Source organism: Antedon mediterranea, chromosome 1, assembly GCF_964355755.1.
Source record: "Antedon mediterranea chromosome 1, ecAntMedi1.1, whole genome shotgun sequence".
In the NCBI taxonomy this organism is placed as follows: domain Eukaryota; kingdom Metazoa; phylum Echinodermata; class Crinoidea; order Comatulida; family Antedonidae; genus Antedon; species Antedon mediterranea.
Genome location: NC_092670.1, coordinates 18,620,296 through 18,874,305, shown reverse-complemented (window position 1 = coordinate 18,874,305; position 254,010 = coordinate 18,620,296). Strand labels below are relative to the sequence as shown.

The 254,010-nt window shown below is 32.9% G+C and overlaps 18 protein-coding genes, 1 long non-coding RNA gene, 3 other non-coding genes and 1 pseudogene across 34 annotated transcripts; 10 read left to right on the top strand and 13 right to left on the bottom strand.

Moving 5' to 3' along the window:
* Positions 1–5,393: 5,393 nt before the first annotated feature.
* Positions 5,394–15,139, bottom strand: LOC140047559 (uncharacterized). The gene is made up of 23 exons (XM_072092602.1): positions 15,033–15,139; positions 14,528–14,673; positions 13,944–14,258; positions 12,957–13,499; positions 12,665–12,851; positions 12,462–12,534; positions 12,203–12,300; positions 12,008–12,075; positions 10,521–10,653; positions 10,221–10,264; positions 9,741–9,971; positions 9,185–9,384; positions 8,765–8,891; positions 8,562–8,621; positions 8,167–8,223; positions 7,822–8,004; positions 7,446–7,625; positions 7,121–7,250; positions 6,946–7,028; positions 6,674–6,747; positions 6,527–6,578; positions 6,131–6,309; positions 5,394–5,829 (listed from the first exon to the last, which is right to left on the bottom strand). The coding sequence occupies exons 2-23, from the start codon at positions 14,666–14,668 to the stop codon at positions 5,649–5,651; spliced, it is 3,339 nt and encodes a 1,112-aa protein (XP_071948703.1). The 5' UTR covers positions 14,669–14,673; positions 15,033–15,139; the 3' UTR covers positions 5,394–5,648.
* A 759-nt stretch (positions 15,140–15,898) lies between these two features.
* Positions 15,899–18,451, top strand: LOC140047552 (small ribosomal subunit protein uS8). The gene is made up of 4 exons (XM_072092595.1): positions 15,899–16,063; positions 16,209–16,288; positions 17,635–17,720; positions 18,265–18,451. The coding sequence occupies exons 1-4, from the start codon at positions 15,931–15,933 to the stop codon at positions 18,356–18,358; spliced, it is 393 nt and encodes a 130-aa protein (XP_071948696.1). The 5' UTR covers positions 15,899–15,930; the 3' UTR covers positions 18,359–18,451.
* Positions 18,452–19,056: 605 nt separating this feature from the next.
* Positions 19,057–28,156, top strand: LOC140060278 ((E3-independent) E2 ubiquitin-conjugating enzyme UBE2O-like). The gene is made up of 18 exons (XM_072106427.1): positions 19,057–19,338; positions 19,951–20,121; positions 20,313–20,410; positions 20,614–20,674; positions 20,863–21,006; positions 21,139–21,260; positions 21,351–22,296; positions 22,433–22,535; positions 22,684–22,786; positions 23,017–23,161; positions 23,327–23,422; positions 23,727–23,866; positions 24,469–24,842; positions 25,577–25,677; positions 25,830–25,892; positions 26,107–26,310; positions 26,605–26,784; positions 27,322–28,156. Exons 1-18 carry the CDS (start codon positions 19,129–19,131, stop codon positions 27,616–27,618), a joined length of 3,558 nt encoding a protein of 1,185 aa, XP_071962528.1. The 5' UTR covers positions 19,057–19,128; the 3' UTR covers positions 27,619–28,156.
* LOC140060287 (NHP2-like protein 1) lies at positions 28,130–29,822 on the bottom strand. Its single transcript, XM_072106437.1, has 4 exons — positions 29,663–29,822; positions 29,034–29,154; positions 28,662–28,799; positions 28,130–28,423 (listed from the first exon to the last, which is right to left on the bottom strand). Exons 1-4 carry the CDS (start codon positions 29,663–29,665, stop codon positions 28,299–28,301), a joined length of 387 nt encoding a protein of 128 aa, XP_071962538.1. The 5' UTR covers positions 29,666–29,822; the 3' UTR covers positions 28,130–28,298.
* A 304-nt stretch (positions 29,823–30,126) lies between these two features.
* LOC140063706 (U2 spliceosomal RNA) lies at positions 30,127–30,318 on the top strand. Its single transcript, XR_011847656.1, has one exon. It is a non-coding gene; the product is annotated as a U2 spliceosomal RNA (small nuclear RNA).
* A 254-nt stretch (positions 30,319–30,572) lies between these two features.
* On the bottom strand, positions 30,573–39,135 carry LOC140060270 (protein N-terminal asparagine amidohydrolase-like). The gene is made up of 10 exons (XM_072106413.1): positions 38,884–39,135; positions 38,464–38,566; positions 38,303–38,368; positions 37,706–37,814; positions 37,415–37,488; positions 37,233–37,286; positions 36,257–36,310; positions 35,926–36,026; positions 35,701–35,814; positions 30,573–34,639 (listed from the first exon to the last, which is right to left on the bottom strand). The coding sequence occupies exons 1-10, from the start codon at positions 38,977–38,979 to the stop codon at positions 34,472–34,474; spliced, it is 939 nt and encodes a 312-aa protein (XP_071962514.1). The 5' UTR covers positions 38,980–39,135; the 3' UTR covers positions 30,573–34,471.
* A 1,654-nt stretch (positions 39,136–40,789) lies between these two features.
* On the top strand, positions 40,790–48,491 carry LOC140060264 (cytosolic endo-beta-N-acetylglucosaminidase-like). Its single transcript, XM_072106402.1, has 12 exons — positions 40,790–40,900; positions 41,380–41,575; positions 41,852–42,000; positions 43,491–43,645; positions 43,765–43,913; positions 44,034–44,303; positions 44,594–44,702; positions 44,815–44,996; positions 45,349–45,485; positions 45,593–45,758; positions 45,985–46,102; positions 46,436–48,491. The coding sequence occupies exons 1-12, from the start codon at positions 40,828–40,830 to the stop codon at positions 46,829–46,831; spliced, it is 2,100 nt and encodes a 699-aa protein (XP_071962503.1). The 5' UTR covers positions 40,790–40,827; the 3' UTR covers positions 46,832–48,491.
* LOC140063729 (5S ribosomal RNA) lies at positions 47,242–47,359 on the bottom strand (annotated as a pseudogene).
* A 503-nt stretch (positions 48,492–48,994) lies between the features above and the next one.
* On the top strand, positions 48,995–53,083 carry LOC140047544 (mpv17-like protein). The gene is made up of 4 exons (XM_072092587.1): positions 48,995–49,407; positions 49,978–50,078; positions 50,301–50,399; positions 50,780–53,083. Exons 1-4 carry the CDS (start codon positions 49,044–49,046, stop codon positions 50,861–50,863), a joined length of 648 nt encoding a protein of 215 aa, XP_071948688.1. The 5' UTR covers positions 48,995–49,043; the 3' UTR covers positions 50,864–53,083.
* A 203-nt stretch (positions 53,084–53,286) lies between these two features.
* On the bottom strand, positions 53,287–56,597 carry LOC140047538 (major facilitator superfamily domain-containing protein 6-like protein A). Its single transcript, XM_072092582.1, has 2 exons — positions 56,381–56,597; positions 53,287–56,044 (listed from the first exon to the last, which is right to left on the bottom strand). The coding sequence occupies exon 2, from the start codon at positions 56,019–56,021 to the stop codon at positions 54,159–54,161; it is 1,863 nt and encodes a 620-aa protein (XP_071948683.1). The 5' UTR covers positions 56,022–56,044; positions 56,381–56,597; the 3' UTR covers positions 53,287–54,158.
* Positions 56,598–57,600: 1,003 nt separating this feature from the next.
* LOC140060239 (small G protein signaling modulator 3 homolog) lies at positions 57,601–96,136 on the top strand. Of its 4 annotated transcripts, none has more exons than XM_072106391.1 (22): positions 57,601–57,665; positions 64,258–64,412; positions 64,603–64,669; positions 64,787–64,917; positions 65,601–65,738; positions 66,264–66,320; positions 67,335–67,469; positions 68,017–68,133; positions 68,964–69,042; positions 69,435–69,580; positions 70,720–70,815; positions 73,078–73,209; positions 73,313–73,367; positions 73,622–73,752; positions 74,363–74,518; positions 75,106–75,160; positions 75,252–75,360; positions 77,076–77,169; positions 79,117–79,187; positions 79,833–79,967; positions 83,285–83,468; positions 87,365–87,630. In XM_072106391.1, the coding sequence occupies exons 1-22, from the start codon at positions 57,608–57,610 to the stop codon at positions 87,434–87,436; spliced, it is 2,373 nt and encodes a 790-aa protein (XP_071962492.1). In that variant the 5' UTR covers positions 57,601–57,607; the 3' UTR covers positions 87,437–87,630. The 4 variants fall into 4 exon arrangements, with proteins under 4 accessions (XP_071962492.1, XP_071962478.1, XP_071962484.1 ...); XM_072106377.1 differs by lacking the exons at positions 57,601–57,665; positions 87,365–87,630 and adding exons at positions 58,736–58,952; positions 93,963–96,136; XM_072106383.1 differs by lacking the exons at positions 57,601–57,665; positions 77,076–77,169; positions 87,365–87,630 and adding exons at positions 58,736–58,952; positions 75,916–76,009; positions 93,963–96,136.
* Positions 96,137–98,156: 2,020 nt separating this feature from the next.
* LOC140047528 (uncharacterized) lies at positions 98,157–104,414 on the bottom strand. Its single transcript, XM_072092574.1, has 4 exons — positions 104,261–104,414; positions 100,618–100,856; positions 99,985–100,074; positions 98,157–99,429 (listed from the first exon to the last, which is right to left on the bottom strand). Exons 1-4 carry the CDS (start codon positions 104,334–104,336, stop codon positions 99,373–99,375), a joined length of 462 nt encoding a protein of 153 aa, XP_071948675.1. The 5' UTR covers positions 104,337–104,414; the 3' UTR covers positions 98,157–99,372.
* A 4,526-nt stretch (positions 104,415–108,940) lies between these two features.
* On the top strand, positions 108,941–114,329 carry LOC140047522 (uncharacterized). The gene is made up of 3 exons (XR_011844965.1): positions 108,941–109,050; positions 110,735–110,904; positions 112,295–114,329. It is a non-coding gene; the product is annotated as an uncharacterized lncRNA (long non-coding RNA).
* Positions 114,330–117,067: 2,738 nt separating this feature from the next.
* LOC140047505 (palmitoyltransferase ZDHHC4-like) lies at positions 117,068–123,428 on the bottom strand. Of its 2 annotated transcripts, none has more exons than XM_072092550.1 (7): positions 123,353–123,428; positions 121,480–121,583; positions 120,964–121,094; positions 120,124–120,209; positions 119,070–119,374; positions 118,524–118,768; positions 117,068–117,842 (listed from the first exon to the last, which is right to left on the bottom strand). In XM_072092550.1, exons 3-7 carry the CDS (start codon positions 121,084–121,086, stop codon positions 117,495–117,497), a joined length of 1,107 nt encoding a protein of 368 aa, XP_071948651.1. In that variant the 5' UTR covers positions 121,087–121,094; positions 121,480–121,583; positions 123,353–123,428; the 3' UTR covers positions 117,068–117,494. The 2 variants fall into 2 exon arrangements, with proteins under 2 accessions (XP_071948651.1, XP_071948659.1); XM_072092558.1 differs by having other exon boundaries at positions 121,480–121,598; positions 123,353–123,427.
* Trnat-ugu (transfer RNA threonine (anticodon UGU)) lies at positions 118,017–118,088 on the bottom strand. The gene has a single exon. It is a non-coding gene; the product is annotated as a tRNA-Thr (tRNA).
* Positions 118,209–118,280, top strand: Trnat-ugu (transfer RNA threonine (anticodon UGU)). The gene has a single exon. It is a non-coding gene; the product is annotated as a tRNA-Thr (tRNA).
* A 178-nt stretch (positions 123,429–123,606) lies between the features above and the next one.
* LOC140060218 (uncharacterized) lies at positions 123,607–204,448 on the bottom strand. Of its 3 annotated transcripts, none has more exons than XM_072106340.1 (20): positions 203,823–204,448; positions 194,344–194,424; positions 174,750–174,815; positions 162,569–162,720; positions 160,914–161,013; positions 160,093–160,382; positions 158,078–158,852; positions 146,886–146,975; positions 144,158–144,211; positions 141,063–141,134; positions 138,408–138,497; positions 137,009–137,764; positions 136,735–136,893; positions 134,379–136,586; positions 130,604–130,751; positions 130,075–130,180; positions 128,897–129,158; positions 127,913–128,264; positions 127,555–127,616; positions 123,607–127,210 (listed from the first exon to the last, which is right to left on the bottom strand). In XM_072106340.1, exons 1-20 carry the CDS (start codon positions 203,967–203,969, stop codon positions 127,196–127,198), a joined length of 5,985 nt encoding a protein of 1,994 aa, XP_071962441.1. In that variant the 5' UTR covers positions 203,970–204,448; the 3' UTR covers positions 123,607–127,195. The 3 variants fall into 3 exon arrangements, with proteins under 3 accessions (XP_071962441.1, XP_071962457.1, XP_071962449.1); XM_072106356.1 differs by having other exon boundaries at positions 134,868–136,586; XM_072106348.1 differs by having other exon boundaries at positions 158,078–158,849.
* A 224-nt stretch (positions 204,449–204,672) lies between these two features.
* Positions 204,673–209,485, bottom strand: LOC140047493 (thiosulfate transporter TsuA-like). The gene is made up of 10 exons (XM_072092539.1): positions 209,433–209,485; positions 208,339–208,650; positions 207,818–208,059; positions 207,397–207,451; positions 207,145–207,247; positions 206,603–206,717; positions 206,403–206,463; positions 206,039–206,208; positions 205,672–205,823; positions 204,673–205,360 (listed from the first exon to the last, which is right to left on the bottom strand). Exons 2-10 carry the CDS (start codon positions 208,613–208,615, stop codon positions 205,222–205,224), a joined length of 1,314 nt encoding a protein of 437 aa, XP_071948640.1. The 5' UTR covers positions 208,616–208,650; positions 209,433–209,485; the 3' UTR covers positions 204,673–205,221.
* A 1,125-nt stretch (positions 209,486–210,610) lies between these two features.
* LOC140060191 (tectonin beta-propeller repeat-containing protein 1-like) lies at positions 210,611–226,300 on the bottom strand. 5 transcript variants are annotated; one of them, XM_072106307.1, is made up of 24 exons: positions 226,199–226,300; positions 225,383–225,650; positions 225,055–225,243; positions 224,590–224,718; positions 223,203–223,325; positions 222,296–222,476; positions 221,904–222,001; positions 221,391–221,513; positions 219,997–221,116; positions 219,224–219,354; positions 218,914–219,069; positions 218,482–218,631; positions 217,933–218,078; positions 217,298–217,425; positions 217,074–217,176; positions 216,666–216,762; positions 216,492–216,571; positions 214,740–214,847; positions 214,141–214,197; positions 213,804–213,978; positions 213,381–213,609; positions 212,962–213,068; positions 212,729–212,836; positions 210,611–212,435 (listed from the first exon to the last, which is right to left on the bottom strand). In XM_072106307.1, the coding sequence occupies exons 2-24, from the start codon at positions 225,617–225,619 to the stop codon at positions 212,277–212,279; spliced, it is 4,134 nt and encodes a 1,377-aa protein (XP_071962408.1). In that variant the 5' UTR covers positions 225,620–225,650; positions 226,199–226,300; the 3' UTR covers positions 210,611–212,276. The 5 variants fall into 5 exon arrangements, with proteins under 5 accessions (XP_071962408.1, XP_071962398.1, XP_071962416.1 ...); XM_072106297.1 differs by having other exon boundaries at positions 225,383–225,632; XM_072106315.1 differs by lacking the exon at positions 214,740–214,847 and having other exon boundaries at positions 225,383–225,632.
* A 2,837-nt stretch (positions 226,301–229,137) lies between these two features.
* On the bottom strand, positions 229,138–232,000 carry LOC140060177 (membrane protein BRI3-like). 2 transcript variants are annotated; one of them, XM_072106277.1, is made up of 3 exons: positions 231,869–232,000; positions 231,159–231,348; positions 229,138–230,329 (listed from the first exon to the last, which is right to left on the bottom strand). In XM_072106277.1, exons 2-3 carry the CDS (start codon positions 231,283–231,285, stop codon positions 230,058–230,060), a joined length of 399 nt encoding a protein of 132 aa, XP_071962378.1. In that variant the 5' UTR covers positions 231,286–231,348; positions 231,869–232,000; the 3' UTR covers positions 229,138–230,057. The 2 variants fall into 2 exon arrangements, with proteins under 2 accessions (XP_071962378.1, XP_071962385.1); XM_072106284.1 differs by having other exon boundaries at positions 231,159–231,330.
* Positions 232,001–232,739: 739 nt separating this feature from the next.
* On the top strand, positions 232,740–235,796 carry LOC140047485 (uncharacterized). The gene is made up of 2 exons (XM_072092529.1): positions 232,740–233,100; positions 234,985–235,796. The coding sequence occupies exons 1-2, from the start codon at positions 233,031–233,033 to the stop codon at positions 235,350–235,352; spliced, it is 438 nt and encodes a 145-aa protein (XP_071948630.1). The 5' UTR covers positions 232,740–233,030; the 3' UTR covers positions 235,353–235,796.
* A 9,285-nt stretch (positions 235,797–245,081) lies between these two features.
* On the top strand, positions 245,082–246,209 carry LOC140060166 (armadillo-like helical domain-containing protein 2). The gene is made up of 2 exons (XM_072106266.1): positions 245,082–245,382; positions 245,510–246,209. Exons 1-2 carry the CDS (start codon positions 245,175–245,177, stop codon positions 245,920–245,922), a joined length of 621 nt encoding a protein of 206 aa, XP_071962367.1. The 5' UTR covers positions 245,082–245,174; the 3' UTR covers positions 245,923–246,209.
* Positions 246,185–250,602, bottom strand: LOC140060150 (ubiquitin domain-containing protein UBFD1-like). 2 transcript variants are annotated; one of them, XM_072106247.1, is made up of 7 exons: positions 250,494–250,602; positions 249,619–249,964; positions 248,983–249,159; positions 248,402–248,502; positions 248,010–248,115; positions 247,502–247,584; positions 246,185–247,242 (listed from the first exon to the last, which is right to left on the bottom strand). In XM_072106247.1, the coding sequence occupies exons 2-7, from the start codon at positions 249,944–249,946 to the stop codon at positions 247,129–247,131; spliced, it is 909 nt and encodes a 302-aa protein (XP_071962348.1). In that variant the 5' UTR covers positions 249,947–249,964; positions 250,494–250,602; the 3' UTR covers positions 246,185–247,128. The 2 variants fall into 2 exon arrangements, with proteins under 2 accessions (XP_071962348.1, XP_071962356.1); XM_072106255.1 differs by having other exon boundaries at positions 248,402–248,499.
* Between the last annotated feature and the right edge of the window lie 3,408 nt (positions 250,603–254,010).

Here is a 254,010-nt window from a genome sequence, read left to right as displayed (position 1 = left end):
AATCTATTTCATGACATTGACAATATAATTATATTATTTTTATCGTAAGCAATATATATTTATTTTAGACGTGGCCTTGCCTCTTGAAGACGTGCGCAAATCATACGAACGATATTCTCTATTTGTAAAACGATCAATGACGTCATATCACTAAACAGTTACGTCACACTCTTTTGGTTTATCGTGGATCACGACTCTCATTTCTTCCATAAGAACTAATTACCCATGAAAACATACTATATACAGTAGTATAAACTTGTTTGTTCGTAAAATAGTGGGATGAGGTATCTAATACCATGGAGTAAATTCTTTACTCTATGCTAATACGGTATAGGCCCTAAAAATAATAGAAAATAGCAATACACATGCACAATTTAAAATGCTCATCATAACAATAATAAATCATCAATAGCGTTTTACTTATTAAAGGCACATTGATTCTTTGTTGGTTGGACGTTGGAGGAATCCAACTCTCTCCGAAATTGCTTGTATCCTTAGGCAAGATACTTTTACTTACGTTTTGCCTCTCTCCACCCGGTTAGATCAACTTTTTGCTGATTACAGTACTAGCTGCATTATGGGAGTATGTTTCCATATACGTATTTGATCCACACAAAAAATTATTGGGGTAATAATGTTCAGCGCTAAAGCATTGTGCAATAAGCGCTATATAAAAACGAATATTATTATTATTATTGTGCTTTCTGTTAACTTTAATTTCCCATATTCATCATTACATTTTTTCCGCGAACTGTGTTCTCAATTGCCGTCTATTCTTCTTTCAATTACTTGTTCAGACTCTTGTATATTTCTCTAAACCAACGTCTCTAATTTCCCATGATTTTCAACTTCTTTACTTAAGAATGTTCATTCTACAGAAAATCAGTCTGAACTAGACTTTGACAAAGATTAGTAGTTGTGCTGGAGGACACCAAAACAATGTGTTCTGAGATTAGCACCCTTAAGGACAATAATTATCAACGATTTATGGGCCATTTAATTAACGTAAACACTAATTGATTTCATAGAACTTCGATAGTAAACAACCTCGACACGAGGGTGTATTTATAAAGCAGTAGTTAGAAAATGTTATTTTATATTGACGTCATCAACTACTTCAATTGACACGATTATGATTATGGTCCTCGATGGATTAAAGTTACTTGTCATGTTGGTTTCAGCTATCTATTGACTGAACGTTGTATGCATTGAGAAACCATTACAGTATTTAATTTAGCAGGATTTAATCATCAGATTCTCTGAATCAATCGCATTAATTTATAATGTTTGTTTGAAACCTTTGATTAAATATTTTAGTTGCATACAAGACATCAGCTACAATTAGAGAATTCTAGCATAATAATAACTTCTCTTACTATTTATTTTACTTGCAAAAAAAAAAAAAAAATCTTGGAAGGTATGTTCTCGATAGCACATTAGCGGTAAAACATGCACAAAGTGGTCCATGTAGTTCATATTTTCTTGTAAGCCTACAGATAATTTCTATCAACTAGGATCATGTAGTAACATATTTTTCCTATTCATTTACTTTATAGCTAGAAGCTCAAACTTTTGCCGTGTCACAAGATCTCTGAAAACACTTTCTTCTTCGTTCTCGATGCTTTTAGGCTCCAATACCTTTCCAGTTCGATGTTTTAATGGTCATAAATCAAGTATTTGTAAAAGGAATCAAGGCGAAAAAACAAAAATTTCCCTTAAAATGGTCAAATTCAAAATTTGGCAAAATTCTGCTATAAAAACCAGGAAGACTTTTTTTCAGTAGTTAGGTAGTTAACCTAATGTAATAACATGGTATGGTGACTCCCTAGAAGGTGAAAAAAGATGGTGGATATACGGTGGATAATTTTTGCTATAGCATGAAAATAAAAATCTTAAATTGAATAAAAATACCAGAAATGTAATATTCAAATTATATTACCTATATTTAGTCATCTGATAACATTTTTTACCACACCGTTTGTTTTTCATAGCTTTTTAAAATGCCTCTCTATTTACAAAATGTGTGTAGGCTACAAAAGAATAGAGGTTTTACTGTGTAATTTGAACTATCCCCCCACTGATAAGAAAGTGCTTGTTTTCTACAAGCTCGTGTAACACAAATAAAATCCCAAAAATTATGAAACATAGAGGAAACTATAGATCGATAATTATTGGAATGTATGATCAATAGAAATTTTTTGCCCGTACCTGGCCTTTAAGTAATTTGACCAATCACAAGCGATGGATTATTCGAACAGTGACTTGTCATTGGTCAACTCGCTTGCGTTTGCGCGTACGTCCTTGCGTCTCTAGTGGGAACCACACTTTAGTGTTCCCACCCCTTTAATTCATTTGCCTCGTTCAATGACACTACACCTCTGCAACGATCAATAAATGGGATAAAGAAAGTAATAGGCCTACCAAATTTTCGTATGGTAATAAATAGGTTGGGCGTTCGCTAGGAATTTAATACCGGTGTTGAAAGGATATGGCAATACGGATGTAAAATACGGGGGATCGATCGGAGGGGTGGGCTTAGTTGATCTACAGTTGGCCTATATACCTCCAGCTGTTCTGATATCTACAGGGTTATCATTCGCTAAATAGTTTCAATAATTGAAATAATAAGGGCCTACTTATGTTGTTTTGAAGTCATTAAACACTCCGTGTAAGACGATAAATGTCTCAGTTTACGATGATCTCTTTTAAAAATATACATTTAATTGTTATAGTTTATGTTTTTAACGACAGAGAAGCAATACGTCACGAATACAAATGTTTCAGCAAGAATGTAGGGACAATGAACCGTAAACACGCTTAACAGACCATACGAAAGCTCTGTCTACACTATCAAACTTTATGTGACAAAACAAGTGATGTGCCCATATATAGACATGATGATGTCATATCAATACCATTGGGCATATCACTTCCATATTTGTGCGCTTCACACTTTTTTTTGTCAAACTAGTTTGATAGATAGAGCTTTAGTTCTACAATCAGCGCCTCTACACGTACTTTCATTGCTTTTTTTTGTTGAAGGGAGGAGGGTCATGGGGATGAAGAAGTGTTGGGAAGGATTTTGTTTTAAGATAATTTCTATAATTTTACAACGGATTTTCCAAGTTAAGGATATAGGGTGAGTCTAAACCATGAACTCAATTTTAAACAATACGTTGTTTAGTAATCCCGATACAAAGGAAATAATATTTTGTACCTTTGAACTCCGATTAGGTCTAAACTGATGACACGTAATAGATTATATATTACTTATTATTTTTGTGTCAAACTGTTCAATCTATTAATAGTTCTCCTAATATTGAAAGCATCAAAAACACGTATATCTTTTGTTATACGTTTTATCTATGTTTTGGACTCTACAAAGGTTTTTAAAGTTGTTTTATGTATTTTCCCCTTAATTTTCATATTTGATATTTATATTGTTTCAAGCACGACACAATAAAGTAAAATTGTAACATTGTAAAACAAAACAAAAAAATAAATGAAACAGGGACAACCACAAAACAAGCAAAAAAGTTTTTACAACCACATTGAGTGTTGCCCTAAAAAAAAGAAAAACATATCATTTAAATGTAGTTCCCTTTTGGAAACATATTTTCTAGTTTTAATTTCTCTGTTTAACATGTGTATGTTTTCTTTTCATTGTAAGTATAGGCCTGTAAGGGCCTGTACGTATTTGTCCACACTCCATTTTACAAGTATACAGTTTGTCTATGGCGTGTTGTTTCTAACGGATAGTCATATGTGTACAGTACTTTGATTTATGATATAAAACAATACACAAACATATCATAACGGTGCGTTTACACTGAATGATACATCACCTATCAAGCAATAAACAGTTAGTATTGTTCAAATATGTTTAGTGAGAGATTTAACAAAATCGTAAACACGATACAAGCCACGTACTTGTAATACCGATGATGTCATCAGAATGTTTGACACGCTTCTGCTTAAAAGCCTCTCTATTAATATTTCATAATGGAATATTTGTCCCAGTATAAATGGCTGTTTTTTCGATTGTTTACGTATTCAGACAAAATTTATAGTTGACTATTACGCAGAAAGTTTGGTATTTACGTAAACAAAATTGGTTCAGATTGCAGAAATGTTTAATCATTATTAGTATGGTCATACAAAATCAGAATTCTATCTCAATTCTGAAGAATTGAAAACTTTATCTATAACTAGAAAATAAATTGTTACTAAACCACGTCACCTTTTTACATGATTTCTTAAATATCGTTTGATAAGGTGATGTATCATTCAGTGTAAACGCACCGTTATGATATGTGAAAATGATGTGGTAAAGTCGTGTACATAACCACAAGATGATGGTACAACTGAATCAGCAAGGTTTTGTTTCGTAATTGTTTTAACAAAATTGTTTATGGAAAATCCAAATTTATTAAACTTTCTATTCTATTTTATCACCCGGGCAGTTCAGAATTAAGGTTCGCCTGCAGTGTTTATGTTTATACTATAGGGCCTATATGCAAAAACAAAATAAGAGAAAAAAAGAACTTATTGATTACAAATATATTTATTCAAAATGAGTATAGCGTATGTAATAAAAATAAGAAATAATTTGAAGGTGAGTGAATCTCACAAGAAAAAAAAAACTTTCTGTTTTTAATTTTTTATCAATTTCTTTTAAATTGTACAGTGAAAACATATAGGTCTAAAAGTTGTGGCCTATAACATACGGTACATCAAAAAATATTTGTTTTGTTCTTGGATATATTTATGATAGGCCTACGTTAAAAATGATGGCGAAGAGTGCGTTTTAAAGCATACGTCACAAGAAACACGTTTTATCTATTTTTTGACCCTACAAAGGTTTTTTATGATTTTTTATGTATTTTATTAGTTTTTCCCCCTAAATTTTCATTCGAAGATATATTCGATGATAATCAGTCCTAGTGTTACAAAAACTGTTAGTAAAAACCGAATGTATGACGGCGAAGACTGCGTTTCCATAATCCGAAAATATCGGCCAAATTCAATAAATAGTCTACAAGTTATGGCAAATGGGTGTTACCGTTACCCCCGGAAGCCAAGACTTGTTTACTTGACTATAATACACACGTGTGTATAACTTGTTTAATTTCCTGCTTTTGTACGCTATAATTATGACATCACTTCCGTAGTCGCTTCAAAACAAAAACAAATCAATTGCCAGCCGATCGTATGATAGTGTTATTCATAATTCTTATGTCTGTGGGTTGGTATATTTCGCTTAATGATGGTATCGATGATTGATTTGTATACAGAAACAGTTAATATCCACATTAAATGGAATTTCAAAAAGTAAAAAAACCGGAAGCACAATAATAAATAACAATAAATTATTTTTAAAATTCATGGAAATGATGCACACAGATTTAATAAATTGGAAGTCAGCAAAAACAAGTATAATTATTCAAATATAGGCCTACGTGTTTTATTTCTCTATAATTATCAATAGCTACCTTTAATTACAATATTTATATAATACAATAATTTATATTTCAAAGTTGTCATTTTTATTTAGACACGCGTTGCATTCTGGTTGCAGCTTCTAATTGTATGGGATCCTTCTATTATATAATATTTTTTTTCAATGTTGATTTTTTAATATACAATATTTAGTTTGTTTTTATTTTTAAATGCGGATTGTTCGTATTCTTTCGATCGATTGGACTGCACCTGTTGGGACTGGCAACAGGGCTTCTTGGTGGTGACATCATTTCTAACATTCTAGGTCCTTGTCGTGATGTATGGCTCTTCTTTTGACCTTGAAGAATCTTCAATGCATTTGCAGCTTCTCTGAAAAACCAATAAATAAAACTAAATTAATTACTCATCTCAATACTTGTAATTTAGTTTTTTTTGTGTTTTTATACAACTGAACTATTGAGGTGAGCTATGCTACATGCTGGAGCGGTTATTCCAATCCAAAGGTCTGGGATTCAATCCTGACTTAGTGCCAGGACTCGTTCAACTTCACTCCCTAAGGCTCAATAGATTTAGTTTATATATAATAGATTATAAAATAGTTTATCCATCCTGTAATTGGCGAGATTTTGCTCGCTGTTGGATGCGTATGAAATATTAAAAAAATACTTACCTGCTCAAAGGGCCTCCAGATCGTTCCTTGTCCCTCAATGATCTCATAATTTTCAAATTGGCAACACCAAGTTGAGCAAATGTTCTTACCACCATTAACCGCACATAGTCGGATGAATCAAGCTCCAGCATATCCAGTAGCATTCTGATCACATGGTCTGATTTCATCCCAAGAACACCCTGGAATAGAAATAATAATTCAAATCTTAGTACGCAAATAATATCACATACAGTATTGTATACGATTCCAGACCTGGATCGGACAATTTCAAACACTTTTTATTTCTGTTATCAATAACTACAGGAAAATATTTCAATTTCTATACACTAAACAACACCAGACAACACCACCTTAATTAATTTTCACCAAATAACCTTATTTCTTGTCAGAACTCACCACTGAAATAACAGCACTAGTCCTCAAACTGTCATCTTCATCCTCCAGTCGACTAAAAGAGATATTTAAATAATGACAAATTAAGTTGGCATTAGAAAAACGAATTTAATTCAAGTAGAGTCATTACAACATGTAGACAATGCTCACCTCTCTACATTATCCATTAGCCATGATCTCATCCCAAGTTCTGTAACTGTGTTTGCTATTTCACTCCGTACATCCTGTAAAAACATAATTATAACATTACAAATGTACAATAAAATGGAAAATTGCTTGTCCCTGGCGAAACCCCATTTACATACAATATTGAGATGGTATTAAAAGTAGTAGTGAACAATAAAATACAGAAATACATAAAAGCAGTCTTTAATTAACTGGAGAGATCTGTATGCACAAAGAGCTAAACATTAACAACTTACTTTAACTGGGTCATTATACAGTTGCTGTTCCAATACATTGAAGACGTTCTGAGCTGCCTCTTGTGTTGGTATACAGACAGAACCTTAAAAAAGAACAAATACAGTATAATGAGTGACCGTCTATCTACTATAGTTTGATGGACTGACAGACTGACTGACTGATTAAAATATTTACCAAGAAAGTTCAATAACCTTGCAGCAGCACATCTATGCTTGCTGACTTTGGATGTCTGTAGTTGAACCAGAATTGTCTGCACGACATCGGGTTCTGTTGTATGCATCTGCCGTACTAGAGTCTCCAACGACTAAAACAAAAACAATAGTGTTAAAGTATAGGAATTCTATGGTAGAATCGATATTGGTCATTCATAAACCCCTTTCACACAGAGGACTTTTCTGTTTCAATAAAGCAACATGCAAAAGGTGGGTTCATGACACTGCAAACTCTAGAGTCATAACTTTGAAAACCAAGCATGTTAACTCCAACCCACAATAATTACCTGAGCAATAATGTATGAATCTTTACTTTGAAGACTTTTCAACAACTTTTGCTTAGCAACTTGGTCCTGTTCACACAAGCTGCCAAGACAAACAGCGCAATAGTAAGCTAGTTCAGATTCAGCCTCTACTTGACAGAGCTGCTTCAGTTTCTCTATCAACTCCTTTATGCATGGCTGATTCTGAAAAGGATATAACTCTACAGTCAACTAGGGAAAGTTGGTATAAAATGTCTATTTTTTTTAGTTTGGATTCTATTACAGTAGAAGAATAAATCAATTTATAATTTTCTGAATTTTCTATTGACTTTAAAGCCCAATGTTTACTTTGTTTTACTTTTATTTATATTATTTAGTATATTTATTATAAAGTGAATACCTTATTAATAAAATGCACATTCCTAGCCGTAATAATCGTTTTCACAATATCAAGCTGTATCTGCAGATCAGCAGACTGCAAGTGATTCAGCAACGCTGTGATTGGCACCGGTTTCCAGCATCCTAGGGTAATTAGACTCTTGCTTGCCTTGTAACGAACCTTAGAATCTTTGTCCTCTTCCACCTTAAAAAAAATGCCGAAACTAGTCATTAAAGACTGATAAATAGTGATTAGATTTAATTTTAAACTACTGAACTAAACCATTCTCATGATACACACTGTTAGTTGGTACAGTCGTATTTCAACCAACATAACAAAAGAAATTTAGATGTTACTGTTACTTACCCTTTGAATAAGTGCAGAAAACACCTCTTCATTTACACATTTCAGAGAACCTAAATGCTGGGAATATGAAATGTTGAATTGAAGGGTGTATTGAATTGAAAAATGCTCGCCACACCAACTAAATACTTTTATTCAATTACTGCATGAGATACCATAATGCAAATCCTATACAAATATTTAATGCAAATGAGTGCTATTTTGAACTTTTTAGAATTTATGAGCTAAATGCACATTTAATTATTTCAAGCTGGCTTAGAATAGAAGTTTTATGAAAAGTACTATAAACATTTTGAATATTGTAGTAGAAAACAATCTTCATTCATTCATTCATTCATAATTCTTTATTCACCAAAGGCAAAACATTTATAGCCTAGAAACTACACAATAAGACCTACCATTGCAGCATCTCTTCTCTCTTGTACATTTTCTGATAGCAACTTCTCATAAATTAAACTCTGAAATCAACAAATTTGTATTTTAAGAAGATTCCCGATTGGTTTGTATTCATAGTTGTAAGAAAGTAGGCATACAAATGCATGGATGTCTTTAGTGTTATTGGCATTAAACAGAGATTTTGTTTAAAATATGACTTAAATACCTCAACTCTCTTCCACTTGAGGCCGTCTTTATCCAGTCTTAAGGCATCAGTACTTTGTTTACTCATCATCATAGCTGCCACTCTACTGGCAGCTAAAATTGGATGGTTCGCAAGAGTCACGTTTTTCCTTAACAAAAAGAATAATGCTTTTATAGTACACAAAAATGTAGTTGACTGTTATTAAAGTTGGTTGGTCTCTTTATCTAATGTACTGTAATTGATGTAGATCTTAATATACAAAGGTAGCCATAGGATAAAATCACTATTCAATGGCTGAAGTGGGCTATATCCTCACAAAAGGTTCAAGGGTGAGGACTTGGAATGGAGGTTGTAGGGAGCAAAAGGGGTTTTTACATTTGATTTCAACATGAAAAAATAGATGTCCACCTCTGGTATGTCTTGTGAAGGAATTACACTCACCTGTTCTTTGACTTGGGTGTTGGCCGTTTCTTAACTGGTAAAGTAAAACCAATGCGCTTTGACTCTTTACTCTTATATAGCAACAAGGTTGTTTCCTTAGCAACGTTCATCTGGTTGACCAATCTGATCGTAGGTGGTATTGGGTCTGGGTCAACATTGTTCCAGTCACTTGATATTTTTGGGTAGATTTTATTTGGATTCTAAAGCCAACCGTAAGAATAAAAAAATAAGTTTATTTATCTATAGGCTGGGGTGTTACTTGTCTGTAAATTATGGTAGTAATATGGCCAAATATGGTAGTGATATGATCATGTCTATACATGTGTACATCACATTTTTTTGTCACATAAAGTTTGATAGTGTAGACAGGGCTTAAGCCGAGTGATTTATACATGTGTGTAACAATTCACATAACAGTACACAGGGAAAACAGAACATTTTATTACTTGACCACTAATTCCATAGTATATGGAATCTCAAGAGAATTACATTTCTTATTTTCATTGAATCATTTTATGCAGAGGAAAGTAAAAATCAACCATGACTGTATACGAACCGTTCTTGTCAGTGGAAGCACTTCTGGAATTGGTATAGCCGGTGGGTTATACATCAGGCCTGTGTTAGATAGCTGCTGTTTGGGTAGATCTGAGGCAGTAGCTCTGTGTACTGCTTTCTTTGTTTTCATTGAGGAGTGTCTTCCTGAGGAGGTCTCTTTACTCTTGATATTATAGTCCTCGTCGTCGTCTTTTATACTCACAAGACTCCTCACACTCTTACTTGAGTCAGGCTGCAAAATCAAATATTGATGGTAACATTTACATTTAATACTAAGCTCTGTCTACATTATCAAACTTTATGAGAAAAAAAATGTGTATGTGCCCATATATGGACATGATGATGTCATACCACTACCATTGAGCATATCACTACCATATTTAGGCACATCACACTTTTTTGGTAGTGTAGACAGAGCTTTAGACTTTTGTAATTACTTTACAAAAGTTTTGTATCAAAAATACAAAGTAAATAATCTTACTTTGCTTTCTGAACTTTGTTTCTGAGAAATACAACTCAAACGACCTTTGAAAACAGAAAAAAATAAATATTAGGATATAAACTATATACAAAATACATACAGTATTATAAGGAATGAAGAAAAGAAGAGAGAAGAAAGAGAGAAGAAAGAGAGGATAGAGAAAACATAGTATATGAGAGTGAATGAATATCACTTATGTTCAGACAAAGGTTAGTGTTCTTGGCAGAGTTAGTCTAATTTCATTTGACACGCCACAACACAATGGTTTTTATTGTCTTGATTCGAGGTGAAAGAGTGTACCTTCCATGGTTGCAAGTAACGTTGCTTCATTCTCTACAGGTGTCGGGGTCATCTGTACTGATTGTATAGCTGCTCCTTCAACCTTACTGTACATCTTATGAATTTTCTCCGACAACTTATCCAGGGCGATTTTCTAGAAAATTAAAATATTTTTATCAGTAAACATGGCTAAAATGGGGTTGGTTAAAATGAAAATAATGTTTATTTAAATTTAATATGGGAGAGCTATTATATGTGAATAATTGTTTGGTGTTTGTTCCCTCCTGTAAGTGGTGAACCTTGAGTTCACTGTTGGATGAAAAAATAAATAAATAAATAAAACCCAATCAATTATTGATTTCAGAAAATGAGGAAAAAATCAATAGAAAATGGATATAAATATAAGAGTGATGGATGAAAGTGCATCATTTGTGCTTTAAAATGTTTTATTATTTAAAACCAAAATAAAGTAGATGTTAATGTAGTCTTAATAGGATATTTCTTGGTGCCAAAAATATCAAGTTTAAAGGTAGCCAATTTTGACAAGTTGATAAATTCATTGCAAATTGTTTGCATATTCAGTTCCTGGAAAGTTTGGATGGGTGACGTGTGGGTGTTGTTGAGTGTGGGTGTTATTATGAAGCTTAAATCCAATCAAACAAACCACCGCAATCAAACACATGTAAACATACTTACACCTTCCATCTTTAATGGTTTAAAATGATATGAAAAATGAAAACAAAAAGCAAAAATGTAAAAAAAATAACGAAAAAAATTATAAAAGCAGATATTGTAAAGCAAGGTCAGTTGACAAATAAAAATGAGTAGAACCCCACCAGGTTGCTGCATAAATTAGGTTGAATTCAGCACTTTATTTTAGGGCCTACAACTGGATCTGGCACTCCAGCCAGCATTTTGTATTACTGGTCATCTTGATATATCAACACAACATAGTTTTTTTTCTGTTGTGGTGATACAACAGTTATTAAGCTCTGTTTACACTATCAAACCTTATGTGATAACAAAATGTGATGTGCCCACATATGGACATGATGATGCCATATTACTACCATTGAGCACACCACACTTTTTTGTCAAAAACTAGTTTAATAGTGTAGACAGAGATTTAGAGATTTGATGTTGGGGATGTATAACTCCGAAATAAAAGAAAATTGAAATTGAAAAAGCAATCAGCCAAATTGCGGGAAAGCTAAGTGATTCCTTGTCCTTATGTACATGTTGCTTTATGATCTTTAGTAGTTAAACTTACTGTATCTAACTCCATACTCTGTTTTAACAATTAGATAAAAATATCAAAACATTATTCTTGTGTATTAATAATTAAAATTAATAATAAGCAAAGTATCAGGTTATGATATTTTAAAATAATAGTTAGCATTAAACCAGCCACCAAAATATTATGTATATTATCAAGCTTAAATCCTTTAAAATGTTAGCACCTCTTTTGGGTAGGCCTACAATAGTTTGTATGTCTAGCCTACACTCACCTGAGCATCCCCCATATTTCCAGCTGTAACACCCTCTAACCAAGGTAGCTCAGGACCATTAGTGTCAGCTAGAAATTCAATAGAAAATACAAATGTATTCACATATTGATAAATCATTATTATCATTTGGGTTAAATAATCAAACAATGAGGGCGTTGACGATTTTAAAAAATGAATGAAAAATACATGCCATACCTGAGGACATAAATGTTGACTGGACAGCAAGACCAAGTGAGTGGTAAGACAATGGGTTCTCTTTTGTAAGTGCATCAACAAACTGGTTGTACTCAAACCTAGGAAACAAAGAAAGAAAACAATTCAATGGCGGTATTTATCGCTGTTGGTTTTGACTGAATAAAATAAAAATAAAAATAAAATAAAAATAAAAAATAAAATAAAAAACATATATGAAGCGCGTACAAACCTAAAGATTTAAGACTGAAGATTTATTTACCTGTGGTGATCAGACAACCAATACTCTTCTGTGGCATCTGTCACAGTGCTACGACTTCTATTAGGTGGCTGATCTATGTTTGCAAACAAATAAATTAAATGATGTATGTTTACAAAATCTACAGAATGCGCAGCCTATCATCACACACTAGCATTTACTTATATGTAAATCAAATGAAGACTGAAAATATTGATTTACAATACCTTCTTGAGCCACGTCAGACTCTTCTTCATCATTTTCTTCTTCATAATAATCTGGGGGTTGAGGTGATATAACTGACACCTTACGCATTTCTTTGACCTCACCCGACCTTGATACTCTGACCTCATCATCATCCTCTGACCTTTCAGTGAGGAACACACCTTTATGACTTTCTTCACTTTGTGTCCTCTAGAAATAAAAATAACTTGAAAATAATTATTACTGCCAATAAAAAGGCTTAAGTTAGATAGAACGTATAGTTGTAATTGGCAAGTGTCAAAAGAAAAACATTACCTGTTGAAGGCCAGAATTTGACTGCCTTTTATTACGATGCATTGTGCTAGGTCTACTGTCACTAATCTCAGAGTACACTTCTGGCGTGGTAGCTGTTGTCACTGAATTCTGAGGGTAAATCGACATTTCAGTGTATTCCCTATCTCCTGTGGCAGCACCTTTCATACCAATGGAAGCATCTCCACTACCACTAGGAAACTTCAGAATTGACTTCTCTGGTTTCAAAACAACTCTTCCACCATCTTCATCCAGAGGTTTCTGCTTTGACAACCGTTTCTGTTTCAACCTTTGATCCTCTCTGACCTCGCTCATTTCAAAGAAACTTTCAGGGAACACATTTCTGTGAGGCAAACTATTGATTCTGGATCTATTGCGACGAACTGGAGAGGACGGAAGAATGTCATCAATAGATGAAAACGTGTTCCTACTGACGTTGGAAGAATAAAGATCTGGAATAGCCGCATCAGCAGATGGAGGGATCTTTGGAGGGTAGTTCTCATCATATTCATCACTGTCATCAAGAAAAGCTGATTTTTCAATGTTCTATGAAATAATAACATAACACTTTTGGTATAATCATTCTGTATATAACATCTAACATCTCTAATTGGGCTTAGGTCTTTTTCATTTTATTCCTTTATCCTTGTTAATTGAGGGTGCGACCAAATTTATCACAACATTAAAAACAAAAAGTACAAAAATAATGAAGAAACTAAAATGATATGGGTCTAAAGCTTTGTCTACACTATCAAACTTATGTGACAAAAAATGGGATGTGCCCTTATATGGACACAGTGACATCATTCATATCAGTACCAGGGCAAATCACATTTTTTGTCACATAAAGTTTGATGCAGACAGAGCTTAAGGCAAAATAAACAACAACAATCAATGCTGTACATGTACAGTGTTAATAATTTTGAGTAATTTGACAAAAAAAACTGTCTCAATTATAAACAAGATTTTTACCATTAAAAATCAATTTACCTCACTTCTTGCTGATGGTGGACGTCTGTACTTCAAAAGAAGTTTCTCTTTCCGATCTTCGAGCCATACAACTCTTTTACGAGCTGCCTGAACATTCTTTCCAATCTTTGCAGCTTTCGTCAGCTCAACTCGAGCATACATTAATTCACGATTAATTTTGTCAACCACCTTCAATAAAAGAACCATCTCATCGCATTTTGCTTTGAGTTCATCAACCTGAATTTGATAGAGAATCTTGTCATTCTCTGTTTTGGCGCGGTCATAGTGATGCATTGCATTCTCCAAGGCATCTTGCAGATCTTTAACAATGAACATCTAAAAAACAAACCACAATTACTTCAATTATCCCTTTGTATGATAATATGTCAAATTGAATACAAACTAATGTTTGTGCACGTAAGTTAATAAGATGACAGTGATAATTAATTGTTTAAGACAAAATGATATTATTATTATGTTGCCTTCAATCTGTTCTCCACAGGTTGTTTTCACAACTTGTTCTCTAAAGAGTTAGTGGTAGAAGAGGGCAGTTTTGAGTCATGGCTTTATTATTGTATCAAGTACACATTTTGTTGATTTTATACCTGATCATCCAACAGAATATCTGATCGATTTGCCACAGGTTTCACTTTACACAGTTTGATACCACTCGTTATTGCTTGAGGACGGCCAACAAATGTGCGTTGACGCTTTGATGTCTGACTGGCTTCTTCTAGAGTAGGCATTTTGTCTATGTAAAAAAAACAAAACAAGTAATACTAATTAGTAATAAAGTAATTAGTGTAGTGTGGTGGCCTAGCCTAGAATCTGTCAAATAAAATGTAGGCATCTATTAATGAAACCACTTTAGTTTAAAAAAGGCCTTGTTTGTGATAGATACTACTACTAGGCCATAGATGATCCTATCTTAGGCCTAACCTATATAAGAAGGCCTCTATCTAGCTAGGCCTAGGCTAGGCCTACAGTATAGGCCTAGTGTCTACTATTCTAGCCTAGCCTAAAAGTTTATAGCCTAGCTAGCTAGGTTTAGGGCCTAGCTAGGCTAGCTTAAGCATAATTAATAATAAAGCTAAGCTAAATAAAACATACTGTTGATTACTATAATGCATGCAGTATTTATAAGGTATTTAATTGCACCACAGTAAAGGTAATTTAAACTTTGTAAACTGGCTCAATAAACGAGCGTTGCTATGCCTTGCATGTTTAGTGTTTATTGTGAATTTGCGCCCTCTTTAATTAATTAGTAGCAAGAAAATGGCAGCCACCATGGTGGCTGCCATTTTTATTTGAGGGCGTTTACTGTAATAAAATCAACTCTATCCCATCAACCTTTGTGACTTCCTCTTAACATTTACATTCATAGGTCTGTGTTGAAAAATTTAATTCTCTGTTTTAATCAATTAAAATCACCGGTGATACATACCTTTTAGTACTAAAATTTACGATAATATGAAAGTATATTTAATTAGAAGATTTATTATACTAATATTATTGAATATGGATTAAATCTTGTATTATTTTGGATGCTGTTTATTACATGTTTTCGTTCATGGCGGACGACCTCCGTCCGTCTCCCTCTCAGCTCACAATGGAAATAAATAGGGAGGTAGATAGACAGCAATGCATAGTGTATCTCGCATGTCAATGGTAGAAATGTTAAAGTAAGAAGGGGCCTATGCCTGCTTCCTAGCTAACCCTACTACCTATTAGTCGCTAGAGTAAGTAGCCAACCTACCTATTACTAGGCCTAAGGCCCTAGCTAGTAGAAAGTAGACTAGGCTAGCTAGCCTCCTATTATTAATTAACTAAGCTAGGCCTACTAGGCCCTAGAGAGTAAAAAGGGGCTAGATCAGAGCTCGACCGGTCCCCACATCCATGCTAGGCCTGTTACACCGGCCACTACTGACAGTACTGGTGATGGTTTGTGATTTATGACTCGATACTAATTACTAGTTTAACAATTGTTTTATTTTTAATTACAGCCATCATGGTACGAATGAATGTCCTAGCGGACGCGCTCCGCTCCATCTGCAATGCTGAAAAGCGAGGAAAACGACAAGTGATGATCAGACCAAGTTCAAAGGTCATTGTCAAATTCCTTACAGTAATGATGAAACATGGTGAGTCAATATTCAGAACATTGATTTAATGTATTTGGTAAAATGTGATTGCTAGATAATAAATTTCATTTCATCTTTTTTTAGACCATCATAAATTTTTTGTTTATTACAAGTTTTTTAATTTTTTTTTTTCATTTTTCTGCAGGATACATTGGTGAATTTGAGATTATTGACGACCATAGATCTGGAAAGATTGTTGTCAATTTAAACGGTAGAATTAATAAGGTACCTGCCTATCTATCCTCTTTGGCCCATAAGGCTGCTAATGTTTGTCTCCAGTGAAACGTGGTTTTTTGCCACAAAGCTTTGCTTTGTTCCAAGATCCCATACCAATGCTATTCTCTGCTTTTCCACCAACAAAAGGAAAAAAAAAAAAAAGCCCAAATATGGTAGTGATATGACATCATCATATCCATATACAGTCGACCTTCTCATTTACGTACCCCTTGGTCTGAGAGACGTTCGTAAATGAGAAGGTTCGGAAAAAGCGCCCTCTATTAAAATCAGTGGTAAAACAAGTCCAAACAAATGCCCTCTGTAAAACTTAATGTGCATAGTACAGTAAAAGAACAAACAGTATTAAAAATACAGTATAAAACAATAAAATTTAACATGTAAATTAACACCAAACTGCCAAAAAGATTGATATTTCTGCTTTTTGTTATGTTACACATGTTGTCTGTACCAAAATTTCATCGTTTACTTTTTATTATTGCATATTTTGATACAAACTGTAATTTACGAACTTGTTCTTGAAGTAATAATATCAAATCCATTCTGGACCGCAAATATTTTTAAATGTTTAAGCTACTATGTATGTGTGGTGGTGGAGACAGCAAGTAAAATGGAATTTCCAGAAAATGGCTACGCGACGACTGACAAAAGTTTTAAAATGTTAATAAATAAGAGTCAAATGTTTTTTTATATCGTAAAAACATGCACAAACCAAACTAATTTATAGTATGGTCATCGTTGCTAGCCTTATTGCAGTTCGTGATCAACCTTTAGTTTTTTCAAAAACATGTTGTGCAGGGTGCTCTCCATGCACTCCAGCAGTGGGGATGATGATCTCCTGGCCACTACTAGCATAGGCCTAAACAACTTTTAAACTAAATTGTGAATCGTTTTTAATAAGCTTTGCTTTATTTATGAAATAATTGTTTTGGGATAGTTAAATATTAAGAAGATAATAAATTAGTAGGTATGTAAAAGTTTTATTATATTACTGATGATGTCATTGTTCGAACAGCGTTCGTAAAATAGAAGGTTCGTAATTGAGAAGTGTGTAAATGAGAAGGTCGACTATATGGGCACATTACATTTTTTTGTCGCATAAAGTTTGATAGTGTAGACAGAGCTTTATGCTTATTATATCAACATTTGATGTCAACATATGGCCATCTAATGACCGTTTGAGAATTAATAAGGTAATTGCATATTATTCTGAAGAAGTCTTGGATCTCAATCAAGTGCTGGACAAGAAGTACCACCTTTTTATACTGCAGTGTTAACATTAATTTCCTTTACCTCAAAGTTGATAATACCTAAATGTGACATTTTGTTTCTTACAGTGTGGTGTCATCAGTCCTCGCTTTGATGTATCAATTAAATCTGTAGAACAGTGGACAAATAACCTCCTACCATCTAGACAATTTGGGTAAGTTTAGCAATACGAGTATATATATATAATGCGAGTATAGTTCTAGATGTCCCTTGACATATAGGATCGTAGAGATACAGCACTCTGGGCTGGCAGGGGTTTTGCTTGATGGCTTCAAGTATACCGGGGTAACCCTACTAGTTTCAAAAGATTTGCACACTGGACCTACATTTTATATCCTTATTCGAGAAGACTCATTCTACCGCCAAAACGATGTAGCGAGTGAGCCTCGAACCCGTGCCAATGTTATGGCTACGTAATTACGGTTCCAGTAACCTAACCGCTCAGCCACTCAACGAGTACATTATGCTAATTACTCCTCACTAAGCTTGTCTAATAACAAATGCCTCCAAAAGCGACTACCTATCTATTTTTCGACTCCAGATGTTGCCATGTATGTAATTAATAGGTTTTGTGGGTGATTCTGATATATTGTTTACTTTTAACTGGCACTTTACTTATAAAATGTAAAATGAACAGCCTGTACTATGTACGTGTATGTACTTTTAACATTTAAAACAAAACCTCTTTTTCTCTTCAGATTCCTTGTTCTTACAACATCCTGTGGTATTATGGATCACGAGGAGGCGAGAAGGAAACATGTAGGAGGAAAAATTCTTGGATTCTTTTTTTAAAAAGCATACGATTAAAGTAATAACATCAGGCTGTGCTTAAAATCATTGTACAGATATGAACCGAGTTTAATAAATGACTCTGTGAAAAAAAAAGTTGTCGATTTGTTTGTTTCAATACTGTATACACTAGTTACATTATGGTTTAGAAAAATGGGTTGTTCTGATCTTTTTCAAACACAAAGAATACATTTGCCATTGTGTACCATCAAGCAGGCAACCTCAGTGATTTGTTATTTCTTTATACTGGGTAACATCTTCAGTCAAAGACTGGTCTCCTTTTGAACATCATAACCGGTGTGTGTGTGCTGGGTTGAAAAGTGGAGGAGACTGAAGTGATTGGTGTACCTTTATATGGTTAGGGCAGGAAATTTAAATCTTCCCTGTTTCGACTAAAACCTAATAATGAGAACAACATTGCACAATCATTGTACATTACACCAGTATAAATCCGATGGTGTATCATATGTAAGATAAGATAATTTTTATTGTCATGTTTACTGACGGGTACACATGATTTAAAAAAATAAAAATTGCACACATAACAGTATAAAAACGTATGCTACTACTGTATATGCTGAAATTGAGGATAATATAAAGAGGGGCATGTGATAAACAATGAAAACATTGTACATTGAAAAAATTGTAGTGAATATATTGGCGAAATTTAAATAAATTAACTCTGATACGGTTGAGTGAGTACGGAAGCAGCGCGAACAGCATCATACACAAAAACAACGTTGGAAAAAAGTGAGTTGGTGTTGAAAGAGAGAATGGAAATGGCGAAATTATTTGTAGAAGATGTTGTTGTTAAAAGGCTTCGAGGTGGAAAATACCAATTTGGATTAGTTGTGACAAACTACGAAACATTTGACAGTGACGAAGAATCTGACAATGAAGAAGAATTCGAAAGAGTTAATCCAGGCCAAGTACGCGTAGCATGGTATCCCAAAGGCAACGAGGAGGTTGTAGATGACAGCAAGGTACGATCCCATTGTGCTGTGTGTGGTGGTCTAGCTAATAGTAGTAGCATAGGGGCCTAGCCTACTTAGCTAGAGGGGATAAGATAAATATTGTGTGATGGGTATGGCATGGCCATATCGGATACAGCCTGGCTATAGCCTATGACTATGCCTGTGCTGTGTGGTTTTATAAATAAATAAATCGGAACACTAGTAATAATGAATTGAATTATTTCTAATCTAACTTTGAGTTTGACATTTTCTTTTTGATTGTGGAAGCGAGTTGATAGATGAGGCGTGAGAGGAGGAGATGTGTCCACCTAGGTTCACACAACCATAAAAATTACACGATAGCTCAGGTCCACAAAAAAAATCTCTAGTCTGGGATGCAATCCGAATTGGATTTTTATACTGTAAATGAAAGAAAAAATGTACAAGGAAAATGGAACCCACAACCTTCAGCTCCTCCTACTCCTGAACAAAACCACCACAACTCCAACCAACCAAGCAAGCAACAAATCAGTGTTACACTTTGATACTAAGAAAATGTTCATACATAAGCTGTTTTAACTGACCAATTAGTACTCCGATGATGCCCGTGTAAAGTAGTAATTTATTGCATTATTTACACAGATAACATTATACGATCGTAGTCTGATGCCTGGTGATGTTGTCTACTCACTCAAAAGTGGTGGAACGCAATGCGGATTTGTCAAATCTGTCAATATTCTGTGTCACTTACGTATCTTCAAAACAAAACAGATGATATATGATGTTGACAGTAAAGATCTTAATCAAATTATGGTATGTAAAAAAAATCATTAATTTAATACAAATGGTGTATTTAAATTAACTTGAATGAGTAAAATTCCTAACTGTAGTGTCCCTCCCCACCATTCTGAATCCCAGCCTGCCCCTGCTCCTAGCTTTCAAGTACTGTACTTTAAATCATCATTGTCATATCGACGCTAACATAAAAACAATTCTTATTTCAGGAATTCCAACATGGAGACCATGTAGTGTTTGGATACTGGTTAGGAACCATACGTGAAGTGTCCTCGGAACTTATCATTAAACTTCAAAATGGAGCAAGGTACATTTAGATTTAAGAACCCATCACTGGATTGAATAATTGCAGTAAACTATTAGTGCTTTTTAAATTGTACCAGTATATTATTAGTACGTAAGTGAAAGATTAACCAATTTAATGTTAAGTGTACTGATACTCAAAAGAAGTATGGACAAAATACCTTTTACCATATGTTACAAAATTTAATTGTCTGTGTATAATTTCAGATATATAGTAACTGATGAGGGCGCTAGTAAGTTGACAGATGTTCACGATAATAGCGAAGAGGTCAGAATATTTTCAATTCAATGTTTGCACATCTCTATTATTAGTAGTAGTAGTAAACCTCTTTGCAGTTCAGGCAATACTGCATTGTTGTACCTGAGTATTGTTGTAGTAGTTAATAAAAGTATAGTGTAATAACACTCATGTATTAACTTTACTAATTTTATTGTTTATTATTTCCAATACAACAGTTTTCCGTGTTCACTGGCGAAGATGGGTACTATCCAGGTCAGGTTCTACATGGACCATCATCAGTGTTTAAGAAAGCAAAATGGTTATCGGGTACTAAACCAATTATGGGGAACAAGACAAACTTCAGAGGAACAGTTGAAAAGGTACAAGTTTTGAACAATTCCAACCTAACTGTTAGAAGTTTATACTAGATATATACAGTTTTTAGCAAAACGGCAACAGTTTTTCAGTTCCTACTGTATAAATAATTTATTTAATCTTTCTCTGTTTTTTAGGTTAAGGTTACAAGTGTAGAGGTACATTGGCAAACACGGGGGCTATGTATAAATGAAACATTTAACAATGATGAGCTGTTTAAGCCACCAGACAAGAAGATAGAAGGTGATGCGTTAAAAGAGTGAGTAGTGAAGTTGTATTTTAATTGGAATGACTAGGTTTTAAAACCTGTTCTGTTGATAACACCTTGGTTTATGTATACTTCTTACAGATTGAAGGTTCTTCAGCAGTTTAAAGCTGCATGTGTACAAATAGGAGATAAAGCAATGTACACAGTAAAAACAGAGAAAATTGTGCACCCTCAACATGTGGTACTAGGATCCTTATACTGCTTCAAACAACCAGAGACTACACCAAAGACAAGTGACAAACAATCTCAGAAGGAAGATCCACCAGAAGAAGATCCGGAAGAGAATGATCCACTAGAGAATGATATGCAAGAGAATGATCCACTAGAGAAAGATCAACAAGAGAAAGGTCCACAAGAGGAATATCCACAGAATGATGTCACAGAAGAAGATCAAAAAGAAGAAAATCAACAAGGTCCACAAAAGATTGTTGAAGAAAGTATAATAGTGAAGAAGAATAAAAAAGCAGAATTGATTGATAAAGTAAACAAACTTAGTGATATCTTGCAAGAAATAGATTTGGAAGAGACTTCTGAGGAAGACACTAAAAAACCAAAAGAAGAATCTGGTGTATCTGTAGAAGACAATACTGATAATGGAAAGAGTGCAGAAGCAAGTGCAATTCCACTTGGCAAAACTGATGGCAAACTAGATTTGGATTTGTTGCGTGACATACATAAACAGCTCCTTTCAGCTTCTGAGGATATTGCTAAAATAGGGGATATCAACAAGACAAGTGGTGAGCCACAAAAAATGGACCCGCATATTGTCAAACTACTGCAGTCACGGAATGAAATCAATGAGCAGATTGCATTGATAGAGGGTCTAATAAAAGGCACAGATGATTTGCATTTGGATGTAAAAGAGAAAGGTGCAGAGAGGAAAAGGGGAGAAGGTCACCAGAAGTCTGGCACAGCTAGAGCTGTGAAGACAAGATCTGGTCGTAATAAGAGACAACCAGTTACAGCTGGTGAGGAGGTCTGTGTGGAGGTCACTCATACTTCAACTGTTGTTGACGTGATCTGGCAAGTGAGTACTAGTTGTTTTTTAAAAATTTACATCATGCAATGGCCACATTGTCTATCATGCGACCAGACACTGTTGGACAGTTATCTTATCATTTACTAGACAAAATGTTAAATTTGTGAATACCTTTACTCTGCAGGATGGTAAAATTGAAAAGAACATTCGCTCATCTCAACTCAGTCCTATGAATCAGATGGATGAACTGGAGTTCTTTCCTGGAGACTTTGTCTCACAAAGTGAAAGTAGGATATTAAAATAAAATTGTAATCGCTCTTTGTTGCAATATGGTCCTTAATACTGAAATCAGGACAATCTCCTACATTATTTCTGAATATGATCTGTACAGAATACCCTGTAGGAAGGTGACTAATGTTTTCTTTACCATTGTAGATATAGAAGAAGGTGTGTATGGGCTGATATCAAGTGCAAACCATCAAGATAGAACGTGTACTGTCCGTTGGTACAAGAGACCTATGCAGGAGGACCAGTCTATGTTAGTCTGTTTTAAAGTTGTTTGACATAATTGATGGATTGACAATTGCCTGTTCTTTTCTGAAGTGTATATTATGTTCGTTTTAGCGTGAATTAGCCCATAGAGTATATCTCTGTGATTAGCCACATTGAACAAGAGTATAAAAACATGCAATATAGGCCTATTTGTAAACGTACAAATAGCTATCAATACCAAGTACTCTAGATAAATATTGAATGTCTTTATTATAGACCACAGTATACACACACAGAAGAAAGCAGTGTATATGATCTGATGTCGCACACAGATTTCACATTCAATACAGGGGATATAGTAGTACGGGTTGGTGACACAAATCAAGAAGGCCTACATGAGGTACTGCCTTCTGCTGGTCAGGTCAGTAGTATTTATTACATTATGGAGGAATTATTTAGTAAACAAATAAATTCTTCCATGCTTACATGGCCGTAATCTCCAGTTTGAAGTAAAGCCTAAATTAATACACATTATTAAAACTATAAATCTGTAAATACTGGTTTAAATTATAATTCTTCTTGATAGGTGCTATGGGTGAATACCGAGGGAACTGTTGAGGTTGTATGGGTGGACAACACTACTACAACAGTATTGCCGCAGGATCTGTATAAGTTAGATGAGGTAAATTCTAAAACATAAAATACTGTAAGTATAAAACTTTAAGGCCTGCAATAACAAACTAGTATTTTAACAGTTACACAAACTAGTAGGAATAACAAAAACAATTATGACCTCCATCAATAAATAAATTAGTGACTTTTATAACAGTATATCAATGCACTTGATTCTGGCTGTTTTACTTTGATTTAGCTTTTTTGGCTTACTGTATTTTATTTGTATCTTCATTGAGATCCAGCCACAGTATTGTCATTTTCATATTATTCTGATTGGTCAGATAATTAATAGTTTATACTTAAATGTTCAGGATAGTGATTCTGACTGGTCAGAGAATGAAGAGGATGAAGGCACATGGCATTTAGATAGTCATTCAATTGAAGGAACTGAGAGCAGTTGGGAAACAGCCAGCGAAGGGTCTGATGACCAAACCACCACAAACTCATTCAGGTACTACATTTCCAGTATCATTAAGTACAGTGTTTTCGTTTGAAAGACAAAGTAAAACAAATATTCAAGCAAATAAGCAAATCAGTCTTGTGATCAGACTATAGTGTACAAGCTTATGTGAGACAAGCTTACACTTCTACCATATGTAATGTTCTTGAACAAACAACAATATTCAAATACACTACTGTATGTCAAGGTTTTGTAAGATCAAACAATAGACTTTAATGTAGCACTTGGAATAATACTTCTTGTTACACATAGAGTGGTATCTCTATTGTTCTCTTACTAACTTATGACCTCAGGTCATGGAACCCGGATTCTACACCGTAAGCCCCAGTTATTTATCACTGAATAAAGCCTCTTTCACACTTGCTCTGATTCAGCTCCAGTGTTCGTGTACAGAATTAGCGACTTTAAATTTTCACAACGCGTCTCGCGGTTTTACGCATATGTCAAGTAAAATATTGATGCATAACTTTATGGCGCAACATGAAAATTAATTTTTTAGATTAATTGCCGAACCGGAGCAAATGTGAAAGACGCTAAAATCTGTGTTTATTATTGACACGTCCGTTGCTTTCAACTTAAACTTTTTGCACTAGAGAGCAAGACAACTCTGTTGTGGATGAACAAAATGAAAGAAACGCTGTTAATGCACGGCCTATTGAAGGAGAAGCTACTTCATCTAGATCAGAAATTATCACAGAGGCAAACCATAACCAACCAAATGAAACAACACGTTTATTAACCTCAAATGATACACCATCAAAAAGTGTATGCCATCAATCTGAATCGGACAAATATGATAGTGCAAATGCAACCTCAAAAGGTACTATAGATATAGATGATGTGGATTTGAGTGTTTCTGAAACCGAAATGGTAGGGACGGAATACGAGACGACAAAACGTTGTGGTGATGAGGTTGGCAAATCAGCAATAGCCACAAGTATTACAGATAATAGTGAACAATCTGATAGTAAGTAATGCAACTTATTACGGCCATACTGCGTTGAAACACCGGTTCTCGTCAGATCACCGAAGTTAAGCAACGTTGGGCCTGGTTGTGTTCTGGATGGGAGACCGTCTAGAAATCGCGGCGGGTGCTGTATACTGGAGACTGGTAATATCGGACTAGCATGTGATAGGCATGGGTTCGAGGTTATCTGTACCATACTAATTGCATCCTTAGGCAAGGTGCTTTACTCTCATTGTAAAGCCGTTGGTCCCGTGTACTTAACAGTGCACGTTAAAGAACTTGGTACACTATTCGAAAAGAGTAGGGGATCGTCTCCCGGTGTGCTGATCTGGTAGGCGCTGCACTGCTGGCTGTCGTGGGTCCGTGGAGGGCCTAATCCGAATTTCCTCAGTTTCCAGTTAAGCTTGAGGACAAATATGAATACCTTTACCTTTATACCCTTTTCACACCAACGCGCAATACTCCGGAGACACTCTAGAGTTTAGACACACCAGGGAGTCAACTCCGGAGTTGTGAAAGTAAAGGTAAAATTAAACAACGATGTGAATGGGGTCTCTCCGTGGTGTTTTGGAGATCACTGCAAAGTTTGGTGTGAAAGGTGTAGTAAAGTTCAATCAAAACTATTGCATTTATTAGCAAAGAGAGTATTGTATGTATTTGATTAATAGCAATCCAATAGTTATGCCATATCTAATAATAATGAAATTTTTACATAAAAAATTGTTTCGTTACAGAATTTATTAGTGTTGAAACCATACCGGCAAATCATATATTCGCAAAATCTGTTCACACGCCGATAGCGCCAAAGAGATTTTTATCTGCAGTACAAAAGGAGGTTTGTGAAATGCAATTATTCCTGTCTCTGGTAATGATGAAGTCATTGAAAAATTGAATCAAAGGCATCTACTAATAGATGAGACAAATTAATATATTATAATATATTAAGACATAAGAAATCTTTATAAACTCTTTTGTTTATTTATACAGATTAGCCTTTTGCAATGCTCCTTGCCAGTTGGAATTTTAGTGAAAGCCTTTGAAGATCGCATGGTATGATACTGAATAATAATATTTACAGTATAATACATTGGAGCCCCTAATTGGGACACCCTATTAAAAAGGGAACACTTTCCAGTGACATGCTTCAACAATATGGCTAACCCCTGTTAAAAGGACACTTTTTTAGGCCCTGAAGAGGTTTTCTTAATAGAGGGTTTTCTACTGAAATTGTAATTAACTATTGTTATGAATGATTGTTTTATAGGATTTGTTTTCAGTACTAATTGAAGGCCCCAAGAACACTCCCTATGAAGATGCTTTATTTCACTTTGATGTGCGACTACCTTCAGATTACCCCAGGGTTCCGCCTATACTCCACTACCATTCATACTGCAGTATGCGGCTTAACCCTAACCTGTACGAGGATGGTAAAGTGTGCATCAGTTTGCTTGGCACATGGACAGGCAAGGTATGTATGCTTTATACAGTTCTCTTGTAATTGTTTTTATAAGCACTTGGTTCATCAACAAGCTCCCACAGATTAGTCTACTTAACAACCCAGATATTCCGAGTTCGAATCTCGGTTGGGGCGGCTTTTTCTTATTCCCACAGATACCTTCATCTTTATCGTTTCAAATTAATTATTTCAATCTTAGTATATCACTGAACGGTGTGGAATTAATGTTCTGTGCCTGTTGTGTTTATATATATATATATACTTCACTTGGAAATTAGTATCTATTAGTACTATTTTTATCTGCAGCATGATGAGATGTGGAATAGCAAATCCACACTGCTACAGGTGCTAGTCTCCGTGCAGGGGCTAATCTTAGTTGCTGAACCATATTACAATGAAGCTGGATTTGAGAAACATCGTGGCTCAAGTCTAGGTGAAGAAAACAGTCACATGTACAACGAGATGACTCTGCTCAAAGTTGTACAGGTACTGCTATAATTGTAATAATTCAATGCTACAAATGCATTTTAGAGAATATGAACCTAATGAATATGCAAATTAGCAGAATTGTAAGAATGACACCAATTCCTAAAGAGTCTACTGTCCATTTATAAATCATACTGTCAAATTATAGAAACAGTGTTCATATTCAGAACATGTTATAATCGCGTCGAGCATAGCTCATTGACGAAAGTTCTGTATTTTTAGTTGTATGAAAAAATGTGTCTGGCAGGATTTGAACCTGCAACTTCTCGCTTACATGAAGAATATCTTACCACCAGACCACAGCGCTTTATTGCATAATTATGAACAAAAGTGAAGATACAGGAGTACTATCGTAAAAGCAGACTCATTACGAATAATGTCATTTTTGACACTCTTAGCTTATTTACATATTAATTAGGTTGGTAAAAAAAGGTAATTTTCTTCTTTTGATACAATGCTTTATTTACTTTATTAGCAAATCTTACTGGGAATGTAGTTGTATAATATTGTATAAATAAACTGTTTATTTCTTTTCAGTCAATGACGAAAATGCTGATTAATCCGCCTATAGTCTTCAAAGATGAAGTGATTGATTTTTGTCGAAAACATAACACCAAGCTAATCCAGAGAATTGAATATTGGCTTGAGGTTGATGGGGCGTCATCGGGCAGCACTAAACCTGTATCGCCTGACAGTGTCAAGCCTGTGTCGCCTGACAGTGTCAAGCCTGGGTTGCCAGCTTTCCCATTGTTGCCTTTTTCAAAAGGTTTCTTGCTTAGCATACAGCAAGCATTAAAAGCATACAAAACAGCTTTCTTGAATATAGCACAATAAGAATTTATAATACACAGTTAATACTAAACAGATAAATTATTAATGTACTGTATATTAGCAATTATGAATTATAAAATATACTAATGGTTACACTGCAGTTAATTATGTTAATAATGATTTAAATTGGGATACCAAATTGATTTATACATTCCATTCTTTCACAAGCTTTACACATTATACTAGCCATGAATATATTTATAATGCCAATAGCAAAGCTATATTCTATTTATTTGAATTTAAATGTTTGTGGTATTATTATAGTGAATGTACTAGTCAGGGTATTCTATTTGGCAGGTAATTTCAAAGTTCATAGGTATTAAATTTTTGTTGCAATTATATATATATTGGTAAAGTATGTCATGTACAATTCTAACTAAAGGTGCTTAACAAATATCAGCCTTGTACCGTTGAATGATGAGTCAATTTATGTGTGAACTGTGAAAATACACAATTTAAACAAATTATGATATATACTGTATAATAATATTCATGTTCTTCAAGCACTAAAGTATTCAATGTTGTTTTTTTTTAATAGAAAATCATCTAAACACATGTTTACATTAATATCATGGTTATATATTTCCAATATCCATGACTTACTTACACTGTTCACTAATAAAAATCTTACAATACTTTAAAAATAAACCTTCCCCCTACAGAAGAGATCTTTTGACAGGTGTTTAAATCAGAAGTTTTTCAATACTGAGTTGCAGACTCTGAATCTGCGGTTTTAACTGTGAGCCTTCGTTGATAGTAACTGAACACGCAATCACAGGTCTGGACACACCAGTTGCTCTGCCAAGAGCTGAAAAGATAATAAAACAGGATAATGATTAAATAACTTATTGGTAATCCACCTTAACAATAATTATGTATAGGTAAGATATGGTCTATATTGTATCATATTAATTTGGAGCCAAAAGTCTGGCAAAGGATTAGAATGAAATATGTAGGCTGGTAAGGGGAGATGCGGATGCACCCCCGGCAAAAGGTCCACTGTTTAGGCAACCAGCGGCGGTCGTCACTGATAATCTTGGACTTACCCTGTTTGGATCTAACAAACACATATGGCACATTCTTGTCTTCACAAAGCAGTGGCAAGTGAAGTAGAATTTCCAATGGTTCTGCATCAGCTGCCATCACAATGAACTCAGCAATCCCACGATTTAGTGCTTTGGTTGCTAAATAAAAAGCATGTTAATTGATAAACATTCAAGATTGATCAACACAGAATTTGGCAGGGAATTAAATTTTTAAACCAAAAATACATTATTTAATATTAATATAAGGGTTTAGTTTGGTTAGACAATAAAAAAAAAGCCTGTCAATTATTTATCAAGTGTATTTCGCACTATATTTTTTTTGACACAAATTAACTATAGGCCTATTTCTGTTTTTCCCTTAAATTACAGTACCTTCATTTGCACCTTTCCGTAACTGTTTGTAGTTTGAGGCTTGCTGAATCAAGTCCAATATTGTTACCGTCAATTGTGGGTCGGCCAGTGGAAATGCCTTTGGGTTTACCTCTTCGGAAGCCTGATAAAAATTATAAAGAAAACCCTTTCTCACTCATGAAAAGTGTATATTTTATTCAGAACTATAATTATATTACAGTATTAATAATTATAGGGCCTGCCGCTTACACGTTGTGTATCGCAAACTTTCAATTATAAATATCAAAATGATAATCATTAGGGCTAACCTATTCATATAATAATATCAATAGATAGGCCAATAATATATTAAATTATTATTTTGGCAATCATTTTATTTAACAAAGAATAACAATTAATGCGACACACTCAAACTAGAGAGTCATTATGCCTAACTTAACTGTACCGCGCGCTTACACGGGCTACAATCAATACTGGGGTTTATAGTTTAGGCTAGGCCTACTTTACTTACTACTAGTCTAGGCCTACTCTCGGTCGGGGATACCCTACTAGGCCTCTTCTCGGGACTCTTCAGATCAGGGTATTACTAGAGGGGGCCTAGCCTAGTTTAGCAAAATTGCAAAACTAGGCTATGGATTTATTATACCTACCATCTTTTGTTTGCTTTATTTATTACGGAACAGTTTAACGTAGTTTGTCCTCTCGGCAAGACTGCTTCACGGAGGATATAACTAACAGTAAAAAATATAAACAACGAAACCTCGTGGTGTTTAATCGTGGACGAGACGCACGTTGTGTGCAAATCGTTGTTTGTGATGATATATAGAGGGCGTATTTTAACAAAGGCGCCCGCTATAGACTTTATAGCGGGTACTGCGCGCGGTAGAGCTATCTAATTTGCATATTGGAGAAAAAGTAATCTAATTTTATTTAGTTTATCAATAATTTATAAAGTAACAATAAAACGGTACTCTAGATTCTGTAATGCATAAATATTATCTACTTTTTTGCTATAATGGACATCATATTAGAACTTATCTATTTTAAGGAATTTTAACACCAATACAGTCACAGCTAGTTGTTAAGTGGTATACCTATGAAGATATTTATCAGTATCGCTTCTCGGCCTTTTGGCTAAGATCATGTGTAGTATCTGTTCTTTTCAGCTTAATATCTGAAACGCTACTCATCGAGTAGCTTCTATATTAAACTGATTTTTGAACCTAGGCCATGGAATAGGAGCTTGCTCCATCCTGGCCACGGGTTGGCCTGGTATTGCAGTACCTCCAGGATCGGCCCATCCTCTTCGGAGGAAATAATAATCCAAAATCAGAACTTATCAATAGTACGAAGTATTGTACATAACTATTAGTTATTTCACATCGATACTTGTACAAATAGCTCTCTTTTCATTATTTCTCCACAAGACGTTACCAAAGAATATATATCATAAGAATGTGTTATCTGCGGTTTTCCCTGTAACAGTAATATTGTCCATGTGGTAGGCCGCCGCTACAAGTCAGGATGTATACAACTTTTTGTGACGGTCACACCTAATTTAAGCCTGGCGTGTTTTCATGATAAAAAATGTTATCAACTACATGTCAACATCATGTTAAATGCTGTTTGGATATTTAATTGTTCGTTTCATGCTATTTATTCAGTAAAAAAAAGGGCGGGCATCACTCTCTGTTACAAATTTCTAATGCAAAAATCGCGGATTACTCATTGATATATACAGTATTCTTCTTTGACCCTACCCTCTCTCATTCAACCATAAAAGTGCTACTGTAGTTCTATAAACATATGAGTTTATTGAATAAAACTGTTCTTAAATTACAACAATTACAAAATGTTTTTTCTGTTCTGCAAATAAAAAACTATTCTACTGTAAAATTGTAACATATAACTAGATACAGAAGAACCACTGCGGCTAGGGGACACACAATATGTATAGAGGTGTGCCTGAAAAGGGGTTGGTTGTTGTGTTAAAATATATATTTTCCTATTAGAAAGTATCCCTTTAACAGGGTTGTTCTCTGAATAGGATACTGTATTATTTATAATACTGTAACACTCTGACCATCAGGTCAACAACTCTTTTTCACTATTTCTCCCTACTCCATCTATTAACATTCCTAGTAGTTTCTTCCTATCCCAGGTACTCTTTGTTCGCTCTCCTATAACCCACATCCTTAATGAATTACTGTTTCCTCATCATCAAGGAATGTTCCCTTTACTAAATACTCCCCTCCCAGTACATGCATATTAATAAGGACCGTTCCTTAAATATGGATTTACTGGTAAGAGGAGGAAGGAGAATAAAATGATTATAATAGAGAGAAGAAAACATATGTGATATAGCCAGGACAGACTGTATTACATTGAATATTTAAATAAAACTGTATCTGGACAAAACCATATTTACTGTTTGTACATTTCTGTGACTGTGTGAAATCCTGCCGCTGAGACTATAATATAATAGTAACAGATACACTAAAATACCACTGTTACAATACTATTACTGCACTGTTAAATGACTCTCGTCCACATGGCACTTTCATTCGCAAGACTGCTTCACGGAGGATATAACTCAAGTGGATTTGATACGCTATCGAGAAGATGCGAAGGGTGGCAATTCTTAAGATGGTCAGCAGATGTGAGATATGAGATTAAACGGTAGCGCCCCCTACAGGTGGCGGAGGACAGGGACGAACATGTGTGGTGGAAGTAAAACAAAAAAACCAAGATTGAAATGAACATATACTTGCGCTACATAATCTTCATTAATACCCCAAGATAACAATACTTTACTACATTTAGTAATATAAGCATATTATATTGTAACCTTCTGAGTGAACCAGAGAGTTGGGTATAATTAGGTGGGTTGTTGTTACTGTTGTTTAAATGTTGAATTGTTTGGATTTGTTGAATTAAAAGTTAAATCATAGCTCTCCCAGAAGTTTTGCCTACTTGGTTTATTCAGTCATCACATAATTTCTCTCAAATTATAATTTACTCTGAGGTACCATCGATAAACAACAGCTCACAATGAATGCCAAGCCAGTCAAAGACGACCACAGTCACCAGAATGGGACATACCGCAAGCCAAACTTTCTCTATTAGAGATAGCTGGTTTCGATCCACTAGAGGGCAACAGTAACAGAACCAGAAACTAATAAATACCAAAATCACATATACCTGACATAACCAAAGCAAGTGGCAGTTTTTGCAGGTAAAGACACGTTCATACGGATCGAAGACAGACTGAGCAAGAGACGTCCGATACAACATCTCCCATAAAGGAATACTTTCAGCCGGAGCATACGACGAAGTAGTTCGCCACACATCAGGCCGAGCAAGAGACCGTGTTCTAAACCTTAAACTAGATGGCCAAAACGATGGTGAACAAGCTATAGAGCGGCTATGATCGAAGAATACACAAAAGACCATGTAACCAAATCTCCAATAGCGGCATTATATGCCAGATTCCAACAGTCAACAGAGACACAGTCTGAATACCAATTGCTTTGTAAGCCCTCCTTCAAAAACCAGTTGAAAAGGACATGACAGGATTTACCACAGACAAGGACCGTCTTCTCTCATCTCAGTTTATGGATGGGTTGAGGTCGACAGATGCGTCCTAGAGACATAAAGTTTTCCGATATTCGAACGAAAGGAACTCAAAGTTGCAGCAGAATTGGCTTATCCCACCAACAACAATGTTAACAGTCAGAAAAATAAAGAAAGATCCACTTCACGCAATCCTAAAAAAACTATCTGTTATGGAGAAATGCTTAGAGACAAAATAAAAATCACACCAACCACCAACAGAACAGAACCTGATGACTTGAAGTCGGCAGAAATTTCTGTTCAGGAGGTTGTGGCGGTGCAGCAGCTCGGTGGGGGCCAGATTGATTTACTTTTAAATCCCCTGCCATCTGCCATCGGCTGCAGGTGCATTGAAGGGCATTTCATCTGGACTTGTCATGTTCAACAGGTTATGGGAGGTTTCAAAGCAGCTTTTTATTGGAAATCCAGATGATTTTGAGATTTGGGATACAAAATTCTTAGCATGGTTAGTAACGCAAAAGCTAGACAAATATGTACTGACTTAACCAACAACGGAGCCAGCACCGTATCAGAATATGACACAAAGAACTTCAATTATTTAAAATATATGCAGTACAGCTTTTGCACTATTCTTTTCACTTTTACGAGAATGGAGACACTGCTATGCATTTATGTGCTAAAGCAAACCTTATGTCTGATGACCACAGAAATACTTTTGTGTACTTCATAAAAAAAGGTATAGAGATTTCAAAGAAAAACAAGGTTAGTTTTGTTAAGATCCAACAGTTTCCACACACCGCTATACACAATGCTCAAGCAAACCTTACATGTGATGAACACAGAAATACTTTTGTGTACTTCATAAACAAAGGTATCAACATTTCCAAGAATAACAAGAGGAGCAAATATGCATAATTTGTAACGGACTGTAGAGGTTGTCGAGGTACAGAGAGCACTTTCTTCCATGTTCAAAGATAAGTCACCGGGGTCTGGAATATTATTTGGAATTTTTGTCGGTTATTAGCAATGATTTAATTGAGATAAATACTTCAGTGTTTCAGTCTGGTAGTTTGTCAAAGTCTCAACAAGTGGTCTTATAACGCTTACAGCGAAGCCTGGTGATAATCAAGATCCAAAGAATCGGCGTCCCACCACGTTGCTAAAGTGGTCTGTTGTGTGCGGTGCGGGTTATCTTGACTTTCTGGGGTGGAGTCTATCCCGTGGTCCGAGAATTCATTAAGGGTTTGTGGAGTGGAGTTTAGGGCTCCGGACCCTGGCCTTGCTGCGTTGGAGAAAGTAGTGGTACGGTTTGAGAAAACAGTGGAAAAATGGAAAAACAGGAAAATGTCTTTAATGGGCAGACTCCTGATTTTTAATTCTTTAGCTTTACCTATTTTGTTGTATATATTCATGTACAAATTGTAATATATAAAACTAGATACAGTAGAACCACTGCGGCTAGGGGACACCAAAAAGTGTCCCTTTAATATACAGGTGTCCCTGAAAAGAGCTTGGTTGTAGTGTTCGAATATAACATGTCCGCTTAGTAGGGGTGTTTCCTGAATAGGATAGGGGTGTCTCAAAGGAGGTGTGCTACTCTTATTTATACCATGGAGGTATATTTATACCTCCATGTTTATACCAATACAAGGCAACAGGAAAATGAGCTCGCCTTGCCACAACAGAAACTCGTCATAGTCCTTTGATCTTATGTCTGCTGCAACAAATACCATAATACTGTACTATGTACATATTCTCCACGATGCACGGTGCCTGTTAAGTGGCGTGGAACTGATAGTGTCGCAGCCACAGATAAACCCTTTGATCTCCGGAGCTCATCATCATGTTGTTAAATTGCCTTGTTTTTTTGTGCTATTATTGCACTGTTAAATGACTCTCGTCCACATGGCACTTTCATTCTTTCTGTAGGTTCTTGCGTGTCCATCTGGAAATACTTGTGCGGTTGGCTTTGGATTTTGGATGATATATTTAAGAGTCTCTCGTACGTTACTGACAAAGTCTGGTGGTTCAACGTCAGGAGATGTAGAAAGAAACTATAGGCAAAAATAACGATTATTTAAAGGTTCAAATATATTAAGGAAGAACAAATAGACACGTTTCGCGCTCGCGAGGTCACCGTCAGTTTGACCTTTTAGTGGGTATACAATGGTAAACAAACACAACAAGAGGTATGTTAAAGCATGGGAGAACTGAGAGATGATCTTCTTTAAAAGCAATCGTCAAAACTAGCCTTTTGATGGAATGGCATGGTAAGGATGTTATTTATTTTCTAAACTTATGTTTTATATTCACTGTAGAATTATTTGGGCATTTGGTTCCTTTATTTATGTATTGTCATTTTTGGTTTGACAATATAATTACGGTGCATTTAATACATGTTAACTGTTGATTTTATTTACAAATGTTGCGTAAATATATTAATTATTATCTTTCATTCTTCTTCATGTTCCTATTGCATCTTCCATGTATTATGTCATGTTCTTCGGCGCTTAAACAGACACCCAAGCCGCCTAGGCCTAGTAGACCAAGTACCGCATCATCAGGCAGCGCCACCGGGTGGGCGGAGAGACCCGAGCACATCGTGGACGTACCTTTCCTTGAAAAATTTCCAAGATTTTGCGCCACTATCCTTCGGAGCCGACGCAAACCACTCAGCAAGTGTTTGAAAATTAAAAACAGGAATATTATTCAGTGATTTTGTGTAGTTAAATTCACGATTTATCAAACATATACAACATTTATGATGCACCTTGCAACAAAAGCACTCGACAGTCGCCATTTCGCTATGCTTCAACACGCACTAGAGGCGAGAGCTGTGTTCGGTTTGTTTACAAATCTATACCCACTATTTCTGATTGGTCGCGAGCGCGAAACGTGTCTATTGAATCTATAAAGCTCTGTCTACACTATCAAACTTATGTGACAAATAAAATGTGACGTGTCCCCTATATGGACATGATGATGTCATATTACTACAAATTTTTGTCAAATTAACAACTAATTTTATTTGTAGTTTAAGAATGTATTTGGGAATTCAAATACAAAAACATGCAGATACAGTGTTGTGTTCTCCATGAGAACATAAGATACCTACATGTCTAATTACTTCATCTGGTTGTTCAAGTAACAGTGGGGCACTTGGCCATGGTTCCCAATTAAAAGGTTTTATTCGAAGCTCTCTTGATTTATAATCATATATATTCATCATCTAAAAACAGAATATTTATTTTAGTAAAATAATTCATTGCAACGTTTCGACGATTAGTATCAAAAATGAATTATTTAAAAATAAACAAATCATATAAAATATTCTACATACATCTTTATCACCAACAAATGTCTTTGTTGATCTGATCACTAAATCTGGGCCTTTATCCAAGAACTTAGCAGGAAATATTGCACCAGTTTTAACATTCACTCCTGAAAAATAACAATAACATATATATACTATATATATATATAAATCCAAGGCAAATTACTGAAAAAATGACAATGCTGTAGTTTACAAAAATAAAATGCTTTACAAAAAATTTTCTTTTTGTAATATATATATATATATATATTACAAAAAGATAATTTTTTGTAAACCATTTATGCAGTGTTTGAAGAAGAAAAATTCATGGTTATAACAAAATTAAAATCAAACAAACCTATGCCATAAATAACAGGCCAATGTTTACCATCCTTTATCACATCATTCAATTCTAAAAAAAGTAAATATTAATACAATTTAAATAAACATATAAAGTACACTGACATTTACAGAAGAATGGCTCTAAAAAAAATAAAATCAGTGGCTTTCACCAATAAACACGTAAATGAAATACTGTATTTTCCTTAAGACAATAACTTCACTGGTTACCAAACTCCCTGTGACAATGTCTAATCTATTAAGTCATCATACAAAATCACACAAGTACAATTTACGTATCGACAATAAATTTCAGCATATGATCTTGATGTACCTCCTTTTAGACTGAAAATTTCCGAATATTTTACTGTTTCAGGACCGCGAATCTGGAATGATCTTGATGACAAACTAAAGCATTTTAAATCTCTTTATACTTTTCGTAAACATTTTAAAAAATATCTTATTTCTTTATACTAATTTTAATATTATTATGATTGTAGTACACTGAAAGTATCTATTTTTATTTCATCGTTTTTAATTTTATTTATTATTTTATGTAGTAAATTGTATTAGTTAAAATGTATGTGTTTTGTTTCTGGGGTCTTTCTCGAGACAAGAAACTTGTTTTCTTCTAGAGAAGACCCCAAATGATGGCTTATTACTATGTTTTCATTTATGTACACACCTATAATTATATTATACTGTATAATGCCATTGTTGAATAAATAAATGTTTTTTGAACTGGTCTTCACTTGGATATGAGCATTTTTATGTGCATAAACATTCTAGACTAAAGCTCTGTCTACAATATCAAACTTTTTGTGTAAAAAAAATGTGGTGTGTCCATATATGGACATGACTCCATATCACTACCATATTTAAGCATATCACTACCATATTTAAGCATATCACTACCAAATTAGGAAACTTTTCTTGTTTGATAGCATAGACAGAGCTTAAACCAATCAATCAACTGGAGGCAAGAGAAACCTTACCTGACACGCATGCAGTCATCAAAGAAATAGGTAGAGGTTGCTTATGAAATTCACCTAAAAACAAATTTGCATTCAATTACTTCTAAAATATATAATATATACACAATTAGTTAAAATATTTGTAGGTTGTGGCTTTTTACAAACTGTACCAGGTAGAGTAGAACAAGTTCAAGTATGCTTACTAAGGATTTCTTTGGTTAATTGCTGTGACTGGAAACGATCATCACAAAATCCACCAAATATATGGAGTTCCAATCTGCAAAAACAAAAAAATTGTAATTACAATTTCAATTCACACTCCGCTGTACTACAGGCCAGGGAAGCCTTACTGATTTTCTTATGGTTAACAACAGAGCAGTGAGCCCGCCCACTTTGAAAAAAAACACACAGTACTGCATGTACTACAGGCCAGAGACGTCTTACTGATTTCAATACTTTATTATGTTTAAAATATCAATAAAATCAGGTTAAACCTTCCGGATAATTTGCCATCACTCAGTAGCATGACAGTCGCAAGCATGTCTTCAATACCTTGTTTTGTACTGCATCCATCGCAGTGAGCTAAACAAGTCACTCCACTGCCTATGGTAACAAAAAGCAACAATAAGTGCATAGATTGTAAGTCAAATCAGCCATAAAGCTCTTTCTACACTATCAAACTAGTTTGATAAAAAAGTGTGATGTGCCCAAATATGGTAGTAATATGCCCAAATATGGTAGTGATATGGCATCTTCGTCAAATAAAGTTTGATAGTGTAGACAGAGCTTTATCATAGTACTCTTAAAGGATACTCTTGTTCAATTTATATTCATATGTTATTAAAATATTTGCTTAATATTCGTCTACTTTTTCTCACAAAGAATTTCCCATTGAATAAATGCATTGCTTGAAAAATTGAGTTTGACATTGATTGAATATGTCACCCACAATTAATATAAAACAGGAATCAACAATTAAATATAATGAATGTAAGTGCATATTGCTAGCAATGGTCAACATATTTTTGGGGAAAAGATGGTGTACTGTAATCTTTACTTTGCTAAAGTTTATTCGTAATCAACTAAAGTACCTTTATGTCTCACCACGATTATATGGCAGGTTGTCGCATCCTCTGTTCCTAACACGTGAATCACATCTTTAGAAATAAAAATTAAAATTTGATATCAAAGTTTATTTTTTCTAATATTACTACTGGGCATAATATTATTAATAAAAATCTGAATGACATACCATCATCAGGATGTGTGCATGCAAATTCTCTCTGTTTGACATACAGTAAACCTTCTGGTTGACATGCCTGAACAGGTTCTGATCGGAATTTAATTGCTTCTTCCTTAATAAAATAAATAAAAAAAGTAAAATATTCATTATTATTATTATTAATATGAACATCTTCTTTCATCCATTCAATTACCCATACCTTTTTCTAATAGCAATTAAGTTAATAGTAGTTTATAATACATGATGACTTTGTAAAGAGAATGAAAACTAGGCCTAACATTTTTACAAATAGTTCTTTCTGTATATTAGGGACGAAACAACCCTGGACCGAAACATCCCTGAGCCGAAACGTACGCATCAGTAGTATTAAATCCAGGAAATGCAGCTGCTTCTGTAGGTAAGCCTAGAGCATGTAACTCAACCACGTACCTGTAGTGAGGGAAACTGTTCAGAAATTCTATAACAAATATTTGTCATTGGTTTTAGCAAATCTTCTATATCTGTATTTTCGATAAAAACTGGCATTTTTTAATAATAAGCCTGTCAAGAAACTACAAGTTTATTTGTTGTCACGTCGTCATCTTTAACAACACCACTCGACTCGCAAAACCTTAACCACGTCCTACCACTCGCAACCACTCGCTTCAACGCGCAACCACTCGCAACCGAAATTCTTATTAATTAAAGTACATTGGCTTATTTATTGTCTTATTATCAATAAAAACCTATTTTTATTCACAAAATGGTGCTTTTATACACAAAAAAACTCGTTAAACCGTCGTACTATATAACATTCGATAGAAACTGCGTCGTTGTCACTTGAATTGTTGTGCGTCAATAATAATTACCCGCTATTTCCACTTTGAATGTTTATATAAAAATTAATATTGGAAAGTTAAATACCTATTTTAATACTTGTTTGGCCTATCATAATAATATAATTTAATTAATTAAATTGTGCCTTTTTTTTGTATTTGTATTATTATTATTACTTCGTTTGTTAATGTTGTTGTCTGTATACCTGGAAATTGAATAAATAAATAAAAATAAATAAATTATGGACATGTATCCAAAAAAATTTGATTTGAATATATTTCATGAAGACCTTTACTATTTTAATATATAATTTTATCTATTCAGATCCGAGAGAGAAAAAAAATCCTTGTATTTTTCGTTATGTCATTATTACATAATGGTTAATTTACATAAACGTTATGAAAAACATTGGAATAATTAATGCTGGCACCTTGACACAAGCCCTCTATATTCTGAGTTGTTATTTCTTGCGTGAGTTCACGCGTTGATTGACGATTGTTTTTCCGTAGTTTTATGACTAATTTGACGTTTATGTGTATAAAAATAGGTTTTTATTGATAATAAGACAATAAATAAGCCAAATGTACCTTAATTAATATGAATTTCGGTTGCGAGTGGTTGCGCGTTGTAGCGAGTGCTTGCGAGTGGTAGGACGTGGTTGCGAGTGGTGTTAATAGTAGGACCCCGCCCCATGGCTGAGTAAAGTCTGGTTGTACTATACAGTACTATACTGTACACACACACACAGTACACACGTTTTTGGTTAGGTTTACGATGAAATCGGTCGCGATAAAATCAACTTCTGGTATTTTGTATGGCTCGTGATATCGGTCGCGTTTGAAATCGGTCGCGCTATTTTGTATGGAGCGGGATGAATGCAAGAATAGGGATATACAGTTTTTCGTTTATATAGATTTAATTGATATTATTTAATATTTATGTCCGTCAGAGGGGAGACGATTGACCTGCCAATAAAGAACTCTGAATTATTGCGGGTGGCTGTACTGATAGCCTCTAACGGTCCCAATTAATTATTATATTTAGCAAAGATTATCTTGGTTGTACTTGCACACGCGACGCGTGTGGAATTGAGCACATCGCGCACACACAGCAACCAATCGGAAGTTTAACGCGCGTACCGGATGCGCGTGTATCGGATGTGCAGCGCACGTGCGTCGTTTTTTTTTTACAAAAAACGGCGCACGTTTAAAACTATTAATTTTGTCAAGCATGTGGCTATCATAATACTAATAGCTTTTTCTATGGTCAATCGTAAATTATTGTTTTTCATTTTCAATATATTCATGTCTATTCATGGAGTAAAGAATAATTCTTATTCTTTACTCCATGGTCTATTTAATACTGATCGCCTCTCAACCTTCCTATACACACAGCCGCTGTGCATACTGTATGTATACATACATGTCTCTCTCCGATCATTCCCATTGGCTGAACACTTTGACCTACGTTTATTGGTCACAACCACGACAACAGTGTCTTCACAACAGGAAGAAGACGTGGAAGGAGAGGTTTGAGGATTTATAATCAATTTTGAAAATGGCTGAGATGATCGATAGGTTGGCTTCAGAAGTAGAAGCTAAGGTAAACATTTCTCCGAACGTAGACTTTGGTAAGTGTGTTATTAACTATCATTAGCCTATATGTTTTAATGAATGAATTGCCAGGCCCAGTGGGCCAGTTATGTATGCTTTTTCGTGCAGCTAATTAAAGAAAGAGTGAGTCATTTGTGTATCTGTCTGACTAGCCTACCTAGTGACAGTGATGAATTGCATGTCTGATACACCCTCTGATACTACTGCTGGGCTAGCTAGGCCTAGGCTAGACCTTATTAAAATTAAACATACTAGAATCAGAGTAGGCAGTCATATATTTGATTTGAGAAATATTCTGCACCTATCCGGCCGGCTGATTATTGCAACCACATATTATTATTAATTAATTTAATTGCAATCATAAAAATAATTTTTGGTTTAACCAAAAATTATTTTATAATTTTATTCATTTATTAATTTGTGTTCTTACATAAATTTACAACTAATACGAATATCTTACTGTTCCTTCCTGTTTTTGATAATTTATTCTTTTTAGGGCCTGGATATGAGCCAAAAACATCTGAACCAATTGCCCGACCTCTTAGTAACATGGATGAGGTGTTGCTATGGAAACCAGGTGAAGATGAATTCAATGTAGCGAATGAGGTACTAGCAAAGCGAACTGAATCAGAAGTAGCGAAACCAAAAACGTTGCTTTGTCATGATATGATGGGTGGATATGTGGATGATAGGTAATGTGTATTGCTTTACACAATGAATAAACTTTATTATAATTTTGGTTTGGTTTGTGGGGATGCTCGGCTATAAAAAATGAAAACATTTTGGTGGGTGGAAGTGTAGTCAACATGAAAATGAAGAAAAAAGGGAAATTGTGTTTATTTATTAAACTTGTTTTGCAAGGGTATATCTAACAGCTGTACTTGAAGAGGCCTTCAATATACAAACGAAACTTGATAAAGAACCAATCCTGCGCCTTTCTCATCTTAATTATGCAAGTTTCTTTGTAGGTTTATTCAAGGAGTTGCAAAGACTGACTGCTACCGGTTCTACCATTGGCAATACATTGACATTTTCATCTACTTCAGCCATCATTTTCTAACCATACCACCCGCTCCTTGGACAAATGCAGCTCACAAGAATGGCACCCTCATGCTAGGTAAGTGTGGTGAATCTTGGATTGCTTGTTTCTCTATTAACCGATTCACCACGATAAGCGCTTAAAGCGCTCATTAGGTTAAAAGTCAAGGTCATTGTAAACAAATTATCAACAACAAAAAAGTAAATCGAATTTACATGCGCAGTTTGCTGTGCATGAATCATAACAACAAATTATACAAAATACTCACAACTTTTTTTTTAAAAATATGCTTCTAAATATATAAAAACAATTGTTGAAGTTAGTTTGAAAATAAAATTCGAAAATATAACCGTTTTTCGAAGCACGCTGTTCGAAACGCGACAGGCGCGTTGAATGAATCTAGGCCTAAACATACAACGTAAAATCGTCTAAAATCCATCTTTTTTTCTAATAATCACTATTTTGAAGCTTGTATACAATAAATGTATAATAAATAAAGATTATGTATCAGTTACAGTGTCTAAATCGTCATATTTCCATGTAAAAATGTGATTTTTCTACCGGAGAAAAGTCGTGAAGATGTCCTCACGAGGGCCGCGCCATATTGTTTACCTTTGATTGTAATATGAACCCTGACATGTCAGATGCATTATGGGCATGAAATATTTGTTCAAACTCTGCGCAAAGGTCAGTTTATTGAAGCATAACTTTTGACAAACATTTTGATACCAAACTTGTTTTAATTTCATAAGTTTTCGACGCATTTTCGTCAAATTTTCTGCAAGCTACTCGTCTAAAACAGCGGACTAAGCTCCCGGGGGATGCCGGTGCGTGTGAGAATCGTGAATTCCAAGTCGCTTTCGGGATGTGTTTCTTAACATTCCCGGTGAACAAACAGCGGCGACAAGGCTCTCGGGGCGGCTCCCGATAGGCCTAGGCCCCATATGGTCACCGTCGGATGACTCAGTCTACTAATTTCTTCATAATTTTGAAATCGGTCATTCATAATGGTCAAGTTTGGTCTTATTTTGAAGAGAAGTAATAGGTTCTGATGAAGAGATGAGTTTTATTATGAAATTTTTATTAATTTTTGTGCATTTGGTAGTCAAAGATAAATTACAAATTTTTTATAATTTTCCTAAAATATTTCTAAAATTTGCATAATCCATATTCCGCCAAAATAAGTTGTAAAACAAATTTGATAACATATTTGAAAATAAAATGTCCTTTGCATTATTTTTGTTTTTTAATTTTTTTAATGTCTGTGTTTAGAAAAAAAGTTAGGGTTAATTATATGACATATGCTTTTTGGGTCCCAGGGGAGCAAAATAAACTTAGGGGTCAATGGGTTAAGCTCTGTCTACACTATCAACTAGTTTCACAAAGAATTGTAATGTGCCCAAATATGGTAGTGATATGACATTGTCGTGTCCATATATGGGCACATCACATTTTTTTGTCACATAAAGTTTGATAGTGTAGACAGCGCTTTACAATCAATTCTAATTTTGAACATCCCTGGGCATATTCACTTTTTTAGGTGCTTTAAACTGGTTTTTTTTTTACAGGGACTTTTATTACAGAGTGGACAGATGGATTTGAGCGATGTAAGCAAATCTTTGCTAGTGAAGAAACTTGTAGAAAATTTGCAGATAAGATGGTTGCGCTCGCTAGATATTACAAATTTGATGGCTGGCTGGTTAATGTTGAGAATCATATAGAGGTATAAAATGGAAAATATAAAAAGTGTTATGCATACTGTATTGTCAGTAAATAAATATAGTAATAATAAATATAGTAGTAAAATCATTATAAAGTGAAAAAAAAATGTTTTTCTTGCAGCCAGAGCATATGCCACAACTATTAGAGTTTGTGCAATATTTGACCTCTGAGATGCATAAGCTTGACCCTATGTCAAAGGTTATCTGGTATGATAGTGTCATTCAAACAGGCAAGCTAAAATGGCAGGACATGCTCAATGATAATAACAGGTGATATATATTTAACTTTTATAATGTGATAACTACTACCTATTAACCAATGAACTTTAACCCCTGACCTCTGGGAATAAAGTTTATAAAAACTACTAACCAACACAACATTTTTCTTAGAATGTTTTTTGATGGATGTGATGGAATCTTTTTGAACTACAACTGGAATGAGCAGAAACTTAAGGATTCTGTTAAAAATGCTGGGGCTCGTCCGCATGATGTATATGTAGGAGTGGACATATTTGGGAGAGGCTGCTTCGGAGGTGGTGGCTGGAACACAAACAAGGCCATGGAAGTGATTCGAAGAGTTGATTTATCTGCTGCAATATTTGCTCCTGGATGGGTGTTTGAAAAGCATGGAGCAGCTAAATTTATTATAAATGAAAACAGGTAAGCGTATATTGTTAAAAACATCCTAATATTTTCTCTCTCAACTTTACTTTATTTCCTTTTGGAAACGCATGGTGTACTGCAAAACTAACGTTATTGGCCTTTAATTGTAATCATGTGACCAACAGCATTGGCTTGGGGCCTATGCATCTAAAGTATATGGCAGCTAAAGCCAAAGAATTCAACCAATCAAATGGCAAGGATATACATAGTTGCGTTATTTAATCTAGATGAAACATGAATGACAGTAATGCGAAGAAGATGCTATTCTATGTTCGTTTATTTTGTAGGTTTTGGTCATTGATAGAATCATATCTACACCCACATGGCGTAAAGCAACTTCCTCTATGTTCAAATTTCTGTCAGGGCTTTGGTGTACATGGTTTCAGCAGCGGAAAGGTATAGAAATCAGTATAGTGTATATATTTACCAAATAAATCGGTATATTTTTACTTTGATATTAGTAATTGATAAGTAAATTAACTTTAATTATCTGTTTTTACCCCGAAAGAAAATGATGAATAAGAACTGGTGTAACCTAAGTGCCCAGCAGATCCAGCCATCGTTTAGCAACAAGCAGTTTGAAGATGGCGCAAAACAGAAGATGGACCGTAAGATAACTGATGGTTACAGTGGTGGAGGTTGCCTGTCATTTGATGGCAGTTTAGATGCTGGTAAAACACATACATTTAAGTAAGTAACATTTAAAAAATAACAAAGTTGAACTTTGTGGAAGACCTTTACTATTCAAGGGGCACCCCTATCCAAGGACTGTGAAAGAACAAGGGGTAATATAATACCCTGCGGCCAACTCCTAATTAAATAGGTTCTACTGTATTTTTAATGATACGGTTACTGTTGTTATTAGGAGAAGATTTTTTAATTAGTTTCTAAGTATTCATAAAATAATAAGAACATATAATTGTGGTATTGCTGATGAGTACCATGCTTGCATTGGTTCAATTTTTGCCCGAGTCTTTTTCTGATATACTAGTATCCAAATACAAAAGGAAATGGTTACAATGAAAATATTAATTGTTCACAGAGTGTTGATGACAGATACTGAATGTACAGATGCCATTCTTATATCATACTCTGTAAAGACATCGAATCAAGTGAAAACTGAGTTGTATTTACAGACAGCTGGACCAGAGGGACAAATAATACTTACAGATACAGAAGGTAGGCTTTTTAATTAAAATAGACAAAACATATACTTATATTATCAAGACAGAGCATGCCATACAATTACAGAGATATGTAAATTGATGTCTTTCTGTTTGTCATAGATGCGTCAAAAGCAGACAAGCAGACCGTCACAGACTACGGACTTCACGAATCTGAGAAACGTGCCGACATGCCAGCTGCCGTATTTGCTCCATTAATGGGCACAAGCATCACAGCATTGAAGGAAATGTCTGCTAATATCCCAAATAGTAATGGATGGGTGACCAGGTAATGACCTCTCAATGATCTCATACTTATGAAACCTCTTTAACCTTTTGATAACATGCCAGATGCGTATTTGCTCCACTAATGAGCACAAGCATCACAGCATTGAGGGATATGTGTGCTATTACAAATAGTAATGGATGGGTGACCTCAAAATGATTTCATACTTTTCATGCTCATACCTCTTTAACCTTTGATATCAATTGACCTCATTTCATTTTTTTCTTAGATATTATTTGTTGACAAGTAATTCATTAGGTGGTTGTCCAAGAATCACTGAAATTGGTTTGAAATGCTCAAGTGAAAATGAACCTACAATTTACAATGTTCTTTTAGGACAGATTATGGTAAGGACGTATTATTAATAAAGTTGAATTGATTGGTTATAAAAGTAAAGTAAACAGTTGATTTGTTCTCACCCTAATTTCCTATAATGTGTATGTCACATGTATGTATATATAAAGCAACACTTTTCATTTATATAATGATTGACTGGCTGATGGATTGATTTGTATTAATTAATGAATAACTTCTTTTGGTGAAATGCTAGCTTGTCTATTGATCCATTCTTCATACAATTCTATTCTCCATGACCAGACTTATAACAATTTATTGATTAAATATTCAAACGTAAGCAATTGGAAAATACATATTGATCAATTGATAATTATTCATTGTAGGTTATAGATGCTGCCCAGTTGAAGGACAGCATGACCCAGGTGACTGACTTGACCTGCCAGGACATCACCTGGTCTCCACCTATTATTTCACCAAATCAATTTGAAGGACTCGTGTCCATTTGCATCACAGTCAAATGGAAATATGCCGGTGATGCCTCGCATTATGACATATTTGTAAAAGGTGTAACGCGTAGTCCAAATGAAAATATTGAACTTTCTGTGTACGAACCAGTTTTCGTAGGAAGATCCCATTCTAATCAGTTCCGTATTTGTCATTTACTGGTCCCTCAAAAAACAGAGAAGCACACCCTAGAAGTAATGGTGTTGCCCACTAACAAGGCTGGTTTTCAAGCACCCTTGTCTAGTGTTTCAACAGTAAAGGTTAACTATTCTTAATCAGACTGCTTTTAGAATATTCTACTGCAGTTGCTGCAGTATATGATGATCTATAGATTCAGTATCATAATGTATTGTAAGAGATATGTTTAGGTTGACCAATTTCAACTTTCACCAAAAATCATGAGAGCACCCAGAGCATTATAAGTTCAAATTCTTTTTTTACAATACTCATTTTATTTTATTTTATTTTATTCAATCGAAACCAACAGCGATAATTACCGCCACTAACAGGTTTGATACAAACAAAGCCAGGACTGTTTAAAGCACCTTGATTGGTCCTGATATTGATCAAGGGCTTCTCTCGTCCAGTGCCCACCTTGACCAGAGGTCTGTGGCAGATACTACATGCAGGGGCTGCCATAAGAGTCAGCAGTGCTGATTTCAAATGCCTAATGGGACCCCAGCTCCGTATACAGCACCCGCTATTCCCAGATGGTCTCCCATCCAAGCTCTAACCAGGCCCAACGTTGCTTAACTTCGGTGATCTGACGAGAACCGGTGTTTCCACGTGGTAAAGCCGTATACAGTACAGTAAATAATACAATTTGACCAAAGTTTGTTTAGGTTTTGTTGATGATTATATTTATATTTTTTGAGCTAGAATATGTCATTTATAATTGATATGCTGTATTCAAGAAAACTGATTCCAACAGAAATTAGTTTATTTGGTCACCTGGATATGCAAATTTTGTTCTAATATTAAGACTAGTATTTGCTTAACCCATATATGACATCATAATTGACCATTTGACATTGTGTGTGATATACCTGTATGTAATTTGGTATAGTACCTGTGCAATGTAAAGTATATAAACTTCATATTGGTTTAAACCATAATATGAATATTTTCAGATTCATTGCAAATTTTTTTTGTAACTTTAACAACAGTATGTTATATTATCTTTTTATTAGAAAAATTATTATTGATCCATTACTGCATTTTATAGCTCTATAATGAATTGCTATCTACAACCTTATGGCATTATAGGCAAATACCAGTGATGGTCACATTTAATTATTAAATAGGTTTGTTTATAAAATAAACATTTTGTAACTGAAACCCTAGTTCAAACCAAATAAATATTTTTTTTTTATAGTTATAACAACAACAATATGTTTTGCATCTATTATGCAAAAATTATTATTTATTCCTTACTGTATTTTATACCTCTATAATTAATTGGTATCTACAACCTTATGGTATTATAGGCAATACCAGTTGGCAGTCAGATTTGATTATTGAGTTTGTTTATAAAATGAAACCTAGTTCAAATTAGATAAATTATTTGTGGTCGAATGCTATTTAATCCATGAAGTAAAAACAAAAAAAGAATAATATGAGTAATGTCTAATAAATATATTTGTGCAATACTTATAGGCCTATGTTTATATCATGTTTGAAAACTTTTGATAATTTAATATAATATTATTTGTAACTCAGCCTTCTAATAAATTGAACCTAAAGCTGTAATAATTAAGAAATATGTAGCTTATTGACGTAAAATTTGATATATTTTTTATTGGTTTTTTTTTACAATTCTGGTAATGCACTATATTATTTACTTGTATTTGGACCAGAGTAATGAAATTGCTTACAATTAGGATACGTGTGTAGTCAAACTATCATTGGCAATTAAAAATAGTGACTTAAAATTCATGTAACATGTGTCTTGATTGATTCTTTAGTTGATTTATCTATTTTAATGTTTATTGATAATGTGCTATGTTAGACAGGCCGATTGATGGTTGATTAATCCAAAAGTGATTGAGTATATACCATATTACCGTAAATAATTTAAATAATTGCGCAGTATGCGTTCCATACAACACTTGTCAACACAGATTACTACTGGGGTGTACTTCCGGAATGTAAGCCGTGACCTGTGTTACCGCCGGTTTCGCCTCTACCACTTATGATGTATCGGGAAATGATGTGTTAAAGTGTTGTAAGTTATTTAACTATATTTGATTATTATCGAGATTAAAATTTAAAAAATAGCATTGTTATTCATGCAATTCTAATAAATCATATTTATTCTGAGTACAATTTTTCTTCCCTAAGAAAATACAGTAGGTTGTGTATCAATTTCCCTAACAATAAATCGAGTGATCTAATTTGTTTCCGTCTCGAATTACGCGCACAGATTATGAAGAGAGAGATAAACATTGCACGGTATACCGCCAGGACTAACAATTTAATTCCAATAAAATGGCTACAATGCTACGTTTTTTCACATCAGGGACGAAAAAAGCATTTGCTAAGTATCCAATGTTATCAAATAGCCTTACATACTGTGGTTTATATGCTGCGGCAGAAGTTACTCAACAGTTAATTTTGAAGGAACAACCACCACACACGAAGAACAGTACCTCGATGATGGAAGGCCGCATAGATTGGAGGAAAGTTGGGCATGTAGCATTAATTGGTTTAGTTTTCAATGGACCAGTCGGTTATACGTGGTATAGATTATTAGATAAATGGTTACCAGGAACTGCGAGGAGGACTATAATTAAGAAAATGATCATTGATCAATTATGTGCCTGTCCACCTTTTATTTGTGCATTTTACGTTGGTAAGAAAGTGTTTTAAATTTATATTAATTAATCTGGGAGAAAATACTTTTTTTTTAATTGATTGCTACTGTCATCAGTGCAATACCTCAGTTGAAGAGGGTGGAAATTTCTATTTCATAATAACCAAAGCCATACACTATACTTTTAAAAACCAATTCACAAATCCAATTGTATCTGTAAGCCGTACCCTTGAAAATTGAACAATGTGTGTGACGATTCAGAACTTTTAATTAAAAGAATATTTTACAATGGCCAAACAAAAAAAATTACATGGTTCACTTGTAAGTTGTATCGTGATAATATGCATGTTCTGTTCCTATGGTTATTTTATATGAAATAAACTTTTATTTTCAAAAAAATGTTTCTTTTCTACTAATGAGATAACTATAAATACCATTTTATTTTTCCCTAACTTTTCAACTATAGTGAGATAATTAAATAAATAGCATTTATTTTTCCATAAACTAGGCCTAGGTATAAAATAATTTATGATATAAAATTAAGGGTTAAACTTAAACCATACCTAAAATACTAATATAATCTAAATTTTGATTTGTCTTGATTTATAGGTATTAGTATATTGGAACGAAAAAAAGATATATATGCAAGTTTAAAGGAGAAATTTATACCATCATATCTAGTTGGATTTGCTTTTTGGCCACCAGCTCAAGTAAGTGAAAATATTCAATTTTGATCTACCATTTCCTATTGTTGATTAAAAATGGAACTGTAGCTTATTTAACAAAAACTTACCTTAGTACTAAATCTTAATAAGTTAATTGTAATCTAAAATTCTGATTGATTGCAAAACTTTTTTTTCAATCTAACATAATTCTTTGTTGTTGCGAATGTAATGAATTATTATATCATTTTTATTTGTTTATTTTGACAGGCTGTAAACTTTATTTTCATTCCATCCCATTTGCGAATTGTTTACGTAGCTTCAGCAGGGTTTGTGTGGGCTAACGTCTTGTGTTTTATCAACAAAAGAGTGAGTAGATAGCGTACCAAGACTTTTGAATAGATAGTGTAAAAAAGATATAATTTGTGCAAGTCATGATACAGTACAGTATTTTATTGCACATTGAATAACAAGGACATGGTATATCTGTGTAATCTGTGTTTGGCAGAAGAAAACAAGGCCTTGGCAGCAGTGTTTTTATATGTAGTATAAAACATATAAAGCTACCTCTAAATTACAGTATGTATTTCAATTATTACCCTGAACAATTAGTACATTTTAATCCTCATGTAGGTTTATATGCCCACGCTCTTAACTTGACCAAACCTCATAATGTTTATACAGATGTTTGAGCATATATTCCAGTCAGTTAATAATAAAACATAATGTTTGTTTTGTCTACTTTATAGTCAACAGAACCAAGAATTACTGAAGTGAACCCTGTGAAAGATAGACAGATATCAGGTCAACCCTTTGTGAGTAATAAACGATAGCCAACTACTGTCTGACATTTTATTGCAGCTGAGTGGAGATGACCGATTGTATTAATCCTTAATCAACTAGACTGCCATATTTAGGGACCATAAACAAATATTTTACTGAACTGAAGTAAATTGCATTCAATATGATGCAGTATACAGAAAAAAAAATTATAAAAATTCTGCACATGATTGGTTGAATGATTACTAAATATACTATATAGTCAATGTAGAATTGATTAAAAACAAATTTTATTTAATATTTAAATTTATTCATTGTTGTAATGATATTGGAATAATAGACAAATGCTAATAAATCTTTATCAAAGGCATTTAAAATATAATATAATCCAGGGTGTACTTTACATTTTTTACAATATAATTATTTTTTGATACTAACATTAAGTAGTGTTGTTTTTAAAGTGCCTTACTGTTAGTATTCATAGTCAGCAGGTTTTTAAAAGAATATTACAATTTAACAAAGCTTTCCATGCATTTTCATGGCGGTGCAGGAAATATAGAATTTAGATAATAATACTTAGTTTTTCCATGTCGCGTTACTGAGCAACAATCAATGGGTCCAGTAAATCTGTTCTGTGTGCATGTTTATTTAATATTTTATTAATTTTACAGGCCTTCTTAGGGAGGTTACAATTTGCAATGACTTAAGACCTAGTTTATGTCATGTTAATTCACTGTATGCATGGATGATGTTGGATGTGCTGCCTCACTTGATTCGTTGACACAGTTTTGGCAGATTCTAGGTCAAGATGTCGACCAGCAACACAATATGTTTAGGTCATAGGTCATTACAAATTGGCTCTTAAAGAAACTAGTGTTGATCTAGATACATTATGAAAAAATCATTTTTTTTTTTGTGCATTTTTTCCCTGGTTCTTCTTCTTGATAATCTACTTATAAGAACCAACAACTTTACAAATCATTAGCACCTTTTTTTATCTTTAAATAAAACTCTTGAAAACAACAGTACTAATAAATTTAAACTATTGGCAAGCAAGTACTGTACAGTATTGCTTGCTTGTTTTTTCAACCTAATTTACAAGACGATGCAAGCTGCAAGGTAGTGCATTTTTTTTCTTTTATCATAATTAACCTTAGAATAGAACTTATATTTAAAACAAGAAATGACCCGGTTTAATGTTTTTTAGTGTCTTTAAAGTTATCCTTTTGTATAATACAGTAGTGCATTCTTTAATATGATACATCTGTTTGCATTTGTTCTGAGTAGATGTTTTAGGAACCAATTGTGTAAGTTACATGGGATGTTTATCCCACAACCATTTACCTCATCACTTTTCCATCCTACCTGTAATCTGTCCTCTCTCAACATTCCCTTCATTTTTTCATCACAGCCCAGCTAAGCTACACTCAACATTCATTCCCATAAAAGCATATTTTGATGCAATATTATATTAATGCTGCTTTTAAGAACAATGCAAGTGAGTGTTTTGTAATACTGTACATACTGTAGTTTTAAAAGTGTATTTATTGCCAAATATTTAGATTGTCCACTTTCAAACTTACAAACACATGCCCACTAATTAAACAGGGCCACATGTTGAAACAGGCTTGTTATAGAGGGTATTGTATATGTGAATGCTTGTGGTGTCTGTGGCTGAGGTACTTTTTATTCAATGACAATACATATGCTATAAGAGGTTGAATTGAATTTTCTATATTTTAGTAGCTATTTGAAATGTTGGTTATTAAAACCAATAAACACATGTTTAATTATTAACTAATATTTTAATTTGGTATAAATTATACTTGAACTTAACAGTAACTTGATACTTTATTGGATATTTTGCCAAATATGATGTAAATAATATAAATAAAGAAATGTCTTTGTACCTGTTTTTTGGTATAAATTTATTTTTTTTTTAATTACAGTATGTTCATTGTAAACTAAAATATGTTTTCTCTTTCTAAATTTGTATCTTTAAGGAGATTTATATGAATCAGGTATCTTTAACAGTATAGTACACTTGTGACCCAACAAAAGTATCCACAGAATTAGGGGCCATAGTGTTATTACTGTATATTGTGAAGGGTTATTGTAATGTTAAAATAATATTTTGTCACCTTTGACTCTAGAGGGCAGTACAACTATTTTCAATTAATATTAGATCTGCTACATATTGGTTATATTTTTTAATGCAAATACTTTTATTAAAGAAGAACAAATAAATGAATACCACAATTATTTAAACTGTATGTTTGCTGCATTATTAGTGTGTCCAACTTGATTTCAGTGGTACATCCATCCATCTGCTAGTACAAGTGAACATTTTTCCATTTTTAAAGAATATGACTTCTGTCAAATCGTCATAAAGCATTAAGACAACCAATAATGATATTCAACAAACAACATATTCATAAAAGTTTTAATAAATTCTTAAAATGATACCAACATTTTGCAAGAATGTATAAAATAATAAGAAAACGATAAGAATCAATTTACATATTTTGTTCATGGAAATTACTCCATGTCGGGGGTGGGCTAATACCCGCATTAAGAATTAATATTTTGTCCACATAAATGTACTAACAATAATTATAAAGAATTATTTTAATTTAAGTAGAATAGAAGAAGATAGGCCTACTTATGATTGTAACCTTAAAAGCACACCAAGCTAAAAATCTTTACAAAATACTGCAGTTGCTCTAATTACTGTACTTATACTACTATAGCACAATGGCAGTCAGCTATTTAAAACCTTTTCTGTATACACATAAGCAAATAAACTTTTAATATTTATTAAAATGAATGGACATTAAATAGAAATGCTATATTAAATCATTATTTACCTTTGGAATAGAAAATTGTAAAACATTGTGTATAAAAAAAATTATCTATAATAAACTCTTTGTTTATAAATTAACATCAATTATTCATTACCATTATTAATCAGATTATTGTTATAGATTATAATAATACAGTATCTTTATCTTCAACGATATTTTTTAATACAGCTGATGATACTCTGATTTTACTAGATTTTTTCCATTTATTTACATACATAATAAATGCAACATTTTTTGTACAACATTGTGTATAAAAAAATGCTTTTCTATTATTTGAATAAATAATAAACGCTTTGTTTATAAATTAACATAAATTATTCATTACTATTATTAATCAGATTATTGTTATAAATTATAATACAGTATCTTTATCTTCAACGATATTTTTTAATACAGCTGATGATACTCTGATTTTACCAGATTTTTCCCTTTATATTTACACACAATAAGAATAAACGCACAATAACGTCGTTATTTAATAACGTTATTTCTCGTTTAAAGCATTGACTAACCAATCATCACTAAACATTTCGTCTGAATCATCACTAATGTCCTCGTCATCATCTCCCCCATGCAACAAGCTAGCATAGTGTAAAGTCTTCTTTTTTTGTGGGGCTAACTTCGCAGTTGCTATTACAATAGTTCCCCAGATGAATGCTAAAACAGCCGACCCCTGGAACAGGATAACAAGGCCTACTTTATCATATAGATACCCACCAATCATACAACCGGCGCCGTATCCTAAGCCCCAATATAATGATAGCAAGATATATTCTACAGTGCGTTCCTCTCCAGGTGGCGCTATATTCTCTGCTAATGACGACACTGCACCCATTAATGCTCCATAGCTAAAAGCGTGCGACAACTCAATAGGCAGAACCGCCCAAGGATGTTGCATAAACGAGTACAATAAACAACGCACGCATAAGAAAAACATGGCTAACGCTAGAGTTCCAATATTTGTGATTTTTTTCGCTAGAAATACTCCAAGATAGAGCATTGGGATTTCACACATTGCACCCAGAAACACAACTGAACCAAAGAGAATCTCCGAGCCACCTAAATCTTGTAGCAACCAAAACAAAAAATTACTAACATTCGCTTGGAAACCACCGGCAATAATCATCGTCAAAACGAATATCGCGTTCGAACGACTTGACAAAATTGATTTCAATCCTATCACATATTTACTACGGTGTCTAATTTTTGTGTCTGTATGAAATGGATAACAAAATGCTAACAAAAATGCAGATCCAAAAAAAATGGCAAATGAATAAAAATGAATCATGAGACGACTCGTCTCCGGGAATATAATACAACTAGCATTTTCTACTATTAATGAAGTAATAAATGCGAAAAGCCCGTAACTGAAAATGCAATAGGTTTGATGTGAACCATACTTTTCGGTTTCATCAACAGAGTCTAATGTTTCATAGAGTGAATCCTCACATATTTCTTGCCCGGGTGATGCGAATATTTCACTGATAAGGATGACAATGAGTGCAAATATAAATGTGCGATACTCCAAGTCCATAAATTGATCTTTTAATGTGAACATTTGATCTTGAATACCTCGCAAAGACCATCTTGTGGTACCAGAGAAGTTTGCGGAGTAAGTTTTTTCATAACCATCATTTAGCTCTCTTTTTTGTCGCTCACCAAAATCTGGCGGTAAAGTATTTGTCAAAACTGCATTGTAAAGATTAGGGTCATGTGACTCCAGCCAGTTGAGAAAGCGGTCCATGCTTATTTTTTTTCCTTTCTTAAGTTGTTTAGTTTTATATTGATCATAAGCATTGTCTAAACTGTTAACAAAATTGTAATTGGCACTGGTTTCATGGGTTGTTAGGGTTGCTACCAAACTAGCCTCGTTTAAATTTCCTACAGTGCTTGAGGTTATCTCAACAGTTGATTGAGTGGGCACATTTGGCGTCATCAATACAGTATTTGGCACTTCTGTGGTGTTAATACGGCCATTTCCACCAGCACTTGCCCCACCAGTATGGTTATTACCCGTTTTTGGGCAATAGATCAATGAAAGAGATTTATCCACAGGTGGTATTAGCGTCAAACCAAGGTTCCCAGCGATCGCCATAAACAGTGCCATCATAAGAATAATACGCTTTTTCTTGTAACGGCCAGCACATCGTGTCCATGCTGGTCCCGTCCAGAATGCCACCAGAGATTTTCCACCAAAGAGGATTCCAGTTTGCGTAGCAGAGAGTCCTAACTGCCGGAAGTAGAGTGTGAGAAATGGTAACAAGCTCCCTCTTCCAGAGTACAATACGGTGAAGAAAAAAGTTGTGAACAGGATCACCTTCTTCGTATTAACTTGCTCTCGTACCATTTTGATTTTCTAAGACTTATTAACTTTGGAAAAAAAAGAAACATAAAATAATATCAGAGGAAGATTGTTATAAACTATAATGCAACACATTTTTAACATGCACGTATGCAAACTATACAGTATATAATTTGTATGAGATGCAAGTTTCATTTTGCTTTTGCTACTTAAATAGTATACAAATCACAGTTTATGTAAATGCACTACTTACCCAAAAGTCTACGTGACAGCAATAATATTAATACTGCTCGGCAATTAAAATAATTTTATACAAAAACACAGAACGTATACACTTTACATACAATGATCAGGTACAGGTGTGTAGGAAGGAAAGTCCCTGCAATCATCGCTGCAATGCTTACCTTTTTTGTTGGATAATGATATTATTATTAACTACAGCAGGTAGGCCTAACGGTCATCATTCAGTCTCATCCATCCCACAGGGAGTTTTCTCCCCTTACCTCTGACGCGAATTAGCAGTAAAAAAGAAAGTTGTTTGCTACACACTATGTGTAATTTAGTGTAAAATCCATCAACTTGTTATTAAGCCATGTAAAACGTATACAATGGTGAAAATTACAGATGTATTGTTCTCAACGACCGGTGTACATCATCTGGATTATCATAATATTGTGTAACGAAGCATGAAGGAATGATCTATTCATTTTGAAGGTAGGTTATCCGTATTTTAATTTTTCAAATTTATTATTAATTAATTTTGATAATCGAAATATACTACTACTATTGCATTTATGCCTACTTAATATGACTATTTTCTTTAATTAAACCAAATTAGCATTTGAATAATTTATATTATACGTAAATTATTATTATTTACCTTATAAATAAATAGATTTTACCAAACAGGTTGTATTATCAGAATAGTCCACGTTGTCAAGAAATTAAAGGATTACCGCATTATTAATATTAATATTAATTTTATGGTATGGGCTGTGTGATACATTGTACTTATCAATTGATGAGAAGATAATATGCCTACTATCAGTGGAACACCAGTCTACACATTCGCAATTAAAATTGATGACTAAATATAGTGAGAATTTCCCGAGGGTCCGAAATATACTCCACTCCATACAAATGGATATTGCTGAAAACAATAGATCATGATAGATGATGGATAATGATGTATTGTTATAATTAGTAAGATGACGTAAATGATGATGAGGATGATGATGACGATATCTAATTTAATGATATAAATCACGACGATATTGATGATGATTGATAACTGAACTCAGGTTAATTATGGTGATCAGCTAAGGTGATATATAAATATTACGTATACGTTAATATGTATGACGTCACGCTGATCTTGATAATAACAAAAATGATTTATTGCTATCCCGTATATGTTTATTGTAATAATATGAATAATTAATTATAAATAATAATACAATTAAGTCCTCATTATCGAGAAAAATCACAAGCACACAATATGGTTATAAAACCAAAACGTATTGTTTGAAGAAATCAGATATAATTTGCATAACAAAAGCTTAACGATGGCCCTCCTATGTTTTACAACACCTGTTGCTGGCTAGGTGAAATCAACAGACTAGGGCTTAACAATGTCTGAGGACAATGATAATAATATGTTCCAGTCTGTACAGCATTATTGCACTGTTTGTAAGTATAATACGTCATAATCTCTTATCCACTATTTACTTAAGAAAGGTTTTTTTCGAGTGGAACTTACTCATTTTGTTAACGTTTAACGTTACGTAAAGTTGTAGTTTGACGCGATGTAAATGTCACTAAATAAATATAGGCACGTAAATTACAAACACCATTGAATGGTGTATTTTACTTTAAATAAGATATTTGTTAAGATTTCAATATCCGAAATTATAAAGTATTTACCTGATTTACTATATTGTAGTAATACTGTCTGATATATATCAAATCACTACAGGGCCTATATAGGATGCTCTCGAACATATTTTTCAAGCTGAGTAACAAGAATATATGTGTAACCCCATTATCAATTATAATATTTAGTATAATTTTGCGGTATTATTTAAAAAATCGACCAATGATCATGATGTATTCCATGAATTAATCAAAGCCGTCATATATGATTAAGAGGAGAAAAGACGTTGTCGCTGTTTCAATAAGGTCACACACATTTAGAGTGCCACTTATTAATAAGAGGAGGCTAAACAGTCACATAATAAGAGGAAGTTGGGTGCAGCTACTTCAGACACCACTCCCAACAAAAATAAAGCGGATTTGAGAAGAAAGTTAAATTTTGAACACTGGATATCCGCCAGGTGGTTAATGTTTTATATAGATACTTTTTCAGAAAATAATAGACGATTTCAAGAAGAAAAGTAAATAAGTAAAACAATGGATCGAGAATAAGTACTACTTTACGAAAGAAATTATTTGTCAATGATAGAAAATGGTGATACCTATGCGATGTACTGCAGCAGAAGGTCTACCATTCCATTTGTTCTTAAATTGAGATTTTACGTAGGAATTCTTGCTCATATGCATGTGCGATCAGATGATATCAATGTGTTCTTCCTTCAATAAAATTAAAAATTTTCTGATTGAACATATTTCCTTAATAATAGTTTCATTGAGTATGTCAATTTTTTAGACACACGTCACACACAAAATTAAAGGAAGACAGTTTTTATATATAGCGCCCTCTATCATATTGTTATGAAAAAGATAATTGAAAAATCCAGTGTTGTCTGCTCCTGTAGTAGCGTAAATTATCTCTTTATTTCTGAAAATAATGATCATCCGTGGATATTTAGAGTGATGTAACCACAAACATTTTGACTATTTGTATATATTAACATCGGAAATTAAGTTTTACGTACTAATAGAAGGCAGTAATAATGAATTTTCGGTCAGTATTTGGTGGTCGAACATCGGAGGGTTATTCAGGGGAGCGAGTGCAAGGTGAGTGGGATACGGTTCATTAAACCGGACGGGTGGTTATTGTATGTAGGGCCTAGCTAGACCTACTAGCCTTTACCATACAGTGTTTATTTCTATATTGTATTTAAAATTACAGTTTTCAATTTTTCTATTTTAAGTTTATGTTTTATTGTTATTATTCTAATTCTAATTAAAGATTTTTTTTGATTTTAGACTTTAGAGCGTGTGTGTGTGTGTGTGTGTGTGGGGGGGGGGGGGGGGGTGTTGTATAGTCACGATACTAGGAGGTATACTTATACTATAGGATACATTAGTATGGATGAATGGATAATATTATTATTAATGAAATTCATAGATATACAACAAACTTAATCATTCATATTTTGCTCAAATTCATATATTTCTTTAACTTAATGATAAAATTTTAATATAAACATTTTTGTAATATTTATAAATAAGGAAATTACTGATAATTATTAGTAATAACATTGCAAGCATCTCCATGAATCACAGATACAATATAAGATGATAAGAGATGTTACAAATTTAACTAATTGACCCCACCCTATGAATCCTAATAAACCTCTGCCATCACCCACACACTAAGTACATCCTCCACAGTGTTCCATGTGTGCTATCAATTAAATAATTAACATTATATAACATAACTAAAATATATTTTTACCAAGTAAGATCTTTCAGAGTCTATTAAAGTATAGTAGTTAGTAACCATTAGAATATATAATAAAATAACTTGCACTGATGAAGGGCTAGTGCTGCCCGAAAGCTCTGCTAACTTTTCTGGTTGTTTTACTTCTCGTTTTGATTTAGCTTTTCGCTTTTATTTTGTATCTCCATTGAGATCCAGCCACTGATACCCACAGCATTGTCATTTTTTCAGTAATTTGCCTTTGGATTAATAAAATAACTTTAACAATAATATTAAATAATTTTATGCCACTTCATGAATTCTGCAATATACAAACTACTGTATGCAATATTGATAGAAATGGCACGCTCAACACATTATGAGTACAGTATTTTCAACATAAAATCAGTGAACCATGACAACGACAATCCTGTAATGACATCACACCAGGGTAATTAGATACAGAGTCAATTAAAACATATTTTAAGATTATCAAGAAAAGGCTTTAGTTAAATTAAAATTTAAATTAAAATTTAATGAAAATAATCTTACAGTTCATAAATAATGTTTTTATGCGCACATCTTGTTCATTTAATCATTGAAGCTGTTAAAATAGCAGCAGCATTATTGGTAACCTTTATGATGTCATCAATTCTGTGTGACGCACACGTGTAGGAGGATAATGATTGTGTGCATATCATTATTGCTTGGAGACTATTATCAGTGGGCTACAGTATGTTTGATGTGCTTGCTATCTTTCTATACAAATTTGATATACGTCGTGTGTGTACATTCCTGGCCTGCATGTACGATAATTTCTTTTTAACTCAATTGATAATTTGTTCCAAATACACTTAGCTAAAGCTGACTTTTATTTATTATCATAATTACTTTTATTTTGTAACATATGGTCATCATTACCATTACCAGCAATTTATTGGTTTGGTTTTTTTTTCCGGTATGATTTCTTGGCCTAATTACGTTTGTTCATTAATTACTGTAGTTTTAAATAATAGATGTAGAGTTTTTAATGAAATGATTATAAAGAATGTTACCTGCTTATTACTAACTGTAGATTATTTATTTTCATTTTAATGCTAATAATAAAACCATAACTATAAAACCATTAATACATATTGTATTTCAATCATTTATTATTCTAAATTGTAATGCTTTCCCTTTTTATTGACATTAACAAAATGTTCATAGAGTCCATAAAGCTCTTGTGTTGTTTTTAGAATTGATTAACAGTATTCATGCGTTGTTGAATGTAACCATGATGACGTAAGCTTGTTATCCTCTCATTCCTGATTTGTATACAGTTCCGCAGGTCGTTAAAAGAATTTGAAATGAAAGGTGGTAATCAAGAATATTTGCAGGATATTTTGTTTGCTTCCTTGACAATGTGAAGACTGAAGCAGAAAATGTGATCATATCAAATTATTGGTTTTCAAGAAATAGAGCTTTGTGAGATTTGAAATGATTGAAATTCTTTAATATTTACTTCAATTCAGTGTGACAAACAGAAAAATTATTAATACATCACTTGTGATAAATAATTTAATAAGGACCTTTTCACACAATATTATTGTTTGTGGTTGTATTAACTGTAAAGATTGTTTCCAAGATGTAACTTCATTACACCTGTGTGAATAGATATTTTTATAATAATCTTTTAATATTCTACTACTGTAGGCCTACTGTAATATAAAGTAATACTCAATTCTTTTATTTAGAATAAAATTGCTAAACTGTGCACTGTGCAGTACCGTATTCCAAGTACGCTGTATGATAGAGGTTTTTTTTTTTTAATGTAGACTATTGTCACGTGTACATTATTATATAAAAGCAGACATAAATATTTAAATTAAATGACCTATGCCATGACCTCTATCTTAAATTGTCAGCAAAAATTCCGGAATAAGATGTTGCAATTATCTGTTGAAAACATTCGTTTGCGTGTTTAAATATCAAGGCTAAATGCACCGATTAGGAAAGGCCGCTTTAGCTTCGTATTTCTACCCCGATTTTTGGTGGAACATGGGTTTTAGCCGGCTAAGGCAGGGTAAGAACATTACTTAATTCAGTGCATGCTGTTGGTAGTAAATGGTAATCATAAAGTAATATCTTCGATAATGTTGAGCCTGTAAAATTAATAATACTACTGTATAGTTTTAGTATCAAAAGAGTTTAAGAGGGTTGAGTTTCCAGCTTTTGTGTGTATTTTAAATTAAAAAAACAAAGAATTCCATAAACAAATAAAATTTGAAATTGTTAATGGAGAAGATAGTTAATAATTATATAATGCATAATTTTCATCCATATGGTGTACTGCAGATGAACTGTACTGTATTGCTGGATACAATTGGAACATGTACAGTAGTGTATAAGAATCTAACAATAACTAACATTCTGAATGTTTGTTAAAGTTAGATTTTCTGTGATTGGCTAATTACAGTTACCGGTATTATTAAAATAGACATTTTAATAGATTGGTTAATTATATATTTTCCTTAAATAAATTTCACAATTTAAACAAAATTTAAATGACTCAAAGAACAAATCATTTCTACCATTGTCAACAGTATATGTATCACTATAAGAAAAAAAATGTATGATTTTAATTTAATTCATTGACACCTACGGATAATTTGGTACTATGAAAATGGTGACCTTTCAATCTCCATGGCAATGGTATTTTAATTATATCTGCTTTCATAATTTTTGTTATTATTTTTAAAAGAAAGAAGAGAGAGCATAAATATTGATTAATGAAACCAATAGTTTTTATAGTATTTATTGAATTACAATATTTGGTAATTTAAAAGATGTTAAATTTGTCAAGAGAATAGATGTGTTTAGCATCATCCTTAATATACATGGTGAAATACTGTTTACCAGAATGCTGTACGCAATAGATTTATTTGAATAAATTTGAATATGACTCCCTCGAATAAACCCTTAAAAACACTCCTGAAAATATGATAAATGATAAATGCACTTTGCTTGGTACCACTTTACCTTTATTAGTAGCCCCAATAAATAAATCTTGAGAACCTGTTTTTGTATTTTAGCCAGCTGGCCTATTGATTGTGTTTTTGGAAATACAATTTTAAAAAGGCATGACTTAGATTGACCTGGTTAAAAAAAAGGTAGCCCCAATAACTAATAAGTCACCAACGTTACTGTAAGCACCCACCTTTTGACCATCCCATGCTGAAGTATAACACCCACCCCCTAATTTAGGCTAAATTTGAGTTTGGTAATGCAATCATCCAAGTATAATACCACTCCGAGTTCCATATATTCCATACCCAGGCTCTCATGACCTATACTCAGTCATGTACTGTATACGGTATATTTTATTACTTAGTACGATATCGCATTTGATAATTTTATGAAATTAAATATTCTTGTCATAACATTTTTTTATTGAGCGTGTTATACAGTTCCTCCAAAATATAATTGATTTTTTTACAAAGAATTGAAATTGTTAAGGACAAAGTAGACCTTCACTACACAATACTGTACTATAACAATACTACTAACTATAGAATACGTGGCATTTAAATCACTGTGATTTGATATTTAAAAGGTATACAGTTGAATGGTTATCAATATCTGTAAAGTATTCTTAATGGATGCAGTGAACTGGTTAAAAGTATCTTATTCTTTATTGTTTATTTGTTTAGATGTAAGGTATTTGACAAACTAAATAATATTATTTCAGAATATGATAATGTTTTTTTCATGTTTTTTATTCAAAGTTAAGTCATGTTTACACAGTTTGATGTGAATTACATAATGATCTGCCAGCCATATTTAATATAATAATAAACATAATAATTATACTACATTCATTTTTATAATGATTACATTAATATCAATTGATAAGATATCAACATTACCATCTTGTGATATTTTTTATAAAAAAATTCATGCATAAATATGTGTTCACAGCTGCTTAACCATAATTTGAATCTCATTTAATACTCAATTAGATACCATTTCATGAACATAGATACTGTAGGTGTCTTACTGTAAGCCTGTTTTCCACTAGGCGAATTAATTTGCATGAGTCAAACATCACACACGCAAAACATTTTTCTGGTACAAGAGTGAATTTAGCTTCAATTTACCTTTCGATTACAATCATTTCCTCTGATTGGTTGCGCAAATTGTTTAACTTCACAAAAATAGTTAAAAAAATTAATTAAAAATAGTCTATTTCGTGCCTACTGTAGCTTATCTGTATAAACCGCTGTTCGAACTACTAATTTCTCTAAAGTGAAATTATTATAATGATTGGTCAGTTAATACCAGGGCAATACATTTGCACGCAGTAAGAAACAAAAACACAGGCCTCTTGGTGTGTTTTTCTTCCGAGATTTCACAAGGGCCCCCTGTGAAATCTCAGGAGATTTTCCTCAAAATTGTCTTCACACTATGCAAAGCTGGTTACAACTTTTTACAAGTTGTAACAATTTATTCAGATGTGAAAAGGGTATTAGACAAAGAAAAATTTAAATATTACTACACATAAGCATAAGCTTTCAATTCTCACAAATAAAATTTGTCTAGTGGGAAATAGGTTAGTTGACGGATTCAAATTAACGATCTAAGATTAACAATCTACAACAATATAATGACCATTTGTTTGTTTTTATCTAATTTCAGCTGAAACATTATCTGAAGATGAAGAAGACTTAGACAGAAAGATGGGTAAAACAAGACGTTCTTCAACAGGTGGTTTGTCGCCCTCGCCTGGTGGACCATTCTCCGCTCTTATACCATCAATGTGGCCCCAGGATATTCTTGCCCAGTTAGCACAGGTATGCTAGAAATATAGAATTAGTTAAAATGCTACATACTGTATTTTTTTATATACAGAAAGTGACGTTGATTCCACTTCATGCCATGTAATTGCCAGTTATTTACTGTTGTATACTGTGTGCTAAAAATATATACAGTTACACAAAGTATGTCCAACATTGAAATACGGTACGTTTTTTTGTTCCTTAGACGGAAGATTCGAGAGGACCATCGGAATACCGCTATGATGAGTTTGGGTATCGGGTGGAAGAAGAAGGTACAGTACATTTTTTTTACTTTTAACTGATTGTTTTTTTAATTGATATAATCTCTTAATAAATTCCTTAGTTTCTTTATTCCTTTTTTAATAAATTTGTTTTAATTTTATTTCCAGATGGCGCTGAACCAAATTCTAGCAAACTTCTAAGCGAACCATTTATAGAGGAACCGCAATATCGTTTAAAGTGGGTTGCATATTTTGAGTTTTCACATAATACAGAAGTTGGAGATTTTACGTGGGATCAGGTATGTCTTTGAACCTCATTAACTTTTACAAAATTATATTCTGATCTTTAGTTTCTTGCTCAATGTAATGTAAGAGCTTTCAATTTTAGGCAACTAATTACAATTACATGGTTTCATTATGTGTATTTTCGAACATTAAGATGTATACAATACAAATAGTATTTTGGACTAGGCTGAAGACTTTGACCTACCTAATATCCCCACGCCTACTTTCGGGAACATCATTTTATAGCCACTTTGGTAAGGCTAGGCCTAGCTTTGACTGCGCAATGCAACAAAAATAAATGTAGTCATCAGAATTTGCCATCAATTATGGGACGTCATGTGCTGTATCGGCCTGATGATTGGTCAGTTCTTACGTTTTAGCGTTGCGATATCGCTAGAGTTGAACTGGATTCAACGATTGTCAACGATCGCGACTTGTAGCGTCGATTATTACACCTTTTCCTGTAAATTGCCGACATTTTGTATCGTCGTCGTTAGTTAAAAAAGTACATTTTCCTGTAAATTGTTAAAATGTCAATGTTTACGTAGAAGATCGCCGATTTTTGTTAACGATAGCGTCGAATAACGTCAACAGGAAAACAGGCTTAAGTGAACAACCTGCCAATCAATTCAGACTCCCACATTACTCTCAGGAGATGGAAACTTTGATGAAACATTTAATTTTGTCTTTATTTTAGGTTGATCAAAAGCTTCCATTAACTGACAAACTGCGTGGAATGATCAAGTCTGGCATTCCTCATAGCATGCGACCTCAACTATGGATGAGATTTTCAGGGGCTTTACTAAAAAAGAAAGAAAGTGAAACTACATACAAGGCAAGATCAATTTATTTAAATATAGTTTATTAGTAGTAATAATTTATACACTTATAGTCCAAATGGGCATCCTTTAATAAAAGGCATCCAATACACAAAACAAACAAAGTAAAAAAAGTAATAGAATAAAATGTTGCAGTAATTATATATATATTATTGCAAATGAAACAGTACATTTTCCTACTTATCCCTCTCAACCCATTTCATTTTATTTACTGTAGATATATTGTGTAAGTATGTATAAGTGTATAATTCATATTCATAAGATATTTTGATACAATGTATCAAAATATCTATTAAACATAAGATGCATTACAGTGCCTGAGAGGGCGCTCTTTAAAATTCTAATTCAATTAAACCATGAAAAAGATTCTACTCAGATATGAATAATACTAAATTTATAGATCACATTTTTCCCAAATTGGATATTACTATCAATGCTGTACTTAAGCTGTCCCAAATTGTAATTTGATTCCCATCTCAATCTATCAATTTGTTTAAATGTTTCCTTTATTTCTCTCATAGGAAGTTATTAAAGCAAGTCAGAATGATCACACGCTAACAGCAAAACAAATTGAAAAGGTAAGTCAGCCTAAAACTCTGTCTACACTATCAAACTAGTTTGACAAAAAAGGTGTGATGTGCCCAAATATGGTAGTGATATGCTTTAATATGGTAGTAATATGACATCATCATGTCCGTATATGGGCACGTCACATTTTTAGTCAAATAAAGTTTGATAGTGTAGACATAGCTTAAGTCACACCATATCTTTTTAATGTACAGTATTATCTTTAATATTACAAAGACAATAAGATAACTAAAGACAGAAATAGCAAAATATTTAAATCCCCTACCCACATCCTTTTCTATAGTATTTACTGTGATATATAATTTGACCTCAACATTTGAACACCCCAATTTTCATTTATTGTTTTCGTCATTCAAAAAGACAAATATTTACACTGAGTCAATAAAACGGTATCGGCCTGATTACCAAGATAAAACTACCGGACTACAGATGATAACGCAGATAAGAGTCTATAAAGCCTTAGGTGTAATATTGTATAGGAGATAAAGCACGTCCTCTTGACTGCTAGGCCCTACCCTTTCCTGTCTTGTACAAGGATACAAGTTACAGTATATCATTTAGCATAAATGGTATGCAATGAGACAAATGTAAAATGAAACTAAAATACAACAAATTGTTGTTTTTTTTATTATCAATCTTTCATTTCGGAAAAAATAGTATTGTACTAATAAACAAGAGAATTATGCTACCTAAAAGCTCAGTTAAATTTAATTATAAAATACTGTCTTATCCTAAAGCTCTGTTTACACTATCAAATTTTATGTGACACAAAAATGTGATGTGTTCATAATAATGGACACGATGACATCATAACATTACCATATTTGTCAAACTAGTTTGATAGTGTAGACACAGCTTTAAACCTTTACTAAACTTTAACTTAACTGTTTTTACTAAATAAGGATTCACTCCATGAAATATAAAAAATGTTTTAGTTTTGTTTTTAAAAATAGTACAATTTAAACAAATTGAAATACAAGTTTATAATTAAATTGTTCTTTCAGGATTTATTACGTACAATGCCAAGCAATGCATGTTTTTGTTCAAAGAATGCGACCGGTGTTCCACGACTTAGACGTATCTTGAGGGCGCTAGCGTGGCTGTATCCAGATATAGGCTATTGTCAAGGCACTGGCGTGGTAACTGTCATTCACATTGGCCATTTTATTTTATGGAAACTAAGATTTCTTATGAACCATGTTAAGTTGATGAGACACGCCCATTGGCGACAGTTGTCTTTGACAGCTCCTGTCTCTCCTTAGTGCTCCCTTTTTATGTTTATGTTTCACTGAAAGGAACAAAAAAATAAAATTATTTTACTGAATTTTTGCTCTGAAGTGAAATTATTACATATTAAGCAGTTGGTTGGTCATAGTGTTTAAATATTGCCTCTTGTTCATTTTATGGGAGTATGGGAACCCGGTTAGATCAAGACAAAGCTTTCCACTGATTACTAGCTGCATTTATGGGAGTATGTTTCCATACGTGTTTGATCCAAAAAATTGCCTGGGGTAATAATGTTCATCGCATTGAGAGCTTGCCTATATGCGCTATATAAGAATGAACTATTATTATTATTAGTATTATTATTATTTTATGGGAATGTGTAACCTTAAAAGGGGTGTCCCAAAGGTAGTGTTCTACTGTATTAAAAAAGCATAGTAACATTTTTTTTAAATTTTGTAGATGGCAGCTTCACTACTATTATTCCTTGAAGAAGAGGATGCATTCTGGATGATGTGTGCAATAATTGAGGACCTGGTACCAGCATCATACTACTCAACCACATTACTAGGAGTCCAGGTAACCTAATATAAAATTAAATACTGGTGTGGTGTTTGCCATGCAGTCCCACTGGGTTTCAATTATCGCATCCTTGTTATTAACTCCACTCCTAAATACTTAAAGTAGATCTGTACTGTCTACACTATCAAACTATGTGACAAACAATGTGATGTGATTTGCCCATATATGGACATAATGATGTCATATCACTACCATATTTGGACATATCACTACCATATTTGGGCACATCACACTTTTTTGTCGAAACTAATTTTATAGTGTAGACAGAGCTTAAAACTTTATGTACAATATCTTGTGTATAAACTATAATGTTTGTCTTGTGGGCAGGAAAGGTTATCCTTGGCAATTTGCCTAAATGTTTAAAAATATATATAAATGTAAACAAAATACCAGCATTGTGATACTCAACTAGAGTACATTATAAATGTCCAGGTAACCTAATATGAAAATAAAGAATTGCTAGTACTTGCAATTCATTCTCAGTGCCTTGGTTTCAAATTATACCAGCATCATACTACTCAACTAGAGTCCAGATAACTTGAGGATAAGCTGATGTGGCCCTTGAGGTTGATGTTGTGTGTGCTCTTGTACATATCCAATTGTATACTTGAGTTCTATACTGATTTAGACTTTAGGCTCTGTCTACAAAAAAATGTGATGTGCCCATATATGGACCTGATGATGTCATAGCACTACCATATTTAGGCATATCACTACCTTAATTAGGCATATCACTACCTTATTTTGGCATATTGCTACCATATTTGGGCACATCACTTTTTTTGTCAAACTTGTGTAGAAAGAGCTTAATGTATTATTTTTTACAGGCTGATCAACGAGTGCTTCGACAATTGCTAGTTAGTTACTTGCCACAGCTTGATAAACAACTGCAGAATCATGACATTGGTTCGTAAATGTATTCTTGAATTTATATTCATAATGTAATTTGTACTTGCTTGGTAATGAATATATATGAATAAGTTTGATATCTTCCTTAGTGGAGGTAATAAATGTGTTTTTATGTACACCCCACAAGACTTTACCTACCTCGTAAGTTTAATGGTTACATCAGTGGCGTAACAACTATGAGCACTCACTGGCTAAACTCAGGGGCCGTGTCCAGAGGAAAAAACAGGCATTCAAATATGTCAAAAATGCTAAAAACACCCAAGACCTCTGCTTTACACCACTGGGTTACATGTGTCATGTGCATGGGATGTGTTTGTTAACTTCTATATATAATTTAACATTATTCTGTACTCCATCCTTTTAATTTAGGTATTTCTTCTTATTTTCAGAATTGTCGTTAATAACATTACATTGGTTTTTAACGGCGTTTGCTAGTGTGGTTCACATCAAAGTCTTGCTCAGTATCTGGGACATGTTTTTCAGCGAGGGCTCTGTTATCCTCTTCCAAGTTGCATTGGGAATGCTTAAAATGAAGGCAAGTTTGTTACTTAAAAAAAACATACAGTTTGTTTAGTAAAAGTGGAATCCCTATAAAAGGGGACACCATTAAGACCTAACAAATTTCCTCCCATAACGGGGTGGGTGTGGGGGGGGGGGGGGGGTGACTGAATACGAGTTGACTACGGTTTAATTTATGTATTTTCCCTTCTGATCATTACATCTGAAAGTGTCCCCTTAATAAAAAAAACAGAATAGAAATTATATCCATAGAAAAAAAAAAGATTCTTATTGTTTTCAAGAACAGACAAGTAGTAATAAAACACGAAGAAAGCACTTGTACAGAACAAAAAACACCTGTTTATTGTTGTACACTTGTTTCATTTTCAAGATGATTTAGAACATATTGGATTAAATGAATTGTTTTAATTGGTACCTTTGTGGTTTAACCATTAGCCTCTCAATGTTGAATCAACCATTTTTTGCATAATATTATGAGACTTCAGTAGCAGAACATCTGTTTCTATTGTTATCATCCCTAACAAATAGAATCAGTTATTAATCAACGAACAATTACATAGGCACAGCCTGTGTGTTTAACAGCATATCTGGATATTGCCAGCCATATGGAGCTATCTATTCAATGGAAACTATACTACTATTATGCAGACTGGAGTAATAATATTCTTTTAGAATAAATATCTGTTTTTGATTTTATTTTATTCTGAATGTTATACAAAATTATGAAGATATTTTGGGATAATATTTTAGTTAATTGTGATTTTTGTTCATGTGATGATATTAGACAATGATGTATCCGGTGACGGTAAGTATAGGCACTAGAATTTACAGAAACATTCCATCCATTGAATATTATGGATCATTCGATTTGCAACTACCTAGGACCTACTCATTTTTAGTTCATAGTTAGATCATTGCCGCGGCTTGGTATCCACCAAACTATGTCGCGGAATGGATTGAAGAAACACATCTCGCAGTCCCTATATATGCACAATTAATGCGAATCGTAAACTCGTTGTTTTTTTTAGGCACAAGTTAGCCACCAATTAGTACCTCAAACCACTTTTCTGTGATGTGCATGAACGGAATATGTAGTTGATATATTAAACGTAATTCTGATTATTGTATTTATTATTTCATTTTATTTTTATATAGGAAGAAGAATTACTAGAACTAGAAAACTCCGCTCAAATATTTAACGCTTTATCAGATCTTCCTGGAGAAATTGATGATGTTCGCAAGTTGATTATGGTAAATATTGTTAAAATTGATAGTAAATATTATTACCATCAGGATATTTTAAGAGAGTCACAAAAAGAATGACTTACTTACATTCTATTTACCTGGGATATCATGTCAATATAGAAGTATTAGGCATTTAATAAACAAAACCCACATATGTAGCTATGTCATAGTCTAGCCAGGTTGTTCAAAGTTAAAAATTATAACAATTGTAATTGATAGATCATTTATTGGTTGAGTGCTTTTAACAGGTTGTGGAGGTTGGTAAGCAGTTGTTCATGCAAACGGATTGTATATATAATCATTATCAGTGTTTTCTTTTCTTCGTAAGTTTGTTCTACAAGTGTTCATTGCAGAATGCTGTGTTCAACCACAACTGGTGTGGTTTGCTAAATGCTTATAGACAGAGGATGCTGATAGTCTTTTAGCATTGCCGTACACTTTATATATCATAATCCTCACTTATACTCAAGATCCCGGGTTAAATTGTGATCTAGTGCCACGGTTTAGTCCTGACCTAGTACCAGGGTTCAATCCTGACCTAGTACCAGGGTCAATGCGGACCCAGTACCAGGGTTCAATCCTGACCTAGTACCAGGGTCAATGCTGACCTAGTGCCAGGGTCAATGCTGACCTAGTGCCACGGTTCAGTCCTGACCTAGTACCAGGGTTCAATCCTGACCTAGTACCAGGGTTCAATGCTGACCTAGTACCAGGGTTCAATCCTGACCCTAGTGCCATGGTTAAATCCTGACCTAGTACCAGGGTTTAGTCCTGACCTAGTGCCACAGTTTAGTCCTGACCTAGTGCCACGGTTCAGTCCTGACCTAGTACCAGGGTTCAGTCCTGACCTAGTACCAGGGTTTAATCCTGACCTAGTGCCACGGTTCAGTCCTGACCTAGTGCCACGGTTCAGTCCTGACCTAGTGCCACGGTTCAATCCTGACCTAGTGCCACGGTTCAATCCTGACCTAGTGCCATGGTTCAGTCCTGACCTAGTGCCACGGTTCAATCCTGACCTAGTGCCACGGTTCAGTCCTGACCTAGTGCCACGGTTCAATCCTGACCTAGTGCCACGGTTCAGTCCTGACGTAGTGCCACTGTTCAGTCCTGACCTAGCGCCAGAGTTCAATCCTGTCCAAGTACCAGGATTCAATGCTGATTTAATGCCTGGGTTCAATGCTGACCTAGTGCCAGGGTTCAATCTTAACCTAGCGCCAGGGTTCAATCCTGACCAAGTACCAGGGTTCAATGCTGATTTAATGCCTGGGTTAAATGCTGACCTATTGCCAGGGTTGTACCTCACAACTGTCAAACTACTCCACTCTCTAAGCCTCAAATGACTTAGTTTATAAAGATACTGTAGTTTATCCATTCTGTAATTAGTTGGATATGTATGAAACAAATAGTACGGTATTTTATGTTAGTACTACTGTCAGTAGTGATCATCTATAAACTATCTAAAATCACTCTTAAGCTCAGTCTACACTATCAAATTTTGTGACAAAAAAATTGGTTGTGCCCAAATATGGACATGATGTCATATCACTACCATATTTAGGCATATCACTACCATATTTAGGCACATCACAATTTTTTTGTCAAACTAGTTTGATAGTGTAGGCACAGCCTAACATGCACTCATCAACATCACTACTGTACACCATAGTTGTCTTATACTATCATGTTACCATTGGTTCTATTGTCAAGCTCTTCTATCTGTTGATCATCCCTATCATTCACTGTGGTCATCGGTTTTCTGCTTTCCTATATCTGTTGATATTGGGTTAGTGTATAGAAATCATGTGAGTCTTTAATCTACAACCTCCTTTGCCTTTCAGCTCTGAAAACTGTAGATAATACACATATAATAATGCACAAGCAACAGAGGGCTATGTGTAGTACAGAGTAGTAAAATAGTTTTTATTATAGTCAAAACAACTTAAATTAAATTTATGTTAATAGTCGACTCTCCTTATACCGGACTCTCTAAAAGCTGTAAACTTTCCCAAAACCAGACTTTTCTTGAGGCACCAAAGGTCCCAAATTCATTTTTAACATTAAAAAAACATTCTGAATACCAGACTGTCCAGAAAATCAGACATATTAGGTCAACCCAAAGGTATCCATTATTGGGAGAGTTGACTTTACTGCCATTATACTATATATTGTATGTACATTGACAGAACAAAAACTGTTTTCTATTACTTGTATAATAAACAGTATTATCTCTGTTAAATTAACTATGAGGTGATTTTTCTTCATTTTTAGGTTGGAATGAAGACATCTACCTCCCTGACAGACGTGGTAGTTGATACTCATAGACGCAAGCATTTAGCTTACTTAATGGCGGACCAAGGTGCAATAGTGAACCCAGAAAACACTGGAAACCTACCCAAACAAGTAAGTTCAGTCCAATATCTTCCATTTTAGGGTTTTAGAATGTAGATTCACAAGTTACACGTTTGAAAGTTAAATTACAAACAATTCTTTTATGTTTCTTTAGCATCTTAATAAAAGACATCTTCAAAGGCGAAAATCCTTTACAGGCCTTCTATTTGGTAAGTCTCTTTTATTCATGTACTTTCACAATAATTTTACCTTTTTAGGCTATTTTATTTATCCAGAATACCTTTTTGTGTTTATACTGCAACTAGTCATACATCATCATAGGTGATTATTTAAATTTAATATAGCATAGATACTGTAAAAACGGAGAAGATTAAAGTGAATATGCATATTAAACATTTAATGCAGTAACTTCAGTAAAATAATCTTGATAACTGAGTGTATTGATATACAATGTTGTATATAGGTCAAGATGATAAACCAGAAGATCTGAAGGCCAAGAATATCAGACAGACAGAATTGATAACAGACTTAAGAGAAGCTATTCTACAATTGGGCAGACACTTTCAACAAATTGACCCCAAAAATTCAAAAGTTGTAAGTCCAGTTTGTGTTTTTCACAGTCCATGGGTGCTATGGTATTTTAGCTGATATCCAGTTGTTGTTATTCCATAGTATTGACAAATGCGTACTCTTCTCCATTCCAATGTTTTGGATACAGCTTAAGCTCTGTCAAAAAAGTGTGATGTGCCCAAATATGGAAGTGATATGCCCACATATGGTAGTGATATGACATCGTCATGTCCGTATATGGGCACATCAAAATTTTTTGTCACATGAAGTTTGATAGTGTAGACAGAGCTTACGAGCTCAAAAGATGTAGCTCTAAGGGTATTTAACACCCCTTGTAATTCTATAGTCAAAGAAACTGGCGATGATTTTTACAGTATATGATTATTTACTTTTTAAAAAAATGTACTTACTTCCGGTGTCTCGGATAAGGACTATCTACACCATCAAAATTTATGTGACAAAAAAACAATATTACTACAATATTTGGGCACATCACACTTTTTTTGTCCAACTAGTTTGATAGTGTAGACAGAGCTTTAAAACTGGCCGTTCAATGTACACACTTGCTGTTCTGTAGTCAATTGCACTAACTATTCCATACTGTTATAACAATAACATGCTCTATTATTTACAGAGTCTCCTTCCAGACTACAGTTTAGGTAGCCATCACAAAGACCACGAGCAATTTGTAGCAGTTTCACGAACAAGAAGACGGAGAGCAAAAGCATTGCTTGATTTTGAACGTCACGACGATGATGAACTGGGCTTCCGCAAAAATGACGTTATTACAGTGAGTACTTTTCTTGGAACCAAATTCAATTTAACTGATCTAGTTCTCCTTAATTTCTGACGTTAGTATACATTAACATTCTAAGAATGTACTGTAATTAATTTGTTTATTTAAGCAAAATACAACAGACATAAATCTGCCACTTTGTTTGATTTCAACACAAGAAAGTAGTCTTATACAATATTAATACCAAGAAGTAATTTAATTGTATTGCCATCAACAAGTATGTATAATAATAGATTAAATCCAAAGGCAAATTACTGAAAAAAATGAACAATGTTGTGGATATCAGTGGCTGGATCTCAATGGAGATACAAAATAAAATAAGCAAAAAGCTATAGTAAAACAGCCAGAAAAAGTAGCAGAGCTTTCGGGCAACACTATAATAATACATTAATAAATAAATTCTAAGAATTAATGTATGTTTCGATTTCTGCTCCTCTCCATAATATTTTTAATAATACTAAATAATATTTTTGAACATATATACGGCAGCCATTTTGAGGAGTCCCTGCCCTGTTGGTATCGTGTACATATCATTAACTCACTCCTTGCTATATTAAAATGAAACTTTAATTATAATTTAGATAATTTCTCAAAAGGATGAACACTGCTGGGTTGGTGAATTAAATGGACTGAGAGGTAGGGCCACATACATTTTTACTTGGTCATTACTTATTTTAGAGATTTATCTTTATGTAATTTATTGACTATTATATTTTTTGATTATCAGGATGGTTTCCAGCAAAGTTTGTTGAACTTTTAGATGAACGAAGTAAAATGTATACGAGTGCTGGAGATGACACGGTTACAGAGGTCATCACAGATCTTGTTAGGGGGTCGTAAGTTTAATCAGTCCTTTTTAAGACATCATAACTACATTTATTTTAATGTTAAGCTCTGTCTACACTATCAAAATCTATGTGACAAAAAAATGTGATGTGCCCATATATGGACATGATGATGTCATAACACTACCATATTTAAGCGTATCACTACCATATTTTTTTGTCACATAAAGCTTGATAGTGTAGACAGAGCTTAATACTACTTGATAACCGTGATGCAATATAAGCATAAGATGGTGCATCACAAATCTTATTCACCATGCAAACATAAGTGTATAGCAGCAATGTTTTACTTCATTTGAATATGGAATAGTTTTCATACATTTTTCAATAAATTAAACGTTTTTAAATGTTTGCACTATGCTTTATTTCAAATTTTTTTTACAATGACGTAACTATTTTCATAATCGTTTTAACTTATTTGACTTTTTACTATACCATTTAAAAATATTTTTTATTAACAGACCTTTTTATGTATTTAACATTAATTTTTAAAATATTCTTTATGAAATATAAAAAAAACATGTTTATTGACATTTATACAAACAGATTCAGTAGAGTTATTAAAAAAATCTTTATGAACGGCATAAAGGCAGCATCCGTGCTGGGTGGCATAAGCCATCCTTGGCTATTTATTGAAGAGGTAAATTTCTAATGGTTGCTGACAGAGGTTTAACACTCACGCATGCTTATGCCGTGGACTAACATCTTTGCTAATAATAATGTTGGGCTACTTACAAGCAGACATAAACAAAATAGGCACAATTTGCTTGGTTTTGTTTGGAGTTAGCTGGCATAAATCGCTTGTTTAAATAGCATTTAAATTGATTGATTTGACAAATCCATCTTCGATTTTTTTTTTTTTTTTTCAAAAAACTGCAGATGGACTAAAAAACAACCAAATTATCCTCATTTGTTTTTGTCTGCTTTTACAAATAATTTACCTTTTGGGTCACCTTTGAACTTTAACCTTACACTAACCATAACCACTAATTTGTGTACTAATGATTGCAAACTATTTTAATGCTTTAACAACTAACAATGATGCAAATAATACCAAGAGATTAATAATAGTCTTCCAATAGCAATAATATGGCAATTATGAAGAGAAAAATACTGCTAAAATCTAGAGATATATGATAACAATAATATAATCATGAATTAATTCAAAATTAAAACAAATTTAAAGAGAACGTTTCTCAACATGTTGAGTGTTTAGAAAATACAAGTAAATGACGATGATGATGACAATTTTAAAGGCAATGTTTAACAACATGTTTAAACAATACAAATGAATGATGAAATAATAAATAAAGCCAATTTCAAATTTTGTATCAACATTTTGATACTGGAACAATGTACAGTACATTATGCACATAAAGCGTGGTTCCCACTAGCGACGCAACACAAGGACGTAACGCAACGCAAGTGAATTTACCAATCACAAGCGATGGCTTATTCGCTTGTGATTGCTAACTGTCTATAACTTCGCTTGTCATTGGTTAAAACGCTTGCGTTGCGTTTACGTCGTTACGTTCTAGTGGGAACCAAGCTTAAGAAATGTATAATACAATGTACTAATTTGTAAAAATATGGTATTTCTGTTGTGCACTTATTGTCTATATTAACCTGGTGATTTTGTCTTTCTTCTCTCTCTCTACTAAACTTGTGGCGTGGATGGGAACTACTACTATCACTTTTTTAATCAGTCTGTGTCCAAGCTTGAAGCTAATCTTTGGACATGGGATGAAGCAACCATCTACTCTGGGTGGACCCTGCCATCCATGGTTATTCCTTGAAGAGGTATGTTCCTACCAGTTAATCATGTTCATACAGTATGTGTAGCTTAGATTTTGCATATGGTATAGCCAAGCTCACTTCTATAGCCAGGCTCACTTCTATAGGTCAAGAAACCTATACAAATCAGGTCATGTCCAAGGATTTTCCTTGTTTGATATCTTTCAACCAGGTAAACCTGAAATACTGACCCAAATTCTGTCTACTGAGTAGGCCATCCAAGGCTTTTCCTCGGAGGATATATTTCTGTATATAATTTGAGTTAAACTTATAAGAATAACGTGATGACAATTTTGGTCAACTTGTTGAGTAAACCTTTATGAAAGATTTTGGACCTGGGTGAAGGACTCATTTTCTTTGTATAATAATATATATATATATATATATATATAATAATAATAATAATAATGAATGGTAATCTTATATAGCAACAGTGTTTCCAAGCGCTTTACACACAAAAATTATTCATATAATATCCTAAGATAACCAAAACCAGAAAAAAAAGCAGAGGAACCATTTACACCGCTCCATTCTCCAGCACTTTCAATTGTTATTGTTCCCAAAGTAGCCTTCTTACTTAAACCTATTTTTGTTATTGACCACATTACAATTAATGTTGTTCATATACATGTTCTTACATTTATATTAAATCACTTGTGTGTTACTAATTTATCTTTGGCTAACTAGTACTTTTCTTGATACTCTGTAATTGGTTGTGGTCCCTTTTGCACATTTACAGCCTAGTTCCTAGTAAAGCAAAGTAGATGTGTTTTATTGTGTACAACTTTAAATTATCTGACCAGTGCTAAAGGATAGATAGAAACAAGGATTAATTGATAGTAAAAATAGAATGATGAATTGATTGATCAATGAAATAAACAATCCATTGAGATGTATTCAATATAAACACATCTTTATTTTTGGTGTAATATATAATGGGAACTAATTAAGTCTACAGATGATTGGTGATTTGGTTTTGAATTTTGCTTAACTTGACGTAAAGTAAATAGACAGCTTTCCGCATTTGATTCTGCTAATGTGCGATTCCAAATATTATTAGTAAATACTTTGTAAAGAAATCAGAAAAGTTCCACAAAGTTAGTCATTTACAGTCAAAAAATCAAAAACAATTGCCAGTGACAATTTGTGTGTTTATCAAACATACTCATATTATGAGTATGTAGATAATTAGAGATCTTTGGTCAGTGTGATCAAGTCAAAAGGACTTGTGCGTAATAACTTGTATCAAAACTTTTCTGTGGTGATTGCTAATGACAGGTTAATGAAAACATGAGGATAATTGGAAAGGTTGTAGACATTGTGTATCTGTTTGCAATGTTATTGACATTTTGTGATGGTTATACACTTGATGTGGTGTCAATGTTTGGCATAGTAGATGTTTGGAATGTTTAAAACATAAATGAACTTTAAAATCCACATCTTCCCTGGCAAAGTAAATTTGTACTGTATATCCGATTTGATAAGAAAACAATACCATACCGAATATCTATACATCTTATACTCGAGTATATAATACCACCCCTTATTTTAGGCTAAATTCTGACACCAGACTTTGGTGAATTCCATTTTTAATGTAACCATAGTATGTTAATCCCAGCCTCTAATTTCCCCCAAATTTCATACCCTGGCCCACCTAGGACTACTCGGTCTTATACGGTAACTATAAAAGCAAATACATCAATCCAAAAAAACTATGTACGTCTACTAAAAAGGTGTAAACCAAATGTCTATAACAACAGTAAAATTTAGTAATAGATGATGATGGTGATTGTATATGAAACAAATATTATTAATACCAATTTACAATGTCTATGTAATTCAACACCTACCCCCAAAAATGTTAATACAACCCCACTGTGGTTTGTCGTCTACCCAAACTTGTATTTCCACCCAAATAAGTACAGTAATTATAAATGTTATTCATACTTATAGGCAGCAGCAAAAGAAGTTGAAAGGGACTTTGATTCTGTGTATTCAAGATTAGTACTGTGTAAAACATTCAGGTACGTGCCTCATGACATATTATGTTATTTATACGGGGAGGTTTTTTTTTAGAAACTAACTAAGCCTGCACACAAATCTTAGTGTTTCGATATCTTGAAATGGTTTTTCTTAAAATTTGAAAATAATACCTTAATATAAAATGTACTGATAATCCTCATAAAAAGTCTGAATTTTATAAAATCGTGTTTTGCATTTCAAGTATGGAAAAACATTTTCTTAAGCTCTGTCTACACTATTAAACTTTATGTGAAAAAAAAAAGTGATGTGCCCATAGATGAACATATTTGGGCACATCACTACCATATTTGGTCACATCACTACCACATTTAAGCACATCACTACCACATTTGGGCACATCACACTTTTTTTTATCGAACTAGTTTGCTAAATGTAGACAGAGTTTTATACATTAAGGCAAATAAAAATGAAATGTTAGTTTCATGTCCATTATTTGAAATGAGACTGATAGTATAAAAGTCCAGTTGCAATGTACACACCCCAGAATAAATGCCTAATGGTAGTCATGCATGCAATTTCGATGGGATAGTAGTACAAACAAATGATGTGGCTCAAACAATTATTGAGGGAGAGGATGTTGAAACTAAACATTTTAAATTTTAATTATGGTTTATTTGTCGTTATAGGCTGGATGAGGACGGAAAGGTTCTTACACCTGAAGAACTTCTGTATCGTTCAGTTCAAGCTGTAAACCTGTCACATGACACTGCTCATGCTCAGATGGATGTCAAGTTCCGATCGTTAATGTGCTTAGGACTAAAGTAAGTTGGTCTCTTTGCAGTAACTTGTTGCTATTAACATTAAAATTTATATAGCACCCATTTCTATGAAAACCTCATAATCAGCAGCGCTTCACATATTGTCACAACATTGGTGAAAATGAAAAATTACAATTAAATCATATACAGCTAAGTATTTATTTAATTTTAATGTCAAGTCAAGTATCATTTATTGTCATTTGTTTTAAGAAAAAACATAGAAATTCTGTTTGCTATATATAATCAGTGTACCATGTCCCACATACCTGACTCAGCCTATATATTGTGCCAGTTCTGCGGTACATTTCATTTCGAAAACCTGAGCTGCACTGACGAGATCTAATAAGATCGAAACAGTACTGTCTGCAGATTGGATATATAGTATCTATGTATATAGATTTTTTTTAGAATAGAATAATATTTATAATAATTAATATAAAATATTTTCACGTAATTGTATTAGCTTAGTTTGCCTTTTGGTTCGGTATTTCTATCCATTAGTGGATATTGTTATAATATGTTTTGGCATATATGAATATACCTGTAATTCATTTCCAAATGATATAGCTAAACTTTATGATTTAAATGCTGACAAATAATGTTCTTTAATTCATCTGAACTTACTAGAATCAATACTAGAGAGAAAAGGTTTGTATTTTAGTGGCACTGCATCTTGGTAGCTTGCCTGTAAATCTAATCCTGGGTTTAAATCCTACCTCGGTATCATTACTTGATCATGATTAGCTAAGCCTTACCACCAAAACTTGAATGCAATTGTTTATTGTTCAATCAGTAATTTCTGCATACGCACATTTACGTGCTAAAATGAAATGTTGTTCGTTATTCACTGACCGGAAACACCACGATGAATTTACCACACCCCTAAGGTTCAGTCACTCCACGTCTTATAAGTTCAAAAAGTCATGTAACATTAAAGGAATAACAATCTCAAACTAAATCGTCAATTTTTATTATGATGAATTACTTTAGACATCCTATGTAAATATATATTCAAGAATATTATGCCTCACCGCAGAAGAAAGCAAGATTCAAACCATCAACAAGAAAAATGAGTCTGCATTTCAATATTTCTATTTTTATGATAATGGGTAAATCAGTATAATCCTTAGGCTTTTATTGTGTATTATAAATTGAGAAAAACACATAAATTACCTCATCATAAGATATGTTTTTTTCACATTATTTACTTTACTTTTATGTTTATAAAAACTCCCTCTAATTAAAGACTTTTACAATTAAAGACTCCATAAAATTAAAATTTACTCAACTAATTAAAAGACAACCAACAAATACCTCTTCAATTAAATTCCCTCAAATTAAATACCCTCGAATTGAATGCCTTCAAATTAAACATCCCTCCAATTAAATGCCCCCAAATTAAATACTTCTTCAATTAAATACCCTTTAAATTAAATACCCCTCCAATTAAATGCCCTCCAATTGAATATCCCTCCAATTAAATACCCCTTCAATTAAATACCCCTCCAATTAAATACCCCTCCAATTAAATATCCCTTCAATTAAATATCCCTCCAATTAAACGCACTCAAATTAAATGCCCCTAAATTAAGTACCCCTTAAATGGAATGCCACCAAATTAAATATCCCTTAAATTAATACCCCTTCTTTAATACCCCTTCAATTAAATGCTCTCAAATTAAATGCTCCCAAAATAAATTCAGTACCCTCAAATTAAATAACCCCCAAATTAAATATCCTTCAAATTAAAACCTATTCAATTACGGATCACTTTTCTGTGGTCTAATTATCACATTATTTGAGAAGAAAGTGTTAATTATTTTAAGTATATTAAATATATTTTGTAATGTACTGAAGACATCTTCTGAATGTAGGCGTCTTCTATATTGACTGTAGATGGAAAACCAACTTAAAATATGCTGTCTGACAATTTTTGACATTTCAACTAATAACTGTCATCTCGCCATACATCAATCTATAATAAATAGCAAAGAAAGCTTAATGACCGTGTCAACACCATCTACTGCAGTTACTGCAGCAGAAAAAATTGATAGCAAAAAACCACCACATTTTATAGATATTTACAGTACAATACCTATTATGTTATCGTTGTGTCCAACATTTTGTTGTCACATAAAGTTTGATAGTGTAGACAGAACTTTACACTGTTTCAATATTTTGAATGAATGAAATAATGAAAAAATCTCTGTGGAAAATATTCAGATATTACTGCAGTTGAATTATGAAATGTACTGCAGTAATTGTAATTAAACATAATTAATTCATCAACAGCTTCTGTTTGGTTTAGCAAGCTGCACTGTTTGTATTGGTTTGTCAATATCATTAATTCTATGAGGATTGATTGCGGTGTTTAGTTGAGGACTGTAAACATATTATATGTCATATTCACAGTTTTGGTGGCTATTATTAGCAAACAAACAAATTCTCCAAGCTGAAAGTTCTATTATTATATAGTGTAAATACGCCCGCAATTTCATCCCCAGGGCCAGTTCATGTAGTTTAAAACCTATCCAGTACCATTCCACTTTCATTTTGATACCCCATATATGTATGGATGATTGTGCATCAGGAATATTTTGACTTTAACTGTCGCCCCCAATAATGCTTTAACGAAGATGATCTCTAAATATTTCAGCATATTTTCATCTATAAAATCAATCTTTCTATGTTTGTATTAATACCTATCTTTGGAAGATTATCTGTTAAACTGCATAAAAGTAGGTTGAAAGATAAAGACAGGAACTAGGGCTGAATAGGAATTATGTTTGTATTTGTTGCATTCATCAATATGACAAGGCAAAATGTAGAAGAAAAAAATCTGAATCATATTGAGATATTTCAAGATTTTTGTGTTGCATTTCAATTCATATCAGAACCCCTATTAGAGGAATGCCTTTGGGGCCTAATGAAATCTTCCCTTAATAGTAGTGGTCCCTGAATAGGTGTTGGTCAAGGTGTTGAATCATGTATTGCCCATCATCAGCTTTCTTTCCAGTGCAGAACCATATATTAGTATATTTGCACATGGGTAAAGCTCTATCTACACTATCAAATTTTATGTAACAAAAAAATGTGATGTGCCAAAATATGGGGTAGTAATATGACGTGTCCATATATGGGCACATCACATTTTTTTGTCATATAAAGTTTGACAGTGTAGACAGCGTTTTAGTCACATTTATTTTTGTTTTGTTTCATAGGTAGTGTCCCCTTAATGGGGTGTCCTAAAAAGAATGGGTTGTACTATGTAACACAAAGTAACTTTTTTACATGTTTTCTTAAACTTTTATTTATTACAGTGAGCAAGCTCTCCACCTATGGCTAGAATGTTTGTGCTCATGTGAACAAATAGTTGAAAAATGGTACCATCCGTGGTCGTTCATGCGTAGCCCCGGTTGGGTTCAGATTAAGTGCGAGTTACGGGTGCTGTCAAACTTTGCCTTCAACCTGTCCCAAGATTGGGAAATACCAGTTAAAAAGGAGGTGTGTTTACTTTTACTTTTTTAAAGTTAGTGTGCAAATAGTATTGTGGAAGTAAGGCAGAGCAACCACTGAAAGTCATATTTCAATAATTATATCTCAAGTGTTTCAGCACACAATGGTAGACAATTTTTCCAAATTATTAACTCATAAAAAAAATGATAAGAACTTTGGTACACTTCCGGAAGTCTGTCTATGCTTACACAGTGGCATTGGTTATCATTGATTATAACACACCTGAGTGTATACTTGTCATTTGATTGGTTAATTTCATATCATGTGCCATTTTTTCTTGTACCGTAAACATTGTTATAATTTCGCTGGTGACTATTACGAAAAGATACATATTAAAATACTGGACCGAACCAAATACTCTAATATTGGCAGGCAAGGATCTAACAAAGTAGCTGCAATGCCACTAAGAACAATACTATTTGCACACTATTGTTACAATGTAGTAAATTTATTTAAAATTTTATTTCTAAAAAATAGCTTTTAGTTTAGTTATTTTATACTGCATGTGAAGCCAAATACATATTTACATTTTTAAAGAGTTTTAATAAACTAGTTGTAGTTTGTAGAGACAGTTTTTTAAAACTTCAACTTTACAATTTTAATTCACCCCAAATTCCCTTCTGTTAGATATAGATTTTTCAAATTATAATATTTTTTGAGTGAGTAGTTTATTTGTTTCAGATCCATGCCTATATCAATTATAGATAGTTATAAAATCAAAGAAGTTCTTTTTATCTTACGCAATGGACTCCCATCATTTAATATTTCAGAAAATAGAATTAGCTTAAAAACTGACAAAATCATTGACAGCACAATTAAGATATTTTTGTTTGCCTCTCACCATCAGTAATATAAAGAAGAACATTCTGGAAACTAATAAATATTATTTCACTGTCTCTTATAAATTAATTAAATTTTGATTACTCTGACATTTTAATTTCATCAAGTAAAGAAATAATACAATATTATTCAAACACAATTTCATTTTAATTTGGATTAATTTACATTACAGGTTAAGATGTAAACTCCACCCATTTTATTATGTCATAATATTCTATCCAATCAAAGTTTGACTTTTTCTTAAACATGACCGTTTTTTCAAAGTTGAATCATTGATTTTTTTGCCGGTGTTATAAAAGATGGGATATGAGATATATGATACACAATGCTAAACAACAGATGTATGTCCACTGTGTTCAAGCGATTATGTTGCAGTATTACAAACAGCTTTTGCTTGTTATTTAATCATGTAGAGTGACAGCTTCTACAGTGCCTTATAGATTTTCAAACTTCTTGTCTTCATCATTATGTAACTACATTTATCATGTTATATTAAGCGTCTATTAGCAATTTTATTGGATATAAACAACGCATTATAAATGCTTTTATTATCATTAAATTGCTGTTAGTTACCATGCCTACTGTTTGATATTAAACGCATAATAAACTCATAGGATTAATAAGCTACTTTCAATAATTAGACATTTTCTCAAATATTAGTCTTATCCTGATGATGCATTTCAATTGTTAGTCAACATACGCAGTGTCTTGTGAAAAGTAACACCCGCTATTTGTTCAACAATAAGGATCATTTTTATAGCTTTCGTAAACAGAAAAAACAAGACATAATTTTGTTTACTCGTAGTAAACTTTATAGTATAATATGCCAGCGGGCACATAATGTAGGTTTTTTTCTGGGGATGTTATTGTTAAATTCAACAAAGTGTCAACATACACTAAATTCACATTTTTAATTTAAATGCGTAGGTTATGCAATTCACACGTTTGTTTGTCCGTAAGTTTAGCCGAAGGAAATTACATTCCATATAAAAGCACCAAATTTGTGTTTTTTCCAAAATAAGTTAAAGATGGATTGTTCCCCAAAAACATCAAAAGTAAGGATTAATAAAACATTCAATAGGCCATTTTGTAGTTTCAACAAAGTTTATCACTTCCATAGAAAAAAAACAGAAAAAATAATGTTTCTATTAATTGACAAAATAAACAGTTGAAATTGAACCAAAAAACCCATTGGCTAGCAGTAAATTTAGCTTTAAATTACATTTTTTCTGGTAAATAAATTTAGTTTGATCCAATTTTTTATCAAAGTGAATAACTATTAATTATGTGACAATAAAATAGCATATTCTACATTAAATATTAAAACACTATTTTCTTTTATGTTTGAGTAAGTTAACTTGTTGAGGGTTTGAATTGTTTTAATTTGTGTGATTGCTTTGAATGAATGATTAAATAATAATATTTTAATTATTTAATGAGTATCATATCACCCTGAAGTATCCAATTAGAAGTAGGGTCAATGAAAATGTCATTTAACATATGATGAATTGTATTATTGATTTATTTGTTAAATAATTGATTTAATGTTTTAGTGGCATGATTTATAGATTGATAAATTAATTGAATAACCATCATAGTACAACATTTTCAGTCACAACAAATTCAAATTCAATATTTCTACCTTTCTTTCTGCAAAAAGAAGAAAGAAGAGTTAGTTGCTGATATATTAATTTTTTTATTAACTCCTTAAGTCCTTCTTAAATTTCAAAGGAAAACGTAAATTATATCACCATTAATTATAGCAACAGTTTTCCTAAAATAACGATAAACCTTAATGGGTTCTCAGATTATTAGCGCTTTGATTGATAAAGAACACAAATCAAGAATCAACTAATAATAATGTATAAATGTTATTGTGATTTTATTTGTATTGCGATCTAGCCACTGATATTCGCAGCATTATCATTTTATCAGTAATTTTTAGTCGCGTACAAACACGACTCTACAGCTCACTATGTCGGTTGGTCTATTGGTCTGTCGTTCGGTATACACTAACTCAAATTTGCGCACGCGACTGCAGCCATGTATGAGGCCTTGTTGCCTTTGGATTTAATAAATAAATAGTACCGCAGTACTGTAAAATGAAATTACTTGTTGACTTTACTAACATTTAGGCATCTCTTCATCTTCTTTGGTGTACCATCTCCACACTATGTCTACTAAATCTTTCTACCACTTAGTACCACATAGATTTTTTTTGATTTTTTTTTTTATTTCATACTCATCCAACAGCGAGTAACCCGCCAATTACAGGATGGATAATGCATGTAGCTTTTTATAATTTTAATGAGCACTTTTGTTTTTTGATTCTACATTTATATGTGTATCGTTCATAGTTTTAATTCATAACCTAAAACTCTGTCTACACTATCAAACTTTATGTGACAAAAAATGTGATGTGCCCATATATGGACATAATGATGTTATCATTACCATATTTAAGCATATCACTACCAGATTTAGACACATCACACTTTTTTTTGTCAAACTAGTTTGATAGTGTAGACAGCTTAATTCTTAATATTGTAATGGAAATATTAATATCTGTTTACAAGAAGAAAAATCCAAAAACTTGTATCTTCAAAATTCTAATTAAATTAATATTTCATAATTTATTAATAAATATTTATTCCTCAATTAACACTTAAAGAAATTTAAACATTGTGTAAAACAAAAATTTATTTCTGATTTTATTTGAAAGGTAAGTTTTCTACACTTATTTTTTTTTATTAATTTCACACTTTTTTTTTTTGCGGTTTTCTGAATCTTGAAATTTTATTTTTTCAGTCTGAAAATATGAAAGAATGTTTTTTTGTTGTTGTTTGACATGCATGACACTATTGCAAATAATGCTGAATAAACCGTTTACTGCAGTAATCACACTGTTACCACATTAATTTTGTTAGTACTGCAGTAATTTGATGGTATTCTATGCTATTCAGCTCATTTGTAAAGTTTTTACTTTTTTTATCTCACATTTTGGTTCATTCTATCATTCGCTTGCTCATCTCATCTTTTAATAGGGTGGCATCCCCCTGAAAGACAGTGTGCGAGACATGCTCATCAAGCATCATCTCTTCAGCTGGGATCTTTGAACTTTAACCTTTCACCCTTCACCCTCTTCGAGTCTTCACTGCACTTCAACATTTGGAGCAATGGATTTTTCACCTTTCATTTTAGGTTTTTATTAATTTGCATATTAATCTGCATATTAATTAATATACTTTTGTATTCTTAAAGTATATTATTACATTATTTGCATATTCACTGAAATATTTGCATTTAAATGTTCTATTTATGTCACTATATAATTTTCACATCTTTGGTTTCAATCTTAAAGTTTGTCATCTATAATACTTCTATTATTTAAATTTGTATCCGTTTTTGTCGACAGGACCACAATGCAAAACAAGTTTATTTCTACTTGATTGTGTATTATCCTGTATAAATATGTTGTTAAATAAATAAATTAAAAAAAATAAATAAATATACATGTATTCTAAAGCCCCGCATCTGATTAATACTGTCAACTAGAAATAAAATATATTTTTTCTTTGATTAAAATAAAAGGTATTGATATAACATTATACATGTATTGATAACATCAATTGTAATGTGATCAGTGTATAAAGACGAAAGAATTATTGCACAGATATTAATATCAAATAGTATATGTAATCTAACAAGGCGTATAAAGTGTATATAAGTATAAAACAATATAAAGAATTATTTTTTGTATTATGTTTTTTCTGTGCCTATGGAACGGAAGCTTTATAGAACAAACTTTGTTCAATAAGAAATGCAAAATGTGACATTAAAACGATTGTCATATTGATGGCAGAAAAGTGACAAATGTTTAGTAGTTTGCAGATCCAGACTGTGTACAGTCAGTCACATGTAGGTTTAATTCAATCTCTGCAATATCCCAGAGTGCTCTATTGTTAAATATTTCTATAGCTGTAGTATATCAGCAATTAGACTTACAGAATATAATTTTTTAATAATATTAAATTATAATTGAATTATATAAATTGTCCAAGATCATGAAGGGACAAATTGATCTTGACCATTTCGCTGGCTGTTTATGCAGTCCAGCTTTCTTTGTTGTTGACCAAAAGTTGACAGAGAAAGAGAAATAGTCTACCAGGTTCACCATGGAAAAAAAAAAGAATTTTATTTAATTTTTGTTTTGGTAAGGGAGGGGAGGAGTAAGTTTGTGCCTTTTCGTAAACATATTACAGCAATTTTTCTAAGTTATATTTCTTATTTTACGTATTTCCAATTGTATTTTTTTTTATTTAATGTAAATTACTTATTGTAGAAAATAATAGATACAATTTATAAGTATATGATTATTATTCAAATTGACAATGGTACAGTAGACCTCTATTTAGAATATAGTCATTTATATATAGATATCATATAGTGATCATATATCTTTATTAAATGTATTTAATGTAAACAAATTTATTGATTGAAAAGTGGGCCTGTTTTCTTGTAATTCTTCCTGTAATTTTTGGTGAGTCGAGCTTATTTTCCACTAGATACTAGATGTTGACAATTAGACACCCCACAATATACTTTATTTATTCTTAACCCCATAGTTTATTTAATGTTAACCACATACTTTATTTATTCTTAACCACATACTTTATTTATTCTTAACCACATACTTTATTTATTCTTAACCACATACTTTATTTATTCTTAACCACATACTTTATTTATTCTTAACCACATACTTTATTTATTCTTAACCACATACTTTATTTATTCTTAACCACATACTTTATTTATTCTTAACCACATACTTTATTTATTCTTAACCACATACTTTATTTATTCTTAACCACATACTTTATTTATTCTAAACCACATACTTTATTTATTCTTAACCACATACTTTATTTATTCTTAACCACATACTTTATTTATTCTTAACCACATACTTTATTTATTCTTAACCACATACTTTATTTATTCTTAACCACATACTTTATTTATTCTTAACCACATACTTTATTTATTCTTAACCACATACTCATCACGTCTTTATCACTTGACTCGTAACGAAACACAGGGTAACCGATAATAATGGTACAATGACTTTGAATCTGCCCATGCTTACAAGATAATTGGCGACAACCCCATATTCCATATTTAAAGCAAACAGTCTCTGTCAGGCTGCCTTCCATAGATGTTATTTATATTTAATTAATAATTAGTTAATTTATATTTAAATTTCTTTTCAAAGTTTTTATTTATTTGTTTAATAATGTAAAAGTGGAGTCTATGTATCGTAAAGTGATATACATGTTCGTAATGTTATTGTAAATTTTATTTTGAAAAAAAAAGTGCAATTGTGTTTTAGGTACAAAAACTGTTTGGTGACATTTAGTGCAAAGAATATAATAATATTGGGTAAAATACTCAACCAGAAAAAAAAACAAGACTCGTAATACTGTAATATTTAAGAAAGAATTAATTTTAGATCATTAAACATATTGTTTTTAATGTAATATAATTATATTTTGAAAATTAACAAAACAGACTAATTTGAACGTTTAAGAAGTACGGTACTAATAGCATGTTGAATTCTACTTAGCATACTCCATGGCATAATAGACTTTTAATAACTTTTCTTATTTCAATTAGAATCTTTTAAAATCATTTCATTACCTTTTATCCCACCAAGACGTGATTTCATTTTTAGTAACTATTAATATCTTACGGTGTTTTAAAAACATATGGTATTTCAGTTATAATTTTTAAAATATTTAACAGACTGTGTTTATGTATTTACGTGAATTCATTGTTATACAACATGTAAACGTTTTAAGTACACTACCGACAGTAAAATAAAATAATTGTTTTCGTTTTATTGATAAAATAGATACTGAATAATCGAATCGAAACAGTGGATGTAATCTAAGAATATGTTTACAGTATGACCCCTAATTGAAGGGAACATCGGGAGAACATAAAGTCTGTCCACTGTATTATAGTATTGCTTTTCGTTCTTCTTACTATAAAGTGTCCCCTTAATAGAGGCATCTCCTGAATAAAAGTATCCCCTTAGGAGTGTCCACTGTATAATATTTCGTTCGTTTTACAATAAATTGTCCCCTTAATAGAGGTATCTTCTGAATAAAAGTGTCCCACATGAAAGGCTGTATAGTGTCTTAATTTTAAAGAATATCTTTCTTTTCAAATCATCTTTATTTAATAGATAATTAATTATTAAATTACACATAATACGTACCACGAACCATGAGTGTGAGATAAAGTAGATTCACATCCGTTGAGTTTCACGGAACGGAAAACGTAACGGAAGACGAAGCCCTTCAATTTTAGTTTTAAAAGCTCTGTCTACATTATCAAACTAGTTTGACAAAAAAAATAAGTGATGTGCCCAAATATGGTAGTGATATGACGTAATCGTGTCCATATATGAGCACATCACATTTGTTCACATAAAGTTTGATAGTGTAGTCTGTTTTTCGTTTCATTAAAAGAGAGTTAAAATATGTTGATGTCATATGATGATGACGTGTCAGTGATGTCAAATTACAGGCCCACGTCCCTATTTCTTCAATTGTAGTTAGTTCTTTTTGTTCATAAGTAACACCATACCGTAGTCACATAAAGTTTGATAGTGTAGACAGAGCTTAAACATCTGTTTTTTCTTTTCCATTAAAAGAGAGTTAAAATATGTTGATATCATAGGTTGATAATGACGTGTCAGTGACGTCAAATTACAGACCCACGTCCCTATATCCTCAATTGTAGTTAGTTCTTTATGTTCATAAGTAACGTCATACCGTAGTCTTCTATTACCAATTTATTATTATATTTTTCTCTTCTATACTGTGTTGGTGCGTTGTTGTGAATATCATTATTGTGAATAATAAACAAATATAAAGTGGAAAACAAACAAGTGATGTTTTATTAATTCACTTAAAGTGTCGATGAATACTAATTTTATGTAACCATTTTCCCTGCACCATGATGTAACTATTGTTTGTAGTGTTATTATTCATACTATTATTAATTAATATCCTCCTGTTTATTTTATTAACATCGCCCAGTATTTCCTTATTTAATTATCCCGTTCAATGACTTTTCACATAATTGTCACTCTACACTAAAAATATTGTGTAGATCTTAAACATGTATTTTGTACCAACTAAATACATTCTAAACATGTAGTCTGTATCCAACTTAACACATCAGTGACGTGTTGAATGTTAAACATGTGGAGCAATATAAAGACACGTTACGCTAAACACATACCTAAACATGTTGACTGAACATAATAGTGACATGTCGATTGCTAAACGAGTGGAGGAAAACAACATGTAGCTAAACATGTTGACTGAACATAATAGTGACATGTCGATTGCTAAACGAGTGGAGGAAAACAACATGTAGCTAAACATGTTGACTGAACATAATAGTGACATGTCGATTGCTAAACGAGTGGAGGAAAACAACATGTAGCTAAACATGTTGACTGAACATAATAGTGACATGTCGATTGCCAAACGAGTGGAGGAAAACAACATGTAGCTAAACATGTTGACTGAACATAATAGTGACATGTCGATTGCTAAACGAGTGGAGGAAAACAACATGTAGCTAAACATGTTGACTGAACATAATAGTGACATGTTCATTGCTAAACGAGTGGAGGAAAACAACATGTACCTAAACATGTTGACTGAACATAATAGTGACATGTCGATTGCCAAACGAGTGGAGGAAAACAACATGTAGCTAAACATGTTGACTGAACATAATAGTGACATGTTGATTGCTAAACGAGTGGAGGAAAACAACATGTACCTAAACATGTTGACTGAACATAATAGTGACATGTTGATTGCTAAACGAGTGGAGGAAAACAACATGTACCTAAACACGTTGACTGAACATAATAGTGACATGTTGATTGCTAAACGAGTGGAGGAAAACAACATGTAGTTAAACATGTTGACTGAACATAATAGTGACATGTTGATTGCTAAACGAGTGGAGGAAAACAACATGTACCTAAACATGTTGACTGAACATAATAGTGACATGTTGATTGCTAAACGAGTGGAGGAAAACAACATGTACCTAAACACGTTGACTGAACATAATAGTGACATGTTGATTGCTAAACGAGTGGAGGAAAACAACATGTACCTAAACATGTTGACTGAACATAATAGTGACATGTTGACTGTCAAACGAGTGGAGGAAAACAACATGTAGCTATAAACACGTTTAGGTTTTCAAAGACGCTAAACATGTAACTGCGTATTTAAAAGCTAAATATGTGGAAACAGTCGGTACAAAATACATGTTTAAGATCTTAATAGTTAATTGCCATCTTCGTCGTATTATAACCGTCTTACGTCATCACTTTACAATCATTAATTGATATTGTGTCTCACATAATTGAATTTATCATATTCATGTGTAACACACCTTATTAAATCAATATTGTCCTCAAACCTACACGTTATCTACCCCTTTGCTCACACTGGTCATTCAATTTTTTTTTTTATGACGAAAAATTGAAATAAGATTATCATCATAATCATCGTTTTCATAATAATTTTTATCATTTTTATCAATCATTACCATAATCTTCGTTTTCATAATCATTTATTATTTTTATCAATCATTACTATAATCATCGTGTTTATAATCATTGTTATCAATCATCATCATAATCATCGTTTTCATAATCATTGTTATCAAACATCATCATATCATCGTTTTCATAATCATTGTTATCAAACATCATCATAATCATCGTTTTTATCGTTTTCATAATCATTGTTATCAAACATCATCATAATCATCGTTTTCATAATCATTGTTATCAAACATCATCATGATCATCGTTTTCATAATAATTTTTATCAAACATCATCATAATCATCGTTTTTATAATCATTGTTATCAAACATCATAATCATCGTTTTCATAATCATTATCAAACAACATCATAATCATCGTTTTCATAATCATCATTTTCATCTTCATATGATCATCATTTCCACCAAGCATTGATATCATTAACATTATAAATATCATTGTCATAATTACCTTTCATTAAGAAGAATTTCATTTCATTTATTTCGTCTTTTCATCAAAATAAAAAAAGATCACAACCACTTTGGAGGTAGACGGGATTGCCACAAGTGAAACGAAACACTGAACGTGAAACATTCTTTTTCTTTCTTTGTACTATGCTTATTTATGTATATCAATGATTACGATGAATGAAAAAAAACTGTATAATAATGAATGGGCAAATAAAGTATTCAGTATTCATTGTGCCTATTTATGCCCATTTATTGTAGTGGCGGGATGGGGAAGGGGTAGGTTTTTTACATATCATGGTACTGTTTGTTTTTCATTATTATTACATTTTTATTATTATTGTTGTAAATGTTATAGTTAGCATTTTAATATGGTTTTAATAAATGTTGATTGTAGAACGCACCTTTATATCGATATGTGCCAAATAGATAATAATTATTATTATTCCTGTGTATTGTAAGAAAAACGTTGCGGTACTAGTGGTTTGAGAATATAACTGTAATTATAACGTTCTTCTCTCAGATGAGTGTTCCGCTACGTGAAGGAGTGCGAGACATGCTGGTGAAACATCATCTTTTTAGCTGGCAGCTGTGATTGCAACCAACTGGCAACTGGAAGAGGAGTCACTGACGTCATTTTAGAAGTAATCCTATCTTATACAAAATGTGTTTTATCCCAAGAAATGGCTCCTTGAGTCAATATCTGAAGTTAAAGGAATTCCGATGAGTTTTTTAATACGTTTAAAGCCTTGTCTAAACTTTATGTGACAAAAAATGTGATTTGCTTATAATGGACATGATGATGTCATATCACTACCATATTTGGGCATATCACTACCATATTTGTGCACATCACACTTTTTTGTCAAACTAGTATAATAGTGTAGAGAGCTTTAAACGAATGAATTCGCCTGATTCTTTACTAAATAAAGATTCCCTTCTGTGACGCTCGTCGTGAGAAAATCGTCGATCCAAAGCTGCCGTACCTCCCTTACATCAAATTAGTTCCGTGTGTTGTGTCAAGATACACCTCTTTGTTTGTCACACGATGATATTGTAAAGTAAAACTAATAATTTAACGTGTGTTCTATAATGCACTTACCGCGAAAACCCGACAAGAAATATGTTGTTAGTGTTGACAACGATAACTATCTCAGACCACTTTAAAGAAATTCGATAATTCCAAGTAATTTTCACTTTTACGTAAACTATCTCAAATTACGTAGTTGACTATTTATTTTGTAATATTTCACTTGTATTATATTTAATTTGTCTTTCTAGAGATTGCCAACTTCCGAACAGGCAACATGAAAAAAAATTAGCATATTTCTATTTATTATTTTTAAAAACAATTTCATACTACATAGAAAAATATTCAAAAATAGTTGTAATGCCCATTACTGGCCTTCATAGGGTTTTAGAACAGTTGCGTTGAAATTAAATAAATGTACATTATCCTTATCCTTACAGTCAATTTAAGGATTATATATAAAAATTTCTGAATTATTGAATGCAAAAAAACGCATTTGATTTAAGCGTTACAATGCTGTTGACATCTTGTTTCTTGGCGGTTCATTTGGCGGGCTCAAAATAAACCTGATATAAACAGCAAAACCGCTGTAATGGTTTATAAGCCTCCGTCATTATAGGGCTATTATCGCCTGTCAATTATTGTTTTAAAATTAGGATTTAGGTGCCATGGACTGTTTTCGGCCAAACTAGCTCAAATGGTCGAACGATAGTTGAGCCGAACAGGAGCAAAACCACAACACACCACAGCTACAATGGTTCGCTCCGACGGTAGGACCGGAGTTGAACCGGAAAGGAGCTTCCCCACAATATCATACCACAGTTCAAATGGTCCAACGGCAGTTCTTGCACATTTCCCAATGTTTACCGATGACCTTAAGATACAAATATACATTTTAAATAGCAAGATTACTTAATATTCTCCTTGTAACTTAATCTAATCATCAAATGTGTTCAAATTGCTATTTATATTCCATAAAGGAAGCATTAAAATTAATGATTAACTAATGGTGTGTCATTCTGATTAGTTTTTCATATCACGATTTTGAAAAGAAAAAAAGTCACGCATTCCTCGTTACCTCTCATCGACCAGCAATGTTGGTCTTGTGACGTCACATTTATTTATTAACGAAATGCTGTTAGTTATAATAATACTATAGAATAGACGCATATTAGTTTGTAAATAGTCTATATACTTATATATTAATTTTTTAGCAAATTTTCGATTAATGTCTTTGCTTTAGTAATTTATTTGACAAAATTCGTACAGTATTTTAATATATGTTTATTTTATATTATCTTTCGCGCCCAGTCGTGTCACAATATAAATCGCGTCACATCTACAAATCGTATTAGGCCTTAATTGTATAGTCTTTTTGTGCAATATATTATTTGCTATCGATTTATTCATTTTCATTTATTAGTAATTGAAATGCTAGCAGACAACAAGCAATAGGCCTAATAGTTCAGATTGCCGTTCTAGTGTGACACGGAGAAATACTTGAGTACTGTAATTAAAAAGTTTTATTTTATTATGTAGTATATTGTAATCATGGAATATATAGATATAAATATCTAGTTTTTCTTCCATATTAAAAATAATTAATCAAAACATCAGTATTTATGTAATTATAATAAAATATCTGTCGTAACAAAAAATAAAGTAAAGAATGTCGTCGTGTATTTGTGGCAAAATGGGATGCGTGTTTTTGTGCAACATAGGGGTTTTTTCTAATCAGTATTTATACGTTATTGCTTTCCGTTTTCATTGTTTTTCATTTCCACGGCTTTCTGTCTCAGCGGTTTTCCGTCTCCACGGTTTTTCATCTCAACTGTTTCCGTCCTACGGTTTTCCGCCTTAACGGTTCTCCGTCTCAACGGTTTTCCGTCTCAAAGGTTTTTCGTCTCGCTCAACAGTTTTCCGTCCCACGGTTTTCCGTCTCAATGGTTCTCCGTCTCAACGGTTCTCCGTCTCAATGATTCTCCGGCTCAACGGTTCTCCGTCATCGTTTCCTCGCTACCGTCGGGCGTCGTAACTTTGCAAAGACTACCAGACAACCTTATTCGGTACATCTCAAGCTACCAGTTAATTCAACATAGTGGATTTATCTGCAAGTTTTTAATTTCTTTTTTATCTCAAATGATTAATTGAACTCTTCTGTTGAAAACAATTCGGTTTTCATGTTTTGGCAGCAATTTTGATTAATGATGAAATAATGATTGCAACTGACGCTCCTCGAGGCGTTGTTAGCAAACGTTAAGTGTTGTATAACACACACTGCATCATGTTCTTAATGGCTAAACATATTCCCAAACAATCTTTTTTAAATAAGCGTCATTTAAAAATGAGAAACTAATATAAATAAAAAATAAGAAATTATATTTTAAAATGAAGAAGCCTTTTGTTGTAAATTTCTGTAGCAATTATAGTCAATTATCGTATTCGGATGGATAGCATATTATCGTATTCGGATGAATAGCAATTACAGTATTCGGATCCGAACATTTTTTAAACACTTCTTAACTTGATTGAATTAGCAAACTGGGGCAGGCATGCACGTGGCATATTAATTGTTTTTAAAAAGACAACAATACGCTTTTAGGAGGATGAAGAGCAAAGAATCAGTCATTGTGTGTAACTGACCCAAATCGTAATCTAAAACGCAACTGTTTTTATCCGCTGGGTTTTGAACAGGTTTGTCTATTTTAACTTCAATAAGAAGAAACCTACGGTGGCTGATTTCCGCCAAAGAAAAAAATTATTATAATAATACGGCGTTATAACGCCCTAAATTAGTGCGTTATAACGCCGTAATTGGGGCGTTATAACGCCGTAATTAGGGCCTAAATATACAATCCCAAATTTAGGGCGTTATAACGCCGTAAATAGGCCTAAATATACAATCTGTTCACACGTACATGCGCATGCGTAGTACATCAACAAACCTCTCGGCGCATTCACAGATTTTAGAAAGTCACGTGGTACATTACTGGCCATATTTGTGTCCAACTATGCCTATGTAGTGTATGGAGTCAAGTCATTTGCTTAAAAAATGTATAACATTCACAAGGTTTTAAATATATAATTTAATATCAAAACAATCAATTTGTTTAAAGGTTTTTGTTAAGATAACGCAATCATAAATTACTGCGAAGATGATTTTAATTTTAATTCAAATTTATTTGTAAATTGAAAGAAATGTTTTTTTATCGTAGAAATAAATGTTTACTTCAATGAATGAATGAATTTTAAACTAAATGTAAAAATAATGCATTACTATAGAGAATCGCTGTACAAAATAAACGCATGGGGCGCACAGGCAGAGCCATTAAATTAAATGGATTAAAGCTATTTTGTTTGTTTAAAATCATCAAAATTATATTATTATTTTAACAAAAACCTTTAAACAAATTGATTCAATCCATTTAAAGTCGCAACTTTTATGACTCTGGGTTTGTTGATGTACTACGCATGTGCATGTACGTTATAACGCCCTATCACGGCGTTATAACGCCCTAATTACGGCGTTATAACGCCGTATTATTATAAAAAAATAATTTTTTTTCTTTGGCGGAAATCAGCCACCGTAGAAACCACAGTAAGTATAATATTGTATAAATTCTCAAAATCATCGTCATCGTGCTGTCATTATCACCATAATAAACAAAATCTTTAATAATAAAATAAACAATATTAAATTGACGTTAGCATTTATTTGCAACAGGAGCTTATGATTAAACAAACAGTACACTCTAATTGACATTTATTATACAGTATTTGTATAATATACCTAAAATAATAACAGTGGCTAAAAGAAAAAGGTGATTGTACAATACCGTATCGAAACAAAGCTACAAATTAACAATCTTATTGATATTTCAGAAAGAAAAGGTTAACAGAAAACCATTTGAATGGTCATGCTGTAGGGAGCAAATCAAGAATCTAATGTTGATTTTGCAGGATAACTATGCATGCAGGTACGCCAAGGTACGTCATTCTTAGGATATACCCAGGTACGTCATTGCCAATATATTTATGTACGTCATTCCCAGTGTCTGCCAATGTACGTCGTTCCAAGTGTGCCACGAGAGTTACGTCATTCACGGTACGTCATCGCCATGTACGCCAAGTTACGTTATTCCAAGGGTTCGACAAGACACGTCATTTTCAGGGTACACCAAGGTACGTCATTCGTCACGATATTCCGCGGGTAAGTCGAGTGAGTCTAAATAGATACGGTAGTGGATTATACCCAGTACAGGCTGCGAACCATAATTTCGTTAATGAATTCTGTAATAATCATAATAGTTGAAATCAACCCAGATGAACTACCTCTGCCCTGGTTCCCTAGGTCCATGTGTGGTTTTACCGTGTAGGAATAATGGCCATTATTGCACATTTACATTTCTGTGGAAAGACAGCTACCATAATGCTCGTTAAGTCGACATTTTCACAAGTCTCTTTTTTAAAATAATTACTTCAATTTGTTAATATTGTTGATGCCCTACTTTTTCCTTCTCATTGCTTTTTTGTGTAAAGTTAGTATTTCACATTGCCCATGGCATCGAATTTAAAAAAAATCATCGTTAACATTCTTTTATCAAGTAATGCCTAATAAACATAAATTAAGAACACCTTTGAAGTTCGTAGCTAATTGTTTCATAAATGATGGAAACCAACCAAACTTTTCTGAGTAAAATAGATATTACACCGTAAACAGATACGTGTTCCTGCTCCTTGACTATAGTGTTTGCTTTTAGCAGTTTATCTTTAATTTTTTTACTAATATTTTTTTTCTCCTAATAAGATGGAGACTTTAATATTGCACACGTGTATATTTATATTTATAAAAAATATAAATTTTAATTTAACTAATAAAAAATAATAGAATTCAAAATGTCGATCAAAAATTCGGTTCTGAGTTCCAATCGTAAAAGTTGTAGCTCTCTTGTCGAAGAATCTGAAAGGAAATAAATTGTGTAAATTATTATTACTTACAAAATGTATTTAACCTATATAACATCTATGTTAGAAACAGCGGGTAAGTGACGAACTTTTAATCATTTAATGTTTTTTCAATGCTTTATACAGGATATAGCGAGAAAGTTGTGGTCCTTTCCTCATCGGACGCAAAATGAATTTTCGTATTTAGGATAGCAGAAACCAAAAAGGAATTGGTACACTGTCACACCTTCATAGGATAGGCCTACGTAGCTTAGAAATTGAAATTGAAATATATATTTATACTGGGTATAAAGACTGATCTCCCAGAGGGCCCAGTTGGTGATCAGTGGCTAAGATGTATTAATACACCTGGGTAACCCCCTACTCGTCTTGAAAGATGTACTAAGTTCTTTAAAGTGCACACGAGCTAGTCTAGAGTAAAAAGTATTCTTTCCTCCGATTACAAATATGCTGGTGATATGCTTAAATTATGGTAGTGATATGACATCATCATGTCCATAATATGGGCATTTAAGCAAAATGCCCATATGGGCATTTTGTATTCATTTACCTGGCGTATGATCTGTTTTAACGACATTCTTGTTGATTGCATTTCTTCATTAAGTTTGTTGTCAGTTGAATCATAATCTTGCCAACTAGCCTGTCAACAAAAAAAACGTTTAGAATTGTACCCATAGGCCTATGTGTCCGGTTAAGGTCCCCATGTGTCAGTATTTGCCCTCTGTATTGTTAAACAAGTTATACAGAAACCAGTATATAGTTGAAATTTAGTAGTATTTTATCACTTCAATTTCATGTGGCAAAATTTCATTGATTCAAAGGTAAAGAGTTACATTGTCTTTATTAAGTTTGATTTTTTAGATGTTGTTCTTTTGTTTTCAGTTGCACTTGTTGCCAGTTTTAGACAATTGTATGTGTTTCAGTCTCAATTTCTAGCTATGTTTGTTTGACAACTATTGAGTAGGCCTAGGCATATTAAGAAAAGAATATATTACTGTCATCACAAAAAGTTTCCTATTTTTAAACCTAATCAATACCGTTTGTACTATCATCGTCATCAATATCGCGCGGTTTAAAGGCATTGATAACTTTGTTTTGGTTTTTGTAATCGGGTTTGTGCTATCATCGTCGTCAATATTTTGACTTCTGCAATTTGTCGAAAACGTTCAAATCATACACTTACATCTGATTCCATAATAAATGAATTCCTATCTTCGTCAGGAGTATAAATCCGTTTAGTAACTCGTTTACATCTATATACCATTCCATTTATGTCTGAACACGGTATTTGTCTACCGTTTTTCAACGTCAACGACTTGCCGCCATATCTACCGGCAACCACCGACCTCGGAGATCTGCATGCACAGTACATTGAACATACATTTGCACAGGAAAATTTGGCTTCACAATTTTGTTGACATGCTGAAAGAGAATAAGGATTTATTACTAGGGCCTATAAAGTAAAGATGACGTATGTTGGTTCTCTCAAACTTATGCTAAACATATTTTAATAGTAAAAAAACCCAAAAATATGGCAAATTGTTGTTCCTAAATATTAAAACGAATGCATAATTTTATGAAATTTTACTCTAACGCTCCGATCATTAGAACAGTTCTTCCCTTGTTAGATATGTATACAATAGACCTATCGCAGTCGTGTAAATGGGAAAGAGATATATATCATAGTTTCATTCATTCATATTATTATTACTTTACCAACTTCACTTTAGTTTTTAAGAATTCTGCGAAATATTTAGATTGATATGATCGAACAGGGTCATAACTGATAACTGAGCTGAGAATGTGAATTCGTAGAATTAATAGCCTATTGAGAAGAAACGTCAAGTTTATTTCTAGGTTACATGCTCCATCAATGTGTCCAACGAAGGCACATAGGCGCCTCGTAAATTGAAAAATGGAAAGGAACGCAAAAGTTAACAAAGTTCAGTTAAACATTAAATTTATTGAGGTTTTTAGATGCGGGGCTTTACCATAAATGTAGACAAAGAATGTTTTATTTTAGTCAGAATAAGTAATATGTAAAATTCTCCTCCTAAGTAGAATACAGCAATTGATTATTTTGGTAAATTTGACATGTCTTCACAAATCACAAGCTTACTTTAATTTGTACCACAGTTAGAACTGGACGCATTAGGCCTATGACATTGTGACTGTCGGTTCGTCCGTAAGTCCTGATCAATCACGAATCACATTGTACGACATGAATGAAAGGTTTTAATTGTCCGTCTTACTAATAATAACGGTCTTTGTACCAATGCTTTTCTTTAAATAACCTATAGAATGTAAACTATATGACGGGATGTCGGTTTGACCGTCAGTCCTCATCAATCTCTACGAGTCTCATTGTCTTCACATCACTATAGCATGTAGTTCACGATATTGATTCTTTCGTTTTGCTGAATAATGGCTTTTCATGTCAAATTACGTCATTTCACGCAGTTGACACGTGTCAATTGGGACACACCACATTAGAATTCTGTTCTTGTTTTAAGAAACATTAATTTCAATTCTAAAGGTAATAAGCTTACGAAATTTCCAATTTAATGAGGAAGTCCAAATAACTTGGCATTTATCATTAATAGCAGATTATCATCAAACTCTTGCCTTCATGTTGTCTTTCTATTCCTTTAAGCACAGAGAATTTGTTATTCTTATGACCAAAGTGGGCAATTTCTCTTTATCCCTCTCTCGTTTGGGGAGAGCATCCACATAGGCCTATTCATTTATTACCCTCCCCTCCCCCACTTTCTTTATATAATATATGACGACATCATATTCGTTTTATCCGTGCACTTCGTCCTCGCGACCCATGCCAGATATTCAGGTACCTGTGCCACATGGATTATATCCAGATTCCCCGGATGTCATTCATGGTACCATTTCCCTGTTATCCATAATTATTCTCCTCATTAACACCACAAACTTTAACTTAATAGATGTATAATGTTTAATGACATAACATGAGGATGTCGACCCATTCGTGGTCGGTGGTAAATCCTAATTTGTTACAAAATAAATGCTTTAATTAATAAATAATTTTCAATCTATTTCTTCTCAACATAATATACTTTACAAAACATTACTTGTGAACACACTTGAACTCGCTGTCAATTTCAATAATGGCTAACAGATAATATCAAAATAATAGATAAATTCCTGAGGCTTAAGGCTACCGTTGCACAACAATTATTTTCCAATAAATTACCAAGATGATTATGGCCGATGGCAGTTTTGCTAATAAGTGTTCTTTTATCAGTAAGTTATTGCAATTCGGAACTTCAAACAAACTCCTTAATTGCCTCAATTTACATTTTTTCTGTATTACTGTATTTTTAGAGTCTTTTAAAGTTTTACATTTTTATGAGATTATGTATTTATTATTTTGTCGCAGCATTGGGGTTTTTTTTCAGTATTTTTTGCTTCGATTTGAATAATTATTTCACACTTTTGGTGAAAATTTTGTTGAAAATTGGCTGTTTGTTGACAGCTTATTTACATAATTAGGCATAATTTGTGCATTTAGTATTTTATTTGTTAGATATTTTTATTTTGTATCTTTCATATTCAAGGTGGTGTTAAAATTAAAAGAGAGAAAATAAATATCGATAGCCTAAATTTACATATTTATATTTGGTTTATTTATTATATTTTATTACATAGATATTATTATATTGATTTTATACTTTACAGACAAAATGTAAGAATATTTTTTACTTATTAGACAATGTTGGCATACATCTTTTTTCCTAGAAATGAACAACAATATAAGCCGTGTTTATGACCGTCTATTATAAATTATATTGATTTTAATATAATATGGCAGGTAGCAAGTTATGTACACAATCATGTGTTTATACTAAAGGTTAATTAGGCCTATGTCAGTTCAGTGTATAATGTCACCATAAAGTAAAGCTACGGTCAGACAGAGGAGGCCGGATTCTATTCTACTACACTATACCCATTTTTCATAATTTTTCTCCAGACTCGGTAATGTTCGGCAACCCGACCACCGTGAGGTAGACGTTCGATCGTAAACAGTTCGGTGAATAAAGCATTATGCCTTTATTAATTTCTATTATTAAAAGATAATAAGACATTTATTCCTATATTTTTATGAAATTTTAAATTACAAATAAAATTGTGATAATTGTGTATTCCCAAAATTGTGTAATTTATTGGTTCAGTGTGCCTCCTGTTCTGTTTTCTTCACTAAGGGACTCAACCCACTCTAAAACAATAACCACAAATATGTGGTTATTGTATCCTGGTAGAAGATACCCTATAGAATATCTACTTATATTTTACTCAACCATTTGGTAATTGTCCATCATTATCCGTTATGATTTCTACAAAATAGTGATACTTTACTCGTATCGTAATATAATGCTGCATGGATCATGTAACTTGTGTTAAAAGCTTTGAGCTTATCCCAGCCAATTGATTTATATAGATCTAGTGTATAGAATAGCAAATACATAATTCCAAAGATGACTTTAGGCATATCCTAGGGTGGGCCTACACTTTTAAAATAGGAGCCTACAAAATATGTTGATACTGTGTCCCTCATTCGCACTTGCGTGACAACCAGGTCTTCCATCCTCAGAGATGTACATACAACTATACTTTCAATAGATAACTGAATGGGAGCTTTGAACAAATCGTAATAAATTAAATTCAAGGTCCCGTTTCCATTAGACCAACTATTACGCGTTTGTGCGCTCGGCGTGCATCGTAAATTAATAGGCCCCTAGCAGCTTATGTAAAAACTTTGAATAAAGTAAGTAATAACTTAAGTAATAACTTACTTGATTTTGATTCTGCTATTGCTATTAACGGTAAGATAGCGAATAAGGCAACGACTATGTATAAATCTTTAAACATCTCACAAGAAAATTACACGATATCCACGAAAGAAAAATATCTGAGTTACTACCGTACTCAGCAAGTGCATCGAATATATCGTTGACTTCTCTTATATCAAAACATATATTAACTCAATTGTTTGATCAGAACTTTTAATGCTATTTTATCCAATCAACGTTCCGTGTAGCGCCGGATGCGCCGGTTTTTATTTTATTTTAGTGCTTGAGAGATTTCACTTTGGCGAGGAGGCGGGAAACGAGACACATGCGTCGTTGTACAAATAGTAATTATATTTCGTTGTTCTTTGTAACATAACTCATTACCTATACTAATTAATAAAGTGGTTGTTATGGTCTTTTTTTCTTTTATAAAAAGCATGACTATTTGAACACTAAAGGTATTGTTTGCCGGAATATAATTGTTGGGGGATATGGCTGTGTGCGTTGTAGGTCTAGTAGTTATTGATCGATCGTCACCGGTATATTGACTATATCAATAATATAAATATGAACGGAAATATAAAGTTAACAGTAATTATGTCTCGTGATTACGATGCTAAGTTATTTTAATATCGTAAAACGTAGGTTCTTTTCGAGATGGACTTATTTTTTAGATGGACTGATTTTTTAATGTCAAAGGAATAGAAATGTAAGATAGTGGCATCGTACGGTATCAATACTTTTTTAATTATCTCAACAATCAACAATCTTTTCGAGATTTTACGGTAGCTTATCATCCAGGTTCGATTAGCATAGTTAGTGGGCCTAACGGACGTGAGCAAAACGAATAATCCCCCGCCGGCTCCTCCGCCCCCAGCACCCCTTTACAATACTAATGAAATTATATTAAATAAATAGAAAAAAAGCAGAAACAATGCCGGTTCTTCACACCACGCACCACGCAAATAAATTCAAAATAGTTTGTGATATGGTGCGCCAACACTGACAAAATAAATAGTTTAGAGTGAAATTGACATATCAAACAAGGAAAGACAGTTTGTGGCCTATGTTAATATTTAAATTGTATAAGAAGGTTGTGGTTATAATATTCATTAATGTATTATTGGTTCAAACTAATTGTGGTTTATTCTTAATTGGTATATCACTTGAAGTTTACTACGGCAATCATTTATTGACGACTTTTTCTTCTTACATGATTTTTAATAAACAATCATTCACATACGTGTTTTCTTCCGGCGTAGGACGTCACTATTAATTTCGAATTGCTGGTCTATTTGAACGCATCGTGATGTATTTCTAACTAAATTACATTCCGTACACTTTATTAATAAAAATAAAATATTGTAAATAGTATTAGGCAGAAAATTCCACCGGTAACGTAAATATACCACTCAGATCAAATAACATATATTCGTAAGCGAATTTGATAATCAATCAGAATTTCTATGAAATGTTTTAATTATTTTCAATCAAAGGGCAAATATTTTGTTTCAGAGTATTCAAGTGGATGAAAAGACGTGATTGAGCTCTATGTAAATATTCTAAAACGAATCTCTATTTATATAATATATATCTGGTATTTATAATCATCTATAAAATTCAATAACAAATTATGAATGGGCCTATAAATCTAATGAATTATCTATCAAAATTGTTATTAAACTTTAATATATCGAACACCGCACTGTGGCCCGCGTGTACTCGAATATGTTTATCACACTCACACCCGTTTCTTGGAACTATATCTACACACGTATCATTATGATATTGGTATGGTTGTTTATTGATACCACATGTGACATGTGTGTAACGCTGTGTATTACCATGGAGGAGGTATAAAACACCGTACTTATTTTATACCTCCATTTTATGCAGATACATTTATATACACTAGATACATTTATAGTCGTTATTTTGTCTAAATAAAAACTTGTATAGTATCATCTCGAATTCGGCTGATGAGGTCCTCCTTCACATTCGACATATCGGCATCATTCGACTTTTGTATATTTCGCTAATGGTGGTTATACGTATTCTGATATAAAAAGTATTACAACCACTCGAAAGAGAGGGCGCCAACCAACCATTATACACATTAGGCTACTAATATCTGTCTTTTACCTAACACTTTCAAAAGTGGATATCAATTCATTACAGAAAAACATAAAATTCCATTCTAGAAGTATGTAAAAAGGTCCAGACTAGAATGTATAATTCTAGAGTGTTTATAACAGTAGGACTACTATTATAATTCGAAAAGAAACTGAAAAACGGGTATGGCTGGAAGTCAATGGAGATACAAAATAAAAAAGCAAAATGTTAAATCAAAACGATAATGTAAAGAGCCAGAAAAATTAGCAGAACTTTGGGGCAACACATTCATCAGTGCAAGTGTTAGTAATACTCATATATATTATATATATATATATGTTCCGAATATGAGCACTGTTTCTATAATTTACAGTATGATTTATATATATATATATATATATATATATATATATATATATATATATATATATATATATATATATATATATATATATATATATATATATATATATATATATATATATATATATATATATTATAATAGGCTTTCTTCTCGAGGCTCATTGGTTTCCAAAAGAGACAACAGTCGCTTGTCATTGGTCAACTCGCTTGCGTTGCGTCAACGTACGTACCTGTCCAGTATAGACAGTTAGCAATCACAAGCGAATAAGCCATCGCTTGTGATTGGTTAAAACGCTTGCGTTGCGTTTACGTCCTTGCGTTACATTCTAGTGGGAACCAAGCTTTACGCAGCGACGTATTGACGAAAAGCTAGTGATGTATTGCGTAATTACAAGTGGGCCCCGACGACCCAACAGTTCTGCAAAAATCGCTTCCTACGCAGGCGGGGGCAAACACAGTGATTGAAATGGCATTTTCTTACGTTGCGTAGGTTGCGTTACGTTGCGTCGCTAGTAGGTAACCAAGTAAATAAGCAAGTCATCGTTAGATTACATTTTTTCATTTGTTTCATAATTTTAGTTTATGTTCTTATACCGTGACGTCAGGCATAGGTATGGACATGCGCAGAAGGTTATAAGTGGGCCTGGTATTCAGTCTTGTATCCCCTCTAGAAAGATATACTATGTTGCTTTCGGTATGTGTCTAATCCTGAAGTTTTACTTTACAACATGTCGGTTATGGTATAAACGTAATACAGATTCAATTTTAATACTGAAAATTGACGTGATTATAGCACTTAAGACACCTAAGGAAAACTGTCTAGAATTACCAAAATAATTGGGTCGAGTTTTTAACTTTTCATTTTGTTTTCGTGCAATCTTGACTAGATTCGAAATAAACACATTTTTTTTTTAAATTGAGGTATTGAAAATATACTTATAAGCACACGGGTGACAACAATTAATAATTATTTTATATGAAGTTTATGAGCAGATGTAGGCGCGCTTACCCACAATTGGACAAAATGTGTAGGCCTAAAATATTTATTGCGAAATCAATGACGCATTGATTTCGATGTAGTTGGACACTCGATGTAATTCAAGATACTTTTTGTCCATATAGTAGGCATAGGCCTACATAAAACGTTCCAAGTCGGATATTTTTTCTGATCATTTTGCAATATTTATTACAGACCTGTATGTTGTTAATCTAACGACGACAGAAGAAATATATTCAACCTGCTTTGTATTTTATTTCTTATCCTATTCATACGGCTTCACCACGTTACGAAGTGGATGTAAAAAAACACGCTGAATAATGATTTAATTGTAAATCGTGTTCATGTCGACAATGGTAACAAAATTCAATAGAAATTACGTTTATAGGGTTTCATCAATACAAATAACATAAAAATGTACATTGTCTGATTTTAATAATCAACATGTTCAAGGTTTTGAGTACTTCATTCAAATTGACCTTGCCACCTCATATTTGGCAATATTTAAGCGAAATTTTGTTTTGTTTTGTTTCATGAGCATCGCTGTCGAATCTCGGTAGCACCGAGGTGCAATATCAAAAACACTAGGCCTACTACGTGCGTGTATTGGCTGACATACTGCAATGCAGTGGGTGTATTATAGGTACATTCCGAATAATAAACGCGTGAATTTTGTGAATGAAAATAATTAATAACAGTCAAAAGGTCTTTTCAGAACTAATATACGTGGTGTAGGCCTACCGCAAACTTTATATCAACATCTGATTTCGCCATGCAAACCTTCAAACAATATAATAACAGTCGCGCACTTTTCATAACAGCAATTTTTGTTATGAAATCAGAAATCTATTGGAAATTAAAGGCACGCACGAACCTTGCGCAATGCAATTATTAAAAGTCTAATAGAGAAAGTGTACGATATAAATTAAATGTTAATCTTTATAAAATTAATGTATCGGCTGTCCAAACAAAAACCACAATACACAACTTTGATTGATATGGCATTGAGCGTACCACAAAGCCGGTATAGTCTTTTGCAGAAAGCTTTGTAATATATTATTAAAGTTAGTCAATAAAGTATCTATGACCTATCTTAATATTATTTCTCTACTTCAAATTACATATGATATATTTATTATCTTACAAACTGGTTACTAGGCAGAGAGGTGCGCATGCTCCATTTGCTCGTTTTATAAGCGTTGGTGGTGGATGTTTTGGACGGTAGCTTTTTAACTTATCGCATTTCCTTAAAATCTCTAAATGATGGCGTCTGCTTTTGTTATTTGTCTGTTGCTAATTTTTCTGTTAGCATGCTGTCAGGGTGAGTGATTTTATTTCGTTAGGAAACTGTTTCTAATTTTATTAAGAACTCGTGAAAAAGAAAAGTCTTTGGAATAACATTGATGTCGAAATAGATAGTTTAGAATCTGTTAATCAATTAGTAAGGTTGAACTTTGCATTTGTATATAATCAATAACTGTTCACATGACAAACTGTAAGAAGCTATAAGAATTTAATAAATGTATAAATTAATTAAATGTGTAAAATAGTAGATTGTATATTACCACTGATCTGATAATCAGTTTTGTCGAATTATTCTATTGTTAAAAATTATTATTCACTTTATTTATTCTATCAAAAATCTATTACAAATAGTGGCCCAAAGGGGCAAATTGCTTGTGATATTCTACAGCGTTTTTCAAGTTTTAGTACGAATACATCATTATTGTTTGTTTTTGTGTTTATATTGCATGGTCGCATGTCGAGCGTAAGCATGGCTTCTATAACTTCGACACATTATTTACGATGAATTTGACAAGATCATGGTAAATAATTCTGAATATAGGCTATAACAACATTATATGTGTGTTTAACTAGTACGCAATGTTTACGAGTGCAGATGGTAAAAATAATTTCATGAGATGAAAGATTGTTATAATATTGTATATATTATTTGACCATATTCTCTATAATACGGTACAGAAAATTGATATTGAAAATAATGATGTTATTCAAGCATTTTTTAAATCATTTTAATCATTCATAAACGTTACGTTGGCGCTTCTCATGGTCAATTCTTTAGAGTTGTTTGATTGCCCGCCCGAGCCAAATAACGGAAATGGGGGACATGAGTGGATTTAGTTAATAACTCTTTTGTAATATTTGTATTTTTATGTGTATAAGAAATGTTAACATTTTATTTTAAAAATAATAATAATACTGAACATGACTCTTAGTTATTAAACGAGCGCCAAGCGTTACATTAACTAAAGCGAGAATCGAACTCGGAATCTTCTACTTTGTATGTTAGATATCCTACCATTATACCACTTTATGTATGTAATGTTTTTCATTTAATTCAGATAAAATTCTGGTTGAAAATTTCCAAGGGACTATTTAATGCTTATATACCTTTTGTTTAATGGCAAATGCTATACTGTTGTAATTCCACGGCGTCCTATTTAGACTGCATGGCTTTCTTGAAAGCTTTATGTACTGTACGTGAATTGTTGTTATTTATGGCTATAGTAAATATTAATTAATCGTCAAACGTCTTAACAGATTATAATTAAAATCAGAAAATATGCGTGACAAATGATGATAGTTCTACTTGTTCTTTGCTTATTCGTCGAAAAGACATAATATTGCAAAGCAGAATTTCGTTGTGTGTTTTTATAATATTCACCTGTTGTTACAACAACCTGTATATGAATATTATAAGGATACTTTCCTCCATGCTCAGTCTTGTTGCTGTTATTAATTTTGGTACATTATTTTTTTCTTTTCATATTTTTGAAATCTTAATTTCAGAATGTTTTCCCGTCTATGTTTTGTTCGTCGTTTTGTAGTGATTTATTTATATATGAATGTGATCTTATATTATAAACAATGAATCTTTATTTTTTGTAATTACTTACTATTTTTTAAATACGTTAAAATAAGTTTTATATAAAGTTAAAGCCTAATAATGAATGTATAATTAAATTTGTTTCTTTTTTCACCAGTCACTTCAGGACAACATTGCTTTAGAGAATGTAAGTTAAGGAAGTACAGCAAAAAATTTTGCCGTTCGGAATGTATTAAAATTCTTAGTAGTGAAAAAACAGCTACAAAAAGGAAAGAAATGTATGTCGCGACAGAGAATAAAAGAGAGAAAGATAAAATCTCAGGCGAGGTAAAAGCAAACTTTACTTTAAAATGTATTGTTTCCCAAAAACATGAAAAATGAAGATTTATAAAATCTGATTTTGAATATGCTATTTGTAGTTTTAATAAAGTTAATAATTTCTGCAGGATAAAAAAAGTTTTCACTTACAAAAAGACAAAACAAACAGTTAATAATTTCAAACAAAAACTCATTGGCTTGCGGCAAATTTGACTATTTTGTGCTTTAAATTACAGTTTTTCAGGTAAATAATTTTTTCAAATCCAATTTTTGGTCAAAGTGAATAACTATTATGGAAATTTAAAATGGCATATACAACAACAAAAATTAGAAAAAATTAATTTTTTCAGGTTTACAATATAATTTTTAAAAGAAAGGAACACGTACTAATGTATTTATTCTTGAACCCCTAAGTAATTTCATGCTTATACCAGCAGTTTTTCTGTTTTCTTAAGTCAAGATTAAGCAGTGCTTAAATGAAACTGATGTTGTTTGCCTATAGAAAAGTCTTTGTGAGCTAGCATAAAATATGCACAAATAGTTATAAAAGGAGATCCAAGTACTTGTTTAGAGAACGCCCATTGCCACCTCTCTACACACCTTGGCACACCAAGTTGTTTTTGTTAGCCTACACCCTTAAGAAAAATAATTCAGGTGTACCGTTGCAAATTTACTGCGTCCAAAATGGCCATCATTTCATATCTCAAACCTATTATTATTCGTAACTCAATAAATATTATATTTATTTTATTGAGAATATATGAGAACAATATTTTGATAGCTTATAGTTATGAGATGTTACATGCCAGAAAAAGATGTTGATTTTTTGCTAATGATATTTTGGTTCAATAAAAGCTATCTAGTAAAATTACACAAATTCATATTTTATTAGATAATGTTATTGTAATATATTTACCTGAAGAAACTGTAATTTAAAAGCCAAAAAATATTGGCTGCCAGCCATGTGGGTTTTTGATTGAATTTAACTATTTATTTTGTCATTTTATAAGTGAAAACATTTTTTTTCCTTTTTTTTACAAAAGTGATTAATTTAATTTACAAAATAACCTATACAAAGTCGTCTTTAATTAATCTTCATTTTTTATGTTTTTGGTGGACAATACATCTTTAAATATATCAAAATCATTTTTTTCCTGAAAACTCATCTCCGTTGATTATTAACTGATGCAGTATCACACACAAACAAATTAATAATCGATTTTATAGTATAGTATTATAGTATAGTATGGTATAGTTGTTTATTGTGGTGTTGTTTTTAATTCTAATATTAGTGATGGATCAAACGACACTGATACCGATACCGTTTGGCGGTCTTCATAATTTTTCATTAATTAATTTCGGATCCAACAATATTAATTTCCTCATAATGTTTTTTCAGATTGCTGCGATTGCCCGTTTATTGAGGATATCCTTGCAAAACTTAGCAAAAACCAATCAAGACGACAAAGATCACGACATATATTCAATATTATAAATGTATAAATGTTAACAATTTTCTTTTTCTTTTTCGATAATAATTTGATATATAGACAATTTTAAACTTACTTATAGATTAGCTAAAATGCTGTAAAGAACACCTTAAAAGTAAACTTTTTCTGTAGCTCTGTCTACACTACTCTCAAATTTATGTGACAAAAAATATATATGATGAGATAATATCAATACCATAAATATTTGGGCATATCACTACCATATTTGGGCACTCATAAACTAGTTTGATAGTGTAGACAGAGCTTAATAGGTAATAGTGCTAATCCACTATGCAAACATATCACAAAAGTAAAAGAGTAATAGATTGTCTTATTTGATTTAAGACTATATATTTTGTATTGCTGATACTACTGTAAACATTTGAACTTAGTAGAGACATTCGCTTAAAGTCTTTTTTGTTATATTAAACGCAGAAAACTGCTCTTAAAAACAACATTGACGAAATGCTTTCTACCAAAAGAAACGGCTCAGTTTATTTACACGTCTTTGGTCTGTATCTGCGTATATTTCTTTGTTACGCGCGCTGCACGTTGCTTAAGCTTGGTTCCACCTAGGACGCAACGCAAAGACGTAAACGCAGCGCAAGCGTGTTGAACAATGACAAGCGACAGTTTAAATAATCCATCGTTTGTGATTGGTCAACTCGCTTACGTTGCGTTATGTCCTTGTGTTGCGTCTCTGGGGTATGGGTATACCAAGCATTACGTAGCACCATCATTATCACTGTCTCATTTTGATGATAGCCGTTATGTACTGCCGTATGTTAATTGTTATTGATAATAAGAAAATAGTAAAGAAGCATTGTACTCGTCATTTCCTTTTACCAATACACTCGATTAATTATTCTATTAGCATAGTTTACAATACCTGCTTTTTATAATAAAGTAAAAATTAGCATTGATCAAACTACACAATAAAGCACAGTGAAAGGCTTTCACAGTGTAGACAATTAATGGCACCATGCTACTATTGTGTATTCTCTAGTACCCGTCAATAAAACACGCTGTTAAACAATATTAACAATATTTGTTGGCTGTAGAACTACATAAAACTGTAATTAAACGTTATCTGAATATTATCAATCAAATTAACCGCAGAATACTATACGTACTATGAATAACGCGTTGCTCTCCGCTTAGCAACGTGTTCAGCAAGAACGATCAAAGAGAACATTGCTCTATAGGCCTATTATTAATATTTTCAGCAGTTACCACTTGTATACAACATTTTTTTGTGCGAAATAATACTGTATGTAGGCCTAACGTACGGGAAAATGAGTTTACAAATAGGCCTAGATATTGACGAAAAAACAATACAATATGGTCAAATGATGTATCATGTTAGCAAACTTTTGTTTCTGAACGGTAAACCAAGAATGAACGACCACCAATCGATAGTGAACGGTGTATACTGCATGCGCGCGCAGATTAATCGTTTGTTTTTAAACAATTCACTTCTCCTCCCAGGGAGATAGGGCCTATTGTGTAGCATATCATTCACATGAACACGTGATAGTACGTTTATGCATGGAGTTATAACTCCATGGTTCATGTGAGCATTGTTGTACTGTAATATAGCTTCATATATAGAGATTATAAAGATTAATTAATACCTAAAAGAAAATAATAAAAGTCATTAAAAACAGAAATATCAAAAGGTTAATTGACCAATGTTTTGACCCACAATTTCTAATCAATTATGAGAGCTATTACATTTTGACAGCAAAACATAGTACAGGGATTTTTTTTAAATGACCAAAATATCGGCTTTTCAAAATGTATATTGAGGTAACATGCGCAAAACGTCTGCGTACTGGAAAATTTGGGAAAAATGTCAAAATATCGGTTTTTCAAAATATATATTAACGGAACATGCGTGGAACACATAATTTCCTAAAATTTCCAATTTTCGACCTATTTATAACTGGTTACTATATAACATGCGTAAAACACATTATTCGATTCAGTTGTTATCATGTTACCATAGCACAATTGACATGCGCAGAACCCATTATTCGTCTCTGCGCATGTTTATTATACTATAGTAACCATTTATGTCAAAACTGGTTAATATAGCACAATTGACATGCGCAGAACCCATTACTCGTCTCTGCGCATGTTTTTTATGTGATAGTAACCATTTATGTCAAAACTGGTTACCATAGCACAATTGACATGCGCGGAACCCATTATTCGCCTCTGCGCATGTTTATTATGCGATAGTAACCATTTATGTCAAAACTGGTTACCATAGCACAATTGACATGCGCAGAACCCATTATTCGCCTCTGCGCTTGTTTATTATGCCATAGTAACCATTTATGTAAAAAAATAAAAGGGTCGAAAATCGGCCATTTTTCGCAAATTTCCCTGTACAAGTACAGGCATTTTTTCAAAAAAATGGTAAATTTTTGACCTTTTTATTTTTCGATAAAACTGGTTACTATAGCACAATTGACATGCGCAGAACCCATTATTCGTCTCTGCGCATGTTTATTATACTATGTAACAATTTATGTCAAAACTGGTTACCATAGCACAATTGACATGCGCAGAACCCATTATTTGCCTCTGCGTATGTTTATTATGTGATAGTAACCATTTATGTCAAAAAATAAAAGGGTCGAAAATCGGACATTTTCGCAGATTTCCCTGTACTATAGTACAGGGATTTTTTAAAAAAAAATGGCCAATTACTATAGCACAATTGACATGCGCAGAACCCATTATTTGCCTCTGCGTATGTTTATTATGTGATAGTAACCATTTATGTCAAAAAATAAAAGGGTCGAAAATCGGACATTTTCGCAGATTTCCCTGTACTATAGTACAGGGATTTAAAAAAAAAAAATGGCCAATTACTATAGCACAATTGACATGCGCAGAACCCATTATTTGCCTCTGCGTATGTTTATTATGTGATAGTAACCATTTATGTCAAAAAATAAAAGGGTCGAAAATCGGACATTTTCGCAGATTTCCCTGTACTATAGTACAGGGATTTAAAAAAAAAAAATGGCCAATTACTATAGCACAATTGACATGCGCAGAACCCATTATTTGCCTCTGCGCATGTTTATTATACTATAGTAATCATTTATGTCAAAACTGGTTACCATAGCACAATTGACATGCGCAGAACCCATTATTTGCCTCTGCGCATGTTTATTATACTATAGTAACCATTTATGTAAAAACTGGTTACTATAGCACAATTGACATGCGCAGAACACATTATTCGACTCTGCGCATGTTTATTATGCTATAGCAACCATTTATGTCAAAAAATAAAAGGGTCGAAAATCGGCAATTTTTTGCAAATTTCCCTGTACTACAGTACAGGGATTTTTCAAAAATATGGCCAATTTTCGACCTTTTTATTTTTCGATAAAACTGGTTACTATAGCACAATTGATATGCGCAGAACCCATTATTCGTCTGCGCATGTTTATTATACTATAGTAACCATTTATGTCAAAACTGGTTACCATAGCACAATTGACATGCGCAGAGCCCATTATTCGCCTCTGCGCATATTTATTATGTGATAGTAACCATTTATGTCAAAACTGGTTACCATAGCACAATTGACATGCGGAGAACCCATTATTCGCCTCTGCGCATGTTTATTATGCGATATTAACCATTTATGTCAAAAAATAAAAGGGTCGAAAATCGGCCATTTTCGCAATTTTTTTTTTCTTCAAAAAAATGGCCAATTTTCGACTCTTTTATTTTTCGATAAAACTGGTTACTATAGCACAATTGATATGCGCAGAACCCATTATTCGCCTCTGCGCATGTTTATTATGCTATAGTAACCATTTATGTCAAAACTGGTTACCATAGCACAATTGACATGCGCAGAACCCATTATTCGCCTCTGCACATGTTTATTATGCTATAGTAACCATTTATGTCAAAACTGGTTACCATACTAGCACAATTTGACATGCGCAGAACCCATCATTCGCCTCTGCATGCGCATGTTTATTATGCAATAGTAACCAGTTTTGACATAAATGGTTACTATAGTATAATAAACATTGGCATGCGCAAAACAAATGGTTTGATTCTGCGCATGTTAATTATGATATAGTATCCAGTTATGGCAAGAAATAAAAGGGTCGAAAATTGGCTATTTTTATTTTCGATATAACTGGTTACTATAGCACAATTGGCATGCTTGCGCATGTTAATTGTGCTATAGTACCCAGTTATGGCAAAAACTAAAAGGGTCGAAAATTGGCCATTTTTATTTTCGATATAATTGGTTACTATAGCACAATTAACATGCGCAGGACACATTATTCGGCTCTGCGCATGTTAATTATGATATAGTAACCAGTTATGGTAAAAAGTAATAATAATTTAGTACAGGGATTTTTTCATAAAATGGCAAAATTTCGACCTTTTTACAGTAATATCAGCTTTTCAAGTATTATGCACAGAACACATTAGGTGTGTCTGTACATGTCAAATTATGATATAGTAACAAGTTATGAAATAAAATAGAAAATTCCAAAATTTGGAAAAAAGTCCTTGTGAAAACAATGTTTTTTTGTTGAATTTAACCATTATTTTTCCTTACTGTATTATAAGTGAAAATCATTTTTTTTTCTATGGAAATGATTAACTTTATTAAGCCTATTTAACCAAAGGCAGATTTTATTATTCATCATGTTTTTTGGGGACAATACATCTTTAAGTTTAACATCATTATGTTATGTTATGAAAACATTTGCTTAAATATTGTAAATAAATATAAAATATATAAATATGCTGTATTATAAAATAAAGAGTGGAGTGTACATAGGCCCTTCTGAATCCAACTTATGTATATTCACAAATCTGTACTTAGAAATATGTACACATAAAAAAAAATAAAAGTGTCGAAAATGTTTCAAAGATTTCCCTGACGGTAAGTACAGGGATTTTTTTTTTCAATGGCCAATTTTCAACACTTTTATTTTTTGGTTACTATATCATAATTGACATGCGCAGAATACATTATTCGACTATGCGCATGTTAATTATAATATAGTAACCAGTTATTTAAAAAAATTTATGATTTTTTAAAAATATAAATCACAGACTCTTTTCTTTACATGGAAATAAGATTTCTTTCAAATTGCTGGAGAGTCCATGATCATAAAACTGACTGGCTCCCTCTATGGTTAGCATGTACTGTGGTACTGCACATTTTATCTTGTTTTTGGAATGTCTTGTCTTTCTCTTGTTGTTTGTTCTGTGTATGTGTTCATCCGTAGCAATGTTTTTTGCAGATTTTAAAGCCGCTTTCTTGTATCTCTCGTTTGTTGTCTGGTTGGTGAGAGCAAGGTACAGATGGTAGGTTGTAAATCCACCAATTAGAAATGAAAGAAGTCCTAACGCAGTCGTGAGGAAAACCACAAGTGGGTACTCCATAAATAAATGCTGAAAACAATGTAATCACAAAACATAGTGATATATATATATAAATATTCATAATTCATACTGTCAAATTATTGAACCATTGAAACAGTGCTCATATTCGGAACATGATCTCATAATCGCGTCGAGCATAGCTCATTGGCGAAAGTTCCGTATTTTTTTAATTCTATGAAAAAATGTCTCTGGCGGGATTCGAACCTGCAACCTCTCGCTTACAGGGCGAGTATCATACCACTAGACCACAGAGCCATATATGGTATTAAAGTTGGAATTTATTCTGACTTGTTAGGCCTCCAGTGATTGTGAGGGCGTTTGTTGTATGAGAGAATGTATCTGGTGGGTGAAAATCTCCATGATAATACCATATATGGCTCTGTGGTCTAGTGGTATGATACTCGCCCTGTAAGCGAGAGGTTGCAGGTTCGAATCCCGCCAGAGACATTTTTTCATAGAATTAAAAAAATACGGAACTTTCGCCAATGAGCTATGCTCGACGCGATTATGAGATCATGTTCCGAATATGAGCACTGTTTCAATGGTTCAATAATTTAACAGTATGATTTATATATAATTTACACAGTGCTACGCAACACATTCATTGATTTACATATAAATATTCATATACATGAATTGATTTTTGTATGGATGTGGGTTAAGGTATTCATCATTGTATGTCTCACCAACCTGAATTAATACTCTAAAATTCATTGGTCTGAGTTTGCCGTCACTATCCACATACTGCGCCATATGAAGTCCAGTGGAATAAACAATATTTAGCAATGCATATACTCCGAGCACAGCCACGTGCACACACATTAATGCTATTGTAAACAGGTAGCCAATGAAATGCTTGATGTTAAAAGCACCAATGCAGTTGTTTACCCAGGAGCAGTGATGGTCAAATCTCACTACACAGTGATTGCATATGCCTAACAATGTAAAACAGACAAGTTATTTATTCAAAGTATATACCTGTGGGTTACAAGTGTTAAGTACCCTGTAGGATAAAAGGGAGTAGGGATAGTTCCATCTTGGAGTAGAGAGAAAAAGTAGATGAAAAGAAAAACAGCACTCTCAGTTACAAAAAGTTATGGCGAGTGGATATTTTGTTAAGATTAGGGTGGGTGGAAGATCTTACAAAAATCTTTAGGCTGGGTGCGGTACTTTGGGTGACCCTTGGACACCACCGATCATAATTATACTCTTATAATGGTAACAATTTAAACTCACTACAATGTTTTGACCTTGCTGGCTTCTGAAATAAGCACGTTCTACAATTGACTCCTTTAACATACAGTTGACCATCATATGGGTAACGGTTCATAAACGTATCAATGTTTTTGGATGATAGAGTACCAGAATCTTTTAGCGAAGTTGAAATGAAAAAGTACAGATTCGTTAGCAACTCTACAAATGGAGCATACGTGGACAAGGTAGAATTGCAGTAAGCTGTAGCATTTGGAATTATTTGCACTGTGAGAATCCAAAAGCAGACTCCTACAATCAAGCAGTAAGTTACTTGTAAGTAACAATTTCTGAAAATAATATAAAATTAATCATTTTAAAATGTTTAAAATCAATTTGTGGTATATTCTGTGTAAGTAGTAATTATTTGTGCAAACCCAGGTGTGGTGTGGAGAGAATTATTACGTTTGAATCTCAGACTTCTGGGTTCAAATCATGTGATAATCAATTTTTCATCCAAAATAAAGTTACTCATCAATACATGATGGATAAACTATGGTGCTTATAAACTAAAAGCACTGTCTACATTATCAAACTAGGTTGACAACAAGTGTGATGTGCCCAAATATGGTAGTGATATGACTTCATCATGTCCATACTGTACTGTATATGGGTACATCACATTTTTTGTTTGTTTGTTTGTTTGTTTTATTGGTTTTTCTGCACATTAAAAAAAATATATAAAAAATTACAAATTACACTTCTTAAAAATTACAATAAACATAAAAACATCACACATCTGCAGATGGAAGTCAAAATAAGTTATGTCACATAATAAAGTATGATAGTGTAGATAGAGCTTTAAGTCTCATTTGAGGCTTAGGAACTGGAGTTGTGTGAGTAATAATCCTTGTAATGCATCCACAAATATAGGCAGTAAGCAGACAATTATAAAAGTAGGTTAACAATTGCCTTCCAATCCACTAAATAGACTACGACCAAAGACCCTTTTAATTTAGTCATTTTTTTAAAGCCTTGATACTTGACCTTTCATTAAAAACGGGTTGCGAGTAAATGTGCAGCATATATAGTACCTCACCTTTCATCAAAAATATGATGAATAACATTTTGTAATGTAGTTCGAAGTTTGGCTGGCAACAAGTAATAGTACAATCCCTCAAATAACTAAAAAAAGTAAAATCACATTATATAATTGTATAAGTAGGCTATTAAACTTTATGTAAATCTCTATTTATTTTTCATGGAGTAAAGAATAATAAATTCTATAATACTCCATCCTATTTTTTGGATAAACAATTTAAGTGTGGGATTGCTGCAAGAGTGTAGAATAAAGGTAAAGGTGAGTCCCGTGTTCATTCTGAACATAGGGGAATGAGCTGTTAGGAGCTCATTGTACTAAGCCTCGGCATTATGTGGTAGGGTGGCCAGTTCCTTTCCACGCCGCCTTTTTTCTCCCTAGTATTTTCAACTTGGTACTCATTTACAGCTGAGTGGACTGGGATTTTTCAGGAATTGAACCCGGGTTCTATCTGTATGACAGTCATGTGTCCTAACCACTCGGCTATCCAACTCCAGTGTGTAGAGTGTAGGTAGAGTACTGAGGCCATATTTTAAATTCATACATAGGCTAAAGTTCTGTCTATACTATCAAACTAGTTTGACAAAAAAAAAAAATGTACCCAAATATAGTAATGATATGACATCATCATGTCCATGACCACATCACATTTTTTTGTCACATTAAATTTGATAGTGTAAACAGAGCCTTAGAGAAAAACCATTAAAATTTTAAATACATTCTTAAATATTTATTGACTTATACTGTATTAAGTATAAATCACTTAAGTGACTGTCATTAGTAATATAGTGTTGGCCTTTTATTTCCATACACAAACGCATAGACATGCAAACTTCTTACCCAAATCAACTGACGACGTGTATTACCAATAATTCCCGGTGTTTTACTGTCAGCTGACGTAAGTATGTATGAACATAAAGAAAAGACGATTACGTAAATCACAACCACTGTTAGAAAGTCCATTGTGCGTACTGAAAAGTATAAAATAAGTACAGATTAAGAGAGCTCCTTTGAGTGCTGTTACAATGCTTTTGACTGGATTTGGCATGGTCGTAGAAGTTATTCAAACAGAGAATTTACACACTCTACAATCATCATAATTAGGTATTTTACGAATGATTGGAGTATGTATATATTTTGTAACAGTATCAGGCGGATCTATTATTTTTAGGTTATTTTTTTAGGTCCTCGGCCCCACCTATTTCAAAATCCTAAATCTGCCCTTGCATACATGATTAAAATAAAGAAGAATGAAAGATGATAACATAACAAAACATGATTGGTTTATTAAAAAGAAAATAATAAAATCTAATTTATTAAGATAATAATTGAACAATATAAAGTGCTGTTATTTACCTTGTTTTGTTCCTCTTGCATCGATCACAGCAATATGTGGAATGATTCCAAGAATTCACCATATGCCTGGCATTTCACACAAAAATGGAACAGTCCAAATGCACCTACAGATAAAACAACTTGACAACATAATTAAAAATCTAATAAGTGAAATTTGTCAACTAATGCACGAGTGAACCAAGATAATATCTGTCTAGTTAGGGATAGTGTTCAAATCTATAAATAAAACTAGAAAGCTACTCCGAGATTGCATACCTCGCCTACTGTAAAATTCTCCTACATAACATTTCTCCAGGAAAATATATATATTTGTGTGTCTCTTAATGCTGTGTGTGATTTAGGCTAATTTCACTAAGCATGTGTGTGCGAATTTGGTGTAATGGTTATGTAACTAGCCTTTCAACTAAAAATAGTTTCAGTTGACTAACAATAGAACAGCAACCCCCAAAACAAATGGGTGAATTTGAAAAGAAATAGGTTTTTTAAAACTACTCGTATCAAAAAAACCTGTAAATTAAATCAAATTATGTTTCAAAATTACATTTCACAAATTATACCGCTTGCCTCTTATACAAAAATGAAGTTTTTTGGACAAGCAGTTCTTAAGAAAATGCAATTTCAGTTTATTTTTTGCCAGCTTTTGAAAATCTTACCAGGTCTAAAAATTATACTAAAAAGTGGTCCAAAATTTGGACCATGGTCCGGATTGCCTCCAAAACTTAATGGAGTGGTCCTTGACCACATATCTATTACTCTTTGAGTAATCCCGCTAACAAACAAACACACGCGATCGACTACATATACCTCCTTGGCGGAGGTAAATAATTGCTGTGTGTTAAATCTGTTATTGTTTTAATCTGCAGCAATTTGGAAAATTTGATGATGATACAAACAAAGATGGATGGATACAAACAGTGAATATGTATATTTTTACAATGTGCCCATAGATGAAGTTAAAAAATGATAGGGTTTCCCACAACAAGTGGTTGGCTAAAATATTATAACATTTTTACCATCAAATCCTAGTAAACAGTAATAATAATTGTACTATTACAGTACTGGACATAAACTTGGCTGAGGAGCAGGTTTTATGGAGAAGAGGAAAACGCCTTTGATTTTAGACATGGTCCCTTACAAACACAGGATGATGATAGAAGACTGAGCAAAATGATATATCACCAGATCATGATCAGATCAAGGTCCATTAATTAGTGTAATTTGATATGAACTTCACACAGCATTCTCTTGGGATAAAGACAACTTTAGTCATTAGCATGTTGGCAGGAATAACAAGTGAACGTGGTACTATAAGCTCATGAATCATGCTTGGTCATCACACACTACTTTTTAATTTAACAGTTAAAACCATACGGATTTGTCTGGTCTGTCTGAATTTTTTTTATAGCGAACCCAGACTGTAAATAGCTAGCTGCATACGACATACACATGTGTACATTGTTGTAAACTAACTGTAAATAAATAATAATGTAATGGTTCTCTTTTTTTAAGTGACAGTATAATTTAGTAATATATTTTTTCATTCAAGAGATTTCATTCAAATTCAAGAGAACACCCATGGCATAATACTAGCTAGTACCCCTCTATCTAGGCCTAGTTGTTTGTATAGGTTAGCTTCCCAGGCTAATTGGCCAGACTGGCATTTTTTAAGCCTAGCCTAGTTAGTTAGTAGGCCCTCTATAGCTAGCCTAGTGTAGTACTAGGGCCTTAGTAGTAGGCCTAGGCTAGTAGTAGTAGTAGTAGTAGCTAGTCTAGCCTACGCCTATTACAAGTTCGAAACACAATTCGGCCACACAATACTATAAAACAAACAAATGTACAATATATAGAGTATTAAAAATATAAAAAAGCAAACCTGTCAGTGTCAAAACAAAAACAATCGTTTTCCTTATGAGCATCCATCCGTCTATCCATCCATTGGACAATATTGGTAAGTCGAGAATGATAAATTTTTCTACCACAGTACGTCTGTACGAAAGTCTACTTAGACAAACGCAACGTACGAATTCGAATTTTGATTGGATGAAAGTTAAAGTAGGTGTAATGCGCTGTTTCATATTACAAATTATTGTTACTACCACCACAAGACAAAATAAATAGATATTATAATTTCTCTTCAAATAGATTATTTTTATTTATAGAAATATATACTGTAGTGATACATGGGCTGGGTTACGTGGGTAGGACGTGAAATAAACTAAAATGAAAATATATAAACTATTGAATGATTAATTAATATATAAAGTTTGAACAAAGAAAAACAACTCTCTAACTCTGCTTAATTCAAAACGTTTGGTCTTTGTTTTTGATAAGCAACATATTATACAACTCATATTACAGAGAATTTAAGATTCTAAGAAAGAAAACAATATTTTATACACAAATTAGTTCTTGGTGGATTTCAAGCAACAAATATTACAAGCTTGAATACAAACACAAAACGTTTTCTTTTTTTCTGTACAATTTATTACAATTTATAGGTAATCTATAATCAAAGGATAAAGTATAAAGAAGGGTCCACATGCATGCTTAAGAAAGAGCAGGGAAAGTCTGAAAAGAATTTTATTTATGATCAACCGGAACTGCTTTAGATTAAAAGCATTTTTATCAGGTGAAGGGTTTTTTAGTTAGGGGAAATGTAGGGGGGTTATTTCATTTTACTAATTGTGACATGCATGTGCATTGTAGCACTGCAAAAGAAACCACAAAGTACAGATAAATTAGATAGCTATTTGGCAGCCATCCAGGCGACAGCCTATTAATATTATATGTTATGCTATCTACTAATTTATCTGTTTTTGTGGCTTCTTTTGTCAATGGTGATTTTGAATATAGTTTCTATCAACATGTCAGTTTATTCTTGAATATAAATTAAGCAAACTACTAACTATTGTACTACTAGTTTTGTTCATTATTCTCTAATCCATTGGGGTGGTTTATAAATACAGCACCGTTATAAACAAGGAAGTATACATTAACATTTGTATGAAATCTAATTCTACACTTCCATCGTTTTAGAATATAATATCATAAATACAAAGAACCAAAATACAAAGCATTTCCAACAACACATCACATACAATAGATTATTATTTGTTTTCTTCTAGACTATATAATACTATTTTGAGTGTCGAAAGGTGTTTAGTAAATATTTACATTAAGAATTACAAGGTTCATTTTTAAGAAACAAAATCTACAAAATTGTATCATTTTTACTTCTAGATATTATACATTATAAATGAAACACTATATATCAGATTGTCAATAAATAAAAAAGCTAATTATGATTTTGATAAACATAATTCACAATGAGTCGTAAAATAAATATTTTAAGAAGTTGAATACATGGGCTTATTTTACATAGCTCAAGGTTGATACAATACTTAAGTCACAACATGCAACAAAAACAAAAGTAAATAATCTGCTGTACAGTGTAAATCAAATTCATAGTAGAACCCTTTGGGACAACCCTATTAAGGGGACATTTTCCTGTGAAACGAACCCAGTACCGTTTTGATAATACGATTAATCGGGAAACCACCTCACGCAATTAATCGGGAAACCACCTCACAACAAGAGAAATACTTTATATATTTCAACATTATGCCAACTGTACACTCCTCCTATTCTGAGGACATTTTGTTGGGCTCAAACGTGTCCCCTGATAGGGTTTCTAATGTACATTAAACAGCCAATATTAGGAAGAATTTCATATTTATTAATTACAGTAAGAGATCTCAAATTGGCATGTATAGAATTCTTCCTTTTAAGTTTTACTGTATTTGTTTGTACACACTTTTTACATAAACCCATTATTTTACATGCACTGAGTTTTGATTGTCAGCTAATATAATTTAAACGCATTAACTAAAATCTAATTTAATGACGTAATTGGGTTACTGCAGTTCTATATGCTGTTACTGCAGTAATAAGTAAACAGCATACAATATTGATTAGCAATGGATGAGCAAAGGTGTTCAAATTTACTCCAGTAACAAACATTTTGACACAGCCTTTTTAAAATTAACTTAAAACAACCTGTAAATATGCAGCACTCTTTTTATCAAATTAATGAAATTCCATTGCGATACTTTTCAAATAATAATCCTTCTAAAATGATTATTTACTAATAAAACATAATCTAACACAGAAATACAACATACTTTATTAAGTATAATTCAGTACAATATGTGAGGTATAACAGTCCACTAAAGAAAAAACAATTCTGGCTAGTTAGTTCTTTCCTATACCAAAAGCACACATTTCATAACCTGAATTTTTCCTTAGCATTTCCGTAGAAAGTAAACCGTGTTATCATTGCTAAGCTAAGAATACTATAGGGTGTAAACAATTTGGAGGTACAGTACGAACATTTATAACTACTGAGCTGTTTCGATTTCAGACAATTTACCTAGAAAAAACAAACAATAAGTTTAAAATAGAGGTTTTTCAAAATGTACCAAAACAACAACCAACTAATGAGTTGTTAAATTAAAGTGTATATAAAATAATAACACAAATATGCTGGTTAGCTAGTGAGTTGCTTAAATCAAATTGATGTTTGATAAAGGAATTTCCTTGAGCCATCTCCTGCCAATATGCCTTAAAATTTAAATTAATACGAGTCAGAATTATGTGTTCAAAAAATCTATGATAAGTGTAGTAGACTCATCAGTTATACAAAACTGAGGGCAGCATACAGTTAGAAATGCGCAGTACAGTATGCATTCGTTAAGACAGGCTCATCCACTATCAATACAATTCTCAACTTGATTATTGACAACGTCGTATCTCAAACCAAATCACGAAAAATTACTTCCTATTATTTTTTATATTCTATTCAATCGTTATTACTGCGTTGTACAATATTTGTCCATTTTTATGAATTGAAACATTTATTACAACAAAACGTGTTGATTGAGTAATTTAAAACCCTTGTCTGAAGTAATTAGTGTTAATATATTTTAATGAATGGTTTAAGCAGTGAAAATCTGACACATGCTCTTGTAATAATTGCCATAAAAATAGATCATTCTATTAAAAATATATGATTTCAATATTCTATTAAGAACAATGATTGCATAGTAGTTTTTGCTTGGAAGTAGGTATGAATTTTAAATTTGCATCTATTTATCTATCACAAAAGAGAGGGGAGAAAGATTGGAAGGGTGGGGATGGAGCTTTGTGGGCTGGAGAGAAAAAAAGGTAGTAAAGGAGATGACTGATGATTGAAGAGTTCTGAAATACAATTGAAATAACAACCAATTGTACCCTCTCATAAAAAAAAATGTAAATACATATATAATATACTAAAAGCGCTGATATTAGTAATAACCATGGCAACAAGTTCAAGGTATCAACATTTAATACTATATATTACAAAGTAGTGATACTGTTACCATGGCGATTCGACCACGCTACACTTACAGCTGACGTCTTACAACCAAATAAACTAAATTTGGTCCAAAATGAATTACCTTATATTTAAATAGCACAGTGATTATAAATACCAAATAAATTACAAAAATTAATTAAAAAATGTAAATTAATGTTTCTGAAAAAATGAGTTGATTGTTTCCTAAGAACAAAGTTTTACTGTATCCATGTCTGTTCTTCAGTTTATGGAAGCCTTCAATAGTTTACAAACAATACTGACGACACTTGTTACAAAAATGTTCTTTACGGATGAAGAACGTCATCAAACATGTTCAATCTGGAAGGAAACAATGAGTTTTTTTATTAACTAATCTCACAAAAATCAGCAGAAAAACCTGCATACTTTGCTATGGGATTTTGTAAAACGTTTATGAGAAATTGAAATAAAAGCTTTTTATTTTGGTTAAACTGTATGTTAATTATTTTTTGAATGTTTTATTTATATAAATATGCCTGACTTTAATTTAGCAACTTCAGCATACCAGCTGAATGTTGTTTCATTTATAAACCAGAAAAAAAAATCAATAAACATAATAAATAGTTAATAAAACATGCCTTATTGATATTATCTCAAGTTCAGCTCAATTGATTTTTGAAGATTTTTATTTGTTTTTATATTACCTTGGAAGAACTAAATGCTGAGCCATCTGAGTGTGTACTACTACTGGAGGAATCTAGTGGATCTACAACAAAAACAAATATATTAGATTACTTGTTTATACGGTTCTCATACATATTATGACACAATTGGTAAGCAAGAATGGTACACCATGGCTGCAACAAAATAGCAAGGTTATTAACCAGTACCATGGGTTTTAAAAAATTACAGTGACTACCTCATCATTTACATTGAAACAAACTAAGACCATACATTATTGCAGTGAAGAAATTTAGTTACTAAAGTAAATGAAATATAATAAATGTGACATGATCCCAAAGTGAGGTACTGAAAAAAAAAACCACTAAAAACAAATCTTACGTCTTGGATTTTCTGTATTCTCAGGAGGAAACCATGGGTTATATTTAGCGTCAAACTGGCCAGGACTGCTAACTGGAGATTCAAACACCTCTTCACAATCTACAGAGCCTTCAGGTGGTATTGCAGGCCCTTCACCACTTGTGCATACCTTTCCTCTTTCAGTCTGCAGTGAATTTACTTGAAACTCCAACAGATCAACACGTTGGCTTGACAGCTGTTTTTCATTTTGCAAATGCTTTATTTGTTCTTGTAAATCGCTGTTTTCTTTCTTTGTTGCATCAATGAATACCTTGGATTTTTGCATATCATCTAAACTGCATTTCAACTCAATTTCTTTTATTCTCAGTTGAATCTGTTTAATACAACAACAGGTAAATTGAGAATCAGATTAACTGGTCTACATTGGCAAACATTGGTAAACTTAACTTGCCAAAATTGGAGTTTGTTTAGGGTTAAAAACTAAAGTTGCACTAGCAAACTTTACAAAATTAATTAATTAAAGTTTACAGGTGTAGAGAGTTCTGCAAACTTGTTTTCAAAAGTTTGCAGAAATTTGTCAACTGGTTTACATTAGCAAACTTATCTTGCCAAATTTGGAGTTTGCTCAAGTTTCTAACTAAAGTTGGTTAGTGTATACTTCTGCTTGTTTTCTGAAGTTTGTCAATTTGTCTACACTAGCAAACTTTGGAACTTATCTTGCCAAATTTGGAGTTTACTCAAGTTTGTAAACTAAAGTTGGTTAGTGTAGACTACTTCTTTTTTGAAGTTTGTCAATTGGTTTACACTAGCAAACTTCTTTACAACATTTTTGTTTTTGCAAACTCAGAATTTGCTCGAGTTTGTAACTGTTCTATAATAGCAAACTTTGGAACTTATCTTGCCAAACTTGGAGTTTGCAACCTAAAGTTTGTTAGTGTATACAACTACTTGTTTTCTGCAGTTTGAAGTTTGTCAAACTTCTTGACAAACTTGATTTTATTTTACCTGTAATTTTCGAATCAAATCACTCTCTTCAAACACCTTATCTCCTTTCTGCATTTCAAGTTGTAAATCTTCAACATCTTTTTCTAATTGTGTCGTAACCTCTACGTTCTGTTGGACAATCTCTTCTTTCTTTCTTTGTAGTTCTTCCATCGTTTGTTTTAAGGTCTTCACTGTTCTTTGCAGATTCACATTTTCACGACACTGTGATGAATATTTCTCAGAAAGGATTCGCCATTCCTTCTCCATCCGGTTAACTACTTCCCTGAAATAACAAAAAAAAATCTTCAATTTTTTTTCATAAACATATTTTTTTGAGGAATTCGATATCATTTTTGATTTTCACATTATGTAGCTATCAATCACAATAATCATGCAACTATTTGTCTATTTCTGTAGCTTCTTCTGTAATATGTTTTCAAATGTTTTTAAAATATGATGTATTGTAAAGCAATTTTATAATCAATCAAATGAAAACACCATTGTACAACAGAATAAATAAAACATAATGTAAAAAAAAATGTGCACATGGAAATATAAACATTAAATACTTTCTATAAAAACAATGTAATCTCAATTTTTTTATAGTATATGATTTAAAATAAACAATGATCCAATATTTACATCACATGATAAAACAAAAACCTTATAATATTGAAACTACAACTTACAACACATGGTGAGAGATATACATACAGAAGTGTGCACCGTAGCAGAAAAACTGATTTTTAAACAAAATACTTAGACATTGTTATACGATAATTCTAAGCCAAATATTTTGTTCAAAAGTAGTATCGATTTTTCTATACCAAGATGTTTAATAAGCTAGATAACCAATAATACTCGATAAAAACATGTTGTCACTTGACTAACCTGACTGAAGTACTATTGTACACGATGAGCGATAATATCTAATTTACCAAGAAGTTAAATGTTAGTTTAAAAGGTTTCAAATAATGTCAAGTAATATTAACTTATATTAATCATATACTGTAAGTTCAATTTTCACTAAAGACAGTTTAGCAACTTTTATAATTTATTAATTTCACACAGAAAAGGACAGTGCATGATGTTTTTAAAAATTTTGTTTATTATAATAAATCTCTTTCCCAATAGAAGTGCCTTCAAATTTCCAAGTAATCAACCTTGTAGGAATTAGTTTAATGGTTTAAATTACTGACCTATGTCGTTTCATTACTCCTTCCACATCATCAGACATCATCTCGCTGACACTCATTCTCTCTCGCTGAAGCTCTTCATTGTGCACTCGTTTCAAAGCCGATATTGCTGAAAAACAAAACAAAAATAATGATTATAAAATGAAGTGATAATAAGATACTTATACAAAGATCTCAGTAACAACTCAACATCAGCCACTTTTTTGGGGGGCAGCAGACAGAAGAAAACAGTAATTTATACAGAATGTATAAGCCCAGTAGTACACCATTACACCTATTAATTGGGACTGCACTTGGTTGATGTTACGTTCATCATTCTTGTAAAAGCTAGCTACTGGTGAATAGAGTTACAGGTAAAAAAAAACAAACCGGAAACTCCTCCCTTTTTTTAGGTCAAAAAAGGTCCCAAATTAATTTTTACCATTAGAAACACATCCCGAATACCAGTCTTTCCAGAAAACATATTAGGCCAGCCCAAAGATGTCTAGTATTGGGGGAGTGGACTGTAACATGAATACATTTGAAATTAAACCTTTAGCTGTTGCTTGAGCCTCTTCTTCCAGTTCTTTTTCTCGTTTATTTTTTAGTTCTTCAAGTTCTTTTTGATACTGAGTCGTCTGTTCCTCCAACAGATCTCTGTGGAATTTCTGTTGTGCTACTAGTTCTCCTTCTAAAGGTGCCTAATAATTTGAATAAATTTACAAAAAACATATAATTATAAAAGTATACGTAAAAACATTTACTATATATGCACATTTGTCAACACACAAAATTAACCATATTTTCCTTCAAAATAATAATCTTTTTAACATAATTTAGTTCAGGATCTGTTTTGCAAAATATTAATCTCATAATTATTATTATATTAACAACATGCTTTCAATCACATATTAATCAATCATAATAAATGAAATTGAGTAATTAAATTTTATACTTACCTCAGTTGGAAAAATTAACAAATACATAAGAACAACTTAATACAATACAATGCATACAAAATAATGTATATATGTATATAATACAGTTCATGCTCTGTTAAACAACATAAACCATTTAAACAAACACAAATATTTGCACTTTAGTATAAATATAATATTTTAAAAGTACAAAAATAACTGTAGTTACAGGGTTACCTAGCTCAAATTTCTTTTACAACGTTAGTGTTATTAAAGGTTTTCTACCCAGCCTATTAGAACCACCTAGTTCGTTATTAGCATTACCCTGTATAAAACTGCTCTCTACTAATTATTCAAAGAATAAATTTAATAAAACTTGATTTATACAGGCGAACAAACTAGTATTGTACTATTAATAATATTATTCTTCTTCATTGAGTTAATATATTATCATGCTATTGATACAGCCATGCTGTATTTCATGCACTGGCAACTTAACTTCAATTCACATACCCAATACCAAAAAAAAACATTAATTACATTTACTGACAGATTTACAGTTACAGAAACTTAACTGAAAATATAAAAAGTATATACTGTACTTTGATATAGCAAATAAATAATAGTGACAATGTCTGTATACATAAAAAAAAAGGAAGATGGAGAACAAGTGGAAGATTTTACCACAACAATAAATAACGACTTCACTTCACTTCTGAACTGTTTAGTGATTGAATTAAAAATAATAATAAACAGTACTATAGTATGATCTTTATAATAAACGAGATAGTAATAAACGCATCACGATGTTAAGCAATCAGAGTTAGAATTTCAATGAAAAGATGTGCAAAATCATATTTTACATGAATCCAAAATAAAGAATAAATCAACTTAAAATCTCACAACAGTGGAAGCGTAAAATCATATGACATGCCAGGCAATAAAACATAAAATACAGCAGATGATAAAACCATGCAGCATATCTTGTGTGCAGGAACGGCGACAGACCCTTACCTCATTAGTGGAGGTCTCCCAGTTCAAAGTCATACCATCTGTGCCTCCTTTTTCTCTGAAGGTTCTTGCAAGTTTCTCAGATTCTTGCTGCCATTGCTTTAACTTCAACCGATGTTTTTCCCTTAAGATGCACTTTTCAAGTCTCACCATCTGTTCGTGAAAGCAGGTCTTCCAATATTCAACAAGTTCCTGCTGGCGGCACTGCTCTTGGACCTTAGTCTGCAACATCTGCTGTTTGGCAATTAACTCTTGCTTAAGAATTTCCAGCTCAATTTGAAGACCATGTTGTTTGTCTGCAGTGTCACACTCTGCCTCTTGTTGTTTGTTCAGACTTTCCAGTTCCTTAGAAAGAGCAGATACTTCATTTCTGGCCTTGGTGTAGTTAGATTGAAGGTCTGACATCTCTTTAGTATGCTCATCTCTTTGTGCTTTTGACATCTTTTCATATCGCTGACGAACACTTGTAATGTTCTGAGCATGCTCCGCAGCTATTCTCTCCATAACTCCTGCTAGACGTTCGATCTGCATCTTTTCATGATCAGCTTCAACTTGCCTGGCAATATAGATTGACTCTGCTTGAATAATAGCACGATCAGCCAACTGTTCTGCAAACTCTTGTATGCTGGAAACTTGGACTGCCGCTTCACTATTTTCTAACCAGTTCTCATCAATCCCATTTTCTTCACATTTCTGTTCCTCCTTTTCAATTAATGGTGGAACCATCGTGGTAATATTACTATTTAGGTAAAAGGTTACACCTTTAATTACTGCCTGGTAAACTAACACTTCTAAGATGTGTTGAATTCCAATATAGGTTTCATCCGAAAGACCAACATAGCCAACATTTCTATAACTGCAATCAATCTCTGCTAGAGCTAAATAAAACTGTTGTTTTAGTTCATCAGATGCCAGTTCCATCTCCTTGTTAACGTTTTCCTCAATCTGATGGTATCGTTTCTGAGCTGAATTCAATTGCTTTTTTAACAACTTCTGACAGCTCCCATTTTCTGTCTCAATTTGTTTCTGATATTTAGATTTTATTTTTTGCAAGACTTGCTGAACTTCAGCTAAAACCATTCCTTGGTAGAGATGGTTCATGGCTTGATGTCTAGCATCTTGAAGACAAATACATTCTAGTATTGAATTCACTACTGGAGAGACATCCTGTAAAGAGTTGCTAACGCTTCCAGTGTTTAATACCTCAAATTGTCTATCAACAATTCTATTACTATCAAGACTCAAATCATCCTCCCCAAGGTTCTTTCCATTTGTGTATCCATTCTGTCGGAGGTAAACTTCTTCTGCCATCAACTTTCCAAGCAATTTTAATCTAGATGTCTTGTAACTAGCAACCATTTCTTGGAGATCTGTGCTTAAGCTGGTGAATTTTTGATGAGCACTACATACTTTCTTTCGGATATCAGCATTTTTGCAATCAATCTGAACTTTTTTATGATTGGTACATGTCCTATAATAAGTCATCTCTCCCTCTTTTAAGGCAGAATGGGCTACAGTATTAGCAAAAGACTGTATCTTAGGGCTTGACATATTATCTGATTTACCCACTGTGTTAGAAGAATCTTTTCTCTGATAAAATTTCACACCTTTTTGTCTATGACTTAATCTTTTAGTTTGTCTATGTTTAACACAATTAATCTTAGATTGTGGTGGGGACCTGACAAGCGCTGCTTCGGCTTCTATGCTTGACCTACTAGACAACAAATCATTGATGTCACTAGATATGCTACAGGATGGTTTATCAGTGTAATGGCTGCCCACTAACTCCTGTTCTAACCAAGCCTTTAACCTTAAGAGATGTTCATTAACGTTATCAACTTCCTTCAGACATAACTGCATCTGGACATATTCTTGCCAGTTAGCTTCTTGTTCAGCAAATTCCCTACCACTTTCGGCAATAACTTCAGAAGACATTTCATGTGCAAACGCCTCGAGAGACCTCTGATGCATTGGCATATCCATGGAATTCATTTTAGCCATTTGATTTTCTAGCAAGTCTTGAGACTTGGTTGAGCTTAAGCAACTTTGAAAAGAACTATCAGATGTGTAATCTAATGCCTGGCCATTGGGAATTACAGGGTATGACATAGGTATGGGAAGCTTTTCATTTAGCTGTTTTTGAAATTTATTAACAGTGTTACGTGAGCTGTCTAGTGCACTGAGGACACTTGTTAGCATGGTTGTGACAATGGAAATGAAATCTACTTTGTTGTTAGTGCTGCCAAAAAAAGAATTCAAAATGGCTGGATCTGCATTACATGCAACCAGTTGGTTAGTATCAAGTTGAAGTAATTTGGAGTAAGTAACTGAAACATGAAGATGAATATCTTTCAAAAGACATTCAACGTCAGATACAACAGTTATGCTTTTTGTCCGTACCTGATTAAGATCTTCAGATACAGATTCAAGTCTGTTTTTCAAGTCGATAACCTCTTGCTTCAGCATTCGCTCTGAGGTGCACTTGACTTGATAAGACTTACGATTATCTAATTCTTTTGCTGTAAGATCTACAAGTTTTCTTGTAACCACCCTTAGTTTCTCTTCTGACTCATCAAGTTTGTTACCTGTGCTGCTTACACTGCCATTAAAGTCCTGTACAGAACTTTCCAGCTCCTCGGATGCCTCTCCACCTGATGATGTATGCACCATTGTTTCTCCTTGACCATTCTTCTTTAGTGTATCAGACACAACTTTTATCTTACCCTCCAGGGAGGTTGTGTCATTTTCTTGGGCTTCCATCTCCAATTCAACATCTTCCAATTCTGTCTCCAGCTCTTTAAGTTTCATTTCAAATTCACGGCTACTTGATCTACCTTTAGAAAATTTAGACTTTTGCTCTAATGCTATCTTACGACTAGCATCCCTCACCTTACGTTCAGCTGCTGCTAATTTGGTTGTTAAATCTTTGATTCGAGAACCCATTAGTTGAATTTGCTCTTCCTGACTCTTTTCCATTTTCTTGAAATCCTCTTTAGTTTGAATATGTTTAAATTCAAGTTCATCAAAACTGTGCTGTGCTTCTTTCAGTTCTGTCCGCAACTTCTTAGAATCTTTTTCAAATTTTTCTGATTTTGATTTTCCTTGTTCTTCCAAAAGCTCTATATCGTGTGTCTTTTGCAGAATCTGCTGTTCAAGCTCTGCAAACCTTTTGTTATTCAAATATTCCGCTTCATTCATTTCTTTTAACTTTTGTTTCATCTGTTCAACATCAGACTTTGTTTCATTATCTTTTTGTTGTAAATCTTCTACAAATTTGACAGACTGTTCTTCACTTATTGTTTTTAGGCTTTCAAGTTCTTTTTGTAGTAAGGCAATCTCTTTTTCCAAAGCAGCCTTACTATCCTTTACAACAATAAAATCTGCCAAAGATGTTTCATACACTGTCTTTGCTTCTTGAAATTCATTCTCTTTTAAGTTCAATTGATCTATAAATGTTTTGTTTTCTTTTTCCTTTTCCAGAATCTGTTCCATTAATTTCTTTACTTCATTTTCTCTTTCTTTCAACTGCACTCTTAGATTTGGTAAATCAACACCTTCTACAGATGGTTCACTATTTAATATTGCAGTTTCTTTCCTTTCTACCATTGCTTCTATTTGTTTATTTCCATCTTTGTTTGTGTCAGCCTGTTTTAATAGTTCTTGTTCATTTTGCTTTAGTTTGTCGCTTACATCTTCTAACTGCTTTAAAAGAACTGCTTTGCTATATCTTTCTTCCTCTAGTTCCGAAGACAAATTAGCACCACTTGTTTTTTCATTTTCAAGAGCTTCCTTTAACAATTTTAACTCTCCTTTAGTATCTTCTAATTCCTGCTCTAGTCTGACTGCTGAATCGTTACTCTGTACTGAACCTAGATCTCCCTGAGTTTTCAAAACAATCTGTGCAAGTTCATTCTGTAGTTCTGCACATTTTTGCTGCAAGCTTACATTAGCAGATTCATTCAATTCAAGTTCATTTTTCAAATTCCCAACAACTTCATTGTGAGTAACAAGAGGTATCATATTAGCATCAGCTGCCAGTTTTAATTCTTCTTCTGCAAGTTGCAACTGATTTTTCAAGACATTATTTTCAGCTCGCAGTTTGTCTTTTAATCGCAGATATCGTTTCTCAAAACGTTCTTCATTTTGAATAACAACAGTCTCACTTTCTTCAAGTCTTCCGCGAGTGTCCGTTAGCTCAGCCATTAGATCATTAATCAACTGACCCGATTTACTCTGTCGTAAAAGTGTCTCTAACTCGCGCACTTGTTTAGCTTTGATGGTTGCCTGAGATTCTGCTTCTTGTAATAGAACTTTTTTATCACCGATTTCTTCTTCCAAACCATCAATTCTATCATTCAGTTTTTCAATCATACCAGTAACTTTTTCGCGTTCTAACTTCATTGTGGTTCGATTTTTGCTCAGTTCATCTTTAGATTTTGAAAGCTCTGATTCAAGTTGGACACAACGATTATTTAATGCCTCTATCTCTTCAACTGCTTGTTTTGATTGTTCAAGGTTTACTTTCTCAACATCTCTCTGGTTTAACTCATCAATCATTCGCTGTTTTTCATCTTCCAGGAAGTTTTTCTTTTGTCTAAGCTTTTCCAACTAAACGAAAGATAAAAAAAAACCAGTTTAATGTACTTCTCAAAGGTGGAGTGGAGTTATTTATTACAAATTAACAAACAAAATTATTTATTTTAAGCATTTGTCAATTGTTTATTCTTGGTTAGCGTTAAAAGAAAATATGGTTTACCTGTGTCTCATACACTGATTGACCTTTCATGACTTCTGACATTTCATCTTGGTGTTCTCGTATCAAACGGTCCATTTTTGTATTCAGTTCCATTTTCTGCTTGTTTGAATTTTCAAGATCAGTTCTTGTGGATGTTAACTGTTCTTGTAACGAATCAACCTAAAATAGAATATTGTATAATCAATATAGGTACTAAAAAAAAGTAATGGGTTTTTTTAAGAATCGACAAACAAAACTTTTCAGTCAATCCTTCCACATTTCTAAACATATTTACCTGTGTTTCAAGAAGTTCCACTACACTGGTATCTGGTGATGTCATGCTGCTTTCAGATTTTTTCAACATCTCCATATCATCTTGTTGGGTATCAAGAGATGCAAGATCTTCTTGATGTGTTGATTCTGGAGAAGAATATTCGTTGGTTTTAATTTTCACTTTCTTAATGGAGGATTCTTTTGATGTTCTCTGTCCCATGACAATACTACTGCTACTTTTCGACCTCAGAATACCACCCTCTTTTGAAGCTTTCATGCTCTCCTCAATGTCTTTTTCCATACGATCATCTGTTTTTGACCGTGCACGTCGTTTGTTCTTTCGTTCACGAGATTTCTTTGACAAATCTGGAAATGATACTTCTTCAGTAGTTGTGTCTTCTAACACAGTAGTTCTAGTTTCAGATTTATCAGAATCTAGAATAAGTTTATCCTTTTCCAGATCCGATTCTATTTGACTAACATCATCAAGTGTGTCTGTATCGTCTTCTAGCTTAAGTGAAGAACTCGTTATAGGGTTTCTAGATGGAGGCTGACTCATATCCTGTACTTCTGATGTTGCTGCAATTGTTTTTTCCACGTTTACATCATGACTGATGTCACCTTTGCTGTTTCCAGATATGCCATCCACATCACATGGACTAGATGGTGATTTGTCGGCCTCACTTCTGGCAGTTGCAATCGCCTTGTTAATAGCTTGCACCCAGTTATTTTTTATTCCACTAGTCATAGCTGCTAATATTATTGAGTAGTTTGGAGTCTGAAATGAATGAATAGATAACAAATAAATATTATTGTCAATGGTTAAATAAAAAATGTTCACAGGAGAGTTCCAATCATTCATTCTTTCCTTTATTTAATATACAGTATAATATCACCAAGCATGTTTTTTTATTTTTAGGGATCATGTCAATATTATTTTACTGCAATTACTTCAGTAACTACATTCCATTCAATCTTTAACCTGTTTATGCAATTATTTAGCAATTTATAAAAATTAACACTATTTATTGCAATGACTGCCTCATAAACTTATGAAACTAAAATCAAAGGTTTTTGCAGTAAAAACAAATGTAGTTAGTACAGTAGAATAATTGACATGATCTTCAATATACATTACCAACTATTCTTCTATATCTGAGACAAGACACAGTTTATAATTTTTTCTTCTTCTTTATCCAGAATTATTTTTACTCTCTCCAATAAATTAATTATTTAAAAATTACATAAGACTTTGTGTTGCTGAGATAGAAAGATATAATGTTGGTATTGTTATATTTCATGTCAACCGCATCACATAGCATTAGCTTTCTAATCTGTGTCAGCTCTAACCTGCTTTCTTAAATCTGTTTAGTTATTATTAATGTGTTTTTTTTCTTGGAAAATAAATTGTTTTGACTTACTCGTATTGCAAAACCATAGTTTCTGCTGACAGTCGTTGAGCGTGCCTCGATGCAGTTTGCAAGTTCAATAACACCAGACAAGCTACAATCCTGATAAAAACAAACAAATTAATATTTTAGAGACTGTATATTATTGATCTTACACTGTGCACAAATTTCAGTTGATAATAAATTATAAAAAAATAAAAATTGAAGACTGTAATTAAAGAACATGCTTAAAATTTTGACAGAAACATTTGTTTTCAATTAAACAAAATGTGTTACCTTTTGCTATAAAATGTGGATTAAATGTAGCAAAATGCAACATACAGTAAATACCACCTTGAGTAAAGTTTTTCAAATTTAAGAAATAAAACATCCTGAATATTTAAGCATTATTATATTTGCCAATAATAGCTTAAGAAAATATTTAAATATATATTGATATAAACAAAGACTGAAAAAACAAACTATAAAATATAAAACAATTACATCATAGGTATATAAGTTACATATTATCATAAATGAATAAAGCACTGAACAGTATCAATTATTCTAAGCGATGGAAACTAGAAATATAAATATAAACAAACATAAAACAACAACAATTACTCCAAATGAACTTACTAACTTTATATCATCCAAAAACAAAAAAAATCATTCAGTAAGCACAAACAAACGCATTACAGTAGACATTAGTATCCTATGCACAAACTGCTTCTGAACCAAAGTCTTTACTGTGTGGCTAAACTTAAGAATGCTAACTATAGTCATGCTAGCCTGGCTATGAGTAAACAAGTACCTCTATTTTTGGCATTCATGTTCCTTTTAACAGGTCCTCATTATTAAAATGAAAGTTAAAATTAAACAAAGTTTCTAAATTTACTGAGGGTTAGAATAAGTGAAAATAGATATTGCAACCAAATCGAGCGTGTGCCTACGTCTTGGGATTTGAAAGTCTCTGACAGGCAAAACCCAACCTGTCGAAATCGAGAGCGGTTTTCAAGATTGACTTTTAACATCCTTTGTAAGCTCGACAGGATCGAGAACATTATTGAAAAGAGATGTTACTACAAGAAAACAAACTGAATGGAATGACGGAGTGTGGCAGCTAAGGCAGGGGCATATTCGTACTAGGCACAAACTAGTACAAACGAAAAAATAATGTGCGCACAATTTATGGAAAGTTGCGTCTGCAAAAATCGCAAGAAAACAATCAATTAGGTATAGACTTAGGCACACATATTACCAGATGTGTTTTTAAACTAAGGTATACCCTTTCTATAAATAAATCTAAACAAAAGTTAGTAAAACCAACGTCAATATTTGTTTCCACAACAAAAATGACAACACAGACAAATCCAGATTTGTTTCCACAAAAACTAACAGCAAAGAAATAATGTTAACAATGTCTTATCAAGTTTCTACAGTAATTTCCAGAAAAAAGCAACAAACGGAGTTCAGTTACGAGCAGAAATAAAGGAACTAAAACAGTAGTAGTAGTCACATAAGAAGTAAATATATGCAGAAGTCGTTTTGGATGGTCTGCACACTTAATCCGAATACCATCCAACAACATTTATACAGATTTAAGCCAACAATATTGATCACTACTAAGTCACTGCCACAAGCAATTGAGATACTAAAACTTGTTTTGCATGAAGATGGGTTTGTTTAACAAAATAAAGTTTGCTAATTCTAGCCTAGTAGTCAGACAGCTGGCAGAATAAGCAGTAAATTTATCATAGTTGAGCTGTACAGTAATCTAAGCAAATCTTTGATTATATATCATAATGTTAATGTTCTCTATTAAAGATGTTCTGTTTCCCCCAAAACATAAGAAATAAAGATAAATAAATTAAAACTAGACCATTTTGAAGTTTTAATAAAGTTACAAAACCAGTTAAACAGTTAAAATTAACAAGAAACCAGCCGACAACTGAACTGAATTTATAAAATATTCTTTCAATATTAATAACCAAGATTAATCGTTATTGCTTCAAAGAAATACACAATCTTACTTATTAATTCACACAATCCTATTACTTTTATAGATAGAGATAATCGCTAAAATGGATTATATTATAAAGGTGAACGACATGATAACAAGCCGTGTGTATATCCAAGATTACTTGCAAATTCTTACATAAGAGGCAAAATGTGGTACAGATTTCCAAACTATATTTTACACAATTTATCAGTATACGGTAATACTGTTTTTTTATAAGGTTTGCTTATTGGAGTTGTTGGTCTTACGCCAAGCTAATACTTCTAAATTCACTTTAAATTAAATTTCAATAGGATGTTCTATTTTTATTCATTTTATTAATAAAAATAAATTGTCTGTTGGATTTAGATGGAAAATAAGATATCATTTTGTTTGAAACAATTTGTTTTTATTATTAAATTAAGTTTCACCTCAAATTTGCAGTATATAACAATAAGCAACAAAGAAAAACATTTTATTTATTTTATTTTATTTATTCGACTACTCACCAACTCAGTTAGTGAAGGATCTGGACCAACAGGTGGTAAACACCTCTAAAACGGTCCAGTCCCAATTTGCACAGTGGCTGTGTGTGACAGTGGCTGTGTTTGTGTGGACTAGTACACCGTTTAAAATTAATTCCTAATCCCTGTATCCCCTTAACTTATTAAAACAAAATTTAAACGTACCTCCTCAGCTTGCTGGTCTTTGTAATACGTTAACTTGTTGTCGCATAACACAAACCAGTGCTTACTCCAATCCTAAATTAAATAATAAAAATAAGTATATAGAATTATGTTTCTAGATAAAGAAGGAAAAAACACAAAGGACTTAAGGAAATATGGGACTAAAGCAAAGAAGATATGATTAAAGTTTTTCCTTTTAAGAATTTTGAAAAACAAATTATTGACCTAATTCAGATATAACCTTTTATATTTTAAAACTAAACCTTCTTTGTTTCAATTAAAATTGTTTGAAATGTGGACACAAAACACAAAAGATAGAACTACAGACTACAGCCCACCTGGAATGTACCAAATACCACGGGAATAAGTCAACTTTTATAATTTCCTACGGGAAGTGGCGGATATATTACATAAAAAACAATAAGCTGAATATACTGACCAACGGATTCTCTACGGGAATACGCTAAAGATTATCAATATAAGTGGGTCTACTTTGTCGACGATTGGGACTAGCGTGACCAGTCATAGTGCTTGGTTATCGTAATTTTTACCAGCAAGTTTTTGCTTATATCATATTATGAGGAGAATGAAAAAGAAACTTGTTTGCGAGTAAAATGTAACCTGGGACAATACTGTTTGCTAACAATGATATCAGCAGTTTGTACTAAAGGTGTTGAGAGAACCAACTGATTTCAAAATAGATATTAACAGGTCACAATATCTTGTTTTTAAGTGTGTCCGCACCATTTGATTGGTTGATTTTCATTTCATGAATTATTTTCTCCCATTTCAATTGCATGATGGGAAATGCACCTATACAGTTTACTTAAGAACAATAGGTTGTTTTTTAATAGTTAAAATAGGAAGAATAATTTTATTCGTTAAAAACTTCACTGTTCTATTCAACTCATAAACATTAATTACTTCTTGATTTGGTAATAGTTAAATAAAAAGAATAATTTCATTCGTTAAAAACCGGACTGTTCTATTCAACTTATAAACATTAATTTACTTGCAAATTTTTAATAGTTAAATAGGAAGAATAATTTCATTGATTGAAACCGGACTGTTCTATTCAACTTTAAACATTAATTACTTGATTTGGTAATAGTTAAATAGGAAGAATAATTTCATTTGTTGAAAGCCCGACTGTTCTATTCAACTTATAAACATTAATTACTTGATTTGGTAATAGTTGAGTAGCAAGAATAATGTCATAGTTAAAAACCTGACTGTTCTATTCAACTTATAAACATTAATTACTTGATTTGGTAATAGTTGAGTAGCAAGAATAATTTCATTAGTTAAAAACCTGACTGTTCTATTCAACTCATAAACATTAATTACTTGATTTGGTAATAGTTGAATAGGAAGAATAATTTCATTCGTTAAAAACCTGACTGTTCTATTCAACTCATAAACATTAATTACTTGATTTGGTAATAGTTGAATAGGAAGAATAATTTCATTCGTTAAAAACCTGACTGTTCTATTCAACTTATAAACATTAATTACTTCCATATTAGTAATTGAATAGGAAGAATAATTTCATTCGTTAAAAACCTGACTGTTCTATTCAACTCATAAACATTAATTACTTGATTTGGTAATAGTTGAATAGGAAGAATAATTTCATTCGTTAAAAACCTGACTGTTCTATTCAACTCATAAACATTAATTACTTGATTTGGTAATAGTTGAATAGGAAGAATAATTTCATTCGTTAAAAACCTGACTGTTCTATTCAACTTATAAACATTAATTACTTCCATATTAGTAATTGAATAGGAAGAATAATTTCATTTGTTGAAAACCCTACTGTTCTATTCAACTCATATTAACATTAATTACTTGCATTAATATCATCAGCATAATTAAATCTAACTATTTATTAACTGTAACTAAAATATGAGTCAATAACTTATTATTCACTTTATTAGAAAGCTTGTGGGACAACAATTATTATACTGAAGTTTACAAATGGTTAATTAGTGACTCAAATGTTAGGAATGTAGAAAGTTTTATTTAATTTGTGAATCATTAATTTGATTAAATATATTCATAAATGCCAGAGTGGTTTATATAGTGTAGTGTATAGCGCAAAATTCATGGAACAACTTCACTGATTAGTGAATTAGTGTATGAATATTCATTAGGTTGTACAGCACTTATAGTTGATTGGCCAATCAGATCTGTATGGTAATGTATCTTGATTGTATCACAATTTCATTGGGCAAGTAGATTAATTAGCTAATGAATATTCATTAAGTTTAATTTAATAATAAGAATTGTTGGGACTGCCAGAACATTTGAATGCTTTTTATAACATTCAAAATATCATATTTCAAAATCAAAACCAACTTTAATTCTTCTTGGCTGCAAACAATAAAACATTGGATCTCGTACAAAAGTCTTAGGGTAAAAAAAATTAGAACAATATATCTGTAATCTATTTGTAGAACTACATTTAGGGTTGGGCATGCCATCTCAAGTGAAAGCACTTTGTTTCTGTTTGAGTATCCCAGGTGGGATACAGAGCCATAAGAAGCAGATCAAGAGAAATCTATTTATAACATCGTCGATCATCTCCGAGGATTACAGATCCTGTGTTTTGATTGGTTGAGACTTGCCATGTTTCACCTGGTTAGGAAAGACACTTGGCATATAGTCATCGTACAGTCATTCCGTCTACTTTTTTTGATTGAATGATTGAAAAAAAAACTTTTTGATTTTGAACATGTTTAGCGATGAAGGGTTTGCAATGTTTTTTGGATTAGAATGCAAATGGTAAATATCATAATGCTAACTAAGATTTGATAATTAGGGTACCTGTGGCAGCAACTGATAGTTCTGAACTTCTTTTATGTGCAGAAATATAACGATGTTGCTAGAAAGTTTGTATTGGTGTACTGAACACAAATATTTACAGGTAATTATTTTAAGATAAAGTATTTCCCCAGAAGACAATTGATACATTTTAACCGAAACAAAGTAATGCAATGTTACACTGAAAATATTTGATTAATTAATTCACACAATATGAAAAATGTTAATTTAAATAGTAGTAGTAAAAAACATTTATCTATCTCATTTCTTACCTGTTCACTTTCACCTTGTTTAATTAGCCATCCTTTTTTCAAATGGAAAAGACCCTGTAAAATAATATAGATGAAGATGATTAGGAAAAATAAATGTTAACAAAAAAGTTGATATTTCATATCTTTTACATGATAGAGGGCGACAAACTGTTTTTTTAAAGAATAAAACCAAAACTAAAAGAGTTCTAAGAAGTAATCAGTGATATAGCATTGATAAAAAATCCTTATCGTCAAAATGAGATTTGGGAGATTTAAGGTGCTGAAGAATGGAGCAGTGAAAATGGTTCCTCTTCAATTTGTTTTTTGGTGTTTTTTTTTTAATGAATGATATTTCATGACTTTTTTTTCCTGTTAAAGCGTTTAGAAAAATTTTAATTGTGGTATATATAAATTATGTAAAGTGTTATATGAGACAACCACATTTATTATTATTGGTAATTGTATGATTACTTGACTAGAACCAATCTACATGACCACAATTGATGACATAACATGTGAGACTTGGCACATTTGACTGTAGAGTTTCTATTTCCTATTTTTCAAATCTCCATCCTCAACAAACACAATCCCTTCAGCATTGACAAAGCTCAACAGTTCTAATAATATAATAGTCTGATGGCAAACACATTGAACGTTTTCAGCATTACAAACACTTAATACAAAATCCTCATCAAATTCAATTCCATATGCTAAAAATAATCTTAACAAAACCACAATTGTCGCTGTCATGCTTAAAAGATTTCGCATGGACAAACCCCAAAACACCTTTCTGGCAAAGGAAAATGGGACTGATGAAATACGTGGAAACAGGTGGGACAAAATTACATAATAACCTGGCAATTAATAGCTGTCTTACTAGATTAAAAGTGTAAACATCTTGAAAGGTATTATGTTTTGTTGAATTAAATTGACATTGAAATGGTAACCACTGGTTTTCGTGAGTGTGAATTTAACCAGAAAGGGAGGAATCTGAGGAGCAGACTTTCGTTTTTGATCTGATAATTATTTCAATGTAATATTCAATATCTAGGTTGTCGATTGTTCGGCCCTGGTATGGTGAAAAGAATCCTTCGAGAATTATGCTCAATTCTTTTGGTAATCACTAAAACATGAGCTAATGTGATGAAACAATTTTGCCAGAAGAACATTGTGTTTCTTGTTATCTAAACGTAGCTTGATTCCTTGTTTGTTTTCTCGTCAAATCTATAAACAATCTTCAGAAGAAAAAAAAACAAAACAGTATCCCTAATCTTAGATTAAATTTTTAAACCCATTTACCAACAAAAAAACGCCAGAATTCAACGTGGCACATATGTAAACATTTTCAAGTTCATCGCATTAGCAAAAGAAAAGTGGCGACAACAACTACCGTGTACACCTGGGCACGGTACGTAGCGGAAATTCATAATTTTCTTTAAAAATACTAACCCCTTATGGCAACTAAGCGATAACAGTCGTATGAAAAAACTTAAAATTATTTGATACATAAATGTTTTATATGATCCCTAGAAAGTGAGGATAGATTAGGCAAAAAAAAGATGTATCGGATGAGTTGTTTAGTGAGATGCAGGAGTGATATTGATTTGAGCATCAACATGCAGCGCTAACTGTATACAGTCAATAGCCACCATATGTGATCTAGTATCACGCGAGATGGTGCTGTTTTTGCAACCAATCGCATCTGTACTGTATCTCCACATATGGAATTATCTGTCCAGTATCATAGGCAAATGCTTTAATACAGTATCACATGTAGTGCCTGTATTATGTTACGGTTAGGTTGGCCAAATAACATGTGATACATATATGTCACTGTTTTACAGAATTTGCATGGTACTGGACATAGATACAGTACCAAGAATTGGCTAGTAATATATTTAATTTATGGTTAAAACTATTGTTGGACTTTCTGCTCAGTACTGCAGTAACTTGTTTAGTACTAGGCCTACAGTAACTTGTTTACGAATTCTTGAGAATAAAACACTACCTGGGAACCACGGACCTTGACTTTTAACATTTGGTTGTACGAATCGTTTAACTTTGTTTTTTTAAACGCATGGCTGCGAGAACAAGATTAGATACCCAATGGATTGCCAAATCAGATAGCATTAAAGGTGATTTCTATGGTGGCTTGGTGTTTTGGGTATTATGTACGCAAAAACAAAAGGATCTCATTTTGAGGCATCCTGTTAATGTGGGACTAAGGTCAGTAGGTCATACGCAACTTGAAACTTAGAGAGCCAACAAATTTAAAAAATAGTCAAACTTTAAGTTTGATATCAATTTAAATGTTTGAAAGATGTAGAAAAACATAAAAACATTCAACAAGGAAAAGGGCTATTATTATTATTAAAAGTAATTAAATTATTATAATCAATTTAAATAAATATAAATTAATATCAAACAAGGTACTATACCATGTTACAACTAACAAGGGAAAGATGAAAAACCATAGATCTGCTTCAAGCAATTACCTAAAATAAGTGAAGATAGGCAGGCCATGTTACAAAGGCTCTAGGACAATCAACAAGCAGGACCACGGATTGACCACCAAGGATAGGTAAAAGGAAAAAAGGTAAACCCAGAATAAGATGGAGGAATGACATGAGAAAATATAAAAACTGGTTGATAATAGCAAAAGAGATAAATAAATGGAGAGCTTTGGAGGAGGGATATGTCCTACAGTGGACTGACAAATCTTGAAAAAACAAACATTAGGTCAACTTACTGGAAAGGTCATCGCAATCTCTTTTCGCTTCAACATGTCGTCTGCCTCCGAGAGGTTTGGATCAGAGTTACTACGTTTTAATTTTGGTTCCTGAAAAAAAAAAGAAAATGTTTTCATGTTGAAAGAATTGGGCAACATAGTAATAATTCTGTGATTACTAAGGAACATTCATATAAAAGACTTTTTACTGTTATTTTAGAAAAATATTCTGCAGTTGTACTACCAAATAATAAATATACAATAGAATACACTAAAAAAAAGTTTATCTGATGACATTAAAATGATGACCTTTCATTTTGTAAGAAAAAAAATCATGACAAGTTTTCGTTTGAAATAGAGGAATATAATAAAATGCTTCTATTTCCATCGTTTTGAAACTAATATAATTTCAAATAATTAAAAAATAATAAGGGACTTAATACTAACTGACACAGAAGTTACGTAGGTAAAACAAAAATTTGCTCAAACTATTTAAAATAAACCTTTTACTTTCCTATTAGCGAAACTTTAAACCCCAATACACGGACACACACGAGAATATGAAATTGACTCAACATAGCAACACATAACTTATCGTGGCTAAATATAGAGTAACCTAATTACTTTTCAACTGTGAATTTTCGTGGATAACATACCTACGCAACGGTTTGTGGAAATATAAAAATATGAGAGTGACTAATGATAAGTTCCCATCGCAAGAGGGACATTAAATCTACAGCGTTTTACCATATTTGGAAATGCTTGTGGAAGGTTTCGACATCTAGGGACTTGCTTTAAGGTAGGTGCGTATCCACTCCCAGGTCAAAATGGGGAGGTGACAGTCCATATCAACATTCAATAACCAGCAGTGGTTTAAAATATATGATAGCCTTGCATAACATTTCTCCAAATCAGATAGGGATAAAAACAGTTAATCCGTCTAAAGCTCATTAGTAATAATCTTGTTATAGAAGTCTGAAAGGTAATCCAAATGATGTAATGTGGTATAAACATCATGCTGGAGTTTCTAAGCCAGAATTTAGTGAACATCAACATTTAGATTATATAAATCTGCAGCACATGATCATGCTATTTCTTACAGTCTGGGTATTTTTCCATGGTCTGGGTCCAAGGATGAGGATAACTTAGTCTAATCGTGAAGAAATCTCAATCAAGAAGGGCAATATTTGTGTATTTTGAAAATCACAACATTATCACATTTTGCAACACAACCAATCAGTAACATTTAATCAGCCAGAATCTTATCAACATTGAATGCAGTTAGAGCTGTCAGGATTGGTTTAACTGCTGTTCAGGATTGGTTTAACTGCTGTTAATAACAAAATAATTATGATAATAATTATTAACAGTGGAACAAGTTTGGAATAAAATAGGATTTAATTGGTTGGTCTTCAGTTAACAAAAACAGGGAGCATTTAATTTGCAATGATCAACTTACAACCTAACTACATCAGGTAAATTCATTGTGCAGGGACATTGTGATGTGCTTCCTCACCTCACGACCAATGACACCATACACATAACTTCATTTGTATCAACTATCAAATCTAAATTATCTATGTACATATTCTTATTATCATCATTTTTCTATGTAAGCTCTTCATTTCAACTATGAGTTGTATTTTGAGTATTAAATACAAAAATTAAAATTAAAATTAAAAATAACATTTTGTTTGTTTAAATTGTTTTCATTCTTAATTCCAATCATATTTATAATAAACAAATTAGTCATAATCTTCAAATTAATACTTTCTATCTTAACGCATCCATTTACTTACATGCTTAAAGCAAGGATGGATATGGTATCATATGTACTTGTCAACAAACATACTTATCTGTAATACCCATATGCAATAATTATTATAATTCTTTTGATTTTACCCAACTGCAGGGTTTTCCTACATTTAATGCCCGCCAACATGGCAAGGTTCTTTAGATTCATCATAAGCCTGAAGCATTTATGAATAATATGGTCTTATCTGATAAATAAAATTAACTAACCAACCTCATATAAAGCAGAAGCTCTTTACTTTGGAATACAAAAATAATATTGACCTTAAATGATTTTAGTAAGTGTTAATCTGCCTTAATTGTTTAATCTATTTTTTACTGTTGTACATAGACAAACATATTAACCACCTCTTGATTGAGATTTCAATAGACCACAAAGATTTCCTGTAGACTAGTTTTAACACTGTGACACAGATCTTACATTCAAGTGTAGAGCTTCAATAAATACCCTTATCTAATATCTATCAAAAAATTATCCATATTGGTAGGTTTGGTTTGGTCAAGAACATAAGCAGTTTAGCTTAAAATTATTTAATTGTGTATTATTATTAACCTAAAAATTACTCATTCAACAACTTTCTTCAAGTGAATAACTTATATTTTGTTTCAGAAAATCTAAATAACTCAAAATTATGATTTTGTGGCTACAATTTAAGCTATAGATTGTGGAATATCGGTATTACCTCAAGGTTGTCTTATAGGTAAAAAATTCTACACTAAATGCATGTGAGACCCAGGCCATGTAGCATAATATAACTTTGACTGAGACAGCAGTTCTTTTCTCTGCTTTTAACTTTAATGTCGCCCTTTCCTTCAAGATTCACTATTTGAAGGGATGTGAACAAATAGCACCAAAACAACTCCATGAACGGAATACATCAACAGTTGAATATCAAGTTCTTTGGATAAAAGTAGCAAACTAAGGTTACCAAATTCAGACAATTTTTACCCATCTAACCTAAAAATTACATTTATATTGTATCTAATCTGGGAAAGTAAGACGTGACAAATATGTCAAAATGGGAGTATTATGTAATGATTGCTAAACATACAATACGCAGAGCACTGCCACCACTTTTTGATCGAAAAGCATGTTTGATTTAAGCGTGACAATGCAGATTAGACTTAGCATACGTGCATGTGGTATTCTTGAGGATACCCAGAACAGGATGCTGGTTTATCGCTTGACATTTACACGGTGAACTTTCACCTAAATCACATAACAGAAACATACCAGTACAAAAAGTGTTTAAATGTGTTTTCTGCTGGACATATCATTTTCTTCTTTTGATGTACCATCTTTGTATTAATATTGCAAAAATTACAGGTTCTAAGGAACAAAGCCATTGGGGTTGTTTACAAAAGCTATCACAACAGATAACATACTTCTGTTTTGGTACTATGTCATTGTGTAATCAATACTTGGGAAACACTGTTAAAGTAATGTACCATTGTCTGATAGGGGTGTATACTCTATGTATAGTATTTTTATGTATTCATGCTGTAGCTCTCTTCTCAGAAAGAAATAAGCCAATGTCAGTTTATCCGGGTAAGCTGGGCACTAAATAGACAGTTGTTTTGTTCTCGGCACAAAAACACTCTTGTATGCTAATTCATTAACCAGGTTAAAATAATAGCTTGGATTTTCACTTTAAATTGATGTTTGACAAATTTGGCAAAACAACCACTAATATAACTTAAAAAACTGATCAACATCATGAACTGATAAAAAACGGATTGTTAGAATTTACAGGTGGTTTCGCTATCCCGCATGTTACAAATTATTTGGCAGAAAACTTGTTTTTGGTGTTAGAATGTTATGCACGTACAAAATATGTATGAACATACAAAATATGTATCCACAAATGTAATTTTAGCATGAATATGAATTGTTTTTTCTCATATCAAAATATTCTTTTTTATAATGATGCAAAAATACAATATACAAAAGAACAAAAATAATATATTTTGTAACTCTTAAGTCTTATATGACTAAAATTTTACAAACAGTATGTACAGTATTGTGATTGATGTTTATATACTTGACATTAGTTACATGCACAGAAAGATTACTTTTGAGGCTGAAATTAGCTAAATTACATCTGGAGAATATTCCTAGTAGTACTAAAATACAAATTTACCATACAACTATAAGGTAGTATGATTGAAAATAGAATTTTTAAAATAATATGAGGTAGTATATTTTCTAACTTTCGTCTTTTAATAAACTTCATTCTAGATTACGGGTGCATTAACAGGGAATAATTTCGCCAGTGTAGCATAGCAAAAAGCTATACAAAACAACCTTTTTGCTACACATTTGTACAAAAATACAATACAAAACTATGTTTCTCGAATCAAAAATCAGTTTGATTGGCATTATTGCTAAACAGAATTTCGAAATGAAATTTTTCCCTGATTAACTACAACAAAAAGACGACATATTGAAAATAATGTCAGACACATCACATTAGGTTTCTCAAAACAAACAAAAACAGTTAACAAAATGATAATAAAAATATAATTGAACTTACCAATTAAATAATATCATCATTACAGCAAAGTAAACAATTACATCAATTAAAATATTATTTAAAACATTTAAATTAAGACATTTTCAGAAAAAAAAAATGAATCGAAAAATTTCACTACCTACAGATTTTCCATTGAAGGCTAACTGTATATCAGATCATAACCAATCATAGCATAGTCATGTGATGAAATCCAGCCAATCAACAACATCCACAAGAAACTTTAGACTAGGACAGACGATATCCAAGACAGTAGTTCTGTGTAAAGAGTGAGTAAACTAGCCTGTGTAAGGAAGAGGCTTTCCTTCCAAGCAATGAAGGGCGTACGAGCCAACAATGGTATTAAAACAAATCCTACGCTATGATTTGATTGGGCGGTATTTTGTCTTATCAGTTATGAAATACCGTTGGGATTTTTATCACTGACCTATCAGGTGTTAAGTGATGTCGTACCAAAGCAACTCCCACTTCAACCTACTAGGTATCCACTCGGGAGGATGCTTCATAGAATATAACAATACACGAAACAAAAATATGTATTTAAACCAGACGGTATTAATATAATTGATCTAAGTACAATTGGATGAAGATGGCGTGGACTTCTATTTCAGAGAAAGTTTACAGACAGTTACTACAACTTGTTGCTAAATTTAACATTTAATAGATATTGTTTATTAATAGGCAATAAACCAATTCCCTAAACAACACAAGTCAAAGACAACACAATTATTGTTGAACTGATCGGTTTAAATACAAAAATATTATTTATATAGTTAAATGGACGGTGGGGATAAAATACTCCAGTGGGGCAACGCCCTACTTCAGGATGAATATCTTTTTATGAGGACACAGTTTAGGAAAAGGTAAACATTACCATCACCATCAGTGGACATGGTAAAATATGGACAAAATAAACAATGTGTACAGGATGTACAAGGCTATTTAGTGGGGGTAACTTAATGTTGCAAATATGAATTACGTGAGATTTTAATGCTCTGAAAATTGAGTTCTTGGCAGATTTACAATCCTTAGGACTAGTAGAATATCATCAATCGCATTTTCCCCAACATATTTTGGCCGGCATCTTGAATTTTAAAATGACACCTATATTGGAACATGAACATCATGGTAACTCCTATTTTGGACCATGTATGAACTAAATTTTGGTGTCAAATCAAAACTGTGCGTATGTTAGAATGATACAGTACCAAAAACTTGGATACAAACAACTTAAACACACTCCTACACTCTCATCAAGAGACATGAAGAGAGCTTCCATTGCAAGATTTGTTCATAGATGTGGTGAAATAAATTAAACAATTTTTTTTAAAGATTAAAAGATTCTTAAATTTATTAGTAAAGTTGGAAATTTTTTAATGCAGGTCTTTACTACTAGTTAATAAAATTTGTAAAATGAATGAAAAGAAACAGATTTATATTTCAGTGATTCTGTAATATCACCCCTGTGCAATTTGCAACAAAAGGGTCTCCCCAAGGGGTTTGTCATCTGTCATTTCCCTTTCCTCACAGGTAAAAACAAAATTATCGACAAAAATAAAAATTAGACCTATATTTTTTACATTTAATATAATTTTGCTTAGATAAAATTAATTTTACAGTCATCGGTTAACTTCCGTGCAACAATAACACCTTTTACAAAAAAAAAAATCCGCAAAATAGTCGCCAAATCAAAGTGCTCCCCACGGGACAAAAGTAAACTCCCCTTCCTACAGGTGACAAACACTTTTAGGCCCTGACACAACATGTCTTTCTCTTTCTTATATCCTTCCTTCCATTCTCGAGTTAGATGGACTTGCATTGTATTGACTTGTCTGACCTAATTCCCATTGCCTCTGTGTGTGTATTTAGTAAACAAGAATTACAAAGCAAGTATAAAACTCTGCCTCTTGGGAGAATTATGAATATCCACTATTATGATTTTGCAATTTTGTTTCCATCAATATTTAATCTACCATATTTAGAAAATGATAAATCTTTAAAAATGTATACTGTATGATCCATAAGATAAAGAAATTCATTTTGGGGAGACTGGATTACAAGCCAGAGAGCAGTATATAGGAATTATTTTGGAAACTTTCGATTGACGACCAAACTATGTCATACTAGTGCATTCGGACGCGTATCCGCTCCTCACCTCGACATAGGTTTGATGATTTCTAGGTCGAGGTTGACCTGACCTAGGTTGGTCGTTGGTCCTCAGTCGTCCCGAAGTGAAATACTCAACTCTTTCCTTCTTAGCTTTGGTTAAAAGTCATCATCAAATAAATAAATAATTGATTAATTTACTGTATATATACCACTGGGTGGTTTGGGATTCCTTATGGCTGTCAAATTTATAATCTTAGTATTTACTATTATGTAAAAATATAGTATATAATACCGGCTTTACCACGTTGAAACACCGGTTCTTGTCAGATCACCGAAGTAAAGCAACTTTGGGCCTGGTTAGAGCTTGGATGGGAGACCATCTGGAATAGCGGGTGCTTTATACGAAGCTTTGGTCCCGTTAGGCATTTGAAATCCCCTGCATCTAGTATCTGCCTCAGAAATATTGGCCCATGCCTTTCCTCTGGTCAAGGTGGACACTGGACGAGAGAAGCCCTTAATCAATCAATCAAGGTGCTTTAAACAGTCCTGGCTTTGTTTGTATCAAACCTGTTAGTGTCGGTAATTATCGCTGTTGGTTTCGATTGAATAAAATAAAAAAATAAATAAATAAAAGTAAAAATAAAAAATGAATGTTGGCAGGGCAGGTATCAAATTTCAGGTACGTTCCAAATCACAACACCGCTACCACACACTTTATCATACACCTATCGCACATGTTTTCCATTTTTGCTTCAAGTTGCACTCGTTGCCGAGGGAGTTTTCACTCGATTTCCTGTTTTCAATTCTTTCTAAAATCGAGCATTTGCTCACATCTATTTAATCCATCAGATATTAGAACCATCCGCGAGATATGTCCCAGTTTTCCTTTCTTTTTTACTTCATTCCCTTTCTTGTCCATTCTTCGGGGAGGGGGATAACACATGACTCAGAGGTGATCATCGGAAGTTCTCGGCAAAAACAAAACAATCTTAAGTTCGATTTTCTTTTCTAGTTTTCACATACATTCCAGCAATTACCGTGGAAATTACATCTACGTGGATACAACCGTGTCCACGCGTATTACCATCACAACCAAAACCATACGTTCCTAACAGGTGTATTTCATAGAAATAAAACGTTTCCTTACAGATAGAAAGTTTATTAAGTGGAAAGGTTAAATAGACTAGGTTAAATAGACATGTAATGTTAAATAGAGTCAACAAGTATTGTAGATTATATGGAAAGTGGTTTTAAAACTTTAAAAGACCATAGAACATACATGACTTTCGTAGTGTTAAACAATTAAAACAGTTTACAAACTTTAAAATTAAATTTGTCTAATAATCAAAGTTGAAAAGGTAATAATACTACTAAACCACTTTGGAGATCAATGCTTATAAAAACAGAATAAACTAAGAATTTAAGACAGTGCTCAAATATACAATCAACACTGGCCAGACTTAAAACTAATCTATTTTGTTACTAAATAAAACTAAATTAGTCAATATCAAGCTAGAAGGCTAATTTTAACTAAGACTACAAAATCTTTTTATCTACATGCTAATTTTAAGTGACAGAATACAAATGTAAAAACTTGTCTGCAGGCTGAATTTAATTAATTCAACTTGTAAATTCAAATCATGCAGATAATAATTAAAAGGTGAAGGCTAATTTCTTTCTTTTTTTGCAAACAACACATCAAGTTAAAAAAAAAGTAAGAAGTTGGACTGACATTGACAAGTTCAATATCATCTTTTGATAAACAAGTTATTTCTTGGTTGAGTGGTTTTGGAGTCATTATTAAGTATCTTATGTCAATCAAATCAATATTTTATACTTCTTATTCAATACCAGCAGACATTACGTTCTTCCTTTCAATCTCGGCCATCAAACCTAACTCTTAAAACCATGGGTGTGGTAAACTCTTCCCTAATCTTTTAACTTTCAGGGTTCCATTGGCACCCTCAGGGTTAGACTGCGTCACCCTCATGTTCTAAAGCCACCCTAAGGGGTATACTGCATCACCCTGGTGTCTTTAAAGTCACCCTAAGGGGTACACTGCATCATCCACAGCCAACAGGCACAAGTCTAGTCTGTGCATTATGTGTTATTTTTCCTGTTTCATCTATATTACATACATATTACATCAGTTTTTGGTTTCCTTGTTGAGTACCTGGAGTAGCTGATGCATCAATGTTTGATCCTCCTTGTCAGTTATCATCTGTCAATCAGTATATTTCAGCTGTCAATCATCTTGGGCTGCCATGCATTCATGTCCTCGCAAACAAGGTCTGGTAGCAGGGTACTATACTGTACTCCTTGTTTATACCTTATGGACAAATTCAAACTTCTTTGGACTTTGTAAGATAGATTGAAAGTGATGCCCAATAGAAGTCACCCACTCAGTAAATTCATCAATAATACAGTCAACACTCCCGATAGCGGACACTCTTAAGGTTTCTGGTAAAAAACTATTGTACTGTAGTGCGATTCTACTGGAGGTACAAAACAAAGCGCAAAGCTCAAATGACTACTATTGCGTAACATAAACGATGCATTCTGGTCAATTGAACTTGTTAAGACATTTTTAATGAGTATGCTATAAACAAAGATCTTTTTGTTTAGCTTTCTTCATCTATTCTATATTTTTATATTCTGACTATACACTGATGTATTCTAATCTATTCAACAAGCTTGACCAGTATATTACCGTAGCTAGCTATGGATTGATTGAATAATTAATGCCAATGGTTTTGTGAATATTTCCTAAAAATGGTTCCTGGGTATTGAACTGATGCTATAGAATAAAATTTTTGTTTAAAATAAAAATCTAAGCCCAAACAAAAAAAGCACATTTACCAGTATGTGTAAGTACAGTACCAAGTGGGCTGACACCAAGGGTGCTAGTAACATTCACACCTACAGTGAGCCTAAAAGGTGTACCAGCTAACACAGGCTTAATGAATTCAACAGTAAATGAATACATCCTGGCCCGGTAAGTAGAATTTTTTTTAACAATACTGGACTGATAAACACTACTTTCACTTTGAGTTGAGTATGATTCTTAGTCTTAGCACATCGTTTGTTTGACCTTTAAGTCAGCTAATTCTAAGTTTTTTTCGTGAGAGGATGTTAGTGTTGACAGTGTGGACAGCAAGTACCAGGAGGCGCAAACCAATCAAGATTTGAAAATATATTAAAATAAATTAAGCGCTTGAAAACACTGAGCGAAATAATTTAACAATTCAAATTTCATCCTATATTGATTTTGAAGATTTGAAGATTTTAATATAAGCTTTTTGTGATCTTACCTTTGGCAGCCTATTGCAAAGTATTTTATCTAAAATTACTGTACTACCAATTTTGATATTAAAAAAAGTCTCAGGGGTACGAAATATATCCGGATTGAAGCAGCCATAAAACGGGGAGCATAATTATAAAACCATATACAGTATTAAAAAAAACCTTGTAACTTTACAAATTCATGGTACACAGACTGTATATACAATTTTTCTCATAGAGACAGACAGTTTACTTTTTATTCACTTTCTCAAGATTAAAAAAAAATCTTGACCACAAAATAAAAATCATGTCTTAAAAGTTAATTCAAAACATATTTACAGAAAAAGTAAGTTGGTAAAAATAAAATAACCCTTTCCTGCTTTTCAGATCACAATGAGAAATCGTGGGAATCAAAGTGAAACACACAACTGAGAGATCAAATCAACTCTCAAAGGACTGCTTATTCAACGTGAAAATGTAATTCCATTTTCAAAAAAAAAAAATCTAAATAATATAATTATCTAATAATAAGCTAACCAATTATTGATTTAGCTGCGAGGAAATTGTAAACTAAAAACGCGTTCACAAGTTGTGCTGGTATTGCAGTAGCGACAAAAAACTTAATGGGAAGGAAGTCGGTCAACGAATCACAAAGGTACGTCAACACGCAAGGTAACATTGTCGGCAATGTTTTCATCCAAAATGAGTTTGTGCCAAATTCAACTTACCAACAGAAACTACTAGATAGCAGAATAGATTTAAACAATTTTGAGGTAAATATAAAACAGGAAAACAGTTTCTACCTTCTCTCTTGATGGTATAAAGGAAAGGGTGTAGCTAATTATAAAGCCACAAGAATAAAAGGAAATCAACTGATTATCTTTTGAAATTATATTGCACTTGACTAGTGCCCTCAATATTTACCATTACTGAAGCAGTTATGACGCATCTCATTTATCATCATGAAATAGAGGGCGGCATCATATGTATAACAGTCTCGCTTACTTTGACCATAACACTCTTCCCTGCTCTGACAAATATTCAGACCTGGCACTGTCAGAACCATTCAATAGGCCAATTTATTTCATCTTGAAATAGAGGGCGTCATCATACGCATAATTCTTTTCGCTTGTATTCTTTCTTGATACACGCATACAAGTGTGGCATATCAAATATTCTTAAGTAGGCCGGCCGCTACTTCCTGCCTGAAATACTAGCTCATAACTTCATTTTATGATAGAGGGCAGTACATCAATATTAGCAAAGCATGAGAAGTTTACCTGCTGTGTCAATTATATTTTGAATTTATCAGTTTTGATTGTTATAACACCTTACCAAATTTACTAAATTTTGATCCTTGGGTTCACATTAACTTGGTACTCGAAGGGGCAAATTCTGTACATGACTGTACATTATATTTTTACAAACTGATGAGCATGTGTACATAATATTTGACATATTAAACAAATGTACTCTTACCTCTTTGGGTTCGCCATGAAGCTGTACATGAAGACTGCCATCAAGCGTGTGGCGACCTTTGCGTTCTTGAGCATGGCGACGTCGTTCTATTGTCCGTCTGCTAGGAGATGGCGACTCTCCATCCAACAATGATTTGTTGAACTTAAACTTGCTTTTACTTGAAGCATCGATCCGATCTAGCTCTTCTGTTGATATAGTGATGTTTGAATCCTCCGCGCCCTGCTCAATTAATTTTAATGAGTTGCGTCGCTGCGTATCATGATCTCTTCGCATGATAGAATCAGAATCAGGCGAGTCTCTAACCGGAGAATCCTGGATCGGACTGACATTCCTAGGGCTACCAGAACCACTATCCTTGCAGTTACTTCGTCTTGTTAATCTACTACTCTGAGCATAATCGTTCACGTTATTATTATTCCGATGAAGGCACGTATCGGATGACCGTATTGGTGTGGACGTGGTAACTTTCTCCTTCGGTACATTCTTAGCAGAGCATGACCTGCTTAGTTTAGTACCAGTTTCTTCTACCAGAGGTTCAGCACGTACATGTCTTGCAGAAGCAGATCTACTTAAGTTAGTTGATTTTCCACTACGTTTCTTCATCCGTGAGACAGCATCGTTGTTCTTTTTCGATTCCTGACGAGGTGAAGGTGATGATAACGAGCTCTGTCGAGAGCTTCCAGATCGATACGTGTCATTTCTAAAGCATTGGTCATCATCCGTATCAATATCTGAGGAACTAAATCCATCAAAGTCTATACTTGCAACAGACCTACTGAAAGCAAAGGAAAAATATTCAGTTTATTCTTTCTATTTTATTTATAACTATTTATATACTTTTCCCTTTCAAAATCAAATACCTAATCAGCCACATATTTTTAAACAGATGAATTTATCAAAGTTAGTTCAGAAAAAAAATGTGTGTGTAATTAGTTCTGCCATTTGGATGATGAGAAGAAGAACAATGAACAGTAGTTGAGATAGGAGATAAGTGAGATCACTCAGGCTAAGGTTCTTTTACCTAATCTAAAGAATATTTTAAGGGCATTCACCTAGCTTAATTACCTATATACCACCCACACAAACAATAAACTTCCTAGTACTGTTGAACTTTTTATTGTACAAGCTATACAACCTATTTGTAGCTACATCTATGAAAATTTAAACTGCTTAAAGACCCCTTCCCTACAATATGTGACGTTTTGTAAAAATAATACATATATATTACTTTAAAAACATTAAACCAGGTCATTCCTTGTCTTAAATGTACATTTTATGGTAAATTATGATAAAAAGCGAGAAACAATGCACTACCTCGCGACGAATGACCTCTCGTGGACGGTCTTTAGGCCTAGCCTAGCTAGGTTTAGTTTTGTAGGCCTAGCTGGTAAACATCGGTAAAGTACAAACATCGTACGCTAGCTATACACCTAGCCTAACGTTGTATAGTTGCTGCATTAATTGTCTTTCTATTTTTGCCAGACTCTGTTGATACAAATTAGGGAAAACCCGGTATTCCCTTTGTTTTGGCCTCACGATTGATTGAAAAGTGAGTGAATTACAGAAGAAAAACAAAAATATCAATCCGCGCGCAATGCATTTTGGGATTTATAGCGGCCTGCTAAAATTACTAGAATCGACTTATTTTTCACATTTCTAACCGTTTAAAGACAAAAAAGTTATCTCAATTGGACCATATAATATTTATTTTTACATTAAATGTAGTTTGTGACCTTAAATTAGATCTAAAAAATGTAGGGAAGGGGTCTTTAAGCTCACTAGAGATGCAACACAAGGACGTAGACGCAAGGCGAGTGAGTTGGCCAATGAGAAGCGATTATTTATATTTTTGCTAGTCTTAATCAACTAGCTTGTATTGTGTCTATGTCCTTGCGTTGAATCTCAAGTGGGAACCAAGTGGGAACATACTATGGGCTAACTTTGGTGAGTAGATCACCAACTTCGCTAGGTAAATAACTAAGCATGAATATGTCGTTGAGTAACATAAATTATACCTTAATGAGCCTTCTCTCTTATTCAGCCATTTCTCCACATCCATTTCGATGCTTGTCTTTCCAAACCCGTCGCTCCAACTCCGGTTGTGGTTCTCATCCTTCACCTTCTGAATCTCTTCGGAGAACGACTTTTCCTGATTGGTGTCCTGATTTCCTGGAGGACAGCTTATGGAACGACTGATGTCCTTTGTTGGTTGTTCATTTTTCTTTTTATTAAAGTCGCTTTCAGTTTTCTTTAGCGGTTGTTTTATTCCATCTTGACTTTTTTCGCTTTCTTTATTTGTATCCTTCTAATAATATGCAAGAAAAAAGTATTGTTTATGATAAAGCATACAGTTATATATGATTCAAATTAAACTATAAATTGATTTGATAACATCTATTTAACCAATAGAACAAAATATATGATACAATCAAACAAATGAAATTAGCTAAAGTACGGAGAATGGGCTTTTTGTTTTTGATGACCAAAATTATGGATTCTATGGACATCCATTATGGCGAAAATGAGCATTACAATAACAAAAATGTTCATAGATTATTTTATGCTTTTAATCCTATAGGAAATGTAGGTTGTATCCTTATCAGACGGTCAAGTTATAAATATGTACGTATGTGTAGTTCCAAAAAGAATGCATTCTCAATCCCTGTGGAGGATTGAAGCATATTGATAGATATGTTGAGCAATTTTCAGAATGACATAAGTGGTGTACCGAAAACTCTATATCAACATATTGATTTTGCTACGTGCATAAAACAATATGATTGCATATATTAAATTATACTATAGTTAGAATTATGAATTATTAGTATTTCTTTACCAGATCATCGGTTATCATGGGATACACAGGCTTCCTTTTCTTGTTTTGTCTCGCATTCTCCTCATTAATCTTCGGATACTCACTCAGTATTTCCAACCAACTGCAAAACATAAATAAATACAGTCGACCTTCTCATTTACGTACCCCTTGGTCTGAGAGGCGTTCGTAAATGAGAAGGTTCGGAAAAAAGCGCCCTCTATTAAATCAGTGGTAAAAACATGTCCAAACAAAATGCCCTATGTAAAACTTACTGTGTATAGTACACTATAAAGAACAAACAGTATTAAAAATATTAATACAGTATAAAACAATAAAATTTAACATGTAAATTAACACCTTAAATGCCAAAAAGATTGATATTTCTGCTTTTTGTTATGTTACACACATTCTCTGTACCAAAATTCAATCGTTTACTTTTTATTATGCATATTTTGACACAAACTGTAATTTACGAACTTGTTCCTAAAGTAATAATATAAAATCCGTTCTGGACCGCAAATATTTACATTTTTAAGCTACTATGTATGTGTGGTGTTTGACAACTATGCAAGTAAAATGGAATTCCCAGAAAAATGGCTACGCGACGACTGACATTAAAGTTTTAAAATGTTAATAAATAAGAGTCAAGTGTTTTTTTATATCGTAAACACATGCACAAACCAAACTAAATTGATAGTATGGTCATCGTAGCTAGCCTTTTTTGCAGTTCGCGATCAACTTTTGTTTTTTTCAAAAACACGTGCAGGGTGCTCTCCATGCACTCCAGCAGTGGGGATGATGATCTCTAGCTTAAGCCTAGACTAAACGGCCTAGGCCTAGCTAAACGGCCTAGCTAACGGCCTAAGAATAGACAACTTTTAAACTATAAATAAATCGTGGATCGTTTTTAATAAGCTTTGCTTTATTTATGAAATAATTGTTTTGGGGTAGTTTAATAAATTAAGAAGATAATAAATTAGTAGGTACGTAAAAGTTTTATTATATTACTGATGACGTCATCGTTCGAACGGCGTTCGTAAAATAGAAGGTTCGTAATTGAGAAGTGTGTAAATGAGAAGGTCGACTGTATATGTTTTATTTTTTTAATTTATTCCATAACAATAACTTTCAGAAGAAAATTCATGACTTGCCAATTACTAGAAAACCTATGCTTTCAAACCAAGTTTCATTTGATGCTTAGTTAGTGGAGATGTTTTGGGCATCAGAAAAATTTTTGGACTTTTACAGGATTTGAACCAAGTACCCTGGTATTACTATTAGTAAGCAAAACCAAGTTTCATTTGGTAGTGGAAATGTTTTGGGCATCAGAAAAATCTTTTGGAGTTTTACAGGACTTGGACCAAGTACCCTGGTATCAATAAGGAAACATGTCAACCACATTGTCAAATATATTAGGTATTATCAGCATTACCATTACCCCGGTGTACTGGTCCATTCATGCCCTGTCATATTGGACAGACAAACAAGTGCCGTTTGGTGGCAGCACTTGACATGTGGACCCTTAGGGAGTAGAAAGTTGTGGTATGTGTCGTCCACACATGTGCGCAATTCAGCACAGAAGGCTACAAGTCGCAGATTATTCCCCAATTTACATTTCTCACCAATTGTGAAAAAAAACCAAATATTTATTAAATTAACATCAATGTCTACTTTACCTCTCCTTCTCCTCCCTCGTCTCTGCTCGGATGTATATAACCTCTTCTGTTGTCTTGATGGCCAATGAGTAGAGTTGTCTGGTTATGGAGTCTGAATTGTTGATATTAACACAGGTATACATGTCAATGTGACCTTGGGGTATGGTTGCCGGCTGCAAAATCAAAAAAACATTTGGGTTTTTTTTAATAAATAACATTAAATCAATAGTTGTTAATATAAGAAATATAGTACAGCATCAAATCTGAAAGAATTAATTTAAATTAAAATACTGGAATTATTTTGATACAATAGAATTTGAAAATATATAGAAAAATTAGAAAAACAGATATTTATTAGTAACTGACTATATCATTTGTGTAAAGTTGCAAACAAAAAATAAATTAGGAAGCTGCCCTCTATAGTAGATTAGAATATACAGTACTGTACTACTACTACTATATGAACAAAAATAGTATTAACTTTTTAAGCGGATGGGTAAATAATATGAGAAGGAAATTCTAAGATATTTCTTAAGGCATATACAACAACATATACAATACATTTTTAACTGTGAACTAATCAAACAATATTTAATCAATTAACTTTATTCAAGTATTCATAATGCCAACAGAAATCTTCAAAATATATTAAATTAAAGTGTTATTGCCTCATTCAGTTTCCACTTAAAAATATGAAGCTTTTCCTATAAATTAAAAACTATAGTTTGCTAAGTAAGTAAATCAAAATCACATTGCTTCATTCTCTCCCTTCATCATTATTAAAAATAATCAATCAATAAAACAATGCATTTATTTCTCTGGATTGTATAAATATAGAAGTGGACATAAATTAGGTGGACACTTTCAGGACCTAACAAATGTTTCCAGGAATAGAGGTTGCCCATAGTGTTATAACAAAAGTGAATAAGAGTGTCCCCTGAATAAGAGTGTCCCCTGAATAAGAGTGTCCCCTGAATAAGAGTGTCTCCTGAATAAGAGTGTCCCTTGAATAAGAGTGTCCCCTGAATAAGACTGTCCCCTGAATAAAAGAGTGTTCCCTAAATAAGAGTGTCCCGCCCCTGAATAAGAGTGTCCTCTGAATAAGAGTGTCCCGCCCCTGAATAAGAGTATCCCTGAATAAGAGTGTTCCCTGAATTAAGAGTGTTCCCTGAATTAAGAGTGTCCCCTGAATAAGAGTGTCCCCTGAATAAGAGTGTCCCCTGAATAAGAGTGTCCCCTGAATAAGAGTGTCCCCTGAATAAGAGTGTCCCTTGAATAAGAGTGTCTCCTGAATAAGAGTGTCCCCTGAATAAGAGTGTCCCCTGAATAAGAGTGTCCCCTGAATAAGAGTGTCCCCTGAATAAGAGTGTCACCTGAATAAGAGTGTCACCTGAATAAGAGTGTCCCTTGAATAAGAGTGTCCCCTGAATAAGAGTGTCCCCTGAATAAGAGTGTCCCCTGAATAAGAGTGTCCCCTGAATAAGAGTGTCCCCTGAATAAGAGTGTCCCTTGAATAAGAGTGTCCCTTGAATAAGAGTGTCCCTTGAATAAGAGTGTCCCCTGAATAAGAGTGTCCCCTGAATAAGAGTGTCCCATGAATAAGAGTGTCTCCTGAATAAGAGTGTCTCCTGAATAAGAGTGTCTCCTGAATAAGAGTGTCTCCTGAATAAGAGTGTCTCCTGAATAAGAGTGTCCCCTGAATAAGAGTGTCCCCTGAATAAGAGTGTCCCTTGAATAAGAGTGTCTCCTGAATAAGAGTGTCCCTTGAATAAGAGTGTCCCTTGAATAAGAGTGTCCCCTGAATAAGAGTGTCCCTTGAATAAGAGTGTCCCCTGAATAAGAGTGTCCCTTGAATAAGAGTGTCCCCTGAATAAGAGTGTCCCTTGAATAAGAGTGTCCCTTGAATAAGAGTGTCCCTTGAATAAGACTGTCCCCTGAATAAGGGTCATTCCATCTCAGTTCACCCAAAAAAAATGGAATTTTAAACCCTACCTCTTCCAATTTTGATGAAATTTGGTATATGGGTGATTCATAGCAATTAAAGCCAAAATTTCAAATTTTAACTTTATCGGACCAACGGTTTTCGAGATATCGCAATTTCAATTTTCGGTTTTTACGCAAAAAAGGGCGCGGCCGCCACGTTTCAAAGAGCTGTATCTCGGGAACTATAGGTTCGATTTTAAAAACAAAGGTATTTTTGTAAAGGGGAGACCATAAGGAACCTAAATATACTAATTGTGTGTGTTTTATGTTAATTTTAAGTTGAATAAAACTTTGACATATATTTTGACCTTGAAATTGACCCCGTGGAACACGCCCGATTTGTTGGTGACTATCACGAAAAATGTAGCCCTACGTGTCAACTACAACATATAAAAAAATTGGAGGGGTTTTTTTGTTTGTTTCCATGAAATTACAATTTGAAGTTGACATACCTCTTCCTTTTAGTGTATTTTTGGTGTTGTTATACTTTATACACAGTGTGAACACTAACTGTTAAGGTGTCTTATTGTTACGCTTTCTCATCAGGCCCACTTAAACAGTAGATATATTTTGATATGAGAAATACTGGGTAACTCACATACTTTTCAAATCAATTTTGACACATAGTTTAGTGTCCTTACTATGTTATTATGCACATTAACATATGCATAATAAGTGATTGCAGAGAACATACAACAGTTAACTGTATAGGTCTTTTTAAAGGTTGTCATCCCCTATATAAAAACAAAACTACCAACCATGAAAAAAGTTCATTATTTCACAGATGGATGTGGCGGCCAATACAAAAACAAATATAACTTTATTAACCTTTGCCACCACCAGGAAGATTTTGGTTTAGACGCCGAGTGGAATTTTTTCGCTACATCACATGGCAAGAGTGCGTTTGATGGCATAGGTGGAACAGTTAAGAGGCTCGTCACTAAGAGAAGCTTACAGTGTTTGACTGAATGTCATATTATCACATCTCTCAGTATGTTCGACTACTGTGTAATTTTTTATTTTTATTTTATGTCTTTAGGCAATGTGGCCAAGGATTATCAATGGTGAATTAATCACTGTCCTATCAGATAGGTGGTAATCCCCCTGATACAGGGGCTATTGTGTGAACCAGTTCACCGGGGTAACCCCCTACTCTTTTTCGAATAATGAACTGGGTTCTTTAAAGTACACACATGTTATAACTGTGTACACTGGACCTACGGTTTATAGTCCTTATCCGAGAAGACTTGTTCCACCACCAGAACGGAGCGAGTCGGCCTCGAACCCTTGCCGATGTTGTTGTTGGCTCTTTTAGGTACGGTAAACGGCGCCCCTGCCTTAACCGCTCGGCCATATGACTCGCTCATATGGACATTCCAGGCATCAACTTTTTTCATGTGGGAATAGATGAGGTATCTACTGTGGAAAAAGAAATAAAGCCGAGATTCAACCTCGCCCAGACCATCAAGGGTACATTACAATATCATCGCTTTGTTCCCGTTTCTCTGGCACAGATGCAGGTCTACAAAGTACCCAGATAAACCCTCCGGATGTGGTAGTGATTCAAGAATCTTTCAGTGATGAAAATGAAATTGTTGCTGATACACAACCCACCATTATTAGAATTCAGAATTTTGTGTGCTGTAGTTATGATGGTGTCCCATGGATTGGTTTGGTGGTGGATGTCTCACTCGCAGAAGAGTTTGGGGATTTTCAAATTAAATTTATGCATCCTCATGGGTCAGCGAAAACCTTTTATTGGCCGTCCAAAGAAGACTGTTGTTGGATTCCTGAATCAAATGTACATTGTATTATAGCCTCTCCGTTTATAAAATCCGCTTCGACTAGGAATTACAGTATTTCCCAAAATGATCGCCACAACATTTCTAAATACTGTTTGAATTGTCCAGATGACAAAGAGTAAAGGCCAGACATAGACAATTGTAACATTATAATAATATTTAGTTTGTAAATAAAATTAATTTTGGAATACATCAAATTGACATTGAAGTAATGCATGGACAGACACCAAAAATACACTAAAAGGAAGAGGTATGTAAACTTCAAATTGTAATTTCATGGAAACAAAGAAAAAAACCCCTCCAATTTTTTTATATGTTGTAGTTGACACGTAGGGCTACATTTTTCATGATAGTCACCAACAAAACGGGCGTGTTCCACGGGAGAAATTTCAAGGTCAAAATATATGTCAAAGTTTTATTCAACTTAATATTAACATAAAACACACACAATTAGTATATTTAGATTCCTTATGGTCTCCCCTTTACAAAAATACCTTTGCTTTTAAAATCGAACCTATAGTTCCCGAGATACAGCTCTTTGAAACGTGGCGGACGCGCCCTTTTTTGCGTAAAAACCGAAAATTGAAATTGCGATATCTTGAAAACCGTTGGTCCGATAAAGTTAAAATTTGAAATTTTGGCTTTAATTGCTATGAATTACCCATATACCAAATTTCATCAAAATTGGAAGAGGTAGGGTTTAAGTCATTGGGTGATCTGAGATGGAATGACCCATAAGAGTGTCTCCTGAATAAGAGTGTCTCCTGAATAAGAGTGTCTCCTGAATAAGAGTGTCCCATGAATAAGAGTGTCCCTTGAATAAGAGTGTCTGCTGAATAAGAGTGTCCCCTGAATAAGAGTGTCCCCTGAATAAGAGTGTCCCTTGAATAAGAGTGTCTCCTGAATAAGAGTGTCCCTTGAATAAGAGTGTCCCTTGAATAAGAGTGTCCCCTGAATAAGAGTGTCCCTTGAATAAGAGTGTCCCCTGAATAAGAGTGTCCCTTGAATAAGAGTGTCCCCTGAATAAGAGTGTCCCAAATGATGGGTTCTACTGTGCCATCATACATATTTCAACTATCTTATTTAAACTGATTAATCATACATATTTCTCATATTCTATGTATCAGTAGGAATCTACAACCCACATCAACTCCCACATGGATCAGTAAATAAACAATAACCAAACAACAGTGCCAAAATAACTATCAGTCCACTCATTCAATGCTTTATTTATTCAGGCATAGTGTACAACGAGGACAAGTGACAAGTCCCAAGTCCTATGAATAATGACTTAAAAATGGTTTTATTATTAGATTAAGTCAAACTTATTATTCTTTTGCTTTAAGGAATCCACAGTTACGATATTTTTAGCAATCATTTCTGTATGTTTCAATACATTAGTTGAGTATATTTTGTATGTATTTCATGTTGGATGGGAAAATAAATAAATAAAAGAAATTCATAAAGTCCATAAGTACTCTCATTGGGGTTCTTTTAATATACTTTGGAGACAATTCACAAACATCTACAATGACTGGGAGACAATTCACAAACATCTACAATGACTGGGAGACAATTCACAAACATCTACAATGACTGGGATCTTTCTGGCATACAACCCAAAGACTGTAATAGTGTAAGGCTTTGTCTACACTATCAAACTTTATGTGACAAAAAATGTGATATGCCCATATATGAACACGATGTAATATCACTAGCATATATTTAGGCAGATCACTATTTGGACATATCACTCGAGGAACGTACAAATTTTGGACCAAACGGAAACCATTAGACTTTCATAATTCAGTACAAACAGTACAGTGACCATTAATGACTTTTAATAACTGGAACACTAATTCATGGTTTCTAAGACTTGTAATTTATCGTTTTATTTGTGTATTTGGTTCACAGGGGGGACAGAACAATATAGTCAATATTAACATAAGAATAGTTTCTTCTTGATGCTGTAGGGGATAAATGACTACTACAGAACAAATATTTAAGATGTATTCATGCAATCTGTCAATGAAAGGAAGATGCTGTGAAAGAATGAAGAAAGGTGTTTTCAAAGGATCCTTTTAAAATGGGGTGATTTTTTAAAAATAAGTATTTTGAAATGGGGTGATGCTTTGAAAGCTGGATTCTGCATTCATAAATTTAATTTATTTAGGAACTCAATAGATTAATAACCAATCAAGGAGTTCTGGAATTAACTCCTGGTTTTTTAAGTATTCTATTTGGAAATAAGGCAATGATGTTTTGAAAGATTGTATATAATTTCATTTAATTAAATTAAGAATTCAATAAATAATTTAGAAAGAGAAAATGTAACATAAAAAAAATATCAACTAATCAAGGTGTTTTGAAGTATTCTATTTGGAAATTAGGCAATGTTTTGAAAGACAGATTCTATTTTTAACTTAATTTAATTAAATTAGGAATTCAATCGATCAATAATTTATAAGAGACAATGTAAAATATGTGCCCATATAGGTAGAGACATCAGTCAACTAATAAAGTATCAACCAATCAAGGTGTTTTAAAACATTTTTTACAGTACTTGGAAATAAGACAATTATTTGAAAGAGAGATTCTATTTTTATTTCATAAATTAAATTCTAATTTAATTAAATTAGGAATTCATTTGATCAATAATTTATAAGAGAAATAGGGACATCAGTCAACAACTAATAAAGTATCAACCAATCAAGGTGATTTTTTGTTGGAAATGAAGAGATAAATGATTCTTTTTCTATTTTAGAAATTAATAAAATTAGAAATTCAATCGAGTAGTAGTCTAACGAGTGCTGCTTACCTACCTAGATAAACCAACATTAGTCCTTCTATCTCAAGTGAGATAACAATATGATATGAAAAGAATTTTTTGTTGAAATGTCCCATCTGACAATGGAACATCCTATATATACTGTAGATAAAGGCATCACTTTAACTTTTTACATCTCCCTGCTTTAACATATGGCATCCTAACTATGAGTTACAGCACTGCAATATTAACTATAAAGCATCACAACTTTTTTTTTTTTTAACCATATTTATTGAGGGTGATCCATCCAGCAATTGCTAATCATTATGGACCCTCAGAGGTTCACAAGACAAACATATACACAAGATGCTCTACATATTAAACAAAGTCTTATTACAAGTCTTTGGGAGTGGAGTTGTAATTTTGTCCTTAGAAAAATCCTGACAGGACTTGAACACAGGACCCTTGGAATGGTAGCCAAGCATCATAACCACCAAGCCACAACTTGCTTCATTTCATAATAACAATAAAATATATAATGCAGAGAAACAATCTTAAAATAGATATAAAACAAATATTATTGTCATTGAGTACCAATTAGAGCATCACAAAGAATAATATCAACACAAGGACCTAGAAAAGGATCAGAATTTGATTTCATTTATATATTTAAAACAAAGATCTGTGACTAAAACCATGCAGTAATTCGCTAGTAAAAAGGTACGTCAGTACAGTAAGTGCAACCAAAATAATGTGTTAACTTTGTTATTACGTTTTCTGAGAAGCATAGAAAAATTGTTGCCAAAATTAATGTAGGCAAATATATTTATGAAATTAATAAATAAACATATTGTTTTCAAGGAATGACAGGCGTCAAAAACAACTTGCTATAAATGTATTAAGCAGTCCTAGAAATATCCGAAACTGAAAATTTAACCAAACATCAATTATGTAAAAATTAACAAGTAATGTAGTGAACATGTCTAGGTTTATTATTTACAGATATGTACTTTAATATTAGCAATAATAAGCATTTGTCCGTATTAAAATAAAACGTTAAAACAAAATGCAGCAGATGTTTGAAAGTGGGATGTTTACCTAGAATATAAACAAACCAATTCATTTATTACTTGGGAGTTTCTTAAAACTATATGACTAGTTAAAGTTTAACAGTCATGAACTTTCGCCATATAAACTAACAAGTGATTTTCAACTTGACTGGTCATAAAAAACATTTACGAGCTAGATTCAAAGCTTCCCTACTGGGTGCAAATGAAAGGCAAGTTGACTGTGGGCTTGGTATTGTTTTGGTTTTAGCTGAGCAGTGTTTATTGAATATTTAGTATTATTTCTGCTTTGTTGTCAGGGTAATCGGGTGGTAAATATGAACAGTTTCAATGAGCACCTGGCAATGGGATATGACGCACTGCAGCGACTAGTAAACATAGCAATGGGATATGAACAACTCAATTTTTTAAATTTTTATCATGTTGTTATACTGTAGGTTATAAATAAGCGTTTGGCCAAAGAAAAATACGTATGGTATACTATACATGCCATGTCATAAATACAGTCAACTTTCCCAATACCGGATTCTCTGAAAACCGGAAACTCTCCCAAAACCAGATTTTCCAAAAGGTTCCAAATTGCTCTTTACCATTAAAAGCACATTCTGAATACCAGACCTCCTGGAAAAACCAGATAAATTTGGCCAGGCTAAAGGTGTCCGGTAGTGAGAGAGTTGACTCTACTTAATATAGAATATAGTTACAGACAAAGTACAAAATGTCTGCTGGTCGCGCTCGTAAAGAAACTAAAGACCGGCACCGTTACAGAAATTTCTAAATTTACATTGCAAATGATACACTAGGTTCGGTTCAACACTTCATTTGAACATTTTTAGTCCCTGGGTGTCCCCTCCTATTTCATAATCCTAGATCCTCTACTATTTGGTCTTTCCATCTATTCACAATCACCATTCTTTTCCTTCCTGTTGCCCTCTTTATCTCCATTCTATCTTTATTTTGAACTGTTCAACTTTCCTTTTTCCTTCAAGGTGTTAACATTTTTACACAAATGTTCACCTTCTTTCACCTGTACTTTTGTAGTTAGGTTATTAAATTTGAAGCGAACATAAAGGCTCTGCTATAAAGCGCATTGCAGTTTATACTACCAAAGGCTAGTTCTATTCTTGACCATTCTACCATTAATCTCCCATCCTCTGATAATATTGTGTATACTTTTTAATGGTGAGAATATGCTGTAAAAGTATCAACGGTAAAGATTTATTGAGTACAGGCTGTTAGAATGAAAGTATGCAGTTATAGCCAATAAAAATATCAAGAGAAGGAGAGATGAAATGCTTGTTGAAAATTCAATATCTAATTTTTAATTAATAATTAATGAAGCTTGAACTCATATGGCCAGGCAAAAATAATAGGACTTTTCACCTTAAAATAGTTAAAACAAGCACAAACTACAGTATGTCATCATTAGGACTATATTTGAAAATGAGTTATAAAAACTGAAATATATTCTAAATGGTCATTAACAGAGCAAGTAAGGCAAGGCAACAATTTCCTTGATGACATGTCTGGATCTAATAAAGCCATAAACGCTCAAAAGGCCATAAGACAATCTCCAGTTTGGCAGGTTTTAAAAACTACTTTAGTTAGTAACCAATAGCTTAATGATACTTGATAGTTTCTTAATAGTGACAGTAAAATAACCAATCTAATTTGTCGCTGTTAATAAGTAACTGGTTGCTATGTAATTATAGTTTCTAAGCAATTTTGTTCTTCAGAAGACAGTGTTACCAGGAGCAATTAAAGAGCAAAACACACATGATATCAATTGATATCATCAACCAATCCAACAATTGATTTGTTTTTCATTCAAATTATATTATTTCCATATAATTGCATATAAATGACCTTTATCGTAGATAGGTAATTTAGATACTGTACGTCTACCGACAAGGATAGATGAAAATACTTAGATGAACATTGAGTGGATGCTTAGGGATAGTGGTTTAAATGGTTAAAAATGGTATTAAAGGACAACTTGACCGAGGACCATATTTTATATATTTAGTGATTTACCTTGCAAAATTTACATAAAGGGTTTTCTGGCAAATCGCGAAAATTTCTAGTAATTTAAACACACTCGTAAAAAACATAAATGTTGATTTTTTTAACTGTTTCTTTTGCTTATCTGGACTCATTAAGTAGATTTTGCGATGCACCTGTGACGTCACAGCAATTTACGGCGACGGCTGTACAGCGAATGCGTGCGGCGATATCCTTAATCTTGCGATTGTTCTGAAATCATATGTACATCCCTAATAAATATGGTCCTCGGTCAAGTTGTCCTTTAAGTAAATGCACTCGTCTTTGTACAGTTCAGTTTCTTATTCTGTTTTAGTAAATTTCTGAATACCACCACAGTACCCTGCACACTGAGATCCACACATAGAAATAATTAAACAAGAAATATTTCTTCCAAAAACATAGTTTTAATTATTGTTCTTTCTTCATTCAATGATGCTTTATAAAAAAAATGCTGCCATGACTCTATTTAGCTCTGTGTTGTTAACTCAGGTGTACCTTCGATAATGCGTGGTTCCCACTGGCGACGCAACACAAGGACGTAACGCAACGCAAGTGAATTGACCAATCACAAGCAATGGCTTATTCGCTTGTGATTGCTAACTGCCTATAACTTCGCTTGTCATTGGTTAAAACGCTTGCGTTGCGTTTACGTCCTTGCGTTACGTTCTAGTGGGAACCAAGCTTAACTCTTGATAGATTTTATACACATTAGACCAAACACCTTTGAATCCAGAATAAGTTGACTGTATTTACTGCATGCCAATAGACAAATAATAGTAAACATAGTTTTAATGTTTAATTCCAAGCGCAAGAACTCACAGGTATAAAGTTTACTGTGTAATAATAATTATCAGTACATTTTTGGTTTATGAAAATTATTATCACAATATATAACATCCTGCTTTATTTTTCAAATATATAATAATAGATTTATTAATGTAACATATCACTTTCAAATTAAGCAAATTCAATAGAAAGAACTAAAATATTACTTGATATTAACACGTCCCATTCTATTGTGGTTGAATAACATATCAAAATCACATGCAAATACAAGGCTAAATTATCACTTTTTCTAAATGTCTAAATACCATATGAGGGCAATGTCCGATAGCGGTCAAAAGAGGAAGAGGCATTTAAACTGATTCAAAGGTTAAGACTCAAGCGATTTATTCTTGTAATAATTTCAGTTTTAGTTTCAAAAGACAGAGGGTTATAACTTATATTAGTACTATGTAAAATAACTATTTCTAAATAAACAGTGCTGCCTAATAATAAAACCAAAGACTTTCCTATAGTGCTGAGGTTGAAATTGTGCAAAGATTGAAATTGTTCCTTTTGCAAGAGTTTTTCCAAAGTGTATACATATTGTACTCAACATGAATGGTACACACATTTTTATTTTGACTTTTGACCTGAAGTCCCCCTTTTGAGAGTACAAACGTTACAGTGAATGATTTAGTATACAGCAAACAGAAATTCAATAATTTACACCTTTACCTTTTTACTGTATATTTCAGTTTTAACAAACAAAAATTGTGCAAGTGACTCGATGTTAAAGAATCTTGTTGAAAGGGTTTCAATACGTAACATAAGGTCTTGGCTTTAGCACAAGTTTGTCTGTAAGCTAGCTATTGTTAATGTTGTAACAAAACAGAAAGAAAAACAAACTGAAATGAAATATTATACGCCAAGTGTATTAAACGAAACTAGACGATCTTTCCGATTCATGAAATTATTTCTGAAACAAAATATCACAAACCTGTTTTGTACCAACAAGCACCACAATCATTATGAAAGTTTAAATCCTTCGGTTTAATGACAGAAAAATCTAAGAAGCCTGCACGTTAACTATGCTAGTCTGACAATGATAAGACACATAGTAAAGGATTGAAAACACCCGAAAATCTGTCATTTTTTGGGGTCAAGTATTATACATAATGCAACCTATTCATTTGTCATTTTGACATCGGAAAAATCAATGGCGTCTTCCTTTTCTTTTGTAAACTTTAATTACCAAATCTTTCTACAAAGCCGTAGTTAATAAATGGACAACGGAACTTGTAGTGTTACGCAGCAACGACACTATTGTTCTATCACAGAAGGACCGTTCCATTTAGCTTGTAGACAGGTGTATTCCATCATAGAGAATATCTCCATGATTCCATTATGGAAGTATAGTTCCATTCAGCCTTACATAGAAACATGCTCGTCCATATAGATAGACTATTCCATTTAACATAGCCTACTGATGGAGCATTCCATCAGGTGTACACTCCTCCAGATACACTGATCCATCCACAGAGGACCATTCCATTTTAGCTGAGACAGATTTATTTCATGATAGAAGGATCATTCAGACAGATTTACCTTCAGAAAACTACTAAACCAGGATTATGCAGATTTTGTCAATTGTCTGATAGTTCAAACTTTCGTTTTAGGGAATTAACCTGGATAATATACAATCAAGTCTGATAATTCTTCTTCCTAATTTACATACATAACTTTTTAAAATTATACTGTATTTAAAATGAACTTACATTATCGTCAAGTGCATAACAAAGTTCTCCATTTTCGTAGAGGATAAAGCAGCGCCGTTGCCATTTCTACAAAAGAAAATATATAGAAATAGTAAGATATTTGCTATAATAATTAATAAGGTAGTAGATTCTCGGTATTGTATCTATAATTGGTCTAGTATCATAGGCAAATTCTGTAATACAGTGTAACATATGTATCACATGTGATGCCTCTATCATATGCCATAGTCAACGTAACCTTAACATAATACCTGGTTATGTGATACACATGTGACACTGTATTACAGAATTTGACTATTTATTTATTATTTATTCAACCATATTTCAAGAGGGTGACCCAGCCAGCCAGTGGAAGCTGATTTTGAGGGGCCCTCAACAATACGACATAAAAACATTACATGTAATTGTAAAAAATATATTCAATAAAGAATAAATATAAAAATGTCAATAGAAAGGCAAAAATGAAAAAGGTCAGAAAGATAAAAATTTAAAAAGAGTCATTATTAAGTAAACATAAAATTCTTTAATTTATTTTTAAAATAAAAAAAAAATAATGGAATTTCTAATTAAAACGTTTAACATACTAGTGAAGATAATGCCATGTGAAGATACAGAAAGTTTGATTTATTAGCCAAATTTATTTATACCAAATCCTAGTATAGGCCTCATATAGAATTATCATTACACAGCTGTACCAGGAATCTTATTGTCATTTACATAGGAGTTTTTAATACATAATTGGTTCATTCCAAGAACAAACATTTGGCAAGCATCCTCAATAGCTGAACTTGTGCTTTGTTCAACTAGTGCTTCGGCCTGTCAAATTACTAATATAAAAAGGAAACAATTGATTTACGAAAACGAGGCAATTGCTAAAGTTGGTGAAATGAAAGGAAATAAGTCAAATCAAATGATAGTTGTTCAATTCCCCAACTTAACGCAATGAGGAGTATAGTTTACGTGTTGCTACAGTCTTATCTTACTATAACCTGTAATCGCATTACTTTGATTAGTTCAGTAGGAGTTTAAGGATAGAATGTGAAAAGATATTCCTTTTTTTTATCATATCTATAGGCCTATTTTTATTATTTAGTTTTCTTATTATTTATTATGTGCAGTATGCATGCAATAGCTTTGGCAGTTGCCCTCGTTAAATAAAGCTTAATTTTTTTATTCTGCTATAGCACTCTGTAAGATGGAAAGGCATTACAAAATTGGTGAAATTAAAAATAAATAAATAAATGTATTATAATTGGAGAGAGGCTCTACCACAGTATTATGTAAACAGAAACTCGTGATTCTCTAATTTGTTAATGATTGTAATGGAATCTAATACGGCATATTTCTTTTCATTTGTTTATGCAAATGTGGAAAGGCATTAAAAAAGTTGGAGAAATTGAAAATAAATAAATAAATGCATTATAAATGGAGGCTCTACTGTACAACAGTATATGTTAAAATAACAGATAATTTTTAATCATCTTTTTTGTTAATGGTTGTTATGGAAACCAATGTATTTCTTTTCTTTTGTTTATGCATCAAATGGATAGTTTGTCTGAAATGAAAGTTGAATTGGAATTGATAATATGGTATTTTTTGGTGCACAAGTGGATTTTGATTGACATACTGTATAATGTATTGCAAAACTATGTCCATATAATACTTTAATAAGTAAATAATATCAATGTTCATTTGATTAATAATTAATTACACAGGCACCAGACTTTCATTACGACAGGCTTTGTAATAAAGAAATCAGGAAACAAGAATCCCCAGGGCAGTTTACCAAGAATTTGAGTTTAAGATTTGGCATCTATGTAAAAGTATGACGCATTTTAATAATTAAACATTCTTGGCAGAAGAGAAAATAACTTTGGATACCAAGGTTAGGATTCAGTGTAATAATTAGTAAGATTTTAAGTTGAGTTAAGAGCCAAGGGTGACACAATAATAAGACTGCAGTTGAAAATGTGAAGGGCATTACAACGTTTGTTGAAAAATTTCAGATAAAACTGTTCTATATAACTGTGTGTCATGGCACTACAATGTAGGATGTTAAACAGTAGGTATTATTATCCGAGGGGTACAAAAATGTATAAAGGAATTTCAACATAGAAGAAAAATTTTATATAAAAAAAAGTTACATGTTTGTCGCCCTCTATTTCTCCACTACACTAGAGGATTTGATATGGTTTTTCCTTTTATGTTTTGATAAAGCAAAACAATACAATTAACTTACACACTGCGCCTAAATTAGTATGTAAAACATACCAGTACATTTAACTTTTATTCTAGAATATTTAATTTTGTTTGTTTTAGCCGGAGGTTACTTGTAGAGATATACAAGTATATATCAACACGTAAAAACTTGAAAATTATATATATATTTAAAGTTTAAAAAAAAACACTTCAAAATATTTTTAAATAAATAAAAATTCTATACAGTACAAACAAATTTATTTTTAAACCTTATTTTTTGTATTCACGGTTAAAACTCAATCAGGCAGAAGTTTTGTACATTCCTTTCTGCCAACAAACCTAATAAGTTGTAATGAAAAATTCTTTTAAGTTTAGTGAACCGGATGTGGATGGTAGTGTGAAGCCAAGGATATGGGCAAGTAATTACACCTGTAATCAATTAAGAAATTAATCAATCAATCAATCAACCAAAAAGTATTTAGGAAGTTTATTGACCTGGCTATAGACGATAAAAAAATAAAATTAACACTTTTCAAAAAGTCAAAAAACTACTACCGTATATCTTTTCTGGTATAATCCCACCCCACTAAAACACAAAATTGGGTCGACTATGGGGGGGGGGGGGGTGTCACTATACCCGGGAAAACCCTGATTCAGAAAAAAAAAATGATTGTTAAACACTCATCTGAACTGGCTAGAGAGAGGCCTACATCCAGACCAAAACTTTATACAAAAAAAAAAAAATAAACATGTTTCTCTAGCCCAAGACAAGAAATGTGAAGCAAAACTTTAATCTTTAGAAATCACTTTTATAGTAATCTCAGTTAAGACAATTTTATGTTTTCTAGGCCGGTGCACCCAATTGTATAAATAAAGTTAAAGAACATCAGAGATTAGGTAAAACTACTACAATTTTACTACAATGGTTTTTTCATGGTTCCATGTGCCTTTTGCAAGCTTATAGATAAATTGTAAATAATTGATCACTGTGTACCATGTCTGAAAGTACAGTACAGTAGTAGTAGTAGTCCCCTATAACACATTAAACTTTTATCCAAACACAGGTGTTAGAGTCAGGAAATAACAATTTCTCGACATGTCTAGAAAGTTATCAAATATGACACCGATGACAGAGTTATGATGATCAGGTGTAAGAAACACATTTCCAAATTAATTTCTCACCCTTTTGCACTCATTGTCTACTGTTGGTTGTGCTACAGTTGGTGGAGGTGGCCAAGCTACTTGGTATCAAGTTCTTTCACCAAGTCTTAAATTTATTTAAAGGTTTTCCAGCCAGAGCTCAATTTTCACTGAAGCAGCCTACATAAACTGTACAAACCTCACAATACTTTCACCCACTTTGTATTCTTTACTTTTATTTGTTGTTTGAGTACCTTAACTTTAAAAAAGATAGCTGCGTGCAATTGATAAGTCAGGAAAAAAAAAGAGAAAAATGGAAAATGATGACTGTATAGACAATCCATTTGTATAGATTCATTTTAAATTTGAACTGAAACATTTTTACACATTTGATACAGTATGCATGACGATTTAAAGGATTAAGATGTATGTCGTCAGGAGTATAATTTATGTATGAATAATGTTATGCTAATTAGTACAGTAGCATCACTGGATTACACAAGTGATACAACACATATTCCTATATAGTGTTGTTGAATAATAAAAAACGTAAAAACTTAAAAAATCACAGGAAACAATGGAACAAAATAAGGTTAGGCACACAAAATATACTATAGAAAATATCACAACAAAATAAAGAATATCCATGACAAACACAAGTATAAACTTGTAGAATTAAAGTCTTATATATCTTTCCCTTCTTAGTTAAGTTCCAAGTTAATGGTAGTCCAACACTGTACAGTAGCAGAGAAAATCAAACAAAATCCAAGATATAAACTATTCCGAAGCTAAACATTTAAAAAAAAAGATGCTTTTTAGTTTCATTTAGATACTACAGAATGTTGACCAAAGTTTGTTTTGCCTATAAAACCAAATGTTTGGACACATTTAGTCCACCATAAAACAAAAGTGAAGATGGATCAATTTCCATTTATAACTATAAAAAGCATCCACAAAAAGAAGTATTTTAAGAGCGGACGTAATTTACAAATATGCATCAATACAACCGCCTTTCTGACCTTTAAAAGTTTGGTAGAAAAAGTCAGTTTTTGTTCACTGAAGTACAGTCACTTTGATTAATAATTGCAGTTTCCTTTTGAAGCAGTAAAAAAATAGTACACAATTTCTATTGATACGTAACATTTCCAATATAAAGCTCTGTCTACAAATTAGTTGGACAAAAAAAGTGTGATGTGGCCAAATATGGTAGTGATATGCTTAAATATGGTAGTGATATGACATCATCATGTCCATATATGGGCACATCACATTTTTTTTTTCACATAAAGTTTAATAGTGTAGACAGGGCTTAAAAGAATAGCTAGATAAATATTCATCACTCAACTTCAATATTTACAGATAAAATAATTATTTTTTCTTATCATACTGTACTTGAAGTTAGTAGAAGTTCACACCATATAAAGATAATCTATATATTAAGTGCTTGGCAAACATCTGAACTAAACTTCAAACCATTTCTACATCCTGTTGTCTTCTCATTATACTGTTATAGTATAATCTTTATGACATCATTCACAGTATTGTGATGTCATTAGATCATGTGACCTGCTCCAGGTTTGTAAATTGAACTTTTAGGCAAGCATATTGTACAAAAGACTATGATGCAATGAGTACATAAAAACATCAATTGCGTACTGAAGATGACATTGTGAGGAGTCAATGTCTGGTGTAAACTCTGACTCTTCCTACTTGAAAAGATGTAACATCTAAGTCCACAGCGCCTTTGATCACTAATTGTTGCTGGAATTGGTGCTTTGCAAATTCGTATATATTATTATTATTATACACTATCAAACTAGTTTGATGTGCCCAAATATGGTAATGATATGCCCAAATATTGTAGTGATATGACATCATCATGTGCATATATGGGCACATCACATTTTTTTGTCACATAATAAAGTTTGATAGTGTAGACAGAGCTTAATGAAGCAGCGATCAAGAAACAACTGTGAACTCTTTCTTTGTGACATTCATTCCCTGATGAAAACCAATATAAATAGATCTAATAAGGAAACAAATCCATCTTGACAATCAGTTTCAATGCCTAGTGTTACCAACACAATGTTTACAAGGACAGAGACACAAAAGGCTTATTGTATCAAATTATTTGAAGAGCTGAAAGGAAAATTCTTTAATCAATAATTTAATACACACAAGTGTACTCAAAATAATTGTTGTTTTTAAAACAAAATTTTATATGAAATTTAGTATTTAGTTCATATTGTAAAAGATGATATTGCATTTATTTACATACTTTTCTACGATCTATTTTAAGAGGGTAAGCTAGTATAATTAATCAATAACGATAAAACGATAAAAATATTTAGTATGTTTACTACGTTATTTCTACTTACCTTTCATCAGAGAGTAAAGAAGAGTAATCTAATTCCATACAGTAATTAGTTTATCTTTATAACCAGAGTTTATAACGCTGACCTTAGCAACCAATTAATTTGAATATAACATCTCTAGCAACTGATTAATTTCAAAACAAACAATAAGCAATTATGTAAATGTTGTAACAAAGTATACTGGATAATGATCAGCCTTACTACCTCAGAGGGAAAATCTGAAAATAGGGATGTTCGCAACGATACGAATACGATAACGAAAACATCACACACACACACACATATTCGTTTTTGTAAGCCAGTAAACATCTGTTTTGCATGAAAATGAATGACTGCTGTAAAATTTAACGAAGCGCAGGTACGTGGTGCTTGGCTGCCTAAGCCTAGTGTAACATCAAAGCGAGGGAGGACTTTAAAAACTTAATTTTAAACAAAATTTACCTGACATTTTTAGTAAATAAATTTTCGTAAATTACTTTCAATAAATCTATAATTATATAATCATGAATCATTGATCCCCTGAATCAAATGCAAAATGTGCAAAATAGAACTATACTCGTTTTGTAGTTACAAATATGACTGGTGATATTCGTCAACACGTATACGCTTTACGAATATAAAATGGGTATGAACTTCACAAATGTGAGACGTATCTGTTTTCGTTATCGTATTCGTAAGGTGGTAAAACCTCCCTATTATCTATTTACATCTCCTATAAATACATGAATCAGTTGGTTTATCCAGGTAAGTAATCCTACAGTATCAAATAGCCTTACAGTCTAGTTGATCAATTGTACTGTAAGAATCAAATATTTAAAGTACTATCACTGTCAGTGTAATTATATAATGACACGCAATATCGAGACAGTTTCATGTTTACTTAATCATGTGATACGGTATGGCAAACTTCTTGGAGCCACAGTGGGAGAATAATTTGATTATTGTAAACGATAACAATAGATTGTAATGTTGATAGAAGGCTATTAATTAGATAACTATCATTAAAATTTCTCTATTTAATAAATACAACAATAAATTTAAATGATGCAATGAAGGGTAAAAAGATATAAAACAAACGCTTTAGTACGTCTGTCTGTAATAATGTATTATTTTCATAGAAAATATTATTTGAAATGAGACAAATATTCTCAGAGATATGGGTTCTAACTTGCATAGTGGCACAGCTGGTAGTAGTCTTCCTTCAAATTGAGCAGAATTAGGCTTTTGTTGCTTGGATCATCTACAGTTACGTAACCATCTTCCTAAATTTCGAGTCGAGTGGCTGAGCAGTTTAAGACAGCAACACTACAACTACTTCCATGATATCAGCCAAGGTTCAAGGCACTCCACATTTTTTTTGGGAAGAGTACTGGGTCATTACCCTGGTCTTCTGGCCCATTTCAAACCCGGTCTTTAATGAAGTGTCAGGATAATGACCCTACAATTTCAATTATTTTGTTAACGAAACACTAGGACAATAAAGAATTTAAACGGTGTGTGACCGAAATGGCCACCGACTGAAACGGCCCCCAACATTTGTGACCCCAATACTGCTGCAGCTACAAGCACTAAAGGACTTGTAACAACATGTATACCATTTCAACAATGTTTTTACTTTTATAGTGTCTTTATTGCAACTTTGTCTGAAAACAAATCCACCCTACATTTTCATCAGCGACAAACAAAGAAACTTAATTAAATATTGGTTAATATAGATTTTCATATTAAAACAACAAAGCTACAATAACGATGTAGTTTGCTTTATTGAATATCAATTATAGCTGTGAGTTAACAAGGAGATAATGGTATTGATTAAGTCTAACTATAAACACTCCGACAGAGCGGCAATACTTTGAGACGCACGCCTGTAATAGTAGGTTAACTGCCGAAAGGCTACTTGAAAAAGACCGAACATATTTGTTCAGACTAATCAAGAAGCGATATATTAATTAATAATGATTTAACAGCGGTTTTTAAAATATTTGTTGTATCATTCACTTTACTTTTAAGATTTTATAGTAAATGTACAGTAGCTGAACAGTCTCATTTAGGAGCTACCATAAGTGACTGCAGCAAAATGTTTGTTTACCAATGTTTTCAGACCATATTATGTACCTTAATGATTTCAAGTTTGCATACATAATAGGCAACTATTTCTTTTAAGATTAATTTTAAAGACATTACAGATGTTTCTATATTTGACAGAACACAATGACGACGACGTATATCCAGTGTTTTGAGGTTGGTTTTTACTAGCATACTGTTCCTACAGCACCACCATAATCCCTGTGCTAAGGTCAAGGTCTAAATACAGCAGAAAAACCCTCTTCTACCTGTCAGCCTATACACAATTCTTTTGTGTGTATTGTATAATCACTATTATTGTTGAACACAAAACTTGTGGACGACGTAGTAAATGGTTTAGCCTAGAAACTACTACAGACATTATACACTAAAATGCTTAAATAAATTGTAAGTAAAGGTTACCATACAAGTATGACCTAGAAACTAACATTGTGTACATAGTACAATACTACATACAATACTGTACACTGTACTTGAACTGTATGTCCTATTATAGTTTGAGTACTGTAGAACAATGAGGTCACAGTTTAGTATTGTAAACATTAATAAACATGGTAAATTTACTTTTGAACATTAAATCCCTTCTCATACAATGGATTACCTCCAGTTTACAAGAACTTCAAGTAGGATGATCCCATTGTAATGTTGATAAAATACTGTTTACATTTCAAAATATACAGTACATAGCAAAGTCTTTTATAATCAAGGTTATTAAAATATTAATTTATACCAATGATACTATAATATACTACAAAGAAATGGCCCACTGAGAGAGCTTTTGTGTGGTAACACATATTTATTATTATTTGTCTGATTGAAAATTTAGCATTTTAATACACTTTTCCAGATTTCAAAGTTGGACACTTTATAGTTGCATTACATCTTCCAAGTCAAATGAAGAACATTCTTCCATAGAACAATAATATGTTGTTACTCTATATCATCCGATGCAGTCAAGCATGACCAGGTGTCTCAAGTTTAACTGGTATCGTAATGCATAATGCAATTCTAGGGTTGGCATTTAATAAGTTTCTCCTGCTGTGAACTACCACTATTAGCATCATCTTGCTAAAATATCATCCATCAAGAGTGACAACATAATATTGTACATCTACACTTAATAGAACTGTAGAACTTCATAAATAATATTTCCATAGCCAGCTGGTATATTTAAAATATTATCATATCACAGATACTGTACAATACTTTAAACAAACATTCATTTCTTGCAAATGGTTGAAAAGGTTATTTGCTGAGGAGTGGTTCTCCATCTAACATTCTATCTACTAACCTTTAACAACTAAACTGAAAAGAATGCTTTACTTGATTTAACTTATTTGTGTTTGTGTCCATATATGGACACGATGATGTCATATCACTACCATATTTGGATGGGCACAACACTTTTTTTGTCAAACTAGTTTGATAGAGTAGACAGAGCTTTAGACATTGTTATAATAATGTACGATTTGTATTTAAAGTTTTTAACAAAATGAGAACATAAAAGCAAATCTTGAAGTTGTACACTGTAAATTATGGGTATTTTTTAATGGTCAGTTTTACAGATCCCTCTGGACAAGATAATCTCTTTTATGATACAATTCTAATGGGATCAAATCCATAGAACCTTGAACAAATCTCAAGTTTAAATACCAAAATATCATATGGTTATTATCACAAGGGGTCATGCCAACATTGACCACTGAGTGACCAACTATTGCCATGTATTTACACACAATTTGTGTGGATGACTGTTGTCAATCAAGTAGGGTCCAATAGTATGGTAGCAGGTCAGTGATCTGGAGATCATTGGTTTGAGTCTATATAATCAGTAATGCAGAAATAAGGACAGTAGGGGTATTACTAATTACTAAACTCCCACTTGAGGACAGGGTTCATAGAATTTTCACATTTATGTGATAGGAATGTTTCATAAATTGTATATCTTCCAGACATTGCATATTATTAGGCCATAATTATATTGGATATTGAATTGAGCACTCTTGAGTGGTATGTGCACTATATAAATCCATATTATTATTATGTTAGAGTTGTAGCTCTCGTCTCGGAGAGAATAGGCCAATGTCGGTTTATCCAGGTAAGATAGGCACAAAATAGACTTCAGTACTAACTATAGTCATAAGTACAGTATTATTTTCATATTATATAATCTCTCTTTATCTTCGGTGAGGCGGGCTGGTAATGTCATGGAAAGATGCAGTAGCTACAGAATATAAAAAACAGCATTTTTTTGAGAAAGCATTCTTCTATCGTAAGTAGTGTGTTCAGTACAGCAAAATTATTGTGAGGCAGGGTCGCACCACATTAACTAAAATGTTATGTTACAGCGAATGATACAGTACATCATCAACAGTAGTAATTTAAATTTCCATCATTATAAAATACTCAAAAAACATAGAGTAGTTATTAGACAGAGCATGTTGTATAACTCAACAATAATTATGTTGATCTCCTCTTCTCTTGACTGACTCATCCAAAAGCATGATGCCAATGGTGAAATGTTATTGATGTTAAATGACATCTAATGTTTTACAAATATCATTGCATCATTCTATGTTTGATACTGTATCATTAAGTAACAATTTTAGCTATATTACTCGTTTCTCTATCAGAGTTAAATTGCGATCTATCGGAGTTAAATTGCGATCTATCGGAGTTAAATTGCGATCTATCGGAGTTAAATTGCAGTCTATCGGAGTTAAATTATGACCTATCAGAGTTAAATTGCGATCAATCGGAGTTAAATTGCGATCTATCAGAATTAAATTGAGATCTATCAGAGTTAAATTGCGATCTATCCGAGTTAAATTGCGATCTATCAGAGTTAAATTGCGATCTATCGCAGTTAATGAAAGTTGCATTTGGGCTTGTTCTGTTTTCAAACACAAAAATAATACACAGTTTACCCGATATATTTCTGGTGAAGAAGTGCTTGTCTAATACTAAATTCTGAAATCTATAGGTACTGTAAAGTGTAAGGGATAATATTAATAAACTATAATGTTAGAGTATATTGAGACAAAATGTGTTTTTATCTGAACAGTAGTGTAGTGTAATGCAAATTAATTTTAAATCTGTTAATATGGTACACATGTAGATGATAGAGGAAGTACAGTAGTTTATATTATAGCTTTTGATAATTCTTTTAGAAGACCTCAATAAAAATATTCTTTTTAAAACCTTTGAAAAAGAACTAAAATGAATAAAATGTAGTTGCATGCTTCATTAAATTCTGAAGATGAAAGCTTTTTAAAAAAGAAAATAAGTAAATTTTAATCACATGACTTGTATCGAAGTACTGACCTGGTTCTAAGTAAAAAATTGATTACAATTTAAATCTTAAAATGTGAAGTATTTTAAGTAGTTGAATGGATATCTCTACTTGTAATTTATATATGCACAGCTAGATCAACACTTGAGGCAGAAATGGGCAATACCTGTCAGCAAAGTAAATGTACTGTACTAGTGTGATCAAATGTACAGATGTATTAAATTGTCAAATTTACATTTATAAATCATTCCATCGAAATGTTTAAATTTGAAACATAGACCAAATGCAACAAGAAACATAGACCAAATGCAACAAGAAACATAGACCAAATGCAACAAGAAACATTTCTTACAAAAAACGCCGCTCATCTCATGATAACTACCATTTACATGCATCTCAAAATGTATCAGCAAATGTTTTCATAGACTCTTTTTTCCCAGACGTGTTTTAGGGTGTGCACATGCCCAGTCTGAGTTTCCAAATACCCATTTTCGTAGTAAACTATAAGCTACCACATGGTAACTGTTTCCTAATGCTTTCTTCTCTTTAGGAGCGGCGTGAACAGTTTGAAAAAAGTATCAACACTACTAAAATAAGTGTTCACACAGAAGCATTATCAAACTTTGAAATGTGCTTGTGCATGTGTGACGACATCAAATGTACAGAGGCAGGTATTGAATTGGAAAATTTTCATTTAGCTCATTTCACTTTTAAGGTTAAAATATGCAAAATTGTATTATTCAAGTCTCAATAGCAATCACTGTACAAACATGGCATCAAATAAAATCAAAGCCTCTCTTTTTACAAAATTGGATCCATGGCCGAGTATGGTATTGGCAGTGTGGGTACGCAGTTTAGCAATACCCTAATCTGGAAGTGTGAATTCATGTGAATCAAACTTCTTACTACGCAACACTTGAAGTTTTAAATATTAAGCTTAACATGCCATAAATAGCTACTGGTCAGATTGGGTCAAGTGGTCCCATACAGGATGTAATCTATATTGTATAGAGTCCATATAATGAAACCACAAATACTTGCTTTATATAAAAAGCAGTCTTTAGTATAGTGTGCCTATGGATACAGTGCAAAGTACGGTTAGTGTGTTCAATTCCCTATTAAGTTTATTAACTATTCTAAAGTGTTTCTTTATCATAGGTTATATTGTCATTTTACAAAAAAAGGCCAAAAATGCCAGAAAACAATTTATGGTTCAGCAGTATAATTTATTCATTATGGATATTGATAATAGTTTTTCTAAAATAGACTTCTTCAAATTGTATCAATTATACCATGTATTTACCAAGTATACTGTTTAATTACATACTCTAGTATTCAGTACAATAACAGTATTGTATGATTTTCTATACAGTATGGTAAGGTCAAGTACCAGTTTTTGCCATCTCCACACCACAGGGGTTGATGTTGACGCACCAGGTTATTTAATACTAAGCTTCAATTTAACAAACAAACTATTTGTAGCTTTGTAATAGAACCAAGAATGTAGACACAAATGTTACTACTTTTTACCTCACGTCAAAAACCAAAACAAACGAACCATTTGTAGTGCATAGATAGAACCAAGAGTGTAGATATAATAATTATGTTCTTCCTCTTTACCTAATGTCAAATAGCCACAAAACAAACCATTTGTAGCTTATAGAACCAAGAATATAGACACAATATGTACCTACTCTTCAAAAAGTAAAAAAAAATAACCATTTTTAGTGTGTAACTAAGAACGTAGACAAATACACTATTCTTATAGATAGAACCAAGAATGTAGACATAATATTGTTCCTACTACAGTATTTACTTCAAGTCAAAAAAGCCAAAAACATGCAAACCATTTGTAGCGTATAGATAAAACCAAGAACGTAGACATATGTTCAACTCCTTACCTCACTTCAAAAGGCCAAAAACAAACAAGCCATTTGTAAATTTATTGTACTATAGACCAATTATTTATAGCGTTGAATACAATAAAGGCATACTGTACAGTTTTTCATCAACATTTTGTTTATTAAAGCAATATCGTAACACTCTCACAAGTGTGTAAAGAAATTACCAACACACTACCAAGTTCTGGTACTGGTACACTGTACAGTACAACACTAACACCATAGTCACCACAACCACAAATAAAACTTGTTATTTATTTGTGACCCAAAAAAAACACAACCACAATTTGCCTTATTTATTTATTTATTTATTTGGAATTACACCTTTAGATCGGTGGCACACTTAGCACAAAGGTGCATCCTTCACAATATAAAATATAACAATTAACAGAAAAGTAAAAAAAGGCAAAAGCAACTATCAACCCCTATCCTACCCCCCCCCCCCCCCAATTTACATCGATACATACAGTAGATGCCTTATAAATTAGTTCTTTGTATTAAATAGCATCCAACAACAAATTAAAACCAGCCATTGCTATTTCTACAAACTCAATTGCTAAAAACAAATTAAATTGTAACCAGTCTATTGTATTATAATAGCTATTTGTTGTTACAATAGTACAACAAGTAAAAATAAATTAAAGTTGTAACCACCCGTTGCATTATGATGATTGTTACAAAAAGTATGAGTAAAAACAAATTATATTTTAACCATGGATAGCTATATAATTTGTTATTAGATATAGCAAGCACTTCAATTCAACTCATGCGAATCAAACATAATCCTTAATATTGCCTTGCAAAGCGTCAACTATTTCCTGCAGGCGTTCCTATACATATCTGTTGTGCGTACAGTATTTGGCAACCGCAAACTACAAAGTACATTGTACCTGGGTATATAAAAAAACCTTCATCAAACACTGAAGGTCAAAGTCCCTTATAGATAATTATATAGTTTAGATAATATACAGTTTTGTATTAAACTCTATAGGTGTTGGTGTTACTGTTAAGTACCAACTAACCACAAACATAGTATAGTAATGTTTTTCCGTGACCACTGACATTCCTTAGGGCTTTTTAAGCACGCTTTTCGGTTTATTTTTGGTTACAAAATTTAGTTTTTTAACAATTAACAAATGTATTAATATTATATCTATTTTTGTCTGTACAGTAAGATTGCCAAATAGAGGATTTTGTTGTTTAATAGTTGTTCTTTTCATATTGTTTTGAAAGGTGGAGTTGCTATATGGGGTGGGGATATAGTAGGTTGTGTTTAAACATCTATTCTGATTGGTCTTTCATCATAAGTAGAAAAAACTGTCCAAGTACTGTCCAAGATTTGACACTAGTGTTAATGACAGTAATCACATTCTACCACAGCCACAGTTTACAACGAAATCTTCTGTAAAGTAAACTCACATGTGAAGATTTTAAGCATGTACTTAAGCAAAGTGCATTCTTCAGATATTTCTCATTATATTTACTTTACTTATCAAGTATCATAGGTGACGGGACTTGCCCTCTACTCAAAAGCTAATTAAGAACATTACTTGCAAGATGATATCCATGTATAACAATCAATTACCCAAGATTTAACGATTTAAAGGAATTACCACCGCTTTAATTGACATCGTTTTCATGTGATTAGCAAGAAATTGCCGTCATAAACATGGATAATTTGGAGTCAAACTGTTCATAGGCAATTTCCATAAAGGTAGGTCTTGAAAGATACTGCAGAGAAAACACATTAGAAGGATTCTAAAATCTTACAATGTTATATAGTAGAACCTCCCTCCTCTTTCAGCAGAGCTTCTTTCTTCGATATACCATATCATATAACACATGGAATTCTTTACCTTACCACATTGTTTCAAGCTCACTTTTAAACGAACATATGAGTCTATGACTCGCACATAAAAACTATGAAAGCAGACAGCCTATACGAGTAATACTCTTTGCCTCCATATTTCACGTAAACACAACTATTCAAGGAAAAACCTAATGTACATTGAGGGGACATTCTCTCATCCCAAGGGTGTTCTTTCTACTACAGTAGAGTACTACATTTCTCTATTTTTAATACAGTACAGTAAATCATACATTTTTGACAAGACAAAATCAGGTTTAGGAATTTTTTTTTCTTCAAAACCATGATTTCAACAAAATAAAAAATTTATTGAAAAAATTGTCGTCATAGTGCCTTCAAATAACATGAAATATAAAATGTTATAATAATAAATAAATATGAAAGAGATTGTAATGTAATGTTAATTATTGACAACAGATTTTTGAAAATCTATGAAAGTTATCACATGCAGAGAGAATCAACAACCAATCCCTCCATGTCCCAGTTTGCAATTCGTAACAATCAATAAAACCGTAAATTAGCAAAGATTTCCGCGCTTCACTGAACATCCATGGATCATATTAACGAATTGTATTGAATTAAAAACCTCAAATAATTTTTCAGCAACAAAGCGATTTAATGAAGCTTGCGCAAGAGGATTCCGAAAGACATGACACCTATCGTGACGGATTCATCGATGAATAAACACTAATCCCATCTACTCGCATTCGAACGTGACAAGTGCAGACCAAGTGCTGAATGTATTTAACGCTTATTTTGCCACTAATTCAGTGAAAACAACACTAGTGCCATTGCACAGTACTGTACTGAATCCCACTAATAAACCCTATACAGTTGTATTTAAACAGTAGTTTTAGATTTACTTTTAAAATAAAAATATAAACTATTCCCCACCGGCCATGGATCACTGAAAGTCACCCCCACCCCCCCCCCCCCCCACCCCCGCTGATAGTCACCCATTGATGGTCACCCAATGAGCACAAAGTACATTCTCACTATAAACTAACACCTGGTAGTACTGATAATATCTACAAATCTAGTTAGCAAAACATGTATAAACTGGACAATACTCTCACTGACCAATTGCAAACTAACTGCTCTACAGTACGATAGATAACTATCTATAGATAACTATCTTTAATTTGTAACTGGCAAATCAAAAACAAGTCTGTATAGTATCATTGTATGTAAACTATTACTGACCACTGAGCAAATTAAACTCTGCCCACTGACCACTATGTTAACTCACTATGGACAGAGTTCACCTAAAGGTTACTTCTCTCCTGTGTCCAATTATTTTGTACAAAGCCATTATTATTTTGACCAGTTGTTAGGCTTATCATACATAATGAAATAATTTCCAATAAAATTTTAAATACAGAGAAAAGTACTTTATTACAGTGCTATATCAAACACCCTCAAATTCTATAGAAATTGCATACAATTTCAATATTTTGCTCATTTAATTTGTGTAATAAAGAACAGTAAAATTCTTTCATGACAAAGGTTAAAGTTGATATAGAGTTCAGGCCAGATTCAGTAAACAAAATAATACATCATGATTACAACATTTTAACCAATACAAAATTACAAAATGTTCCATTCCCATGGCATTGAATGATGATATTAGAACTGTAATGTATCAGTATGCAATTTATTCTATGGGAACACAACATCTCTAACATAATTAATATACTCTCAAGCTTTCCGGTTATCCATTATTTTCCTGTTCCCATGTTTTCACTTCCTTCTACGATATTCCCATATTCTGCATTGTCCTTTCTTCCTCTTTCTCTTTGCATAAAATGTTGACCAACTTTTTAATTACTCTACATTTATTACTATTATTGCTAGAGCAGTAAATAGTGGTATCTAATATTAATAAATATTGACCAGAAATTACCAATTTATAACATTCTGCATACACTGATTAAAACCCTGTTCGCACTGGACATGGCAAGTATGTACCTACAGTAAAATATGGATACTTTTGACCATTGTTCACACTTGGATTATTCACACTATTTAACTGTTTTTTTATATTCATAATAATAGTGGATAGTTTTACGGACACTGTGATATGTTTCTGGATAGATAGTGGTCGGTAAAATTAACCAAGGGTTTGGTTAATTTAACCATGCGAATTGCAGCCATCTTCTGGATAGGACTTTCGTTCGTCAATTGAGCGTTGACTCGCTTAATTTGATGAATTGAAGTCCAGTGTGATTGACGCTTAAGAGGTTTGCAAACATAAGAACAATCAATTATTTTACCAATTTCTACGGTTTTGTAATTTCACACTTAAGTTACAAATTTAAGAAGTTTTATAAATTGGTTGTTGATATTGAACGAGCAGCTAAATCTGTGATTTCCATTTATGGTCATTCCATAAAAGGGCAAACATAACTTATTCATGTTTACATTTCATGTTTTTTAAATGTCAGAGTTGACTATTGAAATAAAATGGAGAGATATATTTGCTAGTTAACAAATTTGGTACACATGCTGTCATGATTGAACATATTGTTTAATCAAAATTTTGAAGTTGAATATCCTCCACAATGAAATTAACTCCAAATACAGCACACCAATACATTTATTTATTAAATATTACATTACAGAAACTTTTATATAGTCTTTGTATTTTTCAACAAAAAGATAGAATATATATTAAAAGTCTTAAGCTCTGTCTAACACTCTGTCTAACACATCTTTATGTGAGGAGGTGATATGATGTGCCCATATGGACTTGATGATATCACTACCATATTTAAGCATATCACTACCATATTTGGGCACGTCACACTTTTTTTGTCAAACTAGTTTGATAGTGTAGACAGAGCTTTTTTAATTCATTTACATTTTTTATGAACCTACTGTACAGTATACAGTACTACGATCACATTCACAACAGACTGTGGCCAAGCAATTTTTAATTTATTTTAAGTAAAGTACTGTACAATACTGTATGTTTTTCCTAAACTTAATTAATTAAGGCAATTATTGTAATTAAGATAACAGATACCTGTATTATTACCTGTAGTGTTTAAAACAATAGGTTATTGCTTACAGGGGTAAACTACAGCAGGAAATGCTGTTTGGAATGTAAAGTAAGCAAACTGAAATATTTAAAGGTTAAGTGACTAAGGTCAGGTGGCCTTGGGGAGGTACACTGCAAAGTCAATGATCTTCAGTGGGTTGTTGTACACTACAGCTGCTGCTGATGGACTAAACTAAATTACCAGTTTGTTCAGGTCAGGCCTAGCTGGTCAGCAGTAGTCCAGGTGAATATTTGCTGGATACAGGTCATTATATTTTACTATGGCTAGACAGGTTACGCACAGTATTATGTTAATAGTCTACTGTATGCCTACTGCAAAGGCTACTGTACACTCACTGCAATGTTGTACAGTATTATAGTAGTACTGTACTGTACAGTATATTTTACTGTAAATACTGGACCACACCATCTATGGCTGTATATGTACAGTACACTTACTGCAATGTTGTACAGTATTATTATAGTAGTACAGATAGTACTGTATATATTACTGTAAATACTGGACCACACCATCTACGGCTGTATATGTACAGTACACTTACTGCCATGTTGTACAGTATTATAGTAGTACAGTACTGTATATATTACTGTAAATACTGGACCACACCATCTACTGTATGGCTGTATATGTACAGTACACTTAATGCAATGTTGTACAGTATTATAGTAGTACAGTACTGTATATATTACTGTAAATACTGGACCACACCATCTATGGCTGTATATGTACAGTACACTTACTGCAATGTTGTACAGTATTATAGTAGTACAGTACTGTATATATTACTGTAAATACTGGACCACACCATCTATGGTTGTATATGTACAGTACACTTACTGCAATGTTGTACTGCACAGTTTAGTACAGTTTACACCTACAGTTGTATGTACAGTACATAACATAACTACTGTACACAGTAAAAGGGAAAGTAAAGGACATACATTGATATTAAGTGTAATAACTACAACTTATCAAACATTCACATAATTATATTTGACGTCGTCATCAGTTGCGTCATGGCGCACTTCTTTAAGCCGATCACTCAAGTGAGCAATTTTGCAATAACTTTTTTTTCAATGAATCCATTCAAATTCACTGAACATGACAAGTCCTATCCCCTTTAAAATCTTGATTTGAAAAGAATTATAATAAAAGAAATGAAATATAACGCAACTTGAGCTTAAAATTCAATTTTTACTGTATTTGATTGAAATTTGATTAGTGATAACACGTTTTAACCAAGAGATGGACCATATTTTTTGTTCTGTCTCTGGGCCCGCAATTGTTCATACATGTATACTAGTTTCTTCTGGGTTAGAAGAAATATTGAATTTTAATGTGTTTTCAGCAATAAAATAACTACAAAAAATAATTAAACATAAGCAGATTTACTATATAAACATGTTGTATGACCATCTGTAGTCATAAATTATTATATTTTTTTTCAAAAAGGAAGAGGAATCACCGCTTCAATATCCACTTCATATCTTTGGACATCTCGACCCAATGATAAATAGATACTGTCCGAAACTCACCACCTCCCATTTTTTGAGGTTTTTATTCCAACTAAATCATCTCCCCACTGTTTGTTGTACAGTATGAATCCCTATTATTTATTGGAATAAAAATTCCATGAAAAATGAAAACAGTTTCAAAAGTAAAAATATACATACCCTCCCCTTGTGAGATGGATTTGAGAAATCGATTCCTGGCGCTATATACAGATATCCACACAGCAAGACAATCTTTGGTTTCTAAAAAGCAATGCAAAAATAATTGAATCATTTTAAATCAAATTATAACAAAATAAGAGTTGATATAAATTCTTTTGACAACAACAGATAGTGTGCAATTAATGAGATCTACTCTATCGACCACCATATTTGGAAATCCTTGGTGACAGCATCATTACCATGACGACGACATGTGAACAGTGTCATGATAGGTTTATTACCATGGAGATATCATTTAACACTGTCAACACTAACATTTAGTTAGTAGGATGATGTTTCATGAGTTGCCAACAGCAACCAAAAGTCAAGAAACTTTAAAACATAGAATACTTTGTTTTATACTTGAAATTTGACGGTGAACATAAACATTCTCTTTGGACTATTCCATTCCATTCTATTAAGTATTTCACTTTAACTCAATAAATATTTATTATTAAATTGTATTCACTTTAGATAGATTTTTTAAATTTTAAAGGTGCAGTAAGTGTTTCACTTAGCCTAAGCGTGAATGGTGAATACAGCCACTGGTGCTTAACAATTTCATAAACACAACATACTGTATAATTATGTTGTTGGTATTCAATTGTATTACAGTACATACACTGAGATTGAACTACATGTGTCCTGAACATTACTGGGTTAACTTCATAGCAATATTCATGCCAACACCTGTTACTTCAATGATATAATACCAAGTTGTTTAATTTCATTTGAAAACATTAAATGTATTTATAGTATGAACACCAAGTATGCACTAGAGTTTTCAAGAATTTCAGAATATTAACTATATTTACGTATTAAAATTGTTATGTACAGTATTCAATACTATTTTTTTGTTTAAAAAAAAAATAGTTTCATAATTGGAGTATTGGCCATGTCTGTTTAGCGACCACTGGCTTCTTGACACGGCGGGGTACTGTACATTAGTACAGTACATACAGTAACTTACAAAGACTGAAGTGTGAACAATATTAAATCTTTCACCAGACATTCGCAGGTCTATAAATTCATTAACTTTTCAATCGTTTAAAAATTTGATCTAACTGTATTTTTCTCTTGCTTCTTGTGATATTGTAGTCTTTAAAAACGTTTTCATAATTTTCCATTTTTATTGTTTATATTTGTAATTTGTGTTAACTGGACTTCAAGGAAGAACAATGTACAAATATTGAATGAATATTCAGAATAAAGAAAGATTTCTATCTATCTATTGTTTTGCGAGAATATTCAGTCTTTTTTAAAAGTGTTTGTCTTTTTGCTCTTTCCGTACAGGTACAGTAGTAGTTGAGAAACAATGTATAAATATTGTCGTGTCAATACACAATGTTCTGTACAAAAACATTCCTAGAAGATTTTATAAAACATCGAAACGAAACTGCAGTAATGGGTATTTCTGTGTATAACACATTTTTAGGTACATATGAACAGGACTCGTACCACTGGGCCTCACAACATGAAATAGGTATTTACCTAATTCAAAATACTGTATAATCATCAGGATAATTCAAAGGTATCTATCAATAACTAAAGCTAATATGCTGGTATGCTGTCATGGGGAAAGTACAATTACAGTACAAGTCTACATGAATAAATCTAAACAAATTGTTATTATTATGCATATTCATTTTAAATGTCAAAATCGACAATCACACTTGCTTGCTTGATGATCAGAATTTTTGTTAACAACAATTCCTATATTTAATATCTACTTTTTTAACACTATTTTTTACATTATTTGAATTCATTTGTAATACCTTTCATTTATAATATACAGTATAGTAGAATCTCCTGTCAAGTGGGATACACTGTTACGTACAGTAGTTCTTCCCAATTGTATACTGTACCTATCCCAACACAGTACTGTATACCAACATAGAGAAGTGACTATACTATAGTTCACTATAATATCTCTATGATACCAACCACTTATAACTTAATTTATAGATCTACAAAATTGGCTAAATAGTATTACAGCAACACAGTATGCTGAATAAGTTGCATTCATTGCTTCAATAATGAAATAAAATCTTAATATAAATACAGTCAACAACACAGTGGACAATATGGCCATGGGCATAATGTGTAACAACAAATGGCTGTATTATTACTCAACAAATACAATCCCTCTTACAGTGCAATAACCCTTTATACATTGTCTATAGTATCAGTATTCAGTCACTGTCTATTTATCAATTCAATTAAACTAATATAAATTGTATTGAATTTGGATGATATCTCTTTTTTTGCTATTCAAATTCATCAGTTAAGTTCTGCTCTATTTACCATTTTGTTTAATACAGTTGGACAAATGTTCTGCCCTATTTACAGTACAGGTCAAATAAATGTTCTTCCCTATATAGTCAGTTTACAGTAGGCCTATTTAAATTACAGCATACCCTATTGTTTAAAAGTTTGTTGCAGGCAAAGTACTGTATAGTAAACACTACTGTACTGTATACTGTATTAGTTTGTTAGCATGTGTTGGCAAATGAAAATGAAGTACTGTATGGTTGCGAATGTCTCGTAATTTTGCTTGTTAAGCTCTGTCTACACTATAAAACTAGTTTGTCAAAGAAAGTGTGATGTGCCAAAATATGGTAGTGATATGCCCAAATATGGTAGCGATATGACATCATCTTGTCCATAAATGGGCACATCACATTTTATTGTCACAAAGTTTGATAGTGTAGACAGAGCTTAATTTATTAATAGTCAGTTTACAGTTAGAAATTACTATACTTTCTACTGTACTGTATTAACAATAGAGAATGGAATAATGATTATCACATTTTATTACTAACATGTTAAAACCTCCAGATAGCTGCATTAATGTATATTTTCATTGCAAACAATGTGTCAAATCCATAGCTATATTATAATAACAATGCACATGATTTATTTAAATAAAATAATACCACTTTTGTAATGCATACTAATCTATACAGTATTTGAAAATACATACAGTAAAATCGGTATATTTGCATCCAGTAAATAAAAATCTGTGAATCTGTGACCATTAAACAAGACCTACATTTCATGGGAGCATTCTTAAAACTGAGAGCCTACAGTATACTCTAACTTATTCGGGCAATGGAATTATAATTATAATTTAAAAAAGGTTATATAACTGTAAAATGTGTACGGCGAGTCCACCTGCAGTACAGCGTGTAAAGTACAGTACTATAATAATCAGTAAATGTACAGTATTTTAGCTCTTACCTAATAACCTACTGTAAATTTCATACTGTACTATAGTCCATGAGTTTTACATTCAAGTACCGTACTGTTACATCCTGATCAGTTTCTTTACCTGCTTTCATTTTCAAGAATTCAATTTTACTGGCCAACTGGAAGATTTTTAATAAAAGCGTGTTATGGATTTTCTTACTGGCCATGGGCCAGCTGACCTATACGAAATCCAAATTGAACACTGCTGTACATTTGAAACTTGGCTGTAAAAATATAAACCATAAAACTTAAATGTATAATCTGCTAGATGACATTTGACATTTTATATTATGCTCAGTTGAATACATCAATTGCTGCCGACAAAAACAATGTAACTTAGTATGATCTCAATTCTCATGGTTTTCAGGTCACTATGGATTGCTAACCAATAGTAGGTAGGTACCTAAATGATTTATTAGTTCCCTATCCTAATTAACTATTTTTAGAAACCAGTCTTAAAATATACTGTTAGTGTTAACCATGATTCTCCCTCTCCGCATTCCTCTTGTCCATTCCTCATGCCAGCTTCCTCCATCAGTAAAAAATGGATCCTGAATCAGACAAGGAGTGAAGGTTACTGTGCGTCATTCTTCCCTATCTTGAATATTGAAAGCCCATTAATCAACAAATTTTACAACAGTATAATTAATAAATTTACATGCCATCATGATAGGATTTCATATTTCTTCAATTATGTCCAACCATCAGACGTAAACAATGGCAATAACATTTGTTATCCAAATTACATTTACATATTTTACTCCAGTTTACAGTACAGAGTCAATAAACACCATTTTCTAACCAGTTTTAATCCTATTCATTAATCAAATTTACATTATAAAAATGCTAGCATCTGTTACTATATACAGTTATTATTTATATAAATATCAGACTACATGTTGAACATGGTGTTAGGATTAAAGGCAGGCCAGATATCTCAGCAGATTAAACCTGTTTCCATAGATAGTATACAATAGTCTGCAATCCCCAGTGATATTCCGTCATAACACAACCCAACAATAAGGGTCCCATAAGGGTACATTTATCCGGTCAAAGACAATCAAAGCTTTGGATTATTGAATGGGCGTTGCTTTCTATAGTTAAGGTCATTCACCTTGTAGGTGTCTTGTACTGTAGCATGTAAGCTAAAACCCACAGTGGAGTTTAATAGCCAAAATCAATGATGCCAGGTATAAAGTCTATACCCAAAACCCACACATTGTTGATAGAAATGCTTGCAGTTGCCAAGTCGTTAAAACAATATTGACTTGTTTTTATATTAACTGCTGCCAGACAAATTTGATTTTAATGGGCCAATCCTACCACAGAATTATTTTGTCACAAATCACAAGCAATTTCCAAGAAACATTTCATAATAAACGACTATAAGTAATTGATAATTCCAAACAAAACATAAACAACTGTGACATCTTTTCTAAGAATTGAAGATTTTGTTTTAATAATTCTATCTACTGTATTTTCCTAAAAATTTACAATTATAAATTAATTACTTTCGTTGATGTACCTGTACAGTACATACAGTGTAGTATACTTAGACAGAAAACTCTACAGGTCTAAAATATCTCTGTTTCCTTGCTTTTCTGTATTTAAATAATGTAGTACTATAGTATACTACTGAAACTTAGCAAACAATTTGGAATTTTTGGGATGCTCAGAACAGAACTCTTGAATTTGTAAAGTACCTGTAGAATCCATTCTAAACTGAAACCAACTAATTACTTATAAAGAGAGTACAGAATGACTAATGTCATACTGTACAACACAAGAGGCAGATAAGATCAGCAAATACCATCTAATATGGTCTTTATTTGTCTTATGCTTGACCCAGAGTGTTGTAGGTCAATCATCTCAAACTGACAACATTATATTTTTTAAAACCTTAGGAAGTTAATACTAATAGTAATGGCATGATACCACCACCACCATAGTGTCAAATTTTATGCAAAATCTTTTCAGAAACTCTGTGTTCACACAGTATCTGTCATTCACGCTATAATATAATATAAATGTTGTAATAAAACTCTGTCTACACTATAAAATAAAACTTTATGCAACAACAAAATATGAGGTGCCAATATATTGACATGATGATGTCATATCACTACCATATTTAAGCATATCACTACAATACTGTATTTGGGCACATCACACTTTTGTCTGGAAAATTAGTTTGATAGTGTAGACAGAGTGGGCCTCCTATCAAGAGCCCCTTGGGGTTTCTTGGAGGTCCCTTTCATCGTTTAAAATATGTTTTACTCCTCGCTTGTTATTGTTTGTTTATGAGATAAAGATTTATCAGGACTGATTGTCTTTGTTTACAGTAAAATTATTTGTTGTATGTATATTAATTTTATTAAAGAGGACCCCTGAATATCAGTTAACCTACTGGACCAAATTGTAAGGGTTACCCTCATTTAAGATGGTTGAAATTTAAAAAAAAAACTAAAATAAAACAAAAATATCTCCATCAACAATGTATTATTTATAGTGTGTGAAATCTCAAAGCAGTGGAAAAGAATGATCTTGCAAACACAGCTGATAGAATTACCTTTTATGGTCAGTCAGTACATACTGTCATAGCATTACTCGTTAAATTTACGAACATACCGATGGATATGTTGGTGTACCAGGTCTGAGTACAAAAATACTCAATCTACAGAAAAGTTCCTAAAGCGATCCGTCTACACCATCAAACTTTATGTGACAACAAAATGCAATGTGCCCATATGGATATGATGATGTCATATCACTACAATAAGCATCACTACCATATTTGAGCATATTCACACTGTTTTTGTCAAACTAGTTTGATAGTGTAGACAGAGCTTAAAAATCCTTTGGTACAGTGCACAGGTACATGTGTACTACTGCACAGCAGCTTTATTAGCACACTGTCTGACCCTCTGTCAATGCTTATAAATACTTAAACTAGATTTCTATCATTTGAATAATTTCAAATCTACAATACCTTTATTAATGCATACTGTAGTGTTTTTTTTACTGTCAGTCATTTTGATAATATATTTTTTTCTCTTTAAAATATTACTCCTACCTATAATAATACCTACTGTGAATATATAATAGTTTAAATACAGTACAGTAGTTTAATAAATAAAATCAACAAAATAGTAACAAAGCATCACATTGTCTTTAAACACAAACCTTTAAAAGCAAACTTTCTTTCAAGAAGATACTTATTTTGTACAATGGGTTACTTACAGTACTATACAAAAGTAGGACACCCAAAGTGAATAAATTTGATTCTTTCATAAAAAACTTTATCAAATGCTATCTGACTCTTGACCCATTTGATAAGTATCTGAAATTAGTAGAGCACTATTTAATGGCTGGTTGAAGTCAGTTTTAGGCAGTGTTCAGGTCGACTTGTGGAACTGTTGTAAAGCTATTCATTGCAATTATTAACAATATGGTCATTTCAGTTGTTCAATATTGAGAAGTGAATTTTATTAGCATGGGTTTGGTTTTATACTGTACTGTACAAGGTAAAAATGTCCATATTATTATACATAATAATAATAATAACTATAAAAGCCATTACCAAAATGTTGTGCTATATAATACCTGCAATTTCACATTTTTTTCAAATTAAAAATCTTGTCAATAGTCATGATTGAGTGTGTGTTAAATTAAAAACAGCATACTAAAATTAATGGACTCATTGCTTATTATTGATTTCCTACACTGTACAGACTGTACATACTGTTAAGTACCTGTAGCTGCTAACAACCAACATCCCCCACCCTCCACCACTTTCATCTTTAAACAAAAATATAACCTACTGTACAATAATTTTCATATTGTATCTCATAAAATTATTGATTGTATGTCAGTACTGTAGTTTTAATATAATTTAGTTTAATTATATCTGTCATAGTTATTGGGTTTTGTCAGCGATTATCAAACACGTTCCACTTGTCAGTCTCTTGTCATTAAGGATTCATTTCTAAAATAAGATACATGATGTGATAGCAAGAATTGCAGATAAAACACACATCTTTAATTATAGATTACCTGTACCAGTTCTTTTGTTTCAATACTGTAAGTTACATAGTGTAAGCTTTATTATTGTGTTATAATATTAAGTAACCTAATAAAGTTTGAAGAATAATTGACAGCTAATCTTTGGCTCTACATTCTACAGTATATACTGGATGGTACGAAAATAAATTTCATACACCGAGAAAAACTTAATATACTGTACACTAAAGCTTGGTTCCCACTAGAACGTAACGCAAGGACGTAAACGCAACGCAAGCGTTTTAACCAATGACAAGCGAAGTTATAGACAGTTAGCAATCACAAGCGAATAAGCCATCGCTTGTGATTGGTCAATTCACTTGCGTTGCGTTACGTCCTTGTGTTGCGTCGCTAGTGGGAACCACGCTTAACAGTGATTGACAGCTAAACAACAACTTTTATTAACTATGATACTATAAATAGCTAACAATAACATTTAACATTTTGTGTGGACAAGAACTTCGATTAGAAAATGCACACTGCAATCTCTGCCATCTGATAGTAATTACTGTATATATAACATGTAGTACTTGATTGTTGATGTTGCTACAGTACTTCATATTGTTGAAAATTAGATAATTATCTTTATTCACTTAACTTACTGTACAATACAATATGTGCACACATCATAATTTTAAGTGAGTCATGTACAGATGTACATCAAATAAAATGTTCAAATGATGAGGAACTGAGAAGTGGATTTGCAATGACCTACAGTAGGAATCTGGACTTACAGTAAGACGTCAAAGGTAATATTGATACTATTTGAATATGTTGAGTTTGGTTCACAGCAATTTATTTTTGGTTTTTGGACCCAATGTTTACAATTCTACAGTAGGAACCTTTTTTGGACAAATTCATAGTCATACTGTTGTATGTATAAATTCACATATGAACATCCTAGGTACTCATAAATCAAAAGCCCCCCTTAATTTCAGATCACTTTGATTAGCTTTATATCTTGCAATAACTGTTGTGCACTCAGTCATTTAATCATGCTGTTTCAAGAGTGAACATACTGTATACTATACTGTAGGTGTGTGTATTGATGACTGAGATACAACATACAGTTGATTCATATTCCATTAACTACCAATACAAATAATTAGTGCTCTATTATGACATCACAAATAGTTTTATTTTTTAAAACAATATACACAATACTGTACAGGTAGAAAAATAGTGATATTGAATGAAAGAAAACACTGAAGTAACGTTTTCACTAGTTGCATTCACTAAAAAGTTTTAAATAGTTGATTTTTATAATACATTTAGTGCAGATCTGAATAACAAACAACCAAACTTCTTTGCATACTAATACTGTAGATGTGAGGCAACATGACGGAGGATACCGTGTACATTTAAGAAAATGAATAAGCATTTTGTATTTACTTCTCAGACTGCAAAATTCTTTTTGTTTAATGTCACATAAACTATAAGTTTCAAGGATTGAGGTTGTCCTATTAAAAGGTCAATAGGTCATATGAATTCTGCTTGAAGGTCAATGTCAAGTTATGTAAGAAAACACAGACTGGATTATGTTTCACTGTTGCAAAGAAGATTTGGTAATTAAGAAATAACTTACAATAGTAAAAAAACGAAAAAGCTATAGTAAAAAAAGTGGTAAAGATGAAGTAAAAAGTGTTTAATTGTAAATATCGCAATACAACATTCACCATTCATAACACAAACTGTGAAATCTACTGTATGGCATACATTAAACATAAACTTACATTTGGTAAGGAAACTGCTAAAACCTGATAAAAAGTAAAGTGTGAAAAATTGTGATACTATATTTATCAAAACAATATAAATATCACAACCACAAAATAAGGAACATCTAGGTTTGATGTTGGGTCTAATTAATATAATAATAATTATATTTTTAAATGAAGAACAGAATCCAATAATATGCCACAATAAACCCAATAAACGTGTACCAAATTCTGCATTTCAAGAAGATGATTTTTATTTTAGTATTATTTTTTTTAAATTTATGATTTACCATATCAATTTAAAACACATGACCTACACCACACCATGAAATAACTTAACTAAATGGCCTAAATAATGAATAATCTACTAAACTACGGACTGTATGTTGTAGGCTAGGCCGAGCCGAACTTTCTTACCTCACTGTCACTTTTGTCCAAAGTATGTGCCTCCCGTGTCCTGAAACAATTTTGACACTTTGTCTTATTGAAAATGTTCGGTTTGAAATCTTTACAAGATGATTTAGAACTCATAAGGTTCTTTTCTGCCCGGTCAGCGAACCCCATTTTGATGTTTTGAGAATAATAACGGGGTGGGTTATCAGCAAGTAGTCAGGACCGTTCCAAGCGTCATTCACTCTGCTCTCCCAAGAAAAAATATACCCCAAAACTACGATCCTTCCTCTACAATCTAGGCCTAAGCATGTATCCAACAGTAGTTAATCACAAAGTAATGATAAAATGACACATTTTAGTAAATCCAAAGCTGGAAAACGATTCATGGAAAACATTTTGTAAGTTCAGACAACATTTCTGATTACACACCACCAGGCAACATCTTTTTCCGCTAGCCTTGTCGCTTCGTCTGTTTTTGGTTTCCAATTTGTGTGTGGTTTTTGGTGGTGGTGGTGGAATTTTGACGAGCTCAAATGTCACTCTAAGAAATATAGAGGGGGCTAGTCTAATATCTTCTAATCATTATTTTTCCTTTTATATTGGATGGATATAGATTAGTAATAATGCTATTAAATAAACAAACTAAAATATACCATGCAATTAAAAAAGAAATCACTTTCCTATATTTAAACATGACTTTATTACTTTATTACTTATGACATTATTTTGAGATGATAATAATAAAAATCCAGTAGGCATTAATTATTCGTTTTTTATATTAATAAAATTGATATTTGGTAATTCAAATTCTATTCTATCTATACATGATTAATGTACATTCTCTAACGACATAAAAAAACTATTTTCATGGTTACTATATTGCACTTGTGATTTAAAATATACAAATTTCAAAATTCTATTTTATTTAAACTAGTTGATATAACCACACTACCTGCCGTATGAATATTATTAGAGAAATGTTTCAATTTTCAAGGTGATTTGGGTGTGGATGTCAGTTTGACGTTACAGAGGTGAAACCAATTGTTTTTAATGGGCTATATACACCTCCTCCTCCATTTCACTTTTAGGGCCTACTTAATATACGTTCATAACAGTGCTATATCTGTATGATAGTTACCGTGTCGGTAACACATGATCATTGAATAGATGACCGATCGTATCAATAGACGAGTGATTTAAATAATGCATCTTGGGAATGAGGAGTGAACATCTGATCCAGTACTATTTTATTCTTTTAATTCATCCATAATGTTTATTCATAGCTATGAATTAAAAATGAGGCAGACGTCGTACGTATGTAAAAAAAAAAATACAAAACCGGACTTATCCCACACACAGCCTTTGATTCAGAACCTGTTTAATGTGGCCAAATGCCATGTATTGTCTTTGGTGAATTATCAACTTATATACTGTAATAATCATCAATATTTCCAACGGAGAACTTCATGATAAAACCGGCGCTGATGCCGCCGGCAAACATTGATGGTACCGCTGCGAACGAAAGAAGGGACAGACTTCCAATTCCAGATAAACCATGTCCACTGTAAAAGAAAACAAATCAAATCTGATGACAATGGTCGGTGCGTATCCCTAAAGCTCTGTCTACACTATCAAACTAATTTGACAAAACAGTGGGATGTGCCCAAATATGATAGTGATATTCCCAAATATGGTAGTAATATGACATCATCATTCCATTATAATATGGGCACATCACTTTGTTGTCACATAAAGTTTGATAGTGTAGACAGATCTTTAGAGATGCGACAATATAAATGCGACAAAATTACATCATTATGATCATGGTCTGGTAATGATGATGGTGGTGGTGATGAGGTCGATGGTAACATACCTAGTGCATCCAGCAGCCAAGCGGGCTCCAAAAATACAACAAAACCCGCCAACAAAAGAAAAGGCGTAGCCAACCCCAGGAACAGATGCTATCGAGTCAGACGCCAGTGCAGAGAAAAGACCTCCAAGAATTGCCCCAATGACATAAAACACCTGAAATGAAGAATTAGATGAGAAAAATTGAAAAATCTAAAACCGTCTTTCGTCCGGCCATGGCATTATCTTTCTTGCCATCTTTCATAACACAGTATCATACACTATCATATCGTTTCTTCGTTCATCGCACTAGGCCTATAGATACTACGGTGGCCCATAAGTAACATACGTTCGTATATAATGACATGACACTAATGGGCTATCATAGTTACCTGCCACCAATTACCAATTCCTCTTGCATAGGGAGAAAGATACGGTGATATTGCCCTCAGTCGCTCAGTAAATAGTAGTTGAGAAACTATTGTACAATAGCTCTGACTTCCGCCAATTGTGTTTCCAATAAAAAGGATGAGTGGTACTTGAAGACAACCAATTATAACTCCTATAAATGGCAACAAATTATGTCACTCTAAAATCACCATTTTGGGTCTGAACGTTAGCAATGTTTTTTGTTACAGTTTTCTACACAATTGTAGAACAATTAATCTGTAACAACTTATCAAGTGTGAAATAAAACGAAATGAATGAATAGATTTTTAAAACCAAAGCTTGAATAGTACGGTACTTTTCACTTACCACTTACGTATGGAGGCCACGCAAATTCAGAAAATAAACAACCAACTGTTTCATTTCCGATCTGTAAACAAAAAAAAACGAAATGTTGAAGGGCAAACCCCATAAGACGGATGGACTTCCTAAAATACATACGAGTTGGTGTCTAATTATATGCCTAGGATATTATTTCAAGGTGGATAACTAATACTTTGCATACTCACTTGTACTTCTTCCTTCCACGGATATGCAAACTCAAGGCCGACGACAGCGGCCACCATTAGAAAACCAACAGCAGAAGTCAACACAAAAAACGGAATGGGTAGATAATCATCCAACCTAGAGTGGAAGCAAACTCTTAATTAAGTTTATTAACTTAGTTAGCCTATTCAGTTATAATATAAGAAATAACCAAATGTGGAGAAAAGACCATAAATAAATGAAAGCACTCAGAAACCGAGTGAAGTACTTGGCAAAATATTGCTACAGAGGGCGCATGTTGATATTTCAGCCCATGTTAAAAGAATACAATTATTCTTTATTTTTAATTGTGAAGTTATTAATGAACCGATTTTCTTTCATTCCAATAGGCATGTAATATACACATACAGACAAATTCTGAATGATAACTTCATCGGTTGAGTAGACTATACGGTCGATAAATTCGCTATTATAAGTAGGCCTACAGAAAAATTTAAAACGTAGAAAAACTTCTGCTACAGCTATAGGCCATTCAAAGCAGGGTAAAACCCATCTCTTAACTTACAACAATCTATTGAGTGGTTTCTTTGGTGACAGTAACTTAGTAAGATAGGGTTCAACTAAACCATACACGAATGCACCGAGTAATCCAGCTACCAGAGTCACACCTATAAAAACAAACAACAAACATTTTACTATTTTAGATATTGCACACCAACTCTCTGTATGAATCGTATGTTTATATTGCCCTCATTCATAGACGAAAAGTGTATTTATTGGAATACACTGTTTAGGACATATTCTCTTTTTAACTTACATGCACTGCCATTCCCAACTGCCGTCCCAACTTGCACTAAGACCATTGCAGGACACTAGAACAATACAAAAAAAAATGGTTATCATTAAAATGTTAGCGATATACCAAAATACTGTACCACAATTTAGTTTTATTTCCATTTACACTAGGACGATAACGATCGACGATAAAAGATAAATATGCATTTTTTCATACATAACACAAACGAAATCTAACAAGTTTTCATCCAAGAGTTTTGCTATGTAGGTATGTTTATCTATTTATCGTCGATCGAATTATCGCCCTGTGTAAATAATAGGCCTTTATAAATTGACAATAGTGACGAGGAAGATAATAGTTTAAAATGCAGTAGCAATTTTGTTCGGAATATAGGATTTTTGTTACAGTTTCTTATCTATTATTGTCTTTTATTAAAACTTACCGATCCTGAAAGTTGCATTCCAACACCCAAAATAAATCCACCAGCAGTTGTTGTAAGAAGTCCCTTAGTACTGTAAGTTGAGACAAGAGATATCCTTGTTACCTGAAGTAAGGTCTTTGTTTGTGGAATGACAGAGAGGATCCCCATTAGAAAAAGACTCATTACTCCTGCTGCCAGAAACATCTTGAGCATTACGAATTTAGTAAAGATGAACTGACCTCTGATGACCCTGGGATCAAAGACTGAAATTAGAAATAAGAATTAACTTGAAATATCTTAGCAAGAATTATGAGTAGCGTCGCAGCCTTGAATGACTGTAGAGGGAGAGATCAGAATGATCTCATTCAAAAACCTTGACGAAAGACTGCATACAAAGTGTGAGATGAGAATGACTGTTGAGATAATAGGCTGTGGTTGTGGATTACGATTATGATGATGAAATGATAATGATTTTGACGATACGTATTAGATTTTGGAGATGATTTGAAGATACTCGATATATCTAATATATTTTTACATACCTCTTCCCTTTTCCATAGCAAATCCAAATACAATTCCACAAACCAAACTGATAACAAGTTTACCAAACAATTTCAAATATATCCGTTTGCCGTTTTCATTAAGGACTTCTTTAGGTTCGTTTATCTTCCATTTTAAATGTCCATTTTGTGACATACCACCATTATCCGGCATGGCATCAACTTCTGTTAACACCTCTGTTACCATGTAAGAGTGTGGTTCACCCATCGCGTATTTGTGTGGCAATACAAGATGACTACTGGATACGCCGTTGTTCATTTTGTTTAAAAAAGCATTACATAGGCATACATCAACTGAAACGCAATAACGTATATCGTTGTAGTTGGTTTTACCGTGAAATGATCGAACAATTCGATGTTTATTCTACTCAGGTGTTTAATCGATCATTAACGGTATGCATAGATATAAATGACACGTTTGCCCATTAATATTAGTTGATAGGTTAAAATGAATGTAAAAGTTTAATCCACAGATACAATGTTTAGGCCTATACCCTGTAAGGTGTGACGACTGTTGGTCGTTGGTACTAATACATCACTAATTACACTACGAACATTGAACTATTATGAATTCCATTGGTTTGTAGTAGTACATGTAAAAGATAAATACAAGTCTTTAATTATGTCATGTTAAATTACTCAGCGAGAACAAAAGATTGAAAATGAGAATCACGTCCGGAAACTGATCGGCGGTAAAATAATGTTATTTGGGATATTACGGTACTAGACTGATAGACGAAAAGACAACAATCGGAATTGTCATCATTCTTTATATCTAATAATTGAGTTCAAACCCATATTCCTTTTTTTTTTCTTTGTTGAGTTGAGTTTACAATTCTTCCCTAACATTAATTTGGAATATTATTTATACAATTAATAAATTATATACTCTTATTATATATCAACTATACTTCTCATACCAACCAACATAAAGAAAACATACCGAAGACTTCTGAACCACTGGCTGTTGAACCCAAGTGTGGAATTCGATGAAATAATCTAAAATGGATCGTCTGTGAGATTTTGGCAAAGAGGTCCGCAAACAGTAATAATATTTTACTAATTAATTAACTTACCTAACTTATGTTAAATCCGTTGTCTCGGGGTTTTGTTTGGAGCTTGGAAACCCGACTGAACGTTCTCCGTGGCAAGATACAGAGATAAGGTTTCCAATGCAATGAATGATATTTCCAACACTTACAAACTCCCGTAACATTTGTACAACGGTGTAGTATCAATGCATTTGGTATTACATTTGCTAATTTCTATTGAATAATATAATATTAAAAAGATCGTTGTAAAGTCATTGATAATGCACAACACTGTAGATATAAACAATTGACAGTTCCTAAATAAAAGAAGTGCGTACTATTCACTAAGGGTTTCCTTATTTGGGGACGGAGATGACGTAACTAAATTGTGGCAGACGATATTTTTACTAACAAGTGAACTGGAATGAACACATCCGAACACCGAATAAATGAGTGAATACCGACTACTGTGACATTTTAAAGGATTTCCGTACGACGACAAACCGAGGGAAAATTAACATCAATTAGTCATTATATTAACAATTTGCAGACAGCCTCGATTGTCAACTATTAACAACCTAACTAATTTGCTCATAATGAAACACCAGAAACAAAACCAGATCCTGCTGGAAAAGTATTAATAAAACAAACCGTAACATACGTTATGGTATAAAGAAATATAAAATACAACGCCAGCAAAAAATGCGGAGTTGATCCGGAATTGTGTAACCCGGGACGCAGGAATGCGAAAATGTAGGCCGGTGTAAACGACGTAAAAAGTTACGGCGGTGTAAAGGGGGAGACAGTTGCAACATATTAACATTTGTTTGTTCATTGTTTCCACACTATACAATATTAGTTTACGTTGTAAGACCGTGTTCTGTCGTAGTATTAGTTTTTGCTGGAGATGACGACACAAAACTGGTGTTAAAAAGTGCTAGAAAAGTTTGAATAAAAGAAATCACCGTACTTATGATTTCTAGGTATTGAAATAAATAAATCGCATTGGAAGTGGCAACACAGTTGTTAGCGTTCATTGTTGCTACAGTCTACACTGTGACACGGTCTACTGGGCACGTGGAAATTAAAAGTGGCAAGATGTTAATAAGGTAGCAACTACAAAGTGCTGGAAAATGTCGCATTATGTGTGCTACACACAAATAACAGTCGTTATTTTTAATATAATACACAGCAATTACAGACACAAAAATATATTCAGGCGGTTTATTCTCTTAACTGTATTTTTAACAGCCACCAGTACTAATCAATTTAAGTGCGCATTACACACATAAGATATCTTTTATACAATAAAATATATATGAAAATGTGTACATATATTGCTAATAAATAAATCATGAAACTGGTAGACTAGCTACGCGCCTGCACTATGGTAATGAGTAGGGCAATCACGTGGAGTGACGTTCTTAATTGTGATTGGTCAAATCACTTGCAATGCCCAGATGTGTAGCTAGTGGGGAACCCTATTAATATTCTGTTAAAGATGTATTGTCCCCCAAAAATATTAAAAATGAAGATTGATTAAATCAGACTTTTATTAGGTTATTTTGTAGATTTAATAAAGTTGATCACTTCCGTAGAAGAAAAAAAAACGAAACAAATAATGTTTTCACTTATAAAATAACATAATAAATGGTTAAATTCAATCAAAAATCTATTGGCTGGAAGTCAATTGAGCCATTTTTTGCTTTTAATTACAGTTTTTTCAAGTAAATAAATTTTGTTTAGGTCCAATTTTTGGTAAAAGTATTATGTGACATCAAAATGGCATATGCATAAAAAAAATGTAAAAAATTATTTTTCAGGGGGACAATACATCTTCAAACAATTACAATCTTGAATCCATGGAGAATATGAATTTGCAATCTTCTCTTCATAAAAAGTAGAAACTTTTTTTTTTTGGACTTCCCTATTAAGAGGACACTTTCACATGAAATGTACGAGGGGAAATATATGTTTTAACACATACAAATTAAACTGATTATATTATATAAATTATTTCATAAGTTTATCTGAATACAATTAATTCAATTCAATGAATTCTATATTAGCTAAATTAATTATAAAATAAACAATTTTCTTATCTAGTACTGAAAAAAGGGCCAGTAAAGCAAAGTATTTATTATCTTAATACTAGGCCTTCTTTCCAACATCCCAGTTCTATTATTAGGTGCATAGTGTATAAATATGTATTTTACCATAGTGTATGAATACAGTATGTATTGTACCGTAGTGTATGAATATGTATCATCAGATATTCATTTGAAATATAAATTTGTTAATTGTGCAAAATAATGAAGATGTGTGAGGACATTTATTTAATTAGATAAATTATATAAATGAATACCAGATTGAATACATGAATGAATGGTTAAAGAAATGATTGATTGACAAAATGGAATAGTAGTAGAGAGCTTTCGAATTATCATCATCTGGATCTAAAAACTGTGAAAAACTGCGTCAGCATAAGCGGTTCCAATTTATAATTCAAGACATTAGGTTCAGCACTTCATTTTACCATTTTAGGCCCTGGACCCCCACTATTTCAAAATCCTGGATCCGCCATTGAATTGTGTGAAAAAGGTGACACAACTCCTCTCATGGCAGTGTATGCACACAATGGTTAACATATGACTTAACTACTAAAGCTCTGTCTACACTATCAAACTTTATGTGACAAAAAAAATGTGATGTGCCAATATATATCAGTACCATATTTAGGCATATCACTAACATATTTGGGCACATCACAATTTTTTGTCACATATAATTTGATGTGTAGACAGAGCTTTATCGAAAGGTCCCTATTTGTTGCACTAACGCACCGCATTATTTGATGTTTTTTGTTCAAGAATCAAGTAATGTTATTGCTCAACAGAGAGCATTATCTTTACCACTGGTGTATACAGGAATATCAGTTTGGTCCTCGATGTTAGTACCATGAATTGTTGCCTTGGCAATGTCTTCAACTTTGACCTGTGGTCCGCTCTCTTTGGTGCAGCCTCGTATTGAAAGATGAATAATTCCACCCTGCAGGAATGAAGTGAAGTTTTATCATGTACTGTATCATTGGATGTTATCCTAGATCACATAATTTTGAAATGTATTTCAAGAGTTTTGTAATTATGCAAATTAGATGACACCTGTGACGTACAGAAATTAAGTTTGCTTTTGTTTAATCCTGTCTCTGTCATGGGTTTGTTATCTTTATATGTATTGTTTTAATCATGTTTTAAAATTGACGAAATAAATGAAATGGAAAAAAAACTCAATGAAATAATAATAAAAATGTCAAATATTTCTTGACTAAACTTGTGACATACCCCTGCTCCCTTGTCCCAAGCAGTTCCCCCAGGTTTTGCTGAGTTTATTCCTTCCCTTCGACAGATCACGCCACGTCCTCCATCCACATAATCTGCCAAGATCCATACCTGCATGATTAAAAAAATCATAACTTCATTACAAACCATTAACACGGCCATCATTTTATCAGGAGAAATAAATAAGCTACCATACGCTAATACCATTTGTTTTTCTTTAAGCTTAGAAAGTTTACCTGGTCTTTTGGTCCGACAGAAACCTTCCGGACTTTTTGACAAACATGGATCCACTTTGTTCCTTCAGGAAAAGTTGGTGTAATATCCAGTCTATACCACAAGTTCACTAGACAAGAACAATCAGGTCAATCAATCAGATAATTACAAAATGAATAAATAAAGCAACAACCAGTGACTTACAATAGAGCCTCTATTAAGGGACCCAAGAAAGAGTTCCTAGGGTGTCACCTGAATAGGGGTTGGTCATAGCTTAAAACATATATTGACCGTTTGTTTCACAAAAAAGTATTGACTTCTATTTCTCCTTGTTTGTTTCACAGGAAAGTGTCCACTTAAAAGGGGTGTGCCTTGAATAGAAGTTTCTGAAAGGAGGTGTTCTACTCTAGTTTAGTTTATTTCTTATCAGTTGAGTACTTACTGTGAGAATCAATGGCAAACACTGACTTAGCACCACCTGAGATATGCTTCAGAGGTGCCACAGACGGTGCACGCACATGAAACCAGGCACTGCCTACAGGGTTGGACTGTGTCACACCATTGCGGTAGAAGGCTGAACCATCGCGACCTAGCCCCCAGATTTGGTATCTACCGCCGATGGTGATGGCCTGGAAAGGCTGGTCTGTGGGAATATGCTGCCAGGACACGCCCTGTAAATATGATATAATAATAGTTATAAATGAAGTAAATAAAATTAGAATTTAATTCAACCATAGCTATATATCACAACCACCAGCAACATTACAACCCATTACCATCATCACTACCACCACCAATAGCACTACAACCACAACCAGCACAACACATTTCTTGCAACCACCACTGCCACCATAAGTTAGCCTACCTTTGGGCACTGTTTTGTCACCCCAAGCCGTGTTATTACATCCCCATTTGCAGCCACCGCCCAAAGCGCAATAGACATGTTCCATTCCTCATGTATATCTGGTTGTAATGAAATATCAAGAAGGGGCAAAGTGCCTGCTACTTGCCACGGGCCAGTGGTCACCAGTTGACATTTCCTAAATAGATAATTATTATTCTATTATTTACTTTACTTTGTTGCACATCTTTGCGTATATTATATTTATTAGCCACATAATTATAAAGTGTTAAAGTTAGTACAGTCTAGATTATTATGAATGTTATTGAATTAGCAAACAGCATCAAGATATCTGACATACCTAACCCATCGCCTCCGTCGTACAACATCTCTCCAGTTTTTTTCTTTATGAAAGGTCCTGAAATAAAAAGAAAACAAATATTGATACATGGTCAAACAATAGAAGGGGATAAAACCTTTGAAGGAAAAACAATTAAACATAAATATATTCATTGTATTAAATTAAAGATACATTGTCTTCCAAAAACATCAAAATTAATAAACAAAAAATATATCTTTAAACTACAATTGCTTTAGAATTTAAATTTCTCAAGTTACAATTAAAGTTTATTCGCAAGTGCAGTCGAAATCAATTATTCTGGTGTTCAGTCCAAGTTTATTGGACAACAAAATACAAACATAGTCAACAACTATAGTATAGTAAAAAATAAATAAAATCAACAGCTTATCACAAGCCTGGACCCTACCGAGATTATAATGTTACATACAGTACAGTCTTTTAAAGATAACAAGAATATTTTAAGTAAATTCAACCACTGCCTACTGTATATACATAAATTACTGCCATGTCTTGCTCATGGTTAAACTATGAAATACAGGTAATTGCAAAAGTAACAATACTGAGTAAACACTAGTTTACTAGAGTAGAGTACCACTCACTTTGAGTATGCCCTAGTGCTGGCTTTTGATCTCATCTTCTTCGGCATGATGTTAAAAGCGGCAGAGTACATCGGGATTCCAAACGACATGAAAGACATGTCATTCTCGCTGTCCGTAAAGTAATGCATTGTGGGTAGTAATAATTCAGATTAAAATGAATGTTTTCAGTCTATACCCCAAGTGTTAAACCAAAACATGGGTACATGTTTATGAAGGCCTAACTAAATATGTATACCCTGCATTTAGATCTGCCATGTACTAAACATGTTTAGGACCACATAATCCAAATGTGTTCTACACGAGTCTACTAAACAGTATGCGTCTACACACATCCTTCATTTACTCATACTACACATGTCTATATTTAACATGACCACAATGTGCCATGCATGCAGATTTAAGCTCTGTCTATACTATCAAAAAAGTGTGATGTGCCTAAATATGGTAGTGATATGCTTAAATACGGTAGTTATATGACATCATCATGTCCATATATGGGCACATCACATTTTTTTGTCACATAAAGTTTGATAGTGTAGATAGAGCTTTACAGTGTATACCACAAATATGTAGACCGGTATTTTCCTATGAATGTATTTAGCCCTGATCTAGACCATTGGCATGCATGAACCAGTGATGTCAGTGTTTTCCTGCCTGCACCTGCAGCTCTGCCATTATACCATTATAAACATGCACACGTTTACCAAACCATATTATTATAATAGCTCTATGATGAAACAAAGCTCTTTAGCTAACATAAACATTTCATCATCAAATTCACAACCTATTAACAGTATTACCATATTATTTTTACTCTACCCAATTTAAAAAATACTACTTTATACCCACAATGCATTACATCCAGGACCGTGTCATATGAATTTCAATGGCCAAGGCAAGGCAAACAAAGAGTGCTTATATTTGATACATAAAAGTTTGCTGTTGTCATGAATTAGAATTTAATGTTGCCTTTTAATGAAAAGTCGTGAAAAAGGTGTAGATAGAGTATAGATACCATGAGGTGATTAAACATCAATACTACACCATCTTAACATCATACTGACTTAAACCAAGATCTACTTTTATAATATATATATATATATATATCTCCGCTACAACATATTACAAAATTTGTGCAATGATAATGACCAGCTTAAGTGACAAAAAACTAAATAGATACAGTAAAAGTAAGGAAGATTTTTCATTTTACAGTATCATTTTTGTCTTATTTCTATTATGTAATACTGTATTAATAATACTGTAATAAAACATCAAGAAATGTATGTAGACAGCATAAAAGATATCAATTTTCTTAAAGATGTTAAAATTAAGTTTAAATTGCTTCAACAAGTTTTGAATTTGGATAGATATTTTATATGTATTATTTTTTTATTTAATTAATCTTTCTTTATTCTGAAATACACTTTCAATACAATGTACTGATTTCCAAAGTGGTTCAGTTCTTAACTACATAAATGTAAACAAAATACAGTATATAAATATATTTTTCTTTCTGTCCCAAATTTTGTGCTGTGTATATGAAAGAGTGTATTCATGAAATTGTTTACTTTTACTATTCTTATCGACTATATTCATTATGCTTAAGCTCTGTCTACACTATCAAACTTTATGTGACAAAATGTGATGTGCCCATATATAGACATGATGACATCAAATTTTGTCAAACTAGTTTTATAGTGTAGACAGAGCTTTAGATTGTCATGTGTATATGCTTAAAACTATAGCACTAACCTTTTGAAATCTCGACTATATTGCCATCCCTCTGGGTCTGTACCCCCTGATATATTGAAATCAACTGACCAATCTGTAATCTGTAAAAATAATTGAATAAGAATCAACAAAATAGATATGTACTGTAAAAGGCATGTACTAGTAGGAACATACATAGTGCAATGATATACATACCCAGTTCCAGTGTTGTGACGGTGGGTTGACTTTGTCCTTGGAACAATCTTGCCGTCCAGATTCATTGCTCCATGTGTAGCGATCCGTTGGGAATCCCCTAAAAATAAATAACACATACACATGAATAGAAACTATTCTGCCTAAAACAGAAGTGTGAGAAAAAAATAGTAGAAAATGAAAAGACAAGAATTATGATAAGAGAAAATAGATGGGAATGTTCAGAAATCAGGTTGTAGTGAAGCTGTAGCTTGCTGGTTAACATGCTTGCTTTCCTGACCTGGTGCCAGGGCTGTAACTCACGACTCTATCAACACCACTCCCTAAGCCTCAAAGAGTTTATAAGCATGATAAATTATAAAATAGTTTATCTATCCTGTAATTGGCGAGTTGCTTGAAAACAAATCTCACCTGTAGCTGAACCCTTCAATTGGGTTCCATCGTTGGTTTTCATAGATATAAATATTCTTTGTGTCTGTCTGCGTGTTAATCCCAACTGTACTACTATCAATACCTACAAAGAATACATAAATGAGGAAGTCATACAGCTATTATTCAATTTAAAGTGAACTTATTCTAATATAAACAAAAATAAAATTAGATAGGCTTTCATAAGTAATTACAACCGATCTTACCTTTAAATATACCACCACCATAGCCTCCAGTATACACCCAGGGTGTATGGTCCATACCGATCGCCCAGACAACACCGGCAGCACACGACTCGACTATAGCCATGTGACCTCCAATTTGACGCCAAAACCTGTAATATATATACAGTATATGAATTATAAACAAAATGTTAATAGACAAAGATTTTTTATTTCTTTTTTTTTATTTATTTATTTTTTTTTTATTTATTCAATTTCTGCCATATACATAAACAAAGAAGACAAAACAATTGTAAAAGGAGGCACGGAAAGACCAAACAGGTGCTAAACACCTATGCTAGTTGGTCAACCCAGAACAGAGAAAAATAAATAAATTACGTTCTACAATAAAAGCATCGACAAGAAAGCGACCAACTACACACATTTTCAATATCAAAATTATTTAAAAAATAAATATTGAGATAATTAAGTAATTTGGTTTTAAAAGAACTAACAGAAATATTTAAGTTGCGGATTTCACTGGGTAAGTTATTCCAAATTCTGGTAACAAGTACAATTAATAGGGTAAAAATACATAATTTTTAAGCCTGAAATTAGGCTATTGTAGTAGCATTTTAGTTTTTCTGCTTGTCTACTATATTAATAGATGAGTGACTTACATTCTGTTTGAAGGAGCAACCTCAATATCTGACATAGTTTCGTGAACAAAGACATCCCCACGACATGACACAAACCAAGCTGCTCTGTTTGAGGGCGGGCCATGCAGACCACGAACCTCGCAGCATGCTAGACTCATTGCTGCAATCTATGATCAAAGAAATATAGGATTCATTTTGTATTGGACATAACATCCCTATCAACAGTATAAAAAATTGGAAACTAAAGCTACACTATCAAACTTTGTGACAAAAAAATGTGATGATGATGATGGCATATCAATACCATATTTGAGCACATCACACTAGTTTGATAGTGTAGACATAGCTTAGCTTAGAGGAAAACAAATGGCAATGAGGTATAGACTATTGCTATTTTCTATGCCAGAACTCATCTATCAATTATTAACAGAATGAAAGAGTACAGTGAACATCCAGTAGAATAATTTAGAAGATGAATAAAGTATACTTTGAAATCATAGAGGTATTATACAACTAGAGTGCAATCTCAAACACAAATACAGCTCAAAATGTGAGCAACCATGTACTTACCCATTCTTTGACCTCCTTATGTGAATTTCCTCTGATTTTGATAGGCTTCCTATCCAGCACCCTCTTGCCAGTGTAAATACCAAATGCAGGCCTGTCTGAATTGTTAACTTCCAACACACATGTAATCTCACTCAGCAGATATTGTATATGCTATGGAACGCAAAATAGGTCAAAATCATAGTAATAAGAGACATTCAAGAAAGTATTTCAATAATTGGAATGTCCCCTGAACAGTAGTTGGTCGTTGTGTTAAAGCAATATATTTCCCCTTGTTTATTTTGTGAAACGTGTCCCCTTAATAAAGGTCAATCCACAATTGGGGTGTAGTAATAAATTCAAAATGTCCATGTAATGTGGTTCTTAGAGTTGTTAACCTACAGGTTTATGACAATTTAAAACAACCTTTAAATTTGTTACATGAACACCGCTTACCCTTGATTTCCCATAAATGGTATAGTGACAGGTAAACTTGCTATGTTTAATTCCTTTGCCGTCGAGTTCTTTCTCTAGCTCTATTGTACAGTCTACCCATTGGCGTCGCCGCCCTTCTGTTACATACTGCATACGCCCAACCTTAACCCATGAACTCTGAATAAAAACCGAAAGAAAAAGATATTTAAAACACCACCATTTTAATAGTATTGTATTATTGGCAATGATGTTGACAGTAATGATGATAATGATAATTACGATGATATTGACGATGTTGGTTAGGTGTGAATCATTACAATACTTATCCTACCCTTTCAACAGCCCTCTCATAATGCTCAAACTTGGCTGTTTCCTTGATCCTTCGTTCCTGTAATCTTCTCAACACTAGCCATCTCCAGGCACCTTCCTCAATTCGGTTGTAAGCTGTGTTATTCTGCTGACCTGAAGCAATATAATTACATATGATAATATAATGTATTGTTTCAAATGTCATACCAAAATGTGTCGGATATAAGTCCATACCAAAATGTGTTGGATATAATCCCATACCCAAATGTCTGAGATATAATCCCATACCCAAATGTCTGAGATATAATTTCATACTCAAATGTCTAAGATATTATCCCATACTCAAATGTCTGAGATATAATCCCATACTCAAATGTCTGAGATATAATTTCATACTCAAATGTCTAAGATATTATCCCATACTCAAATGGCTGATATATAATCCCATACTCAAATGTCTTAGATATAATCCCATACCCAAATATCTCGGATATATAAATTAAAATTCCCAAAGGCCTCAGATACAAGCCCATATCAAACAAAAACATATTTATGTACTTAATAATATTATGAATCCAAAGGCAAATTACTGAAAAAATGACAATGCTGTGGGTATCAGTGGCTGGATCTCAATGGAGATACAAAAAAAAACGAAAAGCTAAATCACAACGATAAGTAAAACAGCCAGAAAAGTTAGCAGAGCTTTTGAGCAACACTAGCCCTTCATCAGTGCAAGTGTAATATTATTATGATATTATGATATATGGTAATATTTAGCAAAGTAGATGGACTTACTTGATTGAAACCAAGACATTGGAACACAAGAATCCACTAAACATCCACCTCCACTGATAGCAACCCACTTCAATTCTGTTGACACATCCACAGAGGGCGTGCTCTCCATTACGCTTTCCACGCTATGAATTCTACTCATTGGACTCCCCCTCTCGATATCGATCCCACTATCTTGCGTCTCATCCCTATTGCACGTTTCTTCAGCATTTCCAAGTTTCTCGTACGATTGAATTACATCTATGGCGCTATCATTACAATCAAGTTCGGAATTTTCTAGATTTGCATCATGAATTGTTTTCTCAGAATTCACATTACATAAGTCCTGTTCGTCATTATCGCCAGTAGCTTTATCAGTTGCGTTCAAATTATTGCACATTTTATTCCCTGAATTATCATCATTTAAACTCACTTTTGATAAATCTACTTCAACATCTACATCATTTTTATCTTCATTATCATTATTTGTTCCTTCAATAACATCATCGTCAGAAAAATCGTTTACAAAATCAATGATTTCATCTGTGGCGTCTGAATGCCAGCTGGTTGTTCGTTCAATATGTTTCGCACTTTTTGTGTCTTTTAAATTTGTATTCAAGACCGGATATTGAGGAATGGAAGGTGTTATGTTAGGAAGACTAACGCATGCAACGTTACTATGATTATTCGGAGTTCTAATACCATTAACCGGTACTTTTTTCGTATTAACAGTCATTTCTCTTGGTCCAGTATCTTCCGTGTAATTTATTTTTCGTAATCCATCTTCTAAATCTTGTAAAAATTTAATCCCCATTGTTTTAGAACAGTTTGGAGCAGCAGAATTCAACTGGAGTGATTTTGAGTCCGGTATATTGGCAGGAATTGAACTGCATACTGGAAGCAATTTTGAATTGTCACAGTCGTCAGTGACATAATTCCTAGGCTCCGACGACGTGTTTGATATTCGTCGACTAAGACCACTTCCCTCACTGATGCCAACTGAGGAGGTTTCAGTGAGGCTTGTAGTGTCAAATGGTCCCCATTCTTGAAGTTCAATGCCACACCATTCACGACCACTAGGTTCACTTTGCGTGACGTTAAGTCGAAAATGTACAACACGATTTTCTAAGCCTATTGCCCACACCTATAAATAAAAAAGAAAATTTTGTGAACAGAGCACTAATAATTGAACATTTCCTTTCTCCTGTAAAGGCCCATTTACACAGACGAGTTGTAACGGTAAAAAAAATATAGAATCTTTGTTATTCCATATGACCATTTACACAAAACGCAGAGATAGATACAGATTCTACATGCGACAAGCTACGCGGTTTTCCGCTTACCATTACCGCGTGTCTGTGTAAATTGGCCTTAAATCTCTTAATAATTGTTCATAAAGACCAGAAAACCTTCCTCACCTGATCATTGGGTCCTAGAGATATTGATGACATGCGACCAACCATCAGCACCCATGAGTCACCTGTGGCATACCTTTTATCCAACAGGGCCTTTTTGGCATCAAATTCTGTCCGAAACCAAACCTGACAATAAACAAGAAATGAATATCAATATTATGATGGATGATAGGACATTTACAGACGACAGGAAGAAACGAAGGAAAAAGGATGGTTTCTGCATTTCTCGCATATATGAACAACTCATTTCACCTAAAAAGCTGAAGAACAAATCGCAGACCAAGTTTACTAATATTGGGCGCTGTTCTACTAAAGCTACTTCTATGAAACACTAACACCTAGTCATTGCCAGATGAACAAGTCACAAACATATGTATCTATTAATGGTTTAACATAAAAAATTGTATACAGAGGTTTCTGCATTAATTGTTATATTTTAGTTGCATTTTCAATCATGTTTTTTTCATTGCTTGAATATTCACATTTGGTCATGAATATTTAAATGACTAGTGGTACCTTATAGTTAGTTGAGATGGCCCACAATGCAGTTGAGCCAACTGTCACCTGACAAATCCTAATATCAGGAGGTGGCTGTACATACTCCCACCTTGTCCCTGAAAAAATAAACAAATATTTATGAGAAAATATTCAGAAAATGGTGCAACTAAAGCTCTGTCTACACTATCAAACTAGTCTGAAAAAAAAAAGATGTAATGTGCCCAAATATGGTAGTATGACATCATCATGTCCATATAATGGGCACATCACATAAAGTTTGATAGTGTAGACAGAATTATGTTAGTGATAATGATTTTAACAATGATTTTGATCATTATGTCATGATACTGACAATGTTAACAATAATAATCTTGATGATAATTGAGGGCATAACATTTTTACACACTCACCAAATGGATGATCTCTGGACACACCAATGCGTACAACTGACACACCATCCCAGGTGACACCCCATACGATTCCTGATGGCCCAACAGAGATTTGAACCATACCTTTGCCATCCTTAATGGGGATCTCAACCCACTTTATACCTTCAGGACTTTTCTTGTTGATCCCATGTCGACAGAAAACCTAGAAAATATAGAAGAATTGAATTCAATATTTTATTTCAACATACCAACACCAATGCATGTACATGAAGGGTGCACATTTTAAGATATGTAGTGCTAAACAGAGCACAAATCTTTAAGCTAATAATGCCCTAATAAATAATTATTGACAATAAAAAAAAAAGCAAAAAAAAACCTTTATAAAATTAAGCTTGAAAATCAATATATAAATAGTGTATTATTATCATGTAATATATACCAATACAAAATTAAATATTTTATTAGCAAACAATGAATTTAATTTGATTTTTAAAATTAAAAATCTTCTTTATTTTATAAGGACAACCTTAAAACACAACAACTAAAGGACCATATCACAATTATTGTACTGCAGTTACTGCAGTAACTACATTCTCTTTTTGGGGTATAGTTATACACATTTATTGCAATGAATTCCTTATAAACTTCTACATTGAAACAAACTGAGATCATAAAATATTGCAGTCAAAAAAAATGTAGTTACTGCAGTAATTGCAGTAGAATAATTTTTACATGATCCTTAACCATCATAAAAGAATTCATCAGTAATAAGTTCTCTATGTTGTTTTTAATGTTTTTAAATGACGGTAAGATTAAAGGATAACACAACTGATATTTGCTATTTTAAATATTTAGTGACTGTAGGGTAATAAGGTAATTTACATACAATGTTGGCACAATTACCATTGTTATATTACCATATGTTTACCTTTCCTAATGCTGTTATTGTCCATACAGTAAGGAAACCTTCTGGCTGACCTGCCAACTCATAGCCTCCTACCGCCAGATCCATAAATGGTTCTTCTACAGGGTCTGGATGGAGACTAGGTACCTGCAGAATTATCAAAACTTTTATTTATGAATACAAAGTAAAGAGATCAATCGCATAATCTATTTCAATTAACATTTTAATTGTTTAATTAATTATATGATATATAAAGTACACAATGAATAATGTATGTAGTCTAAATGTCCTGAATTTACAGTATTAATTTAAGATAGCACTGTTCAGCTTATCTGTATGTTAACATTTTTTATATTTTTATTGCCAAGTTTTTTAAGAGTGTTTGTGCCTGCAACTACAAAATCCTGAGGAGACCTATAAATCTGAGCTTGAATAACAATAAAACAGAAAAAAGGGTATATTCGTTCAGTAATATTGTAAATATAATTCAAAATATGATCAAATAAGATCATGATTATTTTATAATTTTATCTTTCCTCGCTTTATTAGCTAATTATGAACTATTATTATTGCATCCAATTTCAGATAGGTTAAGGTCATTAATAATAAAATCCATTAAGAGAAAATTCTTCTGTTTTAGTGCTGTAAAGAACACAACTTAGACTGAATAGAAATATAATTGTATATGTGTAGAATTGGGCAAAAATTAATATCCAACACCCTATGTGCTGAATCAACAATCAATAATCAATAATCAATAAGTAGACTAAATAGAAGAAAACAATGATTATAGAAGTCTTGAGAGATCAAAAATAAAAAAACATCAAGAGAAAAAAACACAATAAAGAAAAACGAATTGGTATGTTAAAATAATTTCTTTCTTTTTTCAAAAATTTTGGAAAGGTTAAGATGATCAATATTGGTAAAATAAAAAGTAAACATTTGTTTAAACAATTTGCCTTTGAATCATGAATGATTTAGTTCATAATGCTGACTGTTCTTATTCTAAGTGTGGCTCATAAAATTTAATAAAAGGACCATATTGATTTTATGAACCTTTCACCCAACTAGTCTTCATTAATATTGTTAGATTTCCCTATTGAATATAAATGCAATATTGTATAGTGGTTTTAAACATGGCAATCTAACAACAGGATGCTGAGCTCTGGAGATCAAAGGGTTTATTTGTTGCTTCCACGCCTCTTAATAGACACTGCGCGCCACAGAGAATATGTACACAGTACAGTACTGTTGGTATTTGTTGCAGCCAGACCTAAGATCAAAGGACTGTTACAAATTTCTATCTTAGCAAGGCAAGCTCAGTGGCCTGTTGTTAAATTGCCTTGTTTTAACTGTCTATAATACTTTTTACATATTAATTTAAGTAGCCTGTATGTTGTCTGAATCTAACCTTCGCCCAAACGTCCATTGCAGTGTACCGCCGATAACGTATCCATTTTCTCCGCCTAACGCAAGAGTTCCATTTCTTGTCAGCGGTGTAGCGATCATTGGCATTGAAGTTAACAGCATATTGCCATCCCTTATAAAATAGAAATGAGATAGAAATATAAAGATTAAGAAATTGGTCAAATGTTTTGCCCTGCTCTGACGTAATTTGTACTTTATACTAAGTACATTGAGTATACTACTTGCCTGACGCAAAGCTATTCCACAGTACAAACAATTACAATGATTAAGAAAGATGATATTTTTGCATGTGTGTAACAAAATGGCAACTACTGTAGGTGTAGAATTTAATCATGCATACTGTATGTATCCCAATGAATAATCTACAGATTAAACTCCAAGTTCGTATATTTTAAGCATGGTTGTATTAACTGGAGTAATTCACTATTCATGTATTACTGTAACTTACCCCTCTTCCTGTTGGTTGTCCTCTTATATTCTCATCTATATACCAGTCACCTTCCCAGCTCCAGTGCTCTGAGGGAAGACAGAATAGCTGTGGTTCAACGGTGGTACGTGATCCAGTTTCATTACTCCATGGATTGCGATCCGTTGGGAATAGAGAACGAGGTGAGAATCCATGGATTGGGTTCCATCTCTGAATAAAATAAATATTATATTTCTCATCAATTTCTTTTTCTGTATTTAAAAAATATATATATTAAAGTAGATACATTGATAGGGGACACAACAGCAATAAGATGTACATTAACTAATATTTAAGGCATTCCTCTAACCTGATTTTCATATGTGTATTCTTGATATCTAATTGGTACGTCTGTGTTGTGTACATACACATATACATGTTGGTTACAGCCTAAGCCCCAAGCACATTGTTGTACAGCTGAGATTCGCTTGAAATCAATGTTCCGTCCCTTGAATGCGTTGGTTCGTAGCTCCCAGTACTGATTCTCTGTGGAGAGAGTGTAGGCTTTACCAAAACTATCCACTCCCCATAGGTACGACACTACCATGGTGTAACATAGGCTGTAGAAAAAGAGAATACTGTAAAAAAGCATGCATGTTTTAATGAATTTGAATATATATTATAAATTACAGTGGTATGAGTATGAAAAGGGGAAAAACAATCTTTTTAATTTTAAGGCAGAAAATAAACAAAAACTTAAATAATAATATTTAATATTATTTGTTTTTTTTTTCAAATTCACACTAGGCCTAGGTAGGCTAGCCTCCTACTACTAGGCCTAGGCCCTGCCTAACTAAATAAATTCATAAATGTTCATGAGAAAGTTTTTAATTACTTTTAAAATAAGTAATACGTCAATACTTGGTCTTGTGCAAACAAATCTGATTTAATATGGCTGGCTATGCTAGGCCTACCTTTATAAATAAAACAAGGGACAACATCTGTCATCAGGAAACGACTACACAGCAGTCGGTGTGTGTACTGTGTGTGACGTATGGACTGAGTCTCTCGCGCTCTAGTCTAGTAAAATAAACCGGGCCTAGGCCTAGGCCTAGCCAACATTCAACCTACAACATTATTAAACTTTTAAAATAATACCAGATTACAATTTATTACATGTACATACCTTCATCCAAACGTTCAAGGCGATGAACCATGCGCAAATAAATTATTTTCTAGTAAAACTGCTAAAAATTAACTTCCATCAGCAGTCGAAACCCAACAAACACCCAGCGCGAACTTTTTTCCACTATTATTTTTTTATGCAATTATAAATATCGAAAAATATGATATTAGCACGGCCCGACTAGGTCAATCGTGCCATTCCATGATCTATATAAAGTAAGTATTTTGTTGTATAGCGCCACTTATTCATCGGAAATTACGAATATAGATATTCAATTTCTTATAGGTTTTTTTGTGATTAATTAGAAAGAGATAATGATTCCTTGAAAAACAGCATAAACTACGAGAGGAAATCCTGTAAAAATGTTCGCACAAGTTTAGATACGAGACTGAAAATGATTAGTTTTATTAATAATTTATTGTTAATATTTTAATAAATTAATTCATTATCGTAATAATTATTGATTGATTCATGGAGGTATAAATATACCTCCATGATTGATTGATTGATTGATTTTATTCGATATTAAAATAGTAAAATAGAAAAGTAAAAGAATACCTAGATAACCAATTAAGTCGACAATTAAAAGTATGTCAACTTATTTCCATTGGAACGTAGTCATATTTTATGGGTTTCAAACAACAGGACAACAATACAGTACATGATCAACCAAAATAGTGTTTTTACTTTATTTTATTTCACATACATCCAACAGCAAAATCGCCAATAATTACAGGATGTCTAAAAAACTCAAATATAATTAATACATAAAATTAAAATATACTATATAGGCATCAAAATGTACAAAGTTAACGATCAGAAAATCAAAAAAACAACAAAAACCGGTTAAATAGCACAAACTACCTTAATTTTGAACAGTAGGCCTATAACAATTAAATATTTAACATTGTCATATTTAATACAATTCTGGTTGGGATTTAAAATAAGCATATACTTGTCTCTGCTTATCCCAATCCAATTCAGCATCAAATTAATTAATATCAAGCAAACTGAAATTATTTATTTGAATTTTCTTGTATATACGCTACCGGCATATGGTGTCCCAGTGGTATCTTGAAATTAATTTCGTTAGAATAACATTCGTTTTTAATTGGGAAGATTCTGCATTGTGTCAAGTATAATTGTTTGGATACTAATAAATCTCTCAATCATTAGTACAGTACTATCACCAACTCAAAAGTTGACTACCGCCCTCTACCGCCTCCCACTTTTGAGGCAATGACGTAATTGTATTTCATAATTTTGATATTATCGTCTAACAATAATATTTGGTCAATTTTTTCAATTCACCAATATTATCTACCAAGGTTACCTTAACTGGCAATTATGGAAATAAATAAATAAAAACTCATGACACGGCAACAAGCGCAGTCTAGTTCCTCTCAATCAACCGAACTCTGCATATTCATCATAGAGATATTAATTATCTCTATGACCTACCACAGTACTATTCTATATTGACTTCACGTACCATCAGGATTATTGATTATTTAGCACATTTTGTGCAGGTATAGCATTCTTCTTGCACGAGTTAATAACTGGTCATTAACGAATCGACCTTTTTTTAAATCCGTGAATTCAATTAACACTACAGAGTAACTAGTACTGTAGGCCTATTATACATGGGCAACATTTTAAACATGTATTAGACCAAGGACTTTAACTGTTATCTAAAGTCCTTGATTTAGGCCCAGGCCCTACATAAAAGACGGATAAACGCACAAAATGGATTAAAAACCACTGCCGTGAATTAATTTAGAGGTATAACATTGATTGTTTATACCTTCATGATTAAACCAGGCCTACATCAACATCTCATTATACAACTCTAAAGAATTTACATTTTATAGACCTAATGACGCCGAGACTCATCTTTTACCAAAATTAAATCCAAAGACAATGTGTATATTCTCGAAAAATATACGGTAACAGGGCTAAAATCCCGCCAGTGCAAAAACTTACTAGCTAAAACGTCCACATAGGCCTATTCACACAAAATAAATACCCATCCAGTCACCATTTAGTTTTTAAACAAACTTGTTCATCATTCATTTTTTATACGATTGAACAGATTTGCATTTTTCAAACATAAAACAAAAGAAATAACGATCCACGATAGATACTAAGTTTTCATCCTAGAACCAGGGATTTGTAAATTACAACTCCCTCCTAGAACCAACTCCATGCTATAGAACTAGGAACCATGATGACCATTTCACACGTTCAAATGACGTCATGATTAGTAAGGGCAATAACATCGTGGCGATACAACGATTTTGTTTTTAATCGTCAATTGATTTAAAAAAATCTTATTTTTCTCAACGACAGTATAAATGGTTATCCTATAGTAATAGAATGAAAACTTGTTTTATGTAATATATTTCGTCGATCGTTATCGCCCTGTAGCATGCAACATAAGTGCGCAACCAATCTGAACTCATACATTCGCGCGGCGCGAATATTATTTAAAGTAGACACAGAAGAAAACAAAACCAATTACTGTATAAATGATTTATTATTCTATTATAGTTTACTGAAAACGGTGATAACACCAATATAGCTACTTTAATAGTACCTAACATGTTATTATAGCATTATCGCTATATGTAATTTATCAACAAACAAGTATAAAGCAATTATTGTTTAATTTTATCTATTCCATGAATAATAAAAAAAATTTTTTTAAACATACTATATTCAAATATAACTATACTGGGCTGAAATATAAATTCGATTTCATACGTTATATTTGTGCCTAATTAAATAACGTAAATGTGTTACGTGCATGGAATGTTGTTGAGAAGAAATTCGTCTAGTATAGCCATGACAGAATATGCAGTGGTTCACGGAGAATATAAAAACCATAAACTAGATGTAATATTGCATTGTAATACGATATCAATTCCACAGTATTGTTGGTTCAAATCCAGGAATTTGGACAATAAACAAAACCACCATTGTTCCTTTATGGACCTACCTAATTTATAGTTGCATGGTTCAATAACGAATCCCTACAATTTATTTGAGCAGCCAACAATTATTTTATTTGGATAACATTATTTTTAAAATTGGCTTACTCAAAGTGAAATATAAGCACAAAAAAGTAGAAACTCTAATAAGCAGAAAAACGGCAAATTATACGGTAATAAAGGATTGCAATATTAAAAATAAATATTTTAAACTATATTGTATATTCAATAGACAATAACCTTCAAAGATATTAAAATAATATCTATATATTCTTGTGTAAATAATGAACAAATATGGGAAATAATGAACAAATATGGGAAATAATGAACAAATATGGGAAATAACAATATCAAGCAAATAATAATTATGTTAATTATATACAGAAAGTCCCAAGATTACCTTTGTATATGTTTATAAATATATCACTAAAATTACAAATTCTTTTTCAAAACAAAACCTGAAAAATCATTTAAATAAACAATCTTGGTTATTCCATGTTTACGAAGGAAATAACTTAAGAGGTTAAAATGCTTGCATTGCGTAGTAGTAGAAATGTTTTAAATTAAAAAAATATTCCATCCCAGCTCAGAGGGGAAAGACAGCGAAATAATACATGATAAAATTGTGGAAATGTAACTCACAAATCCAATATTTCTCTCATTTAATTATTTAAATATTGGACAATATAACAATAACATTTTTTTAGGCCTAATGGTCAGTTTTCGAATCATAAATTTCTCTTAAAGAGTGAAAGCCAAGACTCAAAACATGTTTGTCTAAAGTTTTTTCCCCTCTGAGCCAGCCAGGTAATTCAAATGATTCAATTGCTCCATCTCCTGACCCCAAACATGATTCTTAATAATAAATATTAACCAAATACAGCTCCGCAATTTGGGCATCGCCTCTGCCTCATTGCTAAACAGCACAGAATTCCGAGCGGAAAAAATAAAATGGCACAGAGCACACCAAGGACGGTAAAATCATCTTCGAGAACACCAACTCGACAGGCAGGGCACCCACCTACAACAACCACATTTGTGGTGTGCGTGACTGTGACTGGTTGGCCGTATGCCTGTTGAGGGGGGTATCCTGGTTGTGGTGGCGCTGGCTGATAACCTGGTGGTGCCCCTGATTGGTAGCCTAGAAAATAAAAATAAAAAGTTATTTTATAACCAATTACATGCTTTAATTATTATATAAATTAGAACTGTATAATAAAGAAATGGTCACTGCATTAAATTATACTACATATATTTAAATTAAAATGCATTATAAATACAAATACCAACCATACCAACACTATAAGGTAGGTAGGTATTAAAATAAATATGATACACTGATGATGATCCAATAAAAATCGAAAGGTTGATTTAATCTTTTATTTGGAGTATAAGTTTTATTCATATTCAGTAACAGCATAATATTTATTGCTGACTATTTTACAATGTTTGAAAATCCCCTTATTTCTCAACATTGATTACTTTATTGATTATGTGTAATACAGTACAGTCATTTTATTATATCATAATTAGATATAGTATGCTGGTAGACTGCTCTATGTTAGCAATTCATTGATTCTCTCACTCCATGCCTCAAGTCATTATGATTCATAGTTGATAAATATTTCCAAAGCTTTTGATGTTTAATAATAATAAATACTCAAGTATAAAGTGGCGGCCATATAAAAAAATGTTCTTATAAATTTGGATTTCAGCACTTTACAGTAAATTTTGTATAGATCATTATCTTCATCTCAAAAATAAGATCAGAACAATATATAAAGAGATAATTAAATGAAGAAATTTATAATAAGATGTAATTTTACTGGACTAAAACGTAAATTGAAATGATAAAGATAAATTTCCAGGTTACATAATTAGTGATAAGCATAATTTAATACATTACACAGAATACAAATTCAATGTACTGTTAGAACATACAATATAGCCATAATAATGACAGTCCTTACTTGTATATCCAGGTGGTGGCATGCCATAGCCTTGTGGTGCACCATTGGCCATTTTTGGTGGCATCATCCCTTGGCCATTATATGCTGGGGGTTTCTCTTCAGGTGGAGGTTGTTGAGGTGCTGACATGTTTTATGATATTGTAGCTTAGTAGAGTTGTTGTTTTTCGGTTCTCTGGAATGTAGTGATTACCTTTAATATTAACATTAACAATAGAAATTATGATACATTTATTTAATATTATATAGCATTAATTGCTATAATTCTCTGTTCTGTTTGTACAGTTTTGTATCGTTAATATACATATAAGATTCCTAAAAATAAGTATATAGACTTTCCACAGAAAATGTGACAGCACTGCACTGAGCTGTCTTATTTTAGCTCCATTATACATCTGTTCTCTTCTAGCCAAGTAGTAAAACTAAAATCTAACATATAGGCCTACACCACATAAAAAACAGTAGCTTTTTAGTCTAAATACCAAGTAATACTGCTACTAGACCTAGCCCCTACCACCTCCTAGCACTGTTACCTAGTCTAGTAGGCCTATTAAAGAAGGTTGGGCCTACCTGCTAATCTCCGAGCACCAAACAACCAAACCGGCCAAGTCCTACGCCTAGCAGCATAGGTAGGAGGCTAGAGCCTGGAGGCCTAACTAAGAAAGAGGGAGAAATACCTAAATAAGTACAAAAAAACTAACGACAATGTTTACCTTATTTGTTTGGTACAACATAAAAGCACTATTACGTGTCCGATATATATTAATTATATAGCAAATGTCAGTATATCACAACAATATGCTGAAAACAACAGTTCAGTAGAGAATTTTATTTTTCGTCATAAACAATCATGTGAAAAACATTCTATTTCGATATGGTCACATGACAAGGAACAGGAACTATTCTGAAATTAAAGAGGGCGGTATTTAAAACTGTTCGGTCATCCAATGAACTTTAACACACTTTATTTTTTTTATTTATTTACTTACACTTATATATGGGTGAACCATGACTTGTAAAATAATAATAATAATCATTTTACAACTCCCTGGGTGAACTATAAACAGTTAATAAAAATAAAATTATTAAACGTACACAACCAGTATTTACTACCTTAATGGATAGCAAACAAACAAGTACTCGATTTCTTTAAAATATTCAGATAAGAAAAGAAAAAAATGGTTATTTAGTAATTACTTATAATAAAGATCATTGTTGACCGAAGTTGAGCTCAAATGGGAGGAGAAAATGGATAGGGACGGTTTGGAGGGGGAAAGGGGGTAGCGACTGGCGAACAGGATATGACTCTCGAAAACATTTCCTAACAAACAATTTACTTAACACCTCTACCCCACTGAATCATGATGATTGTGATTAATTTTAACAATAATCAGCCTATCATCAGCAATGAAATGTTATCCGGTAGTATCCACCACCACTCAAAGCGTAAGGCCTACATTGCCTGTGCGGTTTACATCACCACTCATAGGGCGAATTGAATGATTTATAATAGGCAATTTACCTATATACGTACTATACCTACTATACCGCCTATTACATAAACATTCGACGGTAATCAAACAAGTTGGCTATTGTAGTCTAAATGTCATCGGACGATCACAGTTAAAAGGCTGATGAAAGTTAATAAGTTATTTATTAAATTCTGAATGGATGACACGGTCTTAATTGTTCTCGACAGCGAAAGCACACCCGGTACAAGGTCCAATCACGAGTTTACATTATAACGTAGCAACATTATTAGTTACTGTATATTGAATACAAAAATTGGATCTAAAATTTCTTGTGACGATCAACCAACTTATTTTATCCTAGTCATTTTATATCATTTTTTGGCTAATATTTTGAACAGTCGTTATGGCAGACCCTGCAGGAAACACGCAGCCGCCACCATACTCACCACCCGAAGCAGGATGGACAAAATCCGGTAAGAAGACAATTAAATTTCTTTCTTGATTGCCATCATTTCAGAGAAGATGGCGCGGACGATTAATTACTTATCAGGCAGAGACTGGGTTTGAGGCCCGTGGCAGATTTGCTTTTAAAATCGCTTATAATATATTGGACATGATGGTGGTGCAAATTATCGCATAAAAAGTGCCAATTGGTGTCTAAATTTATTAAGACATTAAACAAGATGATGATATCGAAAATTCCCAGTGGGAAAAAAGAAAAGAAAAGAGTGGGTAGTTGGATTTTGACTATTTTATGTCTTCTTAGCCAAATTCTTTTATGTACCGTGATGTATTAGATCACATTCAAGCATGTTAAAACAAAACATTCCCGGAGTTCAAAAAATCATACGTGTTTTGCTGTAAGCAGCGGTACTGTTTATTTTCAAGTTCAATAACATTTATTCAATAATGGTAATAAAACAACAATAGTTTTAAAATAACAAAATGCAATAAGGAGCAATTAAATAACCATTATGCCTATTAGAATCAAGCCCTTTGTCGAAATCAATACAATAATAAGTCGATAAAAATAATGTTTATAATATACCAGCCTGAGCAGTGCTGAATAAAACGCTATTCTGATACAGTAGGATAGTAATCATACATAAATTTACTTCAGGTGGGATGGATTGAAACGGCAGTTGAAACGGTTTTTCGATGGGTTCTGTTCAAGTCCACTGTTGAATTTATTTTCAAAAATTTGCTTGGCGTGTCTTTTTTTTTAGATTAAAAGTTCATTACAGTTATTATCGACATATTAAGCAACAATTCCATTTTTAATTGACCGAAACCACATAAAAGTCTAATAATTATTTTATTTTATGAAAGTTTGTAATTCGTTCCAAACAAAAATGAGTACGGGTCCAGGCTTTATCGAATAAATACCAGTCTATGCATGGACAAAACAAGTACTATATCAATTTTGTCCATGGTGTATTATATGAACATTAGGTCTCATGTTAATGTCGACATAGAGATCATGCATTTTAATAGGCCAAAGGGGAAGTAATAACCGAAGGGAAATCAATATACATCATCCAAAATACAAACATCGTTACATGATTAATTTAACAATATGAATTAACCTTTGTTCAATATGAATATTATTAATATAGGCCTGACGATCAGGTAGGGGTGTATACAATTCAAATTAATTACGTCATTGGGATGAGCGTTAAAATTGAAAAATAGGCATGGAATAATCATTTTTTCCTGCGGCGTATAAAAGGGACTAAAGCTTGGTTGTTCCCACTAGAACGCAACGCAACGACGTATTGAAGCAAAGTGTTGTATAAGTGGGAACCGACGATACAATCAAAGATTGTATAGCGCCGCGTAGCGGCGCTATACAATCTTTGATACAATTGTGCTGCAAACATCGTAGCTTTGATTTCACACAGGCGCGCGGAGGCAACCGATTGGAAGGATTGGAAATTTTTCTTACGTTGCGTGGATTGCGTCGCTAGTGGAAACCAAGCATTACTTGCGCTGCACTTACGCTGCGTCCTCCTAGGAGGAGGATCAAAGAAACATGATCATGAAAGACACATTTTCTAAAGACTGTTTCATAGAAAGAAATGCGAGTCTACGGGCTGGCTCCCCTCATATCGTACCATAGTATTTATGATGAATCAAATTGTAGCTTTGTTTTTCTTTTATTTAATATTAATAATTATTAGTTTATGTATTTTTTTTCTTTTTCGTATTTGTATTTATTGTTATATGTTGGGATGGGTCAAACTTAAAGTCTTTCTGACTTATATGACCCCCCACCCCATGATTACTTTATTGTATTTAGTATCCTGTATGTTATTATGTATTGTGGAAATAAATTGAACTGAATTTGTATTTTATAGCTACTGGTGATCCAGTGTATCCACCACAGCCGACAGGATACCCAGCGCAACCGGCTGGATATTCTCCATACCCTCCACAAGCAAACCAGCCGATGGCAGCCTATCCACCACCAAACACCAGAACGACTGTTTACTCATCCGGTCCCTCAGGAGCAGTACACCAAACCGTCACTGTACAACAAGGCGCTACCACAAGTCAAGTGGTAGTCGTTGGTACGACTTGTCCACGGTGTCACATCGGTATTCTACAGGAGTCGTTTACCCCACTTGGCATATGTTGTGCTATTTTCTTTTTCCCGCTCGGTTTGCTGTGTTGTTTAATGATGAGGAACAGGCATTGTCCATCTTGTGGCGCTATATACCAATAAAGCACCATCACAAGCCAAATCATCAGAAGAAAATCGAAATTTTGTCATCACGTATAAATAAAGAAAACAAAGCAGCTTAAAAATAAACCAAACACCAATTTGTTTAGCATCTAAAAAAGCAATTAATAATTGAAAAGGACGAGTGTTTTTTATGTAAAAATTTACAAATAATTATCAGAAGAAAGTAGCAGTTCAAATAGGCTTACTGAGGCATTAGTGAACTGTGTATGGAGGACTTTGTTCCTACCCTGTCTGACCCGTTCACTACTTATTCAAGTATAATGATTAGATTTTACTAAAGATTTTACTACAAATTTGATGTTTGTGTGTATAAGTAAAGTTTTTTACAAAATGTCTGCATCATTACAGAATCAAGGCAAATCATAAATGCTCATCTAATATAATTTGATGCTCAATCAATTTATGAATTTTAATATTTAGTTTAAATTGTTTGTAAATGTAACTACTGTATGTTGGAATAAAGTTTATGTACGTCTCTGAACCAGATTGTCGATGTCCAGCAGTGCCATAATTTATTGTCAGTCTTATTTAAAACCGGCCTTGCAAAAAGCAACAATATTCACCCTCAATGAATGCCATGTCACGCAATGGTGAGTGTATAAGCCATCCAAAAGTCACGTGAGTACAGTCTCTCGATGCTTAGTTGTCCACCTCTGCACTCTCAAGTGTCTGAAAAAATGAGTCTCGCAAAAAAAAAAAAAGAATCTACTCTCTAACGTGTGTGTGTGTGTGTGTGTGTGACGTCTCCAGTGCTGAATCGGAGTGTCAGACGTTAGTCTGTTCACGTCAGCTTAGGCCTATATCCAGCGAAATAAAACACGAGTTCATCGATATATTAATGATTGGGTACGATTCTGTTTCTGGACGGTACTCTTAGTTTCATTGTGACCCACTGTCTTTACGATATCGGACGCGGTAGAATTAGGCCAGAGGAGAGAGATGTTTTTCCCAAACCCCTATTTATAATTTATTATGTTGGGTGTTCGCTCAACGTAACCCTTCCAACCCCCGCCCCTAAATGTATTTTTTGTAGTGAAAATTACGCAACACAAGGACGTAACGCAAGCGAGGTGACCATTGGCAAGCGAAAGTTCCAATAACCCATTGCTTGTGATTGGTCAAATCACTTTTTACGTCCCTGATTGCATTGCGTCCTATAGTGGGTGGAGCTCCAACCCTAATTATCTATCGCTAATGCTAATACATAGCGGCGTTCACTGAATTGTTTTTCCCGTGTATTTAAACATTTTATTTCACAGGAAAGTGTCCACTGTAATCATGGATTAAATAGTTAGACTATTTTATTATCTGTAATACAACAAGGTTGAAGTACGGTAACCTGATAAAACCTCAAAGAGAGGGCGCACATCACTTTCGCGAGATTGGACACTAAACTGTTAATTACAACCACGCATTACGTATATCGCAAATGATTATTGAATATCAATAGCAATTCGTTCTACCAGATAGAAAATATCACTGTAATATTAATACAAACAAATCAAAAAGAAGTAGAAATTATATCGTGGTCTGGCGAATTAAAAGGATTTATTGTGTTTTCTCTCATCGTACGGTAACTGAAACGGCTATCATTATAAAAATGACAAATCAGTCGGCGGCACAACAGGCGTCTTATCCATTACTTGAAGCCGGTTTGGCGAACTCAGGTAAGAAATAAATTTACAATTTCCTTGGGGAATGCTAAAAATAAAAAGATGGTCATTATTTCTTTGTAACGTGGGTGAGTTATTAGTGTTGAAATGCAACTCAAATATTGATAAATATAATAGTTAAAATACCAAAAATATCAACACTCCGTATAATATTCAACAATCATCACCAAAATATATAGTTTTTATATTTTATAGTATATACAATGTATATACAAAATGTATAAAAGTTGTTCACAATATTCTTCACCGATAACTAAATTGCCTCATTAAAAAAATCAGTTTGAGCTAATATCTTTTTCCTTTCCAATCTACTGTGCATCCATTTACTGATCACATGTAGAATAAGTACGATATGTAGTAGGCCTGGGCGCTTAAAACATTTAGTAAATTATTTTATATATAAAATGCATGCAAGTTGTTTCAACTATTCTTCACCGATACCTAAATTGGTTCATTAAAAAAAAACAGAAGTTTGAGCTAATATCTTTTGCCTCTCCAATCTATGTGCATAGACGTAAGTACGGTAGTAGTATAGTAGGCATAGGCCTAGGCGCTTAAAACATTTAGTAAAACATTAACATTATAAATGTTGCAATAAATAGGTCTAACTAGTATACATAAATTTATTAATATTTAGGATGATAAAATGTACGCATCAATATTCATGACCGATACAGTATCTAAATTGGCTAATTTAAAAAAAAAGTTGTATACGCGAGCTAGCTACCAGGGGCTTTAATTTTCCAGTTTCTTATAAGATATTTAATTGTTATCACCGTCGTCACTATTGACGACGACGTGGAGCAGGAGGCGTTTAAACCTTTTAGTTAAATCATTTTTTAATATCATACATATCGCAATAAATCTGATACATGAATTTATTCATATTTTACTACGCACAGAGATGAAATGCATTTTCATATTTCCATTTGTACTTTACGATACAAAATGTAAGAATTGTGTGGATGCGTTAAGTGACGGTTAATGCACACCATTTAACAGTCTCTTAAGTAGACACTTCTAATTAAACTTGACATGTATAACTATTTATAATTACATATATATGTACTACTGTAAACTGAAATTGTAATAATAATATATTTTTTACGCCGCTGTTTCGGTGTTTGTCTTCGGTTTGTCGTTCTTATAACAAAGATTATTTTGTAGAAAAATCCAAATTTTAGTTAGTTATTATCAATGACAGATAATTGATTTTTTTTTAAATCACTGTTCGGACAAACATCGAAAATGAGTTTTAATTGAATTTTATTCAATAAAGATTATTTTGTAGAAAAATCCAAATACTAAAAGTAGTTATTATCATTATTATTAATTTTTGTTTTAATAAAAAAAAATCATTCGTAAATGAGAATATAGTTTAATTGAATATTGTTATTCAAACATATTTAGCCTGATGGTCTGTTTGTCTGTCTCTCATTTGACATGTTATTAACACATTGTCATACTCTGCGATCGCAAATCTGAAGTCGTCAAGGATATTAAGCAGAATTCTCCAGGCTATCAGCAGATAGCTGTATAATCTCAATAAGTCAAATTTGCATTTTCTGAGAAGATTACAATTCATGACTATGATTGGATTATCAATAATAATTGCTAAAAATTACATAAAATAATTGTTATGGTAATTAGGCTATTCATGATACGATACTTATATTTAACGGTAATTGGTTATTTGTATGTTTTTCGTTTTGATCATTTATATCGCTTTACAAAGAACGATTTCAAAGCAAACTTCCAACATATATCAGTCAATCTAAACTTTACTTTACAAATCAGTTAACCACAGCCAGCCGACGGATTGGGTAACTGATTCTTGCAACCAATCAACTGTCTGGGAAGCAAAACAATTAACTAACCATTTACTAACCAACCGAGTGACCAATTACTAACCTAGCAAGAAACCATTCTCAGTTAAACAACTTTACTTATACTTTATTGTCGGTTCGCCAGATAGTCTGACTTTCCCGCCTCGGCTGCTTTGTTTATAATATCGTATTGCTCTCCTCCTGTTTGTTTTCTGCTATTCTCCGAATCATTTCTATATCTGTTATGCTATTGATCCTAGGGGTAGTGCAGTTGATGATTGTTTATAAAGAGTGATCAGGTCGTTCGATAGAGTTATATCAGTAAAACTATAGATAAACTATAAATCGCAAACCGTATAACCATCATTGAAGGTTCCTAACCAGGGAGTTGTAATTACTAATTTACAACTCCCTGGTATAACATAGTCGGTTTAGTCATAGTAGCCACGGAGGAAGGTAATAAGCACTTATTTTCCCATAGATAGCCGCTACATTATATTTCGTTTTAACGTTTCAGCAACGGTAAAACAACAACAATGTGATCTCCTGAATTACAGCGAGAATAGTTCATAACGAACTAGTTGTAGAATATTGTATATTATAATAATTTATTTGAAGTTTGCTCTGGCCAGAAGAGTCGTTGTTTATCGTTCCACGGAGAGTTACAATAATAACAGCCATCTACGATCGAATACGTATTATTGATGATCAGGCAAACATATTTTGGTAGATAGTGCGCAAGGACCGGTATTTTGTGTGTATTCATACGATAAACACAGAAACAAAGTATAATAACATAGAATAAATAAATAAAACGAGCATAAAATCAATGTGCCCAAGCGTTATACCCAATTATGGTAGTGATATGACATCCTCGTGTCCATATATGGGCACATCACATTTTTTAGTCACATAAAATTTGATAGTGTAGACAGAGCTTAAAGCTTGGTTCCCACTAGAATGTAACGCAAGGACGTAAACGCAACGCAAGCGTTTTAACCAATGACAAGCGAAGTTATAGACAGTTATAGCAATCACAAGCGAATAAGCCATCGCTTGTGATTGGTCAATTCACTTGCGTTGCGTTACGTCCTTGCGTTGCGTCACTAGTGGGAACCAAGCTTGAAGGCACGTACGTGCGTACGTAGGACAGCAAACATATGCGAGATAAAATGATCGGGAATTGTAATTTGAAAACATATCAATTATGCGAGTAACGATTAAAAGTGAAAACAAATTTGATTAAAAGTGTGCAAAATTATAATAGTCTCAAATGAACGTAAAAGGTTATATGTGAAACGGTTTTGAAATAAATGTGAAAATTAATATATAGCAATCGCCATTTGTTTCTATTGCTTGACAGCTTCGATGAACAGCTCATTAGGTATCAGTGCTACGTCATCATTCGATGCTCAGGGGTAGTGCACTAAAATGCAACAGTATATATCAATTTATAACGCGATCTTTTGCAATAAGTTAATCAAGCAATATCTGGTATGTGCTTAAAACTCTGTCTACACTATCAAACCATGGACTAATAGGTCCATGATCAAACTAGTTTGATGATAAAATATATTTGCCCATATATGGACATGATGATGTCATATCACTACCATATTTGGGCATCACTACCATATTTGAGCACATCACTGCACATTTTTTTGTGTTTTTAGTCGCGTGCAAACGCGACTCTACAGCTCTCACTATGTCGGTCGGTTGGTCGGTCGGTCGGTCGGTAAACACTAACTCAAATTTAAGCACGCGACAGCAGCCATATTGTATATGACCTTTTTTAGTTTGATAGTGTAGAGTTTTACATCGTACTTTTTATAAAGGTACGAAAGGACACTAATGCGCAGTGCCACTAATGGAATCGCCCAGAATTCCATTCTTTACTCGGTACCGAATACTTAGCTTTAAAAAAAAACTGTAAATACACAACGCTGAAATATTGAGGTAGCATGCATTTACCAAAGTGACGTTAATCACCGTACAGTGTTCTATATTCTGTGAACTCATCGCACATTGCTGTTGTTGACCAAGAGGTATTCTTAATCAAATAGTAAATACAGTATCTAGTTTATAATGAATTTAAATTTTAACTTCTTTTTCTTTTCTGATTTACAGATCCGTCATATCCTCCGCTGTGGCAGCAATCACATCAGACGGGCTATTACCCGCCCCAGACGAATCAACCGATTTGCCAACCACCGATTTACCAACCAAACACTGGTCAATACTTGGCAAACCAGCCTGTGTACCCACCACCACCACACACCGGTGGTCAGTACCACACCGGCCAATTCCAGCAGATTCCTAAATATTCATCATCTGGCCTTCTTCAAGCAAATCAATCGACGAATATGGCAACAAAAACTACTGTAGTAGCTTACACGCATGGTCCGCCAGGTTCGGATCAACATACAATCAAAATGCAAGAGCAACAGAACGAGTGGGTAGCCCTGGACAGCGTCTGTCCAACTTGTAGAACTGACTTAAAAGTGTCATATTCTGTTCTTGGAATTTGTTGTGCGGTTTTCTTTTTTCCTATGGGGTTGATATGTTGCCTCATGATGTCGAAACAGAGGTGTGCCTCGTGTGGAGCTATTTATAAGTAAAGACTCAAATCATGCACCATTCTGGCGCACGTGTTACAACCTGCTACATTATTAATTTAAACAATTGTATTTAGGCTTTGTGTAAACATTGGAAATGCTCCTTGATGTGCTATCATCATGTACGAATTGTGCTATACCAATGCGACGACTTTATAACAAAAATGTCAGGAATAACTAATACGGGCAGGAAGAAGGAAATGGAGAAACAAGACATTCACATTGAAACAGTGACGTTCTGAATTAAACAAATGCATTATTTATTGTTGTTTGAACCAGTGGCGTAACGGCTATGATGAGCGTTCACTGGATCAACCCACGGGCCACGGAGCTCATGGGGGCCCCTGAGCAGTGCCAAGAGGAAAAGGGCATTCAAATATGTCGAAAAAGCTAAAAACGCCCGAGGCCTCCAGCTAGCATTGGAGGACCACAAAGGTTCCCTAAACCAGGGGCGTCAGGCATCTGCGTTACGCCATTGGATGGAACAACAATAAACGAATACGAACGACATTATTTTACTGAGCAACTTCGAAAACTCAAAACGGTCACTATATAATGTATATCACCCAACTGATAATCATTATGCAACATGATATCTTAAGATATGAACATAATAATAGTAATAACGGTACATTCTAAACATTATAATCTCTACTGTATACTTCTTTCACGTAAAGAATATTATTTTTATTGATTTTAACACTTGAAAATACAACATTTACACCTCGTATCAGTCACAAAAACACATAAATCGATAATGAATATTTGTTACAGTTATTGTGTCTACTGCTATTAGGCCTAAAGTCAGTATAAAAATGGTGTAGGTGATCAATGCTTGCTGTACTGAAAATATTAAATGTAATACTAATAGGCCGCACCCATGCGGGGTGGGTTATTTTTCTCCTTTGATGTTAAGGCAGAAATCATGAATAATTCATGACCTACGCTATATATTTGTTTTGGTTCTCATCAAAGACGCAACACAAGGATGTAACGCAACGTAAGTGAGTTGACCAGCGATGGATTATTCGAGCTGTCGTTTCTCATTGGTAAAGCTTGGTTCCCACTAGAACGTAACGCAAGGACGTAAACGCAACGCAAGCGTTTTAACCAATGACAAGCGAAGTTATAGACAGTTAGCAATCAAAAGCGAATAAGCCATCGCTTGTGATTGGTCAATTCACTTGCGTTGCGTTACGTCCTTGCGTTGCGTCGCTAGTGGGAACCACGCTTTAACAAGCTTACATTGCGTCCTTGCGTTGCGTCCTAGTGGGAACCAAGCTTTATCATAGAAAATAATGAGGGTCGTGAATTATTCATGACTTCTGCCTTAACCTAATAGGAAAAAAATAATGTATCCGGGGTAATACTTCATCCTTGCTGTGTTTATTGTGGTTATTATGCAAATTTAAACCAATAATCAAATATACGGGATAAACAATGGTTCTGAGCGAACTAATAAGAAGCAGTCGACTTAAAAGCTCTGTCTACACTATCAAACTGTGACAAAACAATATGGACAGGATGATGTCATATCACTACCATATTTAAGCACATCACAACTGTTTTTGTCAAAATTGTTTGATGGTGTAAACAGAGATTAAGACGTTCTTGCTGTGTGTCGTACGACGTGTGTAAATAGCTAGCCTAAGACTTTGAATATCTGCGAACAAAATTAAATTTGTTTTTTTATACGTCAATTTTAACGGACTTTGTTTTTTTATTTATTGTCGTTCAAAATAAAATCATCATCAGTACGCTGAACCTGCAATCGTGGGTTTGGGATTTTAGACTGCTGGTCGCTAACCTTTCACAAATCCAATGCAGATACACAACATTACAGGAATTGCTCTTAGCAATCGCCTACTCTCAATTATAGATAACTGGCGTAGGCCTGTACAGTCCATTTTGCCATTGGTAAATAAATTAATTGAATTGAAATATGCCTGGCATAAGCTACGGTATTATTGTAACATAATGTCATTGATTTCTTTTTTTTTTGCTGCACTCTAATTCCGGTCTTTGTCATCGTAATGTATGTACAGTGTATATTCCATTATTTCTAATCACCAGCACAATTGTATACAGCAACAAAAATCAGTATTTTTATAATATACGGTAGGTCTATATAATGCTGTATATACACAATTATACTTTCTACAAAAATCTAATTGAAATGTCAGGAATATCAGGAACGGCATAAGTAATACGCAGGAGACGTACCGGTGCACACCAAACACCCCTCCCCTCTTTCCATCCTTTGGGACACCCCTAATAATGGACATTTTTAAGTTAAACGAATGACGAGCGATATATTTAAGGCTATTTAGGGTACATTTCTTTTCAAGGGAGGGTGTCCCGTTAATAGGGGTTCTGTTTCATTTAATTTTGTTTCTGTTATGGACGTTATTTCTAAAATGAAATTCTATTACACCATCATCCAGCATGAGGCCAGTTTCTAGATTCAAAAACTCCAGTTAAGTTAAACACTGCTTCATAACCATTTGACTCAGTACTGAAAATGTTATACAACAATCCAGGGTCGCTACATAAAAGCATTAACATAATGGTATAGTGACACGATTTGTTCGAAAGAAGACTAATAAATGTGCATAACTCAGTACTATCAGCAGCCAAAACAAGAAACATGAGATCGTTATATATGCCTATAGTTTTAAAAACGTTGTTAGTACAACTCTCCAACACATTAACATAATTGTGTTAGATATACCGAAACAAATCTACATAAGACTTAATAATATAAGTAAAATGCTTCAACGATATAAGCAAGCAAGTCACTACAACAACAGAAATAGATGTACACAAATCTACAACAGTATCGCATCATCATTAAATTGTATGGATACGTTTCGTGACAGTGATAAGAGAAACATAGATCAATGGTTTACAATAAGACAAATTGATGGATTGGAAAACGGCACGAACTAGACAAGCACTGCAGTAGCTAACATGACATTTATTTCAAATCCTAATCAACCGGATGTGACGTATAGATATCCCTCTTTGGTACAGAGATAGAAAGTAATTATTCTGAAGGCTTAATATCTTTCGTCTTGAATCTATATAAGACCTCGGTACATGGTGTGTGAATATTATAGTAATGTACTTGCATTTAAACGTAACGCGGATAAGGCCCTCTATGACGGACAGGCAAAGAGCAGGATTTAATGAATGAATAAAATGTAAAAATGTATAGGCTACATTAATATCAGAAACAACGCAGATTTAAAAAAAAAATTGTAGATTAGTGGAATATTATAGAGAGAATTTAAAAGCAATTTATTTGATCATTTTAACTGATTAGTTACAGGTTCTTGTGATGACAATTGTTGCCCGGCCGGGAATGGAAAAGGCAATTAAACATATATTCAAATTTTATAGTATACACTACTTTAAATAGAGACCGTTTTATAATCACAATTAGATTATAGTTGTTAAAGGAGGTAGATGGTATAGCAGCAGCGCTATATTATCTTTGGCAGTCGTTGTAAAGAGCGCGTATTAATTTATTCACACGCGCTTTAATTTAAATTAACGTCTTAAGAATTTTCGCGCGCAATTTAAAAGGAGCTTATTCCACGCGGAGTCTTTTGGACCATTACTGCTGTATGTTTAAACCTTAAAAACACCTTTTTCCTATTGTCTATCTAATACACTTCATTCAAAATGTTTAATTCCATGAAAAAAGTTGTTCAAAGTGTGGAGAAAACATGGCAGCATTTAGCTTCGCACGCCGAGCAAGGCAACGCGTGGGACAATGAAACCAACTTGTACAAACGTGGTATATTAATGAACGCTCAGATTCTTTCAGATAGAGTTGACGTTGACACAAAAATTGAAGCGTTGAAAAAAATTGGACACTTAGCATACACAGGTAGGTCAGCCAACAAAATATTCTCAAAGGAAACTAACCAACCAAGGGGTTCAAATATTCATTTAAATATTGTGACAACAAATACTAGGGCCTAGATGGGCATTAATGTTATATTTCAATTCTATAGGAGGACCCGAAGCATCGAAGAGTGCCGGAAAATACATTCATCTCGTTCTCGAAATACTGAACAACATTGAGAATCCACGAGCTCTACGCATACAAGCTGTGCGAAGTGTCAGTGAGATCTGCAAGGGTCATAGGGACAATATCGACAGCTTCGTGAGAAACGGGGGGATTAGTTCCATCACAGATAACCTAGGATCGACAACCGACCCACGGATGACCAGATGGTGCATTTATACCTTAGTGACGAGTAGTGTGAATAATTTAGCGATTCTTAGGGCGCTATCTGGTGTTCCAGATCTCCCAAATCTACTGAGGAAAACGGTGGGCCTTTCTTGGAATGGTTGGGAATGTAACTACGCCACGATTCTCCTGACATTGCTTGGTTACAAAGATGAAACTGATAAGCAATCTTAAAACTTGTTACCAAGTCGAAGTTTGACTAAATAATTAGAAATAATTACAACATTTAATACAATAGAAATTTGTGTAGCCCAGAGGTTCCCACAAAAAAAAGATAATGGTGTGAACATGGGATAAGTGGTGCAAAGGGGATCAACAAATAATCAAACAAGGTATCGAATAATATAATTCTTCCCGGTCTTTAACATTAAATATACAAAAGGTATATAAACAAAAATCTGCTGTGCAAATAATCTCAATTTCAGAAACAAAAACAAATCTTTCTTATGAATAACTTTATTATGAACAAATCACAGAGATTACAAGACCATAGAATACTTTCTACTTTCTTGTACGTACGAATTCTGAAATCTAACAGTTAACAAAAGGCTTCAGCTAGGATTCATAGGGCTTTGTGAAATCTAACAGTTAACAAAAGGCTTTAGCTAGGATTCATAGGGCTTTGTGAAATCTAACAGTTAACAAAAGGCTTTAGCTAGGATTCATTGGGCTTTGGTAAGTATTTGAAGTTTCTTCTTTTTTTTAAATAAAACAATTAAATTAACTTTACAGTAGGTGGGGTTACAACTTTTACAGTAAAATGATAGCAACTGTAAAACTCTATATCCGGAGCATTATTTTGAAAAATCTTAAATTATGTAATATTCATTTGTTTAATATTTGTCTTAACTCAGGTATGACACGCTATAAGCGCCAAAATGTTGTGTCTTTTTATCTTTCTTCCAACAAATCCTGAAATTTTGATCATTTTGATTAAGCATTTTTAATTATTCATATAATCTATCATTCATCTTTTTTTATATAAATTATGAAACACAATGGTTGAAAAAATAATATCTTTAATAACATCTTACTTTGGGCAATGAGGGAAATAAGCTATGAAAGATAAAGTGGAGAGATTGTTTCATGGGCATCCATGCAATCTTTTTCCTAATCTTCTTAATTTTGCTTTTTATGAAATGCGTCACGATCGTGCAATGAAAAAAACCGCTTATTCTGAAGAACCACACAGCATAAGATATGCACTGTGACCTCCATGAACTTTAACCTTCAAGCAATTGATTTATAATACATTAGATGTTATTTACATTGTACAAAATTAGTACAAATTATGTCAGTTGTGTTACTTTTCCATTTGTTGACCTTTTGATGAATTAGCGCGCTGGATATAAGCAGCTTTTTTATGAAGATAAGTTTTTGTCAGAAGAAAGACTGCCATTTACCAAGAACTGCATCTTTGATAGAATCCACATATTGTGCTGGCACCCAATATATCCAATATCTCGAGGCTTCAGTTGGGCCAAGCTGGAGGGCCTAAAAATAAGTTTATATATATTTGTTTTGGTTAGCTAGGCAATTTGCTGGTTTATTTGATCTCTTTCTTGATTGAAATGTCGCTGTTTGTGTAAACCACACCACACAATGCATTCATGTATACAGTAATACTATATGTTTGTTATAACCGACTGGCTATAAAGCCCTGTCTACACTATCAAACTTTTTCAAAAAATCCTGCAATTAATTATTTTATTAATAAATTATAAATGCAAAATAAAGATTTCAGAGAACTCACCAAAATATGATATTCTTCGTGGCCTTCAATTGGTTCACTTACAACCTTTTTAATCGATTCCATCTTTAACTTTTCAGTTCTCTCTGAAATTGACATATTTATACAAGAAAAGTAATACATACAAGACAATATACAAGATTTTTACAGAGGGTTTAGTTTTTCAATGAAAGGGGAAAAACCGTCATTAGCTTGTTAGGCTTATTTACCATCACTTCTGATCTCTTTTGCTGATCTTTAAAATGAAAATGCCACTTAATGGTTAAAGCATGGAACTACTCTATAGTTCATGGTTAAAGTTAGTCTATGTTCTGTAGTTATGATTTTAAATAATAATATGATACTTAATTTTAGGGTACATTACAAGCTCATTTCAAATATTTATGTGTTTCATTTTTACCTCTTTATCGACCTTAGTTTCTGATTTCTTTATATTTTAACGATGATAAATAAAAAAGAGTTCAAACATGGAATTGTAACTGTAAACATCAAAATAAAAAACAAATAATACCTTTTGTTCCTAACCATAACTGGTCTAGTTCAAGTTTAAAAGTTAGCCGTACTTTTCCACCAGATTTGTTGAACATTCCTGATATTGGGAAATTTGGTAATGGTTCCTGCAAAGAAAGTAAAGATTGTAACTTTGTACTAACAATAATCTGGAATGAGATAGAAGATTACCAGGACTGGCAGTTATCAATCTTTTTGCTTAAGTGAAAGATAGTCAAAAGGTACTTAAGTGAAAAACAGGAGGTTTCATTTATCAAGCATTTTTTTATTATCTGACTTCATTTAAATATCTTTAAATAATTTCTATATGTTAGTTTAAGTTTAAAATAAAGTTTTAAAATAATTTGTTGGGTTTTTTTTATAAGCACATTTGATGAATTTGACTCCTGATACCTTTTTATTTTTGATTCCTGGCATGATATCCTCTGGTTTTCCTTTATCTAGAACCTTTTTATGAAGCTTTTGCCGACTTAATGGCTCTTTCGTGGTGCCTGCTGTAACACAAACAATACTTTGAATTCAATGGATGTGTATAGATATATAATATGCAAATAGAGTAAATTAAAGTATTAATTTCAGATGACATGCATAGAACTTATTACGAAAATCATAATTTTGAAATAGTTTTATGTAAATTTAAAAAGTACCATTAAAAAAGTACAATGCTTGAGCACCTTTGGCGGCGAAAGAAATCTTCATTAATATTATTACTGAATTTAAGGAACATGAACAACCTACCATATGCCATAACAACCAACTTTAAATTTGCCTGTTATACATCTTAAAAATGCTCTTTTTTATAATTTACTTTAAAATGATATTGATACTGAATGAAGGGTGTACATAATATAAAGAATAAATTCTACTAGTTTAACAAAAAAGTGTGATGTGCCCAAATATGGTAGTAATTTGACATCATCATGTCCATATATGGGCACATCACATTCTTTTGTCACATAAACTTTATTACATACCTGTTTCTTGAATAGGTACACCAGATGCTGTTGGAGTGGTTGTTACCGTCAACACATCCTTAAGTGTAGAACCAATCATCATCATCTTAGCACCCTTCGTGACCTTTGACTCTCGTAATGTCTGTTCGTCTTTCACCAACCCTTTGTACATTAATTTTTGCATAGCTGGCGGCACATCTAACAAAAATATAATTTCGTTAAATAAATATCAAGTAAGGTTTAGAGAGATCACCAAATATAATTGTATTGAATTGATGTCTTTTACCACAAGACAAAAATCTATATTTTACAAAAATTACAGAGTGATCTTTAAAATGAAAGGATTATTTTTCTAATAATAGAGACTTTTTGTAAACCTTAATTTTAACAATATTTTCTAACTTGTAAACTCAGTTCAATGCAAAAAAAGATCTACACCTCCTCTAGTCCTATGGTTTTAAACACTGGCAAGTGTTTTTTCTAAGCCTTCATTGAATAAAAATTGAAGTATGTTAACACAACTGTTCGCAACTATGCTGTTATGCAAATTAATAGAATGTTAATCCGTTAAAATTAAGGTTTAATTGTTCGACCAAAAACTCCCTAAAAATAATATTAAAAGAGATCTGATCTGTTTCCTGGATTAATCTTTGTTACCTGTTAAACTTTGAATTTTCTGTTTCAGCTGCGATATTTTAGCATCTAGTTCAAAGGTAATGTCATAATTTTTCTTCATGTAAACAAGTTTAAAAGTAACAGTTTCTGATGAGACGTTGTCACCATCCTCATTTATTTTTTCATTTTGTAAATCAGTTTCTTTTTTTTCTGATGAATTATCTTCAATTTTTAAGGATTCGTTACTGGTAGTATTGACCGAAGAATGATTTTCTTTCACTCCAGGTTCAATTTTGTCACATGTCTCCATTGATTGAGTTATTTCTGTTTCTGTTGCAGATGTCTCATCTGAATTTGTTGGGGCTTCCATTGTTTTTATGTAGTTTTTCTAAGTAGAGTAAAATTGTTTAAAAAAAATCATATTCATAAACATATTTCTTTTCTATAGCATAGGCTTAATTAATAATTTATACAAATACTAATATAGTATACATATTTTTCATTGTGTATTTTTTCGTGTTTTTTTTTTGTTTCTGTTCATTATTAATATTATAATTATTTATTCACTTCCTTCCAAATATGCTACGATTGATTTGTTCATGATGTACGATCGTGTAGCACTTTTCGATTCGAAAACACACACCAGTCTGTGTATGGTCATCGTTTGTCGGATGGGCTAGGCCTAATAAATAGGTGTTAGGCCTAACACGGTAGTAGTAGAAGTAGGTCTGGCTCCGCCAGACCTATAATACTGAGCCTACAATACCAAGTATTATTATAGCCTAGGCTAGGCCCTCCTCCTACTACTAGAAGAGAAAGCATACTAATATTAATAAAATAAAGTCATATTTTTATTTTCATAAAGATAGGCCTAGTTTGGTTTAATCTTCTATGAATTAAGATGAAAAACAACCTACTATCCGATTATTGCAACATCATTCAAAATCACTTTTTCAAAAAAATATTTGGTCGCGAGAGAGAGAAAAGGTAGACATGGGATCCACGGGGAAAATTCGAGATTTTATCTATCGCCCTCTATTTACAAAATAAAAAACGCGATAATCGCCGCCGCGCGAGAGAGACACACACACAACACGACGGCGCGGCATAACCAAAGCTAAATTTAACTCTTCTTTATTTGTTGTAGAGGGCGCTAGTTGGCTCTCAAAAAAACAAAACAAATCAATCATGATCATCGGCGTTGAGCTAATTAATCTGAATCCGGAACCACAATAAAAACAATTTCGCGTTGTCATCATTTTCTTTGCTATCGAGTAATTGGTCAAGATGTCGTACTGTGGGTGGTTTTCTGGGGAAAAGTACAAAGACCATTTTAAAGATGGTAATTTCGACCCAAAATTTACTGTTTTTTAGGGTTAGGCCTAGCTAGCTAGACTTAAATTATAGAGAGAGAGTAGGGCATTCGGCCTCTCTCCCTGGATAGGCTAGGGCTAGATCAGAGAGAGTAGAACCAACAGGCCCTGTCTCTCCATATTTAGGCGGAAGTAGGCCTAGTTGTTGTTCCTAGCTTTTAGCTAGTTTAGTCAATCAGGGAATAATTTCGCCAGTGTAGCATAGCAAAAAGCTATACAAAAAAACCTTATTGCTACACTGTACTGTACACATTTCTAAAATTGTCTAGCAAAAAATACAATTCAAAACTATGTTTCTCAACTCAAAAATCAATTTGATTTTAAAATGAAATTTTTCCCTGTCAGTAGAAGTAGACCTAGGCCTAGTAGTAGTAGTCAAATTGTTTTTTAACAAACCAGATCCAAGTAGTGTTTGAAATCTCTTGCGTTTTGTTGTGTCCGTAATATAGTAAACGCAAAAAAGGTATTATTTTAATGTTTTTTTTCCAAGGTATGTACACATGCTCAAAATGTGGCTATGAACTATTTGACAGCAAGAAGAAATACAAACACTCGTCACCTTGGCCTGCATTTACAGATACCATTCACGCTGACAGTGTCTCCAAAAGAGAAGAAAGCAAGAATGCCTTAAAAGTAAGTCAACAAGGAAGTATATATAAACTTTTTTTATGAATAAATTCTTTGTATAGCGCTATTTCAGAGATAAGTCATTGCTCCTGCAATTATATTTTCCAATTTTCGATTCTCTGCAAACCGATCAATGTTGTGACACCTTCCTATCGCTTCACAAAATTTTGACCAAGAGATTTTGTTTTGTGTAGGTATCCTGTGGAAAATGTGGTAATGGTTTGGGGCATGAATTTCTTACCGACGGTCCTGATGGCAAATCGCGCTTTTGAATATTCTCAGAGTCTTTGAAGTTTGTTGCTTTGAAGACTTAAGGTGAGTACTTTTTCATCTAACCTCTAAAAATTGTTGTCAAAATATACTCATGTCATTATATATGTATAATAATTATAATATACTCATGCTATCAATATAGTAACAAAGATTGGAAGCTACACTTTAACAGTGTGGCTCTTCTCAGGGCTTTATTTGTTTTTTATTGGCTTTTCTTTTTAGTGATGCTTTGATGTTTTATGATGATTTTTGTATGTGCTTTTATTTTTTTATATTGTAAATTGTTAAAATAAAATGTATTATTATTATATAATAACCATGTTTTTTCTTTACTTTCTAGAAAAGAATGGAGAGGTGCAGCAGTAGAAACCATTCAACTAACAATGTACGCATTCCCCTGGAGAAAACTAGTTACCTTAACGCAGATAGTACAAAACATTTCTTTATCAATTTAACTAATTAAAGGTATATTGTTTGTCCCTTGTAAACATTTTTGTTGTTGTTGAATATGCCATTTTAATGTCACATATTAGTTATTCACTTTGACTAAACATTGAATAAACAAAATTGAAACAAAAAAATAGTAAAATTGGCTGCCAGTCAATGGGTATTTAGTTGCATTTAACCAATTATTTTGTCTTTTTCTAAGTGAAAACATTTTTTTTTTCGTTTTTTTCCTACAGAGGAGATTAACTTTATTAAAACTGCAAAATGGCATACTAATTTGATTAATCTTAATGTTTTTGGAAGACAATACATTTTTAACATTAAATGCAATTGATAGTAGTACAGTACTATTATCAAATATTTATTAAACACAGTATATTTCATGAGTTAACTATGAAACTAAGCACTTAAGTTTGCATTATTACATCAAACCTCCAGGGAAGAGCATATTTTAATATTTTTGTAGCATTACGGACCAAAGTATGACACGCTCAAGTTAAAGCCTTAAATGGACGACTTGGAGAGTTGAAGTATCTGGCCATGCTACTAGAACATCAAAATATCCTATTTATTTAATCTACTCAGTATATATTAAATAAAATCAAGGTACAATGTTGAGCAATATTTTTATATGATAAGTTATATTGAAACGTTAGCAAAGATGTAATAAATGAATCAAGGACTAAATAAATAAAAACATTGTGTTCAAAGAGAGTGCGTTTTATTGACAGCAGTGCATGTTCCTTGATGTCGCCGCCTATGCAAATCCTTTGTCATCGTCGTCACGTCCACGCTCACACGAACAACACATAAGTTACCGCTTGACAACACAAGTGAGTTGATCAATCACAAAGGACAGTTCGGATGATCCATCGCGGTTTAATTGGTCAAATAATATACAGTGTTCGAGGGGAAACATTAAACGACATACCTGTTGAGAAACCAAGCTTAAAATCAACTAAGTAAACGCAACAAAATCATTTTTTCGTTTTGCCCGTTTGCCGTCAATTAATTGATCAAAATGTCGTTCGCTGCTGGATGGGGTGGAGAAATATTATACAAAGATCATTTTGAAGATGGTAATTTGGAGTTTTAATTGGTAGTAAAGTAAAGTTTCTCTTTAACGACTGCCGATCAACATACCAGTTATAGTACTAGAAGGTCGCAACTGGCTAGAGGGTTACACCCCTAGTTAGTACTACCTAAGTTAGGCCTAGGGCCCACTTTGTAAAGCCTTTAGTTAATAAAAACTAGTACACATTTTAGCAATTTTCTTTTATTACCAAAAATCATATAGTAGAACTGTTAGAAAGAAATTCTTGCATAATTACCTTGCAGTGCAGGCAAATTCCAAGTGCAATTTATTTATTAATTTAAGTTGTAGATTATTTGAATAAAGTTTTACTCTGCACTGCCTCTTAGTAACGAATGACAATATTATCGAGGGAGGCATGGTGCATAACATTTTGATTTCAGCACGTTAATCAAATCCATTAATTAAACCAAGCTCGAAATAGTTTAAACTGCTTAATTTTTTCTGTCTTTGCAAGGTATCTACAAATGCTCAAAATGTAACAATGAGCTATTTGACAGCAAAGCAAAATATAAAGACTCTTCAGCTTGGCCTGCCTTTACAGAGACTATCAATGCCGATAGTGTTTTCAAAAGAGATGAAAGCCAGAATAAATTAAAGGTAAAGTCAACAAACTGAATA

What these genes read in the sequence shown, in the direction of transcription:
- LOC140047559 (XM_072092602.1), bottom strand. Translation starts at nt 14,668, where the DNA reads ATGCCTACTCTAGAAGAAGCCAGTCAGACATCAAAGCGTCAACGCACA. An exon ending in TGGTTGTCTGATCACCACAG is followed by an intron (nt 12,301 to 12,461) that starts GTAAATAAATCT and finishes TTTGTTTCCTAG; the next exon opens with GTTTGAGTACAACCAGTTTG. An exon ending in TGTATAATGACCCAGTTAAA is followed by an intron (nt 6,748 to 6,945) that starts GTAAGTTGTTAA and finishes ATGTTTTTACAG; the next exon opens with GATGTACGGAGTGAAATAGC.
- LOC140047552 (XM_072092595.1), top strand. Translation starts at nt 15,931, where the DNA reads ATGGTACGAATGAATGTCCTAGCGGACGCGCTCCGCTCCATCTGCAAT. An exon ending in TACAGTAATGATGAAACATG is followed by an intron (nt 16,064 to 16,208) that starts GTGAGTCAATAT and finishes ATTTTTCTGCAG; the next exon opens with GATACATTGGTGAATTTGAG. An exon ending in CTACCATCTAGACAATTTGG is followed by an intron (nt 17,721 to 18,264) that starts GTAAGTTTAGCA and finishes TTTTCTCTTCAG; the next exon opens with ATTCCTTGTTCTTACAACAT.
- LOC140060278 (XM_072106427.1), top strand. Translation starts at nt 19,129, where the DNA reads ATGGAAATGGCGAAATTATTTGTAGAAGATGTTGTTGTTAAAAGGCTT. An exon ending in GAAGGTGATGCGTTAAAAGA is followed by an intron (nt 21,261 to 21,350) that starts GTGAGTAGTGAA and finishes TACTTCTTACAG; the next exon opens with ATTGAAGGTTCTTCAGCAGT. An exon ending in TAATAGTGAACAATCTGATA is followed by an intron (nt 24,843 to 25,576) that starts GTAAGTAATGCA and finishes GTTTCGTTACAG; the next exon opens with AATTTATTAGTGTTGAAACC.
- LOC140060287 (XM_072106437.1), bottom strand. An exon ending in ACGGAAAGGTGCAAATGAAG is followed by an intron (nt 28,800 to 29,033) that starts GTACTGTAATTT and finishes CTTTTTATTTAG; the next exon opens with CAACCAAAGCACTAAATCGT. An exon ending in GTTTGTTAGATCCAAACAGG is followed by an intron (nt 28,424 to 28,661) that starts GTAAGTCCAAGA and finishes TTATCTTTTCAG; the next exon opens with CTCTTGGCAGAGCAACTGGT.
- LOC140060270 (XM_072106413.1), bottom strand. Translation starts at nt 38,979, where the DNA reads ATGCCAGTTTTTATCGAAAATACAGATATAGAAGATTTGCTAAAACCA. An exon ending in AATCGTGGTGAGACATAAAG is followed by an intron (nt 37,815 to 38,302) that starts GTACTTTAGTTG and finishes TTGTTACCATAG; the next exon opens with GCAGTGGAGTGACTTGTTTA. An exon ending in GATGGCAAATTATCCGGAAG is followed by an intron (nt 37,489 to 37,705) that starts GTTTAACCTGAT and finishes TTGTTTTTGCAG; the next exon opens with ATTGGAACTCCATATATTTG.
- LOC140060264 (XM_072106402.1), top strand. Translation starts at nt 40,828, where the DNA reads ATGGCTGAGATGATCGATAGGTTGGCTTCAGAAGTAGAAGCTAAGGTA. An exon ending in TTCTCCGAACGTAGACTTTG is followed by an intron (nt 40,901 to 41,379) that starts GTAAGTGTGTTA and finishes TATTCTTTTTAG; the next exon opens with GGCCTGGATATGAGCCAAAA. An exon ending in ATGCTCAATGATAATAACAG is followed by an intron (nt 43,914 to 44,033) that starts GTGATATATATT and finishes CATTTTTCTTAG; the next exon opens with AATGTTTTTTGATGGATGTG.
- LOC140047544 (XM_072092587.1), top strand. Translation starts at nt 49,044, where the DNA reads ATGGCTACAATGCTACGTTTTTTCACATCAGGGACGAAAAAAGCATTT. An exon ending in CTTTTTGGCCACCAGCTCAA is followed by an intron (nt 50,079 to 50,300) that starts GTAAGTGAAAAT and finishes TTATTTTGACAG; the next exon opens with GCTGTAAACTTTATTTTCAT. An exon ending in TGTGTTTTATCAACAAAAGA is followed by an intron (nt 50,400 to 50,779) that starts GTGAGTAGATAG and finishes TCTACTTTATAG; the next exon opens with TCAACAGAACCAAGAATTAC.
- LOC140047538 (XM_072092582.1), bottom strand. Translation starts at nt 56,021, where the DNA reads ATGGTACGAGAGCAAGTTAATACGAAGAAGGTGATCCTGTTCACAACT.
- LOC140060239 (XM_072106377.1), top strand. Translation starts at nt 58,889, where the DNA reads ATGAATTTTCGGTCAGTATTTGGTGGTCGAACATCGGAGGGTTATTCA. An exon ending in CCACATTACTAGGAGTCCAG is followed by an intron (nt 68,134 to 68,963) that starts GTAACCTAATAT and finishes TATTTTTTACAG; the next exon opens with GCTGATCAACGAGTGCTTCG. An exon ending in TGGGAATGCTTAAAATGAAG is followed by an intron (nt 69,581 to 70,719) that starts GCAAGTTTGTTA and finishes ATTTTTATATAG; the next exon opens with GAAGAAGAATTACTAGAACT.
- LOC140047528 (XM_072092574.1), bottom strand. Translation starts at nt 104,336, where the DNA reads ATGTTTAAAGATTTATACATAGTCGTTGCCTTATTCGCTATCTTACCG. An exon ending in AATAGCAGAATCAAAATCAA is followed by an intron (nt 100,857 to 104,260) that starts GTAAGTTATTAC and finishes ATTCTCTTTCAG; the next exon opens with CATGTCAACAAAATTGTGAA. An exon ending in TAAAACAGATCATACGCCAG is followed by an intron (nt 99,430 to 99,984) that starts GTAAATGAATAC and finishes ATTTCCTTTCAG; the next exon opens with ATTCTTCGACAAGAGAGCTA.
- LOC140047505 (XM_072092550.1), bottom strand. Translation starts at nt 121,086, where the DNA reads ATGGACTTTCTAACAGTGGTTGTGATTTACGTAATCGTCTTTTCTTTA. An exon ending in CACGTCGTCAGTTGATTTGG is followed by an intron (nt 120,210 to 120,963) that starts GTAAGAAGTTTG and finishes TACTTTTTTTAG; the next exon opens with TTATTTGAGGGATTGTACTA. An exon ending in ATTTTAGAGTATTAATTCAG is followed by an intron (nt 117,843 to 118,523) that starts GTTGGTGAGACA and finishes CATTGTTTTCAG; the next exon opens with CATTTATTTATGGAGTACCC.
- LOC140060218 (XM_072106340.1), bottom strand. Translation starts at nt 203,969, where the DNA reads ATGGGGTTCGCTGACCGGGCAGAAAAGAACCTTATGAGTTCTAAATCA. An exon ending in TTCATGGCGAACCCAAAGAG is followed by an intron (nt 146,976 to 158,077) that starts GTAAGAGTACAT and finishes TTTTTTTTTCAG; the next exon opens with GAACCAAAATTAAAACGTAG. An exon ending in AATCAGTGTATGAGACACAG is followed by an intron (nt 136,587 to 136,734) that starts GTAAACCATATT and finishes TCTTTCGTTTAG; the next exon opens with TTGGAAAAGCTTAGACAAAA.
- LOC140047493 (XM_072092539.1), bottom strand. Translation starts at nt 208,615, where the DNA reads ATGAACAACGGCGTATCCAGTAGTCATCTTGTATTGCCACACAAATAC. An exon ending in GAATTGGTAATTGGTGGCAG is followed by an intron (nt 205,824 to 206,038) that starts GTAACTATGATA and finishes TCTTCATTTCAG; the next exon opens with GTGTTTTATGTCATTGGGGC. An exon ending in TTGGCTGCTGGATGCACTAG is followed by an intron (nt 205,361 to 205,671) that starts GTATGTTACCAT and finishes TTTCTTTTACAG; the next exon opens with TGGACATGGTTTATCTGGAA.
- LOC140060191 (XM_072106307.1), bottom strand. Translation starts at nt 225,619, where the DNA reads ATGGTAGTGTCGTACCTATGGGGAGTGGATAGTTTTGGTAAAGCCTAC. An exon ending in GACAACCAACAGGAAGAGGG is followed by an intron (nt 224,719 to 225,054) that starts GTAAGTTACAGT and finishes CTATTTTATAAG; the next exon opens with GGATGGCAATATGCTGTTAA. An exon ending in TGACAAAACAGTGCCCAAAG is followed by an intron (nt 213,610 to 213,803) that starts GTAGGCTAACTT and finishes TCATATTTACAG; the next exon opens with GGCGTGTCCTGGCAGCATAT.
- LOC140060177 (XM_072106277.1), bottom strand. Translation starts at nt 231,285, where the DNA reads ATGTCAGCACCTCAACAACCTCCACCTGAAGAGAAACCCCCAGCATAT. An exon ending in GCCACCACCTGGATATACAA is followed by an intron (nt 230,330 to 231,158) that starts GTAAGGACTGTC and finishes TTTATTTTCTAG; the next exon opens with GCTACCAATCAGGGGCACCA.
- LOC140047485 (XM_072092529.1), top strand. Translation starts at nt 233,031, where the DNA reads ATGGCAGACCCTGCAGGAAACACGCAGCCGCCACCATACTCACCACCC. An exon ending in AGCAGGATGGACAAAATCCG is followed by an intron (nt 233,101 to 234,984) that starts GTAAGAAGACAA and finishes TGTATTTTATAG; the next exon opens with CTACTGGTGATCCAGTGTAT.
- LOC140060166 (XM_072106266.1), top strand. Translation starts at nt 245,175, where the DNA reads ATGTTTAATTCCATGAAAAAAGTTGTTCAAAGTGTGGAGAAAACATGG. An exon ending in TGGACACTTAGCATACACAG is followed by an intron (nt 245,383 to 245,509) that starts GTAGGTCAGCCA and finishes TCAATTCTATAG; the next exon opens with GAGGACCCGAAGCATCGAAG.
- LOC140060150 (XM_072106247.1), bottom strand. Translation starts at nt 249,946, where the DNA reads ATGGAAGCCCCAACAAATTCAGATGAGACATCTGCAACAGAAACAGAA. An exon ending in TGTACCTATTCAAGAAACAG is followed by an intron (nt 248,503 to 248,982) that starts GTATGTAATAAA and finishes TTTGTGTTACAG; the next exon opens with CAGGCACCACGAAAGAGCCA. An exon ending in ACGAAGAATATCATATTTTG is followed by an intron (nt 247,243 to 247,501) that starts GTGAGTTCTCTG and finishes ACTTATTTTTAG; the next exon opens with GCCCTCCAGCTTGGCCCAAC.